This window comes from Oncorhynchus kisutch, linkage group LG3 (assembly GCF_002021735.2).
Source record: "Oncorhynchus kisutch isolate 150728-3 linkage group LG3, Okis_V2, whole genome shotgun sequence".
Lineage (NCBI taxonomy): Eukaryota > Metazoa > Chordata > Actinopteri > Salmoniformes > Salmonidae > Oncorhynchus > Oncorhynchus kisutch.
The window spans coordinates 26,732,936-27,021,293 of record NC_034176.2 but is presented as its reverse complement, the minus strand read 5'-3'; the positions used below and the strand labels follow the sequence as shown (position 1 = coordinate 27,021,293).

Genomic DNA, 288,358 nt, shown 5'->3' with positions numbered 1-288,358 from the left:
CTGGAAGAAGAGAAAAACAAAACAGAGATACACAGTGATTCGAAGTTATAGAATGGAACTAAACAATTGAAGGACTGGGTCTGGAGAGGTGAAAGACATACAGACAGAGCTGCATCATCTGACCTCTGACTTCCCAGTTTCCCCATCACTCCCCTTCCACCATACTGGCCTCCATGGACATACCTACTCCTTTGAGCCCTCAGACTCCCCCAGTCTGTACAAATCTAGTCTGCAAGGCAGACCTATGAATCACTTGAGTCCACAGATAGTGTCCCCTGCTGTGCACCTGTTTGTAGAGCTGGACGTATTCCCGGGGTGGCTGCTTTCGTTTCTCCGCTATCTTCCCCAGCATGTAATGGATGAGCCACTCTTCCTCATCACTATCCCCCTCACACCGAGACGCCCCTTGGAAACACTGGGACGACGTCTCCAGCATTGTATCTCTCCTCTCCTCCATCTGAAAAACACACATTAAATCCAATACTGTCAGCAGTGATTTACCTCCCCTCGACAGATCAATTGACTAAACAATTCATTCAGACACATGATGAACGGAACTGACAGGGTGTGACATCATTTAGTTTAGAGAAGTACAACAGAATACAGTGCCTATGAGTATTCTATACACTGGTCTGTCCACTGCACCTGTTTGACGACCTCAGGGGGCAGCTCGCTCCTCCACTGTTTGACTTGACGCGAGGCGAAGGAGTGCAGGGCATAGGACATGGTGCCGTACTCGATCCACAGAGCCAGGTTGGAGCTGTTGATCTCCAGGGCCCTCTTAAAGCAGTTGAGCACAGCCAGGGAGTGCTTCCAAATGGGGCCATCGCTCTTGAGCTCGTTGGAGTTGAGCTTGTCCTGGATGCGGCTGGCCCTCGCCAGTGCCATGCCAGCCCAGGAGTCAAACCTACAACCATAGAATGAATCATGCCAAGTGAAAATCATCAACATCACACCATTTAGAAATCACCTTGAAGGTAAAAAAAATTAAAATAACATATATTCATGTTGAGTTGCTTAAAATGTTATTACTAAAACAGAACTATAGCAGCGAACAGAACTGACCTGTTTGGACAAACACAGATGTCATGCATATAGAACTTTATGGCCTTGGACTGCTCCTTGTTCTTGAAGTGGTAGTCAGCCAGGAGGTAGAAGATCTCATTGACCACAGGGGGTGCTGGAGCACCCCCCTCAGGAAGGCAAGGTACTGGCTCCTAGGTGGGAAGAACCACTGGATGATCTCCTCATGATCTACTATGCTGATAAGGTCAGGTCTGACATCAGTCTTAGAGATTCAACTAGAATCTTATACATATTAAGTATTCCATTTGTAAACCAGACATATTTGAATGTATAATATGACTTGTACAGTGTCATGACCTATAATGAATGGTCATGATGTGCTTTATAGGCCTAAAGCACTCTCCATGGCAACATGTAAAGCCAGATTGAGGCAATTAGCATTTGTGACTCATAAATGCCCTGTACTGACCTTCCCAGCCGTGCCCTCGATGTAGGCTGACACCTCATCCATGGTGAGGATGGGAGTGTCACTTCGGGGCACAATGCCAGAGATCCTCTTCAGCAGGTTAGCCAGGTCAGCAGACACCGTGCTCGTCTTGTAGCTGTCAAACTCAGGCAGAGTCTTGGGCTTGAAGTACTGGAACATGAAGAGGGCATTGCTCCACAGGAGTTCCACCTGCACGCCAAAGAAAGGCACATTTAGTTTTGATAAGAAAAAATATTGTATTGTACTGTTAAAAAAAAATCTATAATTATTATATTATTTTAACGCATACATACACTATTTTAAAAGGCTAATTGATCATTAGAAACCCCTTTTGCAATTATGTTAGCACAGCTGAAAACTGTTGTTCTGATTAAAGAAACAATAAAACTGGCCTTCTTTAGACTAGTTGAGTGTCTGGAGCTTCAGCATTTGTGGGTTCGATTACAGGCACCATACACATGGTTAGCAGATGTTAATGCGAGTGTAGCGAAAAGCTTGTGCTTCTAGTTCCGACCATGGAGTAATATCTAACAAGTAATCTAACAATGTCACAACAACTACCTTATACACACACACAAGTGTAAAGGAATGAATAAGAATATGTACATATAAATATATGGATGAGCGATGGCCGAACGGCATAGGCAAGATGTGGTAGATGGTATAGAGTACAGTATATACATACGAGATGAGTAATGTAGGATATGTAAACATTATATAAAGTGGCATTGTTTGAAGTGGCTAGTGATATATTTATTACATTCCATTTTTAATTATTAAAGTGGCTAGAGATGAGTCAGTATGTTGGCAGCAGCCACTCAATGTTAGTGATGGCTGTTTAACAGTCTGATGGCCCTGAGATAGAAAAACAGCTTCTAACTGAAACCTTGGTGATTCCCTCTAGCATGAGAAGGGACTAACAGCACTGGCTGGTACATTCTTAATCAGATGCAGCCAGATAAACAATCTCATAAAAATTCCCTGAAAGTACACAAATTGCTTACTCATGTCTTGACCCATTCTAGTAGAGTCCTTGGGTCTTATGGCTCGGATGACCAACCAGTAGTTAATTAGTCGGGGATTGCATTCATGAACTAATTAACCTGGTCTCTTAGGAGCAGTCTATTCATCATGCAATTACTGCATATCAGTTACACTACAAGCCAGTACCAGTGTGTAAACAACCTCATGAAGGATTGACAGCCACCTAATAGCCAGTTGAACATCTTACATGATCTCACATGATTTAACATGATTTCCATTAGCTTCTCCTCTCTCAAAACAATAGGACAAACCCTGACAGAAATGTGAATGGCATTGAAAGGTAAAGGACAGTCAGTAATACGGCATGAAAGGGATACTGTTGGATTCTGGCATTCTGGCTCTGGTTCTACTTACCCAGAGTCAGATGGACTCGTGGACACCATTTTTATGTCCCTGTTTGTAGCGCAACTAAAACAAGGGCTTGAATGCCAGATCTCACAGTATCCCAGGGCTGGGTGTTTGACCTGTTGAGCAGAGTGCTCCTCTAGATAGCGGGCCTTGCTCTTCTTGCTGGGGTAGGCGTACAGGCAGTAGAAGCACTGCTCCAAGGCCATCTCCAACTCCTCTTTGTAGGGATGGGTGGCCTCCGCTTTAGAGGCAGCCAGCTCTTTCTCCAGAACACAAACCTGAACATGAAGACAACACTAGTAACGTTCTATCCTGATTATACTATGAAAAATACTTTGAAAGCAATTAGAAACTAATTAAAGCCATATCATAGGTAAACAAAACAAGAGGGAATTAACTGAGCTGACAGAGGATGTCCACACAATCGCAGCCCTGCTGACCAACTCACATAGAACTTGAGCAGAGCGCCATCTGACTTGCAGCACCAGGAGCGGCGACCCAGATACTCGTGGGCCGTGTTGAGCAGCATCAAGGAGGAGGGCAGCATGGGGGTGTTAGAGTCTTCTGAAGAGGGTCACAGGGAACAAGTCATTTTGGGCATCCAACATGGATTTAAACAGGACATCTTCGCAGTTATGAACATGATGTGGTCCACCACCACATACCTTCATCGTCCCCTACTGATATGTGCTGGCGAAGCAGGCAGTTGAAAGCAGCCTCCTCGTGCTTGATGATGTGGTACAGGAGAATCCAGGGCAGGACCGAGGAGAAATTAGGCTCCTTGGGATCATCTGGGATCACCATGATGCAGTCAATCAGCTGGAGATAAGACACACAACAAATTTGAATATGATTTTCTGTTTCCAAACACACTCTGTGTCTACCAGATACATTAGTGTTTCCCCGGTTTCCCCATCTGACCTGGATGAGGTTGTTGGCCAGCCGGGCCATGCTGGTGTAGCGGTTGACGTTGCTCAGGAGTTGAAGGTCCTCTGTGAAGCAGACCTCGATGCCTCCCAGCAGTGTTGTGATGGTGGAGACCCATTCCTCTTTGGCCGAGTGAGAGCTGGCTGGGACAGCGTGGAGCTGCTGCAGGGCTTCGTTCAGGGCCACCTCGGTGCACTCCAGACACTGACGATAGTCCTTCTGCTTCAACAGGGAGTTCTGGAGTACAGATATGCCGAGAAAAGAGGAAAAATGTCATCCATCTAAAAATGGCTCAATGGCTGTCTATTGTACATGGCATCATGCTCATAGAATGTACTGACGTGATAAGCAATAACACTGCTTGTGCTTTTCTACATCGGTAGCACACTGACAAGTAGTGCCATGCCAAACAGAGAAAGGCTTCTTAAAAAAGGAGACTCAAATAAAAGACACGGAACACAGTACAACTATTGCTGTATGAATCCAGAAGCTAACCTGCAGCAGAAGCAGCTGGGCAGGCCTCTCAGGAACAGAGCTGACAAACTCCAGAGGCTTGACCCGCCCAGAGCCATAGCTGAGGGTGGGCTGCAGCAGCCGCACCACAGACTCATAGTCCCCAGACTCAAACAGACGCTGGATCTCCTCCAAGGACTGACAACGCTCCAGAGACTTCAGCTTCTTATCAATCTGTCAATGACGTTTGGAGAAAGAAACTCTTTCTGATGAACCAGACAACTCAAAGTCACAGGGGACCTACATGCTCTAACGAGATGGTTGGACAAAATAATAGATCACATGTGAGGGCCAAGTGCATGTTATTCAAATAGGGTATTTGTGTGCTAGTTTTACTGGTCACTGACCTCCTCCACTGAGATGGCTGCATCCACACGCAGGTTGGGCAGGTAGATGGTGTACTTGTCCTCCTCTGTGGTCCGTGCGTGACTCTGCAGCATGTCTGTACACACATCATAGCTCTCCAGGGCCTGGTCCATGTCTCCCTGTGAGAAGACAAGCACACAAAACAAGACTTATGTTATGAATCACATCAACAGAAAATGTTGATCAGATTCAATTCAATGACTAAGAAAAATCAATATGTGAGATTTATTGGGAGGGGTCAAGTCGGTATGATGCAAAAAAAATAAAATAATAATATGTAAGCGCTAAGGTAAATATGCAAAAGAAAACATGGGTAAATGAGGTTACAGGATGAATGTTAAGGTTACCTGCAGGGCCAAGAAGCGTGCCTTGAGCCAGTAAACACGTACCACCACGGCCACCCAGTTGTCCTCAAACAAGTACCCCTGTGATGATCCCAAGGCCAGCTGTAACAGGTCTCCTTCAAAGTGCTGCCCTGGGAACTCTGCTTCACACACAACACTGCTCTGGCCCCCACTGCACTTTCTCGGCGACCCTTTACAAAAAGAAAAAGTAAGGAACATACCAGTACAGTTATTCAAAAAGAAGCCAACCAATATGGTTACTTCATAAAGGAATACCAAAGTAAAGCGATCTGTTTGACACATACCATTTTTGCCTTTGCTGTGAGACCATTGCTCCAACTGAAGCTCCATACATGATAGGCTCATCAGAAACATTTCCTGCACATGAAACACCAATTAAAACTAATTTACACAGATTGACAGGTGCAATAGGTGGGATGACAAAACATTGGTACTTCAATTTAAAACACTGTTGATGAAGTAACAAATCAGGAGAGAGTCACAATAGATCCCTGGGCTGTCCCATACCCGTATGTGTTGATTACTGCAGTCGCGGAGCAGAGGGTTGGGCAGGCCGCTACTGTGCTTCCTCCAGCTGTGATACACCTCCAGCACCACTGCAGTCAGCCCCCGAGGCCACTCCTCCATGAACTTCTGACCCACCGCTTTCAGATAGCACATCATCAACTCTAATATCCCACCATTGCTCATATTATTGAGCAGGAAGTTGTGGACATCCTCTTGTTCTGGGGATGAAGAAAGACAATGTCATGTAAATCCTATAAGATGTTTGACATTAATACATTTGAGTCATGTAGAAGATTGTATAAGACATGTACCTGATTCCATGTATTCAATAGAGTCTAAAAGCATGCCGCTGTTGCCATGGAGCAGCTGGGAGTCCTGCTTAACTTCACACTGAGCTTCCAGGTTACTCAGGCTCTCGTCATCATCCTCAAGGTCAAACTTCTTTAGTCTGAGTGGAACAGGAGAGCCTCATCACCATCCCCCAAAAATATATTTGCATTGCGTTGTTATTGTTCCCTTGGTGTTCATGACAATACCTGGATGGTAGGTATTTGAAAAGCAGCTCCTGGAAGTCAATCTTCTCCTCCTTCTTGCACTTGGTGTTTCTGACCCGAGCTGAGCGGCGCTTGGCAGTGTCTCCGCTGTCCTCCATTGTGCGTCTCCTCTTAGGGGCCTTCTTCTCCTTCTCCTTCACAGTGAAGGATGTGTCCATAGCTGTGAAGGCACAAATTGACATTTAAACAATACATTAATTATCAGAGCATACAATAAGCCATTCTGACACAATTTGTTTGGTTGTCTAAATGCTTGCAAATCAATGGAATTGACATGCTAAATTAGATGAAAAGAAACAACTGACCAACAGAGGGGGCTGTAGTTGTAATGACCTCTACTGTCTGGCTCTGTGTGATCTGAACCAGAGGGCTGGGCTGGGACAGTGCTGATGGCTCAGGGACAGGAAGTGGAGGCAGGGAGGAGCTGGGGCTGCTGCTGGGGATGGTCTGAATATCACTGACAGGAGGGCAGGGCTCAGGAGGCAAGGCCTGGAGGCAGTTGGGGTCGCGGTACTGGGACAGGTCAATTCTGCGGCCCAGACTTGGGCGTGGCGGCTCGCAGGTTGTCTGATGTCTGTACATGGCAAGGAGGCTCTCTCCAACATTTTTCCACCTGAGAATCATAACAATGCTAAATGCTTTGTCAATTAAAACAATCCTATCATTAATCAAAGTGAAAAGCAAGGGAGTAAACTGCAAAAAATAAATACATGTTTAAGTATTCATAGCAACTCTATATCCTGTGAAACTAAACGAGGAGAAGGGGAGGTGCATCCACCTGTCAACAGATAAGATTAAGTGTGAAGACTCACGAGAAACAGCGGATGGGTTGGACTAAGACCAGGTCTGGTTTGGGTTCCCGGGCAGAGAGAGCCTGCCTGCGCCGTCGCAGATCCATCGCCTCCTCCACAATGGCCTGGGTCTCCTCCTCATCCACCTCCACATAGTGAATGGACATGTCACTGCATATGGAGCATGAGGACAAGATCATGACCACATGGACTGCTGTATGACAGCACACATTTAGGATAAGTAAACAGGTAGGTAGAAGGGCTGTACCACTTCAAGAACATTTGCATGGAGTCCCTCTTCAGACAAGGCTGTTCTTCAAAGATCTTCTCCTTCAACACCAGCCCTTTGGTGTAACAATGATCCTTTTCCAGGGCTTTGCAGATGAAATACAAACAGCCTAGAAAACAGTATGATAGATAATTATTCCCTTCATAATTTTTGCACACCTGGACCACCCTTAAACATTGTTTTCAAATCAACAGTTCTAAACAGTAAGAAATATGATAAAAACAATACTGATTAGTTAGTCCTTTGCACAGTGACAGAGGACAGACATACAGAGGAATGACTCACAGCTGTAGTCACTGAGTGTGTAAAGAACAGTTATTAGGTTATCCAGACAGGGCCAGTGGTCTGGGTTACATTGCAGACCCTCCTCAAAGGCATGCCTCGCCAAAGGAATGCGCAACAGTCGCACCGCCACCTGACCAATCTTGTACCACATGTTCACATCTGTGGAATCCAGCATCACAGCCTGCGAGAAAACATATACTGTATCTTCAGGTCACATGGACTTGAACAAATGTATTGTGTACACTAAACAACATTTAGTCTCCCGCTAAGATGTTCCTTACCCCTTATTAGTTATATGGTTTACTGATAGATTACATAACTTATGCTCTCTTTGAATGAGTTTACCTCCAAGTAAAATTCCATGGCTGTCTCCAAATCATCCCGCAGCGCAGCCAAACTAGCCAGGTTTTTGAAGGTAGAATATTTCAGCATCAGCCCTGGATGCTTAAGACCCACCTTTTGGTCTTCCGAGGGCATTGCCTGTGAGAGGCATGACAACATGTTAAATCATATAAAGGGTTATTGTGCAGGATCATTTCAATAAGACATGCAGTGAAACACATCGAGTCTCTGAAGGGAATGATACCTCTTTGAGCAATGGGGTTTTGAGGAGTTCATGATAAGCCTTTGCAGACTCCTCAAACTTGTCATGCTTTTGAAGATCTAATGCTTTATGATACAAAGCAAATGCCTCTGCTTCCTGTAGAGGAAAAATAGGGAAATAATTCAGAACAAGCAAATATCTACTTTGAAAGCAAAGTTTAACCAAATGTGGTTGGTGTAATGCGGCTCAGCAAGATTACCACACCTGTGCCTCCTTAGTTCGACTCTTTTTAGTTTTCAGAGGGTCTTCAGACTCATCCGCTGCGGCTGAGGCTGCATTTAGTGCTGCAATCCGGATCTGAAGAAAAGAAAATATTACATTATTGGCCAAAGACATCAATGTGCAATACAAATGTGAGAATTGATGGTCCTGTGAAAAACTGAACATGTCGTACTGGTACAGTATGACTAGCGATTTGACTACCTGTTCAGGAGAATGCATTGGGCAACTACTTTATCGCTACTACTTTGGAAGTTTTGGCTATTTGTATAGGATTGTTAGGATGTAAAATAAAGAAACAAACCATCTTTGAGTCATGCGCTTACAATGGTCATCAATTCCAACTGTCCAGACCTATAGACAAGATTACAAATACAAATGATATTGGATAAACATTGCTGCAGGAGATGTAAGTTAGCTAACTGTATGTACTGTAACGTTACTCTTTAGTTGAAATTGTTTTTCAAAACAACTGCAGCAATGCTAAGCTAAAGATCAATGTTGAAAATAGAAGTTAATAACTGAATGTCAGTGTCAGAAATTATGCTATGTAACGTTAGTTAGCTATCGATCGTCTAGGGCAAAGATAGGAGGCAAGCTGCAAAACACCGATGATAACCCATGTCGAATCATAGCTAGCTAGCTATAACGTTAGTGATACCCTTGTATAAAAAAAATAAAAAAGACTTGACATCACAATCTACCGATAGAAAACTAACCTAGGTGAGGTTTTTGATTTGATTCCAAAAAATATATAGTTAGCTTGCTTGCTATCCTTATTCCATCCTGACCCGAATCATTCTCAGTAGCTAGCTAGCGCGGTACAACTAGCTAGCTAGCTAATAGTCTCGGTGTGCATCACTTGCACATTTTTGTTACTAGCCACTTACCAATCCTTCCCAATCTCATCATTCCCTGCATTGACCAGACTTGTTCGGTACTTTGACAATCGGACATATATTGGGAGTCTGCATCAATATGATACAATATTATAAAGCCAGCTAGCTGTGAGGGTCTTGAAAACTTTGACACTCCTTTGTTTTTGTAAATGCACTAGAGCTCGTTCACTCTGCATGGGGGAATGATCCGATGACTAGTAAAATCGTGGGTTATTGGACAGTTTAATACCGGGTGGGTTCGAAGCGCCAATCATAAGATCTGATATTCAGTTGATTGTCCGCAATTGGTGCATGGCTCTGTTCACTTCATTTCGGGCTTTTAATTCAGAACCCCCGGCAACCCTTCTTTTAAGTATTCTTGATAGACTTTATGTCTATAATTGAATCTCTGAAATGACTAAATTATGAGAAAAGCTTTTCTACAGCCCAATATTATAATATTGTAAATTATTTTCTAAAATAAGTGTCATCGTCACTTCGCGTATGCTTTTATGTTATTTTCAATTATTCATAATTATTCATTATCCATAATGTCTGTCTGTTATATTTGACAACAAAAATAATAATAAAAAATACGATACCGTGCAAAACCAGTTTACCCAAATATAATATATTATATTGACAAAATAGTCGAGTGGCCGCTCTAACAATGCAAATAACAAAAATGGAAACCAGGCGAGAGGAGGCGAGATCAGATGGGACTGTTCTAGCCAATGAGAGGGCAACTACGTGTGTGACCAAAGTTGCCGGAATGCCACGTGCGTCCACTTATATCAGTGCATTCATAACAACCCGAACATTACGAAACTTCTATTCGATCAAATAAGCCTGGTAACAAATGAGCAATTACATTTGTTGTTGACCAAAATCGACACTTTCATTGACCACTTCGTGGTCTTATTTTCGTGGAAAGATTTGGGGCAGAGTAAACCCTCTCGCTTCGCCTCTTCTGGTTTACCCAATGGCAAAGATACATAGGAGTCAGGTTAGGTTGGGGGCAATGGGCATCTTTGTCCATGGTTTACCCATAACATTTATCTCAAACCAGAGTAAAGCATCTTTTGTAGGGTGTGGTGGTCTCTGTAACCAAGGCAAACTGATTTATGCAGCAGTAACCTGTTTTGGGACTATGGGGTTGGGACTACAAGGATGCTTGAAATTATGAATTACAGTAGTGATTTGTATTAGCTGTAAAAATCCTCCATGCTTGATTACCTGTGAACCTGATATGAGAAATGGCATGGTATATCTACAGAATAATATGAGTACATGTTTTTAGAGAATTTAGACGTTTTTACAAAAATATCATTCACAACACTTCATTTTCTTGATAAGGCTTCCTCTTAGTGGAACTTTAAATATACATCAGTTAGATCTGTGAGCACTTGTATGGTATACCTGGTGCCTAATCAGAATTTTCATGAAAATATCATTACATTCACAACTTTTAATTGTCTTCATGAAGCTTTATCAAGACATGAACTTTAAATAGACATGAGTTAGAGGTTTGAGAGCTGGTATGGCATATTTAGAGTCTGAGTAGCTAGATAGAGGGAAACATCTTTAGATGATTCATTGATTTTCACAAAATATAATTACATTCACAATTTTAAATTGTCTTCAAAAGGCTTCCCGAAGCTGTGACCATTGTGTATAGATTGTTTTGGAGTCTGTGCGAGGTTGCATATCTAGACTAGAACCTTGTCTGAATAGCCAGATAAAGGAAAAATGTCGTTGAAAATTCAGGGGATAGCCCAAATGGGTTTCAAACCCAGAAACCTGCAACTGTCAGTCCAGTAGTACTGTCACCATAAAGCCTGAACTAAGGGCTACATAAAAATGGTTTTTAATACTGATACAAATGTGGAGCAAAAGCTAAACATACAAAAATGAGGTTCAAAATGAGTCACTGCAGTGATCTGGACTCACACAGTTGTAGGGTAGTTGCAAAATGGTGCAGTGCTGTGTCATTGTTGGCAAAAGTCTTGCTCCCTCAATTGCCAGCGCTGTAGTTTAAAGCCTCTGCAGTCACCTGATGCACTGCTGAGATTTTGTTTGTTTTTAGGGGCTAATGGTAATATTTGCTATTCATCGTGTTTCAGAGAGATAGACATGCTTCTCAGCTAAATGTATATTTTGTTTTCTCAGACTGTCCTCATTGCCCTCCGTCTCTCCACTGCTCCACAGCCCCTTATCACTGCTTATCCCCGCCCCTTACATCTCTCATTCCCTTCCTTAACAGCTCAGACTTGGCTGGCTGATGCTATCATTGATCCCTGCTGTCAGTGCTCTAAAAAAACGTTGCGTCACAGTCATTACCAGCTCTATAAAAGATACAGTGATGCAGATTCCACTGTGTCGACCCAGCAACTCTACTACAGTTAGAGCTGCCTGTTTCGCAAGTCATGAGTTCCATTGCTTACGACCCTTACTTTCCCTCCTCTTCCCACAAGAGGAGGGTGATGCTGCGCAGTGGAGGGTATGGAGACAGTGCAGGAGGGATGGCATCCAGGTCGGTGTATTCCAGCCACTCTGCCCCCCTCTCATACCATGGGTCATCCCGACTGCGTTACCCAACATACAGCCGTAGCTCCTCCATGCTGCTGTCTACCCCCAGATCTGCTGCCGCTGCTGAACTCGACATCAGCCAGGCGGTGCAGGTGAGCACTGAGTTCAAGGCCGTGCGGACGCAGGAGAAAGCCCAGCTACAGGAGCTGAATGACCGCTTTGCCAGTTTCATTGAGCGTGTCCATGAGCTGGAGCAGCAGAACAAGGTGCTGGATGCTGAACTGCTGATCCTCAGGCAGAGGCATGGCGAGCCCTCCCACCTCAGGTCCCTGTATGAGCACGAGATCCGCCAGCTCCGTGCTGCTGTGGAGGAGGCCCGCGATGAGAAACAGGCTGCCCAGAACCACAGGGACCAGATGGAGGAGGTGCTGCAGAGTCTGCAGGGACGTTATGAAGAGGAGGTAGTGAGCAGGGAAGAGGTGGAGGGGCAACTGATGGATGCCAGGAAAGGGGCGGATGAGGCTGCTTTGGGCCGTGCTGAGCTGGAGAAGAGGACGGAGACGCTGCTGGATGAGCTGGCCTTCCTGAAACGTCTCCATGAGGGGGAGATAGCTGAGCTGCAGGCCCAGGTGCAGTACAATGCCCAGGTGTCCGTGGAAATGGAGGTGGCCAAGCCAGACCTGTCTTCAGCCCTCCGAGACATCCGCGTCCAGTATGAGAAACTGGCACATCGCAACCTCCAGTCAGCCGAGGAATGGTTCCGCAGCAAGGTGAGTGTGATGACAGAAGGCACCGCCCGCAACACAGACAACATTCGCAATGCCAAAGAAGATGCCGGGGAGTACCGCCTCCTGATTCAAACACGGAACCAGGAGATTGAAGCCTGCCGTGATAGGAACCAGTCCCTGGAGAATCAGTTACAGGAGGTAGAGGAGGAACAGAGTGCTGAGATCGCAGCCCTACAGGTCAGTGCCAGAGCAGCATGAATGAAAATCATACAATTTCTCATAAAAAAATGTCACATGTCTGAATATCTGCATTAGACCCTGCTGAGCCTAATCCTTCAGACAAATGTACACAATATTCTACAGAAATGCGGTGTAATGCATCCGTTAAGTTAACAAGGTAAGTTTTGGACTGTAGATTACATGTGCAAATCATTTGATAATAATGTGTATTGAAAATATGTCTACACTAGAAAGTTTGTATAGTATTGTTTTAGAGTGCCTCCCTATTACTTAAAATGTTTTTATTTCATAGTTATTCCACAATAAACACTTTATTAATCATGTTACACTGTTAACATAATAAAGCATCTCTCCAAAAACAGGAATCAATTGGCCAGCTGGAGGACGAGTTGAGGACAACCAAGAATGAAATGGCTCAGTACCTGAAGGATTATCAAGACCTCTTGAATGTTAAGATGGCTCTGGACATCGAGATCGCAGCTTACAGGTCTGTGGCTTATAAAATTAGATCAGCATGTTTTGTGCCATCTCTCGTTATCTACATGTTATCTACATATCTACCCTATGTATCTATTATCTTTCCAGGAAGCTGCTTGAAGGGGAGGAGAATCGCTTCAGTGCAGTAGGACCAGGGGCAATGTCCAGTGTCTATTCCCAAAGCCTGTGTGTGGCCCCATCCCGCAACCGCCCCATGTTTTCCATGCAGTCCAGCCTGACCTCTGGTGCCCCCTACCTACGCATGTACAGCTCATCATTCTCCTCTGCAGATGAGATTATAGCTGCTAGTCAAGCACAGCCTGCTGAGTCAAGTCCTCAGGAGGAAGAGGAGGAGGAAGGAGAGAAGGGAGACGAGGAAGCAAAGGAAGAGGATGTTGAGGAAGAGAAAAAAGCAGAAGGTCAGTATTGTCCAGAGTTTAAATGAATGTGCTTTCAAAAAAAATGAAGGTTTTGAGATGTCAGGTTCCGTATCTGCAGCGGATAGCAACTAATCACACTGTCTCTACCTACAGATGACAATGGAGATATGAAGGAACAGGCAGAAGAGGAGGCTAAAGAAAATGGAGACGATGGAGGAGATGAAAATCAAGAAGGTAGAGATGGAGAGGAGGATGGAGCCAATGAAACAGAAGAAGGGCATGATAAGGGAGAAGAGGATGAAAGCAAAAAGGAAGTAGAAGTGGCAGAGGAAAAAGAGAAGCCAAAGGACAAAAATATTTAAATCAAGATTCTGATGAATGACACATTGATTGTCCCATATTGAGGTGCTCTACAAAAAGATCCATTAGTTCAGTACAATCAATCAGGAAACCATTGTATACAGCAGAGGCCTTTATGTTTGTGTGCAAAGAGGTAGTATGGCTGTACAGTGAAGCAAAACATGACAGTGTATGCATGTGTGTGCCAGCAAGGCCATAAATAATAAAAAGCAAATAGCTGTATATGAAATACATTCAAATAAATGCAATATGAGTGCTCTATGGGTGAGAAAGAATGTGTGGAGTTTTGTGAGCAAATACTGTATTGTATTAGCCTAAGAAATATGTTTGAAAAACCTATGTGCATTTCTGTCACCACAATATGCATATAAGAACACCACTGTGTTCAATATACTTGATTTTCAATGCCTTAGACATATTCTTAGTGGGATCAATGATGTACTGTACTGAACACAAATAAAGACTTAAAACATGTCCATCTGAATACATCCATTTCTGGTATTATTGCACTATTGAATTTACTCATGAAGTTGCTACTCATTTTCCTGACTATCCGGATGAGTCAGCAATAAGAGTTTGGAAATGGGTATGCCTAGTCAGTTGAACAATGAATGCCTTCAACTGAAATGTGTATTCTGCATTTCTCTCTCTGGATCAGAGAGGTGCAGGGGGCTGCCTTAATCGTCTATGCATTTGGCACCCAGGGAATAGTGGGTTAACTGCCTTGCTCAGGGGCAGAACAACAGATTTTTACCTTGTCAGCTCAGTGATTTACAATCCAGCAACCTTTCAGTTAGTGGCCCAACACTAACCACTACGCTACCTGCCAGAGTGTATAGAAAATAGCATTGGTGATTCAGGATGTTCTTTTAGAGTACAAGGAGAGTATTAGAATAACTGTTTCCTTTTTAGGTTGGTTGATAGATTATGTAATTCCTCAATAATATACGTACTACCTGTATGTCTCATGAGAAACACCCTCTTAGGTGGCCCTTTGACAAACACTGAACAAACTTTGGAAATTGTTGATAGTTTCCCCACCTTGGTAGATTTTTAAATGATAAAGAACAGCTGAGAAGCAAACATTTTTTCATTCATTCTTTCAAATCGACCAGAAATCAGTGATTGAGAGAACTTTCACATACATCAACTCACATTTAAGATGTTAGTAATATTATTCCTCTGGGTGTTCTTCTGTTTTTCTAAATACATTGAACCATCTTCAGTAGAGAACAGGAACCCTGTGTGTGTGTGTCTCATAAGTCAGAAGGTCCTTTCTGTCCCATTATCCCCTTTGTGTGATCAGTGAGCTGACATTAGTGTTTTTCGTGCTGGCTCACTCTCCTTCACATCACTGGCCATAAATTAGAACCTTTACGATTCAGTTAGCTTGCTGCTGCACCAAAGGATCTGGCCAAATGTCTACCGATGGAGGATGCCAGCAGAAAGCAATTCCCATTAGAGAAACACATGAGGAAAGTTTCACATTAAACCTGGACAGGGGATGGTCTGTTTTATTCAATACACTCTTTTTGCACCACACTGGTGGCGGAAATGCACAGCCGTTCATACACATGCAGGAACATTGCATACATACTGTGGGCTATGTGTGACTTGTTGCTATTCATATCAATTTGAATTTTGTGGATGTATATCCCCAACAAGGAGAACACTTGTTCTTCCAAGGACATAAGTTTTACTTGACAGGGATGCAGAGAGAATGGCTTAATTACTGCAGTGGCTGAAGTTTCCCATACATGGCATAACTCACACTATATACAGCACATCAATGTAGGGTAACAATTGGACTACAGATGCAGCAGGGCTCTGAAAATATAACTTGGCAGTAGAATTAAGGACAAACACCTTCAACAAAACACTATATTATAGTCATATTTCACCTTATTAGAAAGCCAACGCCCCAAACTCTGCAGCTGCCACCTCCCTCTTTCCCCCCTTCTCTATTTTCCCTGTCCTCAGCTCACCCCATCCTCTGCAGCTCCTCCCTCCATCCCTCCCTTTTTTCCTCCAACAAAAGAGAGGGCGTTGCAACGAGAAAAATGAGAAGACTGGATGTGTATCAAACTGATACCAGCACAGATTCTCTATATAAAAAAGACAACAAAAAGGGAAGTTAAGAAGGTTTGCTCAACTTGTTGTTTTTGAAACTCATTTTAAAGCAACCAGGGTAGCCATGAGGGAATGTACCTCAGCAAACATAAGTCAAAACACCACCTGATTCTCTGTTGGGAAAACAATGTTAATGTCAAGTGTTGTATTGTGTCTATACAGTAAAAAAAAATGTTTAAGGAAACCAAAGCCCATTCTACAGTATGTCATACAAAAAGTGAAATGTATGTTGCTGGGATCTTATGGACATTCATTGTCATTCACAAAATGGGCTTGAGAGGACTGTGCAAGTCCTCGCAACTGATCTGCTACCCACTTGCGGAGCAACAAAGTATTTGGAGGGGGTTGTCCACCCTTGGCCCCCCCCCCCTTGAGGCCTTCCAATAATGAAAAACATGGCATTTTGGGTGTATGAGAAATAGACAGCATTCAAGTTACCTATAAGAAAAACATCTATTTTTTGTACGTATCATTTCATATCACATATTTTGTTGGATTTTGAAGTTTAAGTAAGTAACACCAACCTTGTGGATGATCATTTGGGTCAAAAGCATGGAAAATGCTCTAAACATGTGGGGTACCTCTCCTGTACTTGATGATTGGACACATTGAACCCCCACACCTAGACAATGTAAATACTACAACTTAAAGAATATTCCCCCAAAATACCTAATTCACCTTAGTTGACAAAGCCATTTGCTAACATTAATGTATTTCAATACATGTTGACAAAATTACCGACCTGATGACCTTTAGGAAATGGACCAGTCGATAGTGCTGGTGAAATGTTGCTATGTCCAGGGTTTCTGTGATGCCAGGGAAGCCCTGAGTGATCAGCTGCCCATCAGAGTCCTGCAAATCACTGGAGCAACAGAACTAAATGCCCTTGAGAAATTTCTCCAGCCCTATCCCTCAGCTTTTTACCAAAACGGGTGGGGAGGGCGCTTTGTTATTGTTTCAATTGCTGATTGCCACTTAAAGAAGTAGACCCTGTCATGGTCATGAGGTGGGCATCTACTCCATCCTGAGGAAGCCCCTTCCAACTCTGCTGCACTATTCCTGGGGTTGTCTCAGCGAGGTCTGCCTCTGCGGTTGTCACTGGGCACCCTCCTCACCCAATCAAAGACAGTGTCAAAGGAACCCTCACACTGGCCTGAAAGAAGAGACAAATGGGTGTTACATAGTGTGTTTTGTATTCTCCAGTATACTCCCAGTACACATTACCTATGACCTTGTATGGCCTTTCGGTCCTCCCAACCCATCTCCATAAGGCTGTCATTGGGGTACAGAGAGTGCATCACAGAGTCAGGGGAAGAGAAGTGGGGCAGTCTCAGTACATGTCCTGTCTCATGCAGCAAAACCTGCATTTAAAACAAAAAGCTAAACATTCTGAATTTCACATCACACTGAGAAACAAATGTGTGCCACGTTGAATGTGTAAAGCCTACTGTACCAACAGCCGATTGACCCCATGGTTGGGTGGAAAAACACTGTAGACTTCATCATCATCCAGGTGGATCTGTCCTGGCTGGGCTGTATGTGCAACTTCTCATCCTGTTCCATCGAACAACAAAGGACAGCCTAGGTGATGTCCTGAAGACGGAGGGTCAGAAACATAAAAACACACAGACCAAAGGGAGGCTGGTCTGAGCCATAGAGATAGATAGAAGACTCATGGATATAACGTTTTAACATGGACATTGCGTGCTTCCACCATTTTGAAGTAGTCGATTGGGTGGCGATTCCTATGAGTTAGGTGCAATCAGCCAATGAAGAAGAAACATGGACTACTTTAAACTAGAGAGAGACGCAATGGCGCTGCCCATGTGTCACAGACGCTATAATGGCACAGATACAAAGATGAGTAATCTGTCTATCGCTATGTTCTGAGCACATCTCTCACAGGAAGGAAGAAAATAAAAAAAAGTAGATTCAATATGCAAGCACTATGGAATACAATAAACTTGGGGAACACCAATGGCTATGCATCATACAGGAAAATTCAGAGTGTGTCTGTAAAACCTGTTCCAAAGCCCAGGAGGAAATACATAGAAGTAGGATCCTCCTGAAAAGAGGCTCCCGAGTGGCGCTGCACTCTTTTTTTTTATTTTTTTTATTTTACCTTTATTTAACCAGGTAGGCAAGTTGAGAACAAGTTCTCATTTACAATTGCGACCTGGCCAAGATAAAGCAAAGCAGTTCGACAGATAAAACGACACAGAGTTACACATGGAGTAAAAACAAACATACAGTCAATAATGCAGTATAAACAAGTCTATATACAATGTGAGCAAATGAGGTGAGAAGGGAGGTAAAGGCAAAAAAGGCCATGATGGCAAAGTAAGTACAATATAGCAAGTAAAATACTGGAATGGTAGTTTTGCAATGGAAGAATGTGCAAAGTAGAAATAAAAAATAATGGGGTGCAAAGCAGCAAAATAAATAAATAAATAAAAATTAAATACAGTTGGGAAAGAGGTAGTTGTTTGGGCTAAATTATAGGTGGGCTATGTACAGGTGCAGTAATCTGTGAGCTGCTCTGACAGTTGGTGCTTAAAGCTAGTGAGGGAGATAAGTGTTTCCAGTTTCAGAGATTTTTGTAGTTCGTTCCAGTCATTGGCAGCAGAGAACTGGAAGGAGAGGCGGCCAAAGAAAGAATTGGTTTTGGGGGTGACTAGAGAGATATACCTGCTGGAGCGTGTGCTACAGGTGGGAGATGCTATGGTGACCAGCGAGCTGAGATAAGGGGGGACTTTACCTAGCAGGGTCTTGTAGATGACATGGAGCCAGTGGGTTTGGCGACGAGTATGAAGCGAGGGCCAGCCAACGAGAGCGTACAGGTCGCAATGGTGGGTAGTATATGGGGCTTTGGTGATAAAACGGATTGCACTGTGATAGACTGCATCCAATTTGTTGAGTAGGGTATTGGAGGCTATTTTGTAAATGACATCGCCAAAGTCGAGGATTGGTAGGATGGTCAGTTTTACAAGGGTATGTTTGGCAGCATGAGTGAAGGATGCTTTGTTGCGAAATAGGAAGCCAATTCTAGATTTAACTTTGGATTGGAGATGTTTGATATGGGTCTGGAAGGAGAGTTTACAGTCTAACCAGACACCTAAGTATTTGTAGTTGTCCACGTATTCTAAGTCAGAGCCGTCCAGAGTAGTGATGTTGGACAGGCGGGTAGGTGCAGGTAGCGATCGGTTGAAGAGCATGCATTTAGTTTTACTTGTATTTAAGAGCAATTGGAGGCCACGGAAGGAGAGTTGTATGGCATTGAAACTCTAAGGCACTGCATCTCAGTGCAAGAGGCGTCACTACAGCCTGGTTTGAATCCAGGCTGTATCACATCTGGCTGTGATTGGGAGTCCCATATGGTGGCGCACAATTGACCCAGCATTGTCTGGGTTTGTCTGGGTTTGGCTTTCCTAGTTAAATAAAAAGGAGAGTGGAGCTACCTCAGCCCATCGCTGGAGGGCCAAATCAATCACTTTCCCCTGTTGGGCAGGCAGGTGAAAGCCTCTGATAGCAGGTGATACCTGAGCCTGCGTTTGGCATAGCCCATCCTGGGCATGGGGCCCAGGGATCCACCTGAACCCTGAGTGCACTTCTGTCACTGGGACCTAAAAACATGATATGGGCTTGAACCCACAGCTGGATCCTCACTACTCATATGTATTTTAGCCTCCTTGGTCCACAGGAGTGATGCTGAAACATCCTTGGGAGAAGGGATCATATAAGGGATCACTGGTGAACTCATGGTCTTATCTTGGAACAGATGGTTGGAGGACAAGAGTTGATTATGATCGTCTTCTGATGCAGATGCTGTAGTCCGCTACCTTGTTGACAAGTAAGGAACAGACAGTGTTTATAGCTCAGGCAGCAATATCTTGCGATTAGGCCTGTGATAAGAAAAGAGAAGGGAAAATAGAATTCTTAATATACAATGAGTGTACAAAACATTAAGAACTCCTGCTCTTTCCATGACCAGTTGAATCCAGGTGAAAGCTATGATCCATTATTGATGTCACTTGTTAAATCCACTTCAATTAGTGTAGATGAAAGGGATGAGACAAATTAAAGGATGATTTTTAAACCTTGCGATAATTGAAACATGGATTGTGTATATGTGCCATTCGGATGGTGAATGGGCAAGAGAAAAGATTTAAGAGCCTTTGAACGGGGTGTGGTGGTAGGTCCCAAGCACACCGATATGTGTCAAGAACTGCAATGCTGGTGTGTTTTTCACGCTCAACAGTTTCCCGTGTTCCTAATGTTTGGAACGCTCAGTATATACTGTAGTTACACATTACCAAAATCCACATAAATCCATTTGGTAGACTAAATATGAAAACACCAATAGTTAAGTACTATTTATCTCTATTTGACCCATATGTCAAAATAAACATGTAAAATTCAATAAGTAAAATATGAATGTCAAGTTAGTGTTGGTTTACCACATGTAAGCCAGTCTGAGGCAGAACAGCGAAGACCCCACCAGACGGAAATGAAGAGAGGAATGATAGACTAGCCAGTAGAGATAATCTTCCCAACCCCATCTCTCTGGGCTCCTATAAGGCTGTTTACTCTCTTCCAGCTCTGTCTTTCACTTGAGACCACAAAGCAATGAAAGCGATTGTTCTTTAAGTCCTACAATCCTGGCAGTAACTATACTTGTACACCTGTTTCTGTTAACATTGTACCCCCAAAGCACCATAGATAGGGTACAGTACTCACCGTTCAATCTGTTTACCCCTGTCTCTGATAACCATAAAGGTTGTCTTGTTGTTCGGGATGACAGAAAAAGAGTCTGTTCACAGTCATGCTTTCTCTCAAGGAGTTTTAAATTAAATCAGCCCTGGCGTGTGATGCAATTCAATCTAAACTAGAGCACTGGGTGAGAAGTGGAGGGTACAGGCAGTTTTTCTAATCAGAGCCTGACTTAAGTGAGGAATGGACACACATCCCTGTCTGCTTAACTGATTCATCGACTTACACCTTTGACTCAACCTGAGATGCCAATACATGTCATGCTTACATAATGCATAATTACAATAAGCTTGCCCCCGAGTTGGTAGAATGTTCCGTAAACAATTATACACAATGCCCTATTGAGCCTGAATCTGTCTCTCATAAGCTTATTGTGATTATGAATATGACCTCATAATACCATGACTCAAGCACAATCATAAAATCGGAATAAGAGGTATCCGTTTCATAATAGTTGTAAATCCACTTGCTGTCACATGATGGCAATATTGTCTTCCTTATTCACAGCTTGTGGAATTCCTTTTCATTTGAATGGTCTCTGGTATGTCTGTTACGTACATCTTTAGATGAATGAGACCAAAGGGCAGCGTGGAAAGTGTTCATGATTTCTAATACTGAACTCCGACAAAACAACAAAACCGACCGTGACGTTCTGCAGGGCTAGATAGCAACTATGCAAAAACAAGATCCCACAATCTAAGGTGGGAAAGGGCTGCCTAAGTATGATCCCCAATCAGAGACAACGATAGACAGCTGCCTCTGATTGGGAACCATACCGGGCCAACAAAGAAATAGAAAAACTAGAATGCCCACCCAAATCACACACCGACCTAACCAAATAGAGAAATAAAAAGGCTCTCTAAGGTCAGGGCATGACAATGTCAAAATATCTTTTTTATATAAATAAATGAAAGGATTCCACTTCTGTTTGTGATTATATTTGTAGAAGTTTTTTACATGGCAAAAGTGTACACCTGAATATTACTAAAGATCTGCAGACCTAGCCTAGTTGTTTACACTATGCAAAGTAAGGCCTACTCTGAATTTAGAAATGTGCTTTGATTCATTGCTAGTCCAATACATCTGCCTGAATCCAACATGACCTTCTGCTGGCTCACTGTATTTGTGATGCACATTGGGATGTTCCTGTGCATTTTTAAGAATACACAAATCACTCAACCAAAAATGCTCAGATCCAACAAAACTGTGTCAAATTATTCTAAAGAACTTAAGTACATAAACCGTCAGTGGTCCAGTATTTTAATCGCTTAGATGAGGCAGCTTAGTAAAGCAAAACAGACAATGAACAAGTCAAACAAAGAGAACTATTGGTCACACTTTACAATAAGGGAAGGTGTACAGTGTAATTACACTGTAGGTACGTTAGCTGATTTGTGTAACTGCATGTTGACATTTTTATATGCAATAGATTTGTAACAACAAACTTCTCTTCCCCTCCCTTAGTCCAGTCACTCTGTCCCCAGTGGAGTTGTCTGGCATTGACAGGGGATACAGCACCATGGCTCCCTCACCTCTCTCATCTAGAACCTCTTACATGGGGCTTGTGAGAGAGCTGAACATTTCTGTAGATTTAGATGTATTATTTTAATCCATGCAAGTCTAAAGCACTCTCTCTTTTTTAATTGTATTCAGCCACATAAATCATGCAGCACAACAGTATAATCTGCAAAAAATGTCCATACTCATTTCCCAAGCAAAAAAAATACATTAATTGTAGCTAAACCTCCTCTCGACACCGAATAATTGTTTAAGATTAGTTCTACTCAGTTTTTCTCTATTGTGATTTTAATTGCAAATCCTTTGTATTGTGCATGCCACAAACATGCATAGCAGTTGTAAGTGCTATGTAAATATGTACCAGAAACTGTAGCAATAATTCCAAGGGCTGACTACTCATGCCATCTGCAGTTACCCTGCTATTTCCATGGGAATATGACATTTTGCAGAATCAAATCAAGATATAATCTGTGATGGTTGGCAAAACCCCAATAATGTTTAATGCTTAAAACCTAATAGCAATTGCACAGAATACACAGAGAAATCACAATCCAAATAGTGAGAGCTAAATCAAGCTGTCAAGGGGAACAGCAAAGTAAATGGATGGCTAATGGTTATTGACAGCAACATTTGGTTGTTCCATTAAGTGCTATCAGCAACACATGATGTGAAGACAAATGGCTAAGTAGAATAACAGGCCTGATCCACTAAGCAGCTGCAGATGGCTTCATTGGGTGGAGAGGGGGAGGGTGTGGCATCTCTGCCCAATGTCATAAATAAAATATCATAATGAATGCATGCATTGATGCAAACATACATAATGCATGAATGGTAACCTCACACAGACGCATCCTCTAAAATATAAACAGTGTGAACCTGATGATGATAGAGCAGGCTACTGTTACAAACACACATACCACACCCCCTGTCAGTGTCCACTAAAGACGGTGCAGTATGACAACGAGTGGATTCCTCACATTCCCGACCCTGAGGAATATAAAACAGTTAATGGTTGAATCACGTCAAATCAAAACGTTTTTATACTTCTAGTTGTGGCAATTACATCTTCTGTCATGCGCCCATACAGTTTGCTTTTGCACCATGTACTCATGGTGAAAGGTAGCCCACTGTACACTAGCCTACTAGACAGTGTAGTGTAGGTTACTCTTATCACTTATTTGAAGTATGGTTGTGTTACATTGTTCTTATTGACATTGTTGGCATATTGGCACAATTTGGTAATTGAATGACCGTTTCACGCAAATTACGCATCCCTATACGGCAACGCTCCGCTGCTGGATTCAATTGCATAGCGTCCTAGATTTCGCCCCTCCCCCCTTTTGAAGTCATGATGGCGGAACTGTAGTGTTTAGGACTAGAAAAGTATTATCCGCCCAGCAGTTCACTTATTTATTTATTTATTTATCTATCATTGCCCCACAATGACCCGCTGGATTCCAACAAAAAAAGAGAAATATGGCGTTGGTAAGTTAGACAATTATATCGTCTTATTTACAAAAGGGCTGTTTTCACACAGCAGTTTTATTTATTTAGCTAGTTGGCCAAGCCTATTAAACTTGGAAGTTATGTAGGAAGCTTTAGGAAAGGTCGAAGTTAAGCTACCTGGAATATGTCACACATGTTGGCTGTATAGGGATCACTGAAAGAAAGTGAATGTTGGATAGATATTATTAAGTTTCGTCAGCGTGTGCACCTTATGTCCATATAGTAGCAATCCGTAAATCAAGAGGTTCGACTCTAAAGTGATTTAGAGCCATGCTACACGTTGTGTGTAAACGTTTGTGTGATAACCAGGTGAAACGTTCTTGCGGCCCATATACTGTAGAAATTGTGTAATTAATCTATTACTAGACATTTCAGATATCATGAAAATACCAAGTCACATAGCCTACTACACGAGTCACTTCAGTTTGGGCATGATGTGTGTGTGTGGATACACGCCCTCAAGGTAAAGCAAAGCGAATGGGGAACTGTTTCAGCGAGTATGTTGACGTCAGTACACTGAAATAGAACAGTTTATTGGTACCTGCAAGGTTCTTTGGTTGATGTTGTCACTGTATCAAGCAGTAACGCCTTTCATAGATTCTTATCAAAACATAGTTAAGTGAAAATGTATCAAAAGTTATCACCTGGTTGGTTTTCCTCCATTGTTTACAAAACATTAAGATGTGTAAATATAATAGGCATACAGATATCTGTATTCAGCAGGACAGAAAATAACCATAATCTCGTAGAATGATTTAGAGCTCATCATGTATGTTCATTTTGTTCTGACACTTATTTGGGTTTTAACTTTGTTTGTAGTGGTATAATTCAAAAAATAACAATATTCTAGTAAGGAATGCCCTTTACTCGGCTTGCTAGCACCAAAAGTAAAATACCTCTGTGGAAGTTCCTGTTCGTCTTTTGTTGTTTTGTAAAGACCACAGACAGAGGTGTCATTTTCTCAGGGTTACTGAAGTCATAGTCTTTCTTGTTGTTATATTATATTTTTGTTTCTATCTTCTCAATTTTGAATATGACAGATGACTCCATGTAACTGCTGATTGGTTTATTCTTATTTGGGTAGATACAGTTTGAAACAGACACTACCTTCAGTTATGTTTGTGAAATGCTGATCGAATCAGAACATCCTTGAAGCTTGTTATGTGTCCATTGCTGCTAAGCCCTAGTAAAAAAAAAGAAATAAGTCAAACCACTCACTCATGGACTAATGTCTGTGATAGTGTAGAGGGTGTTATTGCAAAAATAGAAGTACAAAATGGACACTTTATTGATATAAATGCATACATACATTTCATCATCACTCATCAGCGCACACATGTATTTCAATCTTTGACTAGGTCAGAGAGAGCTGGTAGGATTTTGCTGAGTTTTTGTGTTGTTCATCTAATACAGGGGTGGGCAAGTTTGATGGGGGTGGGGGCCACAAAAAAAATTGAACTCATCATAAAGGTCGCAGTTGCTCGTGGGTCTGTGTACTCACATCCATCCCCCAAGCCAGTAATTCAACCATGAAAACAAGTTTAGATAGCTGGCCACTAAACTAAGTTACCGATCTAAAAATATTTAGCTGACATTGGCTAATTGACCAACTATCAGTGACTGACATAACAAGAGAAAAACTGCTGATGCACTACCAAATTTCGAAATTGAACCTTGTGTATTCTACTATTCTAACTCACACCATTAAGTTGAGACCCTGACTGAGTAAAAAATATATATATATATCATAGGGCCATACCTGATCTATAACCTGCCAGCCAGAGATGTCACAGGTTGAAGTGCACAACATTGTGAAGGAGCTGCACTAGTGAACCATACTAAGGCACAGACAGTAGCACTTGAGCAGTGACAGTATTGCTGCATCACAACACGCTTGGTTTGATTATTTTCACTGGCACAGCTCTGCTGTTGTCAGCCTGGCCCTGGACACAGTCAAAACTGTGTCAAGTTGGTGAAACGGGCCATTGTCACTATCTGCGTGACAAGAGGGAGATGTCATTTCTTTGGTTTTTTTTTATATAAAGGCTATTGTTTCTGAGTTGGCAGAGGGAGTTTTAACTAAGAATAAGGAAATGTTTTGATGAGGTTTGATGCCATGATGAATTCTATTATTTGCATCCTCTATAGGACTGAATGGCACCCGGACAATTCCACTGTTACTGTGCGCAGACACTTTAAATGTATACCAAACAAAAAACATTGATTTCAAAGTTTAACAAACCATACAACTCTATGCACAAGGACTATTTTTAACAATTTACACTGACATTGTTACAAAAGCACATTTACTAGAAGAACTGTGCAGATGCAAAGTTTGCTAACATAATCTCAGTAAAATCTCCCTCAGTTTTTTTGTGACCATGTTTTCTGCTCCTATTAAATGGAAACTACACCCCAAAACAACACTTTTGTATTTGTTTCATTAGTCCATTGTTGATATAGTCCCCAAATATTTTGCTTGTCAGCAATCACGTTTTCAAGATACATACTTGATCGCTGACATGCAAAACATTTTGGGACTATATCAACAATGGACTAATGAAACAAATACCAAAAGATAGTTTTGGGGTGTAGTTTTCCTTTAAGATTCAAAGGTGTCTGCAGAAAGAACAGGGTGTCAGCTATGACATGACACCATGAGTTTGAAAAAAAATTATATTTTGGTTTCTGAACTACAGTAAGTGAAGTGGGTTTACATCCGGTAACAGAATTGTGTTAATGGGTTTTCATCATGGGTCCCTGATCTGTACTACACAGAAATGCATAATTATGGATATGAATGTCATTCTCTTCATGGTGATATATCCTAAATAGGTACACAAAGGTGGAAATATGCAATATCCTAATTTGCATATGTGGGTATCATTCTACCTACTGGCTATTTTTCTAATGAGCTCCGCCACCAAACAAGACTTTGGTTGGTCCTGACCAAATCTTAACCAATCATAGACATCGATGTTTCACAAGTTTGGACTTCAAAGAACAGCACAGTAAAGCTCAGTAGAGTACAGTAAAGTATAGTATAGTTAAGTACAGTAGAGTAGAGTACATTATAGTGTACTCAACTTTAGTGTGATCTACTGTCTACAGTACTTAACTTTACTCTACTCTAAATTATAGGACTGTGCTGCACTGTACTGAACTGTACTCTACTTCTCTTTACTGTACTATAATCTACTTCTCTTTACTGTACTGTACTGAACTATACTCTACTTCTCTTTACTGTACTGTACTGAACTATACTCTACTTCTCTTTACTGTACTGTACTGAACTATACTCTACTTCTCTTTACTGTACTGTACTATACTCTACTTCTCTTTACTGTACTGTACTGAACTATACTCTACTTCTCTTTACTGTACTGAACTATACTCTACTTCTCTTTACTGTACTGTACTGAACTATACTCTACTTCTCTTTACTGTACTGAACTATACTCTACTTCTCTTTACTGTACTGTACTTTAATGAACTGTTCTGTAATTAACTATACTCTACTTTTATTTACTGTACTTTACTGTTTTTATTTTTATTTTTATTTCACCTTTATTTAACCAGGTAGGCTAGTTGAGAACAAGTTCTCATTTGCAACTGCGACCTGGCCAAGATAAAGCATAGCAGTGTGAGCATACAACAAAGAGTTACACATGGAGTAAACAATTAACAAGTCAATAACACAGTAGAAAACAAAGGGGGGGTCTATATACAATGTGTGCAAAAGGCATGAGGAGGTAGGCAAATAATTACAATTTTGCAGATTAACACTGGAGTGATAAATGATCAGATGGTCATGTACAGGTAGAGATATAGGTGTGCAGAAGAGCAGAAAGGTAAATAAATAAAAACAGTATGGGGATGAGGTAGGTGAAAAGGGTGGGCTATTTACCAATAGACTATGTACAGCCGCAGCGATCGGTTAGCTGCTCAGATAGCTGATGTTTGAAGTTGGTGAGGGAGATAAAAGTCTCCAACTTCAGCGATTTTTGCAATTCGTTCCAGTCACAGGCAGCAGAGTACTGGAACGAAAGGCGGCCAAATGAGGTGTTGGCTTTAGGGATGATCAGTGAGATACACCTGCTGGAGCGTGTGCTACGGATGGGTGTTGCCATCGTGACCAGTGAGCTGAGATAAGGCGGAGCTTTACCTAGCATAGACTTGTAGATGACCTGGAGCCAGTGGGTCTGGCGACGAATATGTAGCGAGGGCCAGCCGACTAGAGCATACAAGTCGCAGTGGTGGGTGGTATAAGGTGCTTTAGTGACAAAACGGATGGCACTGTGATAGACTGCATCCAGTTTGCTGAGTAGAGTGTTGGAAGCCATTTTGTAGATGACATCGCCGAAGTCGAGGATCGGTAGGATAGTCAGTTTTACTAGGGTAAGCTTGGCGGCGTGAGTGAAGGAGGCTTTGTTGCGGAATAGAAAGCCGACTCTTGATTTGATTTTCGATTGGAGATGTTTGATATGAGTCTGGAAGGAGAGTTTGCAGTCTAGCCAGACACCTAGGTACTTATAGACGTCCACATATTCTAGGTCGGAACCATCCAGGGTGGTGATGCTAGTCGGGCATGCAGGTGCAGGCAGCGACCGGTTGAAAAGCATGCATTTGGTTTTACTAGCGTTTAAGAGCAGTTGGAGGCCACGGAAGGAGTGTTGTATGGCATTGAAGCTTGTTTGGAGGTTAGATAGCACAGTGTCCAAAGACGGGCCGAAAGTATATAGAATGGTGTCGTCTGCGTAGAGGTGGATCAGGGAATCGCCTGCAGCAAGAGCAACATCATTGATATACACAGAGAAAAGAGTCGGCCCGAGAATTGAACCCTGTGGCACCCCCATAGAGACTGCCAGAGGACCGGACAGCATGCCCTCCGATTTGACACACTGAACTCTGTCTGCAAAGTAATTGGTGAACCAGGCAAGGCAGTCATCTGAAAAACCGAGGCTACTGAGTCTGCCGATAAGAATATGGTGATTGACAGAGTCGAAAGCCTTGGCAAGGTCGATGAAGACGGCTGCACAGTACTGTCTTTTATCGATGGCGGTTATGATATCGTTTAGTACCTTGAGTGTGGCTGAGGTGCACCCATGACCGGCTCGGAAACCAGATTGCATAGCGGAGAAGGTACGGTGGGATTCGAGATGGTCAGTGACCTGTTTGTTGACTTGGCTTTCGAAGACCTTAGATAGGCAGGGCAGGATGGATATAGGTCTGTAACAGTTTGGGTCCAGGGTGTCTCCCCCTTTGAAGAGGGGGATGACTGCGGCAGCTTTCCAATCCTTGGGGATCTCAGACGAGATGAAAGAGAGGTTGAACAGGCTGGTAATAGGGGTTGCGACAATGGTGGCAGATAGTTTCAGAAATAGAGGGTCCAGATTGTCAAGCCCAGCTGATTTGTACGGGTCCAGGTTTTGCAGCTCTTTCAGAACATCTGCTATCTGGATTTGGGTAAAGGAGAACCTGGAGAGGCTTGGGCGAGGAGCTGCGGGGGGGGCGGAGCTGTTGGCCGAGGTTGAAGTAGCCAGGCGGAAGGCATGGCCAGCCGTTGAGAAATGCTTATTGAAGTTTTCGATAATCATGGATTTATCAGTGGTGACCGTGTTACCTAGCCTCAGTGCAGTGGGCAGCTGGGAGGAGGTGCTCTTGTTCTCCATGGACTTCACAGTGTCCCAGAACTTTTTGGAGTTGGAGCTACAGGATGCAAACTTCTGCCTGAAGAAGCTGGCCTTAGCTTTCCTGACTGACTGCGTGTATTGGTTCCGGACTTCCCTGAACAGTTGCATATCACGGGGACTATTCGATGCTATTGCAGTCCGCCACAGGATGTTTTTGTGCTGGTCGAGGGCAGTCAGGTCTGGGGTGAACCAAGGGCTGTATCTGTTCTTAGTTCTGCATTTTTTGAACGGAGCATGCTTATCTAAAATGGTGAGGAAGTTACTTTTAAAGAATGACCAGGCATCCTCAACTGACGGGATGAGGTCAATGTCCTTCCAGGATACCCGGGCCAGGTCGATTAGAAAGGCCTGCTCACAGAAGTGTTTTAGGGAGCGTTTGACAGTGATGAGGGGTGGTCGTTTGACTGCGGCTCCGTAGCGGATACAGGCAATGAGGCAGTGATCGCTGAGATCCTGGTTGAAGACAGCGGAGGTGTATTTGGAGGGCCAGTTGGTCAGGATGACGTCTATGAGGGTGCCCTTGTTTACAGAGTTAGGGTTGTACCTGGTGGGTTCCTTGATGATTTGTGTGAGATTGAGGGCATCTAGCTTAGATTGTAGGACTGGCGGGGTGTTAAGCATATCCCAGTTTAGGTCACCTAACAGAACAAACTCTGAAGCTAGATGGGGGGCGATCAATTCACAAATGGTGTCCAGGGCACAGCTGGGAGCTGAGGGGGGTCGGTAGCAGGCGGCAACCGTGAGAGACTTATTTCTGGAGAGAGTAATTTTCAAAATTAGTAGTTCGAACTGTTTGGGTATGGACCTGGAAAGTATGACATTACTTTGCAGGCTATCTCTGCAGTAAACTGCAACTCCTCCCCCTTTGGCAGTTCTATCTTGACGGAAGATGTTATAGTTGTGTATGGAAATCTCTGAATTTTTGGTGGCCTTCCTGAGCCAGGATTCAGACACAGCAAGGACATCAGGGTTAGCAGAGTGTGCTAAAGCAGTGAGTAAGTCAAACTTAGGGAGGAGGCTTCTGATGTTGACATGCATGAAACTAAGGCTTTTTCGATCACAGAAGTCAACAAATGAGGGTGCCTGGGGACATGCAGGGCCTGGGTTTACCTCCACATCACCCGCGGAACAGAGAAGGAGTAGTATGAGGGTGCGGCTAAAGGCTATCAAAACTGGTCGCCTAGAGCGTTGGGGACAGAGAATAAGAGGAGCAGGTTTCTGGGCATGGTAGAATATATTCAGGGCATAATGCGCAGACAGGGGTATGGTGGGGTGCGGGTACAGCGGAGGTAAGCCCAGGCACTGGGTGATGATGAGAGAGGTTGTATCTCTGGACATGCTGGTAGTAATGGGTGAGGTCACCGCATGTGTGGGAGGTGGGACAAAGGAGTTATCAGGGGTATGAAGAGTGGAACTAGGGGCTCCATTGTGAACTAAAACAATGATAACTAACCTGAACAACAGTATACAAGGCATATTGACATTTGAGAGAGACATACAGCGAGGCATACAGTAATCACATGTGTTGAATTGGGAAAGCTAGCTAAAACAGTAGGTGAGACAACAGCTAATCAGCTAGCACAACAACAGCAGGTAAAATGGCGTAGACTAGGCAACGGGGCCAACAGATAAAACAAACAAGCAGAATGGAGTACCGTGATTAATGGACAGTCCAGCGTGCATCAGCTATGTAGCCAAGAGATCAGTGTCCAGGGGGCAGCGGTGGATGGGGCAGGGAAGCTGGACTGGCGAGTGTTATCCAGGATTTAAAAAAACTAACAATGACTAAATAGCTTGTAGCTAGTTAGCTGGTTAGCTTCTGGAGGTTCTTGAGTGTGTTCTAAAAATAAATAAAAAATAATAGCGATTCCGTATCACATTGGGTGAGGCAGGTTTCCGGAAGGTATAAACAAATTAAAAGTCAAAAGAGATAGAAAGTAAATATGGGTCCGGTGGGCGTTTGGGACGCGGCGATTCAGGCGGTTAGCAGGCCTGTGCTAACAAGCTAACAGTTTGTAGGCCCGGGCTAGACAAGGTAGCAGTTAGCGGACCGGAGCTGGACAAGCTAGCAGTTAGCAGGCCGAATTAGCAAGCAAGGAGATAGCGAGGGCTAGAGAGTTAGCCTTTGGGGGACGTCGCGATGGGGTGAGTCTGTTTATTCCTCTTCATGCGGTGACATCGATAGACCGGTCATGGGCCCGGGTATTGTAGCTCAGGAGTATGCTACGGTGGTAGCGCAGGCCGGGCTAGCTTCAAGCTAAGTGGGTGGAAACGCTAGCCAGGGGTAATCATCCGGGGTTGCGGTTTAGCTAGATAGCTAGTTGTGAAGATCCAGCGTATTTGGAAGCTTAGGTTTAGCTAAATGTTTTTAAAGGGATAGCTATGTAAAAAACGAAAAATATGTAAAAAACGAAAAATAAACGAAAAATAAACGAAATATACAGGGACACGACAGGACGACTTACTGCTACGCCATCTTGGATGACAGATTCTGTACTGTACTGTATGCTATGCTGTACAAACTTGTAAACATAGACGTCTATGATTGGTTCAGATTTCGGCCAGACCAAATCTGAACCATTCATGGACATCTATGTTTAGTTCAAATGAAGGCCGGTCCAGATGTCTGTGGATGTTGAAATCAGGGCAAGTCCGGACCAAAAACCGACGTCTGTGGATGTTGAAATCAAGGCCAGGGTGGACTGATCAAATTTGAACTTCAACATCAATGGACGTCCAGTGTCAATCGGTGCTCACTGGGTGAGGATGCTGGTTACAGTAAATGTAAAGAGAGGGGGCTCATGAGTAGGCGTCAGTAAGAGCCGGGAGAAGTGACATTAATTGGAAAAAGAGAGAAAAGAGGGGGAGAGAGAGAGAGCGAAGGGTTGTCCAGACTTTTCATACTAATGCTTTGACCACCAGACACAGAAAGAGAAAGATAACAGTCATCAGCTGAACATAACAGTATGCTAGTGGAAGGGAGGACAGTAGCAGTTGACCCAACTGTTTGTGACTATTATTTGTTCACATTGTAGCCAATTCAATTGCAGAAATTACGTTAACGATTGTTATGAAATTCTGTTACCGATTTGGAAAGACTTTTTAGTTTTAATCACTTCATAATTCATAAACAAAATTGGTATCAGTAAAAACCCTATAACTAATTGATAGGTCTACCTTTACTTGTTACTTCTTTGAACTTCCATTGTCCTCCCTCCTCACGCGGGAGATAAAATAGAAAACAAATATGTGAGTTTTTGGTAACAGTATTCAGTGTTCAGTATTCAGACCCCTTGACTTTTTCCACATTTTGTTATGTTACAGACTTGTTTTACATTTGATTAAATTAAACAATTCCCTCATCAATCTACACACAATACCTCATAATGACAAAATGAAAACAGGTTTTTAGAAATGATCACAAATGTATAAAAAACAGAAATACCTTATTTACATAAGTATTCCGACCCTTTGCTATGAGACTCAAAATTGAGCTCAGGTGCATCCTGTTTCCATTGATCATACTTGAAAAGTTTCTACAACTTGATTGGAGTCCACCTGTGGTAAATTCAATTGATTGGACATGATTACACCATTGGAAAGTCATACACCTGTCTATATAAGGTCCCACAGTTGACAGTGCATGTTAGAGCAAAAACCAAGCCATGATGTCGAAGGAATTATCCGTAGAGCTCCAAGACAGGTTTATATTGAGGCACAGATCTGGGGAAGGGTACCAAAATATTTCTGCAGCTTTGACGGTCCCCAAGAACACAGTGGTCTCCATCATTCTTAAATAAAAGAAGTTTGGAACCACCAGGACTCTTCCTAGAGCTGGCCGCCCAGTCAAATTGAGCAATCGGGGGAGAAGGGCCTTGGTCAAGGAGGTGACCAAGAACCCGATGTTCACTCTGAGAGAGCTCCAGAGTTGCTCTGTGGAGATCATTTTTGCAGCACTACACCAATCAGGCCTTTATGGTGAAGTGGCCAGACAGAAGCCATTCCTCAGTAAAAGGCACATGACAGCCCACTTGGAGTTTGCCAAAAGGCACCTAAAGACTCTCAGACCATGAGTAACAAGATTCTCTGGTCTGATGAAACCAAAATTGAAGTCATTGGCCTGAATGCCAAGCATCACGTCTCGAGGAAAGCTGTCATCATCTCTACGGTGAAGCATGGTGGTGGCAGCATCTTGCTGTGGGGATATTTTTCAGCAGCAGGGACTGGGAGACTTGTCAGGATCGAGGGAAAGATGAACGGAGCAAAGTACAGAGAGATCCTTGATGAAAACCTGCTCCAGTGCACTCAGGACCTCAGACTGGGGCTAAGGTTCACCTTCCAACAGGACAACGACCGTAAGCACACAGACAAGACAATGCAGGAGTGGCTTCGGGACAAGTCTCTGAATGTCCTTTAGTGGCCCAGCCAGAGCCTGGACTTGAAATCGATCAAACATCTCTGGAGAGACCTGAAAATGGCGGCGGAGGAAATGGCAGCCATTTTTTAAAACTGTCTAACCACTAGGCTACCTGCCGCCCCATGGGTGCCTAACCAATTGTGCTATTATGTGTTTTTTGTTGTTTTTTAAAAACTTATTTTGTACATAATGTTTCTGCCACCGAATCTTATGGCAAAAAAGAGCTTCTGGATATCAGGACAGCGATCACTCACCTCGGATTAGACTAAGATTTTTTCTTCAACAAGCAGGACGCACAGGAAGTACGTCAGACACCCAACAAGGCCAAAATCCCCGTCATTGGCAAGAGAAAGGGATGCAGGTATAGAGGACACAGGGCGGGCATGGGACTTTAATGCAGGGAAACTTTAATCAGTTTTACCTAATTTCTATCAGCATCTTAAATGTGCAACCAGAGGGGAAAAATACTTGATCACCTTTACTCAACACACAGAGACGGGTACAATGCTCTCACTCGCCCTCGATTTGGCAAATCTGACAATAATTATATTTTCCTGATTCCTGCTTACAAGCAAAAATGAATGCAGGAGGCACCAGTGACTCGGTCTATAAAAAAGTGGCCAGATAAAGCAGATGCTAAACTACAGGACTGTTTTGCTAGCACAGACTGGAATATGTTCTGGGATTATTCCAATGGCATTGAGGAGTACACCACATCAGTCACTGGCTTTATCAATAAGAGCATCAAGGATGTCGTTCCCACAGTGACTGTACATACATACCCCAATTTATTTAACACTTTTTTTGGTTACTACATGATTCCATATGTGCTATTTCATAGTTTAAACCAATCAATGTTAAACAAATCAAAATATATTTCATATTTGAGATTATTCAAATTATCCACCCTTTGCCTTGACAGCTTTGGACATTCTTGGCATTCTCTCAACCAGCTTCATGAGGTAGTCACCTGGAATGCATTTCAATGAACAGGTATGCCTTTAAGACATGAAGTTCAGTCAATCCGGAAAATTTCAAGAAATTTGAACGTTTCTTGAAGTGCAGTCGCAAAAACAATCAAGCACTATGATGGAACTGGCTTTCATGAGTACCGCCACAGGAAAGGAAGACCCAGAGTTACCTCTGCTGCAGAGGATACGTTCATTAGAGTTTCCAGCCTCAGAAATTGCAGCCCAAATAAATGCTTCACAGAGTTCAAGAAACAGACACATCTCAACATCAACTGTTCAGAGGACACAAATAATAAGAATATACTTGCTTGAACCAAGAAACATGAGCAATGGACATTAGACCGGTGGAAATCTGTCCTTTGGTCTGATGAGTCCAAATTTGAGATTTTTGGTTCCAACCACCGTGTCTTTGTGAGGTGCAGAATAGGATGATCTCCACATGTGTGGTTCCCACCGTGAAGCATTGAGTTGGTGTGATGGTGTTGGGGTGATTTGCTGGTGACACTGTCAGTGATTTATTTAGAATTCAAGGCACACTTAACCAGCATGGCTACAACATCATTCTGCAGCGATACGCCATCCCATCTGGTTTGCGCTTAGTGGGACTATCATTTGTGTTTCAACAGGACAATGACCCCACACACATCCAGGCTGTGTAAGGGCTATTTGACTAAGAAAGAGAGTGATGGAGTGCTGCATCAGATGACCTTGCCTCCACAATCACCCGACCTCAACCCAAATTAGATGGTTTGGTAAGAGTTGGACCGCAGAGTGAAGGAAAAGCCGTAAAAGTAAAGAAAAACCCTTGAATGAGTAGGTGTGTCCAAACTTTTGACTGGTACTGTATATATGCCTTAATTTCTCAAACATATACAGTGGAAGTTGGAAGTTTACATACACTTAGGTTGGAGTCATTAAAACTCATTTTTCAACCACTCCACAAATGTCTTGTTAACAAACTATAGTCGGTTAGAACATCTACTTTGTGCATGACACAAGTCATTTTTCCAAAAATTGTTTACAGACAGATTATTTCACTTATAATTCACTGTATCACAATTCCAGTGGGTCAGAAGTTTACATACACTAAGTTGACTGTGCCTTTAAACAGCTTGGAAAAATCCAGAAAATTATGTCATGGCTTTCAACGTTTCTGTTAAGTTAATTGACATCATTTGAGTCAATTGGAGGTGTACCTGTGGATGTATTTCAAGGCCTACCTTCAAACGCAGTGCCTCTTAGCTTGACATCATTGGAAAATCTGGTTCATCCTTGGGAGCAATTTCAAAAACGCCTGAAGGTACCATGTTCATCTGTACAAACAATGGTACGCAAGTATAAACACCATGGGACCACATAGCCATCATACCGCTCCGGAACGAGACGTATTCTGTCTCCTAGAGATGAGCGTACCTTGGTGCGAAAAGTGAAAATCAATCCCAGAACAACAGCAAAGGACCTTGTGAAGATGCTTGAGGAGACAGGTACTCGATATCTATATCCACAGTAAAAAGAGTCCTATATCGACATAACCTGAATGTCTGCACAGCAAGGAAGAAGCCACTGCTCCAAAACCACCATAAAAAAGCCGGACTACTGTTTGCAACTGCACATGGGGACAAATATCATATTTTTTGGAGAAATGTCCTCTGGTCTGATGAAACAAAAATAGAACTGTTTAGCCATAATGACCATCGTTATGTTTGGAGGAAAAAGGGGGAGGCTTGCAAGCCGAAGAACACCATCGCAACCGTGAAGCAGCATCATGTGGCAGCATCATGTTTTGGGGTGCTTTGCTACCGGAAGGTCTGGTGCACTTCACAAAATCGATGGCTTCATGAGGAAGGGAAAATATGTGGATATATTGAAGCAACATCTCAAGACATCAGTCAGGAAGTTAAAGCTTGGTCGCAAATGGTTCTTCCAAATGGACAATGACACAAAGCATACTTCCAAAGTTGTGGCAAAATGGCTTAAGGACAACAAAATCAAGGTATTGGAGTGGCCATCACAAAGCCATGACCTCAATCCTATAGAGAATTTGTGGGCAGAACTGAAAAAGAGTGTTTGCGAACAAGGAGCCCTAGAAACCTGACTCAGTTACTGTCACGCCCTGGTCTTAGTATTTTGTGTTTTCTTTATTATTTTGGTCAGGCCAGGGTGTGACATGGGTTATTTATGTGGTGTGTTTTGTCTAGTTTTTTTTTAATAGGTTATGGGATTGTGGTTAGTGGGGTTGTCTAGAAAAGTCTATGGTTGCCTGGAGTGGTTCTCAATCAGAGGCAGGTGTTTATCGTTGTCTCTGATTGGGAACCATATTTAGGCAGCCATATTCTTTGAGTGTTTCGTGGGTGATTGTTCCTGTCTCTGTTTGCACCAGAATAGGCCGTTTAGGTTTTCACATGTATTGTTTTGTCTTGTTCAGGTTTATCTTTTATTAAACATGTATCGTAATAACCACGCTGCATTTTGGTCCGCCTCTCCTTCACCGGAAGAAAACCTTAACAGTTACACCAGCTCTGTCAGGAGGAATGGGCCAAAATTCACCTAACTTATTGTGGGAAGCTTGTGGAAGGCTACCCAAAACATTTGACCCATGTTCAACAATTTAAAGGCAATGCTACCAAATACTAATTGAGTATATGTAAACTTCTGACCCACTGGGAATGTGATGAAAGAAATAAAAGCTGAAATAAATCATTCTCTCTAATATTTTTCTGGCATTTTACATTCTTAAAATAAAGTGGTGATCCTAACTGACCTAAGACAGGGAATTTTTACTAGGATTAAATGTCAGAAACTGTGAAAACTGTAGACTCCGCTTTCATTTGACACCCAATTCAACATATGCGTCCTTTAACATGGAAATGACCACCACTCTCTGGAGTCATTTCTGTATTTAATTTTCAATAGATTTGTAAACATTTCTGAAAACATGTTTTCACTTTGTCATTATGGGACTTTGTGTGTTGATGGGTGGGAAAAATCCATTTTGAATTTTGGCTGTAACACTACAAAATGTGGAATAATTCGAGGGGTATGAATACTTTCTGAAGGCACTGTATATACCTTTTCCCCACAGGTCTACATATTAAATTAGTACTATTTGTTCTCACAGAAGAAGTGTTGAACAGTCGCATACTAATTTGCATTTGAGGGGAACTGCATACAATTAAATGGGAAGGATACTTACTGAAATAATATTTATGTTTAGTTTTGAGGTATTCAGAGATGTGATGAGCTTAGCCAGTTGAAGCGTGCAGTGAGACCTAGCCTCTGGCAACAAGGATTATCACTGTGCAAGTCAGGACAGAGCTCCTTGCCTTGTTTCTGTAATAGAGGGTGGATGCTGAGTACTAGGTTATGAAAGCCTATGTGCACTGCAGCTCACTCAAGTCATGACGTGTGTGTGAGAGAGAGAGCATGCTGTGCTCTGTGATCTGTCTCTCACTTGTGTCCTTCAGTGAAAAGGAGGGAGGGTGATGCAGAAAACGCCTCTAGGAAGGAAATTAAGTTAACAAACTGAGGAGCACAGGGTTGCAGCTGAAGAGCAGAGGAGGGCTGAGCACTCTGCTGAACCAGTTGGCTGCCGTATACCCTTTACAATGTGACCTTTAACCAATAGGCTCCATGGCTTGGTGATTCCGGAATAAATGATACATGATGTCAATCCCCTCATCACTCTGCTTTCCTCTGTGTGGATGTTGTAATACACTTGGAAAAACATTTTCCATTTACTCCATCCAACACATAGGCTCAGGGAATGAAAAATAACAGGATAATGTCAGTCATCTCTTTTATTTAAAATGTGAGGTCAGGCTGTCCTAAAATCCTAATCATGGATGCAGGCTATAATTAAGAGTGAAGTGAAAATCCAAGAGATTGAGGGACATTTTCAATTAAAACTGTGTTTCCAGTATGAGGCCAACCCTTGAATTCCACGAGAATGTACCTGTAATTTCATAAAACAATGTTTACTCTTATTCGAGCTCAAACATGCTTTTTCACAGCGCAAGATATACCTGACTACAATATACTGTACCTTTATCAGATATGACCTGGGAAAAAGTCTATAGGATTTGCTGGGCTTTTCTTATCTTTTTTCTGTTTTCACTTTCTGTATGTTGAGCTAGCTGGGGGTTGTTGTTTTGTGTTTGTATGTTGTTTCACATATTAAAACTGCCATAATAAGACTCTATTTTCTCTCCCCCTCCTATCAATTCTCTCTCAGCAATCTATAATTATGACTCCAGAAGAGAGCAGGAGCTGTGTCTCCAGGTGGGAGACACTGTACACATACTTGAGACATTTGAAGGTGAGCATGAACAGCCAACATGCCCTAACATATCACTCTAGCTTCACGTTCTTACGTACAACAAGCTGTCACGCGCTAAGTAACAGTTTCAACACTGAAACTTTGTAAGCTGTTATCAATACCAGACATGGATTGAAAATAATCAGCAATGTTTAATGAAATTCCTTTGAAAGATATAACAGTCAATATCACCATCTGTATCTAGTTTGTCCTCTTCTCATCGGTCTTATCTCTATTATATTTATCCCTATATCTCTGTCATATCTCTATATCAATCTTTAATCTCCCCAGACTGGTATAGAGGGTACACAATACGGAACAAAGCACAGAAGGTATGGCATCAACCGTATATCCATTCATGGTTTTTCCTTAAAATTAGAAAATAATTTGAGGAAGAGGTTTACGTTTCTGTTTCATCTTATAGGGCATTTTCCCAGCCTCGTACATCCATCTAAAGGAGGCTAAAGTTGAAGGGACAGGGTAAGGTGTCACTCACTTGTTATGTCATTAGAAATTGATTGTATTTGATGGGATGTGTGACTTGACCTATTTGCATGATTTGATGCATGTGATACACCTATGGGACCCAATATCTGGTACGTTCCTTCCTTCCACCCATCTTACAGCCAGCAGGAAATAGTTATCCCAGGAGACCTACCACTGGTACTGGAGTTAGGCGCCACTCTGAGGGAATGGGCACAAATATGGCACAAGCTATATGTGGTACGTTGAGAAAACTAGTTTCTTATCCATCACCCTACTTACATAATCTTTACATTAAAGAATTCACTTTACCCTTATGCTGTTATTCAACTCTGACACTTAGTCTGTTTGGAAAAGGGTAATTATGTTAGCCTGGGTGTCTGTGATGACGAATATGACTGTTTGTTTGACAGAACAACAAGACCACTCTGTTCAGGGGCGTACAACAGATGGCCTACAGCCTCATCGAGTATCGATCTCAGATAGTGTCTGGAACATTGCCCAAGGATGACCTTGTGGAGCTCAGGAAGAAAGTCACAGCTAAGATTGATTATGGAAACCGGTATAAATTGCACTCTACTTGAATTGCATTGTGACATAAACATGCTTGTAACGTTTTATGTGACTGAGTCATGGTGCTAAGAATATGCCCTTGTAAATCTGTCCTAAGCTATATTTGATGCTTTCTGTTGTACAGGATTCTAGGGTTGGACCTGGTGGTGCGAGATGACTCAGGGAACACTCTGGACCCGGACTGCACAAGCACAGTCAATCTATTCCGAGCCTTTGAGACTGCATCCCGCAGTATAGATGACAGAATACAAGAGGAGAAGGCATGGACCAGCTGTTGTTTGCGCCTCTCTGATAGATAAAATACTACATGTATATGCTGCAGAGTTAGCCCTGCCAGTGCATCGTGTTTGCTCATACAGTGTCTCTGTGCCCCTCTGTAGACCCGGAAGCAGAATCTGGAGATGCGGCGCCAGTCCCTGTTTAGCACAGTGCACACATACAGTCTCCTCATGAACCTCAAGAACTTTGTTTGTAACATCGGGGAAGATGCAGAGCTGCTTATGTCGCTCTATGACCCTGACCAGTCAGAGTTCATCAGGTCGGGTACCACCTCATTTAAATTTATTGCATTATACTAAACCACCATTACCATTCTGACACTTGACAGAACATTTCGTCCAGTACTCATGTGTTCCACATTGCATATATATTTAATAATGTGACTGTATGTAGGCATTTTGATATATTTGTGTTTTTGTGTTATCTTGTCAAAAACACACAGAGGTTTGTTACAGTGAGGTATGGGAGTTGTGATTCTTGATTGTGAATGCCATGTATGTTTGCAGTGAGAACTTCCTGGTGCGCTGGGACAGCATGGGCATGCCCAAAGAGATTGAGAAACTCAACAATCTGCCTGCCCTCTTCACGGTAACAGAGATGAAACCCTCCCTTCCACTTTCTTATTCCCTGTTGTTGTAAATGTAATAGTCTAGCCATGGGGCCTAATAGATGGACCGGAAGCGGGCAGTGACAGTCCTTGGTTGGGGCATGCTATGCAATGCCATGCCATGCCATTTATATCCTCAGACAGGCTCTTCATCTGAACTGCTCATATTAAAATTCATATAAGCAACATTGCAGAAGATATTGAATATGTTCTGCCTTGCAACTTTTACTTTACTTGCATTATGTCGTCCTTATCTTTGCATTGAAATTATCTTCTCCACTCTGCCCTCTCTGGCCAGGATCTGAGCAGCAGTGACCTGATTAGGCCACGTCTCTTCCTCGTCTGTCAGATTATCAGGGTGGGCAGCATGGAACTCAAGGAGGGCAAGAAACACACAGGAGGGTTAAGGAGACCGTTTGGTGTAGCTGGTGAGATGTCTTTTAATTGAGATGTCTTCCCTATATATGTTTGTGCAAATTTACACATTCTATTCAATCAGAAATCAGAACACTACCCCATTTACTCAGAGTTTGAGTGAATGGGTAATTTGAGGGCCTAAACAAACATTTACAGTAGGATCCCTGTCCTGGATAAAAGCCAGACACACCCTGAGCCCACCTGAACCTGCTTACCCTCCTGACCCATAAACTACCTCTATGTTGTCTGCCTTGCCAAAGGAGTTAGGGGAAAGGATTTAAATATCCCTCTTTTTTTTGAGTGGAGGATTACATTTCTGGGTTGGATGAGAAATTGTCTCCTCTGGTGTCACAGCAAATGGACTGAACCCAGAATCATTGGAAGCAATAAAGAGCTCTTTTTTCTGTCAGCTATTTCCTAAGAAATTACTAATTGAGAGAGAAAGAGGAATGCCTACTGAACCATCATCTATTGCAACACAAAGCTCAAGATCACACAGACAGGCCTGCTGGAATCCTACCTATGCTCCTGTTGTGGATGTATCTTTTTATCATTGTCTCTGGTGCATTGGAACAGGTATCTGAGGGCCCAATAACTTGTTTTTTAAACACAAATTACATTGTCGTTCTGCTCTGTAGTTTATTTAATCAGAGTGAAGACTGCTGTGAAATCTCTCAAGCTGAGAAATCAAATACCAAAGATATTAAAATGATGTCATGCTAGCAGCAGCAGTGGCAATAACAGGATCATTTAATTGAAAGCAGCTTATTAGCTTAGCCTTTGCCACATATCACCACCACATTCACAGTTGCCTCTGTTCACAGTGATGGACATCACAGATATCGCCCATGGGAAAGCAGATGATGAGGAGAAGCAGCATTTCATCCCCTTTCAGCAGTGAGTGTTTTAAAATCTCTCACAGGCTCTGTTCATTTTCACAGTGATAGTAGTCCTCACCCCCCAGTCCATTTTAACTCAACCTTCTCTTACACCATCATAGAGTCAGAAATGACAAATGGCTTGAACTGTTTTAGGATAGAGCACTTAAAGGAATGCATTATGCAACTGCTTCCTCTATTGCTATACAATACTGTAGATCAAGGACAAGTCTAGGTTTGTAGTGCAGCGTAACAAAAATGCAACTGGAGACTGTTCTTATTCTTGCTTGGTCACATGCACTGTTATATTTTGTGGATTTCCTTTTCCAATATCTCAATATGTCTTTCGTAGCTCTATGTTCTGTGATCAATGGTTCCATCCACTTGTCAGTCCCACTTTAAAAATATATTTATCCCCCTCTCTCCATTCTTCTCTCTCCCAGGATAGCTATGGAGACCTACATCCGTCAGAGGCAACTCATCATGTCACCTCTCCTCCCATCCCGGGTCATTGGAGAGAATGAGCCTCTCACCGCCGTCTTCAACAAAGTCATTAACACCCGGGAGGTTAACCACAAGGGCCAGGGTAAAGAGACACACTCACACTCTGTGGCAACAACTCACCAGTTTGCCTAGAATATAGCAGAGTAGAACAGAATATAAAATACAAAGGAATGTAACTCGGAAGTGGCTTTTAAAATGTGGGTCTGGGTTCAAAATAGAAACGTAACAGGTTGTGTGTATCCATTCTGAACATTCTGTTAGTTTCTCTGTCTTGTTAACTATCTCTTCATTGTGTTGTTAACTATCTCTTCATTGATTGGCTCAGGACTATTTGTGACCTTAAAGCTACTTCCTGGTGACCTGTCCCAGGTCAGGAAGGACTACTCCCACTTTGTGGATCGCACCACCGCCATTGTTAGAAAGATGGGCTTCCCTGAGATCATCCTCCCAGGTGCCATACGTTTATATGTTCTTCTTTGTAGCTGAATTGCATCTGAAACAAGGGTTTGCATACTTTGTAGCTGCCTTTACAGCAGTGACAGTTAATAGATTGCTTTTCAATATTAACCAACTAATTCTCCTCCTTTAGGATATGTGAGGAACGATATATATGTGACCTTGCTGCAGGGGGAGTTTGACCGCGGTAAAAAAACGTCACCCAAAAATGTTGAGGTGATGTTGAGTGTACTAGATGACGATGGCAATCTCATGGAGGTAAGGCTGCTGTCTTAACATTATGTGTGCCTCCACATTTCTTTCTTTAACCATTTTACCTCAAGTATTACATGTTGGTCAACTCATGTTTGTTGGTTTACTGTACGAAAACTTAAGTTATTACAAAATGACCCCAATTCATGTTTATACATATACGTGGGGTTTCTTGTCTGCAAAAAAAATATTTTTGACTGAAGCTCATTCCTTCTCCTTGAATAGAAAGCAATATTTCCTGGAGCTGGATATGATGGGATCACAGAGTACAAGTCTGTAATTTACTACCAGGTCAAGCAGCCGAGCTGGAATGAAACAGTCAAGGTACAGCTCACTTACCTGCATCCCAGGTGTTTCTGTCAGGACAAGAGAGCTCTGTACTCTCCCCATGGTGGCTCAAGATCAGCAATTCATTTCCCAAAAAGATTTGGCTCTATACAATTAAATAATAATTTAGAGGAGATATTGGCACTCATACAAAATGCTAGACAGACACTAGACATGACCTTCTCTGTCTCTTGTTATGATACCCTCCTCACTCCTTTCTTCTCCCCTTGCAAGGTGACTATTCCGATTGAAGATGTGGGCCGCTGTCATCTCAGGGTGATGTTTCGACACAGATCATCTCAGGACTGTGAGTGCCTCACGTTTCTAAAACACTCGACACCTGGGCAGCCTGCCCTAACCCTCTGGGATCTGGTCAGAATGAATATGAATGTGTCCTTCAGAGTTGGTTGATTGGGTTCTCACTGACACTGCTGTGTTTCCTTTAGCTAGAGACAAATCAGAAAAGCCATTTGGCATGGCGTTCGTCCGCCTGATGAAAGGAGACGGAACCACACTGAGAGACGGCAGACATGACCTCATTGTCTACAAGGTGGGACCAACACAGCACTATGCTACTGACGCAGACCCTATATGATGCCCACAGCTTGGTGGAACCAGAGGGTTCAGATACATTTGATTCATTTGAAATAATTCTCTCCCCATAGGGATTCTATTTCATTATCTGTTAATAGTGAAGTAGTAATTATTTAGATATTTCATATAAAATAAAAACCTGAAAGTAAGTAGATCATTCATGGCCCCTCCCTGGTCAATGAATAGAAAATGACATACAGATGAATATGTTTTAGTATTTAATTCCTTTTGTTCATTTGGCTAAGGTTGACGTAAAGAAGACTGAGGATGCAAAGACATACCTGACTCTGCCAGGCTCCTGGGCTGAGGTGGAAGAGAAGGAGAGGCAGACAGGGAAAACCTTTCAGCATTCAGGAGTCATCCCAGTCACAAAGGACAGCTTCCAGATTGGCACTCTCACCTGCTCCACTAAACTCACCCAGAATGGTACTGTAGTAGGACATGATTATCTGGGAATCAATGTATTTAGAATCAAACAGACCTTAACAAATTTAATCAAATCAAATCCAACTCTTTCCGCACATCGGCTCATAATACAGAGTAGAATGATGTTGACATAAAAGTAATATTCTCCTGTTCCTCTTCCAGTGGATCTCCTGGGCCTGTTGAACTGGAGGTCCAACCCTGAACAGCTGGACCAGAACCTTCAGCGCCTGATGGAGGTAGAGGGAGGAGAGATTGTCAAAGTGAGTCTGACTGCTCCAGTGTTCTTAACTAGTTTAACATACAAGGACACCCTATACTAATGCATTTGTCTTTTGTGGTCTTAGTTTCTACAGGACACACTTGATGCCCTGTTCAACATCATGATGGAGACTTCAGAGAAGGACACCTATGACAATCTGGTCTTTAATGCTCTGGTGAGTTCTGGAGTGGTGGGTGAATTACCTGCGTTAAGCGATCAGGGTTAATGGCATCTGTCTTTAATATACCAAAAGACAGTTGTATATCAGAAACTATTCATGCAACAACATTTTCCAGCAGGTTTCTATATTACACTGGTTCCTGACAGTGCTTTGCTTTTCTTCTAGGTGTTCATAATCACACTGATTGGAGACATCAAGTTCCAGCACTTTAACCCAGTACTGGAGACATACATCAACAAACACTTCAGTGCCACTTTGGCTTATATGTGAGTATAGCCCTCTCCTTTTTCACATTTCCCTCTCTACTCTAGTTCATTTTTCTTTCCTCCTGTTTTGACACCTTTCCACCAATTCAGAATGCAGTCATTTATATGCAGTTACTGGTATGCCTGAGTGCCCCATTCCATTACTTTTTCAGGAAGCTGACCAAGGTTCTGAATTACTATGTGGGCCATGCAGATAAGCCTGTCCTAACAGAGGGGCTGTACTCAGCCCTCAAAGCCCTCAAGTACCTGTTCAGGTTCATTGTGCAGTCCCGGGTCCTCTACCTCAGGTATCATAGCTGTGGCCTTCCTTCCTCATACATACTCAAACATTTGGTAAACAATATTAGTTTGTTTTGAAATGAGCAATGTCCTTCTTTCTGTTTATTCAGATTCTATGGGACCAGTGAGGATGGGGATGCTTTCTTTAACTCCATCCGGACACTCTTCCTCTCCTTCAACACACTCATGGACAGACCGCTAGACGAGGGAGTGAAGATAAAGGTGAGTTGGTGTAGGGGAGAGACACTGGTATGGACACTTGCATGGCACTTCATCTTCTTTAATGCACTCTCAGTTAACATTGAATATCCTTGTAGGGCAGCACTCACTGTATTATTCTAATGAAATTGTCAGCTTTACAAACTAGCTTACCCTTTCTATGTTAATGGAAACCATAAGGGCCATCCACACCAAGGATGATAACTATAAAGATACATTATACAAAACTATAACCAGCGTTCTGCAGTACACCTGTCAATCAACTTATCAATGCATACTACTGCACGCTGTAGGCCTAACCTCTTACAGCTGAAATCCCGTCAACGGGATCGATTTGACAACAGCCAGTGAAAGTGCAGGGCGTCAAATTCAAACAACGGAAATCTCATAATTAAAATTCCTCAAACATACAAGTATTATACACCATTTTAAAGATAAACTTGTTGTTAATCCCACCACAGTGTCCGATTTCAAAAAGGCTTTACGACAAAAGCATACCATGTGATTATGTTAGGTCAGCACCTAGTCACAAAAAAACACAGCCATTTTCCAGAGAGAGGAGTCACAAAAAGCAGAAATAGAGATAAAATTAATCACTAACCTTTGATGATCTTCATCAGATGGCACTCATAGGAATTCATGTTACACAGTACATGTATGTTTTGTTCGATAAAGTTCATATTTACAGTATATCCAAAAATCTCAGTTTACTTTGCCGCGTTATGTTCAGTAATGTTTTGCCTCCAAAACATCCGGTGATTTTGCAGAGAGCCACGTAAATTTACAGGAATACTCATCATAAATGTTGATGAAAGATACAAGTGTTATGCATAGAATTAAAGATATACTTCTCCTTAATGCAAATGCGGTGTCAGATTTTAAAAAAGCTTTACGGCAAAAGCACACCATGCAATAATCTGAGTACAGAGCTCAGTCACCATACAGACACACGCCATGTTGTGGAGTCAACAAAAGTCAGAAATAGCATTATAAATATTCACTTACCTTTGATGAGCTTCATCGGAATGCACTCCCAGGAATCCCAGTTCCATAATAAATGCTTGTTTTGTTCGATAAAGTCCATAATTTATGTCCAAATATCTCCTTGTTCGCGTGTTTAGTCCAGTACTCCAAATGCACAAGGCACGAGCACTAAGTCCAGATGAAAAGTCAAAAAAGTTATATTATAGTTCGTACTAATAATATGCATATCTTAGCTTCTGGGCCTGAGTAGCAGGCAGTTTACTCAGGGCACGCTTTTCACCCGAAAGTGGAAATAGCACCTCCCAGCCATAACACCACTAGATGAGGGAGTGAAGGTAAAGGTGAGTTGGTGTAGGGGAGAGACACTGGTATGGACACTTGCATGGTACTTCATCTTCTTTAATGCACTCTCACTTAACATTGAATAGCCTGGTAGGGCAACACTCACTGTATTATTCTAATGAAATTGTCAGCTTTACAAACTAGCTTACCCTTTCTATGTTAATGGAAGCCATAAGGGCCATCCACACCAAGGATGATAACTATAAAGATACATTATACAAAACTATAACCAGCATTCTGCAGTACACCTGTCAGTCAACTTATCAATGCATACTGTAGGTCTGTAATAAGGTGGTAACACAGAACATTCAGTGCTTCAGGGTGTGTTCACTGTTATTGTGACAACTGCAAATAATACTTAAATGTACATATAGGAACTCATATTCAAATGTAGTCCTTCAACAACAAATACTGTTTAGGCTGCACATCTTTTATATCATGTCATTGCTTGCATTGTTGCTCAAGTGGTTTGGAAGTGATTTCCATGTTTCTAATGGATGTCAATTTGTCTCTAGATCTTATTTTTTGCTGTGCTCATCTCTGTTTGTCCTGTGCAACCATTTGCAATGCATCAGTGCAACAATGTTATCATCACTGGCCAGTGTTGACACCAACACACTCTATCTCCTTAACTTTTCCACAACAGTTCATTTGGCCTAGGCCTATTTTACATTCAACAATTAGCTAGAGCAATCATGCTTCTCTCTGCGAAAAGGCTATTAGGCATGGTTTTAAAAAAAGGCTAAAAATAAATGGTCTATAGCTTTAGTAGTCTATAGCTTTTCCTGGGATTACAAGTGCAGAGGAATAGCGGAGCGGCTCGCGTAGCCTAATTGAAATGAAATCAAATGTTATATGTCACATACACATGGTTAGCAGATGTTAATGCGAGTGTAGCGAAATGCTTGTGCTTCTAGTTCAGACGGTGCAGTAATATCTAACAATTTCCCAACAACTAGCTAATACACACAAATATAAAGGGGTGAATGAGAATATGTACATATAAATATATGGATGAGCGATGGCCGAGCAGCATAGGAAAGGTGCAATAGATGGTATAAAATACAGTATATACATATGATATGAGTAATGTAAGATATGTAAACATTATTAAAGTGGCATTATTTAATAAAGTGGCATTGTTTAAAGTGACTAGTAATCCATTAATTAAAGTGGCCTATGGCCTACACTACAGTATATTGCACACCGGAACAGATGGAAGAGAGAGGGTAGAGATGTGTAGCCGAAGTAAGAAGCTAGATATATTACGTCCTTCAATAGTTAAATAGTAGTGCTATCAATATATATATTTTTTTACAGATTATTACATGGCAGACCTGTGCGTTCCTCCAGGCTGCGCTGCAGTCTCAGACACGCAAAGCTTCACTATCGATTAGCCTTACATTTTTAGACAAGAAAAGTATTCTACCTAAGCTACAATAATACAGTGCAATGGTGAATGTATTATTGTTATCAAGTGAGTACACAATTATTGTCTTTGGCTGTAAACTGAAGTGATGTGGGCAAATTTGAATAACCGCTTCAATGTCCTGTTTTGAATGCTTCATGCCGAAATAACTGCATACAACCTATGTCCAGAAAGATACATTAGCAGGCTAATCATGTGGTTTATTTTGATCACACCATCGCGCACCCTCTTCTTTCAAACTCCCCTATTTTACATTCAGCAAGTAAGAGCAAATGGCAATATCTCCTAAATAGGCTAGTAGTAGAAAATAAAATGTTCGAATTAGGTGTACAACAAGATATTGGGATTCGAAGGGAAAGGAATAGCTGTAGCTGCGAGGCAGCAGAGGCCAGGTGTGCAATTGTGCAAAAAGAACGGTGAAAACAGAAGACAGAATAGAGATTTGCAGCCTTAGAAGCGTATGCGACCCATTTATTAACTAAATGTTAGACCCTAATACTGCCGTGAATAGCCTATATGCAATGAATTTACACAGTTGAAATATATTGTTTAATCTGATAATAAAATGGCAGGTAGCCTAGGATAGTGTGCGCCCCAGTCTGCGCTCCAGCTCGACATTCTCCCTAATAATTGATTAAGCTTTTGGGGGACAAGAAAAACAATCATACCTAGGCTATAACAACAAAATGCAATAATGCTTTTTGAATGTATTTTTCTAGCGAGTAAATCATTATAGTCTAGGCTGTAAACTGCAGTGGATATGTCATTTCAATAACCGCTAAAAAAATATACGTTTTGAATGCATGTTTCGTTCCGAAATAATAATAATCTAGCCTAGGCCTGATTAGGCAACCATATTGATCAGTAATGGGTATTGTCTTGACAGTTGACAAGGTCCAGAAAGGCACAATGGTAGGCAAGTCATAGTGTGTAATTTGCCAGGATGTATCGTCGTTAACAGATAGGCCTACCATCGAAAATATGGCCTTCTCATGCGCTGTTTGTCGTGGATCATCATTCTCCCAAGTCATCTTATAAGTAACGTGGACACCAATATGCTCACACATGGCCATTTATTCAGGCAAGTTTATCTTGCGCTCTGCGGTCTCTCCTCTCTGAGCAGCCTCGCGCACCTAGAGCCAAGAACGCTTCAATGGAACACGTTTTTGATTGGTTGTCAATGTTTAATCGTTGGAGGGACAGGGGAAAAAGTGATCGCTGGAAGTGATCGCTCTCGTTGTAGTTTTTTTGTAGTTATCGTTGTGAACGTTCCTGTTCACTTGAATTAGAAAGATTTTATTTATTTGTATAGTTTTTATAGTTTTTGTTATAGTTATCGTCCTTGGTCCTATAATTATTGACTTTTATGCTGGCTTCATGAAAGATAGTTCAAGTTTTACTTGATAAACACTTTATAGTTGACTCGCTCTGTAAAGCATTATCCAATGATATTTCCTTCATGTTCTTTTAAAAACACTTTTGAGACCTTGTCTTTTTCAGGGGGCGATACTGAAATACCTCCCCACCATCATTAATGACATAAAAAATGTCTTTGACCCTGTGGAGCTCAGGTAACTCCTTGTAATGACATTTTAACAGTAAAATCTCTGCAGAAATTATACTGTTTCCTGTATAGAAAAGATAGTGACATTGTCACATGTCCTTGCCTTTTTCTGTATGTCTTCCTGTCTCTCCCTCACTAGTGTTCTTCTGACCAAGTTTATCGAGAGCATCCCTGACTCTCAGCTGGTGCGCCAGAAGCTTGGTTGCATGTGTAAGATGGTGGAGAGTGACCTTTTCAAAAAGCCAGGTACTGTGGCGCCTCTCTGGTTAAAACACAACTTTATAATCATCTCTATTTAAAAACAGAACCACATGATGACACATTTGAATGGTCTCTATTTGTCTTTGACCCTACAGAGTGTCGAGATGTCCTCTTGCCACTGTTGACTGACCAGCTGAGTGGGCAGCTGGATGACCACTCCAATAAGCCTGACCACGAGGCCTGTGTTCAGCTGCTCAGCACTGTGCTTGACAACCTGGACCGCAAGGATGTGGTGAGTGGCTAATTGCTACAGCACATCTCTATCTCTGCTGCTGGAAACACTGAAATCAGTCACATTCCTGACTCTAACTGGATGGGTTTTGAAACATATATTATTTATCTGAGCTGCTTGTCTGTGTCCTCAGGGTCCAACCCGGGGTCATGTCCAGCTGATTATGGAGCGGCTGCTTCGCAGGGTCAATCGCACTGTCATCAGCATGAGCAGAACCTCCCCTCTCATTGTAAGACCCTTCTTCTTCATCTAACTCTAAAGTTATTTTAATTTGTTCAGTTGGTAGCCTAATACTTTATTTTAAGTTTCCATGTACAAGGCACAGTGCTGAAAATCTGCTTCTATGCATCCTTTACAGTATATAACTTGGTTAGCAGTTATAAGCATTCAACAATATAAGTAGGTTATAAGCATATAACATGTTATACAGTACCAGTCAAAAGTTTGGACACACCTACTCATTCAAGGGGTTTCTTTATTTTAAATTTTTTTCTACATTGTAGAATAATAGTGAATACATCAAATCTATGAAATAACACACATGGAATCATGTAGTAACCCAAAAATTGTTAAACAAATCTAAATATATTTTATATTTGAGATTCTTCAAAGTAGCCACCCTTTGCCTTGATGACAGCTTTGCACACTTTTGGCATTCTCTCAACCAGCCTCATGAGGAATGCTTTTCCAACTGTCTTGAAGGAGTTCCCACATATTCTGAGCACTTGTTGGATGCTTTTCCTTCACTCTGCGGTCCAACTCATCCCAAACCATCTCAATTGGGTTGAGGTCGGGTAATTGTGGAGGCAAGGTCATCTGATACAGCACTCCATCACTCTCCTTCTTTTTCAAATAGCCCTTACACAGCCTGGATGTGTGTTGGGTCATTGTCCTGTTGAAAAACAAATGATAGTCCCACTAAGCACAAACCAGATGGGATGGCGTATCGCTGCAGAATGATGTTGTAGCCATGCTGGTTAAGTGTGCATTGAATTCTAAATAAATCACTGACAGTGTCACCAGCAAATCACCCCAACACCATCACACCTACTCAATGCTTCATGGTGGGAACCACACATGCAGAGATCATCCGTTCACCTACTCTGCGTCTCACAAAGACACGGCAGTTGGAGGCAAAAATCTCAAATTTGGACTCATCAGACCAAGGGACAGATTTCCACTGGTCTAATGTCCATTGCTCGTGTTTCTTTGCCCAAGCAAGTCTCTTCTTATTATTGGTGTCTTTTAGTAGTGGTTTCTTTGCAGCAATTTGACCATGAATGCCTGATTCACGCAGTCTCTTCTGAACAGTTGATGTTGAGATGTGTCTGTTACTTGAACTCTGTGAAGCATTTATTTGGGCTGCAATTTCTGAGGCTGGTAACTCTAATGAACTTATCCTCTGCAGCAGAGGTAACTCTGGGTCTCACGAGAGCCAGTTTCGTCGGAGCACTTGATGGTTTTTGCGACGCACGTGAAGAACGTGAAGTTCTCAACATTTTCCACATTGACTGACCTTCTTGTCTTAAAGTAATGATGGCTGTCATTTTCTTGTCTTATTTGAGCTGTTCTTGCAATAATATGGATTTGGTCTTTTACCAAATAGGGCTATCTTATGTATACCACCCCTACCTTGTCACAACACAACTCATTGGCTCAAACGCATTAAGAAGGAAATACCTTTTCCAAAAGTGTGCAAAGTTGTCATCAAGGCAAAGGGTGGCTACTTTGAAGAATCTAAAATCTAAAATACACGTTTTTTGTTACTACATGATGTGTTATTTCATAGTTTTGATGTCTTCACTATTATTCCACAATGTAGAAAATACAGAAAAATCCATTGAATGAGTAGGTGTGTCTAAACTTTTGACTGGTACTGTATGTGGGATCCTAAACTAGTTTTTCAGCTAAGGTGACTGATACTCTGTCTTCTCCATACCAGGGTCATTACCTAGCCTGCATGACTGCCATCTTGAAGCAGATGGATGACATGCACTACGCCCACTACATAAGTACTTTCAAGACCAGACAGGACATTATTGTAAGTGGTCCGCTTCTCCTGCCCTGGGCATCGCTCTTCTTCCTGAGTCATCCAGTCGATAGCTGGCATTCAACCACTGGTGCTTGTAACTGCACCTGAAGTGGTTATTGATTATAGACATTTCATGAGGACTGACTTGGAACAATGTGAGGATCTCCCTGTCTTTGCTTCTTTACTGAGGTCTGTGGGTCTAATACGAGGAAATCTTAGGTACCTGCTGTGCATAGTTTAACTTGTTACTAATCAATGGACTTGGTTAGAAACACAATCCCATGTTTGTGCAGACATGAAGATGCACTTTCAGTACAGGTAAGGTAACTGTTCTCCCTGGCCCACTACAGGACTTCCTGATGGAGACATTCATCATGTTTAAGGACCTTATGGGGAATGTTTTCCCCTCTGACTGGATGACCATGAACCTTCTGCAGATTGGGGTGTTTCTGCGGGCCATCAACCAGTACTCTGACGTCCTCAACATGTACTTCCTAGACGAGACCCACTTTGAGCTGCAGGTGGGTCTCAAGTCTCCACCTCTTAATGGGGTGGACAAAAGACATCTGTGTCTCTCTCCTAATGTAATCTTAACTCAATAATTGTCTCAATGTCCATGTCAAAATGTTTATCATATTCTCCTCTCTTCAGCTATGGAACAACTATTTCCATCTGACTGTGGCATTCCTTACCCACAAGTCATTGCAGCTGGAATCCTTCTCTCAAGAGAAACGGAACAAAATACTTAACAAGTATGTCCTTTTCTTCTTTATTTTGTGTATGAGTGCAATATTTAAATTCCCCAAAATAAATAATTAACAAGAAAAATCCAAATTGCACAGTGTATTTTAATTGATGTACAGTATTCACACCCCTTTACCTTTTCCACCCTTTGTTGTGTTACAAAGTAGGATTAAAATGGATTCAATTTTTGAATTGTTCAACGATCTACACAAAATACTCTTATGTCAAAGTGGTTGAAAAATTCCATATTTGTTATAAATTAATACAAATCAATCAGTATGCACCCCCCTGAGTCAATAGATGTTATAAACACCTTTGGCAGTGATTAAAGCTGTGAGTATTTTTTTGTCTAAGTCTCTAGAGCTTTGCACACCTGAATTGTACAATATTTGCCCAATATTCTTTTAAAGAATCAGCGAGCTCTGTCACCATCGGCCTCATGGTGAAATCCTTGAGCAGTTTCCTTCCTCTACGGCAACTGAGTTAGGAAGGACGCCTGTATCTTTGTAGCGACTGGGTGTATTTATACACCATCCAAAGCCTAATTAATAACTTCACCATGCTCAAAGGGATATTCAATGTCTGCTTATTATTATTATTATTTTTTTACACATCTAACAATCAGTGCCCTTTACGAGGCATTGAAAAACTTCCCTGGTCTTTGTGGTTGAATCTGTGCTTGAAATTCACTACTCGATTGAGGGACCTTAACAGATAATTATATGTGTGGGGTACAGAGATGGGGTAGTCATAGAAAAATCATGTTAAACGCTATTATTGAACACAGAATGAGTCCATGCAACTTATTATGGGATTTGTTAAGCACATTTTTCTCCTGAACTTATTTGTGCTTGCCATAACAAAGGGGTTGAATACTTTTGACTGAAGACATTTTCAGCTTTTCATTTTTAATTAATTTGTCAAAAATCACAAAAAACAAAATTATACTTTGACATTATGGGGTATTATGTGTAGATCAGGGTGCAACACAAAACCTTTGGGGAAAAGTAAAGGGGTATGAATACTTTCTGAATACACTATAAATGCTCCTGTTAGTAAATATGTATTCATGCTCTACTGCATGTAGTGTCATTCTATGATGTGGTTACAGGTATGGAGACATGAGGAAGAGCATTGGCTTTAAGATCAGAGACATGTGGTATAATCTTGGTAAGTACCGTCCGGTAGTTGTTATCTCTGTGAGACAGGAACTCCTCAAATAGAGGTGTCTAGAGAATGGCCTGTTCAGTGGAAACATGCTCTGATAGGAGAGAAGCTAGACATTGTTGTTTTATTGCCAGGTTTCATGGTGGCCGCTTTTTGTTTACAGCTTTATGAGTTTACTGTCTTTTTGTTTGCATGAAAAAGGAGTGTGGCTTATTGCCCTTTCAAATGAACCATGTGTAACATTTGCTTCTAACTGCATCCTGTGTGTATCTCTCAGGCCCCCACAAGATGAAATTCATCCCTGCCATGGTGGGGCCCATCCTGGAGGCTACCCTGGTGCCTGAGCCAGAGCTTAGGAAAGCCACCATCCCCATCTTCTTTGACATGATGCAGTGTGAGCACAACTTCACTCCCAGCCGTACCTTTGACATGGTGAGATAGGCAACACTACTGTGGGCAGCTGTCTGGCTTTACAGTATAACTGTACAAATAGAGTTTCCCAGCTTTATTTGGCTGAACTGATCCTTGCATTGGCATGTGTGATGTGTTTTTAATATGTCTGCCTGTAAATGCAGTTTGAGAATGAACTGATCACCAAGTTGGATCAGGAAGTAGAGGGAGGCAGTGGGGATGAACAGTACAAAATCTTGCTGGAGAAAACGTAAGCACCCTGCCAATTAGAGGCTGATGCCTTTTTCTTATTCTTATTACTTCATCGTTTCATATTCAAGACCTAAATAAGGGCTATTTATCTATATTGCATTGTTGGTATTGTGTAGGCTACTGGAGCACTGCCGGAGGCACAGATACCTGTCTCAGTCAGGGGAGGAGCTGGCTCTGCTGCTCAGCAGTCTGCTGGAGAAGCTACTGGCATACCGCACCATCACACATGACGAGAGCCCTGAGCTCCGCATGAGCTGCACCGTCAACGTCCTGGTACGCCCTTACATTACCAACTAAGATGCAGCGGGGAGCTCACCAGGCACTATCTAATCCATTGGACTGGTTTATGTGGAACTCACAATATAGTCTGAACGATTGATCCACATTCACCAACTCAGAGGAGTAGTATATGAAGATGTTATGTTTCTACATTGAACAAATTCATTTTTTACTAAATGTTATCATCAAACATTTGAACCAAACCTGAGTTTTTCCACTGTTTTTATTTTGGTTGTGACAGAATTTCTATAAAGAGAAGAAACGGGAAGACATTTACATACGGTGAGACAGTTGGATAAATGAATAGTCTTCTTTGCATCCCATTTTGTTAGATACAGTGCCTTGCGAAAGTATTCGGCCCCCTTGAACTTTGCGACCTTTTGCCACATTTCAGGCTTCAAACATAAAGATATAAAACTGTATTTTTTTGTGAAGAATCAACAACAAGTGGGACACAATCATGAAGTGGAACGACATTTATTGGATATTTCAAACTTTTTTTTTAAATCAAAAACTGAAAAATTGGGCGTGCACTTTCGCAAGGCACTGTATCACTCTAAAATACTGAATTCGTCCTCAGGTATCTGTACAAGCTGAGGGATTTACACCTTGTCTGTGAGAACTACACAGAGGCAGCCTATACCCTGTTACTTCATGCCGAACTCCTTGAGGTCTCACTCAACATTCAATTCGACTTTCAATAAAAACATCAGTCTTTTGAATATTTCCCTAAAGTTAGTTAACATACTATAACATACATTACTAGAAAACTAAATGCAATTTGTGTATTGTGTCCACTTCAGTGGTCTGACAAGCCCTGTGCACCTCATCTGATCCCCGGTGACGGCCAACATGTCTGGACCCAGCAGGAGCTCAAAGAGAGGCTCTTCCAGGAGATAATCTGTTACCTGGACAAGGGCAAAGTGAGTTCCCACCCTCATCCTCACTACAGTTACCCTATTAGGAACCCTGATCTTCAGATGAAGTTCAATATATTGGCTCCCTTGCACTTTGCAATGGAGCAGAATGTTCTGTTTTCTCTTTTCAAAACTGGTTGAATGGCTATTTTTACCGTGTAGTCACCTACAATTTACCACAAGTTGGATCACTGCTGAGAATCATCAAGGCCATTTTTTCACTTTGAACTGAAAAATCTCATTTTCAGTTTAGATTTATTTTGGTGGTGCGGTTGTAAATCAAACAAATACACGTGTGAACCCCATACATTTTTTCAATTTCAACTTATTTGAGAAGAAATAGTGAATTGTGCAAGAGTGCCAATATATTTGACCGCATCTGTAGGGTTAGAGCTCCTATGCTACTTCCCCTGAACATATACCACAAGAGCTACTGCTCTAGATATTTGTGTCAGTTGAATTTGCAACAAAATAATCTGATGGCCATATTCAATCAAACATGGTTACCAGATTTACAGATTACTACTGTTCACCACAGTACAGGGCCATGCACATACCTTTTGGGGGGCATGTGCTCAAATAATTCCAGCAACCGTGGTCACAAACCCGTTGAGCAGTTATTACAGAAGAGGGGAAAGCAGCACAATCTGCCCACTGGCACAGACATTAATTCAACGTCTATTCCATGTTGGGTCAATGTAATTTCATTGAAATGACATGGAAACAACATTGATTCAAATCAAATCAAATGTATTTATATAGCCCTTCGTACATCAGCTGATATCTCAAAGTGCTGTACAGAAACCCAGCCTAAAACCCCAAACAGCAAGCAATGCAGGTGTAGAAGCACGGTGGCTAGGAAAAACTCCCTAGAAAGGCCAAAACCTAGGAAGAAACCTAGAGAGGAACCAGGCTATGTGAGGTGGCCAGTCCTCTTCTGGCTGTGCCGGGTGGATATTATAACAGAACATGGCCAAGATGTTCAAATGTTCATAAATGACCAGCATGGTCAAATAATAATAATCACAGACAGAACAGTTGAAATTGGAGCAGCAGTACGGCCAGGTGGACTGGGGACAGCAAGGAGTCATCATGTCAGGTAGTCCTGAGGCATGGTCCAAGGGCTCAGGTCCTCCGAGAGAGAGAAAGAAAGAGAGAAAGAGAAAATTAGAGAGAGCATACTTAAAATTCACACAGGACACCGGATAGGACAGGAGAAGTACTCCAGATATAACAAACTGACCCTAGCCCCCCGACACATAAACTACTGCAGCATAAAAACTGGAGGCTGAGACAGGAGGGGTCAGGAGACACTGTGGCCCCATCCGATGACACCCCCGGACAGGGCCAAACAGGAAGGATATAACCCCACCCACTTTGCCAAAGCACAGCCCCCACACCACTAGAGGGATATCCTCAACCACCAACTTACCATCCTGAGACAAGGCCGAGTATAGCCCACAAAGATCTTCGCCACGGCACAACCCAAGGGGGGGGGGCGCCAACCCAGACAGGAAGATCACATCAGTGACTCAACCCACTCAAGTGACGCACCCGCCCTAGGGACGGTATGAAAGAGCCCTAGTAAGCCAGTGACTCAGCCCCTGTAATAGGGTTAGAGGCAGAGAATCCCAATGGAAAGAGGGGAACCGGCCAGGCAGAGACAGCAAGGGCGGTTCGTTGCTCCAGATCCTTTCCATTCACCTTCACACTCCTGGGCCAGACGACACTCAATCATATGACCCACTGAAGAGATGAGACTTCAGTAAAGACTTAAAAGTTGAGACAGAGTTTGCGTCTCTCACATGGGTAGGCAGACCATTCCATAAAAATGGAGCTCTATAGGAGAAAGCCCTGCCTCCAGCTGTTTGCTTAGAAATTCTAGGGACATTTAGGAGGCCTGCGTCTTGTGACCGTAGTTTACGTGTAGGTATGTACGGCAGGACCATATCAGAGAGATAGGTAGGAGCAAGCCCATGTAATGCTTTGTAGGTTAGCAGTAAAACCTTGAAATCAGCCCTTGCCTTGACAGGAAGCCAGTGTAGGGAGGCTAGCACTGGAGTAATATGATCAAATTTTTTGGTTCTAGTCAGGATTCTAGCAGCCGTATTTCGCACTAACGGAAGTTTATTTAGTGCTTTATCCAGGTAGCCGCAAAGTAGAACATTGCAGTAGTCTAACCTAGAAGTGACAAAAGCATGGATAAATTTTTCTGCATCATTTTTGGACAGAAAGTTTCAGATTTTTGCAATGTTACGTAGATGGAAAAAAGCTGTCCTTGAAACAGTCTTGATATGTTCTTCAAAAGAGAGATCAGGGTCCAGAGTAACGCCAAGGTCCTTCACAGTTTTATTTGAGACGACTGTACAACCATTAAGATTAATTGTCAGATTCAACAGAAGATCTCTTTGTTTCTTGGGACCTATAACAAGCATCTCTGTTTTGTCCGAGTTTAAAAGTTTGCAGCCATCCACTTCCTTATGTCTGAAACACATGCTTCTAGCGAGGGCAATTTTGGGGCTTCACCATGTTTCATTGAAATGTACAGCTGTGTGTCATCCGCATAGCAGTGAAAGTTAACATTATGTTTTTGAATGACATCCCCAAGAGGTAAAATACATAGTGAAAACAATAGTGGTTCTAAAACGGAACCTTGAGGAACACCGAAATGTACAGTTGATTTGTCAGAGGACAAACCATTCACAGAGACAAACTGATATATTTCTGACAGATAAGATCTAAACCAGGCCAGAACTTGTCCGTGTAGACCAATTTTTGGTTTCCAATCTCTCCAAAATAATGTGGTGATCGATGGTATCAAAAGCAGCACTAAGGTCTAGGAGCACGAGGACAGATGCAGAGCCTCGGCCATTAAAAGGTAATTTACCACCTTCACAAGTGCAGTCTCAGTGCTATGATGGGGTCTAAAACCAGACTGAAGCATTTCGTATACATTGTTTGTCTTCAGGAAGGCAGTGAGCCTTTTCTAAAATTTTTGAGAGGAATGGAAGATTCGATATAGGCCGATAGTTTTTTATATTTTCTGGGTCAAGGTTTGGCTTTTTCAAGAGAGGCTTTATTACTGCCACTTTTAGTGAGTTTGGTACACATCCGGTGGATAGAGAGCCGTTTATTATGTTCAACATAGGAGGGCCAAGCACAGGAAGCAGCTCTTTCAGTAGTTTAGTTGGAATAGGGTCCAGTATGCAGCTTGAAGGTTTAGAGGCCATGATTATTTTCATCATTGTGTCAAGAGATATAGTACTAAAACACTTGAGTGTCTCTCTTGAAACTAGGTCCTGGCCGAGTTGTGCAGACACAGGACAACTGAGCTTTGAAGGAATACGCAGATTTAAAGAGGAGTCCGTAATTTGCTTTCTGATAATCATGATCTTTTCCTCAAAGAAGTTAATGAATTCATTACTGTTGAAGTGAAAGCCATCCTCTCTTGGGGAATGCTGCTTTTTAGTTAGCTTTGCGACAGTATCAAAAAGGAATTTTGGGTTTGTTCTTATTTTCCTCATTTAAGTTGGAAAAATAGGATGATCGAGCAGCGGTAAGGTCTTTCCAAGCTAGTCGGAAGACTTCAAGTTTGGTGTGGCGCCATTTCCGTTCCAATTTTCTGGAAGCTTGCTTCAGAGCTCGGGTATTTTCTGTATACCAGGGAGCTAGTTTCTTATGAGAAATGTTTTTAGTTTTTAGGGGTGCAACTGAATCTAGGGTATTGCGCAAGGTTAAATTGAGTACCTCAGTTAGGTGGTTAACAGATTTTTGTTCTCTGGCACTGCTCACACATTCAACCACTGTGTAAGCAGTGCAAAACTATTTTGTAACTGGGATAAATGCTGCACTTATTAACAATGAACAACACAAATCCAGTCAAAATAGAAGATTGTAAGAAATACTGTAGCCACCTTCACTATTATGAACAAAAATATGAAGAAAATATGAATGCAACATGTAAAGTGATCCCAGAAATGTTGCATACGCACAAAAAGCTTATTTCTCTCAAATGTTATGCGCAAATTTGTTTACATCCCTGTTAGTGAGCATTTCTCCAATGCCAAGATAATCCATCCACCTGACAGGTGTGGCATATCAAGAAGCTGATTAAACAACATGATCATTATACAGGTGCACCTTGTGCTGGGGACAATACAAGGCCATTCTAAAATGTGCAGTTTTGTCACACAACACAATGCCACAGATGTCTCAAGTTTTGAGGGAGTGGGCAATTGGCATGCTGACTGCAGGAATGTACACTAGAGCAGTTGCCAGATCATTTAATGTTAATTTCTCTACCATAAGCCACCTCCATCATTGTTTTAGAGATTTTGGCAGTATTTCCAACCGGCCTCACAACTGCAGACCATCTGTATGGCGTCGTGTGGGTGAGCGAGATGCTGATGTCGACGTTGTGAACAGAGTGCCCCATGGTGGCATTGGGGTAATGGTTTAGGCAGGCATAAGCTACCGATTAAGCTATCGATGGCATAAGCTATTGATGGCAAATTGAATGCACAAAAATACCTTGATGAAATCCTGAGGCCCATTGTTTGAAGGTATTTAACTAGGGAAGTCTAGGGACTTCCCTTAACTAGGGAAGTCAGTTAAGAACAAATTCTTATTTACAATGACGGCCTACCCTGGCCAATCCCTAACCCGGAAGACGCTGAGCCAATTGTACGCCTCCCTATGGGACTCCCAATCACGGCCGGTTGTGATACAGCCTGGAATCGGGTCTGTAGTGATGCCTCTAGCACTGAGATGCAGTGCCTTAAACCGCTGCGCCACTCGGGAGCCCGGTGACCAACAGATGCATATATGTTTTCCCAGTCATGTAAAATCCATAGATTAGGGCCTAATGAATTTATTTCAATTGACTGATTTCCTCATATGAACTGTAACTCAGTAAAATCGTAGAAATTGTTGCATGTTGGGTTTATATTTTTATTCAGTGCACAGTACCAGTAAAAAGGTTTGGACACACCTACTCATTCAAGGGTTTTTCTTAATTTTTTACAATTTTCTACATTGTAGAATAAAACTATGAAATAACACATGGAATCTTGTAGTCACCAATTATTTTTTAAATAAATCACAATATATTCAGTCTTGAAGGAGTTCCCACATATGCCGAGCACTTGTTGGCTGCTTTTCCTTCACTCTGCGGTCTAACTCATCCCAAACCATCGCAATTGGGTTGAGGTCGGATAATTGTAAAGGCCAGGTCATCTGATGCAGCACTCCATCACTCTCCTTCTTGGTCAAATAGCCCTTACACAGCCTGGAGGTGTGTTTTGGGTCATTTTCCTGTTGAAAAACAAATGTTAGTCCCACTAAGCGCAAACCAGATGGGATGGCGTATTTCTGCAGAATGCTGTGGTAGCCATGCTTGTTAAGTGTTAAGTAACTGACCTTCATGTCTTAAAGTAATGATGGACTGTCATTTCTCTTTGCTTATTTGAGCCGTTCTTGCCATAATATGAACTTGATCTCTTATCTTCTGTATACCACCCCACCATGTCACAACACAACTGATTGGCTCAAACACATTAAGAAGGAAAGACATTACACAAACAAACTTTTGATAGACACAGCTGTTAACTGAAATGCGTTCCAGGTGACTACCTCATGAAGCTGGTTGAGAGAATGCCAAGAGTGTGCAAAGCTCATCAAGGCAAAGGGTGGCTACTTTGAAGAATCTCAAGTATAAGATATATTTTGATTTGTTTAACACTATTTTGGTTACTACATGAATCCATATGTGTTATTTCATAGTTTTGATGTCTTCACTATTATTCTACAATGTAGAAAATAGTAAAAAATAAATTAAACCCTTGAATTGAGTAGGTGTGTCCAAACCTTTGACTGGTACTGTAAATCAACCCAACTCCATTTGTTGCCACTATCATGTATCCCAGTTACCCCCAAAAAGGAGTTGTACAGAACTTGCAACCCCCCGCATACACACATGCATGTGCGCACACGCAAACATGCACACACAATCAATGCGCAAAAATGGCCTGCCATTGCATACATAAACGGTGATGGATAGCCTACAGAAATAACTTCAATTTTTCACCTGCATTTGGAGCTGAAAATCATTCATGTTAGCAGCCAATATCAAGTAGGTATATATCATGTCACTTCTCTGGAGTCCAGAGCAAGCAAAATCATACAGTCTACTTGCAGTGGAGGTTGCAGGATCGGATGGAAAAGCTGTCTGTACCATGCCAACAATTTCCAGGGCAGCCTGCCTGCAGAGTGCGCATTGCCAATAGGTAGGCTGGCTCTTCCTTAAACATATCATTATACTTTGGGCAGAATATGTTACATCTTCAACCCACAATTTTGAAGACAGTGCAATGTTATACCTGCTTATCTTTAGACAGCCAGTATCCACCCAAACTAGACCTATCTGAAATATGAAAATGATTAATCAAAATCACCAGATACCCTATTGGCAGAGATGAGTCAGTAGTAGATTGATAAACTGCATTTTATATAGATGATGAATGTAGGCCTACCTTGTTTTTGCCATGCAAAACTGGAGGAAATTAAACAAGTTCTTTCTGGTCACTAATCTGGATATGCGCACCCGCCTTTGCACGCCAATGCTAATGATTGGTCATTGGTCAGCAATCAAGACACCAACTTTTTGGTTTTGAAGCATAAACGGCACGGCTTGCAAACTATCACGGATTACAAAGGGAAGGACAGCCGCAAACTGTCCAATTACGTGAGCCTACCAGACAAGCTAAATACCTTCTATACTCGCTTCAAGGAAAGAACATTGAACATGCATGAGAGCACCAGCTGTTCCGGATGACTGCATGATCATCCTCTCCGTAGCTAATGTGATTAAGACCTTTAAACAGGTTAACATTGACAAGGCCGCAGGGCCAGTCGGAGTACCAGGACGCATAATCAGAGCATGCGCTGACCAGCTGGCAAGTGTCTTCACTGACGTTTTCAACCTCTCTCTGACCCAGTCTGTAAATACCTACAGGTTTCAAGCAGACCACCATAGTCTATGTGCCCAAGAACAACAAGGTAACCTGTCTAAATGCCTATCATCCCATAGCACTCACATATGTAGCCATGAAATGCTTTCAAAGGCTGGTCATAACTCACATCAACACCTGGATGCTGTTCATTGAGTACAGCTCAGCGTTCAACCGTTGTGCCCTCCAAGATCATCACTAAGCTAAGGACACTGGGATTAAACACCTCCCTGTGCATCTGAATCCTGGACTTCCTGATGGGCCGCCCCCAGGTGATGAGGGTAGGCAACAACACATCTGCCACGGGTGCCCCTCAGGGATGCGTGCTTATTCCCTTCCTGTTCACCCACGATTCCAACACCATCATTAAGTTTGCAGACGACATAACGGTGGTAAGCATGATCACCGATGACGATGAGACAGCCTACAGGGAGGAGTTCAGAGACCTGGCCCTTTAGGAGGCTGAAAATATTTGGCATGGGCCCTCAGATCTCAAAAGGTTATACAGCTGCACCATTGAGAGTATCTTGACTGACTGCATTCCCGCTTGGTGTGACAGCTGCTTAGCTTCCGACTGCAAGGCGTTACAGAAGGTAGTGCGTACGCCCTAGTACGTCACTGGGGCCAAGCTCCCTGCCATCCTGGAACTCTATACCAGGCGGTGTCAGTGGATGGTCCTAAAAATGGTCAAAGACTCCAGCCTCCCAAGTTATAGAATGTTCTCTCTGCTACTGCACTGAAATCAGTACCGGAGCGCCAAGTCTGCGACCAAAGGGCTCCTGAACAGCATTTACCCCCAAGCCATAAGACAGCTGAACAGCTAATCAAATAGCTACAGCTTCATTAAATAGTGCAAATGGCTGGCAGCATCATTAATACCAAAACACCAGAAGGCCAGCATCCCGGAGTCGCCTCTTCACTGTTGATGTTGAGACTGGTGTTTTGCGGGTACTATTTAATGAAGCTGCCAGTTGAGGACTTGTGAGGCGTCTGTTTCTCAAATTAGACACTCTAATGCACTTGTCCTCTTGCGCAGTTGTGCACCGGGGCCTCCCACTCCTCTTTTTATTCTGGTTAGCGCCAGTTTGCGCTGTCCTGTGAAGGGAGTAGTACACAGCATTGTAGAGATCTTCAGTTTCTTAGCAATTTCTCGCATGAAATAGCCTTCATTTCTCAGAACAAGAATAGACTGAAGTTTCAGAAGAAAGTTATTTGTTTCTGGCCATTTTGAGCCTGTAATCAAACCCACAAATGCTGATGATCCAGATACTCAACAAGTCTAAAGAAGGCCAGTTTTCAGCTGTGCTGAAGGGTTTTCTAATGATCGATTAGCCTTCTAAAATTATAAACTTGGATTAGCTAACACAACGTGCCATTGGAACACAGGAGTGATGGTTGCTGAGGAACCTCCTTGCACCAACAGAGATAGCCGCCTCGCTTCGCGTTGCTAGGAAACTATGCAGTATTTTTTTTTTAATGTAATGTGTTATTTCTTGCATTGTTACCCCAGGAAATATGAGGTTTTATTACATACAGTCGGGAGGAACTATTGGATATAAGAGCAACGTCAGCTCACCAACATAACGACCAGGAATACGACTTTCCCGAAGTGGATCCTCTGTTTGGTCCACCACCCATGACAATGGATCGGATCCCAGCCAGCGACCCAAAACAACACGCACCGCTCCCGAGCATACTACTCGCCAATGTCCAGTCTCTTGACAACAAGGTAGACGAAATCCGAGCAAGGGTTGCCTTCCAGAGAGACATCACAAATTGCAACGTTCTTTGTTTCACGGAAACATGGCTCACTCGGGATACGTCATCATGGTGACATGGTGTGATCATAACAACATACAGGAACTCAAGTCCTTTTGCTCACCTGATCTAGAATTCCTTACAACCAAATCCCGACTGCATTATCTAAGAATTCTCTTCGATCATAATCACAGTTGTGTATATCCCGCCCCAATCAGACACATCGACGGCCCTGAAAGAACTTCTTTTGCCTCTATGTAACCTGGAAACCACATATCCTTAGGCTTCATTTATTGTAGCTTGGGATTTTAACAAGGCTAATCTGAAAACAAGGCTCCCTAAATTTGATCAGCATATCGAATGCGCAACCCGGGCTGGCAATACCCTGGATCATTGTTATTCTAACTTCCTCGAAGCATATAAAGCCCTCCCCCGCCCCCCTTTCGGAGAATCTGACCACGACTCCATTTTGTTGCTCCCAGCCTATAGACAGAAACTAAAACAGGAAGCGCCCGTGCTCAGGTCTGTTCAACCAATCGGATTCCACGCTTCAAGATTGCTTCGATCACGTGGACTGGGATATGTTCCGCATAGCGTCGGACAATAACATTGATGAATACGCTGATTCAGTGAGCAAGTTTATTAGCAAGTGCATCGGTGATGTTGTACCCACAGCGTCTATTAAAACATTCCCCAACCAGAAACCGTGGATTGATGGCAGCATTCGCGCAAAACTGAAAGCGCGAACCACTGCTTTTAATCAGGGCAAGGTGACCGGAAACATGACCGAATACAAACAGTGTAGCTATTCCCTCAGTAAGGCAATCAAACAAGCTAAGTGTCAGTATAGAGACAAAGTAGAGTCGCAATTCAACGGCTCAGACACGAGAGGTATGTGGCAGGGTCTACAGTCAATCACGGACTACAAAAGGAAAACCAGCCCGTCACGGACCACGATGTCTTGCTCCCAGATAAACTATTGATTGAATAGAGGTGTTAGTGAGGGACAGATGGTGATGTCTCGACCATGTTCACATCTCATGTTCATATTTAATTCATTTTTTTTACCAACTGCTGCATGTGTCTGTTCAGATGTGGGAGAAAGCCATTGAGATGGGTAAACAGCTGGCAAAGATGCACGAGAACCAGATGTTTGACTTCATGGAGATTAGCCAACTGCTGGTAAGACGATTTATCTTCTGCTATTGTGCTGTAGTCTGAGATTTATTCAAAATATTGTCACTACTGATTATAGATGTTTCTTTAAAAACATGCAAAGTAAAACTAAAAAGTATTATCCTCTTAGTTTCTTCATGGTAAAAAGGCTTCACCAACATCGCAAGAGAGGGATTGTCAATAGCCCACTGCCAATTTAGTGTGAGGCCTTTTCAATAGGACCAGGTCTAATGCTGTACTGGCATGCTTTTCAGTGTTCTCAAAGGCTAGGAGTTAATTACATAAAGTGCCTTCAGAAAGTATTCACACCCCGTGAATATTTCCCAAATGTGTTGTTACAGTCTGAATTTAAAATGGATTCAATTGAAATGTTGTGTCACTGGCCTATACACAATACCCCATAATGTCAAAGTGGAGTTATGTTTTAGATTATTATTTGTATTAATTAAAAATGAAAAGTGGAAATGTCTTTAGTCAATAAGTATTCAACCCCATTGTTATGGCACGCCTAAATACGTTCAGGAGTAAAAATGTGCTTAACAAGTCACATAATACATGTCATGGACTCACTCTGTGCAATAATAGTATTTAACATGATTTTTGAATGATTACCCCCATCCATACAATTATCTGTAAGGTCCCTCAATCGAGTAGTGAATTTCCAGCACAGATTCATCCACAAAGACCAGGGAGGTCTTTGGGTAAAAATTAGTTGAGTAAAACATTTCAAAAGCAGACATTGAATATACCTTTGAGCATGTTGAAGTTTTGAATTACACTTTGGATGATGTATCAATATACCCAGTCACTACAAAGATGCATGCGTCCTTCCTAACTCAGTATCCGGAGAGGCCTAGTTACAGTTTTGACTTAAATCGTCTTCAAAATCAATGAGAAGACTTGAAAATGGCTGTCTAGCAATGATCAACAACCAACTTGACAGAGTTTAAATAATTATTTTAAGAATGTGCAAATATTGTGCAATCCATGTGTGCAAAGCTCTTAGAGACTTACCCAGAAAGACTCACAGTTGTAAACACTGCCAAAGGTTATTCTATTGTATTGACTCATGGTGTGTCAATACTTATATAAATTAGATATTTCTGTACTTAATTTTCAATGAATTTGCAAAAAAATTTATAAACATGTTTTCACTTTGTCATTTTGGGGTATTGTGTGTAGATGTGTGAGAAAATAAATATATTTATTCCATTTTGAATTCAGGCTGTAACACAGCTAAATGTGAAATAAATCAAATGGGTATGAATACTTTCTGAAGGCACTATACAATGTGAATGAATTGTTCAAGATACATTGTCAAAGGCTAGGATAACCATGTCTTGTCTAAGACAGAAGGTCATTTCAGCTAGCCCAATCCAAATAACAGTAATAGTTTAAGAAAAAAACAATTCATTACATCAGAAAACAGAAGTTGAGGAAATGGGGAAGAGATAAGAGTTACTGCCAACAGTCTCACCCATGCACTGCCAGTTGACATACTGGCATCTGCCGTTAGGAAGTGATAGTGAATGAATTATGAAGTGATACTCTATTTTATGTCATGTTTTTGTAAATACTGTGTCATTGTGGTATTCAACCGTTCTTCGCTGCAGTGGAGTGGTACAAAAACTGTGTTCTGTCAGACTGTGCCAGACAATCTATGTTCATTATGGATCCTTACATTTCACACTGAACCATGTTTGTATTTGTTTTTTCTACAGTTGTAATGAGATACTACAGTATGTTGTCTGTGTTCCTGATTGTGGCTTTGTTACTCTCTTTGCTGTCGTCCACAGAAACAGCAAGCCCAGTTCTATGAGAATATAATGCATGCCATGCGGCCTCAGCCAGAATACTTTGCTATGGGATACTATGGCCTTGGATTCCCCACTTTCCTCAGAGTGAGATTATTAACTATTTTCCTAAATTCAGCCTACATAGCATATTTCAAGGTCTGTCTTATTCACCAGAGATTATGTGTTCATGTGCCTTTTATTAATTTTACTTATCAAATTCAATGATAGTGTCATGCCCTGACCTTAGAGAGCCTTTTATTTCTCTGTTTTTGGTTAAGTCAGGGTGTTATTAGGGTGGGCATTCTATGTTTTCTTTGTTGTTTTTGCCATGTGTGGTTCCCAATCAGAGGCAGCTGTCTATCGTTGTTTCTGATTGGGGATCATATATAAGTTGGTATTTCCGTTTGGGTTTTGTGGGGAGTTATTTTCTGTTTAGCTGTTTTGTTGCATGACAGAACTGCACTTTTGTTTTTTTTCAACTTTTTTTTATTTTGTTGCGGTGTTTAGTTTATTAAAAATCATGAACGCCTACCAAGCTGTACCTTGGTCTCCTTCTTCAACCCACGAGATTCGTTACAGATAGTAAATTGTTGAAAAAAATGTTTCACGATGTATAATGCAGGCTATACTAGTTATCAGTTCCAAAAAGCAGTAGGTGATTCTATGGATTGAATACCTTCCATAATCTTGTCAGGTTCTTGTCAGAATGTGTTCTTAACTGACATGCCTAGTTAAATAAGGGTTAAATTAAAAATCAAGGACAGAACTGCTTTGATTTGGCATAACATCAATATTTCTACACTGCAGTGGCAAATTCCTGTATACCACAGTTCATCTTTAATTTAAGATTGGACATCTTCTGTAGCATATAGTTCAATAACAACATCATAATTAATTAAATAAAATAAAATGTTATTGGTCACATACACATGGTTAACAGATGTTAATGCGAGTGTAGCGAAATGATTGTGCCACATTAAATCATATAAATCATATAATTCATACTTGATTGGCTACCATATACACTGCCATCAGAAAGTATTCACACCCTTATACTTTTTCCACATTTTGTTACAGCCTGAATATTTGTGTCACTGATCTCCACACAATAATACCCCATCATGTCAAAGTGCAATTTTGTTTGTAGACATTTTTTTAAATTATAAAAAAATGTAATGCTAAAATGTCTTGAGTCAATAAGTATTCAACCCCTTTGTTATGGCAGGCCAAAATAAGTTCAGGGGTAAAACTGTGCTTAAGAAATCATGGACTCAATAATAGTGGTTAATATTTATTTTTTATGACTCACTGTACCCCACACATACAATTATATATAAGGTCCATCAATCGAATAGTGAATTTCAAGTACAGATTCAAGCACAAAAACCAGGGAGATTTTCAGATGCCTCACAAAGAAGGGCACTGATTGTAGGTGTATTTTTTTTAAAGACGCTGAATATCCCTTTGAGCATAATTAAGTTAATCATTTGGCTTTGGATGGTGCTTCAATACACACAGTAACTACAAAGATACAGTAGTTCTTCCAAACTAAGAGGAATGAAACTGCTCAGGGATTTCACCGTTGAAACAGTTACAGAGTTTAATGGTGGTGATATGAGAAGTGAGGATGGATCGACAACATTGTAGTTTACTCTACAATACTAACTTAAATGACAGAGTGAAAGAAGGAATCCTGTACAGAATACAAATATTCCAAAACAGGCATCCTGTTTTCAATAAGGCACCAAATTAAAACTGCAAAACGTTGGGCAATGAAATTAACTTTATGTCCTGAATACAAAGTGGTATGTTTGGGGCAAATCCACAGCACATCACTGAGTAACACTGTTCATATTGTCAAGCATGGTGGTGGCTGCATCATGTTATGGGGATGCTTGTCATTGGCAAGGACTAGGGAGTTTTTTAAGATAAATGTTAATGGAATAGGGCTAAGCACAGGCAAAATCCTAGAGGGAAATCTGGTTCAGTCTGCTTTCCAACAGACACTGGGAGATGAATTCACATTTCAGCAGGACAATAACCTAAAACACTGGAGTTGCTTACCAAGATTGCATTAAATGTTCCTGAGTGGCCTAGTTACAGTTGTGGATTGAAAATCTATGGCAAGACTTGAAAATGGTTGTCTAGCAATGATCAACAATCAAAGCACTTAGAGACTTACCCAAAAAGACTCACAGCTGTATCCGCCGCCAAAGGTGCTTCTACAAAGTATTGACTCAGGGTTGTGAATACTTATGTCAGTTTGTATTTTCTGTATTACATTTTCAATAAATTGGCAAAAATGTCATAAACATGTTTACACTCTGCCATTATTGTGTGTAAAAATAAATGTAACCCATTTTGAGTTCAGTCTGTAACACAACAAAATGTGGATTAAGTCAAGGGGTAATGAATACTCATCTTTGAATGGATTTGCTCATACAGAACAAAGTGTTCATCTACCGTGGTATGGAGTACGAGTGGCTGGAGGACTTCAGTCTGAAGCTGCTGTCTCAGTTCCCAAACGCCGCCAGGATGACCAGCACAGCACCCCCTGGGGACAACATCTGTAACTCCCAAGGACAGCGTATCCTTTAGCCCTCTTGCAGCATGCCCTCGTTCTCCTAGCTATTTAATGCTATTTAAATGTTAATAGGTGTTAATGCTTCTAATCAGGACATTGTTCATTTTTACACAGTTTTTTTACACAGTTTTGAACCTGTAATCTACTGGGGCCCCAGTCTCTGTTTACCTATAGCACTAGGGATTAGTTTTAGTTTTTGAATAATATACAGTCCTTTCCTTAGCTGCTCTTCACAGACATCCAGTGTTTTACAGTCAAGCCAGTCCTTACTGTGCCCACCCAGTTCAAAGACAAGGGGGTCCCTGAGCAGATTCTAAAGTAAGGACACAACAGTTTGTGGTATGATTAATTTGCATTACATTGTTGGTCCCTCTTCCTCTCCTAGCTACTACAGAACCAATGAAGTGGACCAGTTCCAGTATTCCAGACCCTTCAGGAAAGGTGCAAAGAACCCAGACAATGAATTTGCAGTGAGTACCTTTCACACAGCTCTGACAGACACACCATGCTGCAAAGTCCCAACAAAGCCAGATCCCTCCATTTATACTAACACTCTTGTCTTTGAACATCGCTAAGGAACTCAGGAATTTAGCCCTTTTACTTAGCAGTTTAGCACGAGGTTGTTGCTCAAAATATCTGTGTTAATCATTCCTGCATATTTTCTGCCTCATGTTACAGACCATGTGGATCGAGAGGACAACTTACATCACGTCTTATTACTTCCCAGGGATTCTCAAATGGTTTGAAGTGAAGTCCATCTCTGTTGTAAGTTCTCTCAGTAATGATGATGACAAGCACAGTAAGACAGACTTACTGGTGTTCATGTGCTCTATGTTTAATCTAAACACAGTTGAGTACTCTGCTACCACCCACAGCAAATAGTTCATACTCAATCAATTTGGTCTTCTACACTTCAATGTCTCCTCACCTCTCCTTGCTTTTCTATTGGTCAGGAGGAGATCAGCCCCCTGCAGAATGCTGTGGAAACCATGGAGATGGCCAATGAGAAGCTCAGTAACCTGGTGCAGCAGCAGGCCTGTGACAGCTCCACGTCAGTCCACCCACTCTCCATGATGCTCAATGGCATTGTTGACCCTGCCGTCATGGGTGGCTACACCAACTATGAGAAGGTTTGACTTCCAATATTATTTTGTAAGAGTTTAAATCCTTTCCAATTTTATCTCACATTTAAGTGAAGAGTTGTCACCTGGTTCTTATTTTCAAATCAGATCAAAGTGTTTTAGTCACATGCGCTGAATACAGCAGGTGTGGTCCTTAGAGTGAAATGCTAACTTACGAGCCCCTAACCAACAAAGCATATAAAATTTAAAAAAAAATAATAATAAAAGTAACAAGTAATTAAAGAGCAGCAGTAAAATAACAATAGCAAGAGTATATACAGGGGGGTACCAGTACAGAGTCAATGTGCGGGGACACCGGTTAGTGTAGGTATTTGAGGTAATATGTACATGTAGGTAGAATTCTTACAGTGACTATGCATAGATGATAACCACAGAGAGTAGCAGCAGTGTAAAAGGGGGGGGCTATGCAAATAGTCTGGGTAGCCATTTGATTAGATGTTCAGGAGTCTTATTGCTTGGATGTAGAAACTGTTTAGAAGCCTCTTGAACCTAGACTTGGCGCTCTGGTACCGCTTGCCGTGCGGTAGCAGAGGGAACAGTCTATGACTAGGGTGGCCCATGCGGTACCAGAGAGAACAGTCTTTGACTAGAGTGGCTGGTTTCTTCAACAATTTTTAGGGCCTTCCTCTGACACCACCTGGTATAGAGGTCCTGGTTGGCAGGAAGCTTTGCCCCAGTGATGTACTGGGCCGTACGCACCTTTCAGTCTCCTGAGGAGGAATAGGTTTTGTCATGCCCTCTTCACGTGTGCTTGGAGCATGTTAGTTGGTGATGTGGACACCAAGGAACTTGAAGCTCTCAACCTGCTCCACTACAGCCCCGTCAATGAGAATGGTAGCATGCTCGGTCCTCTTTTTCCTGTAGTCCACAATCATCTCCTTTGTCTTGATCACGTTGAGGGAGAGGTTGTTGTCCTGGCACCACACGGCCTGCTCTCTGACCCCCTGACTATAGGCTGTCTCGTTGTCGGTGATAAGGCCTGTTATGTCATCGGCAAACTTAATGATGGTGTTGGAGTCATGCCTGGCCGTGCAGTCATGAGTGAACAGGGAGTACAGGAGTGGACTGAGCACGCACCCCTGAAGAGCCCCTGTGTTGAGGATCAGTGTGGCGGATGTGTTGTTCCCTACCCTCACCACCTGGGGGTGGCCCAGGGTTAGGAAGTCCAGGATCCAGTTGCAAAGGGAGGTGTTTAGTCCCAGGGTCCTTAGCTTATTGATGAGCTTTGAGAGCACTATGGTGTTGAATGCGGAGCTGTAGTCAATGAATAGCATTCTCACATAGGTGTTCCTTTTGTCCAGGTGGGAAAGGGCAGTGTGGAGTGCAATAGAGATTGCATCATCTGTGGATCTGTTAGTGTGGTACGCAAATTGGAGTGGGTCTACGGTTTCTGGGATAATGGTGTTGATGTGAGCCATGACAAGTCTTTCAAAGCATTTCATGGCTACAGACGTGAGTGCTACGGGTCGGTAGTCATTTAGGCAGGTTACCTTAGTGTTCTTAGGCACAGGGACTATGGTGGGCTGCTTAAAACATGTTGGTATTTCAGACTCGGTCAGTGACAGGTTGAAAATGTCAGTGAAGACACATGCCAGTTGGTCAGCGCGTGCTCGCAGTACACGTCCTGCTAATCCATCTGGCCCTGCGTCCTTGTGAATGTTGACCTGTTTAAAGGTCTTACATCGGCTGCGGAGAGCGTGATCACACAGACCTGCTCGCATGCATGTTTCAGTGTTATTTGCCTCGAAGCGAACATATAAGTAGTTTAGCTAGTCTGGTAGGCTCGTGTCACTGGGCAGCTCTCGACTGAGCTTCCCTTTGTAGTCTGTAATAGTTTTCAAGCCCTGCCACCTCCGACGAGCGTCAGAGCCGGTGTAGTATGATTCGTTCTTAGTCCTGTATTGACGCTTTGCCTGTTTGATGGTTCGTTGGAGGGTATAGCGGGATTTCTTAAAAGCTTCCTTGAAAGCGGCAGCTCTGTTATGTTAGCTACTATTTATTGTGACCATATGTCCCAGTAATAAAAATGTTTATTCCACCTCCTTTCTTTCTCTGAAGGCATTCTTCACTGACACCTACATACATGAACACCCAGAGGACCTTGAGAGCATTGAGGTCCTCAAACATCTTATTGCCCTCCAGGTACAGTATATCCTCATTCTCCCCTTGTTATTGAACCTGACCTTAGACATGCAGTACATGCTGTAAGAACAGAGGCTCCTCCCTCCTCCTCTCCCCTCAGATCCCTCTCCTGGCTGATGGGATCCGGATCCACGGGGAGAAATCCACGGAGCAGCTGAAGCCCTTACACAATCGCCTGCTCACCTGTTTCTCTGACCTGCGGGAGAGAGTGGAGAAGCATTACGGCGTCATAACCCTGGTCTGTTGCCAGCAGAAAACTCAATTTAATGTTAGAGGGTGGCAACTTTAGCTATTGGCTCCTCTGACTGCCTCCCTATTAAACTCCCCTCATTCAAAGCAGAGTGTACATTATATAAATCTTTCTTTAGGCACTCCATTGCTGCTAGTGTTTTGCCTGTCAATCCACGCATCCCCTGCCAAGGTTCCTGATGATGTTTAATCCCATTTGTGTGTCCCAGCCCTGCTCGCTGACTGAGAGGAAGAAGAGTCGCGTGGGCTCAGTAGTGATTCCCTACATCCTGTCCTCCACCCTGCGCCGCATGTCCACCGTCTCCATCATCTCCACCACCTCCTCAGGACTCTCCAGCGGCTCCGCTTCCTCTGATGGACCCTCACGGCGCTCCTCCTCCCAGGAGTCAGTCCTTCACCTCCTCCTCTTTCCTCCTTCCTTCTCCCTCCTCCTCCCAGGAGACAGTCCCCCTCCTCCCTCCCTCCTCCTCCCTTCTCCCTAGCTGTGTTTCTCTCTTTGTGCTGCTCTGGTGGTCAATTTGTGTTGCTATGTTTGTAAGGAGTATTTGTCTGTGCTTTTCCACATCTCACAGTGTGACATTGTCTGATGTCTTGCACATGCCAATGAATCCCTCTAACTGTACACCCCCAACCCCCCATTTCTCTCACTCTCTCTTTCTCTATCTATCCTGATATCCATCATCAGTTCACTGTTGTCCCGTGCCACTGCCAATGATCGCCGGGCCTCGATGTTGTCCCGCTCGGAAGATGACAACCGGATTGGCCGAAAGAACAGAAAAGAATGGAGTATGAGCAAGTCACAGGTTTTGGTGGAGAGACAGCCAGACATAGATGAGGTAACTTAAACGGGTTTGGGCTCATAAACAAAGGCAACAAAGGTGTAATTTGAGAATGTAAGTAATTACCCATGTACTTGATTGATTTCAAGGAGGGCTGTATCTTTGTACTCTATTCCTTAGCAGACCCTTCCAGAGAAGCAGCAGAGACCCAAAAGCCTACAGTTTGGGGACCGTCGCCTGACCCTGTCTCTGTTCCAGGGAGCCTCTTCTCAGCTCAGCCTTGGCAATCCTCTCAGCCCCCTGCCAGCCTCTCCTCATACTCCTCGCAGCTCCAGTACGTAGCTTAACTACGCACGAAGGATACCTTCAAAGCAGCCTATCCCAAACAACCTTTTAGAGATACATACCGGTTCACCCTAAACACAGAAAAAGTCAACTGCACAGGCATAGAGATCAACCCTGTATTGGATCCATGCCTCATCCACACACAGTTTTACCTGTCATGCAGCCTAAAATATGTGTGTTTTGTCACTCTCTCTCTATGCAGGTTATTCATCTCTCCTTGAAGATAATGATGCCATCACTGACACTCCTGGGACACCCCCACCCATGCCACCAAAGAAACATCCCCACGAGATGTTTGACCTCCCCCAAAACTCCTCTGAGGTACCGCGAAACTGAAAACATCTATATTTTTTGTAAAATGCGCGTTGTGAAACAGATTATTTTAAAAGTTTTTTTTTTACCCTGGTCTCTCCATAGTTCCTTCCTCCTCTGCCTCAGAAAATTGAAAGCAAGCCCCCTCCACCTCCTCCTAAGACCAGGAAGTCTATGTTCCCCGGCTCCTACGAGCACAGTCCTCAGTGAGGATCCTCCACCTGCTGCCTGGGATGGCTTGGTTTATTTTGTGGTACTGTAGCACTTTATTGTTACATAACTATTACAGGACCAGTACCTGTTATGTACTTCAGAATTACATGTCAACAATTTATATTGCTGATACTTACGACAAGTAAGAACCAACCAACTGGTTCTTGTGGTGTATGTGCCCTGTGAATATCTAAGAAACAAGCATACAGTTGAAGTCATTAAAACTTGTTTTTCAACCACTCCCCAAATTTCTTGTTAATAAACTATAGTTTTGGCAAGTCGGTTAGGACATCTACTTTGTGCACGACACAAGTCATTTTTCCAAAAATTGTTTACAGACAGATTATTTCACTTATAATTCACTGTATCACAATTCCAGTGGGTCAGAAGATTACATGCACTACGTAGACTGTGCCTTTTAACAGCTTGGAAAATTCTAGAAAATTATGCCATGGCTAATTGGCATCTATTATGATAGGCTAATTGACATCATTTGAATCAATTGGAGGTCTACCTATGAATGTATTTCATGGCCTACCTTCAAACTGTGCCTCTTTGCTTGACATCATGGAAAAATCAAAAGAAATCAGCCAAGACCTCAGAAAAGAATTATAAACCTCCACAAGTCTGGTTCATCCATGGGAACAATTTCCAAACACCTGAAGGCACCACGTTCATCTGTACAAACAATGGTACGCAAGTATAAACACCATGGGACCACGGAGCCGTCATATCGCTCAGGAAGGAGACGTGTTCTGTCTCCTAGAGATGAACGTACTTTGGTGCGAAAAGTGCAAATCAATCCCAGAACAACAGCAAAAAGGACCTTGTGAAGATGCTGGAGGAAACAGGTACAAAAGTATCTATATCCACAGTAAAACGAGTCCTATATCGACATAACCTGAAATGCCGCTCAGCAAGGAAGAAGCCACTGCTCCAAAACCGCCATAAAAAAGCGAGACTACGGTTTGCAACTGCACATGTGGACAAAGATCGTACTTTTTGGAGAAATGTCCTCTGGTCTGATGAAACAAAAATAGAACTGTTTGGCCATAATGACCATCGTTATGTTTGGAGGGAAAAGGGGGAGGCTTGCAAGCCAAAGAACACCATCCCAACTGTGAAGCATGGGGGTGGCAGCATCATGTTGTGGGGGTGCTTTGCTGCAGGAGAGACTGGTACACTTCACAAAATAGACGGCATCATGTGGTAGGAAAATGATGTGGCTATAGTGAAGCAACATCTCAAGACATCTTAAGTCAGGAAGTTAAAGGTTGGTCGCAAATGGGTCTTCCAAATGGACAATGACCCCAAGCATACTTCCGAAGTTGTGGCAAAATAGCTTAAGGACAACAAAGTCAAGGTATTGGAGTGGCCATCACAAAGCCCTGACCTCAACCCCAATAACATTTGTGGGCAGAACTGAAAAAGCAGGTGCGAGCAAGGAGGCCTACAAACCTGACTCAGTTACACCAGCTCTGTCAGGAGAAATGGGCCAAAATTCACCCAACGTATTGTGGGAAGCTTGTGGAAGTCTGCCCGAAACGTTTGACCCATGTTGAACAATTTAAAGAAAATGCTACCAAATACTAATTGAGTATATGTGAACTTCTGACCCACTGGGAATGTGATGAAAGAAATAAAAGCTGAAATAAATCATTCTCTCTCTTATTATTCTGACATTTCACATTCTTATAACAAAGTGGTGATCCTAACTGACCTAAAACAGGGAATTTTTACTTGGATTAATTGTCAGGAATTGTGAAAAACTGAGTTTAAATGTATTTGGCCAAGGTGTATGTAAACTTCTGACTTCAACTGTATTTCTGAAAAAGTAGTAATAACGGTGACCGTAACACATTTCCCAAGGGACTTTGAAATGTTGTTGTATATATTTTATATCACTGCTAGGTAAGGGAATAACCAAAGCTTCAATTTTATCTTTTGTCATTATGTGTTAGAATCACACTGAACTGTTAATCAATTCCGGTGCATTCTTCACAAAAAAGCACAGGCAATGACTGCATTTGAATGTTTTATTATGTGATATAGCTAGGTGAAAACCTTTTAATTAGAATCACTATTACTGATCAAAGGCAGGGAATGTGTGGTATGTGATTCACAACTGGTTTCAGCACGCACAGGCTTGGATTCTGTTGTTGTTGATTATATAGTTTACATCTATGGTTGCATCAGCACTGACCTAAAATGACAGTAAATGCCAACCCTTGACGTTTTGGTTCTCTTTGCCCCGTAGTCCTAGTCCTGCATAGTAGTCCTTTTTGAAGGAACTGAGATTGTAATCAAAATGGCATTTTCCCCAAATCATTGAATCAGTAGTATTTGTCTAAGATAAAGTCAAATTGAATAACCTTGACTGACTCATAATACTGTGTAGCTATGCATTAAATCAAATCAAATGTAATTTGTCACACGCTTTGTAAACAACAGGGAAATGCTTACTTACGGGGCCTTCCCAACAATGCAGAGAGAAAAAAAGAGAAATAATAGAAGAATAATAGCACAAGGAATAAATACACAATGAATAAAGATAATTTGACTATATACACAGGGTACCAGGGTTATGAGGTAGTTGAGGTAGATACAGTATGTAAGCACACTAAGATATGCAAGTACCTCAATGATATCACATTTTTTAGAGACATGCACTGGATTGAATTAATGTAAATTTGATTTTATTGTATATTTTTATTTTTAAGAACAAACTACTTTATATCTTGACCTCTTGCTTTCTATACAAATCAGCTTAATCTATTTCGTTGAAGCAAGTTCTCATTTATGGTAGAGAGAGAATGTTTTTTTGTATCGTTTTTTCAACAGAACATTGTACAAATAGCAGCAACATGCTGAATTGTGAGTACAACTTACATTTGAAAATAATAATTGTCAATACTAACTAAAACACAATAAAAAACAGATGTAGCCAATGAGAAATGTACAAATAATGTTCACCAACAACTGTTAAGCAGGCGAACAATGGCTGGGATGGCACTGCAACGGAAACACTCAGTCCTGCAGTGGAACAGTTAAGTTGTGGAGTGGGTCAGGTGTACACTAACGGATTATCGTTTAGAGCATATGGTGGTAGGGATCGGATTACGAAGGATCTTGAGAGACTCCTTGCGTGTGGAGAGTGGTAGGTCCAGATTGGTGCATGTATCGGAGCAGGAGGTGTAGTCTGCCCATGATGATCTGTACTGCTCTTCTCTGGTCCCTCTCAATGGTGTCCCTTGGTTAGCACCGAATGCCACACTGGAGCAGCATATTCCACCGCTAGTCAGATGTAGGTGGTGAAAACCATTACCAGGTCCAAATATATACATTCTATACTTTTTTTTAATTCAGTCTTATTTTTTTATGCAGTTGATTTATATAGTGCAAGAATGAGTCTTTTATTTTCGAAGGGAACTAACCTTTTTGTATGAGTTTTTCTAACAATGATCAGAACAGATATTTGTAAAGAGATTTATAGCTATGTACTAGCTAGCATGAAGAGATGTAATATACATTTTTGACCAATAAAACTTGTAAAGCCGACCATAACAGAAATAAATAATTTAATAAATGTTATTTGTTTGGTGACTTTTGTTTGTTATAACATGTATGCTGATGAGGTAAAATGTTCAGTTGAAATGAAGTATTGTTACAGAAGGCTAAACTCTCAGCCTCTAACCTGTCAGCAGTGGTTCTTAGAATCATTATCCTTTACTCATCTATTGCCTTTATCATCCCTTATCTCTCTTATCAAGGACATAATAGGCACTGGACGGGACATCATTATAGCTTCTTTGATCAATAATTGTGATAATTGCGATGATAATGGAGGGCCTCAGCATCTGCTGAGATAGTTTTTATTCTGTCACACAAAGCCTAATTTTCTTTCCAGTAAATAGTGAGAGAATTTATGTCTTGTCAATCATTTCATTGTGATACCATCGGTTATGCATGTTATACATATGATTCTGTTTCAGTTATATTCATGCTTTATTTGTATGTTCTATATTGAGAAGAACATGTATTTTTTTACGTAGCATTAGCGTATATGTTGAAGTGGACTTAAGTAAAACACAATAATGTTTCCCATACGTGAAAGCAGGTTGTTTCTGTACAGTAGTGTGGGCTGGGCTGGGGAGAGAGGTTTATTGCGTAGTTTAGTGTTGTTTATTGCAGTAGGGCCTGTGTGATATTTAGCTACTGGTCATGTTAATCTAGTTTGCTAATGGCCTGTTCCTTCCTGTCATACTGGTGGACAGGATATCACTCTCCCTGCAGTCCCTTCGTCACATGGCCTCAGACTACTGTAGGGATGCTTCCAGGCTGCCCTGTGATGTGTGCTCATCCATGGACGAGTTTAGCTGGGCTTGGTTTTTACCGTCAACATTTACCCATATCTTCTTGGACATAAACAACATTCCTGACCACATGCCATTGACAGACATAAGTAGACTTGAGTGCAGCTGTCTGATAATAAATGCCCCTGTGTATCTCCGTATTAGACTTCACTAGATGGTGCTAGAGGGAATGTAGCGGTGGGGTATTTATTGTCAGTGTTGCCGAAATAGGACAGATGGTTTTCACATTTTAAGAGGTGTAAAGTAACTAATTATAACTACTCTTGTTTTCAAAGTACGTAATTTTACTTCTACTTGAGTAAAATTTCATTAAAGTAACAGTACTTCTACTTGAATAGGATATTTCAGTACTCTTCCACCCCTGATGAGTGAGTGAGTGAGTGAGTGAGTGAGGGAAAGAGTGTGTGGGTGAGTCCGTGAATGTCGGCCGGTCCTCTGGACAAGTATCAAGTATCAGAGGGGTGAATGAGGGATTGAATAGGTGAAGGATTAGACATGTTTATTTATGGAGTATATTGAAGTCTGGCAACTTCATTGTTTATGTACTTTATTTTGTATTGGTTTTGTATTTATCAATACATTTTAATTGCTTAGAATGTTTCATTTATTTTCAAATGTTAATAGTATATTATTTTTACAAATCCTTAATTTTTTACCTTGTAGCAACTCATAAATTCCTTCTGTACATTAATTTCCTCTCTTCCTTTTCAATTTAATGCATGGCAAAGATCATGTGTAACAACTTTCAAGTAACTTTAGCGAAGGTAGCTAATTATTAAGGTTTTTATATAAAATAGTAACTCAATTACTTTCACTCTGAGTACTTTTTTGCTACCTTTTTACCTTTACTTGAGTAGTTTTTTTTACACCAGTAATTTTAAATCTTCTTGAGTAAAATGTATTTAAAGTAACAGTACTTCTACTAGAGTAGGATATTACAGTATGCTTTCCACCCCTGCATATTTCCCTTAATATTCTAGATGGTTTGTGAGCAGAGGTTATACAGAATGTGTATGCAACCACTATAAATCACATCGTACAGATTTTCAGCAAATATTAACCACCCTTTCCAAATGCAGTTTGATTGGTAGAGTGTCTTGTTTGGTTGTTATCATCTAGTAATGACCTTGGTATAGATGTCAAAGGAATATACAGAACCATAAGAATCCCATTCACTATGCTCTCAACTGAAAAAGCTGGAAACTGACACTGGATATTAGCTATTGAGATGAGAGAAACAAAGGCGAAATAGAGGCATTTATTGTAGGCTATGGCAAAGCCCTATAATGAGTAGCCATGATATTAATATGGACTGTAAATCTTTAATCAATATCTGTAATGGCAAAAGACATAGGTTATTCATGAATTAATAACTACACCACATTGAAAAATATTCTTAATTATACTGAGAAGAACATTAAACAACAGAGACAGGGCTGTTAGCTAAAATACTATAATATTTATTCACATGTTATTTTATGTATCTAATATAGGTTTATGCATGGAAAAACAAGCCACACATTGAACCTAATGATGAAGTTAAGTGGTCAGACAATAAGATGACTCTAAATCCATACTATCCAAACATATTCATGCAAATAATTAATTGGATTTATATAGTGCTTTTCTTCTAACAGATACTCAAAATGCTTTACATAGCAGAGGGAAACTCACCTCATCACCACCAATGTGGGTCACGCACCTGGGTGATGCACAGTGACCATTTTTGTGCCAGAATGCTCACCGCAACATGTTAAATTAATGTACCCAAGGCCATTGTGGCTACCCTGGTCTGACTCAGTGTTTGACTGTGTGAGCAGAGCTGGGTTTGCATTTGGTCTCTGGCACCTTTAGGCAGGACAGACAGGGAAACTCTTCCAGGCCGACATTGTAAGAGTGGAGGAGAACCTTCCAGAATGTCTTCTTACCGTAGATAAGAACCAAGGCACTGAAAGTGGTATAGATGGAGGTGAAGAGAAAAGAGAGCAGAATAGCATTCTCTTTCTTCACCGTCACCTGATAGTACGCATATAAATCAACCACCATGAAACAGAGGAAAACAACCACCAGGGCGAGGGTCATGCGTATCACCCGCATCTCAGAGCCCAGCTTGGGTGCGTGGGAACCATTGGTACTGGCCTTCATGTGCTGGAGATGGATGCCCAGGTGAACAGAGATGGATATGCAACACTTTACCATCAGAACTCCCGGTAGGATATTAGAGAGGACTAGATAAACAGTGTTATAGATCATGCCAGGGGTGTCATTAGGCATGATGGAACCGCAGTCCTTGTTTTCCGATGTATTGTTCTCAGGGACGAGGACAGTCAGCATAGGCAGACACGTGCTGAGACCACACATAGGGATGACCAGGACCACCGTGGTGACGTGCTTCAGGATGGCCTCCTGGATCTTGGTGTAGCAGTGGATGGGCTCGATCACTAGCTTGGTGCTGTAGTAGAAGGTCAGGAAGGAGGTGGTCCACATGATAGTGAACTTGAGGCTGAACACTGTCAATATCATTAAGGAGTAGAACAGCTCTTCCAGTCGGCAGTCTTTGTCTATTTCGGTCATGGTCATCCAGAGATAGCAGAGCAGCTGGTGAGCTCCATTGGCCAAGGACAGGGCTGTGATGATGGTTTCACAGGGGGTCCAGTGTTTGTTCTGCTTATAGCTCCTCAGGCTCATCAGGAAGATGAACAGGTTGAAGAACATGGTGAGGACGGCCATCAGGCCAGTTATGACCCAGATAGTCACCTTATTAGCTCCTTGCATGGTGCTGTTGGTTCTTTAAAACAATGTCCACCAGCTAATTTGAGGTATTTTAAGGTGTGTTTGAGGTTGAGGGGGAGGTAGTGCCTGAATGTTTCAATACCATATTTTGCAAGCTTTTTTAATATGACATTTACTTTCAAATTCTTCACTTAACACAGACAGTCAAGGGTTTTCTTCATTTGAATCAGACCAACACATAGCCAGGAGGTTTCTGTTCTCTGTAGAAGAAATGTACAAATAGAAAATTCATTGGAAAACATTTTAAAGTCCACAAGGGTAAGGTAAGCAATTATACCATGTTGAGTGTGGCTATTTTGGATGCAGCTTTACCTCAGAAAAAGATCCCTTTGCGTCTGATGGTTTTTCTTGGATATTTTAGTACAACTTGAAATAGGTTGTCTGATTCAAAATCTTGGCATTGAAGATGAAAATATATTTTTGAAAAAAGGTCAAAGAATGGCTTTTAGAAGTTGCCTGAAGATGTTAACTGACAATGGCATCGCAAGTTGAGGCACAGACCCTTTGATTTCAGAGTAGCCTGATTGGAATTTATAGAGAAGCATCAAACTCCATTCACAACAGTATTTGCATGGTGGGGATGGCAAAAGACAGTGGTGGCAGGGTATTTCCATGGGCCTGGGGTGAAGTTGTGTATATCCGGTGGAATTACTGTACGAGAAGTACTGCAGCATGACAGGTTTGCCAAACCACAGATACTGAACAAAACCTCTCAGGCAGGAGGTCCAATGTCCATGCAAATGTACTTCCTGGAGCTATGGCCACAGATTTACACATCGTCCCACAAGGTCAATTTACGTATCATAAAGGGGGCAACCTGCCTTTGGCTCACCTTCAAATTCTGTGTTAATTCATCACTTTATAGCAGGGCTGTTCAATTCTGGTCCTGGAGAGCCGAAATGCTTCAGTACCTGGTAGTTAATTTACAAGTTACACGGGCCCACCCACTGGGGAGCCATGCCCAGCAAATCAGGATTTTTTTTAATTGTCCCCACACTTGTCAGGTGGATGGATTATCTTGGCAAAGAAGAAATGCCCACCAACAGGGATGTCAACAAATGTGTACACAAAATTTGAGAGAAATAAGCTTTTTGTGCGTCTGAATTTGTTTTATTTCAGCTAATGAAACACTGTACATGTTGTGTTTATATTTTTGTTCAGTATAGAAAGAGGAGTCTAGGTTACAGGTGTCAAACTCATTCCACAGTGCCAAATAACTGCGGGTTTTCGCTCTTTCCTTGTCCTTGATTGATGAATTAAGGTCACTAATTAAGGTCACTAATTAAGGTCACTAATTAAGGTCACAATTGGTTGTCTCCGGCGTAATTGAAAGGGAAAAACAAAAACCTGCAGACACTAGACCTTCCACGGAATGAGTTTGACACCCCTGCTATACTAATGCTGTGTTCAAAACTACTGGGAGCTCAGAACTTGGAAATCTTCGACATCCGACTTCAGTGCATTCAAACCAACTTGAGAAAAATCGATTTCAACGGTCAATCCAACTCGGGGCCTCTTTCAAGAGCTCCGATTTTCTGACCTGGAGATCACTGACGTCATGATTTGACCTCACATTTTTCAGAGTTTCCAGTTGTTTTGAACCCGGCAGTAAGTAGATCCAGTATTATGCTCTATGGCAGGGATGTCAAACTCCTTCCATGGTGGGCCTAGTGTCTGCTGGTTTATGGGGTTTCCTGTCAATTAAGACCTAGACAATCAGGTGATTGGAGTTCCTTACTAATTTGTCAACTTAATTAATCAATCAAATACAAGGAAGGAGGGAAAATCCGCAGACATGCGGCCCTCCGTGGAATGAGTTTGACACCCGGTCTATAGTATGATAATGCACAAACCAAAAAGAGAAAGCAAAAACCCAGAGATCCTTGCAGCCAAATCAATCATTGTAGACATTCCACACTACTTCTACATAGATAGAAAAAATTCTTTGATCATAGACTTTCTGCCAGATTTTCTCCCCTGAGCTGTCTACTTCTGAAGCCAGTCTGCTTCATACTCTTGTTTTCTACCAAAATCAATATCATATCACATATCACATATCTGACTGGCACACGATGTTATTCCATCTCATCATAAAAAAAGATTTCCAACGAAAGTCTGTCAATCAAATCTGCAGCATCACTAGTCAAAATGAGTTCCCTCGTGAATTTGGCTTGGCGTGTTGAGGGTGGGGTCATTTGCTTTTTTCAGTTGGTGACACAGATTAATCACATTTGATAAACAAGTTAGTAAAAAAAAGTGCTTTATTGGGAAATTATAGAAAGGATGACAAACATTTTAGTTACTTGTCTCCTGGGCAAATTAAAACATACATAGATTTTTTTTAAATACATCTGACACTCACATACATCTGACACTCACATACATCTGACACTCACTGCATACATACACTTTAAATATAACCTTTTTTTCTCATTTGCAAAATCCTGAATTTATCTACACGTGACTAAAATATTATCCATTGCACTATTGCACCAATAGTCCCCAGGCTAAGCTTCGGGTGGAAGTGGCTGGGAACAGAGTATGTGAGCAGAGCGTTCCCCAATTAGACTGGAGCGTGATTCCCAAAGGCTGGAGCGTAGGGCTTTTCTCAGGCTCCAATTTCGCTCTCACTTCACGAGCTCAGGCCAGTACCACTCACTTCACAAGCTCAGGGCATGCCCGGCCCAGCATGCATTTACAGTCTACTTGTGTGCTGCTAACTATAGCTACTATCATGGAGTTCGCTAAATATTTTCAAAAAGAAACTGATGAAACACACAGGTGCTTAATAAAGGTGATTTACCAAGACGATGACCAAGAGCAAGAGAGGGAGTGCGGTGATATAGTGTACACAACTAAATAATCTTTGTGGAATCTGAAAAGACACGTATTCTGAAAGTATGATCGTGTACTTACTGCATGCACATGCTAAAAGAAAGGTACGAGGTGGGTAGATAACTGTGTCATTGTAGCAAATTATTTCTAAACAAAAAATCTGATCTCTTAAACTTTAAGTGTATTTTTGTTCTATTATCTATACAACAGGCCATAATTGATTTTGGCTCAATAGGCCTGTCATATTCACACATTCAAGCAGCTTTCTGTTTTGATTGAGTTATTTTGCCTAAAAACATTCAGGCCTACCTGTTGCCCAGCAAGAGTGGGCAAAGGGGTGTTTAGCATCCCCTGGGGCTCTGCACGTGTGGGGAGGGTATTCTCTGCTGCTGGCCGTCTCTCCAGGCACCATGCATGAGCCTGAAGCCACAGACTGGCCAAACTTGTATTTTAAAAAATTCAAAGGCACTAATAGGTCATTTTTTGGTGTATTTTGTATTTAATTCTAAGTAAGTCACAGCCTATATACGCAATTAATAAACTACAATGATTTAATACAACAAAAGGTTGCTCTTTATGTCCCTACCAGCCAAATGTGTCGCACTCGCAAATGCTTCACTATGTATTTTTTTGTAGACTATAGCCTTGAAATAATTGAAATGATTTAGCCTAAATAATTCATTTTCGTTCCTTCTTAGGCTCCCTGTCTGGATTTCCAACCGCTCAACTCCCTCACATGCTCTGGCTGGGAATGAGATTATACATAAAACATATCCTTTAATAGAGTACCACAGTATGAATCTCAATACCCATAAAACCTAGCGGTCAAACAGGGAAATGGTTCCAATCGTTTTAGAAACACTTAAAATAAAATAAGAGCTGTGTTTCGTGTAGGCTTACCCTGGTGTGACATTTTGATAACCGTGTAAATATCTCTTGGACAAGGTGACTTTTATCAATATATTTGCCTGTATGTGGCTATCATAAAGAACTACAAATACCATGATGATCTGGACAAAACTGCCGAATCGAGGCAAAGGTAAGAATCTCTCGATTAACTATCTACATGTTAGCTAAATGTAGAATTGAAAAAAATGGCTAAATTCCTTTATACTGACAATTCTGTGAACTGTCTTGTGCAAGTTTTAAAATTGCCACATTACCTGTTAGCAAAGGTGTCAGGAGCTTGCACTGATTTGTAGTCTTGCATGATGTCTACTTTGATGCAAATTAGCATTTTCAAACAGAGAAAATAGAGCCAAATATTTTGATAAAAGTCACCTTGTCCGAGACAAATTTAAATGCTTATCAAAACGTCATGCCAGGGTAAGCCTACACAGACCTTATTTTAAGTGTTTCTAAAATCCCCTATGGGAAAAATGGAGGAAAACAATCAGAACCATTTCTCTGTTTGACTGCTAGGTTTTATGGATATTATGACATCTCAACTGTGGCGGTCTATGCCTGCATGTGATAGCTGTTTATACTGAAGTTTGGTAAAATGTCCTAAACTGACATTTAAAAAATGCGATGAGGTTTCTTATCCCAACCCAAATCATTGTTACACAGGGTAGCCATAACTGCTGTCATATTTCAACAGAGGGGCCTGCTGCCTGCTGGGGGCGGGCGTGCCTTTGCTCCTGTCTGTGTAGATGCTGCTGTGGCCTGATTCTGTCCTCTTGGGCTGGCCCTTTCTTACTGAGCTGTAGACCACCCCTGGGTGGGAGCGGTAGCCTAGGACCGAGCGGAAGCTGGAGTTCCTGCTGGCGGGGCGACTCTCTGGGGCTGGGGCATCCTCCCTGGTGGGCAGGGGTAGTGCCAGGCCACAGAGGAGAAGCACAGAAAGGTAGAAGTTAAATTCATTTTCCAGTTTGTCTGCTGCAGCCTGTAATTCTTGGAATGTCATATTTCATACCTGATTTCATGGGCAACCTCCTTCTCATAGCGACGCTTGTGGCAGCAGCAGACCAGAAGCCAGATGAGAAGCAGGAGGAGGAGCAACAGTAGCAGGCCACCAATCACAGCACCCACTATGGTCCCTGCCTTGTTGGTAGCTAAAAAGGTCCTGATATTCAGACAGGTTCCAAGGAATAGGTCCACACATATGCACCGTTCTCACTTTCTTTCTCCCAATTAACAGGCTTAAAGATATTTGTGGTTTTAAACTTACGGTTGTATGCGTGCAGGGTGCATTTACACTGCACATTGCCAACAGGATTCGACACCACACAAAGATAGTTTCCCATGTAGCTCTCTGAGTGATTTCTTATCATCAGCTCTCCAGTCTGAGAGTCTAAAAAAAACCCACAAAGACAATCACTGCCAGCTACAAGCCACACCTTACCGCAGTATATCAACATGTACAGTATATCTATGGTTATGTGTGCCATGTCTTATCTAGAGGCTTTAGTTCTTGGTTCCTACTTTGTGTTGCTGTGGGCGGGATGGCCCCTCCACTCTCTCTGGTCCAGACATAGTTGATGGGGATGGATCCCACGGAGGACTTGCATCGGAGGGTGACATCGCTCCCCTTCTCCTCGCCACCTTCAACCCAGCACTTAGGCATTGATGGTGGAACTGGTGCAAGAGAATAGAGGTAAAACAGTGTCTTTGGAAAGATTTCCTTTGATGTACCGTACCAGGGGCGCAACTTTCACTGGGGACATTGCATTTTTGCCCCCCCCCCTCAGTTTTATCATTGGAATGTGATACAAAACGAAGCAACGGTGTGCTTTAGGACCATGCGGACACCTCCGAGTGGTCGGGTAGGCTGTTTGGTTTGTTAATAATCTGACTGGACAGAAAAATGTATATAATTATGTTCCCCCCGCTTCTAAACCCAAAGTTGCGCCCCTGTACTGTACATATGTATTTTTGCAACCAAATGCAAAATGGGCCAATGTGTAAACTTGTTGATTTCTTCTAAGTGTATTTCCACCAGAGGAAATTTGGTATATTGATAGGAACAAAGGAAAGAGGTGTGGCTGCTGGATGGAAGTATCGGAGATAACAAGGCGTTAACAGGGTGTTAGTTAACATTCCATCTCGGTGAGAGAGCAAATTTTAAAATGGCACACAGGACAGTGGAATGATGAAACTGGTAAAACAGAAACCAGTCTGGGAGGGGCGGCCTTCCTCACCCATCACTACCAGAGTGACTTTTCGCATGTCGACACCCGGCACTTTCTTGACTTTGCACTGGTAGGTGGCTGTGTCTGAGGCCTTCAGTGCAGAGATGGAGACGGATGCGTCTCCCAGTGGGGGGTCTTTTGTGAAGTCCATCCTGGTAGACAACCTGGGGTCCCCATAATGCACTTTTTTGCCTCCTGAATAAGATAAGATCTAAGAGATAGAGTCAGTTCAATGACAAAAACTACAAAAACACAAGTATTGATAACATATTAATTTGATAATGCATGTTTCAACTCCAAACCCTCCCCATAAGTTATCCATATCAAGGATCCCCTCTGTCCCCTGCTCTGTAGTCTCACCAGCTGGTCTTTCTGGGTCATGTCTGGACGGACGTTCAACCACTCAATGTCCAGTTCTCCTATGTCAGAGGCGTCAGAGGTGAAGGTGCACCCCAGCGTGACTGTCTCCCCCTGGGCTTTCTGAATGGTCTGAGGCCCTGTGGATGTTATCTGAATACCCTCTATGACATCTAAGGGTTCAGAGAAAAACACACATTCAGGATTGACACTTACAAAGAATGTGGAGTCCCTCAGGCAGGGACAGACTAAAATGACAACTTCTAAATGGGGAAAAACTGCATTAGCAGTTCACAGAAGTGTAAATGCATTTCTGATACATTTGATATATCCAACATGTAGGACAGACACTGGCTATTGAATGCAGCAGAAACTGACGTTGTTATGACCTGGGACACTGTCTGGGCTCCACCCCAACTGCTGTTTACATTGAGCAAAATAAACCTGTTGCGTGGGAATGTACAGTCAATGCCTGTCGCACAGGCACATCTTACATCCCCTGACAAAGATAAATGGACAGAAAAAACTTGATATGAATTAAACTAAAATGTGGTCTTGTGCAGTGTGGGCCAGAAGGGCCCAACATAATGGATAGCATGGGGAGACTAGGTTAGGAAACCCTGATTTATTTGACAACTCACCTGTGTTGAGAGAAACTGTTAGCACAAACATCACAGCCAACTGTAGTCTTGAGCATGTAAGGCACTTTCGCATAGTGACCATATTGGTAAACCTGTATGGCACATCAAGAGAAATATGATAATACAATATTAACTGAATTGTTTGAATGTGTACTTCCTCATTGTAATTTTAATCTAGTTTTATGGAGGAAACATTACTCAGCTAACAGATATGTAGTCTTTATCATGTACTGAAACTACAACGATAAAATATGCTCACTCTTTCTGAGGGGCGCTCTTTCTGAGGGGGATAGATAACTCTGGACAGAATGGCATATGGCCATTCTGTCCAAGACTAGGGGAGTAAATACTACAGGAGGACATATACTCTACAATATAACCAACTGTATTTTACGTAAGTGTTAATTATCCCCCTCTCCAACTTAGTGGCTGTTGCCGAGTGAGTGAGGAATTTGAAAATGTAACTCTTGATTATATCAGCTCATATTCATAATATTTTGACAGTATTCAAGAAAACAATCAAAACAATGAATTAATACAAATTACCTTTCTGTTCAGCAATATTCCAAAGGTAAAGTTGTTTCCAAGAGTCCTGACAGACTGAAACAGCACAAAACCTTTGCTTCCCTTCAGTTGCTCTCACCTGAAATTGTAACCTCAGGTCACGCCCTCTCTATTTCCATACAGTCCTTCCTCTGCTTCTTCTTCTACGGTATTATGGCGGTAAGCAAACATTGTTAGAGGTGCATGCCACCACCTATTGTGTGGGCTGTGTATCAGCCTACTGTTTTGGGAGTGTGAATTCATAACATTTTGTGACACAGAAAGGGGAGAGAAAAAAGGATGGGAAAAGTGAATAAGAAATTGCCCTACCAACTAACCCTATACCCATTAAAACCTCACTACTACTTGGCCCTATTTTATACTATACCAGGCTGGCAGCCGGGAAGGACGGGACATTATCGTTCAACACACCTTGTAACTCTTCTGCAATAACATCTTGTACACCCAAGTACTTCTTTGCAGCTGCCACCACAACATTTATTTTCAGTGATTTACATCCTGTGCCTGCTATACAGTTGATAATAACCAAGGTATGAACACTAAGTAACCAACCTTACTGAAGCACATGTTATTCCTATCACTCTCTTTTGGCCTCGGCCTACTCACAGGGAGCCTCTTAGGATTCCTCGCCCTTGACCTATCTTCCTCTACTACTCTCTTCACTGCCTCAGCATACAACACCTTCTGTACTACTCTGATCCTTGGCACCTCAACCTGCCTTTCTCTCACGAACACTTCTGATCTCCAGCACCATGGCTACCCCTACAGTTAACACACACAACGTTTCCACCGATATTACACATTCCTTTCTCTCATGCCCTCCTGCACACTTCTCATATCTAGGAATCTCCCGCCTGCACACTTCTGCAACATGACCATAAGCTTGACACCTAAAACACTGTAATGGGTGTGATGGAAATGTTTATGTTTGTGCTTTTCAAATAACATATTTCTACGTTCTGTTTGTGCTTTTCTATAAACCAATTTCTGTGTTCTTGCATTGACTGATTGAACGAATCCTCATTATCAATATCTACAATTTGGCAGTACGCCCAGAGCCTTGTTTAGAGAAAGGATATCTCAGTTTCAAGGTCTCAGCTTAGAGAGAAGAAGCTTCGTGAGGTATTGGTCTGTTACATGCATAACCCAGTATTGGTCGTCACATGAATGAAGCAAACATGAATTATGAATGATAAATATAAGCTAAATCATGCAAATATAACTTGTTAGTATATAAGGGAACTCATGTGACTACCCCATTAGAGCTCACTTCAGACCGGTACTTTATGCATCTATGTTTGACTGTGACCTCTCCAGCTTCCTGACAATAAAGAGTGATTAATTATAAGATTGACTTCGAGTGTCCCTGTATAAAAATTTCCACAACAATTTGGTGTCACGAACTGGATGATTGATTCTGCCTGTGGAGCTTTCCAGTTGGGGTCTGCGAGGAAAACTGGTGGCGCATTTTATGAAGCGTGAGGGACAATGAGACCCACCCAGACCAGACCCTTACTGTGAGCTGCCCAGGAGAAGACACATCATCCGCAAATAATTGAGGGATCACAACTGATTTCAGTAAGTCAATTTAAATGACTCTGTATAAAAATAAAAATACATATTTTTTAAATCAAGGCGAGTAATGCATAAAAAGGTAGTAGTCTTATTTTATGAGAAGAGGGTACCATGGAAAGCCCCACTGACAGCTGTCTGTAGGCATTTATAAGAAGTGTCCACGTGGTCTGCAACCACTACAAATAACAGAAGGTGTTTTTGAATATATTCAGTTAGGAACAAATTCTTATTTAAATTGACAGCTTAGGAACTGTGGGTTAACTGCTCTCTTCAGGGGCAGAACAACAGATTTTACCTTGTCAGCTCAGGGATTCGATGCAGCAACCTTTCAGTTACTGGCCCAACGCTCTAACCACTAGGCTACCTGCCACCCCAGCAGTATATGTACAGGAGATACATATGGTGCATATCAAGTAACGACGAGATTCTTTGAAGCTGCACATGGGTAATAAGAACGATTACCGAGTGGGTTTGGGATTTGAAATATGGATAATAAATGGATTGAAATTAGTACAGAGTCTGCTGCCTCAGTGTCCTTAGATATTTTTGTCAGATGTTACTATGGAATACTGAAGTATAATTACAAGCATTTCATAAGTGTCAAAGGCTTTTATTGACAATTACATGAAGTTGATGCAAAGAGTCAATATTTGCAGTGTTGACCCTTCTGTTGAAGGAATTTCATTCCTCTGTTTTAATTCCCAATTAAAATTAAACACTCCGTCAATTCATAATAATTTGTAAGACCCTTATCTTATAGGAATGGACAGAGCCCGGTCTTAAAAGTCAAGTAACAGCCTTTATTCAAGAGAGTACTGCCACAATACAGGTTACCACAGGTTATAAACTGAAAATGATGTCATTAGTTCTAACACTACCCCGTGCCATCTCCGTTCCAGTACCAAGGCTGTGTCTCAAGCCTTCCCACATCCGTCTCCCTACCAATTTAATATAATTTACGAGTCAAGGTTTTCTTGTGTAGATAAGCATTCTAGCCAGTCTGATTCATTTGTACCAAGGAACAGACCGTCATTGTTACTAAACTCTTGACCACATTCACACACATTATTTTCAGTACTGGGATCAGATAAGAAAATTCATACATATACAGTAACATTTAGTATTCTGATTAGTACATATACAGTAACATAATAGTATTCTGATTAGTACATTCTGATTGAAATGTATATATAATTAGTCATTATAGATAAAAATTCCCTTAACATATCCACCCTTTGATTAAATATTATACATCCAATTACACATGTAGTTATATTGTAATATTAAAAAGCCTATTTCTATTTTTATTAGAGATATTTCTTGTCATCAAAACATCACCTAAACCTAACCCCATAATTGCTTCGCCATAACTGTTTCTCAGGCCTACATCAGAATCATAACTCTTCTTATCAGGATTTTCGTTACAATCTTCATTAAAAAAAACTGTCTAATATTGAGACGGGATACAACCTAGCCTCCCTAAACATCAAATATGGTCTCATCAAATATAAATTCCCCGCAACTAAAAGATCCATATTCGTCCACCTGTTCTGTAGACATGCATTCAGTACTCCACGGGTCAGAACCTGGAATCGGCCCATACTGCACCATCTGTTGTGTCATCGATTTCTCCAGAGTCCTGGAAATAAGGACTCGCAGACAGGGAATTAGACAACAGCCACATAAAACTAAAACAGTCACACAGGTGAATGTAGCCCATAACACAGTGATCATAACATTTTTCCATTTTCCAAACGTACTATCAAACCAATTAGTCAGAGTATTCACCCCAGAGTTTTCTGCCAACTCGTGAGCCAGGGTGGTCAAACCAGCTGAGGCTTCGGGGCACTGATTAGTCCGGAGCTGTGTTATTTGGGATGTAAGCACAAACATGGTCCCGATAATCACGCATACTTCTCCTTTTTCAGCCAATAACATATCTAATGCAATTATATTCTGCCAAGCCATCAGGCTGGTTGCTTCAGTCTGTTCTGCAAAACCTATAATAGCATCTCTGGTATACTTGTTAAAGCGCTGTTGATTATCATAAATATAATTCATCCAGTCCATGTTCTTATTGAGAGTAGACCACCCGGAAATGCTTAACTCTTATCCTGCTAGGATCTGATTTCTTGCTTTGAACTCATCTGGCACCCCCATGGAACCCCAATGTTATCAATGTATACTTTGTCATCAAGAGACCCGGATGGAGTAGCTCATTTGGCTAAACTTGGTGTCTTGGTGTTGAATGAGTGTGAATGGCATTCCCAAATGTACAAGGGAGCATAATCCTGTCCAATCTGTCGGTAAAACCTCGCCCTGACATCATTTCCCAAGAGTACTGTACCGGGCCAAACGGTAATAATCTCCTCCGGTCACTGTAAAGGGAGGAACCTGTGGATATAAATCGTGCAAGTCAATGTAACTGTCATTATCTGGCATTCCTGCTTTCGTGAACAGCTTTACCATACTGGCCTAAACTCCTCTACCTAGAACCGTACTAGGGTGTCGACCAAGACCTGGTCATATCCATCATTCCACAACCCTAGATCCTCTTTCATTTCTGTTTAAAGGGTTAGGCGTATCTTTATGCAACACATCCCTCTCTCCTGATTACAATCAAAAACTCTCACCTTCACTATACTCTACCTTCTTCCATACTGGGTGAGTGGATTCATATAGCCCTCTCTCTCCAAATGAGCTATGACCTGTGTCCACGATCAATATGGGAACCTGCACCGATATATGCCATAATGGCTCAGAGTCCTAGACTGCCATGTAGTTAGAGACCCCATTTGGTCTACATAAAACTCCATTGAGAGATCCTTCCCAACCTCTACTCTAACTTCCTGTCTACCCAGATCTAGGGATCTCTTATGCTTATTTTGGAACAAAATCCTCATCGTCTAAACCATGGGTCAAATTATCACTCTCCGCATACTCAAGTAGGACATGCTGTATCAGGAATATGGCACCCACGATAAGACAGCTCAGACGAACAGCTTCCATGTGAAGCCCCACCCTCTCCCCGAGAACACATCACTAGCAAGAGCCAGACACACCTTCACTTCTATGAACAAAAACAGGGGTGATAGGACAGGGAGGATTACTTCATTCGAGAGATGGCCCCCGGAATTCTGTTAATTCCAGTTCTCCTCTCGAACACTGTTTATTGTTCGACAGTGTCAGTGTGTCTTACCCTCCCACCGTGCGATATGAATCCGGGTAGCTCTTTCAGCTAGCTGTCACCAGGAGTCCTTGGTATGGTCCCCCCAACAAGCCTCGGGGACTGGATTGAGTGACTTCACCTGTAGTTCACCTGTAATGCATAAAATTCTGGACATACAGGCTTGGTTAACAAACAGTTTCTCATATGTTTTATCTGATTATATCTTTAACTTATATGCCTATTTGTTAGCTAAACATTTTTTATTTTTATTATTAGTTTCTTATCCAATAGGCCACTAACTTACCCACCCCCCTTTTGATACCTGGCTCTGCCCAGGTAACAACCTTATATACCCTAAATAATGACTATACCCTAAATAATGACTGATTTTCTGACATTATCATGTATGTCCAATTCTCCCTTGGGCATCCATTAATCTCAATCCTGTATCAATTCTCTGTCCAGTGTCTTATCTAGTTTAAGAAGTATCTGTGCTATTTATATACGTTTTTAAATATATATATTTACCGATTTAAACAGTAATTCCTTTCTCTCCTATCTCTCAATATGCCACTAAGCGTCTCACTGTTTGACTATCTAAAATCATTGATTTTAGAAAAAACATGTCTATAAGTGGCCATCTCTAAAGTCCTTACATTTCCTTAATCAATCTATCTTAATCCTTACAATAATCCTAAATCACCACAGATGTCCTATATTCCTGTTAAATTTAATAATATTTAAAAAACCTCCTAATGGTTAACCAGAGCCTAAATAAATGCTAACCATATCGAAATCCTTCCTACACTTTACAAGCTCTTTCCTTCAGGGATCCTCAGTATTCTATCTGACAATAACATGAATTTAATATATGTTGCATAGTGTGGAATACCTTATCTACAGTAATTTATCACCCCTATTTATTCTCAATGATAAATATAACTATTTTCAGTTGTAATATCAAATCCATAATAGCCAATTTGAAAACTTCACAGCTAATATTGTAAATGAGCTTCAGTGATTCAAACAATAATTCTAAACCCCAAACTAAAACTCCATTATAACTAATTTACCTTAAAATTAGTAACCCAACTGACCACAATTCATTATACAAATGGCTCTCCCCAAGGCTGATCAGACCCCAAAAGATAGCCATGATAAGGTCAATAGGTCATACCACCCTTTTATAGTCATGTTCCGTACTACATTAGACATATTAAAGAACCCTTTATCCTTAAAATAAAAAAAATCACTTCTGTAACTAAAACTCATAAGGTTCCATATGTGAGCGTGCCTCTTTAAAATACCTTTGCACTAAAACAAATAGTCCTAACAAATGTTTTATGTGTATATATTTGCAAACCTTAATGGATAATCAAGACTTCCAGACCTTTTTCAATTTGGTCGTTTATGGCCGCTATCTCCCCCACTCTCCCCAAGATTATAATCCCAGGAAACTTCTAAAAGTGAGACACAACATGCCTAACTAGCATTCACTATGCTACTTCGATTCAGAAACTCAAAAGTGAACTATAAACTAAACCTAATGATAATTCCCCTTTGATTCAAATCATTAATTATAAGTTTTAAACATCGTCCACGTATATGTTTACTTAAATGAACATGCTACCCTTAGATACAATAATTAACCTGATAACATTATTATCCAATGTATGACTTTTTCCCTCTGCCACAAATGTCGTACATTTCTCAGTGTAAGAAATCCGTAATTTAATCCCAGATATTTAATAAAAATGCAGTCCAATCTCCCATGGCTCCTTTAATTTACTTATTTTAGATAACTTCCATCCGTCCCAGAATAAAGAATCCTACTTAAACACGCCAGAACACAATGTTTAACTAAGTTAAATCAAACCCTAAAATTTACCATGACCAGTAAACAAATAAACAAACCACTTTTATCAGCAAAAAACAAACTATACGAAAACTCACTACTATAATGCTTCAGATGACAAAATTACTCAGACTCATCTTTTTTACATCTTTTAGTTCCTCAAGAAAAAAACAACTTGCCCCTGTTACAGATGTCTACGTATCAGGGGAAAAGCTCAAATAACCAAATTCATCCTAGCTAATTTCCCGAAACATATGCAGTTATGTTTTTCTATAGAGGTTGCTTTTCAACATTAAATACCCTAACATGGTTCCACACAATGGAAACAGTGCTCAAATTAACTGGTGTTACATAAACAATCAAACCTGGAATCGACAACCATCAGAATCCATTATCACGATGTTTTACGATTCAGACATCCAGTCTCCCTTTCTCATAGCCTAATACAATCCAAATAAATGCCACAAATCTTATGATGCCTACCTAGCGTATCAGCTGCTAGTTTTTAGCATCTTTCCTGACTATCCTGGCGACTCTCAAATTACTTTAAAAAATGTATTTTGTAATTTTTATCAACTTCTGAAAAGTGACTCAAAACAATAATGCACACATTTTCCTTCTAAAAGACAAACAATTTTCAACGTTACCCCCAGTCACAACATAATTTCAGTGGCGACCAAAAGTGCTTTGCGAGTGACGTCATCAACAAGCGCTCAACCTCGGCCCAATCCGTAACGACTTTCAATGACTTGTAAATAATTGTTGTTCGATAAACCAAACCTAATTTATCACATCTGTTCAAATCTTGAATTATAATTTACCACCCCAACCAATATCTCTAAATTCGCTAATTTTACAAAAACATTTCGATGGGCATAAATCCTAATTGTGTTGTTATTATTTAGAATTCATTTTGGTCTAAGTAACTGTCTCGTCTTTGACTTAGTATTTTAATTACGACTCTATTCCCAATACGTTTATCATTTGTCTAATTAAAACTCATAATAATCCATATGTGAGTGTACCCCTTTAAAATACCTTGTCTCTGGGAACAGAGAACCCAAACTTTTACTACAACAACGAAACCTAATAATTCTGATAATCCCTTCACATCATTTGTTTTAAATCTCTCGATGTTTCATGTAACTCATTCAGTCTATCTTCAAATTGTCGTCCCAAAATATTTTATACACTGCCATACACTCAAACCACTGTGATAACCGTGCACTGTCCCTTTAAGATAAGACATTTTACTTGTTCCCCGCAATGAAAATGGAAAACAGATAATGTTTCGAATATGTTACTTTTTGTTCGAATTCACTGGCGTTACCTAACCAAAAATCAATACTCGGGAAAACAATCACAACTTTTTACGATTAAACTATTCTTACCTATTTTATAGTCCAAAGCATTGCACTATATAGCCCCATTGAATGCCTAGCAATTCCGTTGCTGGCTGTAGCATCTTTTCAGACTATCTTTACGATATTTCTCCTTTTTTTTAAAAATGTATTTGGAACTTTTAGCCACTTTTGAAAAGTAACTCTAAGCTATAATGCACGCATTTTCCCTCTAAATGCCACAACCCATTTTCTCTGTTTAAATTTGAGGAACGATATTGTTCAACGTAAAACGACGCCACAAATCTGCCTGCCTCTGTAAAATATATATTCCCTATTCAGATTGAGTTCAGTTTTAAATTCTAATCATCAAAGTAAAACCAACCAAACTTCTCAACTTTCTATTCCCTAACATTTAAACATACCATGTTTTGTGCTAAATTTATCGTATGTCAGTCGATTCATAAAGAGCTATAACATCCGGATAGCACGAAATTGTACCGTATCTCTCCGCTATTCCCTACATTTAACTTTAGGTGACTTTCTCTTCTATGATACATTTATTTAAATACGACTCCCATCTCAATACATTATTCCACCAGATCATTTTGGGAAAAATAGCGTATTACATCAAAATTGTCTTGCCATTATTTTTAATGACTTATTTTTTCAATTCGAGTCTAAAACACCTATTAACGTTTTAGTTCATATTTTATACAAACACTGGCGACCGTATTTTTCAGGCAAAACATACAAATCGGTGAATTACAATCTAAAATAAATTTTAGTCTATCGGTTTCAAAGCTGGCCTTGGTGTCCTGCTATTAAAATGATTGTGTTTCCCCGCCAATAATTATATTATTATAATTGTCTGTAGTCGCAAAACTTCGACACTGAGAATTCCCAGAAAATCGTGCTAATTTAAAACCCTTCCTGGCTATATTAGTAATATCAGCTTCCATTCAGGTTCTTTGTCTGAGTCAGATTTTGGACGCCTCTCTTCCATTCTCTTTGTTCTCCTATAACGGTAATCTCCCGCTAGTTTCCGACACTTCCTTTGAGGATTTCTAAACATCCTTACCGTTACTTAGCTATGATATTTAATCACTTATCTATGCCTTTCTATATTTAATTTTACCTTCTAATGTTCGTGTATTTCTATGAATCTGCAATTTACCATTACTAAATCACTTTAGTTCCTTTTCTGTCTGACTATGTGTGTGTCTCTTTTATGGAAATCTTATCAATAGCTTTGACTGTTGAATCAGATATTAGGTCTTACCTTACAACTATAAGCCCAGGGGTTGTAAATCCCTAGTTAATATCTTATTTTCCGTTTGTGTCAGAGGGCTTTTAAAGAACGCTAATAATCGTTATCTCACGCCACTATTTTTCAGGCTTCCCTCGCGCATGGAACCTCCTGTCTATAGATTTGGCTTTTATCCCATTCCTTTAGATTTTGGTTCCCTCTCCTCCTTATTTGGATATTTCAGTAGTATTTGTTGAATCGGAACAATGATCAATACTGCCACAATTCAAATGACCATTCCAGTTATCTTGCGCATTCCCTTCCTGTCCCTCCACGCCCAGTATTTGTACAAGATCACCGTCCTATCCCCCAGCACTTATTTAATATCCCGTCTTAATCTCGGGCGGATGTGCCTCTCATGATTAAGTTTAGTTTATTTACGGTAGTGCACATTACCACAGGTTATTTTCGAACCTGCTCAGTGTATATCGGTTATACAAAACCCAGTGTATGTTGGTCATACAAAACCCTGTGGGAATAGCAAAGCTCCCATTATTGATGAATTCTGAAAATTATTAGAACATCAATCAAAGTACTCAAATCCCCCCAGAATCGAGAATATAGGCTACTGACCTGCTGCCGACTGGGAAAAGCACTGTTCGTTTGGATCTGTCACCTCCCTGTCATCTGGATTGTATACCGTCCTGTTTTTAACCTCAATCCAGAAGCCAGATTTTTAATAACGGGCGTAGGCCCGGTCGTGCACAATTTTTCCGGCGTACGACCTCTAGATGGCAGGGACGGATTTTTAGATCCGGCTCGAAGGACCAATTGTTGAAGGAATTTCATTCCTCTGTTTTAATTCCCAATTAAAATGAAACACTCTGTCAATTCATAATAATTTGTAAGACCCTTATCTTATAGGAATGGACAGAGCCTGGTCTTAAAAGTCAAGTAACAGCCAGTCAAGGTTTTCTTGTGTAGATAAGCATTCTAGTCAGTCTGATTCATTTGTACCAAGGAACAGACCGTCATTGTTACTAAACTCTTGACCACATTCACACACATTATTTTCAGTACTGGGATCAGATAAGAAAATTCATACATATACAGTAACATTTAGTATTCTGATTAGTACATATACAGTAACATAATAGTATTCTGATTAGTACATCCTGATTGAAATGTATACATAATTAGTCATTATAGATAACAATTCCCTTAACACCTTCTTCTTCAAAAAACCTGCAATCTGCCATGGCATGCTGTCAATTAACTTCTGGGACACATCCTGACTGATGGCAGCCCATTCTTGCATAATCCATGCTTGGAGTTTGTCAGAATTTGTGGGTTTTTGTTTGTCTTGAGGATTGACCCAAAGTTCTCAATGGGATTAAGGTGAGTTTCCTGGCCATGGACCCAAAATATCGATATTTTGTCCCCCGAGCCACTTAGTTATCACTTTTGCCTTATGGCAAGGTGCTCCATCATGCTGGAAAAGACATTGTTCGTCACCAAACTGTTCCTTGATGGTTGGGAGAAGTAGCTCTCGGAGGATGTGTTGGTGCCATTCTTTATTCATGGCTGTGTTCTTAGGCAATATTGTGAGTGAGCCCACTCCCTTAGCTGAGAAGCAACCCCACACATGAATGGTCTCAGGATGTTTTATGGTGGCATGACACAGGACTGATGGTAGCGCTCACCTTGTCTTCTCCGGACAAGCTTTTTTGCGGATTCCCCAAACAATCAGAAAGGGGATTCATCAGAGAAAATGACTTTACCCCAGTCCTCAGCAGTCCAATCCTGTACCTTTTGCAGAATATCAGTCTGTCCCTGATGTTTTTCCTGGAGATAAGTAGCTTATCTTTGCTGCCCTTCTTGACACCAGACCATCCTCAAAAAGTCTTTGCCTCACTGTGCGTGCAGATGCACTCACACCTGCCTGCTGCCATTCCTGAGCAAGATCTGTACTGGTGGTGCCCCGATCCCGACGCTGAATGAACTTAAGGAGACGGTCCTGGCGCTTGCTGGACTTTCTTGGGAGCAATATCTTACTGGCAGCAATATCCTTGCCTGTGAAGCCCTTTCTGTGCAATGCAATGATGACGGCACGTGTTTCCTTGCAGGTAACCGTGGCTGACAGAGGAAGAACAATGATTCCATGCACCACCCTCCTTTTGAAGCTTCCAGTCTGTTATTCAAACTCAATCAGCATGATAGAGTGATCTCCAGCCTTGTCCTCGTCAACACTCACACCTGTGTTAACGAGAGAATCACTGACATGATGTCAGCAGGTCCTTTTGTGGCAGGGCTGAAATGCAGTGTTAACGAGAGAATCACTGACATGATGTCAGCTGGTCCTTTTGTGGCAGGGCTGAAATGCAGTGGAAATGTTTTTGGGGGATTCAGTTCATTTGCATGGCAAAGAGGGACTTTGCAATTAATTGCAATTCATCAGATCACTCTTCATAACATTCTGGAGTATATGCAAATTGCCATCATACAAACTGAGGCAGCAGACTTTGTGAAAATTAATATTTGTATCATTCTCAAAACTTTTGGCCACGACTGTACTATTTAGATTTAAATTTGGATAGAAATGTAGATATTAAGCTGATTGAAATTTGGATAACTAGATTGAAATATGGATTTTAAATTGACTTACTTCAACCCATTTGGAGTAACTGTCAACCATTACAAACATATTTTTTTCCTTTTACAGGCAGGCATGTGAAGAAAATCAGTTTGCATATTGTGGCACAGAGCAGGGCAGCCAACAGGGGGAGACTCATCAAGGCCTGGTGACAGATGGAGTCTACATCACGAGGCAATGGCTCCCTCTGCTGGACATGCTAGGTCTCAACAGGCTCTCCTGCCAGGACTAATTCAGTTGTCCAATATATTCAACTGAAATGCGTCTTCTGCATTTAACCCAACCCCTCTGAATCAGAGAGCTGCAGGGGGCTGCCTTAATTGACATCCCCGGTGACCGGGGAGCAATGGTCTAACAGCCTTGCTCAGAACGACAGGTTTTTATCTTGTCAGCTCAGGGATTACGGTTACTGGCCCAACGCTCTAAACACTAGGCTACCTGCCACCCGGGGCTGATTGTGGTTGGTGAATAATCAAAGGGCTGATTGCTCACCAGCTGGATGAGTCCCATAAAGCTACCAAAAGGGGAAGAGGGGATTAGGGAAGGAGAGGTTACTCCCGTATAGTCGTGCTCAGTTCCAGATTTAATGGAGGGAGCTTAGTTTTGTTCCCCCCAGGATACAGCAAGACCCCGGAGCCCAGAAGACGGTATCCCGGGGGAGGTCTCCTGGAGGAGACCTATTATTTTCTTTTCATTTATTATTTAAATAAACACCCTTGAAACCGAGCTAATCCAACTCTGTCCGTGGCTGATCGGTTTAAACATCTTGACCAAACCCCCCTTGTCTGCCGTAAGTGGTGGAAAATGCAGGCATTCTGATAATGTGGTCAGATCAGGGTTGAAGTTTACGTAGCATCAGCATGGAGGAGTTGATAGCTCAGTTAGTCCGGGCCCAACAAGCACAACAGGCGGTTCAGGAACAAATGCTGGAAGACCAACGGCTGTCCGCCTCGTTGAGGAAATCAGGAAGCTACAAGGCTAATGAATCGCATCCAAACCAGTTTTTAAATCAAGCTAATGGAAGACGACGGCATTGAAACATACCTCGGCAGGTTTGAACGGACAGTGCCACAAAAAGGATGGCCAAGGCCAAAGTGGGCAAGTCTGCTGGCCCCGTTCCTCACCTGGAACGCCGAAAAGGTCTATTGGGACCTTAACGACGAAAAGTCAGCTAACTACGACGGTCTCAAATGGGAGATACTCAGCCACTACGTGTACAGCCTGGCCCATTGGGCCATACTGTTCCACGACTGGAGGTTTGTGGCCGACGCCTCCCCACGAGCCCAGATGAGCAACCTACTACACATCACCAGGGAATGGCTCCTAACCGACGTATCCAACCTCTCCATCCTAGACAAAGTGGTCCTGGATCACTTCTTACGGGCGCTACCTCATGACAAGCGAGTCTATGAGCGCCACAGACCTTGGAGGGCCTTCTGGGAGCAGTGAAGACGCATCAGAACACTGAGGCCCTGCTGAGGGGGAGCCAGGCAGAGTTGGGGACTGTCGGAGGGGAAGGACAGCCCCACCGCTGTATACCCTGAACAGACAGTAGGCAGGGCCAAAGGGCTGCAGACTCGTGGAGAGATGAGGGAGTGCCGACCCGCCGCCACCGACCCCAGGTAGATGGAGACCAAAGGAGATGTTTGAGTGTGACGCCCTAGGGCATCTTGCCTGGAATTTCCCAGCTCCAGAGGAGTCGATGCCGTCAGCAAGCCTGGAGGCGAGGTGAGCCACGTAGTGAACTACGTCACCACCTGTTGGGTGCACCATGACCCAACAGCATCCATGGTCCCGGTGAAGGTCGACGGACACAACACGGAAGTTCTATTAGACTCAGGGAGTGTGGTTACGTTTGTAGCCACGAGCCTGCTGGCCCAAGGGACCGAACGTGGTAGGGAGATGTCCGTTTCCTGTGTCCACGGTGACACAAAGCGTTATCCAACCGTACAGGCCAATATCGCAACGCCACAAGGGAGAAGCCAGATTATAGTGGGTGCCGTACCTGAGTTGCCGGTACCCCTCCTCGTGGGACAAGACTGGTTACGACACTGTGGATGCACGAGCTGAGGAAAAAGGTATGAGCCGGCCGAAGATGAGAGTGAGGACGACCCGTCACCTGCGCAAACCCGTATCTATGGGTCCGGAGTCAGAGTCCGGGGGGGGGGGTGCCGGAACCCGACCCCCCCTGGTGAACAACTGGAGGCGGAGCCCATCGTCCCCCTCATCGATTTCGAGGGACCAGCCAAAACACCCTCTGGGGGCCAACTGAGGGGACAATTTGGGACTGCCCAGTGGTAGGATCCGAACTTGAAAGCTGCCGCAGCCCAAGTGATAGCGGTGGATGGACAGCTACTTCTGAGGGTGAGTGACTGGCAATACCCCCATTTCCAAATCAAGAATAACCTTTTGTATCAGGTGTCGCGCCAACAGGGGAAATTTTCGAGAGGTACTGTTGCTGCCACGACGGTACATGGGAACTGTTCTTCAACTGGTCCACACCCACCTGTTGGGGGCGCACCTGGGAATGGAGAAGACCCGGGAATGGATCGCCGCCCGGTTCTACTGGCCTGGGATGAGGAGGGCCGTGGAAGACTATTGTCGCAGCTGCCCGGAGTGTCAAATCACTGCCCTAAGAGCACACTTCTGAAACACGCTGGTCCCCCTACCGATCATCGGGGTGCCCTTTGAATGCACCTTGGACTACGTGGGACCCCTGGTAAAAACAGCACGAGGACACCAGTACATCCTGGTAATAGTAGATTATGCCACCCGGTATCCCGAGGCCATTCCCCTGTGGGCGGAGGTATCCAAGGGAATTGCCTGGGGGCTGTTCCACCTCTTTTGCCGGGTGTGCATCCCGAATGAGATCCTGACAGACCAAGGTACTGAGTTTATGTCCCGCCTAATGAAAGATTTGTGTGCCCTCCTACAGATCAAGCAGATCTGGACCTCCGTCTTTCTCCCGCAGACGGATAGGCTCATCGAGCAGTTCAATTAAACAATTAAACAAATGCTACAGAAGGTCATCAAGCAGGATGTGAAGAACTGGGAGCAGCTACTACCCCACCTAATGTTCTCGGTCCGAGAAGTGCCCCAGTTATCCACCGGGTTTTCCCCTTTCGATCACCTCTACCGGAGGAGAACACACGGCCTACTGGACCTCGCCAAGGAGGTGTGGGAAGCCCAACCGACCCTCCTTATGCAGCGTGGAGAGGGAACATATGGAGATATGGAGAATATATGGAGAAGGCCCAACGCGCCCAAGTCCAGGTCTAGAATCGGGGAACCCAGCCCTGAGAATTCCAGGTGGGAGACAAGGTGTTGGTCTTAATCCCCAAGGCAGAAAGTAAGTTCCTGGCAACATGGCACGGGCCGTACAAGGTGATAGAGAAGCTGGGACTCGTCAATTACCGCATACGGCTGCTGGGAAGACGGAAACCCCAACAGATTTACCATGTGAACCTATTGAAGAAGTGGCATGAGAGGACAGCCTTGGCCGTGTTATGGTTGGGACCCAGGACACCAAAGGTACCAGTGGTGGTCGCAAGCAATGAGGACCTCGACCCGGCCCAGAAGCAATCTCTCCAGGAGCTCATCAATCGGAACACGGCGGTTTTCTCTGAGAAGCCGGGCTGCATGACCCTCATTGAACACCATGTCACACATCCGGACCCAGCCCGGGGAAACGGTACAAAAGAGGCCATATCGGATTCCCGAGGCACGAAGGAAGGCCGTGAAGCAGGAAGTGGAGGCTATGTTGAGGATGGGGGTATTTGAAGAGTCCCACAAAACATGGTGCAGCCCCATCGTGTTGGGTGCCCAAACCAGATGGTAGCCTGCGCTACTGTAATGATTTCCTGGGTGTGAACGATATCAGCGTGTTCGATGCCTACCCCATGCCGAGGGTGGACAAGCTCATCGACTGATTGGTAAAGGCCCGGTACATCAGCACCCTCGATCTTGCCAAAGGATATTGACAGGTACCATTGGCAGCCTGCTCCCGGGAGAAGAGGGCATTGTCGACACCGGACGGATTATATCAGTACCAGGTGCTCTCATACGGTCTCGACGAAGCCCCGCCCATGTTCCAGCGCCTGATGGACAAAGTACTTCGACCCCACCAACAGTACACAGTGGCCTATTTGGATGATATCATCATCCACAGCCAAGGTTGGGAAGACAGTGCTGGACGTGTTCAGACAAGCCGGGTTGACAGCGAACCCCAAGAAATGCAAACTAGTGTTCGAGGAGGTGGAGTACCTGGGGTATTTGATCGGACAGAACGTCAAACCCCAGAAGAGGAAGGTCCACACGGTACGTGACTGGCCCATTCCACGCACCAAAACACACATTAAGTCCTTCCTGGGACTGGCAGGATACTACAGCCGGTTTATCCCCAACTTTGCAGCTATAGCCCCCCCTTACCGATCTAACCAGGGCCCGCCTCCCGAAAACAGTGAAATGGACAGGCGAGACCGAAGCAGTGTTCAGGCGCCTGAAGGAAGCGCTGTGCTCCCATCCGATTCTCGTATCGCCTGATTTCCAGGTGCCATTGTTGGTCCAGACAGACGAATGCGACACGGGACTAGGGGCCATCCCTAGTCCACTTCCCAGGAGCACCCCATTGTGTACATAAGACGATTTGGAGCTGATTGTGGTTGGTGAGTAATCAAGGGGCTGATTGCTCACCAGCTGGACGAGATCCATAAAGCTGCCAGAAGGGCAGGAGGAGTAGGAGACCATTTATTTTTGTTTGTTATTTACTTTAAATAAACACCCTTGATACCCAGCTAATCCAACACTGTTTATGTCTGATATGTGTAAACGTCTTGACCAAACCCCCTGGTCTGCCAAAATATTTACCAAAGGGTCCCAGGGGACTGGCAATTTCCCCTTTGGACACATGACTCACATTGTGATTCAATGCATCCCAATAAAACAACAACGCTGCCTGTTAAATATAAAATAAACAAATTAGAATAACAAATCAAATTAGAATTTCAACTCTTGATAACTCCATAAGGAAATAATTCTATGCCATAAGGTAATGGTAAAATAGACCAGAGACGGCTGTCCCTCATTCAGGGGCAGCGTTCTCTCTCTGTCTTCTTGTGGGACAAAAGTTCTCACGATAAATGACACATCATACAGTCCTATTGGCTTAGGATCATTTTAACGTTGTACTATCTATAGCAAATGTAGGTTATAATAGTCAACAATAACAACAACATATTTATTATAATTTGATGCATTGTGCTGGGAAATTTAGCATACAAATATACACTGAGTGTACAAAACATTAAGATTATCCTTTGGGTGATGGACCATTCCTGATATACACAGGAAACTCTTGAGCGTGAAAAACCCAGGAGCGTTGCAGTTCTTGACACAAACCGGTGCGCCTGGCATTACTACCATACCCCCTTCGAAGGCACTTAAATATTTTGTCTTAAATATTTTGTTTCATGGCTTAAAAATCCTTCTTTAACCAGTCTCCTCCCCTTCATCTACACTGATTGAAGTGGATTTAACAAGTGACATCAGTAAGGGATCATAGCTTTTACCTGGATTCACTTGTTCAGTTTATGTCATGTAAAGAGCAGGTGTCCTTAATGTTTGTACACTCAGTGTATGTTTAGCTTTTTATGAAAACAGCTGTTTGTGGCAAGTGTTATTGATGAGATTAATAATTTCCACGTTGTTACACAATGTTACAAATTGAATTGAGCCTCAAACATACAACATTTCAAATCTACAACAATTACAATTTAGAGTGATAAAAGATTTGTGGAAATATTGATGTACCACATTTCTTCTGTTACTGCTAACAGTACCAAAGTCACAGTCACATGCAGCCTGTTAGCTCCTTATCAGCTGTGTTTGAGCTGGAAGGCTGGTGTGTAAACCCCAGGATGTGATTTTCCACAGGAGGTTGGTGGCACCTTAATTTGAGTAGGACGGGCTCATCGTAATGACTAGAATTGAATGAATGGAATCGTATCGAACTCATCAAACACATAGTTTCCATGTGTTTGATACCCTTCCATTTACTTCATTCCAGACATTATTATGAGCTGTACTCTCCTCAGCAGCCTCCTGTGTATTTTGCATAATGTATAATGTCATGTACACAGTATTGCTATTCTCTGTAGTCTTTGCAGTCAACTCATATTCAAAGTGTCAATTCACCATCACTTGACACATTTGAGTTTGTAAAAATGTATTGTATTATTGTGTCCAATACCATAATGAGAAACTCCTTTGTGTCTTCATTGAGCATTAGAATCAGGGTCATGGAGGCCCATCTGAACTCAACAAACAGGATATGTGACTCAGATGGTGTGTGGATCAACATGACAGTGCGGGGGACTGCAGATAGAGGACATTAGCCATAAAGTATAATAATAGTGACATACAAGTCTATAGAAAGTGTTATTTAATGAATTAATATTGTATATATATACTTATTTTCCAGAATCTGACATTGCTCGTTCAGATTTTTGGGGGATTTGCGAAAGTGGATGCTGAGTTCGAATCAAGCAGCGCGTCGAACAAATTTGGTGAAGATTAATGTTCTGAATGGACAACAGTAGTATCGAAAACGGAAACAAAAAGGAAATTGTTTAAATTGGAGTGGAGGATACATGTGCGAGTGATAATGAATCACTTCTCTTCGTGATGTGTTTGTTGAGTAAGGATGCATATGTGGGAAACCCGTTTGAGGTGTCAAAAATGGTTAAGTATGCGCTTGAAAAAGTGGAGTCTGAGTGACCAGGAGTGGTGTTATTTTGATTCATTGTATTTCTATAGAGCAGAGGAAGATTGCAGTGGGCCTCTAAAGAATTCGGACAACAGAAGTTTTGTGTTTTGAACTTCGGAGTAGAACACCCAGGGGTGATGACAGATGTTCAGGTTGAATACCTGAAGAAAATTACTTGTGTGATTGTTTCCCGACGTCTGACCCCCTGGATGAATGGAGTTAAAGAAGAAAGTCTGTCCTGTTGTTTTTTGATTAAGAGCAAATACCTACGCATGTGAAGCTTGGTTATGTAAGATACAGCGTATGAGTGTTACGATTAGCGAAGGGGGGGAACCCAAGAGTGGACTCAGCAGAGCAAACCGGGATGAATGTACAAAATGTTTATTGAACACAGCCAACGGGGGGTGCAGAACTGGGACAGCTCAGGTGAGTGTCAATAACCAGGAGTGTAGGAGTGAGGTTGGAATTGGCAGCATGGAACAGGGAAACAGGTCCTGAGGGGAGTCCAAGGTGATGGTGGTGAATAATATCCAGAGCAAGGTGGTTGGTGGTGAAATGTAGAACAGGAGACAGGAGCGGGAGACAGAGCAGTACTGCAAGGAGAGGACGAAATAAGGTGAGACAGGGAACAAGAACTGTAGAGCAACCAAGATCTATAGCTAAGCCAAAAGGGTAGAATCCTTACTAACTGATCAGAGATTACAATCGGGCAGCAAGGAGATGGCAGGAATGAGTTTAAGTAGAGGTCTTGATTTGCTCTGACTCCAGAACACCTGTCTCCAACCACACAATCACAAAGAGAGAGAGAGAGAGAGAGGGAGAGAGAGAGAGAGAGAGAGAGACTATACAGGGGGAGAACTGAAGGTTATGACAACACCGGATGGACACCAGAGGGCGTAGTGGGAGCAGATGTGACAATGAGCTTTCATCCCCAAACCACTCCAGTGTAAGAATTGTAAAGGATTTGGCCATGTTTCAAGTGTGTGCAGACAAACAAAGTATACTGAAGAATGGTGTGTAGAAGGACGATGGTGTTGCAATTGTGGTGGGGATCATGATCCTAAGTTCCTGTAAGAGTGAAGGAGATTGAGGTGGCAAAAGTTAGAGCGGTCAATCGAATCTCCTATGCTGAGGCTATTAAAAGACTTGAGAAAACAAGTGATGCCAGTGAAGATATGGTAATGGAAACAACACAGCCTGTAAATGTTTGCTGCCAGACAAAAGATACCATGTGTGTTAAAAAGGGGATCTTTGATGCATTCATTGCCACAATTATGAACTATACAGCACAAGTCTCAAAGAAGTCTAAGAAACTGGATATTATTGTAGCTGCGGCAGAAAAGTTGTTGGGACTTAAGGATTTTACATCTGAAGACTTGCAAGGGGTACTGGCGCCAGAAGACCCACCCTCCCAGGTTCCCCTTGAGCCTGTGTAGGGATCAGATCGTTTTTTTTTATTTTATTTTTTTCAATTTAAAGTTTTATTAAGTTTTCTTGTTTTTCAATCAACCAACAAAACACATTCCACATTCACAGATGTGACAGGCTTTAAAACACATTCCACATTCACAGATGTGACAGGCTTTAAAAACACATTCCACATTCACAGATGTGACAGGCTTAAAAACACATTCCACATTCACAGATGTGACAGGCTTAAAAACACATTCCACATTCACAGATGTGACAGGCTTTAAAAACACATTCCACATTCACAGATGTGACAGGCTTTAAAAACACATTCCACATTCACAGATGTGACAGGCTTTAAAAACACATTCCACATTCACAGATGTGACAGGCTTAAAAACACATTCCACATTCACAGATGTGACAGGCTTAAAAACACATTCCACATTCACAGATGTGACAGGCTTTAAAAACACATTCCACATTCACAGATGTGACAGGCTTTAAAAACACATTCCACATTCACAGATGTGACAGGCTTTAAAAACACATTCCACATTCACAGATGTGACAGGCTTTAAAAACACATTCCACATTCACAGATGTGACAGGCTTAAAAAACACATTCCACATTCACAGATGTGACAGGCTTTAAAAACACATTCCACATTCACAGATGTGACAGGCTTAAAAAACACATTCCACATTCACAGATGTGACAGGCTTAAAAAACACATTCCACATTCACAGATGTGACAGGCTTTAAAAACACATTCCACATTCACAGATGTGACAGGCTTAAAAACACATTCCACATTCACAGATGTGACAGGCTTAAAAACACATTCCACATTCACAGATGTGACAGGCTTAAAAACATTTTAAAAAAATAATAATGATAAATAATAGTTTTATATATCAAATCAAAATCAAATCAAATTTTATTTGTCACATACACATGGTTAGCAGATGTTAATGCGAGTGTAGCGAAATGCTTGTGCTTCTAGTTCCGACAATGCAGTAATAACCAACAAGTAATCTAGCTAACAATTCCAAAACTACTGCCTTATAGACACAAGTTTAAGGGGATAAAGAATATGTACATATATATATATATATGTGTGTGTGTGTATATATGTATATATATATATATATATATATATATATATATATATATATATATATATATACACACACACACATATCCTACATATACATATACATACACATACATACACACAAAGAACAATTAAAAATAAGCAGCACTATCAAGGTTCTTATTAGCTATTTCTAGCCTTAGCTGAGACGACGAGCAAATAATTAGTTTTTAGATTTTACAGCACCTTACACAACATGTATCTGCGCATTTCCCTAATCACCCCATTCACTCTGTCCAATTTGAAATATAGTTGAGTAGTGGAGACCAGTCTATCAAACTTGGGCTGTCTTTTGTGGAGGTCATAAGTGAGCTTTTCAAGAGGGAGAAATTCAACAATCTTGTCAATCCACATTTTAAATATAGGAGAGGTATTAGAGGCCCACAATAGAAGAATACATTTCTTAGCAAAGTATGTAATAGTCATAAGCAAATTTTCTCTGTCAGGATCAAGAACAAAGTCCTGCTGGGCATTAAGAAGATAGATACACGGGGTCATATCAAACTATACATCTAGTATTTTCTGTGCAGCAGTATGTATAGATTGCCAGAATCTGACAATCTCTCTACAGCTCCAAAATACATGCATATAGGTTCCACTTTCAGAGGTACATCCTTTACAGTTAGGAGACATATCTGTTTTCATTCTATGGAGTCTCAAAGGAGTGTAATAAAATTTGTACAAAAATGTGTAATTAGATTCTTTCATTTTTTCATTAGTAGAGGAGCAATATACCCTGTCGCAAACCTCCGCCCATAACTCATCACTGATAGTCAGACGTAGGTCCTTTTCCCAGATTATTTTCAAAGGAGTAAAGGAGGAGCCTCCTTTCTCAGAAAGGAGTCTATAGATATAAGATATTTAGCCTTTAATGGATTGTGCTGTGACAAGAAGGGTTTCAACTTCATTCAACTGAGTTCTAAACCTTCTCTTGGAAGTAAATGAGGAAATGACATGTCTAATTTGAAGATATTTAAAAAAAAAATGGGGATCTTGGCATATTGCATTTCACTGCAGAGCTCTTGAAAGGATTTCAATGTAGTGGTTTTCTGATGAAATAGATCTGAAAAGGTCCTGATTCCTAGAGTATGCCAAAGATTAAAGTTGGCATCCCCTCAGGGCTTTTGGCAAGTCTGGGTTGCCTACTATAGGCGATTGAGAACATATTTGGGAGGAAATGCCCAGGTATTTCTTACAATCCATACACACTAGTAGGGTGCTGTAAATCACAAAGGTTTTGGCTATGCCCACTTCACTAAAGTTATTAATTCATATAATTGAGCTTAGGGGCAATGAACCACAGGATTGGGCTTCTATCTGAATCCAAGTTGACTCGTCTGTTTGTGATCCATGTTAGCATGTTGCGGATTTGGGCAGACCAGAAGTACAATTGAAGGGAGGGAAGGGCAAGACCACCCTTAGATTCAGGTTTCGATAGAGTGGAGAACTTGATCCTAGGTTTTTTATTGCCCCATATAAATTTGGTGATGCTTTGGTTAGTTGTTTTGAAAAGGGAAACTGGGAGATAGCATGGGAGCATCTGAAATAAATAGTTCAGTCTAGGGAGGTTCATACGGATGACATTAATTCTTCCTACGAAGCTAATTGGGAGGGAGATCCAGGTTTGGAGATCGTTCTTGATACGATCCAGGAGTGGAAGATAATTTTCCTTGAAAAGGCTATTCAGATCTGGTGTTATGAAGATCCCAAGGTATTGAAACCCCTGTGTCTTCCATTGGAAAGGACATAGTGTCTTCATAGAGCTGGTGAGTGTAATATAGTGTCTAGTGTCTCCAAGGTGGCATAGCAGTTCAGACGTCTTTTGTCCTCGTCTTGTCGTGTCCTGTATAAATATATATATATATACAACTTTTTCACATACATTTTATTTTTATTTTCCATCAACTCATCTTCAAAACACTCTCCTGCAACCCGCCTCACCAATGTATATTTATAAAAAAGTATTAATTACCTCAGATCTGTAATCCTCCAAGAAGCTAGCCAGAAACTCCAAGAAGCTAGCCTGAAACTAGCCAGAAGCTAATCCAGAAGCTAGTTCAGAAGCTAGTTAGCTCCTTTACTGGCAAATCGTTAATATTCAGCTAACCCCGGTTTGTGGTCATCAGCTATCCTTTAGCTCGAAAATCTATCGCCAGTTCTGTACGGCGCAGCGCAGCTCGGAACGGAACATACCGGACCAATTTTTCTCTCCATGTCCCTGGATTTCGACTGCTCTCTGGACATTCATACCCGGATCTCACAGCTAGCTAGCTGCTATCCGTGTGACTATCGGCCTTCGTCGATTCCGGAGCAAATATCAATTATTCCGGAGCTAGCAAGCTCCGTCAATCACTCCTGAGTTCCATCAATCACACCTGGGCTGCAGTCACCTATCCGGACCCGTTTTACTGCCTTCGCGGAGCCCCACCGGGCCTTCACAACTGGACTGCCGACGTTATCTACCCGAAGGAGTTATTCGGCTGGCTCCTCCGTCGCGACGTTACCTGAACGCCCATCTGCGGCCTGCTAACCGTTAGCTGTCTTACCGGCTGCTATCTGAATAGACAATCGGACAATTTTTTATTATTTTTTTATTATTTTTTTTATTATTATTATTATGTTTTCTTCTTGGGCCTCTATAACTATATCTATTGTTTTTATTTTTGTTGTTGTTGTGTGATTTGGATTAATCCCCTCTACCACACGGAACCCCACTAATCTACTGACGGAACGTAAGGGGTGGCTAACAGACCTCCATCCTATGCTAGCTTGCTACCGATGCCCTGGCTAGCTGTCTAAATCACCAACCAACCTCTCCACTCACCGGACCCTTTTGATCACTCGACTAAGCATGCCTATCCTTAATGTCAATATGTCTTGTCCATTTCTGTTCTGGTTAGTGTTTATTGGCTTATTTCACTGTAGAGCCTCTAGTCCTGCTCACTATACCTTATCCAACCTATTAGTTCCACCACCCACACATGCAATGACATCTCCTGGTTTCAACGATGTTTCTAGAGACAATATCTCTCTCTTTATCACTCAATACCTAGGTTTACCTCCACTGTATTCACATCCTACCATACATTTGTCTGTACATTATACCTTGATGCTATTTTATCGCCCCCAGAAACCTCCTTTTACTCTATGTTCCAGACGTTCTAGACGACCAATTCTCATAGCTTTTAGCCGTACCCTTATTCTACTCCTCCTATGTTCCTCTGGCGATGTAGAGGTGAATCCAGGCCCTGCAGTGCCTAGCTCCACTCCTATTCCCCAGGCGCTCTCTTTTGACGACTTCTGTAACCGTAATAGCCTTGGTTTCATGCATGTTAACATTAGAAGCCTCCTCCCTAAGTTTGTTCTATTCACTGCTTTAGCACACTCTGCCAACCCGGATGTTCTAGCTGTGTCTGAATCCTGGCTTAGGAAGACCACCAAAAACTCAGACATTTTCATTCCAAACTACAACATTTTCAGACAAGATAGAACTGCCAAAGGGGGCGGTGTTGCAATCTACTGCAAAGATAGCCTGCAGAGTTCTGTCCTACTATCCAGGTCTGTACCCAAACAATTTGAACTTCTACTTTTAAAAATCCACCTCTCTAAAAACAAGTCTCTCACCGTTGCCGCCTGCTATAGACCACCCTCTGCCCCCAGCTGTGCTCTGGACACCATATGTGAACTGATTGCCCCCCATCTATTTTCAGAGTTCGTGCTGCTAGGCGACCTAAACTGGAACATGCTTAACACCCCAGCCATCCTACAATCTAAACTTGATGCCCTCAATCTCACACAAATTATCAATGAACCTACCAGGTACCTCCCCAAAACCTTAAACACGGGCACCCTCATAGATATCATCCTAACCAACTTCCCCTCTAAATACACCTCTGCTGTCTTCAACCAAGATCTCAGCGATCACTGCCTCATTGCCTGCATCCGTAATGGGTCAGCGGTCAAACGACCTCCACTCATCACTGTAAAACGCTCCCTGAAACACTTCTGCGAGCAGGCCTTTCTAATCGACCTGGCCGGGGTATCCTGGAAGGATATTGATCTCATCCCGTCAGTAGAGGATGCCTGGATATTTTTTTTAAAATGCCTTCCTAACCATCCTAAATAAACATGCCCCATTCAAGAAATTTAGAACCAGGAACAGATATAGCCCTTGGTTCTCCCCAGACCTGACTGCCCTTAACCAACACAAAAACATCCTATGGCGTTCTGCATTAGCATCGAACAGCCCCCGTGATATGCAGCTGTTCAGGGAAGCTAGAAATCATTATACACAGGCAGTTAGAAAAGCCAAGGCTAGCTTTTTCAAGCAGAAATTTGCTTCCTGCAACACTAACTCAAAAATGTTCTGGAACACTGTAAAGTCCATGGAGAATAAGAACACCTCCTCCCAGCTGCCCACTGCACTGAAGATAGGAAACACTGTCACCACTGATAAATCCACCATAATTGAGAATTTCAATAAGCATTTTTCTACGGCTGGCTATGCTTTCCACCTGGCTACTCCTACCCCGGACAACAGCACTGCACCCCCAACAGCAACTCGCCCAAGCCTTCCCCATTTCTCCTTCTCCCAAATCCATTCAGCTGATGTTCTGAAAGAGCTGCAAAATCTGGACCCCTACAAATCAGCCGGGCTAGACAATCTGGACCCTTTCTTTCTAAAATTATCTGCCGAAATTGTTGCCACCCCTATTACTAGCCTGTTCAACCTCTCTTTCGTGTCGTCTGAGATTCCCAAAGATTGGAAAGCAGCTGCGGTCATCCCCCTCTTCAAAGGGGGGGACACTCTTGACCCAAACTGCTACAGACCTATATCTATCCTACCGTGCCTTTCTAAGGTCTTCGAAAGCCAAGTCAACAAACAGATTACCGACCATTTCGAATCTCACCATACCTTCTCTGCTATGCAATCTGGTTTCAGAGCTGGTCATGGGTGCACCTCAGCCACGCTCAAGGTCCTAAACGATATCTTAACCGCCATCGATAAGAAACATTACTGTGCAGCCGTATTCATTGATCTGGCCAAGGCTTTCGACTCTGTCAATCACCATATCCTCATCGGCAGACTCGACAGCCTTGGTTTCTCAAATGATTGCCTCGCCTGGTTCACCAACTACTTCTCTGATAGAGTTCAGTGTGTCAAATCGGAGGGTCTGCTGTCCGGACCTCTGGCAGTCTCTATGGGGGTGCCACAGGGTTCAATTCTTGGACCGACTCTCTTCTCTGTATACATCAATGAGGTCGCTCTTGCTGCTGGTGAGTCCCTGATCCACCTCTACGCAGACGACACCATTCTGTATACTTCCGGCCCTTCTTTGGACACTGTGTTAACAACCCTCCAGGCAAGCTTCAATGCCATACAACTCTCCTTCCGTGGCCTCCAATTGCTCTTAAATACAAGTAAAACTAAATGCATGCTCTTCAACCGATCGCTACCTGCACCTACCCGCCTGTCCAACATCACTACTCTGGACGGCTCTGACTTAGAATACGTGGACAACTACAAATACTTAGGTGTCTGGTTAGACTGTAAACTCTCCTTCCAGACCCATATCAAACATCTCCAATCCAAAGTTAAATCTAGAATTGGCTTCCTATTTCGCAACAAAGCATCCTTCACTCATGCTGCCAAACATACCCTTGTAAAACTGACCATCCTACCAATCCTCGACTTTGGCGATGTCATATACAAAATAGCCTCCAATACCCTACTCAACAAATTGGATGCAGTCTATCACAGTGCAATCCATTTTATCACCAAAGCCCCATATACTACCCACCATTGCGACCTGTACGCTCTCGTTGGCTGGCCCTCGCTTCATACTCGTCGCCAAACCCACTGGCTCCATGTCATCTACAAGACCCTGCTAGGTAAAGTCCCCCCTTATCTCAGCTCGCTGGTCACCATAGCATCTCCCACCTGTAGCACACGCTCCAGCAGGTATATCTCTCTAGTCACCCCCAAAACCAATTCTTTCTTTGGCCGCCTCTCCTTCCAGTTCTCTGCTGCCAATGACTGGAACGAACTACAAAAATCTCTGAAACTGGAAACACTTATCTCCCTCACTAGCTTTAAGCACCAACTGTCAGAGCAGCTCACAGATTACTGCACCTGTACATAGCCCACCTATAATTTAGCCCAAACAACTACCTCTTTCCCAACTGTATTTAATTTTTATTTATTTATTTATTTTGCTCCTTTGCACCCCATTATTTTTTTATTTCTACTTTGCACATTCTTCCATTGCAAAACTACCATTCCAGTATTTTACTTGCTATATTGTATTTACTTTGCCATCATGGCCTTTTTTGCCTTTACCTCCCTTCTCCCCTCATTTGCTCACATTGTATATAGACTTGTTTATACTGCATTATTGACTGTATGTTTGTTTTTACTCCATGTGTAACTCTGTGTCGTTTTATCTGTCGAACTGCTTTGCTTTATCTTGGCCAGGTCGCAATTGTAAATGAGAACTTGTTCTCAACTTGCCTACCTGGTTAAATAAAGGTAAAATAAAAAAAGAAAAATGAAAATAAAATATTGAGAGGGCAGACGGTGGATTTGTTAAAATTGATCTTACTGAGCAATTGTGTCCAAAATGGGAGGGATTTCTCAGGTTTGGATATGTAGGGCAATACATAATCCGCGTAAAGCGAACTCTTGTGCTGCAGGCCACTTGCAGAAACACCCATAATACTTGGATTGCTCCTTATCAACTCTGCCAGAGGCTCCGCCCCCAACAAGTAGAGCAGGGGGGACAGCGAGCACCTTTGTCTTGTGTCCCGTTCAAGAGGGAATCTGTCAGAGTTCAGTCCATTAGTAGTCACCATGGCATTTGGATGAGAGTACAGTGATTTGATCCATTTAATAAAGTTTGGGCCCATATTGAACTTTTCTAAGACTGAAAACAGAAAACTCCACTCCATCCTGTCAAATGCCTTCTCAGCATCCAGTGAAGCCAGCAGGACAGGGGTCTTCTGTGCGTTTACTTTATCAATAATATAAAAAAGACGGCAAATATTATCAGAAGAGTATCTGTCTCTAATAAATCCAGTTTGGGCCGCTTTTATTATTTTGGGAAGAAGAGTGTTTAGTCTTTTGGCGAGCAATTTGTGTAGCAATCCCGAGTATAGTCCCAATTCAGTTTGGCTTTGGCTGCTTTAAGTTGACTCCAGGAGGTGCTGTCTGGGGATTGTTTATGTACTTTTTCACAGCATTCCAGCTCCCTCTCAAGATCTAGCCTGTGTGCTTCCATTGCTTTTTTCTTAGAGGAAGCATAAGCAATTAGATGACCTATTAGTGTGGCTTTAGCAGCGTCCCACATTATGGCCGGAGAAACAGGAGAATCTTTGTTGTCTTGTGTGTAGTTGTCTATCCATGTAGTTACCAATGTATGGAATGCTTCGTTTGATAACATGGAGGTGTTGAATTTCCAGCTCTTTGACCTCGGGATGTTTTTGCAGAGGTCAAAGCGGGGGTGGACCAAAGGCGTGATCTGAGAGTGCTATGGGTCCGATTGTACACGTGGCTGAATTTATGAAACTCTTTGGGATAAAAATGTAATCTATACGGGAGTAGGTGTTATGGACATTAGAGTAGTATGTATAGTTCATAGATGAGCTATTAGTCTCTCTCCAGATATCTATCAGTCCCATCTCTTTAGTAAGAGAGTTCAACATCTTTGCAGATCTAGGATTTGTGGTGGGGACTTGAGATGATTTGTCTAGGGTTGGGTTAAAATCTCCGGCCACCACGCCAAAGGAAACACTATGCTCATTGAACAGGGTTATCATTTTTCACATGAAAGCAGGAGTATCTGTATTAGGGGCATATATGTTTAAGATAGTAATTGGTTGTCCATACAGTGACCCAGTTATCAAAATAAATCTCCCCTCCGGATCAGATATTTTTTTTTCAATTATGAACGGAACATTCTTATGGATAAGTATGGCTGTGCCTCTACTGTTTGATTTGAAAGATGAGAAATACACCTGTCCCACCCAAGCTCTGCGGAGTTTGGCATATTCGGCATCACAGAGGTGTGTCTCTTGTAATAGCGCGATGTCCGCCTTTTCCTTTTTTAGAGCACATAGTATCTTTTTATAGTTTTATTGCATGACCTAGACCATGGCGGTTCCATGTCAATAGATTTAAGGTACTAGTCATCGTCATCAAACAGTAATCGAACTTTAGTGCAAGTAATCTCTGGGTGAAAGTGGATAATAGTTACAGCTGCGTTCAAATAAAAGGAAAATAAATGGTGTACATAAAATAACAATCTCTGAACAAATGCCTCATCCTCTCCGCCCCGCATTGAGTAAATGACAATGTAGCCCCCGTCCAGACCACATTAAAATAGGGAGAAAATAAAATCAATAGCCCAGCCTACATATACCTCCCCCAAGGGACATAGGGAACCACAAGTAATAATAGCAACAAAAGAAAAGGGAAATATAAGTAGGCTGAAATGTTAGTTTGCCTAGGTTAGGCTATAGAGCCTATCCCTCTCAGCTAAAGGAAAATAAATATAGATTAGATGGCTATAATGACATTTAGCGGGGCGGGTGGCTCTTTGGATATTGGCTATATGTTGTCTTATCTCCTTTAGTAATAGCATTAATTGCATTTAGTCATTGGTCCGTTTCTCATTGACCAGGATTTCAAAAAAAGTTTTGCCTCTTCGGGAGTTTTGAAGTGTCGCAGGGCTCCTTGGTGAACAATCCTCAGCGCGGTGGTTGTCTGGCTGCTGGTGGGGGCCTCAGTGCTCGGTGAGCTCTATGGGCCAGACACTCGGGAAGTGTGTCTTGCAGGTAGTGGATTAGTGGCATGTTTCCCTCTTCTTTTTCATCCAGATTTAATAGAACACAATTATTCCTTCGCCCCCTGTTTTCCAGGTCCTCTGTTTTCTCTTCCAGATGCTCTATTTTCTTTTTAGCATATGCTATTGTTTCCTTGGCATCTGTCAATAAGTTTTCCATGGATAGGATTCACCTCTCTGTCTCGTCCAGGCGCCCCTCGTTATCTTGTTGTTGATGTCAGGCAAAGCGTTTTCCAGGATTGTCACCTTGCCCCCTATCGCACTGAGCTGAGAGTTAATGGCATCTAATTTAATGTTGAGTTTTGTACGTTGGGATCTCAACTCAGAAAGGATGTCTTTGACAGAGTGCGAGGTTGGCATTCGTTGGGCCTCGGGAGGGAACGGGACCTCACAAATCTCACAAATTGCACTTGGCTGTTTCATAAAAATGCACAAATCTGACTTTATGGCTGTCGTCACTGTTTAAAGATGAGTTGATGTGATTTGTGGCTCTGATGATGTTGTGTACAGGGTTGTTTGATTACCATGCTGGCTGATGATGGGTGAATTAGGAGAGAGAGGGGGGATATAAGCCAATGGACTTTATTAGTCAGGGCTGAGGATAACATAAAATTATGCAGCATTGATCGACAGGGAGAGCATTCATTGATCACACTAAGCTTTCAGAACAGGATATTGGCCATTGGAAACTCTCAAAGGGCAATGCCATCATATCAGTGTATATTAATAAGGATTAACAAGAAAATGAATGCATCGAACATTACAAAAATTTTGACGGGATTGTACACATTACCATAGACTTTCTCTCTCTGGTTTTTCTTATCACCATTCTCTCCATAATTATGTCTTTCTCTTTCAAAATGTACCTCTTCTCTTTACCAATGTAGCAAAATTGGGGGGTAGCCCTGACCAGGACTAGAACCTGGGTCCAGCAACTGTCAAGCCAACACCGACAATGTCGCTCAGTGTTGGGTTAAGGTTGCTAGAATAGTAATTAACTCTTTATTTTTATTTTTATGTAAGCCTTTATAAAGACTAAAGAACTGACAGTGGACAAACTTTAATTAACATAACCATAGACAACCAACTGGTATAACACTTCCACTCCCAGTTAGCCTAAATGAACTAACTGAAAGCCAAGCCCTCACTAAGCCACACCTACAATGATTGTACCTTTTATATTCAAAATATTTTGTAAAAAATATAAATAAATCCTAAAAGGTTCAAAACAGTACCATTTGAGTTTGTATGTGTACCTTTGTCTATTTTGATATTTTTGTACCCCTGGAAACAATACTGTACCCTAACTGTATAATTTTGTCTGAGAATATATGCTCTGTTAGTTGTCCTACCAGGCCTAACAGATGAAAAGCAGCCAAAGTGAATCTGTCCACCAGCCACACCTCAGATAACCCTATCTATCTTAGTACATCTGGCAAGGGGGGCACCTAATGACACCACAGGTTAGCAAACAAACCATCTTGACAGATGTCCAAATTACAAGTAAACAACCTAACAGGGAAAGCAAACAAATGACCAAACTGGAGAAGCCAGGGATGCTGCAGAAGCATGCTACTTGCCAACAGCCATACTAAAATAGCATGTGTGAGTTATGGTGTGTCAATGGTGTGTCAATGTCAGAGGCAGTTAAGCACATATATTTGTTTTTTTAAGGTGTGATGTCACTGAGACAAGGGGGGCAGGGGGGCTGCAGTCACTCACTGCCTCAATGACTTACGTGACTGGAATACTTGCTCATATCTGTGTAGTCATCATTCAAAGCATCTCAATGAAATGGCACCGCTGAGAGCGATGATTTAACAAATAAATTATATATTCCTTTTTCCTTTGAATTACACATTTACATTATCAAGAGACCACTTGACTATCATAATTATAAACTAGTCCGGGAGCCTTTTACCTGACATGATGCACAGAAACAACATCTTTGTCTTTGTCAGTTGTCTATCATCATCACTCTCACCTCAACCTTCTCTCTGTGTAGCTAATTCTCTTTTATGATTACAGTTGTCTCCTTTCCAGCTATGGTGACTCATTTTGTGCCCACACACTGTGTGACATCCATGTGACCACATCATAAAACCAATTATCAGCGGCCAAGTAGAGGCTCAGAGTTCCCTTATCTCATAGGCAGAGACCGCAACAAGGGATAATATTACATATTAAACCCAGGACCAGCTTTATACAGAATTGTATGACACACTATAAGAAAAAAAGATTCTGTCTATAACCTAAAAGGGTTCTTTGGCTGTCCCCTTTGAATAACCCTTTTTGGTTCTAGGCAGAATCCTTTTGGTTCTAGGTAGAACTCTTTTGGGTTCCATGTAGATAGCTTTTCCACAGAGAGAACCCAAAACTGTTCCACCTGGAACCAAAAAGCCAAAGAACCCCTTTGGAACCCTTTCTTCTAAGAGCGTAGGGATAGGAATGCTGCATTATACAGCATGAAACAATATGTTTCTAAAGATGGAAGATTACTAGTCCTTATCATGCTAATATCCAGTTGGCTTTCACAATCACAAAGTATCTCAGTCGTCATCTGTGCCTATTCAAGCCTTTTCATTAAGCTCATCTTAGCAGGTTAAGGTCACAGGATCTGATTTGAGGACTGATCATAAGCTTTAGGGTGGCTTCAGAGAGGAAAAGGCGAAGCAAGAAAGCTTACTCTGCCCAAGATCTGTCCATGTTGAGCAGATCATTAATTATTAAGCAAGTGAGGAGTTTTTTTTCAATGGGGGCAATGAGTGTCGAATTTAGTCAAGATAAAAATGAATTGCTATTTGAGACGTGAAGCTCATTTGATCTAATAGAAGTTTCGTAATGCCTAGGTTGTTACGAATGTACTCATATAAGTGTGAAGCACGTGACATCCCAGCCATTAAAACATATATATATATATATATCAGTTGTCCCTGTTTAAATTCGAAACGGACCATGCATATTCATGTGGCTAGCATGGCATCTCACACTTCACTGAATACAGGTGGCTGATATCAAAATATTCAAAAAAGTATTCAAATAACGAGATGTATCCACCAATCCAAAGAGAGCTTGATAGCCCACTGTTCCACTATGTGGACAACAAATACCATTGTCAGGGCAGAGACAAAAACATCTCATCATTATATCCAGTGTCTCAGGTGACATTCCGTGCCACAATGCAGGGACTTGTGGGAAACTAGAAAAGTACATTTCCTCAAGAAAATGTGTGTGCTTTCTACCTTGTCTTGAAGTATTTACGGTTGTGAAAAGGATCTCAACATTTTTTTCAATTTCTGCTTAAAATGACATATCCAAATCTAACTGCCTGTAGCTCAGGACCTGAAGCAAGGATATGAATATTGTTGATACCATTTGAAACACTTTCAAGTTTGTGGAAATGTGAAATGAATGTAGGAGAATATAAAATATTAGATCTGGTAAAAGATAATTCAAACAAAAGAGACAGCAGGGGTTCAAACTGTAGAACCCAGTTCCTACATTTGAATATAAAAATGGATTTGATCAAACAAATCAACGCAAGATTACTTTATGTAACTACATTATTTACCTTCAGAGGTGAATGTATCAAACCAGTTGCTGTGATAAAAGTGTTTTGTTGTTGTGCACTCTCTTCAAACAATAGCATGGTATTTTTTCACTGAAATAGCTACTGTAAATTTGACACTGCAGCTAGATTAATAATAATTTAAGCTTTCTGCCCATATAAGACATGTCAATGTCCCAGAAAGTGGCTGTTGATGACAGCGTCATTCTAGTCACATTAGCAACAACCGTCCTGGTTTAGGGACACCGATCCCATAGAGCAGTGATTCCCAAACTTGTTATAGTCCTATACCCCTTAAAACATTCAACCTCCAGCTGCGTACCCCTCTAGCACCAGGGTCAGCGCACTCTCAAATGGGGCGGCAGCGTAGCCTAGTGGTTAGAGCGTTGGACTAGTAACCGGAAGGTTGCGAGTTAAAACCCCCGAGCTGACAAGGTACAAATCTGTTGTTCTGCCCCTGAACAGGCAGTTAACCCACTGTTCCCAGGCTGTCATTGAAAATAAGAATGTGTTCTTAACTGACTTGCCTGGTTAAATAAAGGTTAAAAAAATAATAATAAAATGTTGTCTTTTGCCATCATTGTAAGCCTGCCACACAGACACACTATACGATACATTTATTAAACATAAGAATGGGTGTTTTTGTCACAACCCAGCTCGTGGGAAGTGACAAAGAGCTCTTATAGGACCAGGGCACAAATAATAATATATTAATAATCAATAATTTTGCCCATCATTTAACCATCTTACATATACAACCTTATTTGTTCATCGAAAATTGTGAATAACTCAGCACAAGTTAATGAGAAGGGTGTGCTTGAAAGGATGCACATAACTCTGCAAAGCCTCTGTTGGGTTGTATTGGAGAGCATCTCAGTCTTAAATAATTTTCCAAACACAGTCTGTGCCTGTATTTAGTGTTCATGCTAGTGAGGGCCGAGAATCCACTCTCACATAGGTATGTGGTTGCAAAGGGCATCAGTGTCTTAACAGCAAGATTTGCCAAGGCAGGATACTCTGAGCGCAGCCCAAACCAGAAGTCTGGCAGTGGCTTCTGATTAAATTCAATTTCGCAGAACCGCTTGTTGCAGTTCTTGGATAACGAATCCTGGATTCTTGGATAACAAATCCAGTTGTTTGCGTCATCCTTTTCGGGAAAGTACCTGCGTAATTGCGCACCCAACTTACTCAGGTGCTTCGATATATCACATTTGACATTGTCCGTAAGCTTGAGTTCATTTGCACACAAAAATATCGTACAATGATGGAAAGATTGTGTGTTGTTCTTGTTAATGCAAACAAAGAAGAGCTCCAAGTTCTTAATCATAGCTTAAATTTTGTCCCGCAAATTGAATATAGTTGGAGAGTCCCTGTATTCTTAGATTCCGATAATTTAGGCGAGAAAAAAATATCACCCAGATAGGCCAGTCGTGTGAGAAACTCATCATCATGCAAGCGGTCAGACAAATGAAATGGTCAGTTAAGAAAACTTTAAGCTTGTCTCTCAATTTAAAAAAAAGTGCCCTTTGATAAACAGCTGTTGTAAAAGCGTTATATGGTCACTACCCATATCATTGCATAGTGCAGAAAATTCACGAGAGTTCAGGGGCCTTGCTTTAACAAAGTTAACCATTTTCACTGTAGTGTCCAAAATGTCTTTCAAGCTGTCAGGCATTCCCTTGGCAGCAAGAGCCATTTGGTGGATGCTGCAGTGTACCCAAGTGGCGTCGGGAGCAACTGCTTGCACGTGCATTACCACTCCACTATGTCTGCCTGTCATGGCTTTTGCGCCATCAATACAGATTCCAACATGAGCAGCAGCTACGTTTGGCTACATTTGGACCGTTAGTGGAATTCCCGCGAGAGAGTAGCTACCTGTATTTGATATTGTTGTTATTTTGCTGAACACTAGATGTTTTAATTGTATTTTTGGCAGTGAAATGAGGCTACTCAGGCGAGGGAAAAAGCCACTGAAATGTATAGCCCTGTTGGAAAATATAAATGGACTGTGAAAAAAAAAAAAGTGTATTTTTTAACATGTGAATCACGTTTTTATTTGGCGTACCCCGACGGCATTGCGTGTACCCCTGGGGGCCATAGAGGATATGGAAGCCAAAAGCGTTCTAACTGGAACCAAAAAGGGTTCTTTCTACCTGGAACCAAAAAGGGTAATCCTATGGGAGACAGCCAAAGGACTCTGCACTAGTAGAAGTGGTGACTGCGGCAGTTGTAGTAGTATTTACAGTATAATTACTGTACAAGGGACATTGGTAGTGACTGTGGTAAATAGTAGCATAGTATCAACATGTACTATTCTAGTCCATGGAGCTTTTATGCAAATGTGAAATGGTTATAGTTGAAAGTATAAATAGTATCAGAAATCTGAAAGCAAGCAATCGAAGTTGAGTCTATCAAGGCACAAGGTGAGACCCAAATGCAGACACAGGAGGCAGATGGTTGGAGTCTTACAATGTTTATTAATCCAAAGGGGTAGGCAAGAGAATGGTCGTGGACAGGCAAAAAGGTCAAAACCAGATCAAAGTCCAGGAGGTACAGAGTGGCAGACAGGCTCATGGTCAAGGCAGGCAGAATGGTCAGGCAGGCAGGTACAAAGTCCAGAAACAGGCAAGGTTCAAAACCTGGAGGACTAGAGCAATTTTTTATTTCACCTTTATTTAACCAGGTAGGCTAGTTGAGAACAAGTTCTCATTTACAACTGCAACCTGGCCAAGATAAAGCAAAGCAGTGTGACACAGACAACAACACAGAGTTACACATGGAGTAAACAATAAACAAGCCAATAACACAATAAACAACTCAATGACACAGTAGAAAAAATATAGTCTATATACATTGTGTGCAAAAAGCATGAGAAGGTAGGCAATAAATAGGCCATAGGAGCGAATGAATACAATTTAGAAGATAACACTGGAGTGATAAATGAGCAGATGATGATGTGCAAGTAAAGATACTGGTGTGCAAAAGAGCAGAAGAGTAAATCAAATAAAAACAGTATGGGGATGAGGTAGGTAGATTGGGTGGGCTATTTACAGATGGACTATGTACAGCTGCAGCGATCGGTTAGCTGCTCAGATAGTTGATGTTTAAAGTTGGTGAGGGAAATAAATGCAAAAAGCAGGAGAACGGGAAAACCGCTGGTTGACTTGGAAACATACAGTACGAACTGGCACGGATAGACAGGAAACACAGAGATAAATACACTGGGGAAATAAGCAACACCTGGAGGGGGTGGAGACAATCACAAGGACAGGTGAAACAGATCAGGGCGTGACAGAGTCCGTCTGCACATTTCAAGGTTGGTTTGGTGTTGATACTGTAGCTTATACGGTTCAAGAGGAGTAGCGTCTAGTATTTGTTTTTGTTTACCATTCACACTAATGAATTCATTCCCCTTCCACAGCCCTTAAAATACCAGACCTGATATTGATATCACAATTGTTCCTTACTCTTCCTCTCCCTCATTCTAAGGTGTTCCCTTTAAATTATAAAGTATATTGTTCCCTCTCCCCCATGCATCTGATTGAGGAAGAGGAGGGGGGCGTGGAGAGAAAAGAGAGGGAAGGGTATGTAGAGGGAGAGGAGAAGGATAAAGAGTTTAGACTTCTTATGAACAGTAAAAAAATATGTATTGCATGAGGGTACCTGGGGAACAAATAAACTCATGTAGTCAGCTACGCTAGGAGAACTAAGAAGGTAGATGGTAAATTGTATAAGGGGTGGATAGAAGGTCAATTGCATAAGGGGTGGACATACTGTACATACAGTGACAAGAAAACGTATGTGAACCCTTTGGAATGACCTGGATTTCTGCATAAATTGGTCCTCAAATTTGATCTGATCTTCATCTAAGTCACAACAATAGACAAACATTGTATGCTTAAAATAATAACACAAATTATTGTATTTTTCTTGTCTATATTGAATATATTATTTAAACATTCACAGTGTAGGTTGGAAAAAAGTATGTGAACCCCTAGTCTAATGACTTCTCCAAAAGCTAATTGGAGTCAGGAGTCAGCTAACCTGGAGTCCAATCAATGAGACAAGATTGGAGATGTTGGTTAGAGCTGCCTTGCCCTATAAAAAACACTCACAAAATTTGAGTTTGCTATTCACAAGAAGCATTGCCTGATGTGAACCATGCCTCAAACAAAAGAGATCTCAGAAGGCCTAAGATTAAGAATTGTTGACTTGCATAAAGCTGGAAAGGGTTACAAAAGTATCTCTAAAAGCCTTGATGTTCATCAGGCCATGGTAAGACAAATTGTCTATAAATGGAGAAAGTTCAGCACTGTTGCTACTCTCCCTAGGAGTGGCCGTCCTGCAAAGATGACTGCAAGAGCACAGCGCAGAATGCTCAATGAGGTTAGGAAGAATCCTAGAGTGTCAGCTAAAGACTTACAGAGATCTCTGGAACATGCAAACATCTCTGTTGACAAGTTTACGATACGTAAAACACTAAACAAGAATGGTGTTCATGGGAGGACATTACGGAGAAGACACTGCTGTCCAAAAAAAACATTGCTGCACATCTGAAGTTTGCAGAAGGGCACCTGGATGTTCCACAACGCTACTGGGAAAATATTCTGTGGACAGATGAAGCTACAGTTGAGTTGTTTGGAAGGAACACACAACACTATGTGTGGAGAAAAAAATGCACAGCACACCAACATCAAAACCTTATGCCAACTGTAAAGTATGGTGGAGGGAGCATCATGGTTTGGGGCTGCTTTGCTGCCTCAGGGCCTGGACAGCTTGCCATCATCGACAGAAAAATGAATTCCCAAGTTTATCAAGACATTTTGCAGGAGAATGTTAGGCTATCTGTTCACCAATTGAAGCTCAACAGAAGTTGGGTGATGCAACAGGACAACGATCCAAAACACAGATGTAAATCAACAACAGAATGGCTTCAACAGAAGAAAATACGCCTTCTGGAGTGGCCCAGTCAGAGTCCTGACCTCAACCCGATTTGAGATGCTGTGGCATGACCTCAAGAGAGCAGTTCATACCAGACATCCCAAGAATATTGCTGAACAGAAACAGTTTTGTAAAGAGGAATGGTCCAAAATTCCTCCTGACCTTTGTGCAGGTCTGATCCACAACTACAGAAAATGTTTGGTTGAGGTTATTGCTGCCAAAAGAGGGTCAACCCGTTATTAAATCCAAGGCTTCACATACATTTTCCACCTTGCACTGTGAATGTTTACACTTGTGTGTTCAAAAAAGACATGAAAACGCATAATTGTTTGTGTTATTAGTTTAAGCAGACTGTGTTTGTCTATTGTTGTGACCTAGATGAAGGTCAGATCCAATTTGATAACCAATTTATGCAGAAATCCAGGCATTTCCAAAGGGTTCACATACTTTTATTGCCACTGTATAGTTATCAATAAATTGCTCCCCTTGTGTTTTAAGGACTGCATGGGCATTGATTGAGTTATTTTATCTAATCAGAGGAAACTACTCTGAGCTTAACCCAAAATGTGTGCCGAGCCACAGACAGGGAAAACATTGTTTATTTAGTCACAAAGGACAGTAATTGGAAAATTGTTGTCACATGTGCTCCCTCTCCGGCCTTATTCATAAAATTATTCACTCCCTGAACTTGCTTCCCGACTCTCAGCGCAGATCGTTACAGAATAATGCCTCACCTATGGGAAGTATCAGGGAGTGTTTCTTTTTGTGTGTCAGGTGGAATGACTTCGGGTCCGGGAGCCGCTACAGGTTTTCATGCCTCAGCCAGATCGCCAGGCTCCCCTGCCTCAGCCGGCTCGTTGGGCTTTCATGCCTTCGTCGGATTGCCAGGCTCCCCTGCGTCCACCACCTCATCAGGCTCTCGTGCCTCAACCTGGATCGCCAGGCTCCTCTGCCTCAGCTGGTCTGTCAGGTTCCCGCGTCCCAGCTGGCAACAGGTTCCCGCACATCAGCAGGGGTGACCAGTCTGCTCCTGATCCCCGGGATCGTCCCTTGGATTGCCGTCCTGCTGCTGGAGCCGAATGCGCTGAGGAGGGCGTACCGGCATGTGTGCTCCCTCTCCGGCCTCTAGGTCACCAGGCTGCTCGTTATGGCGCACACCTGTCACCATCGTTACGCGCACCTGCACATCATCAGACTCACCTGGACTCCATCTCTTCCTTGATTACCTTCTCTATATATGTCACTCCCTTTGGTTCCTTCCCCAGGCGTTATTGTTTCAGTTTCCTGTCTGTGCGTTGTTCGTGTTTCTTTCATTAAATTATTCACTCCCTGAACTTGCTTCCTGACTCACAATTGTGGTAATTTGGAATTAGTAAAGGTCACAAATCTTAAAAAGACAGGACATAGAGTACGTTCGGAATGTATTCAGATCCCTTGACTTTTTCCACATTTTGTTACATTACACCCTTATTTTAAAATGTATTAAATAATTTGTTTCCCTCATCAATCTACACAGTTTCAACTACATCATCCTTGAGATGTTTCTACAACTTGGAGTACACCTGTGATAAATTCAATTGATTGGACATGATTTGGAAAGGCAGAGCAAAAACCAAGCCATGTCCAATCAATTGAATTTATCACAGGTGTACTCCAAGTTGTAGAAACATCTCAAGGATGACCAATGGAAACAGGATGCACCTGAGCTCAATTTTGAGTCTCATAGCAAAGGGTCTACGAAGGAATACGAAGGAATTGTCCGTAGAGCTCCAAGACAAGACTGTGTCGAGGTACAGATCTGGGCAAGAGTACCAAAAAATGTCTGTAGCATTGAAGGTCCCCAAGAACACAGTGGCCTCCATCATTCTTAAATGGAAGAAGTTCGGAACCACCAAGACTCTTCCTAGAGCTGGCCGCCCGGCCAAATTGAGCAATCGGGGGAGAAGAGCCTTGGTCAGAGAGGTGACCAAGAACCCTATGGTCACTCTGAAAGAGCTCCAGAGTTCCCCTGTGAAGATGGGAGAACCTTCCAGAAGGATAACCATCTCTGCAGCATTCCATCAATCGGTAGACTAGCCAAACGAAAGTCACTCCTCAGTAAAAGGAACATGACAGCCCTCTTGGACTTTGTCAAAAGGAACCCAAAGGACCAAGATGGACACTTTGGTCTGAATGCCAAGCATCACATCTGGAGGAAACCTGGCACTATCCTCACGGTGAAGCATGGTGGTGGCAGCAGCATCATGCTGTGGGGATGTTTTTCAGCGGCAGGGACAGGGAGACGAGTCAGGATCGAGGGAAAGATGAACGATGATCCTTGTTGAAACCCTTCCATCAGGACAAGATAGTATTTACTCCACCTGCCTGGTTTAGCATCTGATTGGTATGCTTTCAGAAAGTGGTCACACCCCTTGACTCTTTCCACATCTTGTTGTATTACAGCCTGAATTTAAAATAGATTAAATTGAAATTGTGTGTCACTGGCCTACACCCAATACCCCATAATGTTAAAGTGGAATTATGTTTTTAGACAATTTTACAAATTAATTGAAAGTCACATATGTTGCATGGACTCTGTGTACAATAAGTGTTTAACATGCTTTCTGAATGACTACATCAAACCCCACACATACAATTATCTGTAAGGTCCCTTGGAAAAAACAAAACTTAAATATCACATTTACATAAGTATTCAGACCCTTTACTCAGTACTTTGTTGAAGCACCTTTGGCAGCGATTACTGTCAGGATTTGGCCAGGATTGTTCCGGTTTTTGTTCTCGTTTATTTATTTTGGATTATCTTTTGAGGCTTTTTTTCTGCTGTACCTACCACCTTGCGGATTTACCTTTTGACTTGGATGATTATCTTTTTCTCTTGGAATTACTTTTTGACGTAGTGGATTTATATTTTTGCCTTAAGAACTTTCCTTTTTACTTTATTAAAACACTGTCTCAAGTACTGCTGTGTCGCCTCATCTTCTGGGTTCTGCCGACTATTAGTGGCTCAGTTTGCTAAGTGACTGTTTCTCACACCGGAGACCCGAGTTCGTAACCGGGTCTTGACAGATTACAGCCTCGAGTCTTCTTGGGTATGACGGGTTGAGCAGAGAATTTCAAACACAGATTCAACCATTAAGATCAGGGGTATAAATAAAAAAGCATGCATTGAATATCCCTTTGAGAATGGTGACGTTATTAACTACACTTTGGATGGGGTATCAATACACCCAGTCGCAACAAATATACAGGCGTCCTTCCTAACTCAGTTGACGGAGAGGAAGGAAACTGCTCAGGGATTTCGCCATGAGGCCAATGGTGACTTTAAAACAGTTACAGAGTTTAATGTCTGTGATAGTAGAAAACTGAGGATGGATCAAAAACATAATTGTTATTCCACAATAGTTTTTCCCCCCGGATAAAGATAAATGGAATATAGCTAAGCACAGGCAAAATTCTAGAGGAAGATCTGGTTCAGTCTGCTTTCATACAGACACTCTGAGACAAATTCACCTTTCAACAGGACGATAACCTAAAACACAAGGACAAATATACACTGGAGTTGCTTACCAATATGTCATTGAATGTTCGTTAGCGGCCTAGTTTCAGTTTTGACTTAAATTGGCTTGAAAATCTATGGAAAGACTTGAAAATGTCTGTCTAGCAATGATCAATAACCAACTTGACCTTGCTTGAAGAATGTTTTTGAAGGAGCTCTAATATATTTTTCCAATAAACCAAAAAATCATCAATTTTATGTTTCAAACATTTTTGTGTAAGAACAGTATTTCAACATTGAGCCACATGGTAGTAAAAATCGGCACTTATTTATCATAAACATAAAGTATATAGTATGTTCACAGGACATGATGACCTCTGATAAAGCTCTGCTCTAAAATGAGTTGCCAACATCAATCTCACATTCCTATTCTACACACATAAACATTTACAAAAATACAACACAAACACACATTGCCTCCAGCTACAGTATTAGAGTTGTGATGGTGGACATCAGAATCCAAGAATGTATGTTTAATCTGCCAAAGATAGTGTAGTTTGGCAGAGAGGGAGGATCCATTGAGAGTGTGGTCTCCCAAGCCTTGCCTGGAGGAGAAGTGGAAGGAAGTAGGAACTGCCACTTTCTGATAAACAATTTCGCATGACTTTCTCCATCTGTTTCATGTTCACATTTCTAAGAATCTGCCTGTCACAGATTTGAGGAAGTATATTGAAAAGTGGACGGTTAAATCAATCATGTAAAATGGCTGGCTCAGTAATACAGACATGCTCAAATTTGTTGGTACCCCTCCACAAAATACAAAGAATGCACAATTTTCTCTGAAATAACTTGAAACTGACAAAAGTGATTGGCATCCACTATTGTTTATTCCATATTTCATAGAAATCAGACTTTGCTTTTGATTTTCTTATACAACATAATATTGTAAATAATAAAACACATGAAAGTGGCATGGACAAAAATGATGGGACCCGTAACCTAATGTTTTGTTGCGCAACCTTTAGAGGCAATCACTGCAATCAAATGCTTTCTGTAGCTCTCAATGAGATTTCTGCACCTGTTAACAGTGTAACTGCGTTCTTCGTTTGTAGAAAGAGAGTCGGACCGAAATGCAGCGTGGTGGTTACTCATGTTCTTTAATGAAGAAAAAGTGACGGTACATGAAATAACGATAAATACAAAAATAACAAACGGAACGTGAAACTTATTACAGCCTATCTGGTGAACACTACACAGAGACAGGAACAATCACCCACGAAAGACAAAGCGAAACTCAGGCTACCTAAATACGGTTCCCAATCAGAGGCAACGAGAAGCACCTGACTGCTGATTGAGAACCGCCTCAGGCAGCCAAACCTATACAACACCCCTAATCAGCCGCGATCCCAAATACTACAAACCCCAATACGAAAATACAATAACATAAACCCCTGTCACATCCTGGCCTGACCAAATATATAACGAAAACACAAAATACAATGACCAAGGCGTGACAAACAGGTAGTTTGGCCCACTCTTCCTGAGTAAACTGCTCCAGATGTCTCAGGTTTGATGGGTGCCTTTTCCAGACTGCAAGTTTCAGATCTTTCCATAGACGTTAGATAGGATTCATATCAGGACTCATAGAAGGCCACTTCAGAATAATGTTTTGTTCTTATCCATTATTGGGTGCTTTAGCTGTGTGTTTTGGGTCATTATCATGTTGGAGGACCCATGAACTGCGACTGAGACAGAGCTGGGCAGTACGTTTCACTCCAGAATGCCTTGATAGTCTTGAGATTTCATTATGTCCTGCACATATTAAAGGCACCCTGTGCCAGGCGCAGCAAAGCAGCCTCAAAACGTAACCAAGCCTACTCCATGTTTCACTGTACTGTATGTATGGTGTTCTTTTCTTTGAAACCTTCATTTTTTAGTCGGTGAACATAGAGCTGATGGGACTTGCCAAAAAGCTCCAGTTTTGACTAATCTGTCCAAAGGACATTCTCCCAGAAGGATTGTGGCTTGTCAATATGCATTATAGCAAATTCCAGTCTGGCTTTGTTATGTTTTTCTTTCAAAAGTGGAGTCCTCCTGGGTCTTCTTCCATGGAGCCCACTTTCGCTCAAAAAGCAACGGATGGTGTGATCAGAAACTGACGTACCCTCACCTTGGAGTTCAGCTTTTATCTCTTTTGCAGTTATCCTTGTTTCTTTTTCTACCATTCGCACTCTCCTTCTGTTCAATCTGGGGTTGACTTTCCTCTTGCGGACACGCCCAGGGAGGTTGGCTACAGTTCTATGGACCTTAAACTTCTTAATAATATTTGCAACTGTTGTCACAGGAACATCAAGCTGCTTGGACATGGTCTTGTAGCCTTTACCTTTACCATGCTTGTCTATTATTTCCTTTCTGATCTCCTCCATTGCTTTCTCTGGTCCATGTTCAGTGTGGTGCACACAATGATACCAAACAGCACAGTGACTACTTGTCTCCATTTAAATAGGCGGAATGACTGATTTCAAGATTGGAGACGTGTGATACTAATTAAAGAAACTAATTAGTTTGAAATATCACTATAGTCCAATTATTTATTATATTTTCCAAAGGGTACCAAGAAATGTGTCCAGGCCATTTCAGAATATCTTTATAGAATAAGCAATAATTCATCTCTTTTCACAGCTTCTTCGCTTCATTCTATGCCATACCAAAGGCATGCAAGTATACATGATAAAATAGGTTTTAATTGAATCACTTTTCAGGAGGAATTAAGCATTATTTCAATGAGCTGTAAGGGTACCAACAAATTTGAGCACGTCTGCAAGTAAATTCCTCTTTACTTCCCATTTACAAAAGGCATTTTCTTCGCTATTGCTAGCTAAAATGTTATTGTTGTCATTGACCACTGCCAACTAATGTGGGACATCGGGCAACAACTGAATATGAAAGTAATTCCATGTTATTGAATGCAGCTCATGTTGCATAATCTAGAACTGTTTATGTTCCTACACAAACCAAATGATTAATTATGTAACCATAGTCTTCTTGTTATTTTAATTGAGAATGCAGGAATCGATTAAATTCCAAACTCAATATTGAATAATTTGAACAGTATGAAACTGTCACTTGCTTATCAGAGGTGTCTCTAAAGGATGGAAAAAAGTATTGTTTGAAAAAGCTAGCCTTAGCTTTCCTAACTGTCTGTGTATATTGGTTCCTAACTTCCCTGAAAAGTTGCATATCACAGGGGCTATTCGATGCTAATGCAGAACGCCACAGGATGTTTTTGTGCTGGTCAAGGGCAGGCAGGTCTGGAGTTAGCCAAGGACTATATCTATTCCTGGTTCTACATTTTTTGAATGGAGCATGCTTATTTAAGATGGTGAGGAAGGCACTTTTAAAGAATAACCAGGCATCCTCTACTGACGGGATGAGGTCAATGTCATTCCAGAATACCCCGGCCAGTTCAATTAGAAAGGCCTGTTCGCTGAAGTGTTTTAGGGAGCGTTTGACAGTGATGAGGTGTGGTCGTTTGAATGCAGAACCATTACGGATGCAGGCAATGAGGCAGTGATTGCTGAGATCTTGGTCAAAAACAGCAGAGGTGTATTTGGAGGGCGAGTTAGTTTGGTTGATATCTATGAGGGTGCCTGTGTTTACGGATTTGGGGTTGTACCTGGTATGTTCATTGATAACTTGTGTGAGATTGAGGGCATCAAGCTTAGATTGTAGGATGGCCGGGGTGTTAAGCATGTACCAGTTTAGGTCACCTATCAGCACGAGCTCAGAAGATAGGTGGGGGGAAATCAATTCACATATGGTGTCCAGGGCACAGCTGGGGGGAGAAGGTGGTCTATAGCAAGCGGCAACGGTGAGAGACTTGTTTCTGGAAAGGTGAATATTTAGAAGTAGAAGCTCAAATTGTTTTGGTACAGACCTGGATAGTAAGACAGAACTCTGCAGGCTATCTCTGCAGTAGATTGCAACACCGCCCCCTTTGGCAGTTCTATCTTGGCGGAAAATGTTATAGTTAGGGATGGAAATTTCAGGGTTTTTGGTGGTTTTCCTAAACCAGGATTCAGACACTAAGACATACGGGTTGGCAGAATGTGCTAAAGCAGTGAATAAAGCAAACTTAGGGAGTAGGCTTCTAATGTTAACATACATGAAACCAAGGCTTTTACGGTTACAGAAGTCAACAAATGAGAGCACCTGGGGAGTAGGAGTGGAGCTAGGCACTGCAGGTCCGGGATTAACCTCCACATGACCCGAGGAACAGAGAAGTAGGATTAGGGTACGGGTAAAGGCTATAAGAACTGGCCGTCTAGCACATTCGAACAGAGAGTAAAAGGAGTATAGATGCAAGGCATAATGTACAGACAAGGTATGGTAGGAAGAGAGGAAGAGACTTGATGGAAATTAGCAAATTGTATGATGGTAAAATAAAAATGATTATATACTGGAGGTACAAATACATAAAGTCATAATTTTGTTGCTCTCAGGATATAATGTGATTTTCTCTGTATGTCTGACAACAACTAAGAGAAATACAGACCATGAATTATATTCACTGAATGGTAGGTGTATATTGAATTCATAATGAAATCAAATTGATTAAATTAAACATTGTGCTTTAATAAATAAAAAATATGGGTGGTAATGTTGCAAGAGCAATGGTTCGCTAACACTAATTGTTCAACCCTATCACGTGGTAATTTGCTCAATGCTTGCTGCTCTCATAATGACTGTACTAACACCTGCATCATCCAATGAGGAATTACTTAAATGTTACACTGTCAGACTTGGTGATAGAAACCCTGCCTCCACCCCTTGAACATAAACAAGCCACTACAATAACTAGTTAATTAAGGGAGGGGAGAGGAGGTGAGGCTGTAGGACTGAATCTTGCTGTCTGTCTTCAAATCAAGGAGGCAGTCTCAATGAAATGTGAGTCACTATTTTGACCAGAGGAAACAACTGGGAAAATCCCAGTGGTTCATAAGATAGTGGGGAATCAGTGTGTCCTGTTCACTTGAGATCCCACTAACACGTAAAAAAAAATATTTTTTGGCATGATGCAAAAAAGAAACACATTAGCTGTGCTGGAGATGAAGATTCACTGGACCAGAGCCAGGGCCTCTGTGCTGCAATTACAGAATGTCAGTGGAGAGAGTGTTCTTTTCTAACCACTGGAGTGGTCAATGCCACAGAGGTGACCAGGAGGCATGGTGCTGCTCCATACAGTATGAAACCCCCATTAAACAGAGGTTAATAAATAAATGGAAACAATTCCAAACTCCAGAGATCCCATGGGGATCCAACAAGAGTTGATCATTTGAAACATTGGATACGTTGACTGATTTTGTGCCCTATGATTTTACAAGGACATTTGAATCTACAGTATGTAGTACAGTCTAAAATGAAGGTTACAGTAGGTTTGGTTTGGGCCTGTAATGGTTCCTGGTGGCATTGGAGTCCTCTGGAATGAATATAGTGTTTAGCCACTGAGCGGTTTGTCAGTGAACTCTGGGTAATCTCCAAGCCATGCTCCTGGTAAAGGTCTTGGATTCTTTCTAAGTGAGGCAATGAATAAGAAAACAATTCAATGTTAACATGAGAAATTTCTATAAAAGTTTTGTATAAAGTTTTGTAAGCACCTACAATGCATAAAATATGAGAAATTTTAAATATTACCTTCCTATTTAATTACCATATACATAGTGTTAGAACCATTGGCTTTAATGCAAATACATTGGTTAGCGTCACTTAGGGGGCAGCGGCTAGCCTCGAGGTTAGAGAAGTGGGCCAGTTGCTGGTTCAAATCCCAGTGCTGACGTGGGGGAATATCTGCCGGGGAGTGAGCCGGCAACCGGACGGTTGCTGGCATCAATATCTCAGGTGCCACCTACCACCGGTGTTCCCTTGACCATGGAACTTAACCCCCTAAACTGTTCATTGGGCTACGGATGTCCTCTGCTCCAGCCTCCCCAATTAAATGTGTGTTTGTGGGTATGTGTATATTGGGGGGTTGGATAAAAGCAGAAAACAAGTGTTGATCTCGCGTGGACTAGTGGAGTGTAAAGTATATCTAATATAAATGGCATTGGACCACTTTCCAGGAAAACTATTAATATAGAACAGCAGACTACAGAGAAGCACCCAACACTCATACTGAGCATTGCATTAAAAAGCAAGTTTGTGGCTGTTAGTGATGCACATTCACTAAATTACCATGAATACATTCAATAAATGGATGCAGACTGAGTACTTCACAACATAACATGTTGAGAGGAAGGGAGGATTCAATTAAAATAGTGTTTTATCGCAACATTAAATTAATTACAAAAAGCCTTATGAAATACTAATTATTGTCATCTGCAATAATTAGTACATTACAGTATGAGTTGGTCTGGAAGGAAAGACATCAGACAGAGTATACCACAACATGCAATGGAATGCTCATCTTACTCAATCGTTGTGAAATCAAATAGTTTTCTTGCTCACGGCTAGGGTTAATTGGTCAGAAACTTTCCGGAATTTTGCTTAAATTCATCAGAAAAGTTAGCTTATAACAGTTAACCTTTTTTTGTGGGATACAAATAAGGCAATTATAGGTATTGTGGCATATTTTGGTGGAATTATCCCCAATTCAATGGAATTGCAACCCTTTGCATGCACAGTGCACTCTTCCATCACATGTACAGCGGATTCTCAATATCTTGCACACTAATGAGATGCTAATGAGCCCACACTACTTACTACACTGTCTGAGCCAAGGACTACATGCTTCTGGTAAGTTTTGATTACAACACTGGGTGTGGTGAATATATTTTATATGACATACAAGATTTTTTGTTAACTGGTAAATAGTAGCCTACAGCAAAGTGTGTTTAAATCATTTCTAACAATTTCTGCTAGTTTGTTTTTGCTACCATGTGGGCTTGCTTGAGCATGCTAACTGAGAAGTGTTAATTCACCTGTTTCCATACATTTATCTTACAAAGGAGTTGTTTAATCTGCTTAACTATTTATCTGTACATGGAATTGTATTTGTGTTTTTTTTACTAATTATTTTCAAATCTTTACAGGAAAATTCCACGGGCACTATCTGATGTGTGGAGACATTTCACTGCATCTAATGTAGAAAGAAAAGCTGTGTACATTTGCAAATACTGAGCCAAATCATATGTGAAGAATGCAACAAAGATGCAGAATCATCTAGCCAAGTGCATAAAGTTCCCTCAGAACAAGCAACCTCTGACAAAAGTCAGAATCAGACACCTTATCGATAGAAAAAGCTCATGGTCCTCCTGGAATCAGAAGTGTTTTTGACTCAATGGAGGAATGTAGTCAGAGAAATGCTGATGAATGTTTTGCTCAAGCTGTGTATGCAACTGGCTCACCTCTGATGCTCACAGGCAATATGTATTGGAAGAGATTTCTGAATGTTCTCCACCCAGCATACACCCCTCCAACCAGACATGCTTTATCTACTAATTTGCTGGATGCAGATTTCAAGTGAAGGTCAAGCAAATCATAGAGAAAGCAGACTGTATTGCAATCATCTCTGATGGGTGGTTGAATGTTTGTGGGCAAGGAATAATTAACTACATCATCTCCACCCCTCAACCAGTATTCTACAAGAGCACAGACACAAGGGACAACAGACACACCAGTCTCTACATTGCAGATGAGCTGAAGGCAGTCATCGATGACCTTGGACCACAGAAGGTATTTGCACTGGTGACAGACAATTCTGTGAACATGAAGGCTGCTTGGTCTAAAGTGGAGGAGTCCTACCCTCACATCACACCCATTGGCGGTGCTGCTCATCCATTGAATCTGCTCCTCAATGACATCATGGCACTGAAAACAATGGATACACTCTACAAGAGAGCCAAGGAAATGGTTAGGTATGTGAAGGGTCATCAAGTTTAAAAACATTTTTTTAACTAGGCAAGTCAGTTAAGAACAAATTCTTATTTTCAATGACAGCCTAGGAACAGTGGGTTAACTGCCTTGTTCAGGAGCAGAACGACATATTTTTACCTTGTCAGCTCAGGGATTCGATCTCACAACATTTCGGTTACTAATCTAACGCTCTAACCACTAGGCTACCTGCCACCCCAGTTAGCAGCAATCTACCTCACCAAGCGAAGTGAGAAGAATAAGAGCACCACATTGAAGCTGCCCAGCAACACCCATTGGGGTGTTGTTGTCATCATGTTTGACAGTCTCCTGGAGGGGAAGGAGCCTCTCCACAGTTTGCCGATATGGACAGCCCCATCAAGAGGATCCTCCTGGATGATGTATTTTGGGAGAGAGTGGTAAGTAGCCTGCGACTCCTGAAACCTATAGCAGTAGCCATTGCACGGATTGAGGGAGACAATGCCATCCTGTCTGATGTTCAGACTCTGCTTGCAGATGTAAGAGAAGAAATCCATACTGCCCTGCCCACTTCACTGTTGCTCCAAGCAGAAGAAACTGCAGTTCTGAAATACATCAAAAAGTATGAAGACTTCTGCCTGAAGCCCATACACGCCGCAGCATACACGTTGGACCCCAAGTACCCTGGCAAGAGCATCCTGTCTGGTGAAGAGATCAACAATGGTGTCATCACTACCGTGTCTTGCCACCTTGGCCTGGATGAGGGCAAGGTTATTGGCAGTCGGGTGAAGTACACTTCCAAGCAAGGGCTTTGGGATGGAGATGCAATATGGCAGTCGTGCCAACATACCTCAACAGCAAACTGGTGGAAGGGACTTTGTGGATCTGAGGCTCTTTCCCCTGTTGCCTCCATCATCCTCCAAATCCCACCAACATCAGCCACCTCAGAGCGCAACTGGTCCTTGTTTGGGAACACACACACCAAAGTACGCAACAGGCTGACCAATAAAAGAGTTAAAAATTGGTGGCCTTCCGGGCAAATTTGAGGATTTTTGAGACTGACAATGAGCCATCCTCAACAAGGTTGGAAACGGACAGTGAAGATGAGGCCTCATAGTCTGATGTTCAATAGATGGACATTGAGGAGGTCCAGGAATGTTATTTTACAGATGTATGCTGAAAACATTTCTGGGAGATGCGATGGATCATTGGGGATCATTCAATATTCCCTTTCTTTTGTTGTTCAGTGAAATCATCCCATGTGAAGAGTCAACTCATTTAATTAAATGACTCATTTAATTCAATTCAGAACTAAATAGTTTTTTACATTTCTATTGTAAGGATTTAATCATTTGTAATTATGTCTACTTATGATAAGGTAAAAGGTTTATGTTTCTGTCTCTATATGATATGGTAAATATATCCAATGCAAAAAACATCTACATTTAAATGGTATTAATATTAATTTGCATATATTTCTGTTAATTCCCATATATTCCCACAGAAAGTTTCCACCACTGAATATTCCCCAAAATGTGCAACCCTACTCAGGGCACACAGTGTATTGTCAAATCTGTGAATGTATTGTAATGTTTTTAAAATTGTATAAACTGCCTTAAATTTGCTGGAACCCAGGAAGAGTAGCTTGGCAAATACAAATTTCACCTTTTTAAAAATACAATTATCCATGTTGTATTTAAGCAATAAGGTAGAGGAGGTGTGGCATATGGCCAATATACCACGGCTAAGGGCTGTTCTTCAGCAAACTCCATGCTTCATAGTTGGGATGGTGTTCTTCGGCTCGCAAGCATCCCTCTTTTTCCTCAAAACATAACGATGGTCATTATGGCAAACAGTTATATATATGTTTTTCATCAGACCTGAGAACATTTGTCCAAAAAGTATGTGCAGTTGCAAACCGTAGTCTGGCATTTTATGGCGGTTTTGGAGCAGTGACTTCTTCCTTGCTGAGCGGCCTTTCAGGTTATGTCGATATTGGACTCGTTTTACTGTTGATATAGATACTTTTGTACCTGTTTCCTCCAGCATTGGGATAAAATGCTGGGTTCGTAGTCTGAGTCAGGCACAGGACACAGGTTTGAGAAAACACAAAAGTCTTTACTCAAAATATTCAAAACCGGAATATCTCCAACAAGGAAACATAACGTATAGAGAGAACCCTCCAACACACACGGTAACACAAAACAATCACGGACAAACAGAAAGGGAGACGAGAGGGTAAATAAGGAACATAATAATAAGGGAATAGAAATCAGGTGTGCATAATCAAGACAAAACAAAAGGAAAAAGGGAACATGGATCGATGATGACTAGAAAGCCGGTGACGTCGACCGCCGAACGCCGCCCGAACAAGGAGAGGAACCGACCTCAGCCGAAGCATCTTCACAAGGTCCTTTGCTGTTGTTCTGGGATTGATTTGCACTTTTCGCACCAAAGTACGTTCATCTCTAGGAGACAGAACACGTGGTATGACAGCTGCGTGGTCCCATGGTGTTTATACTTGTGTACTATTGTTTGTACAGACGAACGTGGTACCTTAAGGCTGTTGGAAATTGCTCACAATGATGAACCAGACTTGTGGAGGTCTACAATTTTTTTCAGAGGTTTTGGCTGATTTCTTTTGATTTTCCCATGATGTCAAGCAAGAGGCACTGAGTTTGAAGGTAGGCCTTGAAATACATCCACATGTACATCTCCAATTGACTCTAATGATGTCAATTAGCCTATCAGAAGCTTCTAAAGCCATGACATAATGTTCTGGAATTTTCCAAGCTGTTTAAAGGCACAGTATGTAAACTTCTGACCCACCGGAATTGTGATACAGTGAATTATAAGTGAAATAATCTGTCTGTAAACAATTGTTGGAAAAATTACTTGTGTCATGCACAAAGTAGATGTCCTAAACGACTTGCCAAAACTATAGATTGTTAACAAGAAATTTGTGGAGTGGTTGAAAAACGAGTTTTAATGACTCCGACCTTAAGTGTATGTAAACTTCTGACTTCAACTGTAACTACGATATGGAAGGAATGAGATCAATTTATCACTTTTATAATTTTCATAACAATGCTCTTTTGTTCGCATAGGAAGGCCCCATTTGCATTCCAAACAGGAATGTATCATAACTGCAGCATGTAGCTGAAGGCATAATACATAACATGGGTATATAAATCTTGCTGCCAGCAGTACCTCCTCTACTGGAGACAAATTAAAACGTGCCATACTTAGAAAGTGAAATGAGTGATGGGAAACATAAATCATTTTGCTATCAAATGAACATCAACCATTCTCAATGTTTGTACACACTCTCTTTACGTCACATGATGGCCATGGATACATCATCCTCCTGACATATTTCAATATATGACTTTTCTGTATAGACATGCCGTATGAGTGAGTTGTGGTTAGATCTTTATAACTGTCTCTATTGGCCTCAAGAACAGTGATCATTTTAAAATCTATACACACTATTGGTGGTTAATAACCAGCAAGTTGTCCAGTAGCTGCTAATACCAGCCTATACACAACACACAGGAGGAGAGTCTCCAAGTCTGAGGAATGACATGTTTCTAGTTCAGGACCAGTAGAAGGATATTATTGTCCTCAAATGAAAGACTGCGACTGAATTCCACCCCCTTTTGATTACGTAGGATAGCTCACAGATATAAATCGCTTTTGAATGCTGGCACCAAGTTGCCCTAATCCTGCCTGATTTAACACATTCACACATGCCTCCTTGCCTACATTTATTTTCCTTTCCGTTGCGGGAGCTGACAAAGGGAGGGAGGAGGAGAGGAGAAGAGAAAACAGATGGAGGCGGGTGGCATTTTTCTAATAGGAAAAGTGCCCTGACCCTTACAGTACCTGTTTGCTGAGTGGCTGTCGCCCCTGTTCTTTCCCTTGCCTGTTACACAGCATGAACACACGACCCTCCCACACCAACACAAGCAGACACAGCATGGAGGGAGCTGAATTAGGTGTCTGCCAGTAGGAGAGAAAAGAGGACAATCACAGAATGGTAATGGGGGGAGGGGGCATTTTGGCAAGTTACTCACTCTTACGGCTGCTTTATACAGTGCAGAGGACAGTATCTGCAATATGAATGGTCAGTCATATTAGTGTACTGTCATACAATGCCAAATTCAGTTGACACCCACTATGTCCATTTACGCTTGGTTTTGGATATTGACAGTATCTAATAATGTCAATGTCCCTACTTGTATAGCTATGTAACATACTACTGTAAATATACAAGGGATGATGGATAGTCATGTGAAAATTATAGAACTCCAATCTGTTATTCATATCGAATCTTCACAAAAATCACACCTGCTTTCCTATGAGTTTTTATTCAGCTGATTCAAAAACATGCTATTAATAAACAGCCATTTCCTGTACAACATCAATTGAGTGCATTGGCAAAAATCATAATGAGCCAGTCAATTGATGAAACTACTTCCATAGCTAGCCTTGATTTGGCCTGTACTACTTTGAAAGAGTGCTGTCCCATTTTTAAACAATATCAAGCTGCCTCATGGATTATGAGGATTATTTTAGTCAAACATCACTTCTTTGTATGATATAAGTCATTGTATCTGTTGGGAAAGAAATAATGTTGAGGTACTTAAATATTCCCTTAAACATTAGACCTGTTAAAAGCATATGGTGATCAAGTGAATGCAATTAAGGGATTCTGCATCATGAAGCAAACAAAGGAACCCATACTTTTAAAAACCAGGAAGGAAAGCCTCTTAAAATTAAGCAGATATTTAGACAGAGTAAGATTCAGAGCCATATACAGTAGACTATGCTATAGTGCTCTGGAAACAATAAGCAACTAAAAGGAGGGCAAAAATCTGTCATGTGAAGTGTAAATAAAATCTAAATGGAAATGTACGTTTCCATAGTAGAGCCTAGATAGAAATCTGCCCTGTGAAACCTATATGCTATGTGATCAAAATCACCATGGCTGCATTTTTCATAGCCTTAGTGGGGTGTTATACCCCACACAGCCATGAAACATTTGTCCCAGGTGTTGGATCAGACAGGATAATCATGTAGATTTTTTATTTATTTATTGCAATTTTCATAGAAATGTAATTTTGTCATAAAATGGAAAGCTGTCTTGTTACACGTCATGGTGAAGTGCCCCAAAAGAAAGTCTACTAATGCTGTTGGACTTTTTGCTACATTGGTATAGTATGAAGATCAAAAACAGGAACATAATCTTGCAATTATGTTTCTGACACCCATTATTTAGTAACTACCATTCACAAGTTTAATGACAATTAAATTACACGTTGATCATATAATTTCATAAAATGAACAGAAGCTAAATATAAAAAAAACTACACATAACATGTATCAGTTGCATTTATACAAGTACAATAAGATCTCAATATCATCCAAGGATAACAAAAGTGAAAAGCAGGGTCATTTGTAATCAACAGCAGATAACCGTAACAAATGTGCAGATATAAATTAGGTTTATACTCACAAACAGGATTAATATATTCAATCACTTTGTTCTAATGTGATAACGTTAATTTAAAACAACAGTAAGAACAGAGTCAAATAGAGGATGGATATTTAACTCAGTCTCCATTCGCTCAGAGAGGTTTACAGTGCATCCCTGTGGAAAACATTGACCTCTGACTCCCAAGCAGCTGTACAGTATGTTTTTAGGATTGATAACGTTAATTTAAAACAACAGTAAGAACAGAGTCAAACAGAGGATGGATATTTAACTCAGTCTCCATTCGCTCAGAGAGGTTTACAGTGCATCCCTGTGGAAAACATTTACCTGACTCCCAAGCAGCTGGAGAGTGTGTTTTTAGGATGGAGTTGGCGGATCATACCTCACATTCTCTGGATCCTGAGATTGTGCAGGTGTAGGCCCTTGTCTCATTTACCAATGCATCCATGGTCTGAGAGTTTGTATAAGTCAAATAATACTCTTGTAACTGAGAGTTAAGGTTAAGCTTCTGCTTCCGGGCCTTTTTTCTGTGCTTGCGGTTGACTGAGTGCTGCTGCAGCTGCCTCATGCTATTGGGGTAGCGCTTCCATGAGACATAAATTACCAGCAGGATCAATGACACAGAAAGAAATAGGGCTACACTGCCTGCAATGATTTTATGGAAGGCCATATGCTCAAACTCTAGTTCTGGGAAAAATGATGAGGATTCTGGAGAGATTGAGGTCATGAGTATGGACTCCCTTGTGTATTTTTCTGTCACAATGGGAGAGACAGGTTGTGGAGTGAGTCTTTGTACTGTTGATGCAGATATATCTTGGGTTGTTGTGGTCGTGGAAGGAGGAGGTGTGGTAGGCTTTTTGATGTCCACAACTGAGGCTGTGGTTTGCCTCATGATCATAGCTGTGGTTTGCTCTTCAACTGATATGTTCACACAGATTGTGTAGTTCCTCACTATGTCCATTACTCTGTCTCCCTGAACTGACTTGGGACTGCTGCATATAATTTTGATGTCCTTTGAGCCTCTGAAGTTCTTCAGCCAGGTCACCAGGGGGCAGATGGTAGGGCTGCAGTCCCAGGCATTACCCACCAGGCTGATGGTGGTGAGGGAGACCCAGGCTGAAACCACATCCTGAGACATGTTGCTCAGCTTGTTGGATTCAAGATGGAGTATTTGTAAGTTTGGCATACATTGGAAAACAGCTGGGTCCAGGATCTGGATGTCATTTCCTGAGAGGTCTAATTTCTGCAGTGTATGCCAGATCCATGGCAGGCCCTGATTGACGGCTCGTATCCGGTTCCATTGCAAGTAGAGGACCTGTAGATTACTAAGGCGTGGGAAAAGGAACAAATTAATCCTTGAAAATTGATTATGCTCCAGATGAAGCTCTTTCAACTTGAACAGCCCCAAGAAGGTGGTGCGGAATAGGGTGCGTAGGTGATTGTAACCCAGGTCCAGGAACTCCAGGCTGCGACACTCCAGAAAAGTCCGTACAGGTATACTGCTGAGACCATTGGACCGTAGGTGAAGGTTTTGGAGCTTACGCAGACCATAGAAATGACCTGGCTGCAAAGAGTGTAGCTGGTTGTAGGAAAAATCAAGATTGCGCAGGTTTGGTACAGCATTGAAAGCCTTATTGTGTAAAAGTGTGATCTTGTTGGAGCTAAGAATCAGTTCTTTGAGCCTACGCACGCCCTGAAAGGCTAAGCTATCTATGGCGGTGATGGAATTGTGGTCCAGGTAGAGCCAGATGAGCTGGTTGAGATGAGCGAATTGGTAAGGCAGCAGAGTCGCTAAGCGGTTGAAGCGCAGGGACAGACCCTGGCATCCAGTAGAGATGTTTTCTGGAATGTCTTGAAAAATGCCAGACTCGCAATAAACAATCTTTCCTTCGCAGCGACAACTTGCTGGGCACATTCTCTCCCCCTTGCTGAGCAGCAGAAGAAAAGACGTCAGGAGAAAAAGACATGACAGCCTCCTGTCCCAAACTCGGGAACCTGTAGAAGAGAAGAGATTGAGTGCATGGGGCTATCATAGCACATACACCCCCATTTCAATATGGTGCCATGTCACTGTGCAATGTCCATGACAAAGTGGACTGATTTTCAGACCGATTTTTTTTTTTCAGTGGCAAGTGACAATCCGGTAAAGGAACTTTCACATTTCGCATCGTATAAGCTCCAAATAATTACATTGTTTTCACTTTAAATCTAACACAAATGGAACATGTCTAATTTATATGTAATGTACCAAATATAAAAAAGGAAAGGCATATTTATCAGTGACCAATCTATTTTTATTTTTTTACATCGGGATTAGAAAACCCTATATAATACATTTGCTGGTTGTACATTGACTAGGAAAAGCAAGCATCAACGAATGTCATGTAACAAATCTTCAAGCGCCATCTAACTTTAATGAAATAGATAGATTTGTCATTTCATTTCGTTTCATTGGTGGTCACTTACTCATGGCGTTAGTAAAATAGCGGCAATCCTTTCAGCACCAGGGAACTGTCCAAATAATTCATTTAACTCAGAACTCAGCGCTTCCACTAGAAAACTCAAATTATTGACTGAATTGTCTCACGAGTTTCAAGAGAGATGCTCACAAGTGTATATCACTGATGATAAGTACGGCATATTTTAAATCAGAATAAAAGACAACAAATAGCGTAAGTAATCTTCCCAACAGTTCAATATATCCGCGGAGGATCAATGAGACGAGGCATAATGCACTCCTCCCTAAATAGTCTGTTGGACTGGTATAGTGTCTTCTCCTGGACGCAGAAAAAAAGCGAATTACTGGCTATGCGCAATAAACAATTCCGTTTGAGCGTGTCTGATTGCACAACCAAGTGCAAATGCAACACCTTGCTCTCTCTCTCGCTCTCTACGCACACATGCACGCACATTCGCTAACACACACACAGAGAGACAGAGAGAATTCCGCTGTAAAAGAATCGGTAACATTCCAGTTAATTAAATAAATCCATACTGTGCATTATTTATTGAATGTTGAAATATCAACGAACTTCAACATACTCCGATTATGAAAGATCTATATGTATTTACAAAAGCTACCTTATTAACTAGGAATTCAGGAGAAAGAAATGTAGTCTCCACAATCTGCCAGCTAACATGGGTGAAAAATCGAAAGACTAATATCGCTGTTGTATAGTAGGCCTACTGCCCACAGTATATATAAATAGCATCACAATAAAACACTACACAATATTAATGTTCTAGACATGTTTTATGGGAAGTTGCAAGAACATTCATGTGTCCAGTTCTCTGAGGGTTAGGAGAATATTCCATCAAATTCCCACCAAACATACACAGAACATGGTTGTCATAACATAAGATATTGTTCTATACATGTTTCATGGGAACTTACAAGAACATTTCAGTGTATCAGTTGTTAGGCTGTAGCCTGATAGTCCCAAAGAAGTGTCCCCCTTTTACTGTGCCAATCAAGGCCCTGATTGGTGAATCAAATCAAATCAAATTTATTTATATAGCCCTTCGTACATCAGCTGATATCTCAAAGTGCTGTACAGAAACCCAGCCTAAAACCCCAAACAGCAAGCAATGCAGGTGTAGAAGCACGGTGGCTAGGAAAAACTCCCTAGAAAGGCCAATACCTAGGAAGAAACCTAGAGAGGAACCAGGCTATGTGGGGTGGCCAGTCCTCTTCTGGCTGTGCCGGGTGGAGATTATAACAGAACATGGCCAAGATGTTCAAATGTTCATAAATGACAAGCATGGTCGAATAATAATAAGGCAGAACAGTTGAAACTAGAGCAGCAGCACAGTCAGGTGGAAGTTGAAACTGGAGCAGCAGCATGGCCAGGTGGACTGGGGACAGCAAGGAGTCATCATGTCAGGTAGTCCTGGGGCATGGTCCTAGGGCTCAGGTCCTCCGAGAGAGAGAAAGAAAGAGAGAAGGAGAGAATTAGAGAACGCACACTTAGATTCACACAGGACACCGAATAGGACAGGAGAAGTACTCCAGATATAACAAACTGACCCCAGCCCCCCGACACACAAACTACTGCAGCATAAATACTGGAGGCTGAGACAGGAGGGGTCAGGAGACACTGTGGCCCCATCCGAGGACACCCCCGGACAGGGCCAAACAGGAAGGATATAACCCCACCCACTTTGCCAAAGCACAGCCCCCACACCACTAGAGGGATATCTTCAACCACCAACTTACCATCCTGAGACAAGGCTGAGTATAGCCCACAAAGATCTCCGCCACGGCACAACCCAAGGGGGGGGGGGGCGCCAACCCAGACAGGATGACCACAACAGTGAATCAACCCACTCAGGTGACGCACCCCCTCCAGGGACGGCATGAGAGAGCCCCAGCAAGCCAGTGACTCAGCCCCTGTAATAGGGTTAGAGGCAGAGAATCCCAGTGGAAAGAGGGGAACCGGCCAGGCAGAGACAGCAAGGGCGGTTCGTTGCTCCAGAGCCTTTCCGTTCACCTTCCCACTCCTGGGCCAGACTACACTCAATCATATGACCCACTGAAGAGATGAGTCTTCAGTAAAGACTTAAAGGTTGAGACCGAGTTTGCGTCTCTGACATGGGTAGGCAGACCGTTCCATAAAAATGGAGCTCTATAGGAGAAAGCCCTGCCTCCAGCTGTTTGCTTAGAAATTCTAGGGACAATTAGGAGGCCTGCGTCTTGTGACCGTAGCGTACGTGTAGGTATGTACGGCAGGACCAAATCAGAGAGATAGGTAGGAGCAAGCCCATGTAATGCTTTGTAGGTTAGCAGTAAAACCTTGAAATCAGCCCTTGCTTTGACAGGAAGCCAGTGTAGAGAGGCTAGCACTGGAGTAATATGATCAAATTTTTTGGTTCTAGTCAGGATTCTAGCAGCCGTATTTAGCACTAACTGAAGTTTATTTAGTGCTTTATCCGGGTAGCCGGAAAATAGAGCATTGCAGTAGTCTAACCTAGAAGTGACAAAAGCATGGATTAATTTTTCAGCATCATTTTTGGACAGAAAGTTTCTGATTTTTGCAATGTTACGTAGATGGAAAAAAGCTGTCCTCGAAATGGTCTTGATATGTTCTTCAAAAGAGAGATCAGGGTCCAGAGTAAGGCCGAGGTCCTTCACAGTTTTATTTGAGACGACTGTACAACCATTAAGATTAATTGTCAGATTCAACAGAAGATCTCTTTGTTTCTTGGGACCTAGAACAAGCATCTCTGTTTTGTCCGAGTTTAATAGTAGAAAGTTTGCAGCCATCCACTTCCTTATGTCTGAAACACATGCTTCTAGCGAGGGCAATTTTGGGGCTTCACCATGTTTCATTGAAATGTACAGCTGTGTGTCATCCGCATAGCAGTGAAAGTTTACATTATGTTTTCGAATAACATCCCCAAGAGGTAAAATATATAGTGAAAACAATAGTGGTCCTAAAACGGAACCTTGAGGAACACCGAAATGTACAGTTGATTTGTCAGAGGACAAACCATTCACAGAGACAAACTGATATCTTTCCGACAGATAAGATCTAAACCAGGCCAGAACAAACCACTGACAGCACTTTGTCAGTTGGCAAGGTAAGGGACACTCACACATAGTGCTTTCAATTTATTTGACACACCCGATTACACTGTGCATGTTCATTTATACAGTAATTATTATTCAACAGTCCTCACCTAGGATTTGAACTCACAACCTCTTGGTTCACTGTACACCGATCTGCTATACCACCATGTCCATCTCAGGCATTGGTTAATCTGACTATTCTCATCAACAATTTAAGAGCTTTCTGTATAGTTGTCTAATGTTGGTGGTGCATGTTAACCTGTTTTAATGATACTACAATAACAAACACATTAACCACTGTCCCAATAAGTGATATGTCTAGGACATGCTTATTGGGCCAGTGCAGTTAGGCCCTGTCCAGAAATAACCCTACGCCCATCTCCCTAGGCACTTGTATAGATCTGAAACAACTTGATAGGGGTAGCAATAGGGTAAACACACTTTGAAGTAAATCTCAGCTCTGTTAAAAGTACACTCAAGAAACACTTTTATTGATAATAGTATCATTAAAACAGTTTAACGTTCCCCACCAACATTAGACAACTATACTGAAAGCCCTTAAATGTCTGATTAATCAAATCAATGATGAGAATAGTCAGATTAACCAATACCGGAAATAGACATGGTGGCATAGCGGGAAGAACGAAGTATGTATGTAAGTTGAAAACAATATGTTAAAATCACTGTGTGCATCCCTAACCTTGCCAGCAGACAAAGAGCTGTGACTGGATCAGTGGTTCACCAATTAAGGCCTTGATTGGCTCGGCAACAGTAACAAGGCGTGATGTGTTATGAAACCATTTTTTGGGAGAGTGTTTCTTTGGGACCATCACGCCACATCCTGACAACTGATACACATATGTTCCTGCAACGTTCCCATGAAACATGTCTAGAACAATATCTTACGTTCTGAGAACATGGCAACCATGTTCTGTGTATGTTTAGTGTGAAGTTGGACTATTCTAACACACAGAAAACTGGACACATTAGTTCTTGCAACGTTACCATCTAGAACATTGATATCTTATATTCTGGGAACATGTCAACCATGTTTGGTGGGATGTTGATGGAATTTTCTCCTAACCCTCAGAAAACTGAAAACATGAATGTTCTCACAACGTAACCATGAAGCGTGTCTAGAACATGTGCAGTTCAGGTCAGCAATAACAGAGAGAACAATCTCTCCTAATATCTCAATGCATTTGGGAAATCAGTGCCGTTTATACTGATGACAGGATAAAAGGACATTTTGGCCTTCTGCGATTTCTTATCAGACATAAGATTGGATTTTAGTTTTTAAATCTCTAGCCACCACACGTCAGGACGGACATGATGGCACTATAATTTTGTAATGGGTCGTTGTTCACACAGTGGGTTATGTGAACTCTGCTACCAATGCTCAGCAGTGTTTTTTAATTGTTAATTTCATCATGAACTGTCACCCCCCCCCCCCCCCCCCCCCCCCTCCAGGTGTCGCCCATCTTCCCAATTATCCCCAGTGTATTTACAGTGCCTTGCGAAAGTATTCGGCCCCCTTGAACTTTGCGACCTTTTGCCACATTTCAGGCTTCAAACATAAAGATATAAAACTGTATTTTTTTGATGAAGAATCAACAACAAGTGGGACACAATCATGAAGTGGAACGACATTTATTGGATATTTCAAACTTTTTTAACAAATCAAAAACTGAAAAATTGGGCGTGCAAAATTATTCAGCCCCTTTACTTTCAGTGCAGCAAACTCTCTCCAGAAGTTCAGTGAGGATCTCTGAATGATCCAATGTTGACCCAAAATGACTAATGATGATAAATACAATCCACCTGTGTGTAATCAAGTCTCCGTATAAATGCACCTGCACTGTGATAGTCTCTTTGCTTTATGTTTTGGATCATTCTCTTGTTGGAAGACAAATCTCCGTCCCAGTCTCAGGTCTTTTGCAGACTCCATCAGGTTTTCTTCCAGAATGGTCCTGTATTTGGCTCCATCCATCTTCCCATCAATTTTAACAATCTTCCCTGTCCCTGCTGAAGAAAAGCAGGCCCAAACCATCATGCTGCCACCACCATGTTTGACAGTGGGGATGAGCTTTGTTGCTTTTACGCCAAACATAACGTTTTGCATTGTTGCCAAAAAGTTCAATTTTGGTTTCATCTGACCAGAGCACCTTCTTCCACGTTTGGTGTGTCTCCCAGGTGGCTTGTGGCAAACTTTAAACAACACTTTTTATGGATATCTTTAAGAAATGGCTTTCTTCTTGCCACTCTTCCATAAAGGCCAGATTTGTGCAATATACGACTGATTGTTGTCCTATGGACAGAGTCTCCCACCTCAGCTGTAGATCTCTGCAGTTCATCCAGAGTGATCATGGGCCTCTTGGCTGCATCTCTGATCAGTCTTCTCCTTGTATGAGCTGAAAGTTTAGAGGGACGGCCAGGTCTTGGTAGATTTGCAGTGGTCTGATACTCCTTCCATTTCAATGCTCCTTGGGATGTTTAAAGCTTGGGAAATCTTTTTGTATCCAAATCCGGCTTTAAACTTCTTCACAACAGTATCTCGGACCTGCCTGGTGTGTTCCTTGTTCTTCATGATGCTCTCTGCACTTTTAACGGACCTCTGAGACTATCACAGTGCAGGTGCATTTATACGGAGACTTGATTACACACAGGTGGATTGTATTTATCATCATTAGTCATTTAGGTCAACATTGGATCATTCATAGATCCTCACTGAACTTCTGGAGAGAGTTTGCTGCACTGAAAGTAAAGTGGCTGAATAATTTTGCACGCCCAATTTTTCAGTTTTTGATTTGTTAAAAAAGTTTGAAATATCCAATAAATGTCGTTCCACTTCATGATTGTGTCCAACTTGTTGTTGATTCTTCACAAAAAATACAGTTTTATATCTTTATGTTTGAAGCCTGAAATGTGGCAAAAGGTCGCAAAGTTCAAGGGGGCCGAATACTTTCGCAAGGCACTGTATACCTGTGTTCTGTCTGTTGCCAGTTCGTCAAGCCTACTGTACCAGCGGTTTTCCCCTTGCTCCTGTCTTTATATAGACAGGTTCCTGTTTTGACCATTCTGCTTGCCGTTCTGTACCTTGTCACACCACCATGGATTATTGAACTCTGCCTGCTGTGACCCTGAGACTGCATGCCATTCTGTACCTTATGGACTCTGATCTTTAACTAAAGCATTTACACGGAAGAAAATGATATATAAATGCAACATGCAACATTTTCAAAGATTGAGTTAGTCATAAAAGGAAATCAGTAAATTGAAATACATTCATTAGGCCCTAATCTATGGATTTCACATGACAGGGATGTTAACAAAATTGTGCACAAGATTGTAGAGAATGAAGCTTTTTGTGAGTATGGAACATTTTTGGGATCTTTTATTTCAGCTCATGAAACATTGGACCAACCCTTTACATGTTGCGTTTTTTCAGTGTATTATTTAATCAAATATGTTTTATTGTCACATACACCAGATAGGTGCAGTGAAATGTGTTGTTTTAACACAGGAGCAAAGCTGTTTTTCAGAATATTGCTTTCTGCAGTGATTTCATTTCAGCCTTGGCCACACATCCACATCATCTCCATTGCTCTTTGTGTACTATTTTGTTTTGTAAGAACTTTTCCAGCTCTTGCAGTCTTTCCAACCCTTTTCCAACACAAATACTGTCACAGGAAGGCAGAACATCTAATAACATTCATTGCATATAAAAGCTACAACAACAAATACAATTTAGCCAATGCAGTTACAGGTGTAACGATCAAGCTATGTACATCCTGAAGAACTGTGGTGCTTCGTAGTTCACAACACATTTCACCCCGTTGATGACAATGCCTCTGGCAGCAGCATCAGTGCTGGTCAAACTTGAATGGAACAAATATATATTATTATATATTTGGCAAAGAAAATAGAACGTTAAATTAACCTCAAACAGACACTCATACTCACAGTCTTTCCCTGTTCAAACTCCTTAAGGGTTCTCCTCCTGTCATTGGGAGTCATGAGGAGAACTCAGCTGCCTGCACTCCACTAAAAAGCTGCACTAGCAGACACAGTCTGTTAGAGAGAACAGAGAGCAAATCATATGGCTGTGGACATCATCAAATAATGCATTAAGGAGAAGGCCAGGGAAGATTCACCAACCTGTGAGCGGATTCTCTGGAATTGGTGAAGCACAGAATGGGACTAAACTTCAGGCACAGTATGAAATGGAGGATGAGGAGGGGCCTCTTACTCAGAGTGCAGGGCACATAGTACTCTCCAAAAAAAGAGACCACAGTGACACATTGCTCTGGGATATAGGAGAAATAAAAAATCTATTGCAATCATTTTTTGGTAAAGAACTGTCAGGCCCTGGGGGAAGTTGAACCTCTCTTGAGACTTAGGGTGGGGTCGTTGACTAACTATGGACCGAGCTGAAGAGTCTGGGCTGATGCAGGCCTAGTTGCTGCAACTTCTCTGGATTCTGAGTCAGTGTGGCTGAGAACAGGAGCTTCCGTTAGAGGCATCTGAGGTGGTGACAAGCTGCCACAAATATGTTTAAATCACCGAAATGCATATATCCGAGAATAATGTGTGAAAGCACACAATCCATAGGTGTAGTACAGTTTGTATTCTCTAACAAACAAACCACATAGTTGCCGGTCCTGAATTTCCAGTACTGTCTGAAAGAATCCTGAGAAGTGAGGTCTTACCTCGCTGCAGTGATAAGTGCAGGCTCTGTCCTCTTGAAGATCTAGACTGCTTCAGAACCCCTCTTGGATCTGTAAACTGCCTTGGTCACCTGACTGAGCCAAGACTGGTGCATGCTGTCAATCATCCGGTCTGCCTCATCAATGATCTGAGAGAAGGATTTATAATGAGAACATCATGAATTATGAATACTTTATTTAAATACTGTTAGTCATAACATCTATGCAAATAAAATGGACACTGTACTTGTATTAGTGACCCACAAGGAAGCGGAGGTATTCCAAACTTATTGATGTGATCAACCAGTCTCCCAGGGGTTGCGACAACAATGTCTGCCAAACTGTGGCTTGTTCCACCTCTGTAAAAATAGCAAAAGGTATCTCTTTCAGACTGATTCTCTTTAAAATCATGGTGTTATTTATGCACAAAGGACTATTTTGAGTGAAAGGAAACTCTAAGCTTAAACAAATAGAATAATTTAATATCTACCAAGGAAGAAAGACCTTGATGTGTCTTGACTGGGTTTCAGAGACCGATGCCTGCTCTTTGGCAAAAAACTTTTGACCAGCGATTATAACCACTTTCAAGCTGGTGCCCTCCGCATATCAACTGAATACTTTGCAAACCTGTTTGAGGAAAAACATTCAACGTTTTTCAGTGGATGTGAGCTAACCAAAAACAATCACAAGTTATCTCCATCATGGAGATTGAAGGTTTGACCCTAGTTACCTGCTGTGCAAGCTCTTTGGTGGGCAACACTGTCAAAACCCGGATGTCACATAAACCTCGCTCCATCAGTGCCTAAAACGACATGGGAACATCAAATTGATTACCTTCTATCTAATGAAAGAAAACACACCTTCCATAAAAAAATGTATGGCTGAACAACAGGTATAACGAATGCCAGTCTTGCCACTCCCCGTTGGTGCTGACACACAAATGTTTCTGGGTTTGTAGCCCCTCTTCCAATCAACAGACCATGAGACATTCTCTAAAATGACTGGGATGACCTCTACATGTACTGCACAGTGGACACAATAGAATTTGAGTGGCAAGAATGGTTAAATGGTTGAATGGTTACTTAGAGAAACGTGATACCTTGTATAGTGTTAAATGTTATTTTTGAAGGTTTGTTTCAGTTTGTCTTTGTTAGTGTTTACATACTGGAGAGGGAATGCAAAACAACGACGCTGGACAGAGTGGAATAAGGTGTATCAAAAGGCAATTTATTGAGTCATAGATATTTTGTCCTGCCGTTATCGTGCACGGACCTAAGCAATGCGACTCTGTGAGGAGTCAGAATAATTAGGCTGCCCAGCCAGAGTTTACAGCAGAATGTATACACAGAATAATGTAGGTGGAGTCTCGTCGTGTTGGTCTTCTGACTGGTCCTGAAGAGTTGGAGGAGTTGCTCTAGCCAGAGCAGGAGCCCCATTGGTGCACAGCAAAGTCCTTTGCTCTTGGCACCCGACCAGTAGGGGGGGTAGAGTGTGAGTGTACAGTGCTCATGAAATGTATGTGTGTCAAGGAAGCGTGGATTTTAGGGACTGGTAATGTCTGCTTTAGGCTCAGGTGTTTCCTGTTTATGCAGGAGTGCATGTAGGGTTCAATGTCAGTGAGATAGCTTGGCACTTCTAAGCTCGTTAGTGTTGCAGGCTGCTCTTTGTAGTTTACAGGGGAGTATATTTGCGTGATGGCAGCTGTGTGTCCTTCGGATAATCATGTTATTGCACATAGGCTCTAAACTTGACTGAGGACACTGGGCCCAGAGTTATCTGAGGGCATCCGGTTTAACCAGAGTGTTGGTCTGCTAGTAGTGCTCGATATTAGAATTATTTATATAACATCTTGAAAATAACATCTTGAAATTATTTGTGGCAGTTGCAGTCTCATTTAGGCTGCATTTCTAACGTATTTTTAGCTAAAACTTGATTAATGACGTCGATGTAACATCGGCAACTAGACTAAGAATATATGGGGAAGAACCAAAATAATTTTTGCAGAAACTAACATTCCCTATAGAGGCATAGATTTCAATGTCTTTTCTTTTCTTAGAGTTGAGAAATCTAGCCTTATTAGACACTGAGACAGTCTGTCCTAAATTATCTCAAAGTATTTTCAATTCGACTTGGTAGTAAGTACATTCTAGTTTAGATAACTTTTGTTTGGCTTACTTTGGTCTACATCTTATTGGGCTGACTTTGATAGAAATGCTGATAAATTGCTCACTTTGTTTGAGTGGTCCTACAAGAATTTGGACATGGTCCTCACATGGTCTTCATGTAAGGGAAAACTGCAGCCATCTCAATATTATATGCATACACTTAAGAACGCTTTGTATATTGCTTTCTAAAGTTGTGCCGTCTCAAATGCATAGTGCTACGTACGGGTGTATTCTTGCCTAAATAGGATACTAAATATATCCCAAAAATGTTTTTCTGCAGTGCGTTGTATCAATAAAGCCTAATTTGTTTGTTTTTTATCACAAAAAAAAAGACAGTGCGCTAATTTTCAATCAGCTTTTGAGTCTAGCCAGAAAGCTAACGTTATTCATCAAGTGAAGGGTATCGCTAGCTGACAGGGAAATGGACGACTTTTTCACAATGGCAGAGGAATCTGCTGTCAAAGTCTGTGTACGCATTCGACCTCTCATAGAACGGTGAGGCTGTTTTCTCACCTTAAAATATAGCTAGTTAGTTTACTAACAAGTACCGTTAACAATTTTGATTAAAGTTAGCTAACGTTAGTTCGCGCTGACTTAGTTCTAGTTACAGTAAGTTAGTAGGTAACTGATTAATCTAGCAAGCCAACAGATCTGATTTGTACCAACTAATGATTGTATAATAACTGTAAACTGATCAAGTTGAGACATTGGCTTGCTAACTACCTACAGTAGCTTTATCTGTGGTGGAGCTCTAATGTTGTCGTCGTAGGGAGGAAACTGCTGCAGAAAGCGCCGAGCCGGTCAAGTTGTATTGGAAAGCTGATAAGCAGACAATTCATCAGGTTGACGATGGAAATTTTACCAAGAACTTCAGTTTCGGTGAGGTTATAATGGTAAGAGGTATGTAAGGGATTGTGAACAGTGTTGCCATCTGCTTTTCAGGGTAAGTTGCTAGAGGCAGTGACAACTTCAACAACCGGGGATGAATCAATGAGCATGTAGTGTTAGTGGGTCCAGATCGAAGTGGGGCATTTGGGGTGCAATACGGAGCAGATTTACCAATCTCATTGTGGTTGAGGTCATAGAGGCGCTCGAAGAGGAAGTTCTTCGTTTCAATCTTCTTGATGACTTCCTCTGGGAGCTTCCTGAACTGACACAGAGGAGACATGGACTGCCACCTGTGTAGGAGAGGGAAACATTCAGACAGAGAAGACCAGAGGAACATCACATTTCATTCTAGCTTCATCATGTACACTGAAAAAAATATAAACACAACATGTAAAGTGTTGGTCCCATATTAAAATAAAATATCCCCAAAATTATACATACACACAAAAATGTTATTTCTCTAAAAGTTTGAGCACAAATTTGTTTAAATCCCTGTTAGTGCGCATTTCTCTTTTGCCAAGATAATCAATCCACCTGACTGTTGTGGCATATCAAGAAGCAGATGAACAGTGTAATCATTACACAGATGCACCTTGTGCTGGGGACAGTAAAAGGCCACTCTAAAAAGTGCAGTTTTGTCACACAACACAACGCCACAGATGTCTAAAATTTTGAGGGAGCGTGCAATTGGCATGTTGACTGCAGGAATGTCCACCAGAGCTGTTGACAGATAATTGAATGCTAATTTCTCCACCATATACCGCCTCCGATGTAGTTTTAGAGAATTTGGCAGTATTTCCAACCGGCCTCACAACTGCAGACCACGTGTATGGTGTCGCGTTGGCGAGCGGTTTGCTGACATCAACATTTTGAACAGAGTGCCCCATGGTGGGTGTGGGGTTATGGTATGGGCAGACATAAGCTACGGACAACTAACACAATTACATTTTATCGATGGCAATTTGAATGCACAGAGATACCGTGAAGAGATCCTGAGGTCCATTGTTGTGCCATTCATTCGCCATCATCACCTCAGCATGATAATGCACGGCCCATGTCGCAAGGATCTGTACACAATTCCTAGAAGCTGAAAATGTCCCAGTTCTTCCATGGCCTGCGTACTCACCAGACATATCACCCATTGAGCATGTTTGGGATGCTCTGGATTGACATGTACGACATCGTGTTCCAGTTCGTGCCAATATCCAGAAACTTTACACAGCCATTGAAGAGGAGTGGGACAACATTTCACAATCAACCGCCTGATCAACTCTGAAGTAGCTGTGTCGTGCTGCATAAGGCAAATGGTGGTCACACCAGATACTTTACACCCCTACTTTTTTTGTCCTTTTTTTTAAAAGGTATTTGTGACCAACAGATATATCTGTATTCCCAGTCATGTGAAATCCATAGATTAGTGCCTAATGAATTTATTTCAATTGACTGATTTCCTTATATGAACTGTAATTAAGTAAAATCTTTGAAATTGTTGAGTTTATATTTTTGTTCAGTAGAGATTATAGTATGTTGACCATATAAATATATTTTGAACACTTAGTAACACTATTTAAACAATAATTGTATTTGAAATCTTTATGGCTTTGACTTGTTTATTGACATAGCTATATTAAATGGCAAACATTTTCTCAGGAACAATATTTGCTTATGGACAAACTCTTACTCCAGAGTTCTCTTACTCCAGGAGATATACCCTTTGCCATGGTGGATGTCTTCCAGACTATAAAACACGTGAGTAGTTGTAGATAGAAAATAAACAGTCATATGCATGTGTAAGATGTGTTGTAAATGGTTTGCTTTAAATTTTTTACTTCAGTGTCCAAAAAAGGAGTTCCTTCTGAGGGTGTCATACTTGGAGATCTACAATGAAACGATGACAGATTTGCTCTGTGACAGTTGGTAATGGAAGCCTCTAGAAATGTGAGAGGGGAACAATGTAAGTTTGATGGAAACATTGTAAAACAATAGAACTGTTGAACTACAATAACCAAGATATGACAGGTGTTTTTAAATGGTGAAATGTCTGTCTTGGCAGAAAAATGTCTATGTAGCTGACCTTACTGAGGAACTGGTGACATCTACTGAGCAAGCCCTTGTGTGGGTTAGAAAAGGAGAAAGTAAAATGCTCTTATTACTTATTTAAACCATCATGTTAGATTAAATACAATCCATGTATTGACTTTAACATACTGACACTATTCAATGTTAATTGTACGCCTAGAGAATCGCCATTATGGAAAGTCAAAAATGAGCCAGCGACGCAGTTGTTCACACACAATTTTCCACATGGTAAAACACTTTATTATACATCACAATAGACCATGCATGTCTGGTTATCTGTGTGCTGGAGATAATGCTGGTGTTTTTTCTCAGATCTTGGAGAGTCGTGACGGGGGAGACCCTGCATCTGGTGAAAATTCAGACAGCGCCATTATTGTGTTCCATTTGGTAAGCTGCCACAGGGAAGTGTGTTTGGTGAACTCAGATGTGTCCTCCATTTTGTATTTTCTTACCAGTCTCATTTTCATGTAGAATTTGGTTGACCTGGCTGGGGCTGAGAGAACAAGTCAAACAGGCGCTGAAGGTAAGTGGTTTGATATTTGTGCTAATGTAACAACAGTGTGAAATATCTGAACAACCTTCCTTTGGTGGTTGAGTTCAGTTGCATTTTGGGATTTTTGACATCTTATATTGTAGGTACACGTTTCGAAGGATGTAATATAAATCGCAGCCTGTTCACCCTCGCTCAAGTGACCAAGAAACTGTCTGATGAAACCCAGAAGTAGGTGTTTGGTTACTTACCATTTTCCACAGCAGTTGTGTAACTTATGCAATTTGTTTAATGTTCATTAATGTGATTTTTATCCATACATTCAGGGGTTTTACTAACTACAGGGACAGTAAACTCACCCGTATCCTCCAAAATTCCTTGGGTGGAAAATGTAAAAACTGTCATCTGCACAATCACCGCAGTTACTGTGGAAGAAACGCTTAGCACTCTTCAAGTGGGTGAAATATTTGTCCATCTTAAATCCTTATTTTAAATGATTTATATCAGACAAATGTAACATTTATTTTTAAATCAAGTATCTGCCCAGCTCTACAATGTAGTTTGCTAGTGCAGCAAAGAACATGAAGAATGTCAGAGGTTTCTGATGACGGAGCCCTTCTTAGAAGAAACAGAAATTAAATTGTGGACCTCAAGCACCGACTTCATGAGACAAGTCTAGCTGTACTGGCTATTGGGGTTCTTTAGAAATGTTGCTGGCTTTCCTTTCAAAGAATTTACCCTTTTTACAACTGCAATTTCAACCTTTATTTTTTGTGCACTGTCTTAGGTCTCAGTCACTCAAACAACCGCGACAGAAGGAGACTCTGTCCCAGATTTTGCAAGAGACGGATCAGCTCCAAAGAGAACAAGAAGACAGGATTAAGAATTTTACCAAACTTCTAGTCGCCTCCTCAGACTTTGTTTCCATCAAAAAGGTTAACTTTTAGTGCCTTACAGATATGTATTGGATGCTTAATTTCTTAACAGTTGTACTTTTAGGTTATTTTTTACTTTGTTTTACCATGTCTTTATATTTGTAAAGATGCCAAAATGGAGGGTTACGTGCGGTGGAAAACTGTCATCACCAGCCTTCCACCATGTTGGAGAGTCTGACCTAAGCTTTGCTGAGCCTTTTCTCAAAAAGAGAAATGCTGATATGTCTGTCTTGACAGAGCAGAATGAGGGTAATAACCATAGGAAAAATAAACTAAATATCAATGTCAGTGGTAGCTTTTATTCTGCTATACGGTATGCTATATTTTGCCATACTGGCGCATAAAATCATGTTCAATAGCTTTTTTTCTGTTTGTGTATTCACAGATGGCGATGAGTTAGATTCTTCTACCTTTGACATGGAGATGAACCAGAGCAGTGTGACTGTGCGTAGTTTATCAGAAAGGTGAACATGGACTATTGCCATCTTAACGTGCAATCTGTTTTGTCACCAAAGCCCCATATACTACCCACCATTGCGACCTGTACGCTCTCGTTGGCTGGCCCTCGCATCATGCTCGTCGCCAAACCCACTGGCTCCATGTCATCTACAAGACCCTGCTAGGTAAAGTCCCCCCTTATCACAGCTCGCTGGTCACCATAGCATCTCCCACCTGTAGCACAGCAGGTATATCTCTCTACTCACCCCCAAAACCAATTCTTTCTTTGGCCGCCTCTCCTTCCAGTTCTCTGCTGCCAATGACTGGAACAAACTACAAAGATCTCTGAAACTGGAAACACTTATCTCCCTCACTAGCTTTAAGCACCAACTGTCAGAGCAGCTCACAGATTACTGCACCTGTACATAGCCCACCTATAATTTAGCCCAAACAACTACCTCTTTCCCTACTGTATTTAATTAATTTATTTATTTTGCTCCTTTGCACCCCATTATTTTTATTTCTACTTTGCACATTCTTCCATTGCAAAACTACCATTCCAGTGTTTTACTTGCTATATTGTATTTACTTTGCCACCATGGCCTTTTTTTTGCCTTTAACTCCCTTATCTCACCTCATTTGTTCACATCGTATATAGACTTGTTTATACTGTATTATTGACTGTATGTTTGTTTTACTCCATGTGTAACTCTGTGTCACTGTATGTGTTGAACTGCTTTGCTTTATCTTGGCCAGGTCGCAATTGTAAATGAGAACTTGTTCTCAACTTGCCTACCTGGTTAAATAAAGGTGAAATAAAATAAAATAAATCGTAACGCTGCATTACTTTCTTGTTGTCCTTCATTCTCATGTTCCTGCGTTCTCTTCTGTTCTTCTGAATTTTTATTTATTTAACCAGGAAGGGCTCATTCAGATTTAAAATCCTGGCCAAGATAGGCAGCACCAAGTCATTACAAATATTACAGACAAACAACATGAAAAACTACAAGTAATCAAATATAGAATTCACAAGAGTATAACAAAATCAAAAACAGCTAATTAAAATCATTGACAGGTCAGGGAATCAGTCTCAAGATCATTCATCAGTGATTTAAAAAGACCAATCGGGACAAGTTCTTCCAAGACAATGGCGCAGAGTACATAAAAGCCCTTTTACCAAATTCAGTTCGGACATTTGGAACAGTTAGCAGGATAAAGTCCAGCGAACGAAGAGAGTACCCACCACATTTCTGAACAATAAAAATGAACAAATAACAAGGTAGTAAACCCAAAATGGCTTTGTAAATAAAAGTATATCAGTGACTGAGCCTACGAGTGACTAGAGAAGGCCAGCCAACCCTGGTATACAAAGTGCAGTGGTGCGTAAGGGTTTTGCAGTTTAAAATAAATCTCAAAGTGCCATGGTAAATGGTGTCAATTGATCTCAAACACTGAGCGGAAGTATTCATATATAAAATATCCCCATAGTCTAGTAAATGCATACATGTAGCTGATTACTAGCCTCCTCCTGGCTTCAAAAGAAAAACAGGCCTTATTCCTAAAATAAAATCTCAATTTCAGCTTCCATTTTTTGTAAGTTGCTGAATATGCAATTTAAAAGAGAGGCCGTCATCAATTAAAATTCCAAGATATTTAAGAGGTTACAACCTCAATCTCCTTGCCATTTTATCTCCAAACGAGTTGAACAAATTGTCTGAGAAGGTGTCCCGTCTGGAGATCCAGCTGTAAAATGAGGCTCGGCAGAAGCAGGAGGCCATGGAGAAAGTGGAGACTTTCGAGAGGAGGGTTGCCGAACTGGAGATGGAGTTAGAGAAGTTGCAAATGCCCACTGATGCACAGCTGGAAAACGAAGTTCAGCAGAACCAGGAGGCCATGGAGAAAGGGGTAGTTTTTGAGAGCAGGGTTGCTGAACTGCAGAAGATGCTAGATTTCCACTGACTCACAGGAGCAGGTTGGCTATCACCAATGCCTTCTCACTGGTTTATCATGCAGAATGTCAAAAATCATTTAATCTAAATGCAAAAATGGTCCAACTGTCATTCTTTACAGATGAAAAGGGGATTTGAGGAGACAATTAAACTCTGAGACGTTGGTGTCTGAGACGGTATCTAGCTATAATTTGTTTTTCAGTTATTTTTGTATTGAATTCTCAACTCCCCATGTGGTCTGTCAACAGGAAATGGTTGCTGCTGAGCGTGATTATCTCAAGCAGGAGCTCAATACTCTAATGGGATGGACGAAAAACTTGAAGAAAAGGCTGCACTTCTTCAGGAGATGGAGGAGAAGAAAGAGATGGATGAGTTCAATTTTCTGGAAGAGGAGAGCAAAAGAGAATGAGGTAATACAGACTGCTGCAAAGATTGGTTATATAACTTTTGACAAATCTACGCAATCTATTTCAATGTAGTAGTTAAGCAAATTGGAATGTACTATGTATGGCATAAGACAATTGCAAGTCCATGAATGTCATAGGGACTTACTATAAGTCATTAAGATGGTTTGTACTTGTAACCTTTTGTATAACTACAGAAAGAACTACTGAATGAAATGTCCTTAAAGAAGGCTGTGGAGGCATCTGGATGCAAATCTCAAGAGCTTGAGGTGAGAGTACAAAATGTTTAGGCAGGAGCAAGAAGCGAAGCTAACGAGATGTATTGTATGTCAATGAGTGCTGGGCTGCATGGCTTTTGATTGATTTGCCAATTACGGTCCATCCCTAGGCTAATCTGGTGGCAATGTCAGAGGAGCTGAAAAAGAAAGATGACTGGGCAGAGGAACTACAAAGATCGGTACATTCATTTAAAATCATTTTAGGTCTTTGATTTGTGCCAAACGTGTTCACCACACTGGTGTAACATAGCCATCATACTTTTCTCTTTCAGAGTGACTTTGACTTGGTCCAACAAATGAAGCAGCTGCGACGCACTCTGGACGATGCTGAGGGACTGAGTTGTGACACTAAGAAGGAGTGGGCCCACCTGCGCAGTGAAAATATTTCACTCAAAGAGAGGGATGTGTCTTCAACCTCAGTGTCAGTTTGCAGCCTATATTTAAATGCAAACTGCGCACAATGGATTGACCATTATCGTGTTGCATTAGGTTTAACTCTATGCTTTGGCCTTGCTTTCATGTCACATGGATGGAAGCTGAGGGGAATGGCCTTAGCTATCAGTTGGAGACAGAAAAATCACGCTTCAAAAAGATGCAGGTTGACCTTCAGATGGAGTCACAGGGAGCCTTTGAGGAGAACACCACGCTTACTACTCTCCTGGATGGAAAAGCTCTGAAAAGTATGTAGTTAGTGTTGGTTGTCTTTTGTATAATATTTCCTCTCTTCCCCAACCTCTTGTTTATTTGCTATCATGCGGTCTACCTTCAATTTGTTTTTTGTTGTTGAATTGTCTGTAAGGCTGTCCACCAACAATGTATTTTTGATTTAGCTGAAGGAGAATGAAGAGCGTCGAGCATCAATTGAAAATACACTGCTCAAAAAAATAAAGGGAACACTTAAACAACACAATGTAACTGTCACGCCCTGGTCTTAGTATTTTGTGTTTATATATTTATTTGGTCAGGCCAGGGTGTGACATGGGTTTATTTTGTGTTGTGTTTTTGTATTGGGGTTTTAGTAGGTATTGGGATTGCCTGGTGAATATCGACGCCCCATAGAAGAACTGGAGGTGGGGAAAGCGGAGAGGCGCTGGTATGAGGAGGCAGCACGGCGACGCGGATGGAAGCCCGAGAGTCCGCCCCAAAAATATATTGGGGGGGGGGGCTCAGGGAGAGTGTGGCAGAGTCAGGGTTCAGACCTGAGCCAACTCCCCCTGTTTATCGTGAGGAGCCAAGGAGGAGACCAGAACCAGAGCCGGTGTTGGAGGTGAGTGAAGCAGAGACTGTGAAGGAGTTAATGGGGAAAGTGGAGGAGAGAGTTATGAGGGAGTTGCTAGTTTGGTGCTTTAGGTATGATATTCGTCCGACGGAGCGTGTCGGGGATTTGATGGCACCTGGGTCAGCGCTCCATACTCGTCCTGAGGTGCGTGTTAGTCGGCTGGTGAAGAGTGTGCCAGCCTCACGCACTAGGCCTCCTGTGTACCTACCTAGCCTTGCACGTCCTGTGCCAGTCCTGCTCTCAGGCTCTCCAGTACACCTTCACGGTCCGGTCCATCCAGTGCCACCTCCACACACCAGTCCTCCGGTGGCAGCTCCCCGCACCAGGCTTCCTGTGCATGTCCTCTACCCAGTGCCAGCACCACGCACCAGGCCTTCAGTGCGCCTCGCCTGTTTAGCCCTGCCAGAGCCTTTCTCCTCTCTAGCGCTGCCGGAGCCTCCCGCCTGTTCAGCGCAGCCAGAGCCTTCCTCCTCTACAGCGCTGCCGGAGCCTCCCGCCTGTTCAGCGCAGCCAGAGCCTACCTCCTCTACAGCGCTGCCGGAGCCTCCCACCTGTTCAGCGCAGTCAGAGCCTTCCTCCTCTACAGCGCTGCTGGAGCCTCCCGCCTGTTCAGCGCAGCCAGAGCCTTCCTCCTCTACAGCGCTGCCGGAGCCTCCCGCCTGTTCAGCGCAGCCAGAGCCTTCCTCCTCTACAGCGCTGCCGGAGTCTCCTGCCTGTTCAGCGCAGCCAGAGCTGCCAGCCTGCATGGAGCAGCCTGAGCTGCCAATCTGCATGGAGCTGCCAATCTGCATGGAGCAGCCAGAGCTGCCAGTCTGCATGGAGCAGCCAGAGCTGCCAGTCTGCATGGAGCAGTCAGAGCTGCCAGTCTGCATGGATCAGCCAGAGCTGCCAGTCTGCATGGAGCAGCCAGAGCTGCCAGTCTGCATGGAGCAGCCAGAGCCGCCAGTCTGCATGGAGCAGCCAGAGCCGCCAGTCAGCCAGACTCTTCCAGATCTGCCAGTCAACCAGACTCTTCCAGATCTGCCAGTCAACCAGACTCTTCCAGATCTGCCAGTCAACCAGACTCTTCCAGATCTGCCAGTCAACCAGACTCTTCCAGATCCGCCAGCCAGCCAGGATCTGCCGGAGCAAACTACCTGCCTGACTGTCCCGAGCTTCCCCTCAGTCCCGAGCTTCCCCTCAGTCCCGAGCTGCCCCTCAGTCCAGTGGGGTCCTTGGTGAGGGTTATTAGGCCTAGGTCGGCGGCGAGGGTCGCCAATTAAAGGACGCATTACAGGGGGACTAAGACTTGGTTGGAGTGGGGTCCACGTCCCGAGCCGGAGCCGCCACCGTGGACAGATGCCCACCCGGACCCTCCCCTATGGGTTTTAGTGTGCGGCCGGGAGTCCGCACCTTGGGGGGGGGGGGTTCTGTCACGCCCTGGTCTTAGTATTTTGTGTTTATATATTTATTTGGTCAGGCCAGGGTGTTAAATGGGTTTATTTTGTGTTGTGTTTTTGTATTGGGGTTTTAGTAGGTATTGGGATTGTGGCTGAGTAGGGGTGTCTAGCATAGTCTATGGCTGCCTGAGGTTCTCAATCAGAGTCAGGTGATTCTCGTTGTCTCTGATTGGGAACCATATTTAGGTAGCCTGGGTTTCACTGTGTGTTTGTGGGTGATTGTTCCTGTCTCTGTGTTAGTGTTCACCAGACAGGCTGTATAGGTTTTCACATTTTCCGTTTATTGTTTTTGTATTGTTCGTGTTTTTGTCTTCATTAAAGATGTATCGAACTAACCACGCTGCATTTTGGTCCGACTCTCCTTCGACGGAAGAAAACCGTAACAGTAACTCCAAGTCAATCACACTTCTGTGAAATCAAACTGTCCACTTAGGAAGCAACACTGATTGACAATACATTTCACATGCTGTTGTGCAAATGGAAGAGACAACAGGTGGAAATTATAGGCAATTAGCAAGACACCCCCAATAAAGGAGTGGTTCTGCAGGTGGTGACTACAGACCACTTCTCAGTTCCTATGCTTCCTGGCTGATGTTTTGGTCACTTTTAAATGCTGGCGGTGCTTTCACTCTAGTGGTAGCATGAGACGGAGTCTACAAACCACACAAGTGGCTCAGGTAGTGTGGCAAGAAGTGGCAAGAAGGTTTGCTGTGTCTGTCAGCGTAGTGTCCAGAGCATGGAGGCACTACCAGGAGACAGGCTAGTACATCAGGAGACGTGGAGGAGGCCGTAGGAGGGCAACAACCCAGCAGCAGGACCGCTACTTCCGCCTTTGTGCAAGGAGGAGCACTGCCAGAGCCCTGCAAAATGACCTCCAACAGGCCACAAATGTGCATGTGTCTACTCAAACGGTCAGAAACTCCATGAGGGTGGTATGAGGGCCCGACGTCCACAGGTGGGGGTTGTGCTTACAGCCCAACACCGTGCAGGACGTTTGGCATTTGCCAGAGAACACCAAGATTGGCAAATTCGCCACTGGTGCCCTGTGCTCTTCACAGATGAAAGCAGGTTCACACTGAGCACATGTGACAGAGTCTGGAGACCCTGTGGAGAACGTTCTGCTGCCTGCAACATCCTCCAGCATGACCAGTTTGGCGGTGGGTCAGTCATGGTGTGGGGTGGCATTTCTTTGCAGGGCCGCACAGCCCTCCATGTGCTCGCCAGAGGTAGCCTGACTGCCATTAGGTACCGAGATGAGATCCTCAGACCCCTTGTGAGACCATATGCTGGTGCGGTTGGCCCTTGGTTCCCCGAATGCAAGACAATGCTAGACCTGTAGTGTGGTTTTCCACTTTAATTTTGAGTGTGACTCCAAATCCAGACCTCCATGGGTTGATAAATTTGATTTCCATTGATCATTTTTGTGTGATTTTGTTGTCAGCACATTCAACTATGTAAAGAAAAGTATTTAATAAGAATATTTCATTCATTCAGATCTAGGATGTGTTATTTTAGTGTTCCCTTAATTTTTTTGAGCAGTGTACATTGTGTGGAATGCAAGAAGTCGTGAAAGACTTGATTGAGAAGCTTGCTGACAGTGAATCATTCAAGGACCAAAATGACAATCTATCCCAAGAACACCAAGATCAGGTGCAGTGCCTCTCAAAACAACTAACTTCAGCTGTCTCTCTACAGTAGGCAATTAATTTAGGTAATTTGTCCTTCAGATAAGGCAACTGTGAGGAGCTTGAGTCTGTGCGATCTGAGTGAGATAATCTCCTGTCTGAGAAGACAGACAGTCCTCAGAATCATGCAGAGGAGTTGGTGCTCTCTACTGTGACCTCCCCGACTGAAGAGAGAGACCAGCTCCAGGAGATACTGGGTGGAGTCAGAGAGGAGAGGAACCAGCTGAAGAGAGACCTGGAGGAGAATGTGGAGATGGTGATTAGTAACTGTTGTATCCTTAGGAAGGTCATTTTGTTTGAGAAAAATTGGAGCATCAAGCTGTGAACGGGGATGCAAGAGGAATATGCCATTTTCACATAATACGCGTCCAGGCAGAGTTAAAACGGCAACATCTGATCTCAGAACAGCAGACGTGGCCAACAAGATGATCAACTTCAGCAACAAGTCAGTGCCAGTGTCTTTTATACATAAGTTACTGTCTGGGATCCTTTTTAAATGGAAGATTTCACTTGTGATATTTCCAATTTGTTCAGATACAGGAACTAGATGCTGCATTGGAGACCATGAACGAGGAAAGTAGTCAGTTGAACAGTGACCTACAGCAAAATATGTAGATGGTGAGGACATGTCCAAGTGTTTTTGGTCTTCCAGCAGCTGCACTTTGGTGTAGCTAACTCAACAAAAACATCAGTGTCAGTTTTATTCAGTGCTTGACTTGGTCTGAAATAGGTTCTGGTACTCGTTTTGGGGGCTGGTACTGTTTATATTTAAATCCAAGAGATCCACAATATTTTTGAGCTAATATTCTATTAGAAGAACAAGCGTTCAAATAGTAGAAAATTGGTGGTGCCGGTATTCAGCTCCGGTGAGCTACTGCCCAAGTCAAGCACTGGTTATATTGTGATATTATTCTCCTCTCTAGGCTGCAGACTCGTGGGCGTCTCTGTTCCATCCAAGAAAAGCTCCGACAACAGAGACAACTGAACTCTGACCTCAATGACCAAAGTTTATAGGAGTCTCTCCTAGAATAGCAGGTTCATTTCTTTGACGGTTTGATTTTTCTTCAATTGTTTAGTAATAATACAATTAGATCATAGCTGCTTCTCCTATGAGGAGAAAAAAGATGAGTGAGGAGCTTGAGTCTGTGTGAGCTGAGCGAGAGCGTCTTCTGTCTGAGAATACAGACAGCCCTCAAAATCATGCAGAGGAGTTGGTGCTCTCTACTGTGACCTCACTAACTGGAGAGAGACCAGCTCCAGGAGATACTGGGGGAAGTCAGAGAGGAGAGGAACCAGCTCAAGAGAGACTTGGAGGAGAATGTAGAAATGGTGAGTTGTACCCTTAGGAAGGCCATTTTGTTTAAGAAATAGATTGGAGCATCAAGCTGTAAATGGGGATGTAAAAGGAATATACTTTTCCCCCTCAGATGATACATATCCAGGCAGAACTGAAACAGCAACAACATCTGAACTCAGAACAGCAGACTGAGAGGGAACATCAAGAAGCTCAACTTCAGCAACAAGTTAGTATCTGTCAACCCTTTTACATTCAGGTTACATTAGAACATTGTTTAAATACTGGATAAATTTCTTCTTTTTTGTTTTGTTCAGATACAGCAGCTAGGAGAGGAAAAGGAAACCATGACAGAGGAGAGGTGTCAGTTGAAGGGTGACTTGCAGGAAAATATGGAGATGGTGAGGCTGTGGCCAAATGTTTTCTAGTTCAACAACCCTCAGTGACTTTGAAGTGTTCACTGTGAGCACCATAATGCTTCTACTGCTACAAGTGTAACACATTATTTTTATTCTAGGCTGAAGAAACCCAGGGACTTCCCTTGGATGGAATGGAGGAGCTCTGACAACAGAGCCAACTGAACTCTGACCTTGAGAGCCAAAGTTTACAGAAGGAGTCTATTCTAGAACTGCAGGTTAATAGCCTACTCTTCCTTACTTTTTGACACTGTAGCCTCTTCAGATCACATTTTCACCCGTTTCCCCCCTGATAAAAGCTAAGCAGCTGAGAGAGGAGGTTGAATCATTGCAAGCTGAGAGAGAGCATCTCCTGTCTGACAAGACCAATAGCCCTCAGAATCATACAAATTAGTTGGAGAAGCTGCTCTCCACTGTGACCTCACTGACTGAAGAGAGAGACCAGCTCCAGGAGATGCTGGGGGGAGTCACAGAGGAGAGAAACCAGCTCAAGAGGGGCCTGGTGGAGAATGTGGAGATGGTGAGTGATTTCATCGATTTTAAATACAATATTTAGAAAATGCATGCATTGATAATTGCAATCAAAAGAAGCTTTTTAAAATTCTACTAATGTACCTTTCATCATTTTGCAGATGATTGAAAACCAGGAGGAGCTGAGGGTGGCCTTAAAAAGATTCACCATCAAGAGGAAAATATTAAACATATGGATAGTGCACATCTGTTACATCTAGTTGAACTGCAAAGTCAGGTAAAATGTGCTTTTACTTAACAAATTTAATTGACAACATCAATGGCGCTGGAGAAGAAGGCTGACATTTTGTGTCCCCAACCGATTGTGTTTTTTCATTTATTTGTGTTTAACTTATTTTTTAAACTTATTTTGTACATGATGTTGCCGCTACTGTCTCTTATGACCGAAAATAACTTCTGGACATCAGGACTGCGATTACTCACCATGGACTGGCAGAATCCTTTTTTTCCTTTAACAAGTCTGATGAGCCTGACGCAAATTATATACTGATACACTGCAGTGAGTAAAACAAACTTAGGGAGGAGGCTTCTGATGTTAACATGCATGAAACCAAGGCTTTTATGTTTACAGAAGTCAACAAATGAGAGCGCCTGGGTTAACCTCTACATCACCCAAGGAACAGAGAAGGAGTAGGATGAGGGCGTCCGGCAAAAGGGAAGAACAGCCGAGAGCTGCCAGTGGCACGAGCGTACCAGAAGAGCTAAACTACTTCAATGCTCGCTTCGAGGCAAGTAACACTGAAACATGCATGAGAGCACCAGTTGTTCCGGAAGACTGTGATCACGCTCTCCGCAGACGATGTGAGTAAGACCTTTAAACAAGTCAACATTCACAAGGCCGCGGGGCCAGATGGATTACCAGAACGTGTAGTACAAGCATGCGTTAACCAACTGGCAAGTGTCTTCACTGACATTTTCAACCTGTCACTGACCGAGTCAGTAATACTAACATGTTTTAAGCAGACCACCATAGTGCCTGTGCCCAAGAACAATAAGGTAACCTGACTAAATGACTACCGACCTGTAGCACTCACGTCTGTAGCCATGAAGTGCTATGAAAGGCTGGTCATGGCTCACATCAACACCATTATCCCAGAAACCCTAGACCCACTCCAATTTGCATACCGCCCCAACAGATCCACAGATAATGCAATCTCTATTGCACTCCACACTACCCTTTCCCACCTGGACAAAAGGAACACCTATGTGAGAATGCTATTCATTGACTACACTAGCATTCAACACCATAGTGCCCTCAAAGCTCACCAATAAGCTAAGGACACTGGGACTAGTACCCCCCCTGTATATAATCTCATTATTGTTATTTTACTGCTGCTCTTTAATTACTTGTTACTTTAATTTCTTATTCTAATCTGGGGGGTTTCAACTGCATTGTTGGTTAGGGGCTCGTAAGTAAGAAATGCACTGTAACGTCTACACCTGTTTTCGGCGCATGTGACTAATACAATTTGATTTGTCACATCAATTGAGATATAGATTATAATATAAATGCTAACCGCACTGTTCAGATGAAGCAGCTGAATGAGGAGCTTGAGTCGGTGCGAGCTGAGAGCGAGCGTCTCCTGTCTGAGAAGACAGACAGCCCTCAGAAACATGCAGAGGAGTTGGAGAAGCTGCTCTCCACTGTAACATCACTGACTGAAGAGAGAGACCAGCTCCAGGAGATTCTGTGTGGAGTCAAGAGAGGAGAGGAACCAGCTCAAGCGAGAACTGGAGGAGAATGTTGAGATGGTGAGTTGAAGTTAAACATTCTCTAATCACATTGTTCAGAAACCATTATTATGATTTATTTTGTCCATGAATATAATTTGAAGTCTTTGAACCAGTCCATCAAAGTCCAGGAGGAGCTGAAACAGCAGCAACATCTCAACTCTGAGCAGCAGGCTGAGACAGAACAACAAACAACTCAACTTCAGCAACAAGTCAGTAATAGCTTCAACTCATCCAGGTGATGGTGTCTCCTAGTTTCTTGTTGACAGTTTCGATCATTGTATGTTGTTTCACCTTGTTCAGATACAGTAGCTAGAGGAGGAACACGCACACATGAAAGATGAGAGCCCAGCTTCAGAGAGATCTTCTGAAAAATATGGACATGGTGAAGCCTTTGTTAGTTTTAAAATATGAATTTTTATATATGAATTATTATTTTTATGTGGTCTAAAGTGAAATGTCTCCCCAGCTCATACAGGTCCAGAGGACATTAGAACAGCAGCAACATCTGGACACAGAACAGCAGGCTGAGAGAGAACAACAAGAGGCCCCACTTAAACAACAAGTAAGTTGTAGTTAAACCATATACCAGTACAAAGCTGGTGGTGTTAGGCCATTTGGGGAAATATATTTTAATTCCTTGAATGTTGTTTTGCAGGTCCAGCTTCTTGAAGAGCAGTTGAAGATGGTGAAAGATGATAGGAGCCAGGTGAAGAGCAACCTTCAGGACAGTATGGACATGGTGAGAGTCTGTGACTGTTCTGAACTTAGAGAAGCAGTCATAATGTGAGAGAACCAAGATCAGAATGTTTTGGTACAAGTGGTTTTGGCTAAAATGGCATTAAATGGTTCCTTTGCATTGCCCTCCGATGAAGCAGTTGAAAAAATAATTGCAGGGCTTCAAAGAAGGACAGTCTGTTTCCTTCTGGTGTGTCTGAATTTGCTGTGGCATTTTTCTAATTAACTTTTGCCCCCATTCCTGATGCTCAGTGATGCAAATGCGACCATCTCCATATTGACAGAGCAGTTCAATAACATGGAGTGCAAAGTGTTTTACCACTAGCGAAGCAGAGGGAATTTGATCCAGACTGGAGGCTTCCACTCAGCAGCTCCAGATGGGCTAGCACTGGATTTTCTGTTTCAAAATCTATACAAATGCATAATTCGATGACATCATAATAAAAATAATTGTATCCCTTTGCAGGCGTCCTTCGTGAGGCTCCAGCTTGTTATCAATGGTGCTTCAAAGCCTGGACATGGGCCCCTGGTCGATGTCACACAAATTGACGAAGTCATGATCCTGAAACTGTTGTCCCTTCTTCCGAAGTCCACCAAAAACATCTGTAACAATGTCAATAGAGCCACAGTCCAGATAACTAATGCGGCTTGGGATACAAAGGTACGAATAGTCACACGTTCATAATAATTTCTATTTAATGTTGAACTGCAATAATAAACTCAGTTTGCTAAATTGAGTCAAAACATTTTAGGTGCTGCTGAAGCTGTATGCCAAGGATTACAAAACACACTTTGAAGCCCTGGTCCTGAATTACTTGGCTGTATTTCAGGAGAAGAGACTGCAGCACCTGCTCATCTGTAGAGCCCAGGCACCCAGTCACTCAGTCAAGGTGGCTGAGAACGAATTCCTTGGAGTCTGGGACCAGAGGCTGTCAGAGCTGCTGGACAAGAGTGGCGATTACCTCCAGGTGGGTAGGCCTCACATTACTGCACCGTTTTGTCTTTAAAATGAAATGACAGAAAATGCATTTATACTGTATGTTGGGAAACTAATTGTGTTCATGGGTTATCAGAATAATAATGTTTTGGATAAGCTTAAGGAGTGCCTGTCCACTCACCCAGCAGTGGTGTCAGAGGAGCTGAGGGCGTGAGAGAGGAGCAATGCGGAGGCTGAGTGCTCTATGCATGGTCCACTCACCTGGCTCGTCAGCTGTGGAGAGCTTCCTGGCTCGTCAGCTGTGGAGAGCTTCCCGCGGCAGAGCTGGCCCGGCGCTCTGCCGTGGCACAGGCCAACACATGGGCTCTCCAGGTAGTTAACCCCACCAATCATCTCCAGTCTTAGTTAGCACATACAGAATGTCAATTGCTTCGCAGGGTTCGATCATGATTTGTGTGTCAGTGTTTTCCTCTTGCCTTACAGGGATTGTGAGATGAGCACCGTGGTCTGCTGAAAGAGCTAGGTGTGGTCCGAGCACAGGCTGACAGTCAGCTGAAAGAAGAGCGGAGTAAGACCTTTACTCTACTGCAGATACTGGAGAATGCCCCAGTCAAGACTGAAGCTGACCAGCTGAGGGACAACCAGCATCTTGCCATGCAATGTCAGCAGTTGGAGGGAGAAATCAAGGTACCGTTTTAACCTGTTTTTAATCTCATGGATAACTTCCATTGTTCTTCTATCTGAACCCATGACTAGTTTACAATGTATATTTTGTATTTGCAGAAAATGCAAATGAGAGTTGAGCACCAGATTAAAGCTGCTAATAGGGTCTCAAACCACAAACAAGCCACCCAGCTCCTACGAACTGAGCTTCAGGATGCTTGTGCACAAGTCAAGGATAGGGAGGGCTCTATCCAAATCCTCAAAGAGAGACTGACATAAGTATTGGAACAAGGTGGAATTTCACCCCTAGGCTTTTATGTATTTTGTGTGGGATGTGTTCAATACTGTATAAATTGTACAATACTGTGTTTTTTCTCGTTTGTAGGTTCTGGCCAAGAGAAGAGCATCACCTAGTGCTCTTGAGCTTGAAAAGCTGAATGCTAAAGTTGTGAAGGTGGAGATGACTGTATTGTCCTCTAAACACCAAGAAGAGTAAGGCTTAATTTGTTTTAATCATGAGCTTCAATGTCATTTTAAATATATATTCTTCCTTTGATTCCATCAGGTTTGTACCACTACTGAATTTGAGCAGGGCTTGTTAAAGTATCTCTCCATGAGTCATCATTGGAGAAGAGGCATGTTTATGACATTCTGCATTTGTTTTCCCAAGGTTACTGAGGATGACCACGCTCCGAAACCACAAGGAGGACGCTCTGAGGACGCTGAAGGAGACTCTGAGAAGATCACAGCAGGAGGGAGAACAGTTATTTAAGTCTGCCCCAGACAATATTAAGAATAGAATTTGAAATGACCACAAAACAACAGGTGAATAGTTATGAGCCCTAATTGAGATGTTTGTTATTGCAGTCATGGGGGGAGAGGATCTGCATGCCAGACTGACAACCACCAGAGGACGTACGGTCCAAAGCAACATTCTCCTTGAAAAGAACAAACTTGAGGAAGTGAAACGGCTACAAAAAAATAATTTCTGAATTGGTGAGGTAATGATGACTCTAAGATTACTGTAATGTTTCGAAGTTTCTTGAGATATCGTATCACTGACATTCTGCCATTTCTCTCTGTTTTCACAGCCGTCTTTCCACTCAGCAAGGAGATATTTCCAAGTGGAAGGCTAGAGCAGTTAAGCTGAAGGAGAGGAGGGACGTGGTTGAAACACCTCCATCTGCATGTACTCATACAAAACGACGCCTTCCCATGACTTCTGAGGACCTCAACTCTCCCATGAAGTTCCTTCACTCTCCCAAGAAGTTCCTCGACTCACCCAAGAGAAAGTTCTTTGATGTCCGTCCAGGCTCTGAATGTCGATTAACTGTCCCAATCCGTTTTTTGATAACTCCAACCTTGGAACCGTTCAAGGTAATTACAGTCAAATTTACCTAAGTTTACCTTATATTTAAAGTTTGTATCCGGTCACCAAACAGCAGTTGGCCTTAATGAAATGACATTTTACCAGAAGTGGTGTTTATTCCCATAACATCACATATGGAGGCTGCTGGAAGTGCAGAAGTGGGTAATTGGTGTAATGTTATCCCTGTGTTTGTGATAAAATGGTGTTATTATTAATTGGAGCACAAAAACCTTCTCTTCTGGCAGTTAATGTCTCTCTCTTCACTGCACTGGTCTGGGCTCAAGCCCCCTGGGATATTTGGAACGTCTGAGAAGGTTACTTCTGGTGACTTTAAAGGAAGATAGTTTACTCCAAAATGCATAAAAATTTAATTATGCGTGCCACTGCACTGTAGGGAGATGAGGAGCAATTGTTGGCTATGCGCTCGTGGCTCGCTCTGTGTGCTTCAAATATACAGTACCAGTCAAATGTTTGGACACATACTGATTTAAAGGGTTTTTCTTTATTTGTACTATTTTCTACATTGTAGAATAATAGTGAAGACATCAACTATGAAATAACACATGGAATAATGAAGTAACCCCCTAATTTTTGTTTTACTATATATATATATATATATATATATTTCAGAATCTTCAAAGTAGCCGCCCTGATGACCGCTTTGCACACTCTTGGCATTCTCTCAACCAGCTTCACTTGGAATGCTTTTCCAACTGTCTTGAAGGAGTTCCCACATGTGCTGAGAACTTGTCGGCTGCTTTTCCTTCACTCTGCGATCCAACTCATCCCAAACCATCTCAATTGAGTTCTAGTGATTGTTGAGTCCAGGTCATCTGATGCAGCACTGCATCGCTCTCCTTTTTGGTCAAATAGCCCTTACACAGCATGGAGGTGTGTTGGGTCATTGTCCTGTTGAAAAACAAATGATCCCATTAAGTCCCATTAAGCCCAAACCAGATGGGATGGCGTATCGCTGCAGAGTGCTGTGGTAGCCATCTTGGTTAAGAGTGCTTTCAATTCTAAATAAATCAGACAGTGTCACCAGCAAAGCACACCATACCATTACACCACATGCAGAGTAGAGGTCGACCGATTATGATTTTTCAACGCCGATGCCGATTATTGGAGGACCAAAAAAGCCGATACCGATTTAATCTGCCAATTCTTTATTTTTTTGTTGTAATAATGACAAATACAACAATACTGAATGAACACTTATTTTAACTTAATACATCAATAAAAATCTATTTAGCCTCAAATAAATAATGAAACATGTTCAATTTGGTTTAAATAATGCAGAAGTAAAAGTGCAATATGTGCCATGTAAAAAAGCTAACGTTTGAGTTCCTTGCTCAGAACATGAAAACATATGAAAGTTGGTGGTTCCTTTTAACATGAGACTTCAACATTCCAAGGTAAGAGGTTTTAGGTTGTAGTTAATATAGTATTTATAGGACTATTTCTCTCTATACCATTTGTTTTTCATATACCTTTGACTATTGGTTGTTCTTATAGGCACTATAGTATTGCCAGTGTAACAGTATAGCTTCCGTCCCTCTCCTTGCCCCTACCTGGGCGCGAACCAGAAACACATCGACAACAGCCACACTCGAAAGCAGCGTTACCCATCGCTCCACAAAAGCCACTAGTTTCAGAGCGAGTGACGTTTGAAATGCTATTAGCGCACACCCAGCTAACTAGCTAGCCATTTCACATCGGTTACACCAGCCATTAGGCTGATAGGCTTGAAGTCATAAACAGCGCTGTGCTTGCGAACAGCTGCTGGCAAAACGCACAAAAGTACTGTTTGAATGAATGCTTACGAGCCTGCTGCTGCCTACCATCGCTCAGTCAGACTGCTCTATCAAATCATAGACTTAATTATAACATAATAAAACACAGAAATACGAGTCATTAATATGGTCGAATCCAGAAACTATCATTTCGAAAAGAAAACGTTTATTTCAGTGAAATACGGAATTGTTCGGTATTTTATCTAACGGGTGGCATCTCTAAGTGTAAATATTCTTGTTACATTGCACAACCTTCAATGTTTTGTCATAATTACGTAAAATTCTGGCAAATTAGTTCGCAATGAGCCAGGCTGCCCAAACGGTTGCATATACCCTGACTCTGCGTGCAATGAACGCAAGAGAAATTACACAATTTCACCTGGTTAATATTGCCTGCTAACCTGGATTTCTTTTAGCTAAATATGCAGGTTTAAAAATATATACTTCTGTGTATTGATTTTAAGAAAGGCATTGGTGTTTATGGTTAAGTACAGTCATCCAACAATTGTGCTTTTTTTCCGCAAATGCGCTTTTGTTAAATCATCCCCCAGCGTTGCATCGATTATATGCAACGCAGGACACGCTAGATAAACAAGTAATATCATCAACCATGTGTAGTTACAACTAGTGATTATGATTGATTGTTTTTTTATAAGATAAGTTTAATGCTAGCTAGCAACTTAACTTGGCTTCTACTGCATTCGCGTAACAGACAGGCTCCTCGTGGAGTACAATGAGAGGCAGGTGATTAGAGCATTGTTAACTGTTGCAAGATTATATCCCCCGAGCTCACAAGGTGAAAATCTGTAGTTCTGCCCCTGAACAAGGCAGTTAACCCACCGTTCCTAGGCCATCATTGAAAATAAGAATGTGTTCTGAAATGACTTGCCTAGTTAAATAAAGGTATAAAATAAAGGTATAAAAAAATCTGCGCCCAAAAATACCGATTTCCGATTGTTATGAAAACTTTAAGTCGGCCATTCCGATTAATCGGTCGACCTCTAATGCAGAGATCATCCGTTCACCTACTCTGCGTCTCAAAGACATGGCGGTTGGGGCCAAAAATCTCACATTTGGACTCATCACACCAAAGGACAGATTTCCACCGGTCTAATGTCCATTGTGTTTCTTGGCCCAAGCAAGTCTCTTCTTATTATTGGTGTCCTTTAGTAGTGATTTCTTTGCAACAATTTGACAATGATGGCCTGATTCACACAGTCTCCTGAACAGTTGTTGATGTGTCTGTTACAGGAACTCTGAAGCATGTATTTGGGCTGCTATTTCTGAGTCTAGTAACTCTCTCTAGTGAACTTATTCTCTCTGCAGCAGAGGTAACTCTGGGTCTTCTTTTCCTGTGGTGGTCTTCTTGAGCCAGTTTCATCATAGCGCTTGATGGATTTTGCGACTGCACTTGAAGAGTCTTTCAAAGTTCTTGAAATTTTCCAGATTGACTGACCTTCATGTCTTAAATTAATGATGGACTGTCATTTCTCTTTACTTATTTGAGCTATTCTTGCCATAATATGGACTTTTACCAAATAGGGCTGTCTACTGTATACCACACCCTACCTTGTCACAACACAACTGATTGGCTCAAACGCTTTAATAAGAAGGAAAGAAATTCCACAAATGAACTTTTAACAAGGCACACCTGTTAATTGAAATGCATTCCAGGTGACTACCTCATGAAGTTGGTTGAGGGAATGCCTTGATGACAGCTTTGCACACTCTTGGCAAAGGGTGGCTAATTTGAAGAATATAAAATGTATTTTGATTTAACACTTTTTTTTTTTTTTTTTGGTAACTACATGTTTCCATATGTGTTATTTCATAGTTTTGATGTCTTCACTATTATTCTACAATGTAGAAAATAGTCAATTTAAAGAAAAACCCTTGAATGAGTAGGTGTCAACTTTTGACTGGTACTTGGTTATAACTTGTCACGCTGATCTTAAAGGGACAGTGCGAGATTTTGGCAATTAAGCACTTTTTCTACTTACCCAGTTCATGGAATCTGTAAACTCATGGATACCACTTATGTCTAAGCATGCGGTTTTTGCATATATTACAAACAATATTTGGTGGCGGTGACACAAATGAACAGAGGAAACATTGCCATACAAGGCTTGCTTTGGTTTTGCATGGTGGTTTGTTTGCTTTGGTTTGGTTTTGGCTCATTTGGTCTTCTATTTTTACTCTTTTCAGATGCAACTGTGGATTAAAAAGGAGGAATGGTGGCCTGTCACCAAAGCAAGCTGATCTATGCAAACAGCAGTAAATGATTTACCTAAATTGCACTAATCATTCATTGTTTATCTATTTTTCAATATTCAAAGTGTTTGTTTTCGATAGCCTTATATTTTAAAATAAAGAGCAGTTTATTTTAATAAGACTCATCTTTACCTGCTCTCTATGTAATAGCACTTTCAGATGTTCTGACAGCAGATGGCATGCTTACACCATTTTGTTTGAGAATGTTTTATTTTGACAATGATGGAGGATTTTAAACTTGGTGTCTATGCAAAGTGGTCTTGATGTTCAGTTTCTCCCATTAATAATTTTCAGACTAATGCTTTTACATTTTTAACCGTAGATTGCAGTTTTTGAGGATATTGTACATTCATGGGACTTTCATGACTCCTCATTGGAGTTAAATTAAATTTTTGAAGATGGAACAATTGGGTAATTAAGCTATATGGCAGAATTAAACTCAGAATTATTCTAAATAACTGTATTTGCCTGTATGTTGTGCAGGTAAACAGGAGGCCTGACTCAGTCCACTTAGACTTGGGTCTCAGTAGCTGCCCCACGGCTACATTCTCTTGGTCGCTTCCTCTGCATGGCTTCACATTTCATTTAAGAGGGTGCAGTAACCGCATTCTTCCTGTTCTCTCTGTTGGGATTACTGTAAGAAGGGTACTGTGCCTTCAGAAGGAGAACTGGCACCATGGTAAATAACCTTTAGAGTTCTGTAGCACATCATCAAAGGTAATTTGATCACAGGTTCCCAAATGGAAGGGAATTAAGTGATGTTTTCTGACTGCCTGGCAAAGTAAAGAAGACAGATCTTAAGATACACGGAATGCATTACTTAATTTGTACTCCAAGACATTCCAGTGACTGAGCCCTGCATACTTATCATGCAGTAGTTTTCTGTAACCTAATGACTGCACCAGCTAAAGACACGACCGATTGGGTTTGAAAGTGCCACAAGACTGGTAGACTTCTGAGCTGAAGTCTCTGCATTACCTTTGAGAGTTAACAGGTTCAGGCAAGATTATTCAGTACACATGTGCTCCAAAAGTTATTTTCATTAAACATTGTGATGCCATCGAGGCTGAAATACTTTATTTACCAAAACCTCTAGCCGGAGAGGAGTAGTGGTTTTCATTATTTCACAAATATCAACATACAGTAACTCTCAAATCTGGAAATGGAAGAGCTGAAGTCTGCACTCAGATTATCAACAAAATACACTTTTCCCAAGCTTCTCTTGTACACCTAACTCATTAATAGTATTATCAAGACTTGATATCTTTTGATACATTTGTTCCAAGGATATCACAATATTGATGGTAAATAGGTTTGCCAGTTTTCTACAGGTTTTTTCTTATGTAGGCTATACAAGAAGAAGACGGAACACAATTGTTCAGAAAAAGAACAAAGTCCTTGTGAAGAAGTTCAAGAATAAAGGGAGACCTTCTTAAAAGGGAATTACAGTCTCAATACTGAATCAGACATTCCTCAAGCACAAGTTGTCGGAGTAGCCCTCATTGCAATTAAAGTAAGCAAAAGTGTCAAAGTTTGAACCTCTCCCAGCAGCCCACCTAATTGCTGAGGTGGCTTGTTTCATCTAATAGTATTATTTGTATATTTCCATAATGTGTTACAGTGGGAATCATCCAGGACAGGTCTTTCCCTTGTTCAATTATTCAGGGCTCAGTCACAGACAGTCATTAAAGTTTCATGGGAGGCAATTTGGAGGCAGTGCTGGTTGCTTTAGAAAACAAAAAGCCCTCTCTGCCTTTGGAAGTGCATGTTGTGAACTTGTGATGGGAGGTAAAATGAAATTCATCATTATATTTGTGGACTATTATTGACCCAGAAACTAAAAGGTGGAATTGTATGGTGACCAAATGTATTTGATTAGGTATGTCACTCAAAGTTCTTCTCAAAGATAGCAAGTTTAAGTTATCTATAAGGCTAACTCATTTGCTGTATGAGACTGAGGAACACATCCACAATAGTCAGGAGTTCTCAAGAAAACATTTAATACTGATGCACACAAATGGATGCCCCAAAAAGTTTGTCTCCTTATAATTGTCAGATTTAGAAATGTATTCTTGCCAGTGCTTATAAACTAAGAGGTAACATGCACACTTAGAAATAACACTTGTTTTGGGAAATACTAATATTACAAAAATATTACTTTGATCATTCTGCATGCCTTGAATCCTCTTAACAGCAAAATCACATGCCCACATAAATATCCTTGAGTAGAAAATGGGTCATGTAAGATTTTTTTAGGGAGGTAATTAAAACTTTGAGTGTATGTGGCTTGACATGGGATAATACATACACAACAGCAGCTTACTGTAATACTTTGCTGGTAAAGATTAGGTTGGAAAATATCTGAATCTCCTAAATAAAAATTCCAGGCAATTTGTTTTTTGAGATTACAAATATTTTACAAATAAAGTGCAGTGCTCTAAATTGCTGACAGAAATCTTACCGAGATGGGGAAAGGAAATAAAAATGACATTCTTTCTCAAGGACAGTTAAGTTGTTCAGTTGAATTGCAACAGCAATATTCAAACATGCACAGGCCAGGGACAGTGCATGACAGGCAGTCCTGGGCAGGCCAGGGACAGTGCATGACAGGCAGTCCTGGGCAGGCCAGGGACAGTGCATGACAGGCAGTCCTGGGCAGGCCAGGGACAGTGCATGACAGGCAGTCCTGGGCAGGCCAGGGACAGTGCATGACAGGCAGTCCTGGGCAGGCCAGGGACAGTGCATGACAGGCAGTCCTGGGCAGGCCAGGGACAGTGCATGACAGGCAGTCCTGGGCAGGCCAGGGACAGTGCATGACAGGCAGTCCTGGGCAGGCCAGGGACAGTGCATGACAGGCAGTCCTGGGCAGGCCAGGGACAGTGCATGACAGGCAGTCCTGGGCAGGCCAGGGACAGTGCATGACAGGCAGTCCTGGGCAGGCCAGGGACAGTGCATGACAGGCAGTCCTGGGCAGGCCAGGGACAGTGCATGACAGGCAGTCCTGGGCAGGCCAGGGACAGTGCATGACAGGCAGTCCTGGGCAGGCCAGGGACAGTGCATGACAGGCAGTCCTGGGCAGGCCAGGGACAGTGCATGACAGGCAGTCCTGGGCAGGCCAGGGACAGTGCATGACAGGCAGTCCTGGGCAGGCCAGGGACAGTGCATGACAGGCAGTCCTGGGCAGGCCAGTTTCTCTCATGAATTCACTGTTAAAGATGTTTGAAAATGTTTTGTAGGAGGACCATCATACTACATTTTCTTCTCTATTCTTCTGTTTATTCTGTTGAAGTCTGAATATGTTTATTCACATTTACTCCTACAATAGGTCTTGATATTGTTCCTTCCAGGCATGTTTTCACGTCAGTGGCTATTTGAAGGATTTTATGCTTGCTCTATTCTTAGCGCCAACTCGCACTGGTAGCATGACTACTTGCAGTGTTTTAATTTCCAATTGTCAGGGTATAAATATTCCATTTGCTCTGGGCTCCATTCCCAGAATAAGATGTGAATACATGAGCTGAATTAGACTTTTTAACACCCTGATTACCAAAATCAACTAAGTGAACTAAAATGTGTTGGTTATTTGTCCCTTAAATTTTTATGTGGTTATATGCAGGTGTAAAATGTGGATTTTGGACATTGCATTGTGATGGAACTCCATTCCTGGTTAATCCTCCAATGTAACAACTATCTTTGGTCATTCATAAAACGCATGATGGCATCACAATGTTATCCCTTGGGCTGTGCTGCCTGCCTAATGGCTTGATTGGTGTCACCTGTTTTGTTGTGAGATCACATGCCAACTGCAGTGTATTAGTGATGTGAGCTAAAGTGTCCATTTTTGTAGTTAGTGTGGTCACTAAAAGGCCCACACCAGAAATGACTGTGAGCTTGAGTCAAAGTCCCATTAAGAGGTCATGAGAGGCAGCGTTTGTTTATTCATGACACATTTAAGTGAGTAAGTGCAAAGTGCAACAATGGCTGAGTAGTGGCCAAAAGTATGTGGACCCCCTTCAAATTGGTAGATTTGGCTATTTCAGCCACACTTGCTGACTGACAGGTGTATGAAATCGATCACACAGCCATGCAATCTCAGCTAGAACTGCCCCGGTCAACTGTAAGTGCTGTTATTGTGAAGTGGAAACATCTAGGAGCAACAATGGCTCAGTCACAAAGTGGTAGGCCATACAAGCTCACAGAACAGGACTGCTGAGTACTGAAGCATGTAAAAATCATCTCAGTTGCAACACTCACTACCGTGTTCCAAACTGCCTCTGAAAGCAATGTCAGCACAACAACTGTTCATTGGGAGCTTCATGAAATGAGTTTCCATGGCCGAGCAGCTGCACACAAGCCTAAGATCACCATGCGCAACGACAAGCGTCGGCTGGAGTAGTGTAACGCTCCCTCCGACGTTGGACTCAGAAGCAGTGGAAACGTGGTTTCTGGAGTGATCAATCACGCTTCACCATCTGGCAGTCTGACAGACGAATCTGGGTTTGGTGGCTGCCAGGAGAAAGCTACCTGCCCCAATGCATTGTGCCAACTGTAAACCTTGGTGGAGGAGGAGTAATGGTCTGGAGCTGTTTTTCATGCTTTTAGCCTTGGCTTTAAGTTTAGGCCTGCAACCTTATATGCTTGTTGAAATCAATAAATAATCAGCAACGTTATGTTATTGTGTAGTAGCCTTACAGTTCATTGTTCAGACATAAAAAATGGTCTATTCATTTTGTGTATATTCATCCATCCATTTGATGGCAACTGCTGGCACGCGTTATGGCCAGGAGAGGGCATCCTTAATAGCCTTGTCTGGCGAGGCTGAGCGCACTGGCATTCGACAGAACTGTATAATTGTATGTATTTCTCTCATCAGGACCAGTTGCGACTAGACTATGGAGCGAAAACCTTTGCCAGTGATCTGCTTGGCTAAATCCCACCAACATAGGCTTTAACTGGCGCTTGCTGACTGGATTACACGCTTGCTGCTCGGGAATATCCGCGTATTTTGTTACTTGATAGGCTATTAATTTGGCGTTTCTTGAGTTAACCCACACATAGGCCTAAACTTATTTTCAAAGTGTATTTTTCCATTGGTGGAATGCTGTTTATGGGCTTTTTACATCATCATCTGTTAGAGTACAACGCTTTGCTTTGCTTATGTAATTGGAGTCGTGGTATGCAACTGATATAAGGATCCGAGCGCTAAATAAGGCTACTCCATACTTACAAGACTTTTGATCACAGCGGCAGGTGTGCACAGTGCAGTGACTTTGGCTGTGGAGCAAATTGGCTGCACTGGTTAGTTGAGCGGTGTTGGTTATTTGTCCAACCAAATGAGGACTGCGCGTGACATGCGGGCTTTGGAGTCAAGCATCAGAAGGCTCTAACCTGTGGACAGAAGCCGACAGCACGCAGACATGGGTATGTTGAAGACAATATGAAAGAATGTGTTCCATTTGTCCATATACATTGTGCTCATGTTAGGCAAGACAACAGCTCAGAAACGAAGGAATCACGTCATTGATTACATGATTGTGTCAAAACCCATATGTTATGTATTTCCTATGCTACTGGAATATATTGATAGGCCTATAATTTCTTCACAAAATAGAGAAAATCCCTAGAGGCATAATGCCATGCAGACCCTCACACATTGAACGGAACACCATTATCAATCTGCCGCATGCCAATACGAATGTGCCTCAGGGGTAGGCTAGGGTAGCAGCCTTTATGAAATTAGCCTACCAGGCAGACAGCAGGTTAGAAACGATCTTTTATCTCAAATGTCTTGCTATTAAGTTATAGCTTTGATAACTTTATTCCTTGTCTCGAGATGGTAACCAGAGCGAGGACAGACTATGGTCACTACACATAATACAGCTTTTATATATAATAGCCTAGATAAATCGTTTTCACTTTGATCAACAGGTTTGCTATGTTTTTGGTTTTATCAGTGTCTGCCTTCATTGGATGATGTTTTGATACTGTTCTCCTGAGCATAATGCCCCAGCTAACAAATCTAGGAAGATATATCGTTTTTGTAATGTTACCCATAATGTTCCCCTAATGTATGAGTGTCCAGTTTTCCTGTTAGTTAGGGGAACATTCTATCTATGTTAGCAAAAACCTTCTGAGATTGTTTTTGTTGGTTCCCTTAATGTATGAGTGTCCAGTGTTTCTGTTAGAGGAACATTCTATCTATGTTAGCAAAAACCTGACATTTTTTTGTTGTTGCATGTTTTGCTATTAAATTTAGAACATTTCACCAACCAAACATACACAGAACATGGTTGCCATGTTCCCAGAATATAATATATACATTTTCTAGACACGTTTCTTGGGAAGTTGGAAGAACATTCATGTGTCCAGGTTTCTGAGGGTTGCGAGAATAGTCTATCAATGTCCCACCAAACATGGTTGTCATGTTCTCAGAATGTACAATTTAAATGTTCTCAACACGTTTCATTGGAACTTTGCATCAGTTGATAGGAAGTAGCCTAATGGTCCCAAATAAATGACCTCCCCCCCCATACATATCATGCATTGTTACTGTTGCCAAGGCCATGATTGGTGAATCACTGATCCATTCATAGCTCTTTTTGTCTGTTGGCAAGGTTAGGGATACTCACACACAGTGCTTTTAACATAGTGTTTTCAACTTAGATATTTGACACACAATTACATTGTGCATTATCATTTATAGAGCAAATATTATTCTACAACCTGGGATTTGAACTCACAATTTCTTGGTTTACAGCATTTAGATCTTCCTGCTATGCTACTATGTCTATGTCATTTATCAGTTAATTTGACTATATTCTCTCATCATTGATTTGATTGACTTATTTCAACAATTTCTGTATTGTTATCTATTGTTGGTGGGGAATATTAAGCTGTTTTAATGACACTCCTCAATCACTATGATCAATACAAGTATTCTTGAGTGTACTTTTAACAGAGCTGAGATTTACTTTTAACAGAGCTGAGATTTTCTTAATTCTATTATTTACACATATCAAGTTGTTTCACATCTACACTGCTTAGGGAGTAGGGGTTAGGGTTTATTCTGGTTAGGGTCTAACTATACTGGTCCAATAAGCACATACCCTAGAGATATCCCTTATTGAGACAGTTGTTAGGGTGTTTGTCATTGGTGCTGGTGGCCTGGGTTCAAGACCTGCTAGGGGAGTCACCCTACACTCAGATTCTTAGTAATATATGTTAATAATGTCATTATTTGGCAACAATTACAACACACTTACAGTGCCTTGCGAAAGTATTCGGCCCCCTTGAACTTTGCGACCTTTTGCCACATTTCAGGCTTCAAACATAAAGATATAAAACTGTATTTTTTTGTGAAGAATCAACAAGAAGTGGGACACAATCATGAAGTGGATCGACTTTTATTGGATATTTCAAACTTTTTTAACAAATCAAAAACTGAAAAATTGAGCGTGCAAAATTATTCAGCCCCTTTACTTTCAGTGCAGCAAACTCTCTCCAGAAGTTCAGTGAGGATCTCTGAATGATCCAATGTTGACCTAAATGACTAATGATGATAAATACAATCCACCTGTGTGTAATCAAGTCTCCGTATAAATGCACCTGCACTGTGATAGTCTCAGAGGTCTGTTAAAAGCGCAGAGAGCATCATGAAGAACAAGGAACACACCAGGCAGGTCCGAGATACTGTTGTGAAGAAGTTTAAAGCCGGATTTGGATACAAAAAGATTTCCCAAGCTTTAAACATCCCAAGGAGCACTGTGCAAGCGATAATATTGAAATGGAAGGAGTATCAGACCACTGCAAATCTACCAAGACCTGGCCGTCCCTCTAAACTTTCAGCTCATACAAGGAGAAGACAGATCAGAGATGCAGCCAAGAGGCCCATGATCACTCTGGATGAACTGCAGAGATCTACAGCTGAGGTGGGAGACTCTGTCCATAGGACAACAATCAGTTGTATATTGCACAAATCTGGCCTTTATGGAAGAGTGGCAAGAAGAAAGCCATTTCTTAAAGATATCCATAAAAAGTGTTGTTTAAAGTTTGCCACAAGCCACCTGGGAGACACACCAAACATGTGGAAGAAGGTGCTCTGGTCAGATGAAACCAAAATTGAACTTTTTGGCAACAATGCAAAACGTTATGTTTGGCGTAAAAGCAACACAGCTCATCACCCTGAACACACTATCCCCACTGTCAAACATGGTGGTGGCAGCATCATGGTTTGGGCCTGCTTTTCTTCAGCAGGGACAGGGAAGATGGTTAAAATTGATGGGAAGATGGATGGAGCCAAATACAGGACCATTCTGGAAGAAAACCTGATGGAGTCTGCAAAAGACCTGAGACTGGTACGGAGATTTGTCTTCCAACAAGACAATGATCCAAAACATAAAGCAAAATCTACAATGGAATGGTTCAAAAATAAACATATCCAGGTGTTAGAATGGCCAAGTCAAAGTCCAGACCTGAATCCAATCGAGAATCTGTGGAAAGAACTGAAAACTGCTGTTCACAAATGCTCTCCATCCAACCTCACTGAGCTCGAGCTGTTTTGCAAGGAGGAATGGGAAAAAATGTCAGTCTCTCGATGTGCAAAACTGATAGAGACATACCCCAAGCGACTTACAGCTGTAATCGCAGCAAAAGGTGGCGCTACAAAGTATTAACTTAAATTAAACAGCCCCCCTCTGTCTCAGTATGTGTAGCGTATCTATCTGATGCTGTCTGGTCAAAAAGAGAATGCCATTATTGCCACGAGTAGCATTGACTGCAAGGGAAGCCAGCGACCATTTGGCCTCTCTTGATAAAAAATTAAAATAATAATAGCCAATCAGTGTTGAGATAAACTGGGTGAGCTCAGCTGTGAATGGTACTGGTGCACCAAAACAAATGTCGAGGAAAGACAGTTTGTATTTGGCTTCAGACCAATCACATCAAAAGCCAAACGTCATTGACAGAACAAAAATTTGAATTGTTGCATCTCGTGGCGTTGTTGTCCTCCAGTGGCTAGCTAGCTAGCTAAAATTGTCCCTTTCCTAAGTCAGCCATGGATGGAGATAGGGATTTAGTCTGAGCAATTATTATAACGACGATTCTGATCCAACTATAAATTCGACATGTAGCTAGATGTAGTATGTTAATGTTAATTAGATGGCCTGGGGTATCATTGCCCATGAAAGGAAGTTAGGCTAGCAAGCAAGCATTTTAGCCAGGTAGCCTAGGACAACAAAAAACTAAAATCATGTACTATAGCTTGTTTCCGGTCACAGGTTCAGGAATGGCTGAAAAAAATCACCAAATGTATCTACAATGAACCCTACAAATAGCACTGTTGTGAGCCATAGTCAATCAATCAACAAAAAAACTGTACTTTTAGTCAAAAGATATCTTTAACCTAGAATTTGTTGATACTATGCAACTAGACCAGTTCAGAATTTATGTGAAACATCACAGAACATATGGCACATGGAAATCATAAACAGGTGGTTTATGGAGATATGTGGGATGGACTGAGAGTAGGTGAGGGGTGGGTTTAAAAGTTCATGTTGTATAATAGTTATGGCTGAAAACATGATGTATATTGTATAAGTACTATCTATCCAGATGTAATGTATATAAAAAAAATCGAATTACTTTATTCTTGCTATGTAACTACTGTAAAAAAAAAATAAAAAAAATATGTACAGTATGTAAATGTGTGTAGAATGTTCAAACAAGGTACTTTTTTTTTACTTCGAAAGGCCCGAAAAATAATAATAATAATAATACAAAATATAAAACCATTTAGACAAAATGAAAGAAGAGGATGGCATCGGCGTTTCTCTACAAGTAGGGTGAGTCAACATGTTTTTTCTACACACACGCGCATGCAGGCACACACACACAGAAATCAGTCCCATGGACAGCCAACATCATACACTGCTCAAAAAAATAAAGGGAACACTAAAATAACACATCCTAGATCTGAATGAATGAAATATTCTTATTAAATACTTTTTTCTTTACATAGTTGAATGTGCTGACAACAAAATCACACAAAAATTATCAATGGAAATCAAATTGATCAACCCATGGAGGTCTGGATGTGGAGTCACACTCAAAATTAAAGTGGAAAACCACACTACAGGCTGATCCAACTTTGATGTAATGTCCTTAAAATAAGTCAAAATGAGGCTCAGTAGTGTGTGTGGCCTCCACGTGCCTGTATGACCTCCCTACAACGCCTGGGCATGCTCCTGATGAGGTGGCGGATGGTCTCCTGAGGGATCTACTCCCAGACCTGGACTAAAGCATCCGCCAACTCCTGGACAGTCTGTTGGTGGATGGAGCGAGACATGATGTCCCAGATATGCTCAATTGGATTCAGGTCTGGGGAACGGGTGGGCCAGTCCATAGCATCAATGCCTTCCTCTTGCAGGAACTGCAGGAACTGCTGACAGACTCCAGCCACCAGTCTAGCATTGTCTTGCATTAGGAGGAACCCAGGGCCAACCGCACCAGCATATGATCTCACAAGGGGTCTGAGGATCTCATCTCGGTACCTAATGGCAGTCAGGCTACCTCTGGCGAGCACATGGAGGGCTGTGCGGCCCCCCAAAGAAATGCCACCCCACACCATGACTGACCCACCGCCAAACCGTTCATACTGGAGGATGTTGCAGGCAGCAGAATGTTCTCCACAGCATCTCCAGACTCTGTCACGTCTGTCACATGTGCGCAGTGTGAACCTGCTTTCATCTGTGAAGAGCACAGGGCGCCAGTGGCGAATTTGCCAATCTTGGTGTTCTCTGGCAAATGCCAAACGTTCTGCACGGTGTTGGGCTGTAAGCACAACCCCCACCTGTGGACGTCGGGCCCTCATACCACCCTCATGTAGTCTGTTTCTGACCGTTTGAGCAGACACATGCACATTTGTGGCCTGCTGGAGGTCATTTTGCAGGGCTCTGGCAGTGCTCCTCCTGCTCCTCCTTGCACAAAGGCGGAGGTAGCGGTCCTGCTGCTGGGTTGTTGCCCTCCTACGGCCTCCTCCATGTCTCCTGATGTACTGGCCTGTCTCCTGGTAGCGCCTCCATGCTCTGGACACTACGCTGACAGACACAGCAAACCTTCTTGCCACAGCTCGCATTGATGGGCCATCCTGGATGAGCTGCACTACCTGGCCACTTGTGTGGGTTGTAGACTCCGTCTCAAGCTACCACTAGAGTGAAAGCACCGCCAGCATTCAAAAGTGACCATAACATCAGCCAGGAAGCATAGGAACTGAGAAGTGGTCTGTAGTCACCACCTGCAGAACCACTCCTTTATTGGGGGTGTCTTGCTAATTGCCTATGGCTAATTGCCTTGCTAATTGCCACCTGTTGTCTATTCCATTTGCACAACAACATGTGACATTTATTGTCAATCAGTGTTGCTTCCTAAGTGGACAGTTTGATTTCACAGAAGTGTGATTGACTTGGAGTTACATTGTGTTGTTTAAGTGTTCCCTTTAGTTGTCGCTGTTTTAGACTAAGCATAGGTGATTAGATGATGTTGAAATGGTGCTGAAATAGTGGAGGCAGCTCCTGTTTTCTTTGCAACTTGCGGTAACTCTCCGTGGTTCTAAATAAATAGTTGTTTAGTTGTCTGAAAATGTTGGAAACATTACCTTGCTTGACCTGTAACTGTTTGTTCAATGCAATATGTTTTATGCACTTCACCGGACAGCCTCTGTGTCTTCTTATTGTCTTGGCCTTAGGCCTATACAGTATACCACAGTGTCAAGGCATATGAACTAACAGGTTATAGAGCAAACAGTGCAATTATCGCAACACAAAGGTTGTAATATGCCTTTTTTTCTGGCTTCCCTGGTGAGTTTACTCACGTACCGCTACTGTGCATTTCTATCTGTAACATTCCTAATTTGTTGCCAAAACATGGCCCAAGTGGTAGTGTTGCTTCTGATAGAAACATGCCCAGAACATGGTTGCCATATTCTCAGAATATCAGAAATGTGTATATTTACAGAAGTCTGTACTTTCTCACATTTGCCATTTAAGCAATGATGATGCCAGTTATACCAAAACAATATACAACACAGAATTGCAGCTCCAAGTTTTAATGTGTAAAAACAGACATTACGACAGAATCACTTGGGATGAACATCCATTCTTGAACTTGTAAATGCATGATATAGATGGTATGTGGTGTGGATGTCAAGAAGACAATGGAGAGATGCTCAGCTATATAGAATTAATAAATATTGATAATTCATGAAAGGTAGTGGAAATGTGGTCATAATTCGTGCTCAAGGGGTAATCCTACATATTCCAATCTTTCAACGAGACACTCATTTGAAATAGATCAGATGAGTGTGTTGTAACTGTTGCCAAATAATGACATTAATATACATTGCTAAGAATGTGACATTAAGAGGATTCCCCTACCGGATCTCAAACCCAGGCTATCAGCACCAATGACGAGCTCCCTAACCACTCTCCCAATAAGGGATATCTCTAGTGCATGTGCTTATTGGGCTAGTATAGTTAGGCCCTGTCCAGAGGAAACCCTAACGCAGGTGTTCGCAAACGATATTTTGATATCTGAAAATTCTTGCGACCCCAACCATGTTATTAACAGACAATGTTTACTTTTTTAATTGGGGCTATCGCAGTCAATTGCAAAACAGTATTTCTGATTGTATTCTGAACTCACCATCATATACATTTAATGTGGGGCTATGACAATCAATTGCAAATTAGTCTGACATATTTATCTTATCTTACCACCACTAATGAGATGGGTGTGCTTGATGCATGTTGCGTCGGAGCTTCTCAAAGTCAGGAGGCGTGGTCGACATTCAACCTGGATCTATATATTTTTTTTATGCAGACGAGAGCACTGAATGAGCATTCCATAAGTTTTAATGCTTGGAGGGAAACGGCACAGTATTCTCTTTGAGTCAGGAACCAAAGCCGTGAATGCGTTGTCTGCAGCATTCAGTCACATGACAGCTCGATCAGCTGTTCCATTTCACTTACCAGCATGTCAACTGAGCCAGGATTCCAGTCAGGTGGATTTAGCTGATTCGGTCACTCATCTGTAGAATTTGTTGGTATTTCCCCTGCATGCTTGGGTTCAGTTTGTTGAGTTTCCCAAATATGTCTGTTACCTAGGCAAGGAGACACATTTATTTTCATTACACAGAAAGTCTACAAAGACTGTTTTTTTTTAACATCCATTGCGGATGACATCAGCTCCTCTCTCAATTCGAAAAATATTTCCAACACTCCCCCTCTCTGTGTGAAAATAGAACATCTGATCCCATATCTCCACATAGTTTTGAGAACAGGCGTGTGCAATGTAGTTTACAATCAGTTACGTTCTGAATATCTCAGAGTTTTGCACTCAGCTCTTTTTCCACCCGTTTCTCTCGGTGTATCCATTATAGATAAGTGGGTGTAACATACAATGTGTCCATATGGCAGAGGGAGACACATTCATAACTAGAGTGCAGAGGACTGCCAGCAGTCTCGTGATAGATTGAGTTTTTGAGTCGTTCAGTCAGTTGCCTTTTGATTACTAGCTATAGCATCAATTCTTAGTTTCACAGGGTTATCTGACAAAGGTTTTGATGTGAGTTCCTGTGCCTCTACCTCCCCATACATTGTTTTCATCATATCAATTGCAGCTGATAATATCAAAGTCTCTGTAATAGTGTAGGGTTTCATAGCTTAGTCATTCACCAAATGATTGAAGTGCAGCCTTTTCCCACAATCTAAGGGCATTCTCTGGTTGAATTCTAACTTACTAGGGTTGTCAGTTAAGAACAAATTGGTATTTACAATGACAGCCTATGAACAGTGGGTTAACTGCCTTGTTCAGGGGCAGAACAACAGATTTTTACCTTGTCAGCTCAGAGATTCGATCAAGAAACCTTTCGGTTACTGGCACAACGCTCTAAACACTAGGCTACCTGCCACCCTGGCCGCCACAATCACCTGACCTCAACCTAATTGAGATGGTTTGAGATGAGTTGGACCGCAGAGTGAAGGAACAGCAGCCAGATTTAAATCATTTTAATTTAGATTTTTAAGGTTAACCACATTACAATGATTTCGAGAGACAAAGACCATATTATTTTTTTTAAGTAAAGATTTTTAACCAGGATTTTGGAAATGCTCCCGCAATCCCATTTTAATATCAGGTGACCCCACATGGGATCATGACTCCTAGTTTGGGAACCGCTGCCCTAACCCCTCCTCCCATAGGCACTTGTGTATATCTGAAACAACTTGATAGGTGTAAGCAATAGGGTGAATGTGCTGAGTAAATCTCAGCTCTGTTAAAAGTACACTCAAGAAAATATTTTATCGATCATAGTGATTCATGAGTGTCATTAAAACAGGTTAACATGCCCCACCGACATCAGACAACAATATTGAAAGCTCTTAAATAGCTGAAATAAGTTAATAAAATCATTGAAGTGAGAATAATCAGAGTAATTTATACAGTACCTTACACAGACATGGTGGTATAGCAGGATTCAGGAAGATCGAAGTAATGTGAACTGAGAGGTTGTGAGTTCAAATTCCAGGTGAGGACATGTTGAATAATAATTTGGGATGAATTGAACACGCACAATGTTATCATGTGTGTCAAATATGTCAATTGAAAACACTGTATGTTAAAAGCATTGTGTGTGAGTATCCCTAACATTGCCAAGATACAAAGAACTATGAGTGGTTCACCAATCAGGGCCTTGATGGGCTTGGTAACATGACATGATGTATAATGATCTTTTTTTGACACATTTTTGCAACGTTCCCATGAAACTTGTCTAGAACATGAATATCTTATGTTCTGAGAACATGGTAACCACGTTCTGGGTAAGTTATATTTGACATTAAGGGAATGGTCTCTTGGAAACATCACAGGAACATTTCTATGAAAACGTTAGTTCATGACCAAATTAGACTCTAAAGGGAACGTTGTGTATTAAAATAAAAATCCAGGGCAATGTGTTACATAGAGACAGAGAAATGAACAGGGCAAGAGAATCATGGGCTGATTCTTATGGCTTTTTCTGTAGAATTGCCAACCAGAAACATAGCCTAGCCTACCACTGACTCTTTAGTCTTTTTCTGTCTCAGTTTTTATTTGCATTTATGCATACATTGTTCACAGTCCCACAACTGGGCTGGCAGATTTATCAGATACCTCTCTTGCACCATGATATAGTACTCCACTAAATGTCCAATTACTGCAATGAAAGTATTATGATATGTGAGACGGAAGTTCACCACTTTTATAACAGCTTTTATGCCACATAGACTTCTTGTGGCTTGAGCTCACATGCATGGGTCACTAATAGATTTTCCCAAATTACAAATCCCCATCAATTCTCTTTTAATTTACAAATATTACTGCTTGGCCATTTTAATAGTAAAACAAATCAAGAGCATGATTCCTTTATAGCTGCTATACCTCTTGAACTACTAACCTTCAATATTACCTCACATTACTCTCAATATCACCCACAGGAATACAACATTGATGGATGTGATTGCTAATTAATCTATAAAAGCACACCAGCAGCTGAACTATTGCAGCATGCAGCTTTTGTATTTATACTGAACAAAAATATGAACTCAACATGCAGCAATTTCAAAGATTTTGCTGAGTTACAGTTCATATAAGGAAATAGGTCAATTTAAATAAATTCATTAGGCCCTAATCTATGAATTTCACATGACTGGAAATACAGATATGCATCTGTTGGTCACAGATACCTTATTAAATAGGTAGGGGTGTGGATCAGAAAACCAGTCAGTATCTGTCGTGACCACCATTTGCCTCATGAAGCGCGACACATCCTTCACATCCTCGCGTAGAGTTGATCAGGCTGTTGATTGTGGCATGTGGAATGTTGTCTCACTCCTATTGAATGGCTGTGTGAAGTTGTCGGATATTGGCGGGAACTGGAGCATGCTGTTGTACCTGTCTATCCAGATCATCCTAAACTTGCTCAATGGGTGACATGGCTGTAAAGTATGCAGGCCATGGAAGAATTGAGACATTTTCAGCTTCCAGGAATTGTGTACAGATCCTTACGACATGGGCCGAAACATGTGGTAATGTGGCGGATGAATGGCACGACAATGGGCCTCAGGATCTTGTCACGGTATCTCTGTGCATTCATATTGCCATCGATAAATGCAATTGTGTTCTCTGTCCCTAGTTTATGCCTGCCCATACCATAACCCCACCGTCACCATGGGGCACTCTGTTCACAACGTTGACATCAGCAAACCGCTCACCCACTTGACACCATACACGTTGTGAGGCCGGTTGAACGTACTACAAAATTCTCTGAAGCAGGTTGGAAGCAGCTTATGGTAGAGAAGTTAACATTATATTCTCTGACAACAGCTCTGGTGGACATTCCTGCAGTCAGCATGCCAATTGAACACTCCCTCAAAACTTGAGAGATCTGTGGCATTGTGTTGTGTTACAAAAATGCACATTTTAGAGTGGACTTTAATTGCCCCCAGCGCAAGGTGCACACCTAATGATCATGCTGTTTCATCAGCTTCTTGATATGCCACACCTGTCAGATGGATGGATTATCTTGCCAAAGGAGAAATGCTCACTGACAGGGATTTTAACAAATTTGTTCAGAAGATTTGAGAGAAATAAGCTTTTTGTGAGTATGGAATATTTCTGGGATCTTTTTATTTCAGCTCATGAAACATGGACCAACACTGTACATGTTGCGTTTATATTTTAGTTCAGTGTAAGTTAGATGTTTTACCACACAGTACCACTCTCCACTATTCCCCTAAACAACCCCTAGGTACGGGGCTTTCATTCAGAACAGTGTTTCTCAACCTCTGACCGTGGATAGGCACTAGTCCCTAGGATGAAAGCGATTTATTCTCATCTCAAGTGCTAGTTTGAATGTAAGCGGTTCTAGAAGCGGGAAGGACTATAGCCTGCTGGTCCTCTAAAACAAGTTGATAAAGCTTGTTTAAGAAAATAGTGCGGAAAATTAGATCACATTTTCCCTCCCACTTCATTCATAGTGTCAACATGTTTATTCTCAGCATGATCATTTTAACAGATACTGACATAAACATATATACTTTTTGAGTGTCCTTATCTTTTTTCCCCATGTCTGCAGGATCCCTGATGCGACGTAGATGGTTCATGATCCCATTGTTGGTGCAGGCCTGGCTGCTAGCGTCTCCAATCAGTGAGCGAGCCTGTCCTCAAAGCTGTAGATGTGATGGGAAAATAGTATACTGTGAGTCCAATGCCTTCCGGGATGTGCCAAACAATGTGTCTGTGGGATGCCAGGGCCTCTCTCTGCGCTACAACAGTTTAGTGAATCTCAGAGCTAGTCAGTTCTCAGGCCTCAGTCAGCTTGTTTGGCTTTATCTTGACCACAACTACATTAACACAGTGGACAGCCAAGCCTTCCATGGGGTACGGAGGCTCAAGGAGTTGATTCTCAGCTCTAACAAGATCACAGAGCTACAAAACAACACTTTCCATACTGTCCCTAACTTACGCAATCTTGACCTTTCTTACAACAAGCTGCAGGCCCTCCAGCCCAGTCAATTTCAGGGCATGCGGAAGTTGCTTAGTCTCCACTTGCGGTCTAACTCCCTGAAAACTGTCCCAATGCGTGTTTTTCAGGATTTGCGCAATTTGGAGTTCCTCGATCTAGGCTACAATCGATTGCGAAGCCTGACTCGAAATGCTTTTGCTGGGCTGCTCAAGTTGATCGAGCTTCATTTGGAACACAATCAATTCTCAAAGATCAACTTCTCTCACTTTCCCCGCCTCACCAACCTGCGGGCACTCTATTTGCAATGGAACCGAATTAAGTCAATAAACCAGGGTCTAACCTGGACGTGGACGTCCTTGCAAAAACTGGACCTTTCTGGAAATGAACTGCAAGTTGTGGATGCCAGTACGTACCAATGTCTCCCCAACCTACAGACCCTGAACTTGGACTCCAATAAGCTTCGCAACATGTCCCAGGAGACAGTGGATGCCTGGATCTCCCTCACCACCATCAGCCTAGCTGGTAATGTGTGGTACTGTAGCCCTACCATCTGCCCCTTAGTGGCCTGGCTGAGGAACTTCAAGGGGAACAAGGAGACCACTATGATTTGTGCTGGGCCTAAGGAGGCCCAAGGAGAGAAAGTGATCGATGCAGTAGAGACATTTAGTATCTGTAAGGTCACTCCCACCACCCCTTTTGTCTTAACCACAGCCTCCCTCAACATCCCATCTCAGCCTGAGCTCCTGCCCCTTCCCACGTTGTCTCGGGTTGAAGAGGAGTTGACTCGCAGTGCTACGACCATTCCGTCTCCTTCAGGGGTCTCCCCTACCACCCCAGAGCAAGACTTTGAGTATGTGTCTCTCCATAAGATTATTGCTGGCTGTGTGGCACTTTTCCTGTCGGTGGCTATAATTCTCCTGGTTATTTATGTGTCCTGGAAGCGCTACCCCAACAGCATTAAGCAGCTCCAGCAGCGCTCCATGGTCAAAAAGCAGCGAAAGAATGTGCGGGAAACAGAAAGCACTCTCAGCTCACCTCTGCAAGAGTATTATGTGGACTACAAACCTGCAAACTCTGCAACTATGGATGTGCTGGTTAATGGGACTGGACCCTACACATACACAATCTCAGGCTCCAGAGAATGTGAGGTATGATCCATTTCCACTGCGGGGCACCAGAGGTAAATTTCTCAGTGATTTTGGGGATAAAAATATATTTTACATTATCCTCTTGCTCTGTTTGTTTGTTGGATAGGAAATATGAGTCAATGCATTGTGACTTGAGTCATAACATGCCAGGCTAGTTCAGATCCATTTATAAACCCAGATCATGTTGTAAAGTACAGTATGCCTCTTTCAGTCAAAAAATAAGCATCATGAATTGATTAAGAGAGAGTGAAGCTTGAGCTTTCCTGCACTCCTGTTTGAATATATATCTTACTGTAGGCAAAATAGAATGATTACATTTTTTTTTTACATACCATATCAAGTCACTGTGCAGTGAGTCTTTGCCTATCGTGTATATTTGCTACAACAGCAAACCTTGCCGATGGCTTTTTTATGTGGTAAAATGTCACTATTGTCTTATTTGAACTCTCACTCTCTTACTTACTATCTTGATTGTGATAAATTGACAGAGGCTATACCTTTATCACCTCTCGGGGTAATGGCTGGTATATTACATGACATTAAAGCTCAGTAAAGGTATTGAATTATCAAGTACAGCAGATCCTCAGTAGAGGATAAATTCAATCTAAAGTATTATCTCAAACCTGGCCTCTCTCTCTCAATGCCTCTTTCATTAGATGTTTCTGGTTCTAGCCAAAGAGGTGCAAAACCAGGCAGGTTTTTGTTGACAATGTAGTACCACAGTAAGCAGATGCCCTTGATGTTGTAAGACTGCAATCAGGCTGTTTTCTTACAGTTTATAAACAGGACATTGGAAGTCTGCATTGGAGATCTGAGACTGAGTGAGAGGCTGTGTAGCGAGCTACACTGAGTGGTTTAGAACTGAGTAACAGAGGAATGTATACTGTAAAGCAGTGTTTCCCAACCACTGGTAAGATGCACATGAGGGGTACTTCAGGGGTACTCCGGGCAGAGCAATATTCAGTTGGTGGTACTATAACCAAAAAAGGTTGGAAACCACTGAGGTAGAAGGGAAAGGCAGAGAAGGAAAGTGGAAACAAGGTTCATGGACTAGAAAGGTTTTCCCTTTACTACTTTTACCCTTTAACATATCACCACTATTTTATCCAACCACCTGTGTTTCCTCTGATGTCTCTCAAAGCCTCATTTGATAAAGATTAAGCGGATTTATGGTCATCAGTTCATTGATTTGTTTCCCAGCCAAAATAATTATTGGAAAGAGAGGGGACATTGCGTAATTGCACCACCAGATGAATAAAAATCTGACACAGGGAGCCCCAGCAGATCTCATACTGTTAAGCTTTACAAATTGAGCATAACAATAATGTGAACTGATATTATGGCCCTCTGGCCCCCTTAATTACAAGCCATCTAATCAGATTAAGCCAGTCTATTTCGCACATTTTACCTTACAGCTGCAGTATTACAGTGTAGCATACATTGAAATAATACTTATCAAAAGTAAAGCAATGGCATTCATATTTTGACTACTGAAGATGGAAATTCATGCTGCATAGCTTCTTTTTCCATGACCATTTCTCAGGACCACAGACAGATGCTAAGGGGTTGAGGGAGGAAGTCGCACAGAAATACTTATTGATTTGCCCATGCTTAATTAGGCACTTTTGCGTGTGCCCTCTTTCCCTGATGCCATGTATCTGCCTTCCCCTGTATTGCTGCTGGTTGGCCTTTGGCAGAATAGTAGATAATGATTAACAGGGCATGCTTTGCTTAGGGAGATATAGCAGGGCCACTTAAGTCTGCACCTTTCTCTCTGACTCAGTGTTCCCTTTGGTAGCCAAAAGGCCCATACACATTGGAGTGGAGAAAAGTTGCTCATGAATTGCACCAATATTATAGAAGGTAGTTTCTATTTCCTATAATATATTAGCACCACTTACCAGTGCTTTGCCTCGTTATAGTATGTTTTTCTTCATTTCCTCCTCAAGTATCTCAAATCCCACATAACACACCGAAGGCGAAAGCAAAAATGTATTTTAGATGCATGTTCTCAGTAATGTCATCCATTATTAAGTGCACAGGTGCAGAACAGTTTCTAGTCAAACCAGACTCAATGTGCAGGAGAAAGCTGAGGTGAGAAGAACTGAGGCAGTCTGTCTAACTTGCTCTTATATGAGAATGAGGCGATTCCAAACCAGGACAGCCCAAAAATATTTTGGTTATTTGAAATTGTCATGGCAATTCTCACATAGAAACTTAATAGGGAGGGAGGATGTTTGACATGCTTTTTACATTTGTGTCACAATTTGTTTTTAGAAAATAATGATGAACGTTAAGAATCTGTTCTTAACTGGCTAGCCTAGTTAAATTATGGTTAAATAAAAATAATAATAATAATAAGTTAGCCTGACGACTCACATTAAAATCCTTCTGCTGCTCTATCGTTCGCTGCATACATTAGTCTGAGACTGCCATCATTGAAGTCATTTGTGGTGATGATGGGCACAAGGGGTGTTATTTGGGTAGCCAAGCAAGATGAAAGTTGCCATTTTAGGCCCTTTTTAGACCTATACATACTTCCTGTAAGACCCTATTGTCCGTGAACCGTACCTGATACAAACAACATCTTGGTATATTTATGCTCACAAAATGTTACATTAATTTATCCAACATCAAACATATTTATATTAATATTTCAAAAGTACCCTTGCATCCTGTAAAATCCTATGATCCGTGAACCCGCACATGATACAGACAAATCTTGGTGTCATTATAGTCCTTACAGTGTGCTTTAAGGTATTATATTATCTCAATGTACTCCTTTTGATTTTGTTCATTTCTAGACATGTTTTTAGGAAAAAATATTTTCAAACCGGTGTGCCTGGCACCTTCTACCATACCCCGTTCAAAGGCACTTCCATTTTTTGTCTTTCCCATTCACACTCTGAATGGCACACATACACAATCCATGTCTCAATTGTCTCAAGGCTTAAAAATCCTTCTTTAACCTGTCTCCTCCCCTTCATTTACACCGATTTGAAGTGGATTTAACAGGTGACACCAATAAGGGATCATAGCTTTTACCTGGTCAGTCCTCCCAATGAAGTATCTATGTGACAATTTCCAGAACGATCTGAGATCCCAAAAATATTTTCGGTCTGTCCTGGCTTGGATTTGTCCAATGTAGTATATGAGAGCACTAAATGGAATACTTAATCTGTTTTCTGTTGGCAGAATAACTAATAGCCTTGCAGATGAAAAGAGCAGAGGTTTTCCTCATCTCTATTATCCCTTGTCCTCTCTTCCTCAATGGGCAGTCAGAGCAGTTGGAAATGTAATAGGATTTCTGTAGTTCTCTCTTATGCCAAACATCAAAATGCAGAGCAAGCTTAAACATGTCCTCTGAATATAAGACAATTAACATTTGAATTACATTTTTGGTCACATTTCATTTTCAGGTGGAAACATTTCAAGCCCCAATAGCCCTACTTTCTTGTCTCTACAATCTCATTTTGCCCTCCCTCTTGCTTTGTAATGTAAAAGCTGTTAGTTTGTGGTTTAAAGCTGTGATCTCATGTTACAACCTGGTCTCAGAGAATATAATTTTGTATGATTCTGTATGTACAGTACCAGCCTAAAGTTTAGCCACACCTACTCATTCAAGGGTTTTTCTTCATTTTTTAACTATTTTCTACATTGTGTAGACATCAAAAATAGGAAGTAACACATATGGAATCATGTAGTAACCTAAAAAGTGTTAAACAAATCAAAATATAGATGCCAAGAGTGTGCAAAGTTGTCATCAAGGCAAAGGGTGGCTACATTGAAGAATCTCAAATATAAAATATATCGACTTTTTTAGTTACTACATGATTCCATGTGTTGTTTCATTGTGTTGATGTCTTAACTATTATTATAATACAATGTAGACAATAGTCAAAATAAATAAAAACCCTTGAATGAGTAGGTGTGTCCAAACTTTTGACTGGTACAGTAAATCCGAGACACACCATTTAGTATGATATGTATGGTATGTATTCATTTGTGGATGTCCATCATCCATTTCGTATGATATGTTACGAATTTGAAAAACGTACACAATGTTACAAATTTGCAAAATGTACAATATGTCACAAATTTGAATAGCTGGCTAACATTAGCTAGGCTAGGGTTTATGGATAAGGTTAGGGTTAAGGCTAAGAGTTAGGTTAAAGGGTTAAGGTTAGAGGAAGGGTTAGCTAAAAGAGTTAAGGTTGGGTTGAGGGGAAGGGTTAGCTAACATGCTAATTAAAGTAGCTAAAAAGCAGTAAGTAGTTGAAAAGTTGCTAATTAGCTAAAATGCTAAAGTTGTCCGTGATGAGGTTCAAACACACAACCTTTGGGTTGCTAGTCGTTTGTGTTATACGGCTACTTATCCACCCCAACCAACCAACCACCCTACTTTGTCACGCCTTGGTCATTGTATTTTGTGTTTTCGTTATATATTTGGTCAGGCCAGGGTGTGACAGGGGTTTATGTTATTATATTTCGTATTGGGTTGTAGTATTTGGGATCGCGGCTGATTAGGGGTGTTGTATAGGCTTGGCTGCCTGAGGCGGTTCTCAATCAGCAGTCAGGTGATTCTCGTTGCCTCTGATTGGGAACCGTATTTAGGTAGCCTGAGATTCGCTTTGTCATTCGTGGGTGATTGTTCCTGTCTCTGTGTAGTTTCACCAGATAGGCTGTAATTAGGTTTCACGTTCCGTTTGTTGTTTTGTATTTATTATAGTTATTTCATGTATCGTCACTTTTCTTCATTAAAGACATGAGTAACCACCACGCTGCATTTCGGTCCGACTCTCTTTCTACAAACGAAGAACGCCGTTACATACTTTCCTTTTTGCCTTAAGTAACCTTCTGTGTATGTAACCATATCAAACATAACATATCATACTAATTTGAGTGTTGAGTGTGACATATATTCTATGAGACCAGGCTGCATGTCTGTGAGTCATTCAGTACAGAGGGAGATGTAATGATATAGTAAAGCCCAGAATCTCTCCTTCCTCTATGGCTTCCCTGGTCTGTTTATGTTTCAAGTATCACTCATTTTCTTTTGAAATCAAGGAAAGAGTTTCTGTATAGGTTGATTTGATTTATAGAAATTAGATATGAGTATGGCTGAATCAGACATAGAGTAATGTCCTTGGTTAAACAGGTGGACAGCATCCCCCCAATATTCCTCAACAGTACTCAATGGCTAGTTCATGAAACCATTATTCAGATTAATCTTTTAATTGGAATGGAGATGCCATGAACCAGTCCTTTATACTAATCAATTTTCCCTCCATTTTCTGAATGGAAATATATTTGACTGATAATTGTTTACAGGTTCCTATGGTTTTATACCATTCTTACCTCATTTATCATCTCTGCTACAGCTTCTTGTAGCCTATAGTATATCAATAGATGGAACGTTTGTCAATGGAAAACATGATATTTCCAACTCTTTTTCTATGGAAAAATCGTAATCAGATCCATTTAGTTTGATAAGGTTTTGTCCATATCAGTGGTGCTGACATCTTCAGCTTAAAAAAAAAGCTCAAGTACTTCATGTGAGGTTATTGCTGTTCTGTTCTGTGCTGCATCCATGTAGTTGTCATGTGCTCCATTTTGTTTTGTTGTTACATTACATTTTGTGTGACAGAGAGAGTGAGTGGATGGAAGTGGATTGGGAGGAAAGGGAGAGAGATCAATGTTCTGTAAAACATTCTCATCACAGATAAATCAGTGGGTGAGATTATCCTTTGACCGGAGAACAGAAGCATTTCATCAATTGGAGATCAGGAATGTGTATCAATCTCCCTCCCCATGCATGTTTGACATTATTGAATCCTCCCGTTTATGGCAATTCTTCTCGATCTCAGTCAATCTCTTTCTGTAGTGATTGAAGCCCAACGTCCAGAGAGTATGCTGGAGGGCATGCTTAGCAAGAGAATGGTACTATCCAGTGTTTACATGAGTGACAGAAGTTAAGTTGTTTAAATAAATGCATTTGTACCCAAATAAACAGGCGTTTATAAAATACAATGTGACCATCTGTGTACTAACGACCAAGAATATGATGAGCAAGACACAAACTGGTGTGTGTGTGCATGCTTAGAGAATTAACTGAATTTGACACATATTTATGGTTGTGTATTGAATCAAGGCTCTGCATATGGAAAAGTCTTTATTGTGTCATCTTAACATTGAGTCTGGTTTCATTCACAATTGAAGGCCAATCCTTGAATATAAGTTGAGTGGGCATTGTTTTGATATTCTTAGAAACTATTTGAATGAAATGTATTGTAACAAATTGGCAGAGCTGCCAACCCAGATATGTAATGGAGCCCAGGCTAAAAGGTTAATTGGTTGTTATCCAGTGATTGATGTCAAGGTTGTCTAGACATGCCAAATTAGCTGTGTCTGAGGTGAGATGAAGATGGGTAATGGCTCATGAGACAGGGGGTAGCCTGGAAGTTTATACAGAATTGCTTTGGGAGAAGTTAGATACAATATGCTGCTCAAAAAGCTGTCAGATACCATGAGACTGATTGACTTTTGACTTTTTGGGTATACCGCCCTCGTAGGTTCAATTGATTTCATCACACTCACACTGCTCATGGCAACCTTGTTCTCAACTCTTTTGATCAAAACAAACTGTAGTTGGAGACATCAGGTTGACTATAGCTGAATTAAAGCACCTCAAACATATGTTGATAAAACCCCATTTCTCACAGACTAATTGTAGGCCTGTTGTTGTATTACAGAATTATGTGTATGCATTACTGAATACTCATCAGCTAGCACCCATTATACAGCCATTACAGAAATCTGAGGGTCTAAATCTGAAGCCTGCAGTACATATTATGGTGGGAAGATGGGGAGGTAAATATTGGTAAGGTAGTGTCAAGATTTAAGGGCACTGACAACCTGCCTGGTTTTAGACCAACTGAGTTATAGCTCTCTCTCTATCACCTTCCCCCTCTCTCTCTCCTATCCCTCTCTCACCTTCCTCTCTCTCGCTCTCTCCCTCTCACCTTCCTATCTCTGCCTCTCATTAATCATTTGCTGGTGACACAGACATTGCGCTGTGGCCCAGTCCCTCTGAAGGTCATGCCTTGTGAATCAGCAGACAGCACCCAGAGAGCAGCTCTACAAACAGGGGCCTGTAGCTGGCTCTGGAGAGATGCTGAGTTCATGTCTTACACTGGGGCGCACAAATATTATGTGTCAGACAAGCAGAGGGAGTTCAAACAGGCTGAAATCTGAGAAAACACTGTGCTTTTTGACATTGGATTGTGTTTGTGTGAGCCTGACTTAGAAGGCTACATTTTTTTTTTCTTCACACACTTCAAAAGCACTTGCACTGATATTTGATGTTTGGACCCCCATGTCACTGTTGCCTCTCAAACAAGACTGCAATGAATCAGCATCTGAATACAAACCTACAATGTGTTTTTTAGGACTCTTTTAGTTGTTTTGGCCAATTTCATTCGCTTGAATTTACTTTGTATTGCATTGGCTTGGTTATTTTGACAACATGAATGCTCGTATAGCAGTTGTACATCTGTCCTCAATGGGGGTCTGATGTAGTTTTTAGTGAGGAAAAACCACCCTCTCTTCTTCCCTCTGCTTTCTTCTCTTCTTTCCTCTCCCCTCGTTCCTCCCCCTTCTCCTATCTCCCCCTAAGCTCAGCCAGCCTTCATGGGAGTGCATACAATAAACAGCTCAGAAGGATTAGTGGCCAGGGTTCCTACTAACCAACTCATTGCCCCACAAAATTGTATTTGTGCCCTTATTTCCACCAAGGTCCTCTCAACACTGCCTCGGCCACAATGAGGAAAAAGGCCACCAGGCTGGCAGAGATGTTCCATTGGGTAGTGGTTCAGTTACTTCAGTTGTCATGGAGCAATAAATGACAAATGAAGTGGCTGGCACCAGCTACTGCTAGGGGGAGGCCGCTTCAGAATACTAATGTCATTTCTGTCTGAATCTGGACGACGAGGAGGGGGAAGTCTCAGGTTTGGCATTAACTGGAAGGATTTTTCACTTGATATGTTGAAATGAATTCATTGGTAGCGATCTCTTCAATAGAGCCATTTCTACAGCATGGACACAACAGTAACAACCAATAAGGATGTCATGGAGAGGCATTCCTAACCTTTTTGAAATGACAGTATAATGGGGGGATATTTATTTGTCTATATAGGCTAGGATAATGACATTAAAACCACACATGTCGTTTGTGACGGGGACTTCAGTGTGTGTGGGAGTGATAGAGGAGTGGTCCATCTGAGGAGATTAATGGTTAAACCCTAATCTGCTTGTGTTATTTATTTCTGAAGAGAGCCCTGTTGGATAATCAAACTGTGGCAAAATGGATCCATTAAACCTTGTAATCAATTACATTTAGTGCCCTCAATCCTGCATGGCTGAAAGAACAGATGTAGGCTAGTATTTCACCACCAAACTCCTGTCAGCATCCTGAGCCTCACCAGTACTGCCACATCAGAATACACAGCTCCCGAATCAGCACTTTCAAAGGGAGCTTTATGAAGATGATTACCAGATGCTCCTCTTCTCTGTAACTCTCCTTGCCATAAAGCCCCCCCTTTGTCATCTGATTTGTTGATGGCTGTGACGTCCTCCCCATCCCTTCTTTTTTTTGTGTGACCAACTTTTATTTATTTAGTATTTTTTTGTGAGGGGTTCAGATCCCAGACAGGCAATACTATTCAAATTGTACATATATAAATCAACAAAAAACAGTAGATTAAAAAAAACAAACATTATTTGTCCCGTCTGTCCCATCTCCTCCCCCCATTCTCAGTAGGTGTGACCCATTCCTATTCCCACCTCCCTCTCTCCCCCCACTGGCTCATGTTGTGGACATATCTATGCATGAAACAAAATGTCATGGGCAACTCATCTTATGTTTGTATAATTATTTGTGGGACCAAGGCACACATGAATAGAATCAGCCTGCATACATCGATATTCGATACAGATATTAAAAATACAATTGATACGTTCAAACATGATTACATTACATGAACTCATAATAAGCTTTTCACCTTTTCGATTCCTCTACTGAATGTATCTAATATTGTTTCCTTGGCGCTGTTCAAAAGAGCTATGGAGTGCTCTAGTGAAAGAATGTCAAGGAAGTTGTGTACCCCTCGAGTTATGCTGAGTTTATGTGGAGGCTTCCATCTGGTCACTAACATTATTTTTGCCGCAGTCAGTCCAGACAACCATACTCGTTTCTGTGGTACTATGAGAGTCAGTGAAGAGTCATACTTCAACAATAATATATTGGTTGAGATAGGGAATGGCAGCACCAACTATACTTGACACAGACCTGGCTACTTGTGGCCAAAAGGTCTTCACACTGGGGCAGTCCCACATCATGTGCATGTAGGCTCCAATATTTTTAGAGAACACAACAGACAATTTGGAATAGAAGCAAGTTTAAATTGGCAGTGTTTCCGGAGTCAAATAACATCTGTGAATGAATTTGTAGTGTATTAGTTGATGATTCAAATTACGGGAGGACATTGAGATATTGTTTTAGACTCTTTTCCAATCTGTTTTTTGTTTGTAGTCTTTAATATCTCCATTCCATACCATAACTATTCATATTGGTTTACAGAGGGCTTCTAGTAGTTTTTTTATATAGATTGGATACAAAACCTCCACTTCTGTTTTGACTGGCTAAAATCTCAGTGAGTGGATGGAATGGGAGTGGTTGACTCTATAAGTGTGCATAGCGGCCCTTAACTGCAAAAAAAAAAAATCTAAATGATGAACGAGATAAATTATACATCTTTTTTAGGCCATGAAAGGTTAATAAACCTTCATCATTCATTATGTCCAAAAGTTTAATTTCTTGTTCAGACCATTGTTTAAAAAAAGTAGGTTTCCCTCCCAAAGGTAGGGAGTTATTCCTAAATATTGTTGTTTGGGTATGCCATTGCACTTCCCAATTACCCAGTTTCTCAATTTGTTGCCAGGTCTGTATTGAGTGGGCGATGATTGGTCCAAACTGAGTACGGCAAAATATAGGAGTTAAGGCAGAGAATAGTACATCTTTCGATGTAAATGGTGACACTATATTTTCCTCTGTTTCCAACCAAGGATTTTTTTTTATCTTGATCAAGTTGGGTAAACCTAGACCCCCAAAACCTTTGGGTTGCTGGAGTGTACTCATTTTAATTCTGTGACGTTTCCCTTTCCATATAAAATTCAACACTAAACTTTGGATCTTTTCCCAGTATCCTAATGGCGAGGACAAAGGAAGCATGCTAACAAAGAAATTGGCAAGACAAGGCAAGACATTCATTTTGACTATTGAAATTCGACCTGATGAAGTTAATGTTCGTTTAAACCATCTGGCGAGATTTGCTATAATTGCAGTTGTGACATTTTGTAGTTTTCTAAAACAATTTTATTTAGAGAGGGAAAACTGTCAATGCCCAGATATTTAAAATGGATCACAATTGGCGTCTTCAATTCTATATTGAGATTTAACATTGCTTTGCTAAGTGGGAGCAGACATGATTTAGTGAAGTTGATCTTAACACTTGATATACTGCTGAATTGTCTGAATATACTTAATACATTAGGGAATTAGGGAGGGATTGTGGTACATTGTCAAGGTACAATAATATGCCATCTGCATATAATGCGATTTGGTGGCATGTGCCCTTAACTGATATTTGCCCTATACCTCGGGATTGACATATTTGTTTTTAGCTAAAGTCTCCAGTGATAGGGCAAATAGGAGGCTGGATGCTGGACAGCCTTGGCAAGTTCCCCATTTGATGGCGAACTGTGAGGAGCATTGGTGACCCATCAAGACCATTGTAGAGGGGTTACTAGACAGTGTTTTTAACATAGTTATAAACATTTTGCCAAATCCCATACATTCCATATTAGCTGTGGGGAAGTAGTCACAGCACCCCCAAACTACATCTCGTGGCTATGCCTCCTGTAGTATACCAGAGGTAGGACCATTCAAGACGGTCAAAGCCCTTCTATGCATCAATTGAAAGGACTGCACAGGGGGTGGTATATTAGGTGTAATATGTATTATATGTACTGTAGGAGATGTCTCAGATTGTCTGACATCAGTGGTCATGGAGCAATAAATACAAAATGAAGTGGCTGACTACTGCTTGGGGGAGGCTACTGTGGAAGGATTTTTTGCTTAGGTATGATATGTTGAAATGGAGTCATTGGTAGCAATCTCTTCAATAGAGCCATTTCTACAGCATGGACACAACAGTAACAACCAATAAGGATGTCATGGAGAGGCATTCCTAACCTTTTTGAAATGACAGTATAATGAGGGATATTTATTTGTCTATATAGGCTAGGATAATGACATTAAAACCACACATGCCGTTTGTGACGGGGACTTCAGTGTGTGTGGGAGTGATAGAGGAGTGGTCCATCTGAGGAGATTAATGGTTAAACCCTAATCTGCTTGTGTTATTTATTTCTGAAGAGAGCCCTGTTGGATAATCAAACTGTGGCAAAATGGATCCATTAAACCTTATAATCAATTACATGTAGTGCCCTCAATCCTGCATGGCTGAAAGAACAGATGTAGGCTAGTATTTCACCCAAACTCCTATCAGGATCCTGAGCCTCACCAGTACTGCCACATCAGAATACACAGCTCCTGAATCAGCATTTTCAAAGGGATCTTTATGAAGATGATTACCAGGTGCTCCTCTTCTCTATATCTCTCCTCGCCATAAAGCCATAAAGCCCCCCCTTTGTCATCTGATTTATTGGTGGCTGTGAATTCCTCTCCATCCCTTCCTATTTCACAGCTAAATTATACATGCAATAGGAAATTACTTGTTCACAAGATAGCTATTCTCATCCTTCCCTTATAACTCCTATAGATTATTGATAACCAGACCAGGTCTGGTCAGGAGTAGAGATGGGCACTATTTCTGTTACATGTATTTGAAATATGTATTTAAATTACTCCTGAGTATTTAGCATTTTTTTTATTACAAGTGACTGAACTACACTCCAATGTATTTTGTAACATGATATCTTCGAGAGCTATAATTTGTATTTTCAAAATACTAAATACTTTTCTATAAAGAAATGACATCTGTCCACAATTTCACCCTGTATTGCTATCAGAAGAAGCACTATGGTGTGATAAGAGCGTCTGCTAAATTAACTAAATATAAATGTATTTGTAAATATTAACAATTGCAAAGCATGCTGAGGATTTTTCAAATGATAAAAAAGGCCAATAGTAATACCCAATGTTAGGTGGTGGACCGTATGAAGCTATCTTAAAAACAAAACAAATCCAAGATGGCGTAGCAGTGGGAGGTCTGTTTTGACTGTCTTGTCCCGTCCCGTCCCTTGTATATATCGTTTTTCTTCATATATATTTTTATTATTTTAAATCTCATTTTCCATCTATGGACTGAAAATACTCTCTTGCAACATGCCTCACCCAATGTGTTATGGATCTGCTATTTTTACACTTTTGAACCGGAACCCCCTTCAGAGGCTAGCCAGCTAACTAGCTACGAGCTAGTCTTCAGTTAGCCACTGCTAGCGGTCATCACCATTAACTCGGTCTGCCAGCCTCAGCCCGGGCAACTCCTGCCAGCCTGCACAGTGTGATATCTACCCAGAGCATATTGGACTGCTTTTCTCTACCACATCTCCGGATTCCTACCGCAAGCTCTGAACCTTTACTCGGATCATCGCAGCTAGCTAGCTGCTACCCGAGTGGCTACTCCTGTCTAACGTCTCTGTCCCGAAGCAAGCACCAGTTAGCCTGGAACTAGCCTCAAACTAGGCTCCTGGCTATCCGAAGAGATCCATCAAGCAATCCCTGGGCTTCAATTTCCTCTTTTGCCAATTGGCCTGGACCCTTTGCTGCCGACACGGAGCCCCGCGATCCATCACGACTGGTCTACCGACGTAACCGTCCGAGGGGGTTTCAACAAGCTCTTCCATTGCGACGTCCCCCTGAGGCCCATCTGCTAGCCTGCTGCTAGCCCCGGCCTGCTAGCTGTCTGAATCGCCGTGCCTCCACCTCACCTATCTATTCACTGGACCCTATGATCACTTGGCTACACATGCCTCTCCCTAATGTCAATTACCTTGTCTATTGCTGTTTTGGTTAGTAATTTTTGTCTTATTTCACTGTAGATCCTCCAGCCCTGCTCAATATGCCTTAGCTAGCTCTTATGTTCCACCCCCCACACATGGCTTAAATGGTGCCTCTAGAGACAAAACCTCTCTCATCATCACTCAATGCCTAGGCTTAACTCCACTGTACTCACATCCTACCATAACCTTGTCTGTACATTATGCCTTGAATCTATTTTTCCGCGCCCAGAAACCTGCTCCTTTAACTCTCTGTTCTGAACGCACTAGACGACCAGTTCTTTTAGCCTTTAGCCGCACTCTTATCCTACTCCTCCTTTGTTCCTCTGGTGATGTAGAGGTTAACCCAGGCCCTGCAGCCCACAGCATCACTCCCATTCCCCAGGCGCTCTCATTTGTTGACTTCTGTAACCGTAAAAGCATTGGTTTCATGCATGTTAACATTAGAAGCCTCCTCCCTAAGTTTGTTTTATTCAGTGCTTTAGCACACTCCGCCAACCCGGAGGTCCTAGCCATGTCTGAATCCTGGCTTAGGAAGGCCACCAGAAATCCTGAAATTTCCATCCCTAACTATAACATTTTCCGACAAGATAGAACTGCCAAAGGGGGTGGAGTTGCAATCTACTGCAGAGTTCTGTTTTACTATCCTGGTCCGTACCCAAACAATTCGAGCTTCTACTTTTAAAAATCCACCTTTCCAGAAACAAGTCTCTCACCGTTGCCGCTTGCTATAGACCCCCCTCGGCCCCCAATTGTCCCCTGGACACCATATATGAATTGATCGCCCCCATCTATCTTCAGAGTTAGTACTGTTAGGTGACCTAAACTGGGACATGCTTAACAGCCCGGCCATCCTACAATCTAAGCTAGATGCCCTCAATCTCACACAAATCATCAAGGAACCTACCAGGTAAACCCTAAATCTGTAACCATGGGCACCCTCTTAGATATCATCCTGACCAACCTACCCTCTAAATACACCTCTGCTGTCTTCAACTTCAAACAGCCACCCCTCATCACTGTCAAACGCTCCCTAGAACACTTCAGCAAGCAGGCCTTGCTAATCGACCTGGCCCGGGTATCTTGGAAGGATATTGACCTCATCCCGTCAGTAGAGGATGCCTGATTCCTCTTCAAAAGTGCTTTCCTCGCCATCTTAAATATGCATGCCCCATTAAAAAAATGTAGAACTAGGAACAGATATAGCTCTTGGTTCACCCCGGACTTGACTGCCCTTGACCAGCACAAAAACATCCTGTGGCGTTCTGCATTAGCATCAAATAGGCCCCGCGATATGCAACTTTTCAGGGAAGTCAGGAACCAATATACTCAGTCAGCTAGGAAAGCTAAGGCTAGCTTTTTCAAACATAAATTTGCTTCCTGTAGCACTAATTCCAAAAAGCTTTGGGACACTGTAAAGTCCATGGAGAATAAGAGCACCTCCTCCCGGCTGCCCACTGCACTGAGGATAGGAAACACTGCCACCATCGATAAATCTACGATAATCGATCATTTCAATAAGCATTTTTCCACGGCTGGCCATACTTTCCACTTGGTTACCCCTACCCCGGCCAACATCTCAGCACCACCTGCAGCAACTTGCCCAACCCTCCCGCTTCTCCTTCACCCAAAACCAGACAGCTGATGCTCTGAAAGAACTGCCAAATCTGGATCCCTACAAATCAACTGGGCTAGACAATCTGGACCCTCTCTTTCTAAAATTATCCGCCGAAATTGTCGCAACCCCTATTACTAGCCTATTCAGCATCTCTTTCGTATCGTCTGAGATCCCCAAAGATTGGAAAACTGCCGCAGTCATCCCCCTCTTCAAAGGGGGAGACACTAGACCCAAACTGTTATAGACCTATATCCATCCTGCCCTGCCTTTCTAAAATCTTCGAAAGTACATTTAATAAACAGATCACCGACCATTTCGAATTCCACCGTACCTTCTCCACTTTGCAATCTGGTTTCCGAGCTGGTCATGGGTGCACCTCAGCCACGCTCAAGGTAATAAACGATATAAAAATAACCACCATCGATAAAATACAGTACTGTGCAGCCATCTTCATTGACCTAGCCAAGGCTTTCTACTTTGTCAATCACCACAATCTTTTCGGCAGACTTCATAGCCTTGGCATCTCAAATGACTGCCTCGCCTGGTTCATCAACTACTTCTCAGATAGAGTTCAGTGTGTCAAATCGGGGGGCCTGTTGTCTGGACCTCTGGCAGTCTCTATGGGGGTGCCACCGGGTTCAATTCTCAGGTTGACCCTTTTCTCTGTATACATCAATGATGTCGCTCTTACTGCTGGTGATTCTCTGATCCACCTCTACGCAGATGACACCATTCTGTATAAGTCTGGCCTTTCTTTGGACACTGTGCTAACAAACCTCCAAACGAGCTTCAACACCATACAACACGCCTTCCGATTGCTGCCCGCACCCTCCCATCTGACTAGCATCACTACTCTGGAATGTTGTGACCTAGAATATGTGGACAACTACAAATACCTAGGTGTCTGGTTAGACTGTAAACTCTCCTTCCAGACTCACATTAAGCATCGCACATCCAAAATTAAATCTAGAATCTGCCTATTTCGCAACAAAGCCTCCTTCACTCATGCCGCCAAATATACCCTCGTAAAACTGACTATCCTACTACTGATCCTTGACTTCGGCGATGTCATTTACAAAATAGCCCCCAACACTCTTCTCAGCAAACTGGATGTAGTCTATCACAGTGCCATCCGTTTTATCACCAAAGCCCCATATACTACCCACCACTGCGACCTGTATGCTCTCGTTGGCTGGCCCTCACTACGTATCCATCGCCAAACCCACTGGCTCCATGTCATCTATAAGTCTTTGCTAGGTAAAGCCCCTTATCTCAGCTCACTGGTCACCATAGCAACACCCACCCGTAGCACGCACTCCAGCAGGCATATTGCACTGGCCATCACCAAAGCTTCCTTTGGCCCCCTTTCCTTCCAGTTCTCTGCTGCCAATGACTGGAACGAATTGCAAAAATCACTGAAGCTGGAGTCTTATATCTCCCTCTTTAACTTTAAGTATCAGCTGTTAGAGCAGCTTACAAATCACTGTACACAGCCAATCTGTAAATAGCACACCCGACTACCTCATCCCCATACTGTTATTTATTTTGCCCCTTTGCACCCCAGTATCTCTACTTGCACATTGATCTATTACTCCAGTGTTTAATTGCTATATTGTAATTATTTTGCCACTATGGCCTATTTATTGACTTACATCCCTTATCCTACCTCATTTGCACACATTGTATATACACTTTTTATTTTGTATTATTGACTGTGTTTGTTTATTCCATGTGTAACTCTGTGTTATTGTTTGTGTCGCACTGCTTTGCTTTATCTTGGCCAGGTCGCAGTTGTAAATGACAACTTGTTCTCAACTAGCCTACCTGGTTAAATAAAGGTGAAATAAATAAAAATGTCCCAACACCACCACAAAGTTGGATTTTTATGGTGAACAATATCTTTTAGGCACAGTGCAATTACCACATTCGGACACTTTAGAGAGGTTGAAAGAACACTTGAATGTACAAGTGATAAAACGGATAACACTACCACAATGTTTGAGTGAGGTTGACATGGTTGAAATTGTGTTTTTATACTGAACAAATAGCATTTAGGGATTGCAAATATGTAATAGCACTGGCATGATCTAACTTGCAGACATATGCCACTTTGGAGAGGTTTAGGGACACTTGGAAACGTCCCATGACCACACCTGACACAACTTACTAAAACATATTCCCATTTCTAGTTGTCAGGTCTATCAATCCCATTTTTTTCTGATATTGTTCACATGTTGTGGAAGCCATCTGATATGTTTCCAGCTCTAGTCATCAATAATTCACTTATAGCTTGTCAATGAAAGATGACTTTCAAATGAAAACACAAAACAACGGTTATTTTCTGTGTGCTTGATCTTGTGTATTCTGAACTATGTAACTCCTATCTTTTTTCTGATAATTTCCTCATCTTCCAGGTGTATTCTTTTCAAATATACACATGTTTTGCATGTCAGAATCATGTAATTACACATGAATAGCAGTTACTTTTGCGTATGTCTATTTTGACGGAAAACTACATCTTGCCATGAACATTTCTGTTATCTTGTTACTGAGGTTGTTGCTGTTCGGGCTGGCTAGTTGCAAATGTATTTCTGTATTTTAAAATACAAAAGACCTGTATTTTAATTTAATACATTTCGAAATACAAGTATGTTGTAGTTTATTTTGATATATAGATTTTTATGGTATTTTGACATTGTATTTTGTAATAGTATTTAGTCATTTCTGCCTATCCCTGTTCAAGAGGAAATATTTCCCTCAACCATCATGCAGGGCACTTAAGACCAATATTCTGTGACTCCTACCTACATTCTTGTCAGGTCAGCATCTCGTTCTCTTGCTTTTCACCCAGTCCTGTGTGCTAGTCAGAGAACCCCGTAAGTTATCTTCTGTCTCTGTCAGTGGCAGTCAGAGTATGTGAGTGGAGTAGAGCTAGACCGGAGCGTGCCCAATTTGACTGGAGTGAGATTCCCAAAGGCTGGAGTGTCGGCCTTCTCGTCTGCTCCAATTTCGCTTAAGTAGCACTTACTTCACGAGCTCTGGCCATGCCAGCCCCAGCATGTCCAGTTGAAGTCGGAAGTTTACATACACATTAGCCAAATAGATTTGAACCCAGTTTTACACAATTCCTGACATTTAATTTGAGTAAAAATTCCCTGTCTTCGGACAGTTAGGATCACCACTTTATTTTAAGAATGTGAAATGTCAGAATAATAGTAGAGAGAATGATTTATTTCAGCTTTTATTTCATTCATCATATTCCCAGGGGTAAGAAGTTAACATACACTCAATTAGTATTTGGTAGCATTGCCTTTAAATTGTTTCACTTGGGTCAAACGTTTTGGGTAACCTTCCACAAGCTTCCCACAATATGTTGGTTGAATTTTGGCCCGTTCCTGCTGACCGAGCTGGTGTAACTGAGTCAGGTTTATAGGCCTCCTTTCTCGCACACGCTTTTTCAGTTCTGCCCACACATTTTCTATAGGATTGAGGTCAGGTCTTTGTGATGGCCACTCCAATACTTTGACTTTGTTGTCCTTAAGCCATTTTGTGTTCAACTTTGGAAGTATGCTTGGGGTCATTGTCCATTTGGAAGACCCATTTGCGACCAAGCTTTAACTTCCTGACTGATGTCTTGAGATGTTGCTTCAATATATCCACAATTTCCCCTCCTCATGATGCCATCTATTTTGTGAAGTGCACCTGCCCTCCTGCAGCAAAGCACCCCCACAACATGATGCTGCCACCCCCTGCTTCACGGTTGGGGTGGTGTTCTTCGGCTTGCAAGCCTCCCACTTTTTCCTCCAAAGATAACGATGGTGATTATGGCCGAACAGTTCTACTTTTGTTTCATCAGATCAGAGGACATTTCTCCAAAAAGTATGATCTTTGTCCCCATGTGCAATTGCAAACCGTAGTCTGGGTTTTTTATGGCAGTTTTGGAGCAGTGGCCTCTTCCTTGCTGGGCTGCCTTTCAGGTTATGTCGATATAGGACTATTTTTACTGTGGATATAGATACTTTTGTACCTGTTTCCTCCAGCATCTTCACAAGGTCCTTTGCTGTTGTTCTGGGATTGATTTGCACTTTTTCGCACCAAAGTACGTTAATCTCTAGGAGACAGACCGCGCCTCCTTCCTGAGAGGTATGACAGCTGCGTGGTCCCATGGTGTTTATACTTGCGTACTATTGTCTCTACAGATGAACGTGGTACCTTCAAGTGTTTGGGAATGGCTCCCAAGGATGAACCAGACTTGTGGATGTCTACAATATTTTTTTCTTTCTTTTGATTTTCCCATGATGTCAAGCAAAGAGGCACTGCGTTTGAAGGTAGGCCTTGAAATAGATCCACAGGTACACCTCCAATTGACTCAAATGATGTCAATCAGAAGCTTCTAAAACCATTACATCATTTTCTGGAATTTTACAAGCTCTTCAAAGGCACAGTCAACATAGGGTATGTAAACTTCTGACCCACTGGAATTGTGATACAGTGAATTATAGGTGAAATAATCTATCTTTAAACAATTGTTGGAAAATGTACTTGTCATGCGCAAAGTAGATGTCCTAACCGACTTGCCAAAACTATAGTTTGATAACAAGAAATTTATGGAGTGGTTGAAAACGAGTTTTAATGACTCCAACCTAAGTGTATGTAAACTTCCGACTTCAACTGTATTTGTAGTGTACTTGTGTGCTGCTATAGCCCCTTGCTTTACTGTCACTATCATGCAGTTCTCTAAATGTTTTCATAAAGAAACTGATGAAACACACAGGTGCTAAATAAAGGTCACTTACAAAGATGGGGACCAAGAGCAAGAGAGGGAGTGTGGTGATGTTGTGTTCACAACTAAAGAATTATTGTGTAAGCTGAAAAGACACATATCCCAAAAGCATGACGGTGTACTTACTACAGATGCAGATGCTAAAAGAAAGGAATGAGGTGGGTGAATAACGAAGCATGTCATTGTAGCAAAGTATTTATAAACAAAAAATCTGATCTCTTAAACGTTTCATTCATTTTCATTCGAATATCTATACAATAGGCCATAATTGATTTTGGCCCAATAGACCTGGCATATTTCCTTTGTTCAATGAGCTTTCAATTTTGATTGGGTTATTTTACCTAAAAATATTTAGGCCTACCTACAGAAAAAAAACCTGGCAAGAGTGGCCAAAAGGGTGTTGTGCATCCCCTGGGGCTCTGCAAGTGTGGAGTGGATATTCTCCGCTGCTGGCCAGCTATCCAGGCACCATCGCATGTGCCTGAAGCCACAGACTGTCCCAACTCATTTTTCTAAAAATGTAATCTAAATTCAAAGGCACTAATGAGTCATTGTTTCATTTAATTTGTATTTATTTCTAAGTGAGTCAAAGCATGTATGCGCAATTAATAGACTACAATGATCTAATACAACAAAAGGTTGTTTAAATGCTTGTCAGAGCCGTGTGTATAGGTGGCAGGAAAGTCAGGCGCAGGAGAGTCAAACGGAGTGTAAATGGAGTCTTTTAATATAAGTCCACTTAACATGCTCCAAACACTAAATGAATGAATGGGATTGACAGGTAATGAATGGGATTGAAAACAGGTGTGTGGGAAGACAAGACAAAACCAATGGAAAATTAAAAATGGATCAATGATGGCTAGAAGGCCGGTGACGTCGACCGCAGAGCACCGCCCGAACAAGGAGAGGCAATGACTTCGAGAGAAGTCGTGACAATGCTGAGCGCATTAAGTTCCTTTAAAAAAATGTAACAGCAACACAGAGTTACACATGGAATAAACAAACATACAGTCAATAACACTATAGAAAAAGTCTATATACAGTGTGTGCAAATGAGGTAAGGCAATAAATATGCCATAGTGGCGAAATAATTTCAATTTAGCAATTAAACACTGGAGTGATAGATGTGCAGAAGATGAATGTACAAGTAGAGAGACTGGCGTGCAAAGGAGCAAAAAATAAAAATAAATAACAGTATGGGGATGAGGTAGTTGGATGGGCAATTTATAGATGGGCTAGGTGCAGTGATCTGTGAGCTGCTCTGATAGCTGGTGCTTAAAGCTAGTGAGGGAGAAATGAGTCTCCAGCTTCAGTGATTTTTGCAGTTCGTTCCAGTCATTGTCAGCAGAGAACTGGAAGGAAAGGCGGCCAAAGAGGAATTGGCTTTGGAGGTGACCAGTGAAATATACATGCTGGAGCGTATGCTGCTGGTGGGTGCTGCTATGGTGACCAGTGAGCTGTGATAAGGTGGGGCTTTACCTAGCAAAGACTTATAGATGACCTGGAGCCAGGTTTGGCTCCAGGTCGCAGTGGTGGGTAGTATGTGGGGCTTTGGTGACAAAACGGATGGCACTATGATAGACTACATCCAATTTGCTGAGTAGAATGTTGGAGGCTATTTTGTAAATGACATCGCCGAAGTCAAGGATCGGCAGGATAGTCAGTTTTGAGGGTACGTTTGGCAGCATGAGTGAAGGATGCTTTGTTGTGAAATAGGAAGCCAAATCTAGATTTAATTTTGGATTGGAGATGCTTAATGTGAGTCTGGAAGGAGAGTTTACAGTCTAACCAGACACCTAGGTATTTGTAGTTGTCCACATATTCTATGTCAGAACCGTCCAGAGTAGTGATGCTGGATGGGCGGGCAGATGCGGGCAACAATTGGTTGAAGAGCATGCATTTAGTTTTACTTGCATTTAAGAGCAGTTGGAGGCCACGGAAGGAGAGTTGTATGGCATCCCTACCAGGCTATTGTGTCGCACTCGCAAATACTTCACAATGTATTTATTTGTAGGCTATAGCCTTGAAATAATTGAAATAATATTGCCTAAATAATTAATTTTTGTTCCTTCTTAGGCTCCCTGTCTGGCTCCTGACCTATTTAGAGTGTTTATATGATTTTTAATATGACATGTAGCCTATTTGAAATCATGTTCGCTTCTTACATTCACCTTTTCATGTTTACTCAAATAGTTTTCATTCAAATCTATATGTTTTGGTTTCAATACTTAAAAACCAATTGGTAGGTCCTGGTAGTCACAAAAATAGATGGATGTTGGTTAAATTGTGATTTTAATGAATGGAGCAAATTTGGAGTGGTAGTTTTTTCCTGTAAGTGCAGAGCAGTTTTTAGTGGAGTGGTTGGAAAGAACATGGAGCAGTGCACACAGGTTGAGAGATAATTTTGAGGTGACAGACAGACAGTGACCCATTCAATACCGCCTTGCACACTCTTGCCTGCATCTAGCTGATCTAGGGTTAATCTTTAGTCCGACAGTTGCAAACGAGAGTTTCTATTGGACAAATTCAGGTATGTTTATCCCTGTTTCGTTCCTTTTGCTTCCGTCTTAGAAACGTTTTTCAACAGAATCGGTGGAATGAATACACCCCTGATCACGCATAAACACAGTTCACTTTCATAGCAGCCACATTGTATTCCTTCTTGCATCTATATGCTGTCCTCGTCTTAAATTCACAACACATTAGCTGTATGTGACCAGGCAAAAAAACCTTTCCAAGTCAAACCATATCATAACTGCTACACACAGCCTATATTGTTGTCACCATATTAGCTAAAGTAATGTCATAGTTAACATAGCTAATATAACTAACACATGTGTAAACATGCTACAATCATGCAGTAATGTTAGTGTATAGTCAGTAAGCAGTTTAGCAGTTACAGTAAATTAGTAAAACCAAGAGCTTACCTTGACTTGGAAGAGTTCCAGTGTTGTGTTGGATAGTCATAGCCAGCTAGCTAACATAGCATCCTTCTGTTTGAGCAGGGTGTTTGAATAGGCTAAACTAGCTAGCTGCATTTGTTAGCTACAGTAATTAAGTGAAACTGAAAGGTTAAAAAAATATATGAAATCTCTCTTGCTTCTCCATTTAAAAATGATTTGTTCAAAACTGTTGTCTTTCTCTCTTTGAGTCAACTACTCACCACATGTACTGCAGTGCTAGCTAGCTGTAGCTTATGCTTTCAGTACTAGATTCATTCTCTGATCCTTTTGTATTGAAGTCAATGTACCCAGAGGAGGACGTAAGCTAGCAGAGACGTGAATATATTTAAGATAAAACTATCTAAAAAGGATAACTTTTTAAATGTTTTAAACATTTTATTTTTATGAAATTGACTGAGGAGGATGATCCTCCCCTTCTTCCTCGTCAGTGGTTACAACAGTCAACGCTCTAGGATCGGTCTTTGTTGAGCTGTCTATTGGGCTGTAGTCCGCTGGCAGGTATACTGTTGTTTCCCCTGTTGATATGTGTTTTCTGATTCTATTGCTTCTTCCTCCTCCACTGCTCTGTCAATAGACTGTTCCTCGGGCATTATACTCCAGGGTAGTGGGTTCAATTCTCCTGGCCACCCATATGTAAAATGTATGCATGCATGACTGTAAATCGCTTTGGATGAATGCATCTACTAAATGGCATATATTATTAACAATTAATAACAAAATGGTATTAGCCATCATGTTTCACAAATATTCTTCCTGGAAGGAAGCTGCACACATAAACAATATACAGTCATAATGAAATGCATCAAATGATTGTTTTCTCATTATTCTGCACCTTCCTAAAGTACATTGTTTGTCTTAGTCTGTCAGTGTTATCACAGTGACACACTGTAAAAAATGATTTATTGTATCAACTTATTATTTCCAGTCATCTAGTTGCGTGGCCTTTTTCAAGCTCAGAGTACTTCACATTTAACGTTATCCTAGCTTTTATTACATTTATTTCGACTAACAATAGACACTTAATTTGATGCATTATTCCATAAAATCATTTGGAAAGTTTAGTTATTTTAAATGAAGCAACATTTAGGTACAAAAATAAAATAAGTTAAGTCAACTTTAACGTTTGTCATTGTAACTACTATTTTGAGTTTAATCCATTTCCAGTTTTGTAATGTCAAATGTTAACTAATCTTAACTAATCAAATAAACCTAAGTCAACCTAACAAGAAATGTGGAGTTCTAATAACTAAAGCTATATTATTGTTGACAAATAAAATAAAGTCCACTGATTAATTTTTCAGTATAACTTACTATTCTCATTTGAATCAACTTAAACATTTATTACATCAACAATAAATGTTGAGTTATCATAGCTAAAGAAACATTTATGTTGACAAATAAAAAAAATTATGTCACTATAACCGACCAATTATAGGTGAATTAATTTCACATTTTGTTAAGTCAACTTTCAATTTAGTTATTGTAACCATGTAATAATAAACATGTCCTAAATGCTCATTACGTCAGTGCAGAGCAAGCCGTTTGGTGTGTTCTTGACCTCATGTATGATCACATGCTTTATCACAAGAGACATGTTTACAATTCCAGCTGGCAATGGGTTGTCTGCTCGACTGCCCTCCACTACAACTAGAATACCAATTTTCACTGGAGGTTGACTTCCTCCATTTAAATCAGTTGCCTCATTTTATCGGCGATTCTATAGGCAATTCTAAATTAGGTGATATAGGCGATTCTCCAGCCTTTAGAAAGGTTTCTAAGACAAGTTGGTGTTGAGTGTGAAATGTTTTTCTAACATGCTGGAAAATTTTTCAGAATGCACTGTAGTTAATGGGAAGAGATGATAGCAAATCAATGATCTCTAACAAAAGACAGTTGTAGTTTGTAGACCGAAGGTCACACGTCAAAAAAAGGGTAACTTAAGTCTTTCCAAAACTGAGATTTGTAAGATTTAGGCAAATAACATCGTTCTCTGAGGAATTAACTCAACTACTGTGAGTAAAACAAAAACACACCAATTAGTTGTCTTAACGAAGAAGACGGTTCTTCAGCCCATACACAGTTTTCTGCACCAATCTTCAAGAATATTTTCTGAACTACACTACACTACCGTTCAAAAGTTTGGGACACACTAATGTACTTGTCCTCTTGCTCAGTTGTGTACCGGAGCCTCCCACTCCTCTTTCTATTCTGGTTAGGGCCTGTTTGCGCTGTTCTGTGAGGGGAGTAGTAATCACACCCACAAATGCTGATGCTCCAGATACTAAACTAGTCTAAAGAAGGCCAGTTTTATTGCTTCTTTAATCAGGACAACAGTTTTCAGCTGTGCTAACATAATTGCAAAAGGGTTTTCTAATGATCAATTAGCCTTTTAAAATGATTAACTTGGATTAGCTAACACAACGTGCCATTGGAACACAGGTGTGATGGTTGCTGATAATGGGCCTCTGTACGCCTATGTAGATATTTCACAAAAAATCAGTCGTTTCCAGCTACTATAGTCATTTACAACATTAACAATGTCTACACTGTATTTCTGATCAATTTTATGTTATTTTAATGGATTTAAAAAATGTGCTTTTCTTTCAAAAACAAGGACATTTCTAAGAGACCCCAAACTTTTGAACGGTAGTGTACCTAAAAAGTATACCTCAAACATTTTGGGTAATCCATGTTCAGACAATAAAGAAGTCCAATCAAAGTGGCAAAGGCATTTGGGACATTGTGAAGCTCATGTATGATCACCTGCTCTTCTATCACAAGGCCAACGTCCACATTGTCAGCTGGAATTGGGTCATCTGCTGCAGCTCCATCCACAACGACAAGGATACCGATTTTCACATGTCACTTCCTCAGAATCAGTTGTCTTCTGAAAAACAGAACAAAAATAGGCAAAGATTTGCCCTACAAAACATCCTCCAATACAATTTTTCTGTGAAGCTGTCTGCAAATGTACTGTTGCATATTGGTGCAGGCAAGTGGGGTGGCAGGTAGCCTAGTGGTCAAGAGGGTTGCGCCAGTAAACAAGCATGGTCCTTAAGAACATCAGTCAACCATGTTTGCTCCCAGGTCTAGATAGAATGCGTTCTTAGTTGAGGTAAAACATGTCTGTTCTTTTCCTATTTGCAAAAAAACGATTGATTTTCCGCTATAGCGCCACAAAGGCCCATGGTCATCAAATAACCATTTTAACATGGAGTGTGTGCGGTGCTAACCAGTTAGCTAGCATGTAACATAGTGGCAAATGTCCTTGTTATTCTTGTGCTGAAAAGTTATAATTATTTTTATAAAGGGCACTTGTTAACTTACCCAATAAATATTTATACTGTGTAGGTTACCATGTAGGTAAATAACATGCTAGTGGTTGTATTGTTTTAAAGGAGATAACGTTACTCACCTTTTGCCAAGCTTCTCACTCCTGCTTGGAAAGCTGTTGAATGCAGTAGAGGGGTTGCTGAAGCATGGTCTTGATCAAGCCACTTCCTGAAATGCGCCACCGCCTATAAATTACCACTGAGTTCTAAAATAAATTGTGCTAGTACAACAAGGCTAAAGTGAATTTTAAAAATGTGTTCGATTCTAAACATTAAACACTTTGTTTAAGAATTAATTGATTACTAGAATTACAAGGAGCAAGTGCTAAACCAAATTAAGTTTGATCTATATCCCCTATCGATTCGCAAACAAGGAGCAAACTCTACACAAACATCACACAATGGGATAGGTGATCTCATATATTCCGAGTGTTTTTTTGTAGTTAATCTGTTTTATAATCAATTGTAACATTACACATATTAATTTCACTACATTGGCCTCACCAAACACAAATTGTTAGATGGCTAGCTTCGGCCCAATATTAGGATCACTAATACATGTGCATGCATAGAGAAAAAGTATTTGTAAATCATTCTCTTACAGTTTACTCAGTTAGCAGACACTCTTATCCAGAGCGACTTACAGTTAGTCTTACAGGAATAAGCAATAGGCCTACTTGCTAAGCAAGCAGCTTGGCCTTAGTTACACATGTGTAGACTTTCATGCCGTAAAAACCTGTAACCCTCAGCTAACACAATATGAACCCATAGCCCATAAAATTGACACAGTTCATGCTATGTGGCTCCATATTCTTTAACATGTGCTGCATTGGTGTCACAAATGAGAAAAAATAGATATTGCATGTGACCTTTGCCCTCACAGACAAAAAATGTGTTTTTTTAGCTGCAAGGAATATGGGGGAAGTCACTCCAGCAAAGTAGCATCAATCAAATTCCATTTAAAACAAACCGATCAACAAAATGACAATTGTGACAATTGTTGGCACCCCATAGGGATTCTTACTTATGAAAAAAGGAACTGTATTGTGGCCTTCCATTGCTCCCTTTAACTGGGGTATAAAGATAAGGTTAACACACACGAAATATGCATTTTTCATCAATCACAATGTGGAAAGGCAAAAACACTCAAAAATGTAAAAAGAAAAATGGTTTCCACTATTAATTAAACAATGATAGGTACACTATTAGGGCAATAATTAAAACGTTCAAACCCAGACTCAAACCCACACAACAGTACATGTGCACCGGAGGCAGTTGCACAGACCACTGATTTGACTTCTTGGTTCTGACTTGAATGTTAAATTAACACATAGGTCTTAGCCAATTTAACTTGTAAGTTAAGTTAATGTACAGATTTATAGTTATCCTGACTTGACATTTAAAGTAAAGACAACTGTTGACTTCGTTTAGTTCATTTGACTTATTGGATCTAATTTGAAAGTTGAGGAAACACAGTTCATAGCTGATTCAATGTAAGACAATGTAATGACTTGTCGTTATTATAACTTGCCGTCTTTCGTCAACACAACTAGGATCTTGTTTTAGTTTAGTTAACTTATTAGTTCTGATTTGAAAGTTGACTGAGCAAATTGTTCTTTGCTAACTGAACTTTTAAGTTCACAGCTTTTGTTGAGTTGAACTTAACGTGATTTGTCAAATCAACACATTCTGCATATTCTGTTGACTTAATAGCAAAACTTTTTTTTACAGTGCAGGGACTGTGACAAGCACTCTGGAGTGGTTGGCTTTGTCAACTCAGTGCCTGTAGAACCTCTGGGGAGATCCTATCAACTCTACCCTAGCTAGGTGACAGTTGGCTTCCTGCTCATGCCTGAAGAACAAGGGATAATTCTCCACAGAAATGACATGTCGATCACTGACATACAGCGTTACTCGGGGGCTAGTCACACGGGCAAGGTTCATTCATTTTAATAATCTGCTTCCATGTAAAACTGGAGTGGTGGTTCAGAGTTGTTAGTGGAGTAGAAAAATGCAAAGAGATGAAGGTGAAAGGCCACACCTTCACAGGAGGTTTGTATAATGGCAGGCCCATGGGGATTTATTCAATGATATGAGATCTCTGTTCTCAGCAGTACTCCAACACTGAACCGTGTGATGATCTACCTGTTGACAAATTGGCTGTGTTTTCATCTAGCGTAGCTTATTCTACACTCTAAAAATAAAATGTTTTGAACCCCCACACTGTGTGCCAGAATACTGATTTGTCAGGTGTTTGAAGTTACACTGAAACCACAGTTCAAGCAGATGCAAACTTCAAAACCTTATTGCGGGTTTGTAGCCAATTATTTAGGTGTTGTCCTTATACTGTTTCAATTGTGTTTCCACAGTAGGATGGCTGGTAACTAATTTTAAAGTGTCAGACCATTCTTCTCAGTATTCTGTGGTAAGTTCATATAAGGCCAACATCTGGCTGCCTCATCTCCTTGTCGGCTCACATTTCCAACCACATCAATATTGAGAGAGTGCGCTCAAGTTCAGGGCCCATCTTATATCACTTACACAGCTGGTAAGCCTCCTGCTCCTTCTATAAGACACTTACTTGCACAAAAAAGTCGCCTCAGGATCATCTAAATCTGATCTTACTGAGTGATTCATTTTTACGTTGTCTGCTGCAAATGTTATTATGTATGAGATAACAGAAAATATCCTACAATGTGAACCAGCAGCATGTTTTACACAGCAAATTATGGCAATTTCCCAAAGAACCATAATAATTTCTGAATCTTTTAGGTGAAGGTCAGTTCATCTGAGTTTAAAAGCTGAGAATCTACGAATATGTTTTACCCTCATCCCCTGTCACACAACAATATAATTGTCTATAGCCTCAGAGTAAGACTAGTCCTGTATTGTTATCACCATGGAAACTGAAGCATAGTGAAAGGCCTGCTGGTGTGGGGGAGCTGACAATGGCATCACAACATGCTGGGGCTTAGACCAAAGACACATGTAGATGAAAGAGGGATTTCTTGAACACAAACTTTTCTCCCAACTCTCCCCAAATATTGTATTATTTGTTCTCTACAGTTGTGTTGCTCACTCTACGAGAACTCTAGTCCTTCAACATAGTGACACGCAGGTTAGAGAATGTACTCTACTAGACTCTAGTCGACTAGAGCAGGGTTTCTTAAAATTGGTCCTGGGGACCTCCCTGGGTGCACATTTTGATTTTTGCCCTAGCACTACACAGCTGGCTCAAAAAATTAAAGCTTGATTAAGAGTTGGTTTTTGAATCAGCTGTGTAGTTCTAGGGCAGGAAACAAAATATGCACCCAGGGTGGGCCCCAGGACCCAGAAACACTGTACACCTGGCAACAGTGCATTGCACCCAGCCCGCCACAGGAGTCACTAGAGTGTAATGGGACAAGAACATCTCTGCCGGCCAAACCCTCCCCCAACCCAGACGACGCTGGGCCAATTGTGCGCCGCTCCATGGGTCTCCCGATTGCGGCCGGCTGCTACAGAGCCTGGACTCTCTAGTGGCACAGCTGGCACTGCGATGCAGTGCCTTAGACCACTGCGCCACTCAGGAGGCCCCTGAAATAGTTCGTTTTATTTAATCTGTTAAACAAGTTTGCAATGATTAAATAATGTAGATATCACTTTGCAAGAAAATGGAAACAAGATCGGTTCCACGCAGTATCTACAATATGATAATTAGTTGGTAGTAGATATTTTGGGGGGGAGTGCATGCCTTATCCTATATAAATCAGAGCGTAAAAGTGTAGTTTGCATACAGTACCCCTATGCTCTGTAAATAATATCTGTTACTAGGCTGAGGAATTGTCTGAGTGTGTCACACTGTGAGAGTACTGGTTGTGTAGCGATATGTTAAGAGCTGGTGACTCTGTTTAAGGAATTATTTCAAAGGAGGCATGTGTGGGCACCACTGTTTTTGAATACATTTTGATTAGACGTGATAACTGCGGCCAGCCGTGTATTCCAATTAAATGAAAGTGATGATTGAGACAAAATAGAACATCTCCAGTACCACCATTCAATTACACAGCGATCCACAGATATTGTGCTCTTAATGCTGCTAACATTCAGCTTGTCTGGCCTGCAGGGAAGAACTGTTATATTTGTAGTCAATCTTATCTGTTCACCTTTCTCTATTTTCAATCAGCAGCCTTTCCTTTGTTTCGGAACACATTGATGTTCATGGATTTTCCCAAGATAATCTGACCCATGTGTTTATACAAGTTCATAAACCTTGCCTGCTGACCAACATTGAGCCTTTAAGGTTTATCCAGAGGGTGCTTGACTGTGCTGTTTAAACAGCACGTCTTTTATCAGTGAGGAACTGGAGGTCTGTATACTGTGTTGGAGAAGGTTTTATCATATGAGATATATTGCCTTATTTCTGTGAACAAGTACTGTACAGATACTAGTCAACCACAACCAGTGCCCTTTCAGTCAGATCTGGGGTGATTGCATTATTATTTTCCTTAGAAGTTAATGTTTCTACTGGTTATTTTCTTACCATTTTGCACTTACTAAAGTATCTCTGTTTTGCAACATTAGCTTGATATCCCATCCAGAGACAGCCAGCCTGATAAACCAAATAAATACATTAGGGAATTAAATGGTCTGTCCCTTGCACAGTGGGTCTCTATCCGTATGTACACAGGTATTGAAACTGGCTCTATTTCTTAGTGAGAGAGGGAGGAGTACAATTTCTAGAGAATGAAAAACAAAGGTGTTCTCTAACCATTTACTGTAATATTACTGTCTCTTTGAACTTATTTCAAATATTTTGTATCATGTCATTGTGTTTCTGTTTGGTATAATGTACTAAAATATCACTGTCTATTCAGCATATGAATACAATTATTAACATGAATAATAATGTCAAAGGATTTTGCTTATGTCTTTCAACATTGTGTAATATGAAAACAAACACTTAACTAAAGACAGATTGGCTCATGCTGTTACAGCAATAAGCCAAGAAGAAATTAACAACATGTCCTTGCGTAATTTTTTTTATGGCACACTGTGATTTCTCTTGTACTCTGTTAGTTATCAATTTCAGACAGTGAGAGGGTAGGGGCAGGAATAGCATGTAGGGTGCTGTACAAGGTCTCTGTTCTATGTTTGGACATTAAACATTCTTTGAGTGGAAATTTAATTCATTTTGTCAACGCTTGTTGGAATTGCAACAAGGCTTGTAAATTTGTAAGAACGCTTCTATGGGCATTCACTTCACAGTACTACTGAGTATATATTCTGTTATCATCACTGTCCACACCTTAATCCTACAACACATGGTGCATCATGTTTGAATAATGGAAAATAGCTTTATACAGGCTATACTGTATTGGCTAAATAGTACTGAAATTGTTGTCCACAGGGATCTACCAGCTTTCTTAATTGAATATTTGTTGTAAGTTTTAATAATGCATACATATGTAGAATTAACTTAATTTGATCACCCTGTTGCAGGAGACATTAAACATTTGTTGTGTATTTGAAGATAAAAATAGTTTTTAATTTTCACTCTGAAATTAATTTCCACTCTGAATTTCAAGCTTGATTTCCCTACAAAAATGTCCCTTAATTATAATCCACATAATAATTCACATTTTCCTGCTATAACAAACTGTCTCAAATGTAGATTCTACTTCTGAAAGGTGATTAGGAAGGTGTGAAATGCACCTGTTGAAAGCTTAGTCTACTTGATATATTGCCCTAGTTTGTATTGGTTTTTAGTTCCCATTCTCCACTATATTAATCAGTGGCAATCTTCCTTCCAGTTGCAATCCTCATTGACACCCTTCTGAATTATTGTTGCACCATAACAATTGCCAACACAACCTGCTTAATAACATATTTATCAGGGTTTTGAGGAAGAGAGAGGCAGGCATAGAGAGAGAGAGACAGGCATAGAGAGAGAGAGAGAGAAAACACGCCATATATATTTGGATTAATTCAATACACTTAGCCTATAGCATCTGTCTTTAAATCTTCGAGGGGCTGAACTCACCGATTCTGCATGTGTATTTCTGTTGTTCATTAAAAAAACGAGAATTGCGTCTTGGGGGTGTGGTTCAATGTGGGCATATTATAATCGCTATCTCGTACCTTGGCAGTTATTGTTGCTTTTCCCTCTTGAGACACGGTAGCAACATTTCGCCCTCAAAATAGTGTGAATTAATCTAAGATAAAACAAGATATGTGTCATTCATTTTGCAGATTTTAAAGAAATGTGTAATTCATTTTGCCGATTTTGCCGAGGAAGTCTTAGTCATGAAAACTAGTAGTGCACTGCAGACAGTTTCGAGTCAGCTCCTGCCTGCACTCGGGACTGATTTCTGAGAACATGTCTACGACTTCATCAGCTAGCTGTCAAACTATTGTAAATAAAGCACAAGCAACACGCTGTTTATCACTGCTCAAAATCACTATCTAGTTCCATCTCTGTGTTTGTCAGTTAAGCTAGCTAGAAGCTAGCAGGCACATTGAGCAGGCAGGCCACGTTAGCTAAATCAGCTTATCAAGTCACTGGCGAGTGGCAAAGTGCTTCGGTGCCGTTTTGTTTTTACACCATCTATTGACTATCTATTATCGAAGTGTGTATCTATCTTGTAGTGTTTCATAGCGAATCTGTCACAACTTCCACCGAAGTCGGTCCCTCTCCTTGTTCGGGCGGCATTCAGCGGTCGACGTCACCGGCCTTCTAGCCATCGCCGATCCACTTTTCATTTTCCATTTGTTTTGTCTTTGTTTTACACACCTGGTTTCAATTCCCCAATTACATGTTCATTATTTAACCCTCTGTTTTCCCCATGGTTTGTGTGCGTGTTTGTTTGTTATATTTACGGTCCGTATTGTGGGCTCCGTATTATCTCACTTGTATTTGAAAGTCTTGAGCAAATGTACGTGTATCACTCATCTCTGTTGTCCTGCCCCTGACTCCTCGGCAACAGCTACACCCAGACCTATTACAGAAACACGCACCACGACGAATGGGACGAATGGAGTCAGCAGGAGCAGATGGCCCCCCTTTGGCGGTCGAGGAGCGTGTCCAGCAGCATATGACCATGTTGCAACATTTCGGCACTGCCATGGATCGCGCGCTGCAAACGATGGACCGATGGGAGAGCGGAGGAGTTCTGCCAGTGCCTCCACCGGCACCACTACAACAGGCACCACAGTTCACCCCTCCTTCACCCGGTCCCAGTGGAATTCGGCTCACGCTCCCGACGGAATATGATGGGACGGCTGCGGGATGCCAGGGGTTCCTACTCCAGCTGGAACTCTACCTGGCGGGCGCTCACCCGGCTCCTTTGGGACATGAGAGCGTTTCCACCCTCGTCTCCAGGGAAAGACCTGGAGTGGGCCAACGCCATATGGGAAAGGAAGGAGAAGCGGTGTTGGACCATTACGCGGAACGTCTGTTCCACTTGAGGCAGGGGACGAGGAACGCACAGGAGTTCGCTTTGGACTTCCAAACCCTGGCCGAGCAGCGCGGGATGGAACGACAGGGCCCTGATCGATCACTACTGGTGCAGTCTGCGCGAGGACGTCCTTTGGGAGTTGGCCTGCAGGGACACCACTCTCACGTTGGACAGGCTGGTGGACCTGTCCATCCGGCTGGACAACCTGCTGGTTACCCGTGGACGTCTGGATTAGGGCCTGTCAGTTCCACCCCCAGCACCACCGCTCCGACACCCATGGAGCTGGGAGGTGCTGCGCTTAGGGCGACCGGAGGATTGGCCGTTCCCTGTACCATCTGTGTCCGCAGAGGGCACACTGCTGGTCGGTGCTGGGGAGGTTCCTCTGGGAGTCGAGGCAGCAGGCAGGGCATTCTCGTGTCACCCCAGGTGAGTCGGCACACTGTTGAGCACATGTTTTTGATTATACATTTTCCTGAGTTTTCCCCGCATTCCCAGCATAAGGTGCTCGTATATTCAGGCGCAGCTGGGAATTTTATTGACAGAGCATTTGCCCATAGTTTAGGGATCCCCATTGTTCCTGTGGATATGCCCTTCACTGTGCACTCCCTAGATAGTCAACCATTAGGGTCAGGACTAATTAGGGAGGCCACCGCTCCACCTGGCATGGTTACGCAGGAGCGTCACAAGGACATAATTAGTCTTTTCCTCATTGATTCTCCTGCGTTTCCCGTGGTGCTGGGCCTACCCTGGTTGGCCTGTCATGACCCCACTATTTTGTGGCAACAGAGGGCTCTCAAGGAGTGGTCACGAAAGTGCTCGGGGAGTTGCTTAGGGGTTCCCGTCGGTGCTACTACAGTGGAAAGTCCAGACCAGGTCTCCACCGTGCGCATCCCCTCTGAATATGCTGATTTGGCTCAATTGTGACTCAATTACCACCCCATCGATGGGGGGATTGTGCGATAAATCTCCTGGTAGACGCAGCACTTCCCAGGAGTCACGTGTATCCCCTGCCTCCTTGAGTTTATTTTTTGTGAAGAAGAAGGATGGAGGTCTGCCCCCGTGCATTGACTATCGAGGTATGAATCAAATCATAGCCAGTGCAATAGAGTCAATGCACGGGGCGCGCTTCTTCACAAAACTGGATCTCTCAGGAGGGCTTACAACCTGGTGCGTATCCGGGAGGGGGATGAATGGAAGACGGCATTTAGTACCCCCTCAGGGCACTATGAGTACCCCGTCATGCCGTACAGGTTGATGAATGCTCCATCAGTCTTCCAGGCCTTTGTAGATGAGATTTTCCGGGACCTGCACGGGCAGGGTGTGGTGGTGTATATTGACGACATTCTGATATACTCCGCTACACGTGCCGAGCATGTGTCCCTGGTGCACAGGGTGCTTGGTCGACTGTTGGAGTATGACCTGTACGTCAAGGCTGAGAAATGTTTGTTCTTCCAACAGTCCGTCTCCTTCCTATGGTACCGCATTTCCACTTCAGGGGTGGAGATGGAGAGTTACCGCATTTCAGCCGTGCGTAATTGGCCGACTCTCACCACGGTAAAGGAAGTGCAGCGGTTTCTTGGGTTTGCCAACTACTACCGGAGGTTTATCCGGGGTTTTGGTCAGGTAGCAGCTCCCATTACCTCACTGCTGAAAGGAGGACCGGTGCGACTGCAGTGGTCGGCTGAGGCGGACAGGGCTTTTGGTCACCTGAAGGCTCTGTCTACCTCGGCTCCCGTGCTGGCTCATCCGGATCCCTCTCTGGCGTTCATAGTGGAGGTGGACGCGTCCGAGGCTGGGATAGGAGCCGTGCTCTCTCAGTGCTCGGGTACGCCACCAAAGCTCCATGTGCTTTCTTTTCGAAGAAGCTCAGCCCGGCGGAGCGAAATTATGATGTGGGGGACCAGGAGCTGTTGGCTGTGGTCAAGGCTCTGAAGGCGTGGAGACATTGGCTTGAGGGGGTTAAACACCCTTTTCTCATCTGGACTGACCACCGCAATCTGGAGTACATCCGGGCGGTGAGGAGACTGAACCCTCGCCAGGCAAGGTGGGCCATGTTCTTTACCCGTTTTTGTTTTCACCCTGTCCTACAGACCAGGTTCCCAGAACGCTAAGGCAGATGCACTGTCCCGGATGTATGACACAGAGGAGCGGTCCATGGATCACACTCCCATACTCTCTTGCCTGTTGACACCGGTGGTGTGGGATCTGGATGCGGACATCGAGCGGGCGTTACTTACAGAGCTCGCTTCGCCACTCCTCCACTAACCTCTCTCCCTTTCAGTGTGTACTAGGGTATCAGCCGGTTCTGGCACCTTGGCATCAGAGCCAGATCGAGGCTCCTGCGGTGGATGAATGGTTTAAGCGCTCGGAGGAGACCTGGGACGCCGCTCATGTGCATCTGCAACGGGCCGTGAGGCTTCAGAAGGCGAGCGCCGATCGCCACCGCAGAGAGGCCCTGGTGTTCGCACAGGGGGACCGGGTCTGGCTCTCGACCCAAAACCTGCCCCTCCGCCTGCCCTGCCGGAAGCTGGGTCTGCGGTTTGTGGGGCCAGTCAAAGTCCTGAGGATCCTGTTGTATTTACAGTCCGTAATGTGGGCTCGGTATTATCGACTTGTATTTGAAAGTTTTGAGTAAATGTACGTGTATTACTCATCTCTGTTGTCCTGCGCCTGACTCCTCCGCACCAGCTACACCCAGACCAATTACAGAATCATATTACAAAACAGGTCGCTCGGTGCTTGCGAATGGGTTTTGAAAATGTTATATTGACAAGTGTCAGTTGGGATGCAATTGTGCATCGTCTCAATTCCCATTTTGCCCAAAACAGTGGCAGACTCGAGTGATCACTATGAAACACATCAGCAAGAGTCCACTCGATAAAGGGCTTAGGAGCCAAGTGTTCTTTCAACATAACATTGGCGAAGTGTTGTCTTATGTAAACAAGTCTGAGGCGCAGTGGTCTGTCTCACTATCTGTAGGTTCTGCCGTAAGATTGGATAGAGCGCAATCAGCGCCGCTGTTTCTCTATGCATAACAATTCTCCCTAGGTGTTACCATCCTGTGTTAGTGGGCAAGTGGGTATGATCGGAATCAAAACCCAACCCTTAAATATCCAATGGATCTAGAAACGTAACAGCTTCCACAAATCTCACCAATCTCTCTTTTGGAAGATACTGACTTTATTATTTGATATCTGTTTTGCCGACTGGCCTGGACCCCCACCGACCCATCACGACTGGACTACCGACGTGATTCGCCCTAGGGGGTCTCAACTGGCTCCTCCGACGCGACGTCACCTGAATGCCCATCCGCTAGCCTGCTTGCCGCGGCCCACTAGCTGTCTAGAGCACATCGGACTGTTAGCTTAAGAGGCCCATCGGACAAATTTTTTGGCCACTATACCTATTTTGCCAACTGGCTTGGTTTACCACACAGAGCCCTGCTGATCTGTCTGCCGACGTAACTGCACAAGGGGACCACAACAGACTTTCTTCTGTCGCGACGTCCCTCAAAGGCCATTCTGCTAGATTGCTAGCCCCGGCCCGCTAGCTACCTGAAGCCACTTGCTGGACTCCTATGATCACTCGGCTACGCATGCCTCTCCCTGACGTTAATATGCCTTGTCCATTGCTGTTTTGGTTAGTAATTATTGCCTTATTTCACTGTAGAGCCTCTAGCGCTGCTCAATACCCCTTAGTACTTTAGTTCCACCTCCCATACATGCGGTGACATCACCTAGTTTAAATGATATTTCTAGAGACAATATCTCTTTCATCGTCACTCTATGCACAGGTTCAACCCCACTGTATTCACATCCTACCATACTCTTGTCTGTATATTATGCCTTGCCCAGAAACCGTGCCCAGAAATCTGCTCCTTTTACTCTCTGTTCTGAACGTACTAGACGTCCAGTTCTTTTAGCCTTTAGTCGTACCCTTATCCTACCCCTCCTCTGTTCCTCTGGAGATGTGGAGGTTAATTCAGGCCCTGCAGTGCCTAGCTCCCATTCCCCAGGAGCTCTCATTTGTTGACTTCTGTAACCATAAAAGCCTTGGTTTCATGCATGTTAACATTAGCCTCCTCCCTAAGTTTGTTTTATTCACTGCCCTAGCACACTCTGCCAACCCGGATGTCCTAGAATCCTGGCTTATACCACCAAAAACCCTGACATTTCCATCCCTAACTACAAGATTTCCCGACAAGATAGAACTGCCAAAGTGGGCAGAGTTACAATCTACTGCAGGGATAGCCTGCAGAGTTCTGTCTTACTATCCAGGGCTGTGCCCAAACAATTTGAGCTTTTACTTTTAAAAATCCACCTCTCCAGAAAAAAGTCTCTTACCATTGCCGCTTGCTATAGACCACGTTCTGCCCCCAGCTGTGCCCTGGACACCATTGGCGAATTGATTTCCCCCCATTTATTTTCAGAGCTTGTGCTTCTAGGTGACCTAAACTGGGACATGCTTAACACCCCGGCCATCCTACAATCTAAGCTTGATGCTCTCAATCTCACACAAATTATCAATAAACCCACCAGGTACAACCCCAAATCCATAAAAATGGGCACCCTCATAGATATCATCCTAACCAACCTGCCCTCCAAATACAACTCAACTATGCTGTCTTCAACCAAGAACCTCTCCTTCGTATCGTCTGAGATCCCCAAAGATTGGAAAGCTGCCACGGTCATCCCCCTCTTGGAAGGAGGAGACACTCTAGAACCAAACTGCTACAGACATATATCTATCCTATTCCGCTTTTCAAAGGTCTTTGAAAGCCAAGTTAACAAACAGATCACTGACCATTTTGAATCCCACCGTACCTTCTCCGCTATAAAATCTGGTTTCCGAGCTGGTCACGGGTACACCTCAGCCATGCTCAAGGTCCTAAACGATATCATAACCACCATCAATAAGATACAATACTGTGCAGCTCTATTCATCGACCTGGCCAATCACCACATTCTTATCGGGAGACTCAACAGCCTTGGTTTCTCAAATGACTGCCTCACCTGGTTCACCAACTACTTCTCTGACAGAGTTCAGTGTGTCAAATCGGAGGGCCTGTTTTCCGGACCTCTGGCAGTCTCTATGGGGGTGCCAGGGGGTACAATTCTCAGGCCAACTCTTTTTTCTGTACACATCAATGATGTCGCTCTTGCTGTTGGTGATTCTCTGATCCACCTCTGCGCAGATGACACCATTCTGTATACTTCTGGCCCTTCTTTGGACACTGTGTTAACAAACCTCCAAACGAGCTTCAATGCCATACAACTCTCCTTCCGTGACCTCCAACTGCTCTTAAAACTAAATTAATGCTCTTCAACCGATCGCTGCCCACACCTACCCAAACGTCCAGCATCACTACTCTGGATGGTTCTGACTTGGAATATGTGGACAACTACAAATACCTAGGTGTCTGGTTAGACTGTAAACTCTCCTTCCAGACTCACATTAAGCATCTCCAATCCAAATCTAGAATTGGCTTCCTATTTCGCAACAAAGACTCCTCCACTCATGCTGCCAAACATACCCTAGTAAAACTGACTATCCTACTGATCCTTGACTTCGGCGATGTCATTTACACATTAGCCCCCAACACTCTACTCAGCAAATTGGATGCAGTCTATCACAGTGCCATCCATTTTGTCACCAAAGCCCCATATACTACCCACCACTGCGACCTGTATGCTCTCCTTGGCAGGCCCTTACTTCATATCCGTCGCCAAACACTCTGGCTCCAGGTCATCTACAAGTCGTTGCTAGGTAAAGCCCCGCCTTAGCACAGCTCACTGGTCACCATAGCAGCACCCACCCGCAGCACGGCTCCAGCAGGTATATTTCACTGGTCACCCCAAAGCCAATTCCTCCTTCGGCCACCTTTCCTTCCAGTTCTCTGCTGCCAATGACTGGAACAAACTGCAAAAATCACGGAAGCTGGAGACTCATATCTCCCTCACTAGCTTTAAGCACCAGCTGTCAGAGCAGCTCACAGATCACTGCACCTGTTCATAGCCAATCTGTAAATAGCCCATCCAACTACCTCATCACCATATTGTCATTTATTTGATTTATTTTGCTCCTTTGCACCCCAGTACCGCTACTTGCACACTCATCTTCTGCACATCTATCACCCCAGTGTTTCATTTTCCTTACTGTAATATTTTTGCCACTATGGCCTATTTTTTGCCTCACCCCCCTTATCCTACCTCCTTTTCACACACTGTATATAGACTTTCTCTATTGTATTATTACTATGTTTGTTTATTCCATGTGTAACTCTGTGTTTGTAACGGCTGTTTGAAGAAGAGGACCAAGGTGCAGTGTGGTACATGTTCATACTTTTATTTGAACTGAACACTGAAATAACAACAATAACAAAGAGAACGAACGAAACCGAAACAGTTCTGTCTGGTGCAGACACAAAAACAGAAAACAACTACCCACAAAACACAGGTGGGAAAAGGCCACCTAAGTATGGTTGTCAATCAGAGACAACGATAGACTCTGATTGAGAACCACATCCGGCCAAACACACAGAAATAGAAAACATAGAACACACAACATAGAATGCCCACCCCAACTCACGCCCTGACCAAATCAAAATAGAGACATAAAAGGATCTGAGGTGTTTCTTATTTTTCCCCTTCAAAAGTAAAAAAAATGGCACTTTATATTTTATGTAATAAAACTTTGTTAGGTAAGAATGTTCAAAATTATAATTTTTGCATTGAGTAATGGAGACAATAACGTGTCTTTTGATACTTTAGCTGCAGTCCTATGTTGAGTTAATTTTGAGATTTAGCCAATATTAGCACACATGTCAGTCTGGGGTAAGTTGTCTCAATGACTTTGGGGCAAGTCTTCACATGTGACAACTTGCCCCAGTATACATAGACACATAGAACATGCTCAAATAACATTGTGATATTGTGTAATCAGCTCTGATAATAGTATTAAATGTTGCTGTAAATGTATTATTATATATATACATGTAGTTTACAGGTGTAGACATATCCCTGGACTACACAAGACAGGCTCTGGTGTGTGTGTGTGTGTGTGTGTGTGTGTGTGTGTGTGTGTGTGTGTGTGTGTGTGTGTGTGTGTGTGTGTGTGTGTGTGTGTGTGTGTGTGTGTGTGTGTGTGTCTACTAACACACTACATGCCTACTGTATGAGACAGTATATACACACACTACTTCATACAGTGGCAACAAGGATAGTAGACAGGGAGGTGGGTGTAATAAGCCTGTAATGAATATGCGATTGCAATGAGGAAATGTGTTTTTGAAGGAAAGAAGAAAGGAAGGAAAGATGGTTAGAAATGCTAATAGAAAGACAGAGAATGGCAGCACACAATGTTAAAGGCAGTGAGGCAGGTGAAGTTGCAGAACAAATCAATCAGGAGTACAGCAAAGGATTTTGACATAAATTACCGTACTCTGACCCAGTATTGTCAAAAGATTACCAGAGAAGAAGTTGAAAGTCAGACAGCCATGCCAACAACAGCTATACAAAGCTACGGCCGTTTTTTTCACCTGATTTGGAGATGCAGCTTGTTCAGTATATTACTAGGTCGGCTGACGTTTATTTTGGTCTGTCAACCAAGTGAGGTCAGAAGACTTGCCTACCAGTTTGCTGTGGCACACCAGCTGAAGTTCGCACCAATGTGGGCAGAAAAAGAAACGGCCAGCTCGGAGTGGTTTATAGGCTTCTTAAAGCAGCACCCAATGCTGTCGCTGAGAATGCTGTCTACGGGCTGCTAAAGAGGCACATCAACACCGCATGTGATGCCTGGATGAGGAATAATCCTGGGAAGACAATGTCAATTTATGACATTCCTGGGATTGTGGCAATCACCTATCCTTTGGCTGCAACCCTCTTGCACATTCAGGCTGGATTTAGGGTGGCTGGGGTACAACCTTACAACATGGATGTATTTCTGGAAACCGAGTTTGTGCCATCCTACGTTACAGATCGCCCCATTCAGAACCAAAACCTACCAGGCCCCAGCAACATTCCAGCCCAGCCAGGTCCCAGCACCAACCTACCAGGCCCCAGCACTATTCCAGCCCTGCCAGGCCCCAGCACCAACCTGCTTGGCCCCAGCACCATTCCAGCCTTGCCTAGCATGAGCTCAGACACTGCCCAGTTCTTATGCTTGCACCAGCTCACCCTTGCACAGCAATGCCATTGCTGACAGTGGACTACCAACTCCAGACGGCCATGTCCAAAAGCTGGCCCCCAAAAACCAGCTTGCAAAGGAGAAATGGTGCAAAACAGCAATTCTAACTGACACACCAGTGAAGCAGGCACTAGAAATGGAAACTAATAAGGCACAATCTAGCAAAAGGCTGTTTCCGAAGAAAGGGAAGCAAGGAGGGGGGAGGAGTCAAAATCTGGATCTGCAAAGAACAAGAAGGCAGCTAAAAAAAGAAAAATCATATAAGAGTATTCATCAGATGAAGAGGAATGCTTCTTCCTCGTCTGTGTGGAGCCATTTTCAAACAGCCTTCCAAAGGAGACTTGGGTGAAGTGTGTGAGATGCAACAAATGGGCCCATGATGCTTGCACCTCAGACCAGGCAATTTATGTGTGCCAGACCTGTGACTCTGAAGATGAGTCTGATTAGTCCAGATATGGATGTACGTCGTATAGGCTGTTACAAAACATTAGTGCGTTAGTGTGTTTAAACACCATGTCTGTTTTGTTAAGACTTTAAACATTTAAGCAAGTTATCTGCAGCATTACATTCCATTCCGATTCCAACAATTACCGTGGATCTATGTACACGCCAGAGAACGTTCGATTTCAAAGTTCAAAGTAAAGTGGTTGTGCCACTTAATTCATGTGTGCTCTGCCATCATTATTGTTTTGATTGAAAGGCATGATTTGCCAGAGTCTCTAGTGTTGTGTCTTTACTATCATTAAATTGAAGACTTATAGTTTTTATCAAAGATTCTCTGTAATTAGTATTACGCGATCAACTGATTAATCATGTAACTGTAATTAACTAGGAAGTCGGGGCACCAAGGAAAAATATTCAGATTACAAGGTTATAATTTCCCCATATAACCTTTCAGATATTTTCATATCTGATCAATAGTCTTCTGATTAAGGAATTATTTACATTACCTCACGTTAGTCTCATTCCAAACGTCGTAAATTGTTGGTTATCGGCACGAACCCAGTCTTCACTATGAGTCATCCATACATCAATTGTCTTAAATCATTTATTTATTACTAACTAAGTAATTCACAGAAATGCATAAGCAAACAGTAAATATGGTTACAAGAAATGATAGGAGAATGTGCCCTAGTGGGCTAAACCGACATTGCGGCTTGTTAGACAAAAGGGGAAGTGGGGGTCAACTGAGATGAGACACTACAAAGTTGATAATTATAACAATTGAAATGCTAATCCTTTGCACATGAATGCTCACTCATTTGGGAACAATTGCAATCAATATATATATTTACGCTCAGTGTGTCGTCGGGATCTTTGTTGAAAAGTTTGTTTCTGTTGGAGAGTTTCGTCCTCTCTCTCTCTCTCTCTCTCTCTCTCTCTCTCTCTCTCTCTCTCTCTCTCTCTCTCTCTCTCTCTCTCTCTCTGTCTCTCTCTCTGTCTTGGTTAGAGGGGATAGTTCAGAGTGACATTCATTCATTTGTTATAGAATGGATGTTTCGGCGGTTGTCGTTCTTCGCGTTCAATGATACCGAATTCCTAGCTGCAGACTAGTAATTAATATCACAGACTTGTTCTTATTCTGTCGGTATCGATAGTCTAAGAGTTTAACCACGTGGTATGGTTAAAAGATTCAGCAATGGTCTTCAACCTTTGTACTCCAGTGAATGAGAGAAGCATGGTCTGGTGATAATTTCTCAAAGTTGGGTTTGACAGTCCAAAATCATATTACACAATTTTACAAACAGTATCATACTCACTCGTTCATCCTTATACAACAATTAGATGTAAACCTCATATCTGAGGCTATTACATAAACAGCGTTATGGTAATGTGGCCACACCGTTTCCCATGAGCTTCCCCAAGTTGTAACAAACGGACCAGTTCGTAGCTGGATTCTTCACCGATCTTTTATACTTTCTCCGGAACATGAACTTTGTTCGTACTTCAAGTTCTGTGAGGTGGAAGAAATTCCTTTGTTCTCTATGAAAATTGTCACAAGTGCACACTCTCTATTTAACGGTGTACAACTCCGTACTGAAATAAGATATGACGATGTAATGAATGCAAAATATGTGCCCAAGACTTCCTTCTTTCATTTGGTATGACATTTATACCATTGTGATGTATTGCGCGCAGTAAATGTTAGACAGCGTGAAAAGTGTGACAACATACCTCGCTCTCCCCTACTATACAGTATATTGATGACAGACATCAGAAAAGTATACATAATGTAGCAAAGACATCCATCCAGCCATCGTCAGCTTCAACATTGATGAGCTGGAAATGGGATGAGCAGCGTTAGGGAGCGTTTATTCCCACAGAACCCCATTTGGAATGATTTCACTGGGACCCTTTTACACTATCAATGATAGCTGCCATGACTTGCTTAATAAATTATTTATCAGGGTTTTGAGGATTAAGGCTATTTTAATTACCAATTGATAAAACGACAGTATATGTATTGAGAGTGTGTGTGTATTTGTGAGTGCATGCGTGCCTGCATATGTTCAGGGGGTCGGTCGGTGGTCGGTGTGTGCATAATTTGTATGTACCTATGCAAGAAGCATGCAACATACATGGATTAAATCAGCATGTTTATCTCTCTTGGCATGTCTGGCTTCAGACATCAGAAAAATTCCCATAATGAACCAGTAAATAGCATCGATGGTCAGCTCCAGATCATCTGAGCATGCATTGCCAACATTGATGAGCTGAAAATGGGATGAGCAGCATTAGGGGAAGATAAATCCCTACATCTGAAGGATTATGGCTTTTTTGACAACCGTAAAACGCTTAAAAAAAATGTAATTACATGGTGAATTTCAAGTCCAAAAATTGCAATGTAAAAGTTGCTGTGCTGATTTGTCTCTGCTTCTATTTTTCCTTATTGCAAAGCAGTTTAACTACTGGATAGATGGCAGACAAAAGCAATTATAGTATTTAGTTATGGATATTTATGTATAATAGAATGTTTATTAATAATTTTGAAGTAGTGAATTGATAATCCTTACTAGAGATGGGTTGTGTGTATCTTAGACTTGAATATAAACCATGCATTGTTGTCAATGCATGTATTAGTGCAGATCATTTGAGTTCGATTCATAGGATGCAGCCCTACTGATTATCATCTTATCAACTATAATCTGAATTGTTAGCAGACCCATGATATTCTGGGATAATTAGTGAAGTTCCAACCTCTGTGGTCATTCTTGTCCTACGCTGAGTCAAGCTTTATCATCTTTCTAATTAGACCACCTTAATTTCATTATACTCTCTATCTATGGAAAGCAAGCAGTGAAGAAAAGGCCCTTGGGTCATTAGTATGCCATTAAGTGCCCATGTAATGGCCAGAGATGATAATAGCAGCCTGGCCATGCTCTCTGCAGTGTTCAGGCCACATACACCACTGAGTGAATTATCCAGCTGATAGGGAGAAGCCCAGCCTGAGGATGTTGTTAATATGCCAATGTGGGCTCATGCTACCCATGGCTGGCTGAGATTGAGGCTGTGCCACGCTGGCACGCTGCAGCTGTCTGTCTCCTAATGGGAAATCATTATTTTGCAGCCTGACCCCAATTCAGAGCAGCGCAAAGACGGAATGACTTGAGTGAATGCTTTGATAAGCATTCCAAACCTAATAGCTTGGAAAATGGAATTAATTACGGTGCGCAGGGACATAAGTGTTTATAGCCTGTTCTCTTTGGTATCCTCAGCACTTGTCTTCTAACATCTGTCATTTCAACTAGGGAAAGGGGGAATGAGTGACAGGTTTTTGTATAAGTCCATATAAGATGGAGCTACAGAAATATGATTTCCTTCTTATATAATGATCAACTGTTATTACTTTGAATTGTGAAGAAATCCCAGGTCCGAATCCTCAAAGGATCCCCGTAGGAGTGCTGATCTAGGATCCATTGAGGATAATGGATAAGATTATATGGACAGGTGGGGACCAGATCCTAGATCAGTACTCCTACTCCAATATACTTTGTGGCTATGGGCCATGAACTAATAAGTCTTCAAACTTTTCTTCTTCCAGATTATTTGCAAAATGTTTGAGTTTCAGTGAACAAATCTTGTTATAGTCTACCTACAATATGCAACTTGAAGTTTTTATTTTTTTAACTAGGCAAGTCAGTTAAGAACAAATTCTTACTTACAATGACAGCCTACCAGGGAACAGTGGTTTAACTGCCCCGTTCAGGGGGAGAACGACATATTTTTTTCCCTTGTCAGCTCAGGGATTTGATCCAGCAACCTTTCGGTTACTGGCCCAACACTCTAACCTCTAGGCTACATGCCGCCCCAGTGCTTGGATTTAGATATTTGATATTGTTTGTAATGATAACATAGGACAGATCTTGATAAGCCCAGTGAAAATAGTATTCGGTGTACTAGGGGACTAGAGTAGCCCATTGGCCAATGTAAGGAGACAAATGTGCGGTACCCCGCTCAAATAACTTTGAAATTAAATGTCTTAAATTGATATATAAAAAGGAGAAGCAGGCTGTGATATTCAAAGCTATTAATAGAGATAGAGAGAATTTTCGAGGGTATTCTATTTAGAGTTTTCCAGAGTGAGTAGGCCTATTTATGTTTTTGCAGTGTTCAAATGTGAATAGGAGAAGACCACGTTCTGTTGAGGGAAGATGTCAAGGAGGCCTGAAGCAAACTCCTCTGCCTGCAACATTCAGCCTTTAATGTACGGTGTTGGCTATTGCCCAGGCTACGCTAGCCCTATGAGTCATGCCTTTAAAAGCCCCCACCATAATAGCCAGCTATTCACAATATTCCCGATTAAACCTGGATGGACAATCAAACCAGGAAGCCAAAAAGCCTTTTATTTGTTAAATATTCGTCACTCAGACCTGGATTTAATGCTATTTCAGAAAGGGGTGCAGGGAAGGGGATATTCAAACTGAGTACACTGGATGATGTTTTCAAAAGACAACATCAAATCACTCACTCTATTACAAGGTAAAATTAAAAAAGACTGTCTGGTCAGTGTTGTCTTGGTTATTGCTCGAATAGATCCTAGAGCAGAGGTCCCAATGTTGTTGTGTTTGAGGACAGGAGTCATGTGGTTTAACTTATATCCAATTTAGCTAAATGCTGTTTCAAAATGTTCTTTACCATTACTGCATAGAGATTAGAGTGCAGATTATGGTTGTAAACTGAGTTTGACACAAAACACATGTAGGACTTCTGATCAGTTAGGTCAATCGCAACAAGTTTAAGCCCTTGTCGCCAAACTGATAGCAAAGTATGTTCACTAGCCCTCCCTGGTAGTTGCGTCCAAACTGTTACAGTATGAAGTAATGTATCTATTCTCACAAAGGAGCACAAACATTGGTCAGATGCAGGTCTTTCAACACTCTTAAAAAGTGCACAGTCCTGTTGGGAAATCCCAGGTGCTGACTTGCTAGAATACAATCGTATTAGAAACTAGAAAATAACAGGAGACCATCAAAGAGCTGTTCTAAGCTATGGCCCCCACCTTGTTTAGTGCTGTTGCTAACAGAGAGAAGGGGCAATTTGCTCAATACAATAGGGCCATAAGCTAATTTAAAGGTTTCCACATAGACATTTGCCTCCTCCAATTTCACTAATTAGGAAACCTTGTCCTAAAACGAGTCATTCTGCTGACAATTTGTGTGAAGTCATAGATACAGACCCCCTACTGAACACATTATCATTCTGGGTATTCTGAATATTATGTTCCCCAAAGATCAAGCTAGGTTCAGGAACTTGAAGACTGGAAACAAAGTAAACACATGATTTAGGAGGCTATGAAATTATAAATAAATGTCCTGACACCCACAGCAACATTGTAAAGTATACAGTTGAAGTTGAAAGTTTACATACACCTTAGCCAAATAGATTTGAACTCAGTTTTTCACAATTCCTGACATTTAATCCTAGTAAAATTCCCTGTCTTAGGTCAGTTAGGATCACCACTTTATTTTAAGAATGTGAAATGTCAGAATAATAGTAGGTCAGAAGTTTACACTCAGTTAGTATTTGGTGGCATTTCCTTTAAATTGTTTCACTTGGGTCAAACGTTTCGGGTACCGTTCCACAAGCTTCCCACAATAAGTTGGGTGAATTTTGTCCCATTCCTCCTGACAGAGCTGGTGTAACTGAGTCAGGTTTGTGGGCCTCCTTGTTCACACACACTTTATCAGTTCTGCCCAGAAATGTTCGATAGGCTTGAGGTCAGGGCTTTGTGATGGTCACTCCAATACCTTAACTTTGTTGTCCTTAAGCCATTTTGCCACAACTTTGGAAGTATGCATGGGGTCATTGTCCATTTGGAAGACCCATTTGCGACCAAGCTTTAACTTCCTGACTGATGTCTTGAGATGTTGCTTCAAAATATCCACATCATTTTTCTTCCACATGATGCCATCTATTTTGTGAAGTGCACCCGCCCTCCTGCAGCATCGCACCCCCACAACATGATGTTGCCACCTGCGTGCTTCACGGTTGGGATGATGATCGTCGGCTTGCAAGCCTCCCCCTTTTTCCTCCAAACATAACGATGGTCATTATGGCCAAACAGTTCTATTTTTGTTTCATCAGATCAGAGGACATTTCTCCAAAAAGTACAATCTTTGTCCCAATGTGCAGTTGCAAACCGTAGTCTGGCTTTTTTATGGCAATTTTGGAGCAATTTTGGAGCTTCTTCCTTGTTGAGCGTCCTTTCAGGTTATGTCGATATAGGACTCATTTTTACTGTGGATATCAATACTTTTGTACCCATTTCCTCCAGCATCTTCACAAGGTCCTTTGCTGTTGTTCTGGCATTGATTTGCACTTTTCACACCAAAGTATGTGTATCTCTAGGAGACAGAATGTATCTCCTTCCTGAGCGGTATGACGGCTGCATGGTCCCATGGTGTTTATACTTGCGTACTATTGTTTGTTCAGATGAACGTGGTACCTTCAGGCGGTCGGAAATTGCTCCCAAGGATCAACCAGACTTGTGGAGGTCTACAATTTTTTTCCTGAGGTCTTGGCTGATTTCTTTTGATTTTCCCATGATGTCAAGCAAAGAGGCACTGAGTTTGAAGGTAGGCCTTGAAATACATCCACAGGTACACCTCCAATTGACTCAAATTATGTCAATTAGCCTATCAGAAGCTTCTATCCTTTTCTGGAATTTTCCAAGCTCTTCAAAGGCACAGTCAACATAGGGTATGTAAACCTCTGACCCACTGGAATTGTGATACAGTGAATTATAAGTGAAATAATCTGTCTGTAAACAATTGTTGGAAAAATGACTTGTGTCATGCACAAAGTAGATGTTCTAACCGACTTTCCACAACTGTAGTTTGTTAACAAGCAATTTGTGGAGTGGTTGAAAAACGAGTTTTAATGACTCCAACCTAAGTGTATGTAAACTTCCGACCTCAACTGTTTATCTGTATATCTTAGGCCTTTTATTTCTAGTTTAAGAAGGTGCGGCTTAATCAACATAACCTAATTCTGAGTACAGATATCTCAAGCCTTCACCATCAGTTCATAGAAAAAATCCCATTGTAATCCAATGAAATATTCAAAATCAAGACGATATTGTATATATATTCAGTACCCAGACATCCAGATTTACAATTGTGTATGATTTTTAAAGAAATGGTTTTGAGAGCTTAGCTGTAGAAGAGATAATCAATGCTATAATAATTAATTAATTCAGTTGTGGGGCCCTTGTGAGACTGCTCAGTTCTACTGGATTGCGTCTTCAAAAAGGAAGGCTGACCACCTCCGAAGTAAAAATAAGAAAAAAAAGCAGTGTACAATAGTTGCTTCGAATGATTAACATATTTTGTTAAGTTCCTGTTAGTGCTTCCAGTGTGAATTCAAATGGCCACCGGACTATTACATTGACCCCCCTCCCCCCTTCATTTTTTTGTCCACTGCAGCTATTTGCTGTTTATTATCTGTGAATAGTCACTTCACCCCTACCTACATGTACAAATGACCTCTAAACTATACCCCCGCAGACTCGGTAACGGTACCCCCTGTATATATCCTCATTATTGTTTAGTTTATTTGGTAAATATTTTCTTAACTCTTCTTGAACTGCACTGTTGGTTAAGGGCTTGTAAGTAAGCATTTCACGGTAAAGTCTACACTTGTATTCGGCGCATGTGACAACTAAAGTTTGATTTGAGTGTGTGTGTCTATTTGTGTGTGCATACATGCGTGTGCATGTGTGTATGTACTACTAACAGAATCAGTTAAATATTGTGATATTAGTTTCATTATTTAATGGCACATTAATATCATTTGATCTGTTTTAATGAAGTGATAATGCCCGAGAAGCTAGTGTTTGGAGAATATATTGGCACAGGTGTTGTTAGGCATGAGACAAAGTCGAGGCTCAGCAAACCGTGCCAATATGTCCTCCATACACTGGCTTCGAGGGCATTATTACTTTTATACAAAGGGGTAGCAACATATTCCAATAATGATTGACATATTTTCATGACATTTGTTTTTTAATTAATTAATTAATTCATACTATTTCATCCTTCGACAAGATATAGTCCGGACACAAATATAGGGTTGCTACCCAAGCTGGCTGCTCGTTCGTTCTATCGGTTTGGTTGCCAGAGACGCGACCCAGTTGTTCAGTCTTTTTGTTCTGTATCTATGGACGTGAGCGCCCCATTCGTTTGTTCTAAATGTTCTATTGCCATACTGGCTGGTAACGTTATTATCCCTTGCTTGCTAGCTAGCCAACTACGGCTAACTGACAGTCACGTAAAACAGTGCAGCCAAAATAACAACAGTAGCTGCATTTTGTTTGTTTAAGCTTTTTTCTATTGACATTTATTTGGATACATCCATAACAATGAGCTAATAATGCGCGATTTCACCTGGCAGAGAAAATGTACTCTTTCTGACACTGTTGTTCAGAGGAGCTAGCCAACAACACAGCTAACACAATCGCTTCAAATTGAAGCTGGAAAGACTGCAAACTAGCTGCACTTCATTTCATTTGACCTTTTTTTCAATTGACATTTCTTTGTATATATTTGTAAAAATGATACCACCTGATTCATGATTTCGACTGACTGAGAAACACTGCCTGCCTGTCTGTCTGTCCAGACTAAATGTTAGTGTAAAAGATATGTGAGATAATGTCTAGATGTGTTTTATAGTGGATCAAGTTTATAAATTGCCTGTCTGGGCAGATGAGACAGTGGATTGCGCAATTAGATGGAACAGAGTAAATAGGCATTTTAACGTTATAGATTTAGCCGGTGGTAGTTAGTGGAATAGACACCGGCTGGTGTGCGGTTTTAACCAATCAGCATTCAGGATTAGACCCACCCGTTGTGTAATTGTACATAGTTCAAAGCACTGTAGACCATAGAGAGAGGCCTTTGAATCAGCAAGCGCTTGTAATGTAACAAGAGCCCTCTGCTTAATGGAGTCAAGATTCCATTTAAAAGAGTAAAAGCAAGTATGTATGCACTCTTGCTTAAGGCTTTAATCTTGCATATAATTGAGTTAAGCTGAGTGGGTACTCTCTTACTATTGATGGAAGTTTTTGGTCCTGCATGCAATGTGGCACATACATATGTCATTTTGGTGTTTAGATTGAGGTAATTCAGTTATTACCTTTCACAAATGAGCTCAGTGATCTAAATGTATTTCATGCATTATACCACAACTATTGCATGCAATGATCAGATTTATAAAGCCAGATGTTCATTTCAACATCCCTAATTCAATCACTAGAAGATACAACTGACACACATACTGTTCCTCTCACACATGTTGGCGCAAAACCATTCCTGTCCCTCAAATACAGACTAACATCCCTCAAAAATCTAGACTAACATTTCAACAAACTATCTACTAACCCTAACCTTAACCCTTATCCTTGCTACAGATGGACTATCCAAATAAATTGAGACCAGATTTTTGCATGCAATTTATCTGTAAATCTTCAGCCTATTTCACTTTGCACCCTAACGTAAAAAGAAATCCTCTAGTTGAGAGGGAAAATGTTTAAACCGCTCTTTTTTTTTATCTTACTCTCTCTCCGTCCCCCTCTACATTTCCTTTGTTTTCTCAGGTACCACAGCAGTTGAGTGCCCTGACGTTGAACAGGTATGAGCAGCCCGTAGTGGATTACTGCCAGGCCCAAGGGGCGCTGCACCTCAACATGGGCTTTGAGCCCCCCTCCCAGGCACAGGGCTGTCTGAGGCCACCGGGCTGCAGTACAGGTCATACAGCTGGTCTCCCCTCTGCACCCACCACCTTGCTCATACGCACGGACCCCCATTCCCTCCAACAGTGACTTGTGACCTGTGCAGATGGGGAGACCAGACCAGTGCTCCCCTCTCCATCTAGGCTACTGAGCATGGTGTTGTTACAGTACTGTATACCGCAGCAGATAATGAGTGAAACAGATACAAATCTGCACTGAGGAAAAACATTCTGACTGGAGAATCTGTTATTAATGGAGAGAATACATTTATCTAACACTGAATATACCTTGACTAATGAAAATATTCATTAATGGAAATTGCAGTGTACTGTTACAGTATATTACATGATAGCTGCCCCTTTGATGTCCATTATAATTGAATATAGTCCAGTTACAGTATCACATTCCTTCTGCTTCTAAAATGGTCTCCAGCATCATGGGGAGAAATATAAAAAATGACATGATTCATTACTCTTATTGAACTTATTGACTCTGCTGCTCACAGTTTCGGCACCTTCACTGTTTTAGGTAAGTCATTATCTACCAAATGCAATAATAGATCTGGGGAAACAGTAGGGTGAGCAATGGAATAGCAGAACAAATTAAAGACTAACAGAGCTGAAAGGTTTTATGCTGCTTTTTCTAATAATGCTGCCAGTCAGAGGCCTTACAGATTTTCCAGTCCCCGTAGCTATTTCATTTCAAGAAGTGAGCCACTCAAATGAAATGACCCACAACGACAAGGGCAAACTTGGTAAGTGATGGGCACACCGTTTTCATGTCAAGTGTACAGATTACATTTATTTTCCAGAAGTACATTAATGAATATTTTTATTATTTTTGTGATTTTTATGTTAATTCTACTATAATGCAATTATTATTATTTATTTTTTTGTTTCCAAGATGAAAAGTAAAATGTTGATGCGTAATAGACTAATTGTTTTCATGTCAAGTGTAGCCTACAGCTGACATATCTTGTCAGAAATACATATTTGTTATTGTGTTGATATGGATTTGTTCATCATGATCATCATTGCATTTTTATGATTAATGTAATGACAATTTATTTTATATTAATGTCACGTCAAACGTCAATCTAATTGTAGGATTGTCTCTCACATACCATGTGTAGTTACTTAAAGGGAAGCATTTTAGTGTGACCATTAATTGACTTTGTGACCTCAGATAATGACATTCACCTAGAGATCAGCAGTGAATTCACTCATAGTGGAGATAGCTGTTGTAACAGCTTAACCCAGACTGTCTAATATTGATGCCTGTCTGCTCTCCCCAGCTGTAACGCATTAGATCTTTGTATCCCTTTTCCCCAATGTCTACTGTGACTGTTACAGTTTTCATCAAGGAGCCTCATTTGGATGTGGTTCATACTCATACTCCACTTCAAGGACACATGTAATAACAAAAACCCAATGAACTTGTTCAATACTATGAATAGGTATCAAATAAAGTGTCTCGGCTGATTCATGAACACTGCCATTTGCCCATGAAGAGGAGGAGCCTTGTCTGAAGTTCAGATGAACTTGAACATGCCCTGATTTGGGTTTGCAGGCTGGGTATGAGAGTGTGACTGACATTTTGTGAAGTCGAGGACTTGCAATATTGGCTTGCTGTTTGAAGAAGATGTTATCCTGATTTCTGTTAATTAAACCATATAAAATATCAGCTTGAACTGTCGTCACACGATAAAATTATATTTCAATAGATTGTCTGACCAAATGTTTTTTTATGCTCATTGAAGAAAAAATTCCTGTGAACATTAAAATTACTTTTAACATTTATTTACTGAGATTTAATTTTTACCATGAAATTACACTGCTTATCATGTCTGAGAGTGTGGTGTTTTGGGATAATCTTGACCACAAGTAATACAGTGCTGAATGATAACTTTTTTTAAATGTTATGTTCTGCATCAAAGCATCACTGATCTGAAAAATGTATGAATAATTTAAACAAAGTAAAGTCATTATTAACTGATGCAACACCATTTACCTAATTGTCATATCTTTAAACAGTATCGTTTGCTTTTGTAAATTGTGAGATTTTCGTGTGCATGGTGAGGAAGGAGACTACTTTCCACATCATACTCAAACTCAGATAATGAAAAGCAAAGTGTATTGAAGAGGATTTATTGACTTTATAAAGCAATCAAATACACTGATTGAGCTCAATCCGGTGGCATGCTCAGGATAGCATACATAGAACATTTATTTCCCAATTATTCTTCACCCTCTGAGTAATTCCCATCCCAGGGAAATATTCATTGACAGTGCATAACTGCTATCATCAAGAGAGAAGAATGAGATTCTCTCAGTCTTAAATTCGTCTGAAATACTTTCTTCAAGGCTGCCACATCCTGGTTTGTCTTTGTTCTCGACTATGCAAGAATAACAGTCTTTGTCTTCTTTCTGAGACTTAATCATCTTCAATTTGCTCCATTTTCTGACTGTGGACCTAATTTTTAGAAGTGCAAAGTTTGCTGCAATAGCAAGAAAAGTTGGTTATTTTTCCTACCTGGACTCAAGGGTAGATCTGGATTTTTTTTCTCATTTTGTCTGTCATAGTTGAAGTGTACCTATGATGAAAATTACAGGCCTCTTTCATATTTTTAAGTGAGAGAACTTGCACAATTGGTGGCTGACTAAATACTTTTTTTGCCCCACTGTATGTTACAAATTACAATTCGTATGATATGCAATTCATACAATATGTTACAAATTTGCTAAATGTATGAAATCCTAATGTTAGCTAGGTGGCTAGACTACGGGTTAGGGTTAAGGATAGGGTTAAGTTTAGGAGCTAGGTTAAAGAGCTTGGGGAAGGGTTAGCTGAAATGCTAAGTAGTTGCTAATTAGGTACATTTCTAAAGTTGTCGATGATGAGATTGGAAGTCGCAATCTTTGGGTTGCTAGACGTTCGCGTTATACTTCTGACCATCCACCCCGACCAACCACTCTATTTTCTTTCTTGCCTTAAGTAACCTTCTGTATTATGTAACCATACCAAATGTAACATATCGTACTAATTTGAGTGTCCTGGATTTATATTTAGTCTATGAGACCAGGCAGATTCTTCACCCTGCTTTTTTATCATCTTGGAAGGATAGAGTTTTTTTTTTACTTCCTCCTAAGAGCTATTAAAAGTAAGCCACACAGCGCTTTTTATCATTTGGACTTACGTCCTTTTCTTCTGTTTCTGCTTCGGGAAAATTGTCCAGTGGTGTGAGAGGCATCTCTGAGAAGCCTGTCTTCACTCCTGATGGTGAAGAATAGGCCTTGAACCTTTTGAAAAAGGGACAAAAAGGTTTTACATTTAAATGGTGCACTAACCAAGAGTGACCTCCAATACAGGTGATTCAAAGCATAATATTAAGGATGCATTCATAGACACATTTTGTGCAGGCTTGCACGGATGATCAGATTTGTACAAGGCCTGTGGAAGTGTTTAACATTTTAGAAACATGTCAGCATGAATTTACATAGAATCTGAAAGCTAGGCCAACACTCTGTTTCCTGTTAAGCAACTTAAAATCCTACACAATTTTTGAATAAATGTTTTTTTCTCAGAACAGAAGGTACATTTAGTTGCATGGCCTACATTATAAGACACACATTCCCATCCAGTATATCTCTGCAGTAGCCTACTTATCTTGTGCTTCTTAGAATTACAGTTGTGGCATTTGTGATTTTTAATCCCCTTTATTTTGTTTGTCCTTTGTATCATTCAAATGACATAACTAACATCTTATAAATAAAGAGATTAGATGACGTAGCAGTAACAGATGAAGTAGTGCTTCAGTACAGTGGTCTTCAGTTTTTCTTTGCCCCTTTCTTTGTTCCTGTGTACTGGGTATTGTCAACTTGGAGTTGTGTTAAGACTTCAAGCAGGCTGGCAGGGCAGCTGTGAAAGCTCCTGATTTCCCTTGGGATGTTTTGGGACTGCTATGCCAACACTTTCAGATTACCTTTGCCATTCCAGACAGAACAAACCCAGTATGGCGTCTGTCCTGCACCCAGTTTATTTTTAAACTCCTCTATCCTCTCAGCAGGTGGTGTTTTTTTCTCTAAAGCAGTCCTCTGCCTTGGCCTTGGTTTGCAGGGTCAAGGGTAAGCTACATCATCCCATGGTTTTATATATTCAGTCTTATTCTCTACAAAGGCTAAGAATGAGGCGATTCCTCATATCATACACCGAATCAGTGTTCAATGAAGAACTGTAAATGTTGGAATCTCAAAGCAAAACAGCAGTATGAGAAGATGTGTAACACAATGAAAGAGCAGATAAGATCATTGATTCTATTTTTTACTGCCTGTCCCTTGTTTCCCCCCATATTGTTCCATTTTCACACAGTGGAAATACCATGTGTACCGTGGCACTGACTCATTTCTAATGATGGAGCATGTCTATTTGTTGACTGTTTGGGTGATGTCTTTGTTGTCTTCGGCCTCTCTTTATATGTAGTGTTGTGGTGTCTCTCTTGTCATGATGTGCGTTTTGTCCTATATTTGATTAATTTAAAAAAATCCCAGCCGACATCCCCGCAGGTCTTTTGCCTGTTGGTAGGCCGTCATTGTACATAAGAATTTGTTCTTAGCTGACCTGCCTAGTGTTAGAGCGTGGACACTATATACATAATTACATTGAATATGTATTGTACTTACCTGAAGTATGGTATGATTGCTATTCATGTGTGCATGGTAATTATTGGCATTGACCGTGACCTTCCCCTTTGATGAGGTCATCATCCAGAGTTGGATCTGTACAAGGCGACTCTATATCATATGTTGAGTGGGCTGTATCGTTTTGCTGTATTGGTACCGTTTGTACATGGTTGTACACCTTTTATTTTTTAGGTTGAAAATAAAGGAAAGTAATATAAAAATGCTTGTGGGCATTCCTTGTCAAGTTACTACATCTTTTTGGCAATGAGGATAAAACGTATAAATCTACATGGCGATGCACTAGCTAGCTAAGAAACAGTGGAGGCAGTCAGCTAGCTAGCTTAATGAGCGACTGAGAGCAGCCACCGCTGGAGGGAAACGCTAACAGTGACAATCAGCAGCAAGTGAAAATCATTAACGAGGACCAAGAACAAGTTGACGTTATAATGGCAATGTTTGGGACTATCACTGAGTTTGTGGAAGAGAACGAGGACTGGACAGAATATGTGGAAAGGTTGGGACACTTTTCTTTGGCAAATGGAATTACAGATGAGGCTAAGCAGGGCTCTATTCTTTTGAGTGTGTGTGGGGCTAAAACCTCAAATCTAATGAGGAATTTGGCTACACCACGGAGACGGAGAGAAATTCCTGTTGTGGCTCTAGTTGCTCTCGTTCAGACTCGCCACAATCCAAAGCCTTCAGTGATTGTCCAGAGGTTCAAGTTTAACTGCCATTTTTGGAAAACAGGTCAGTCTGTTGCTAACGTTGTTGCTGAATTACGTGAACTCTCGAAACATTGTGAGTTTGGGGCTATGTTAGAGGACATAGCCCCAACAGTGGAAGTGGTACAGTGCATCAGGTGACAAAAGAGGCGGCAGTGGAAAAGCAGTGGAATGCAAGTACCCGGATACGGTCTGTCACAATTGCAAGAAAAAGGGACACAGCTAAAAAAAATGCAGGGGTCCTGGGAGCAAGCCAGAGGGTGGGTAGACTGGACAGGGAAAGTTCACAGCAAAGAAGTCACTGTCAGCAGCACATTACCTAGAGAGCACAGAAGAGGAGGAAGAGCATTGTTCCTACAACATGTTTAATGTGAGTGAGCCCCACGCAGAGCCTATCTATGCTACAGTGGAGGTAGATGGAAAACAGTTGAGGATGGAGATGGACACGGGGCTTCTGACTCTGTTATCAGTGAGGAGACCTACAAACAAATGTGAGGCTCAAAACAGGCTTCCGCCTTCACACCGGCAGGGATCAGACTGGGTACGTACAGCAGGGAGAGCATACCATTGCTGGGTGCTCTAGAGGTGGACATTGCATACAACATGGCTCCTGGTGGTGAAAAGGAATGGGTCTAGTTTACTAGGGCATGATTGGCTCACCAAAATACAACTGAACTGGGGTGAGATAAATCACACACACTGAGTGACTGAGGATGCCATTCAAAAGTACCCTGAGATTTTCAAAGATAAACTGGGAACACTGCAGGGCACTGCAGTTAAGCTGTTTGTGGATCCTCAGGCCGAGCCTTGCTTTTTCAAGCCCAGGACAGTGCCTTACGGCATGAAAAAAGAAAGTGGAGGATGAGTTGGAGCGGCTGCAAGTAACAAACATCATTACTCCCATTCAGATCTCCCGCTGGACAGCTCAAATCATTCTCGTTATGAAAAGTGACAGAACTGTGCGTACACGCGGGGACTACAAACTCACCATCAACAGAGCCTCTAAGCTGGACGCGCAGGACCTGTTTGTGATGCTTGCAGGGGGCAAGATGTTCTCAAAGCTTGACTTGAGTCACGTCTAGCAATAGCTCCTCCTGGACAAAGACTCAAAAGAGTATGTCCCAGTCAACAAAGTCTTGTTCAGGTACAACCGCTTGGTTTTCGGAGTGGCATCCAGTCCAGCCTCATGTAGCAGTGTACTTGGACGACAGCCTGGTTACAGGGGAGACGGAGGAGGAGCACCTCCACCATTTGTACCAGATGTAAAAGAGATTCTCTGAGGCAGGGCTGCGCCTGAAGCGTAGCAAGTGCACATTCCAAGCACAGAGTGTGACATACCTACGTCACAAGATCACAGTGCAGGGTCTGTGTCCTGTGGAGTTCAAAGTCAGGGCAATCAAGGATGCTCCAAACCCCAAGAACATGTCCGAGCTCAGGTCGTTCCTGGGCATGGTGAAATACTATGGTAAGACCCTCACTGAGCTGTCAACAGGGATGGCTCCACTTTATCAGCTGCTCCACAAAGACTGTAAATGGAAGTGGGGGCCAGCACAAAACAAAGCTTTCAAGGAAGTGAAAGCACCACTACAATCAGCACAACTGCTGGTTCATTTTGACCAATATAAAGAGATCATTCTGTCATGTGACGCCTTGCCCTATTGCGTTGGGGTAGTACTCTCTCATCAGATGGAGGACGGTCAGAGAAACCCATTGGATTCGCATCACGCATGCTGACGAGTGCTGAGAGTGCTTATTCACAGTTAGACAAGGAAGATCTGGCCATAGTCTTTGCTGTGAAATGCTTTCATCAGTACCTCTACGGTCGTCATTATGCACATATGCACTGACCACAAACCACTGATGAGCCTTTTCAGTGAATGAAGATGCATTCCTCCCATGGCTTAAGCAAGGATACAGTGTTGGTCCCTCACACTGTCAGCTTACCAGTAAACTATTGTGTACAGAGAGGGGAAGGACAATGCAAATTCAGACGCACTCAGCCGTCTCCCGCTACCAGAGATCCCCGCCACAACTGAGGTGCCTCCCAAGACAATTTTCCTAATGGAGAGATTGTTAAACTCACCTGTGAATGCCAAACAGATCAAACAGTGGACAGACCGGGATCCTATCCTGACCCAAGTGAAAAGATTCCTCATGCAGGTTTGGACTCCTGTCATAGAGGATGATGGACTGAGACCTTATGCAAAGTGCAAATCTGAGCTGAGTGTGCAGGATGGCTGCATACTCTAGGGGTCCAGAGTGGTTGTTCTGTCCCCTGGCCGTTCACAGGTCATGGATGAGGACCATGAGGCTCACCCGGGTGCCTCCCAGATGAAGAGTTTAGCCAGATCTTACATATGTTGGGTTAACATGGATCTGGATGAAGAAAACAAAGTGAAATCATGTTCTGAGTGCCAGATCAACCAGAAGATGGCGCCACCCACACCACTACATCTGTGGGAGTGGCCTGACCACCCATGGGCCAGGCTGCACATAGACTTTGCTGGCCCTTTCGTGGGCCACATGTTCCTTGTCATGGTGGACGCGCACATGGTGGAGGCTCACATCATGAGCAACATCACAGCGACCACAACCATCAAAAAGCTTTGGCAGGTGTTTGCAACCCATGGTCTGCCTGACTATGTTGTGTCTGACACTGCAACAACCTTTACATGTGACTTGTTCCAATAATTAATGCGGAGAAACGTGATTCGCTATGTCCGCAGTGCGCCGTTTAACCCGGCCTCGAACGATTTAGCGTAGCAGGCTGTGCAGACAATGAATGAGGAGCTCAAAAGGATGACTGGGGAACCATCACAAATAAGCTCTCTCTGTTCTTTTTCCAGTATCGCAACACGCCACAAACAACAACAGGACAGGCTCCAGCTGAGATGTTGATGGGCAGAAAGCCTAAAGCTCACATGGATCTACTGCGTCCGGACATCAAAGCACTAGTGGAACGGAAGCAGGAGAAACCATAAGAGAGACATGACCACCACGTGAGGGAGAGTCAGTTAAAGTCAGCTGCGTGTCAGCTGCGTGTGGTTAGTATACAAGTTGAAACCCCACAGGAAACAGTATCTGAGGAACAGGGGCATTCAGTGGTTCCTGCAAAGGGTTATGGAATTTCTCGCTCCTATGCCCTCAGACGCAGCTCCACTGGGACACGCCTTACCTGTGTCTTGTGGCACATGAGGAGTACTGTGCAGATTAGTCTAGTCACAAGCCTCCTGAAAGACTAGCTCTGTAGTTGAGACTGAGAGTCTTGTGGTGTTAGTGTTTGTTTGGAGCAGCAGACCTAGTTGAATAGAAATAAGGATTGTCAGATTTGTTGTTTTTGTTTACATTTACAGTAACAATAGCAGAAGTTATCAAGTGTTGTGAAGAACAAAAACAAAAAATTAGCTACCTGGTTAACCGTGTGTTCTTTCCTTACATGGGGGATTGAAATGAAGGGGGAGAAGTGTCATAGTGTGGACACTATTTAAATAATTACATTTGTTGGAATGTGCTAAACTTTGAACATTGAGATATTAAATGAATGATAGGAAATGAAAGAGACTGGGTTATGTTCGAAGTTAATGGTTCTCAGACGAAAGAAGAAGGCTTTGGAATGTGTTTGATGGAGGAGAGGAGAGCGATGTGTTGATACAGGGGAGACAGATGGACATCTGTGTATTAGATGAAAGAGGGGTTGAGGTCTTGAGGTGAGGACAGATTCTTTTAAGAGAGTAATAAATGTTTGGAACTCTCTTTATTAGCTTCCTGTAGAGCCATAAAATGTAAGGATTGGAGAGAAAGGGGAGTGTCTTAAGTAGGATGCATATAAACTGTGAAGTCTGAAATCTTTAGCTGTCTGTTTTCAGCTGTACAGAACCTTTGGGAAGAATAAACTTGGTTAAAGTTCTCTAGTGTCGGTGGGTTATTTACTCAGAAAAATAAGAACCTAACACATTGAATATGTATTGTACTTACCTGTAGTATAGTATTATTGCTATTCATGTGTGCACTGGGACCTTTTCCCTTTGATGAGGTCATCATCCAGAGTCGGATCTGTACAAGGCAACTCTATCACATGTTGAGTGGACTGTATCGTTTTTCTGTATTGGTACTGTTTGTACATGGCTGTACACCTTTTATTTCTTAGGTTTAACTAAAAAGGAAGGAAAGTAATATATAAATATGTGTGGGCATTCCTTGTCAAGTTACTACACCTAGTTAAATGAAGGTAAAAAAAAAGCCAAATAAATTGAAGGATTCAAACTTAGGGGGGGGAAGAGATTGTTTAATCAAACGCTTTTTTAGCAGGTATTGGATATTGTTCCTCTGTTGATGACAAGCATCTTGAATCCAAGATGGCGTAGCAGTAAGTCGTCCTGTCGTGTCGTGTCCCTGTATATTTTGTTTATATTTTGTTTATTTTTCGTTTTTTACATATTTTTCGTTTTTTACATAGCTATCCCTTTAAAAACATTTTGCTAAACCTAAGCTTCCAAATACGCTGGATCTTCACAACCGCAACCGCAACCCTGGATGATTACCCCTGGCTAGCGTTTCCACCCACTTAGCTTGAAGCTAGCCCGGCCTGCGCTACCACCGTAGCATACTCCTGAGCTACAATACCCGGGCCCACGACCGGTCTATCGATGTCACCGCATGAAGAGGAATAAACAGACTCACCCCATCGCGACGTCCCCCAAAGGCTAACTCTCTAGCCCTCGCTATCTCCCTGCTTGCTAATTCGGCCTGCTAACTGCTAGCTTGTCCAGCTCCGGTCCGCTAACTGCTACCTTGTCTAGCCCGGGCCTACAAACTGTTAGCTTGTTAGCACAGGCCTGCTAACCGCCTGAATCGCCGCGTCCCAAACGCCCACCGGACCCATATTTACTTTCTATCTCTTTTGACTTTTAATTTGTTTATACCTTCCGGAAACCTGCCTCACCCAATGTGATACGGAATCGCTATTATTTTTTATTTATTTTCAGAACACACTCAAGAACCTCCAGAAGCTAACCAGCTAACTAGCTACAAGCTATTTAGTCATTGTTCGTTTTTTTAACCTGGATAACACTCGCCAGTCCAGCTTCCCTTCCCCATCCACCACTGCCCCCTGGACACTGATCTCTTGGCTACATAGCTGATGCACGCTGGACTGTCCATAAATCACGGTACTCCATTCTGCTTGTTTGTTTTATCTGTTGGCCCCGTTGCCTAGTCTACGCCATTTTACCTGCTGTTGTTGTGCTAGCTGATTAGCTGTTGTCTCACCTACTGTTTTAGCTAGCTTTCCCAATTCAACACCTGTGATTACTGTATGCCTCGCTGTATGTCTCTCTCAAATGTCAATATGCCTTGTATACTGTTGTTCAGGTTAGTTATCATTGTTTTAGTTCACAATGGAGCCCCTAGTTCCACTCTTCATACCCCTGATAACTCCTTTGTCCCACCTCCCACACATGCGGTGACCTCACCCATTACTACCAGCATGTCCAGAGATACAACCTCTCTCATCATCACCCAGTGCCTGGGCTTACCTCCGCTGTACCCGCACCCCACCATACCCCTGTCTGCGCATTATGCCCTGAATATATTCTACCATGCCCAGAAACCTGCTCCTCTTATTCTCTGTCCCCAACGCTCTAGACGACCAGTTTTGATAGCCTTTAGCCGCACCCTCATACTACTCCTTCTCTGTTCCGCGGGTGATGTGGAGGTAAACCCAGGCCCTGCATGTCCCCAGGCACCCTCATTTGTTGACTTCTGTGTTCGAAAAAGCCTTGGTTTCATGCATGTCAACATCAGAAGCCTCCTCCCTAAGTTTGTCTTACTCACTGCTTTAGCACACTCTGCTAACCCTGATGTCCTTGCTGTGTCTGAATCCTGGCTCAGGAAGGCCACCAAAAATTCAGAGATTTCCATACCCAACTATAACATCTTCCGTCAAGATAGAACTGCCAAAGGGGGAGGAGTTGCAGTTTACTGCAGAGATGGCCTGCAAAGTAATGTCATACTTTCCAGGTCCATACCCAAACAGTTCGAACTACTAATTTTGAAAATTACTCTCTCCAGAAATAAGTCTCTCACGGTTGCCGCCTGCTACCGACCCCCCTCAGCTCCCAGCTGTGCCCTGGACACCATTTGTGAATTGATCGCCCCCCATCTAGCTTCAGAGTTTGTTCTGTTAGGTGACCTAAACTGGGATATGCTTAACACCCCGCCAGTCCTACAATCTAAGCTAGATGCCCTCAATCTCACACAAATCATCAAGGAACCCACCAGGTACAACCCCAACTCTGTAAACAAGGGCACCCTCATAGACGTCATCCTGACCAACTGGCCCTCCAAATACACCTCCGCTGTCTTCAACCAGGATCTCAGCGATCACTGCCTCATTGCCTGTATCCGCTACGGAGCCGCAGTCAAACGACCACCCCTCATCACTGTCAAACGCTCCCTAAAACACTTCTGTGAGCAGGCCTTTCTAATCGACCTGGCCCGGGTATCCTGGAAGGACATTGACCTCATCCCGTCAGTTGAGGATGCCTGGTCATTCTTTAAAAGTAACTTCCTCACCATTTTAGATAAGCATGCTCCGTTCAAAAAATGCAGAACTAAGAACAGATACAGCCCTTGGTTCACCCCAGACCTGACTGCCCTCGACCAGCACAAAAACATCCTGTGGCGGACTGCAATAGCATCGAATAGTCCCCGTGATATGCAACTGTTCAGGGAAGTCCGGAACCAATACACGCAGTCAGTCAGGAAAGCTAAGGCCAGCTTCTTCAGGCAGAAGTTTGCATCCTGTAGCTCCAACTCCAAAAAGTTCTGGGACACTGTGAAGTCCATGGAGAACAAGAGCACCTCCTCCCAGCTGCCCACTGCACTGAGGCTAGGTAACACGGTCACCACTGATAAATCCATGATTATCGAAAACTTCAATAAGCATTTCTCAACGGCTGGCCATGCCTTCCGCCTGGCTACTTCAACCTCGGCCAACAGCTCCGCCCCCCCCGCAGCTCCTCGCCCAAGCCTCTCCAGGTTCTCCTTTACCCAAATCCAGATAGCAGATGTTCTGAAAGAGCTGCAAAACCTGGACCCGTACAAATCAGCTGGGCTTGACAATCTGGACCCTCTATTTCTGAAACTATCTGCCACCATTGTCGCAACCCCTATTACCAGCCTGTTCAACCTCTCTTTCATCTCGTCTGAGATCCCCAAGGATTGGAAAGCTGCCGCAGTCATCCCCCTCTTCAAAGGGGGAGACACCCTGGACCCAAACTGTTACAGACCTATATCCATCCTGCCCTGCCTATCTAAGGTCTTCGAAAGCCAAGTCAACAAACAGGTCACTGACCATCTCGAATCCCACCGTACCTTCTCCGCTGTGCAATCTGGTTTCCGAGCCGGTCATGGGTGCACCTCAGCCACACTCAAGGTACTAAACGACATCATAACCGCCATCGATAAAAGACAGTACTGTGCAGCCGTCTTCATCGACCTTGCCAAGGCTTTCGACTCTGTCAATCACCATATTCTTATCGGCAGACTCAGTAGCCTCGGTTTTTCGGATGACTGCCTTGCCTGGTTCACCAATTACCTTGCAGACAGAGTTCAGTGTGTCAAATCGGAGGGCATGCTGTCCGGTCCTCTGGCAGTCTCTATGGGGGTGCCACAGGGTTCAATTCTCGGGCCGACTCTTTTCTCTGTGTATATCAATGATGTTGCTCTTGCTGCGGGCGATTCCCTGATCCACCTCTACGCAGACGACACCATTCTATATACTTTCGGCCCGTCCTTGGACACTGTGCTATCTAACCTCCAAACAAGCTTTAATGCCATACAACACTCCTTCCGTGGCCTCCAACTGCTCTTAAACGCTAGTAAAACCAAATGCATGCTTTTCAACCGGTCGCTGCCTGCACCTGCATGCCCGACTAGCATCACCACCCTGGATGGTTCCGACCTAGAATATGTGGACGTCTATAAGTACCTAGGTGTCTGGCTAGACTGCAAACTCTCCTTCCAGACTCATATCAAACATCTCCAATCGAAAATCAAATCAAGAGTCGGCTTTCTATTCCGCAACAAAGCCTCCTTCACTCAAGCCGCCAAGCTTACCCTAGTAAAACTGACTATCCTACCGATCCTCGACTTCGGCGATGTCATCTACAAAATGGCTTCCAACACTCTACTCAGCAAACTGGATGCAGTCTATCACAGTGCCATCCGTTTTGTCACTAAAGCACCTTATACTACCCACCACTGCGACTTGTATGCTCTAGTCGGCTGGCCCTCGCTACATATTCGTCGCCAGACCCACTGGCTCCAGGTCATCTACAAGTCTATGCTAGGTAAAGCTCCGCCTTATCTCAGCTCACTGGTCACGATGGCAACACCCATCCGTAGCACGCGCTCCAGCAGGTGTATCTCACTGATCATCCCTAAAGCCAACACCTCATTTGGCCGCCTTTCGTTCCAGTACTCTGCTGCCTGTGACTGGAACGAATTGCAAAAATCGCTGAAGTTGGAGACTTTTATCTCCCTCACCAACTTCAAACATCAGCTATCTGAGCAGCTAACCGATCGCTGCAGCTGTACATAGTCTATTGGTAAATAGCCCACCCTTTTCACCTACCTCATCCCCTTACTGTTTTTATTTATTTACTTTTCTGCTCTTCTGCACACCAATATCTCTACCTGTACATGACCATCTGATCATTTATCACTCCAGTGTTAATCTGCAAAATTGTAATTATTTGCCTACCTCCTCATGCCTTTTGCACACATTGTATATAGACCCCCCCTTCGTTTTCTACTGTGTTATTGACTTGTTAATTGTTTACTCCATGTGTAACTCTTTGTTGTATGCTCACACTGCTATGCTTTATCTTGGCCAGGTCGCAGTTGCAAATGAGAACTTGTTCTCAACTAGCCTACCTGGTTAAATAAAGGTGAAATGAAAAAAAAAAAATGAAAAAAAGGCAACTCTAAGTTAGATTGTGTGCTCAGCAAGACTGGAGGTTCTAAATGAGTTTTTTTTCTGCACCATTAAAAGAGTAGCAGCTCAAGGCAAGCCCACGACAGAGTTCTTATTCTGAATTACAGCCTCACGTCCTCAGAGTTGCCTCACCACACACTCATGGGCAGTTTGGACGATAAAATAAGAGAATATAAACAGGACATGTTGTCAGGTCATAGAACTGCCCCCAAAAAGCCACACTATTTCATAATTTGAGATTTGAGATATAAATGAACTGTAGCATGATCTATGTGAAATTAGCAAAGCTGACTGATGAAATGCATTTGTCAGGAGTGGCGTATAATGCCTATGTAAAGTATGGCGCAGATCCCGCCTCATTGCCCTTGCTGAAGGCTGAGGAAACATAGAGCTGCAGTCTTTCTCAAAAGAGAACACATCCTTTTTCCAGATTGTGTTACACTACAGCCTTATAAAATGGATTAAAACAAAACAAAAATAATACCTCATAATGACAAAGCAAAAACAGGTTTTTAGAAATTTATTAAAATGATAAAACAGAAACACCTTATTTATATAACTTATCAGACCCTTTGCTATGAGATCTGAAATTGAGCTCAGGGTCATCCTGGTTCCATTGATCATCATTAAGATGTTTCCACAACAACTTGATTGGAGTCCACCTGTGATAAATTCAATTGATTGGACATGATTTGGAAAGATACACACCTGTCCATATAAGGTCCAACAGTTGAAAGTACTGTACATGTCAGAGCAATAATCAAGCCATGAGGTGGAAGGAATTGTCCGTAGAGCTCCGAGGCAGGATTGTGTTGAGGCACAGATCTGGGGAAGGGTACCAAAACATTTCTGCAGCATTGATGGTCCCCAAGAACACAGTGGCCTCCATCATTCTTAAATGGAAGAAGTTTGGAACCACCAAGACTCTTCCTAGACTCGGCTGTCTGGCCAAACTGGGCAATCAGGGGAGATTGGCCTTGGTCAGGGAGATGACCAAGAACCTGATGGTCACCCTGACAGAGCTCCAGAGTTCCTCTGTGGAGATGGGAGGAACTTCCAGAAGGACAACCATCTCTGCAGCACTCCACCAATTAGGCCTTAATGGTAGATTCGCCAGACGGAAGTCACTCCTCAGTAAAATGCACATGACAGCCCGCTTGGAGTTTGCCAAAAGGCACCTAAAGGACTCTCAGACCATGAGAAACAAGATTCTCTGGTCTGATGAATGCCAAGCGTCACATCTGGAGGAAACCTGGCACCATCCCTATGGTGAAACATGGTAGTGGCAACATCATGCTGTGGGGATGTTTTTCAGCGGCAGGGACTGGGAAACTAGTCAGGATCGAGGGAAAGATGAACGGAGCAAAGTACAAATCAAATCGTATTGGTCACATACACATATTTAGCAGATGTTATTGTGGGTGTAGTGAAATCCTTGTGTTCCTAGCTCCAGCAGTGCAGTAGTATCTAACAATTCACAACAATACACACAAATCTAAAAGTAAAAGAACGGAATTAAGGAATATATAAATATTAGATAAAAAATGTTGTGGCATTGACAAAAATACAGTTGAATAGAATACAGTATATACTTTTGGGCTCCCGAGTGGCGCAGCGGTCTAAGGCACTGCATCTCAGTGCTAGAGGCATCACCATAGACTCGATCCCGGGCTGTATCACAACCGGTGGTGATCAGGGGGGGGGTTTGTATCATTTGATTTACACAACATGCCTACCACGTTGAAGATACAGTATATTTTTTATTGTGAAACAAACAAGAAATAAGACAAAAAAACTGAACTTGAGCATGCATAACTATTCACCCTCCCAAAGTCAATACTTTGTAGAGACACCTTTTGCAGCAATTACAGCTGCAAGTCTCTTGGGATATGTCTCTATAAGTTTGGCACATCCTAGCCACTGGGATTTCTGCCCATTCTTCAAGGCACAACTGCTCCTGCTCCTTCAAGTTGGGTGGGTTCCGCTGGTGTACAGCAATCTTTAAGTCATACCACAGATTCTCAATTGGATTGAGGTCTGGGCTTTAACTAGGCCATTCCAAGACATTTAAATGTTTCCCCTTAAACCACTCAAATGTTGCTTTAGCAGTATGCTGGAAGGTGAACCTCCATCCCAGTCTCAAATTTCTGGAAGACTGAAACAGGTTTCCCTCAAGAATTTCCCTGTATTTAGTGCCATCCATCATTCCTTCAATTCTGACCAGTTTCCCAGTCCCTGCCAATGGAAAAATATCCTCACAGCATGATGCTGCCACCACCATGCTTCACTGTGGGGATGGTGTTCTCGGGGTGATGGGAGGTGTAGAGTCTGTGCAAGACATATTGTTTTCCTTGATGGCCAACCATTTTTAGTCTCATCTGATTATAGTACCTTCTTCTATATGTTTGGGGAGTCTCCCACATGCCTTTGAGTGAACACCAAACATGTTTGCTTATTTTTTTTCTGGACACTCTTCCGTAAAGCCCAGCTCTGTGGAGTGTACGGCTTAAGGTGGTCCTATGGACAGATACTCCATTCTCCGCTGTGGAGCTTTGCAGGTCCTTCACGGTTATCTTTGGTCTCTTTGTTGCCTCTCTGATTAATACCCTCCTTGCCTGGTCTGTGAGTTTTGATGGGTGGCCCTCTCTTGGCAGGTTTGTTGTGTTGCCATATTCTTTCCATTTTTTAATAATGGATTTAATGGTGCTCCGTGGGATGTTCAAAGTTTCTGATATTTTTTTATAACCCAACCCTGATCTGTACTTCTCCACAACTTTGTCCCTGACCTATTTGGAGAACTCCTTGGTCTTAATAGTGCTACTTGCTTGGTGGTGCCCCTTGCTTAGTGGTGTTGCAGACCTTGGGGCTTTTCAGAACTGAGATCATGTGACAGATCATGTGACACTTAGATTGCACACAGATGGACTTTATTAAACTAATTATGTGACTTCTGAAGGTAATTGGTTGCACCAGATTTTATTTAGGAGCTTCATTTAGATATTTATTTTCATTTCACTTCACCAATTTGGACTATTTTGTGTAAGTCCATTACATGATATACAAACAAAAATCAGTTTAAATTCCAGGTTGTATTGCAACAAAATAGGAAAAATGCAAATGGGGTGAATACTTTTGCAAGGCACTGTATGCAACAAAATAGGAAAAACGCTATATATATATATATAACCCTGAGTAAAGCAGTATGTTAATAATGTTAAGCATTATTAAGGTGACTAGTGTTCCATTATTAAATTGGCCAGTGATTCCAAGTCTATGTATAAAGGGCAGCAGCCTCTAAAGTGCAGGGTGGAAGCCGGCAAGTGATGGCTATTTAACAGTCTGATGGCCTTGAGATAGAAGCTGTCTCTCGGTCCCATCTTTGATGCACCTGTACTGGCCTCGCCTTCTGGATGTTAGCGGGGTGAACAGGCAGTTGCTCAGGTGGTTGTTGTCCTTGATGATCTGTTTGGCCTTCCTGTGACATTGGGTACAGTAGGTGTCTTGGAGGGCAGGTAGTTTGCCCCCGGTGATGCGTTGGGCAAACCGCACCACCATCTGGAGAGCCCTGCAGATGTGGGTGGTGCAGTTGCCATACCAGGTGGTGATTCAGCTCGACAGGATGCTCTCAATTGTGCATCTGTAAAGGTTTGTGAGGGTTTTAGGTGCCAAGCAAATTTCTTCAGCCTCCGGAGTTTGAAGAGGTGCTGTCTTCACCACCATCAGTGATGTGTACGCCGAGGAACTCAAAGCTTTCAAACTTCTCCACTCCAGTCCCGTCAATTTTGGATAGGGGGTGCTCCCTCTGCTGTTTCCGATCAGTTCCTTTGTTTTGTTGATGTTGGTTGAGAGTTATTTTTCCTGGAACCACACTCCCAGGGCCTTCACCTCCTCCCTGTAGACTGTCTCGCCATTGTTGGTAATCAGGCCTACAACTGTTGTGTCATCTGCAAATTTGATGATTGAGTTGGAGGTGTGCCTGGAAACACATTCATGGGTGAACAGGGAGTACAGGGGGGGGGCTGAACACGCATCCTTGTAGGGCCCCAGTGTTGAGGATCAGCGAAGTGGAGGTGTTGTTTCCTACCTTCACCACCTGTGGGTGGCACGTCAGGAAGTCCAGGACCCTGTTGCACAGGGCGGGGTTCAGACCAAAGGCCTCAAGCTTAATGATGAGCTTGGAGGGTACTATGGTGTTGAATGCTGAGCTATAGTCAATAAACAGCATTCTTACATAGGTATTCCTCTTGTCCAGATGGGATAGGGCAGTGTGCGGAGTGATGGCAATTGCATCGTCTGTGGATCTATTGGGGCGGTAAGGAAATTGGAGTGGGTCTAGGGTGGCAGGTAAGGTAGAGGTGATATGATCCTTGACTACTGTAGTCTCAAAGCACTTCATGATGACAGAGGTCAGTCAATGCGGAACATTTCAAGAACTTTGAAAGTTTCTTCAAGTACAGTCTCAAAAACCATCAAGCTCTACGAAGAAACTGGCTCTCATGAGAACCGCCACAGGAAAGGAAGACCCAGAGATACATCTGATGCAGAGGAGGAGTTTATTAGAGTTACCAGCCTCAGAAATTGCAGCCCAAATAAATGCTTCACAGAGCTCACGTAACAGACGCATCTCAACATCAACTGTTCGGTGGAGATTGCGTGAATCAGGCCTTCATGGTCTAATTGTTGCAAAGAAACCACTACTAAAGGACACCAATAATAAGAAGAGACTTGCTTAGGCCAATAAACATGAGCAATGGACATTAGACCTGTGGAAATATGCCCTTTGATGAGTCCATATTTTCGATTTTTGGTTTCAACCGCTGTGTCTCTGTGAGACGCAGAGTAGGTGAACGGATGATCTCTGCATTTGTGTGCTTCCCACTGTAAAGCATGGAGGAGGAGGTGTGATGGTGTGTGGGTGCATTGGTGGTGACAATGTCTGTGATTTATTTAGAATTCAAGGCACATTTAACCAGCATGGCTACCACAGCATTCTGCAGTGATAGGCCATCCTATCTTGGTTGCTCTTATTGGGACAATAATTTGTTTTTCAACAGGAAAATGACCCAAAACACAGCAACCCAAATTAGATGGTTTTGGGATGAGTTGGACCGCAGAGTGATGGAAAAGCAGCCAACAAGTGCTCAGCATATGTGGGAACTCCTTTAAGACTGTTGGAAAAGCATTCCTCATGAAGCTGGTTGAGAGAATGCAAAGAGTGTGCAATGCTGTCATTAAGGCAAATTTTTCTAACACTTTTTTGGTTACTCCATATGTGTTATTTAATAGTTTTGAAGTCTTCACTATTATTCTACAATGTAGAAAATAGTCAAAATAAAGAAAAACCCTTGAATGAGTAGGTGTGTCCAAACTTTTGACTGGTACTGTATATAAACATCTTCAAAACATACCCATCTTGAGTCAGCACCCCTTATGAGTTCTCATGAAAAGGGATTTGGCTGCAAGTAGAGCAGATGCACAACTACCAGCATTATATACAAAAATATACTTAATATTATTATAATCACTGTCTGTGCTCAATGTGGATTTAGGCATGGACATATCCCCACAGTAAGCACTCTAAAGACTTGAAGCAAAAAAATGCATCTAATTGAAAATACTTTCTTTAAAAAAAATATCAAATAATTATAAACAATTGCCCTGTGGACGTCTGAATTTATGAGATTAAATGTTCATCTCTAAATCCAATAAGAACTTTAGATTTGCCTTGAATCTGCAAATTTTATGGGCTGAGTAAGGACAGTTCCATAAGAAGTGAATCATTGGAAAAGTAGGCACATATTCTCTGTGATCGATACTAGGCTCTTGAAAGAAAATTAAAGTCAATACTCATGATGCTTCAATGAAAGATATCAGTGATTGTGGGAAGAGAGCAATCATTTTCAAAATACATGGCTCTCAATGTAACATCCCCTGGTAAACAATCAGCTGTAAAATTACAGGCTGTGGACAGAGTCGTTTTTGCTGCTATTTTTACTCAAAAAGCTGACACATGAAGTGGCAGCTTAATGCAAACTTAATGCTGCTATTTAAATGCTTTCTGAATCCATTTTCATTAATGCCAGGTTTAGTGTTGAAAATACAAATAAATTATGTTAAACAGCTCTTTTGCTAAGCATGTATTGTGTTGTTGCTTAGCCCTGCATGTGGTTTGCTTGGCACTCATGTGAACAGAGGCACGTCCTTGTCATGATGATAAATAGACTCAGTATGTGTTTAACAATGTTAAAAATATTCCTTCCATTTGTTTTCACAAGCCAATTCACCAGAATTGAACTTGATCCAATTTGGCATTGAACTGAACCTGGGAAATGAAACTCTAAATAATGCCGGATCACTTGTTGGACAGATTATTTTCTACTTTTTCCCTGCTAGGTAGCAGATTTCCCAGTGCAACTTGTCTAGCTACTAGTTAGAGGCAGGTGGTGATTGGTTTTATTAAACAGGGAGTTGGAGGAGTAGCTCCTATCCACCTGTCATTAATAGTTTATATTATTTCATGCTGCATTCACCTTCTTCTCAGACCTCACAGCACTGTCGTCCACAAGTAGGTCTATTGTTTTAGTGAGTCAGGTCTGTGAGCCTGGATACTACTATCAACATTTTACATTTTATAATGGTGGTGTATGCATGCATTTAAGAGAGGATTAGTATTTTAAAAACAAGATACATTTGGGTTGTGCTATAGAGAGATATGACATCTGTAGTGCAAAAGAGGTTGCTAGGCAATAACACACTCATTGCCAAGAAAAAGATTAAAACAGTGAATTATTGTATAAGATGTAAAGAGAAAAGCCTGAGAGAGAGAGAGAAATGGAGAGAGAGAGAAATGGAGAGAGAGAGAGAGAGAAATGGAGCAAGAGAGAGAGGGAGAGAGACAGAGGACGGCGATGCCAGAGTGAACTGGAAAACAGAAGCAATGGGTGAAACAAATGAGCTGTTTCATATACCCACATTAACCTCTTCCCTTTACACCCAATACACAATAGTTTACAGAAGGAAAAGACCAGCCCACCAACACCTGGTCATTACTAATGCTTCATTTGAGCCGGATCCTGCCAGAACAAGATCTGGCACCTCTCCATTTTGGACTGTTTCTCCAGAACCTATTTGGCCAGATCTGATACTTCTCGTGGCATGAAAAATGATTGTCACTTTTTGCAATGTAAAAATTATATAAGCGGTCAAAGTTCATTAGAGTTGCCTCTTCGTTAATTGTCGTGGCCGTGTGAGAAGCACGCCTGTATCTCTTACAGAAACAGAATGAGATGAACTTTCTATTTTTTATTTATTTATTTTACCTTTATTTTACCAGGTAGGCAAGTTGAGAACAAGTTCTCATTTACAATTGCGACCTGGCCAAGATAAAGCAAAGCAGTTCGACAGATAAAACGACACAGAGTTACACATGGAGTAAAAACAAACATACAGTCAATAATGCAGTATAAACAAGTCTATATACAATGTGAGCAAATGAGGTGAGAAGGGAGGTAAAGGCAAAAAAGGCCATGATGGCAAAGTAAATACAATATAGCAAGTAAAATACTGGAATGGTAGTTTTGCAATGGAAGAATGTGCAAAGTAGAAATAAAAAATAATGGGGTGCAAAGGAGCAAAATAAATAAATAAATTAAAATTAAATACAGTTGGGAAAGAGGTAGTTGTTTGGGCTAAATTATAGGTGGGCTATGTACAGGTGCAGTAATCTGTGAGCTGCTCTGACAGTTGGTGCTTAAAGCTAGTGAGGGAGATAAGTGTTTCCAGTTTCAGAGATTTTTGTAGTTCGTTCCAGTCATTGGCAGCAGAGAACTGGAAGGAGAGGCGGCCAAAGAAAGAATTGGTTTTGGGGGTGACTAGAGAGATATACCTGCTGGAGCGTGTGCTACAGGTGGGAGATGCTATGGTGACCAGCGGGCTGAGATAAGGGGGGACTTTACCTAGCAGGGTCTTGTAGATGACATGGAGCCAGTGGGTTTGGCGACGAGTATGAAGCGAGGGCCAGCCAACGAGAGCGTACAGGTCGCAATGGTGGGTAGTATATGGGGCTTTGGTGATAAAACGGATTGCACTGTGATAGACTGCATCCAATTTGTTGAGTAGGGTATTGGAGGCTATTTTGTAAATGACATCGCCAAAGTCGAGGATTGGTAGGATGGTCAGTTTTACAAGGGTATGTTTGGCAGCATGAGTGAAGGATGCTTTGTTGCGAAATAGGAAGCCAATTCTAGATTTAACTTTGGATTGGAGATGTTTGATATGGGTCTGGAAGGAGAGTTTACAATCTAACCAGACACCTAAGTATTTGTAGTTGTCCACGTATTCTAAGTCAGAGCCGTCCAGAGTAGTGATGTTGGACAGGCGGGTAGGTGCAGGCAGCGATCGGTTGAAGAGCATGCATTTAGTTTTACTTGCATTCAAGAGCAATTGGAGGCCACGGAAGGAGAGTTGTATGGCATTGAAGCTTGCCTGGAGGGTTGTTAACACAGTGTCCAGAGAAGGGCCGGAAGTATACAGAATGGTGTCGTCTGCGTAGAGGTGGATCAGGGACTCACCAGCAGCAAGAGCGACCTCATTGATGTATACAGAGAAGAGAGTCGGTCCAAGAATTGAACCCCGTGGCACCCCCATAGAGACTGCCAGAGGTCCGGACAGCAGACCCTCCGATTTGACACACTGAACTCTATCAGAGAAGTAGTTGGTGAACCAGGCGAGGCAATCATTTGAGAAACCAAGGCTGTCGAGTCTGCCGATGAGGATATGGTGATTGACAGAGTCGAAAGCCTTGGCCAGATCAATGAATACGGCTGCACAGTAATGTTTCTTATCGATGGCGGTTAAGATATCGTTTAGGACCTTGAGCGTGGCTGAGGTGCACCCATGACCAGCTCTGAAACCAGATTGCATAGCAGAGAAGGTATGGTGAGATTCGAAATGGTCGGTAATCTGTTTGTTGACTTGGCTTTCGAAGACCTTAGAAAGGCACGGTAGGATAGATATAGGTCTGTAGCAGTTTGGGTCAAGAGTGTCCCCCCCTTTGAAGAGGGGGATGACCGCAGCTGCTTTCCAATCTTTGGGAATCTCAGACGACACGAAAGAGAGGTTGAACAGGCTAGTAATAGGGGTGGCAACAATTTCGGCAGATAATTTTAGAAAGAAAGGGTCCAGATTGTCTAGCCCGGCTGATTTGTAGGGGTCCAGATTTCGCAGCTCTTTCAGAACATCAGCTGAATGGATTTGGGAGAAGGAGAAATGGGGAAGGCTTGGGCGAGTTGCTGTTGGGGGTGCAGTGCTGTTGTCCGGGGTAGGAGTAGCCAGGTGGAAAGCATGGCCAGCCGTAGAAAAATGCTTATTGAAATTCTCAATTATGGTGGATTTATCAGTGGTGACAGTGTTTCCTATCTTCAATGCAGTGGGCAGCTGGGAGGAGGTGTTCTTATTCTCCATGGACTTTACAGTGTCCCAGAACTTTTTTGAGTTAGTGTTGCAGGAAGCAAATTTCTGCTTGAAAAAGCTAGCCTTGGCTTTTCTAACTGCCTGTGTATAATGATTTCTAGCTTCCCTGAACAGCTGCATATCACGGGGGCTGTTCGATGCTAATGCAGAACGCCATAGGATGTTTTTGTGTTGGTTAAGGGCAGTCAGGTCTGGGGAGAACCAAGGGCTATATCTGTTCCTGGTTCTAAATTTCTTGAATGGGGCATGTTTATTTAGGATGGTTAGGAAGGCATTTTAAAAAAATATCCAGGCATCCTCTACTGACGGGATGAGATCAATATCCTTCCAGGATACCCCGGCCAGGTCGATTAGAAAGGCCTGCTCGCAGAAGTGTTTCAGGGAGCGTTTTACAGTGATGAGTGGCGGTCGTTTGACCGCTGACCCATTACGGATGCAGGCAATGAGGCAGTGATCACTGAGATCTTGGTTGAAGACAGCAGAGGTGTATTTAGAGGGGAAGTTGGTTAGGATGATATCTATGAGGGTGCCCGTGTTTAAGGTTTTGGGGAGGTACCTGGTAGGTTCATTGATAATTTGTGTGAGATTGAGGGCATCAAGTTTAGATTGTAGGATGGCTGGGGTGTTAAGCATGTTCCAGTTTAGGTCGCCTAGCAGCACGAACTCTGAAGATAGATGGGGGGCAATCAGTTCACATATGGTGTCCAGAGCACAGCTGGGGGCAGAGGGTGGTCTATAGCAGGCGGCAACGGTGAGAGACTTGTTTTTAGAGAGGTGGATTTTTAAAAGTAGAAGTTCAAATTGTTTGGGTACAGACCTGGATAGTAGGACAGAACTCTGCAGGCTATCTTTGCAGTAGATTGCAACACCGCCCCCTTTGGCAGTTCTATCTTGTCTGAAAATGTTGTAGTTTGGAATTAAAATGTCTGAGTTTTTGGTGGTCTTCCTAAGCCAGGATTCAGACACAGCTAGAACATCCGGGTTGGCAGAGTGTGCTAAAGCAGTGAATAGAACAAACTTAGGGAGGAGGCTTCTAATGTTAGCATGCATGAAACCAAGGCTATTACGGTTACAGAAGTCGTCAAAAGAGAGCGCCTGGGGAATAGGAGTGGAGCTAGGCACTGCAGGGCCTGGATTCACCTCTACATCGCCAGAGGAACATAGGAGGAGTAGAATAAGGGTACGGCTAAAAGCTATGAGAATTGGTCGTCTAGAACGTCTGGAACATAGAGTAAAAGGAGGTTTCTGGGGGCGATAAAATAGCATCAAGGTATAATGTACAGACAAATGTATGGTAGGATGTGAATACAGTGGAGGTAAACCTAGGTATTGAGTGATGAAGAGAGAGATATTGTCTCTAGAAACATCGTTGAAACCAGGAGATGTCATTGCATGTGTGGGTGGTGGAACTAATAGGTTGGATAAGGTATAGTGAGCAGGACTAGAGGCTCTACAGTGAAATAAGCCAATAAACACTAACCAGAACAGAAATGGACAAGACATATTGACATTAAGGAGAGGCATGCTTAGTCGAGTGATCAAAAGGGTCCGGTGAGTGGAGAGGTTGGTTGGTGATTTAGACAGCTAGCCAGGGCATCGGTAGCAAGCTAGCATAGGATGGAGGTCTGTTGTTAGCTACCTCTTGCGTTCCGTCAGTAGATTAGTGGGGTTCCGTGTGGTAGAGGGGATTAATCCAAATCACACAACAACAAAAATAAAAACAATAGATATAGTTATAGAGGCCCAAGAAGAAAACATAATAATAATAATAAAAAATATATATATATATTAAAAAATATATATAAAAAAAAAATGAGACTATGAGCCTGCAACTCTCGTCTCTCCAGCATTGCACTTCATATTTTTTTCCCTTACAGAATCATCATAGCCGCGCAAAGGTTTCTGGAGGAGCTGCAACACCCCTGATGAATTTGAATTAATTTGCCAAAGTCATAGAATTAGTGCTGTCTGTTCAGAAAGAAATGAAATAATTCAGAATAGCCGACAACACCATGACAAGGCCTAAAATGTAGCCACATAGGATCAATAGCTTCTTTTAAAATATAACTGTGGATTGTGTGTAGCCTAATAACAAGGTATAGCCTACAGTCGGGAACACGAGGAAAATTTGTCAGTGAACAGCATGCATACAAAACAGGCCTTAACCAATATTTCAAATACAAACGCAAGAAAACACAGGTTGGAAAGCAAATGCCTCTTGCTAAAAGGGAGGACCCTAATCTGTCTGCTGTCGGCTACCAAAATATTTGATCAACTTCCAAATATTGTTTTACTAAGTAAACAAGAGATAAATATAGGCTTTTGGCAAGAACAACACATCAGCCATCACCAGCATGTCACGACTTCCGCCAAAGTTGGTCCCTCTCCTTGTTCGGGTGGCGTTCGGTGGTCGACATCACCGGTTTTCTAGCCACCACCGATCCACTTTTCATTTTCCATTTGTTTTGTCTTCATTGTACACACCTAGTTTCTATTCCCATAATTATGTTCCTTATTTTACCCTCTGGTTCCTCCCATGGTTTTGTGCGTGTTTGTTCTGTGTTAAGCGGTCGCTTATATTTGTGAGCTGGTATATTTTCCCTGCGTGGAATATTTTGTTGTTTTGTTGAGTGAAGTCCGTTATTACACATGTCTTGCGCCTGACTCCATCCCACCTGCTGCACATGGACTCTTAACAGAAACAAACACCCAAATGATGGAGTCAGCAGGTGCACCCAGACCTCCGTTACCTGTGGAGGAGCGCTTCCAGTAGCACGTGACAATGCTACAAAATCTTGGCACATCCATGGATCGCATGCTGCACACCATGGAGAGATGGGAGAGAGGGGGTTTTCCTACACCCCCATCAACGTCACCCCAACCCACACCGCTGTCCACCCCTCCGTCACCTGGACCCAGTGAGATTCGGCTCTCACTCCGGAGGGCATATGATGGGACAGCTGCCGGGTGCCAGGGGTTCCTACTCCAGTTCCTACTCTACCTGCCGACCGTCCACCCGGCTCCCTCGGGACACGAGAGCATGTCCGTCCTCATCTCCTGTCTGTCGGGGAAAGCACTTGAGTGGGCCAACGCCATATGGGGAAGAGAAGGCGCAGGGTTGGTCCACTATGAGGAGTTCACATGCCGCTTTCGGGCGGTCTTCGATCATCCACCTGAGGGGTGAGCGGCGGGGGAACGCTTGTTCCACCTTAGACAGGGGATGAGGAGAGCACAAGACTTTGCACTGGACTTCAGGACCCTGGCCGCCAGCGCGGGATGGAATGAAAGGGCCCTGATCGACCATTACCGGTGTAGTCTACGGGAGGACGTTCGTCGGGAGCTGGCATGCAGGGACACCACCCTTACCCTCGACCAGCTGGTGGACTATACATCCGGCTGGATAACCTGTTGGCCACCCGCGGATGTCCGGATCGGGCCCGTCCATTCCATCCCCCAGCAGATCCTACACCTATGGAGCTCGGAGGTGCTGGTCTGACGGTGACCGGAGGGGGGGCCATCTCCTGCACCACATGTGGCCGCAGAGGGCACACTGCTGGTCGGTGCTGGGGAGGTTCCCCAAGAAGTCGAGGCAGCAGGCAGGCCACTGGTAGATCATCCCAGGTGAGTAGGCACCCGACTCACCCAGAGCTCCCTGTTGTGCACATGTGTGTGTGTATAGAATTTCCTGAGTTTTCTCCGCAGTCCCAGCATAAGGTGCTAGTAGATTCAGGCGCAGCTGGGAACTTTATTGACCGTTCATTTCCACTTACATTAGGGATCCCTATTGTTCCTGTTGATGTGCCCTTCCCTGTACATGCCTTAGATAGTCGTCCTTTCGGGTCGGGGCTGATTAGGGAGGCCACTGCTCCACTATGTATGATAACGCAGGAGGGTCATGAGGAGAGAATTAGTCTCTTCCTGATTGATTCTCCTGCATTTCCTGTGGTGTTGGGCCTTCCCTGGTTGGCCTATCATGACCCCACTATTTCGTTGCAACAGAGGGCTCTCAAGGCATGGTCACGTAAGTGCTTAGGGAGGTGCGTAGGTGTTTCCATCGGTGCTACTACAGTGGAGAGTCCAGACCAGGTCCTTCTGTAAGAAGAAGGCGACTCAACTACTCCCCCATTGACGGGGGGATTGTGCGATAAATCTCCTGGTAGATGCAGCACTTCCCAGGAAGTGTATCCTCTGTCACAGGAGGAGACAGCGGCTATGGAAACATATGTATCCGAATCTCTGGGGCAGGGATACAGTCGGCCTTCCACGCCACCTGCCTCCTCGAGTTTATTTTAGTGATGAAAAAGAAGGATGGTGGTTTACGCCCGTGTATTGACTATGGAGGTATCAATCAGATCACTGTGCGGTACAGTTACCCGCTGCCTCTCATAGCCAGTGCGATGGAGTCAATGCACGATGGAGTCAATGCACGGGGTGTGCTTCTTCACAAAATTGGATCTCAGGAGCGCTTACAATCTAGTGCATATCCAGGAGGGGGGTGAGTGGAAGACGACATTTAGTACCACATCTGGGCACTATGAGTACCTCGTCATGCCGTACGGGTTGATGAATGCTCCATCAGTCTTCCAATCCTTTGTAGACAATATTTTCCGGGACCTGCATGGGCAGGGTTTGGTGGTGTATATCAACGACATTCTGATATACTCCGCTACACGCTCCAAGCATGTGTCCCTGGTGCGCAAGGTGCTTGGTCGACTGTTGGAGCACGACCTGTACGTCAAGGCTGAGAAATCAATTGTACGGTGTTAAAAGAATTCTGCCAAAGTCTTCAGTCATGTAAAATGATGCAGAATTGCATGAAATGTGTTTTTAAAAGGCCACATTTTTCCCTCACCCTAAGCTACTACAAATGTTCCACATGTATGTCACTTCGCAAATGCGATGATATGCATGTAATGCTTTATTATTACGTTTTTCTTATCTGCTGCGTTCCGGTACCTCGAGGCTCCCTACAGTAGGTCACCCCCCTCTCCAGCTCACTTTTTATTCCGGCAAAATAAACATGTCTGCAATGATATCTCATTATCCCAATAACAGACATAGGATTTGTTCCCCCTGTTGCAGGAGAACTTTCTTACAATGTAGGACATGTAAATATTGAAGTGTATTTAAGTTTAAGTTTGTAATTTCCACTTTGAAATTTCAGACTTGATTTTCCCTTGCGTAAAATGTATCGCCCCCTACATGTCCATTAATTATAAAACACATAATAATTTCAGGCCAGAGTGCCTAGTGTAGTACCAGTCCTCTTACACAAATACTCAGCCATGAAATGCTCTGAAAGGCTGGTCATGGCTCACATCAACATCATCATCCCAGACACACTGGACCCACTCCAATTTGGATACCGCACCAACAGATGATGCAATCTCTATTGCACTCCACACTGCCCTCACCCCCCTGGACAAAATTAATACCTATGTAAGAATGCTGTTCAATGACTACAGCTCAGCATTCAACACCATAGTCCCATCCAAGTTCATCACCAAGCTCAGGACTCTGGGACTGAACAACTGGATCCTGGACTTCCTGACGGGCTGCCCGCTAGGGGTGAAAGTAGGCAACAACACATCCGCCAACAACACATCCGCCACATCTGCCATCAACATGGGTGGCCCTCGGGGGTGTGTGCTTAGTCAAAATCAAAATCAAATCAAATTTATTTATATAGCCCTTCGTACATCAGCTGATATCTCAAAGTGCTGTAGAGAAACCCAGCCTAAAACCCCAAACAGCAAGCAATGCAGGTGTAGAAGCACGGTGGCTAGGAAAAACTCCCTAGAAAGGCCAATACCTAGGAAGAAACCTAGAGAGGAACCAGGCTATGTGGGGTGGCCAGTCCTCTTCTGGCTGTGCCGGGTGGAGATTATAACAGAACATGGCCAAGATGTTCAAATGTTCATAAATGACCAGCATGGTCGAATAATAATAAGGCAGAACAGTTGAAACTAGAGCAGCAGCACAGTCAGGTGGAAGTTGAAACTGGAGCAGCAGCATGGCCAGGTGGACTGGGGACAGCAAGGAGTCATCATGTCAGGTAGTCCTGGGGCATGGTCCTAGGGCTCAGGTCCTCCGAGAGAGAGAAAGAAAGAGAGAAGGAGAGAATTAGAGAACGCACACTTAGATTCACACAGGACACCGAATAGGACAGGAGAAGTACTCCAGATATAACAAACTGACCCCAGCCCCCCGACACATAAACTACTGCAGCATAAATACTGGAGGCTGAGACAGGAGGGGTCAGGAGACACTGTGGCCCCATCCGAGGACACCCCCGGACAGGGCCAAACAGGAAGGATATAACCCCACCCACTTTGCCAAAGCACAGCCCCCACACCACTAGAGGGATATCTTCAACCACCAACTTACCATCCTGAGACAAGGCTGAGTATAGCCCACAAAGATCTCCGCCACGGCACAACCCAAGGGGGGGGGGGCCAACCCAGACAGGATGACCACAACAGTGAATCAACCCACTCAGGTGACGCACCCCCTCCAGGGACGGCATGAGAGAGCCCCAGCAAGCCAGTGACTCAGCCCCTGTAATAGGGTTAGAGGCAGAGAATCCCAGTGGAAAGAGGGGAACCGGCCAGGCAGAGACAGCAAGGGCGGTTCGTTGCTCCAGAGCCTTTCCGCAGTCACCTGCTGTACTCCTTGTCACCTACGACTGTGTGGCTGCGCACAACTCCAACACCATCATCAAGTTTGCTGACGACACGACAGTGGTAGGATTGATCACTGTGACGATGAGTCAGCCTATTGGGAGGAGGTCAGAGACCTGGCAGTGTGTTGCCAGGACACCAACCTCTACCTCAATGTCAGCAAGACAAAGGAGCTGATCGTGGACTACAGGAAACTACCGGGGTGAGCACAACCCCATCCATATCAATGGGGCTGTAGCGGAGCGGCTTGAGAGCTTCAAGTTTCTCTGTGTCTTCATCACTATAGAATGAACATGGTCCACACACACCTACACAGTTGTGAATAGGTTATGACAGCGCCTTTTTCCCCTCAGGAGGTTTGGCGTGGGTCCTCAGTTACTCAAAAAGTTATACAGCTGCACCATTGAGAGCATCTTGATTGGCTACATTACCGCTTGGTATGGCAACTGCAAGGCACCCGACCGCAAGGCTCTCCCGAGGGTGGTGAGTACGGCCCTGAACATAACTGAGTCCGAGCTTCCTGACATCCAGGACCTACAGTTCATCTGAGGTGAGGTGGATTTAACAAGTGACATCAATAAGGGATCATAGCTTTCACCTGGATTCACCTGGTCAGTCTGTCATGGAAAGTGTTCCTAATGTTTTGTACACTCAGTGTATATCCTGTTGTCTAGTCACTTTTCCCCTACCTATGTGTATATAACTACTTCAATTACATCTTACCCTTGGTACTCCCTGTATATAGTCATGTTATTTTTTACTCATTATTGTTATTCGTTATTCACTGTCTATTTATTCCTCGTGTCACTATTTTATTTTAATATTTGATCTTTAACTCTGCATTGTTGGAAAATGATTTCACTGCTAGTCTACACCTGTTGTTTACAAAGAATGTGGCAAATAAAAATTTATTTTAAAAACCATTATAAACTGTTAAAAAATTATAGTTTTACTAATAACAAAAGGTATGTGTTTTTTTACTCTATATCCCCCCCAAAAAATGTTGGAAGCTAAAGTGCTTCTAATGGTAAAATGTAGTACAGTAACTTCATTGTTTTCTCTTAAATATCTCAGATGATACTAATAGTTGCAGTATGTTTAAACCATGGTTCTAGTCACTAGTGGCAGATAGAAGGGCTCCATGTACAATAGCACATATTATATAAGCCCACCATCCGCAGCACCCCTCACACTCATAAAGACAGGAAACATAACAAACAGGCTGTTGATGATAAAGGTCTACAATGCTTCACCCTGTCCCAGTTCACCCACTGTCTTTTCAAGATGGCACAGATTTCATTCAGCTGTCTCTCTTTCAGGCTAATACACAGGTGTGACTGTGCCCTGTGGAGTCAAGGGGATTTATGGATGGAGAGACTGTAGCTGTCATGTCCCTGCAGCAGGCACATCACTGTTCTGCCTTTCTACCAAGGCGCAGTTTGTTATCCAAGGGCTGCTCTTGCATCACAATGAACTTCATGCAGGAAATGGATAATGTTACAATCTCACCCCCAGGTAGTTTGGGACATAGGCTCCATCAACAGAACATAATCACTGTGGATGTGGATTCTTGAAACCCATGAATTTGCACACTGCACTGTAAATCAAGAATCACAAAGAAAGCCATTAAGATAATATCTATATGGTTGTATCTTTAACATATATTTAACACATGCATTTTTTTATGCTGTACTTCTGGGTCTCTTGCTTCTTTAACTGTGGCATTGGATGTGATTTCCAGAGCCTGAAATAAAAGTGTGCTCAGCCAGAAAATGCCCCATCAATCTGAGCTCGCTACATTGATTTACATTTCCCTGACAGAGGGCAATTTATGACTTGCGGAAATCCAGGATTTTTTCCCTTCCTTTTTTTGTGGCTCAGAATCTATCATGGGTCACCTAATCAGAGTCACAATAGAGGGAAACCACTAGAAGGATCTCCATCGATCATATTTTGCCAGCTCGCAGACATACTGTTAATCTTAATTATAGAATGGAATAGATTGCAAATGTTGGTCACAGATTATAGGCTACAACCCCTCTTCTCCTCTCTGCTAAGAGCATTGTGCAAATAATGATATGATTAATGCCCCACTGCATGCCCACCAGGACATCTACAGCACCCGGTGTCACAGGAAGGCCAAGCAGATCATCAAGGACCTCAGCCACCCGAGCCACAGACTGTTTACCCTTTTAGAAGGCGGAGACAGTAGTACACGTGCATCAAAGCTGGGACCGAGAGACTGAAAAACAGCGATCTCCAGGCCATCAGACTGTTAAATAGTCACCACCAGCTGGCCTCCGCCCAGTACCCTTTTCTGAACTTAGTCACTGCTACTAGCCAGCTGTAATGAGGTCTGTGTGTAGCTTGTGTAGAGGAGTCAGGCGCAGGACAGCAGATATGAGTAAATAAACGTAATTTACTCAAAATAGACAAATACAATACAATAAAGCGAGCCCACATAACGGACCGTATTACATACAAACAATTATTCACAAACAAACATGGGGGAACAGAGGGTTAAATAATGAACAAGTAATTGGGGAATTGAAGCAAAACAAATGGAAAATGAAAAGTGGATCGGCGATGGCTAGAAGGCCGGTGACGTTGACCGCTGAACGCCCGAACAAGGAGAGGGACCGACTTCGGCGGAAGCCATGACACCGACTTCGGTGGAAGTCGTGACACCAGCTAACAGCTGGTACTCTATCCTGCACCTTAGAGACTGCTACCCTGTGTGCATAGTCATCAAACACTGGTCACTTTAATCATCTTTACATACTGTTTTACCCACTTTATACTGTATGTATATGCTGTGTTCTAGTCAAAGATGATCCTATATATATCGACTGCTGTCAATCAATCAAATGTATTTATAAAGCCCTTTTTACATCAGCAGATGTCACAAAGCGCTATACAGAAACCCAGCTTAAAACCCCAAACAGATAAGAGATTATAAGAGTACATGGCCATTAAGGCCAGATTGTTCTTCAAGATGTTCAAACATTCATAGATGACCAGCAAGGTCAAATAATAATCACAGTGGTTGTTCAGGGTGCAGCTGGTCAGCACCTCAGGAGTAAATGTCAGTTTTTATAGTTGAGCATTCAGAGGTCTAGACAGCAGGTGCGGTAAAGAGAGAGAGTCAAAATCCGTAGGTCCAGGACAATGTGGTACGTCCGGTGAACAGGTCTGAGTTCCGTATTCGTAGGCAGAACAGTTGAAACTGGAGCAGCAGCACAACCAGGTGGACTGGAGACAGCCAGGAGTCAACAGGCCAAATAGTCCTGAGGCAAGGTCTTAGGGCTCCGGTCCTCCGGGAGGGAGAGAGAGAATTAGGGGGAGCATACTTAATTCACACAGGACACCAGATAAGACAGGAGAATTACACCAGATATAACACACTGACCCTATTCCAGATACTGGAGGATTAGACGTGGGGGGGGGGGGGGACTATGGCCCCCGTCCGACGATACCCCTGGCCTAGGGCCAACCAGGCAGGATATAACCCCACCCACTTCGCCAAAGCACAGCCTCCACACCACTAGAGGGATATCAACAAACCACCAACTTACTATCCTGAGACAAGGCTGATGTCGTGTCTTTGCTATGCCGGATTAAGTGATATGACATGCTATTCTATAAAATTATTTCTCTGTAATTAATATTACCTGATTGAACTAATCATGTACATGTAATTAAGTAGAAAGTCGGGGCACCACAAAATAATGTTTATAGAGCTGTTATCTTCCGAATAAACTCTTAAAGACCTGGTAATCTTTTACATCAATAGCGGTTAATTCTTAATCGTCACCTTATTCAGTCTCATCTGAAGTCGTAGAATTCTTGGTTATCTTCACAAACCCTGGCTAACAAGTTGAATCAGCAATACAACATTTGGTTTAATTATTTATTTACTAAATACCTAAACAATCACACAGAATTACACATACAAAGGATGGATCATACATTGATTACTAACTTTGTCATAAAAGAAAACGTCCCTAATGGACGGAACAGATATGACGGCTGGTTACACAAATAAAGGGGGCTGTGTTGTGAATGAAAGCATGGGAAGACTGAGGAACAAAGGAATTTGGTCTCTGATCAGACCTTGTAAAGCTATGCTATCGTAAATACAGAATCTTATGCATTCTAAATAACCGCCCATTTGGAAAACGAAAATGCAATAAATATTTACTCTGAGCAGTGCTTCAATAGGTTGGTCGTAGATGGAAGGCCGTTTTGCCCAACAGAGATCTTCCTGTCCTCTGCAGAATGTCTGGTAGAACGAATGTGTTGTAGTAGCGTTGTGTGTTTGGTAGAAGAGATACTTTGTCCGTCCTTTCCTAGCCCACGTTTACAGCTGCTGCTCACTCAACGGCTAGGAGGTATCCCTTATTTAGTGAATAAGAGTTCAAAGTTCATACCAAGTTGCCATACTTTAAGCTCACACTGAAGTTGGCTTAGTGCTGTAGTTTGATATAAGCCCTTTTAACATATGGACCGTCGTCCTCATGTCCTCGGGAACACCAATGTTCATTTCGTTATATGTATATGTAGTGGGGAGAGAAGGGCGTGTTTCATAGTTTACAACCAATGTCTGTTCACTTGGGCGGGGACACGGAGTGACCAGAATTTAACTTATGGAAACAATTCTGTCATTTCGAAGCTAAAACTACATTTCATCTTCTCACAAATAGTTTAATATTTAAACATTTAAATTGCACAACAATTCCATGTGAATATGATAACTAGAATGTGTAGAATTTCCAAGATACAGTTTATGTCATCCTATCATCAGTAATAATGTCTCAGATGCAACTGATCTGACATCATATTCTTTAAGTACCGACGCATATTTTCAACTGGTTGGATTACCGAAATATGGTTCTGTTCACCACCCTTTTGATGTTAACAGACTCTC

The 288,358-nt window shown here is 42.1% G+C and overlaps 6 protein-coding genes, 3 long non-coding RNA genes, 1 other non-coding gene and 2 pseudogenes across 17 annotated transcripts in view; 7 read left to right on the top strand and 5 right to left on the bottom strand.

Annotated features, from left to right (window-relative positions):
- The window catches only part of LOC109879197 (calcineurin-binding protein cabin-1), a 59,147-nt gene extending 49,516 nt beyond the window's left edge, over positions 1-9,631 (bottom strand). For 3 of the 4 annotated variants that reach the window (XM_020471394.2, XM_031819783.1, XM_020471400.2), the window contains exons 1-24: positions 9,216-9,631; positions 8,630-8,679; positions 8,311-8,403; positions 8,089-8,202; positions 7,848-7,982; positions 7,503-7,683; positions 7,197-7,326; positions 6,950-7,099; positions 6,443-6,750; positions 6,120-6,297; positions 5,895-6,031; positions 5,584-5,801; positions 5,361-5,433; positions 5,059-5,246; positions 4,693-4,830; positions 4,328-4,519; positions 3,827-4,069; positions 3,571-3,724; positions 3,354-3,469; positions 3,022-3,183; positions 1,496-1,702; positions 1,066-1,217; positions 646-907; positions 287-457 (exon numbers count right to left, since the gene is read on the bottom strand). In XM_020471394.2, coding sequence (XP_020326983.1) covers positions 287-457; positions 646-907; positions 1,066-1,217; positions 1,496-1,702; positions 3,022-3,183; positions 3,354-3,469; positions 3,571-3,724; positions 3,827-4,069; positions 4,328-4,519; positions 4,693-4,830; positions 5,059-5,246; positions 5,361-5,433; positions 5,584-5,801; positions 5,895-6,031; positions 6,120-6,297; positions 6,443-6,750; positions 6,950-7,099; positions 7,197-7,326; positions 7,503-7,683; positions 7,848-7,982; positions 8,089-8,202; positions 8,311-8,403; positions 8,630-8,632 — 3,705 coding nt within the window. In that variant the 5' untranslated portion in view covers positions 8,633-8,679; positions 9,216-9,631. The remainder of the gene's footprint in view (positions 1-286; positions 458-645; positions 908-1,065; positions 1,218-1,495; positions 1,703-3,021; positions 3,184-3,353; positions 3,470-3,570; positions 3,725-3,826; positions 4,070-4,327; positions 4,520-4,692; positions 4,831-5,058; positions 5,247-5,360; positions 5,434-5,583; positions 5,802-5,894; positions 6,032-6,119; positions 6,298-6,442; positions 6,751-6,949; positions 7,100-7,196; positions 7,327-7,502; positions 7,684-7,847; positions 7,983-8,088; positions 8,203-8,310; positions 8,404-8,629; positions 8,680-9,215) is intronic. The other variant, XM_020471412.2, reaches the window with a different exon arrangement.
- A 386-nt stretch (positions 9,632-10,017) lies between these two features.
- LOC109879182 (neurofilament light polypeptide) lies at positions 10,018-14,401 on the top strand. The gene is made up of 4 exons (XM_020471371.2): positions 10,018-12,697; positions 13,063-13,187; positions 13,286-13,596; positions 13,711-14,401. Exons 1-4 carry the CDS (start codon positions 11,630-11,632, stop codon positions 13,917-13,919), a joined length of 1,713 nt encoding a protein of 570 aa, XP_020326960.1. The 5' UTR covers positions 10,018-11,629; the 3' UTR covers positions 13,920-14,401.
- A 7,865-nt stretch (positions 14,402-22,266) lies between these two features.
- On the top strand, positions 22,267-22,399 carry LOC116372024 (small nucleolar RNA SNORA49). The gene has a single exon (XR_004209091.1). It is a non-coding gene; the product is annotated as a small nucleolar RNA SNORA49 (small nucleolar RNA).
- Positions 22,400-23,683: 1,284 nt separating this feature from the next.
- Positions 23,684-76,655, top strand: LOC109879159 (dedicator of cytokinesis protein 5). Of its 3 annotated transcripts, none has more exons than XM_020471356.2 (51): positions 23,684-23,820; positions 39,154-39,237; positions 39,529-39,569; positions 39,662-39,717; positions 39,864-39,960; positions 40,134-40,282; positions 40,418-40,553; positions 40,674-40,831; positions 41,079-41,160; positions 41,478-41,607; positions 42,421-42,493; positions 42,918-43,060; positions 43,304-43,429; positions 43,568-43,692; positions 43,912-44,010; positions 44,248-44,320; positions 44,460-44,563; positions 44,853-45,033; positions 45,196-45,293; positions 45,378-45,467; positions 45,639-45,739; positions 45,892-46,026; positions 46,129-46,240; positions 50,493-50,563; positions 50,696-50,802; positions 50,913-51,049; positions 51,183-51,278; positions 52,992-53,090; positions 53,432-53,602; positions 53,733-53,833; positions 54,937-54,995; positions 55,270-55,424; positions 55,568-55,653; positions 55,772-55,928; positions 56,176-56,216; positions 56,515-56,605; positions 56,738-56,857; positions 66,709-66,798; positions 68,589-68,693; positions 71,034-71,175; positions 71,409-71,490; positions 71,558-71,642; positions 71,851-71,937; positions 72,126-72,302; positions 74,373-74,456; positions 74,557-74,694; positions 74,915-75,090; positions 75,391-75,541; positions 75,668-75,818; positions 76,032-76,150; positions 76,247-76,655. In XM_020471356.2, exons 1-51 carry the CDS (start codon positions 23,778-23,780, stop codon positions 76,349-76,351), a joined length of 5,619 nt encoding a protein of 1,872 aa, XP_020326945.1. In that variant the 5' UTR covers positions 23,684-23,777; the 3' UTR covers positions 76,352-76,655. The 3 variants fall into 3 exon arrangements, with proteins under 3 accessions (XP_020326945.1, XP_020326938.1, XP_031675637.1); XM_020471349.2 differs by having other exon boundaries at positions 75,665-75,818; XM_031819777.1 differs by lacking the exon at positions 68,589-68,693 and having other exon boundaries at positions 75,665-75,818.
- A 5,869-nt stretch (positions 76,656-82,524) lies between these two features.
- Positions 82,525-83,703, bottom strand: tas2r202 (taste receptor, type 2, member 202). Its single transcript, XM_020465263.2, has one exon. The coding sequence runs from the start codon at positions 83,500-83,502 to the stop codon at positions 82,525-82,527; it is 978 nt and encodes a 325-aa protein (XP_020320852.1). The 5' UTR covers positions 83,503-83,703.
- A 2,060-nt stretch (positions 83,704-85,763) lies between these two features.
- vsig8b (V-set and immunoglobulin domain containing 8b) lies at positions 85,764-91,152 on the bottom strand. Its single transcript, XM_020462965.2, has 8 exons — positions 91,031-91,152; positions 90,485-90,576; positions 89,847-90,016; positions 89,496-89,697; positions 88,780-88,932; positions 88,526-88,648; positions 88,271-88,409; positions 85,764-88,154 (listed from the first exon to the last, which is right to left on the bottom strand). Exons 2-8 carry the CDS (start codon positions 90,564-90,566, stop codon positions 87,917-87,919), a joined length of 1,107 nt encoding a protein of 368 aa, XP_020318554.1. The 5' UTR covers positions 90,567-90,576; positions 91,031-91,152; the 3' UTR covers positions 85,764-87,916.
- A 54,992-nt stretch (positions 91,153-146,144) lies between these two features.
- On the bottom strand, positions 146,145-148,918 carry LOC109873615 (leucine-rich repeat transmembrane neuronal protein 4 pseudogene; annotated as a pseudogene).
- A 6,874-nt stretch (positions 148,919-155,792) lies between these two features.
- On the bottom strand, positions 155,793-160,958 carry LOC109873604 (ATP-dependent RNA helicase DDX51-like; annotated as a pseudogene).
- Positions 160,959-170,562: 9,604 nt separating this feature from the next.
- LOC116361452 (uncharacterized) lies at positions 170,563-173,276 on the top strand. Its single transcript, XR_004207597.1, has 8 exons — positions 170,563-171,197; positions 171,287-171,370; positions 171,676-172,081; positions 172,180-172,275; positions 172,364-172,447; positions 172,564-172,680; positions 172,762-172,982; positions 173,095-173,276. It is a non-coding gene; the product is annotated as an uncharacterized LOC116361452 (long non-coding RNA).
- A 1,178-nt stretch (positions 173,277-174,454) lies between these two features.
- Positions 174,455-175,055, top strand: LOC116370469 (uncharacterized). Its single transcript, XR_004208741.1, has 3 exons — positions 174,455-174,745; positions 174,841-174,936; positions 175,028-175,055. It is a non-coding gene; the product is annotated as an uncharacterized LOC116370469 (long non-coding RNA).
- A 1,039-nt stretch (positions 175,056-176,094) lies between these two features.
- On the top strand, positions 176,095-184,246 carry LOC109871915 (uncharacterized). 3 transcript variants are annotated; one of them, XR_004208740.1, is made up of 7 exons: positions 176,095-176,123; positions 176,293-176,771; positions 176,883-177,086; positions 177,448-177,554; positions 177,733-178,063; positions 178,154-178,439; positions 182,430-184,246. It is a non-coding gene; the product is annotated as an uncharacterized LOC109871915 (long non-coding RNA). The 3 variants fall into 3 exon arrangements; XR_002252375.2 differs by lacking the exon at positions 176,095-176,123 and having other exon boundaries at positions 176,126-176,430; positions 176,557-176,771; positions 182,430-184,240; XR_004208739.1 differs by lacking the exon at positions 176,095-176,123 and having other exon boundaries at positions 176,137-176,430; positions 176,557-176,771; positions 177,733-178,058; positions 182,430-184,241.
- A 3,126-nt stretch (positions 184,247-187,372) lies between these two features.
- Positions 187,373-254,680, top strand: LOC109873593 (leucine-rich repeat transmembrane neuronal protein 4). The gene is made up of 3 exons (XM_020465239.2): positions 187,373-187,916; positions 199,660-201,229; positions 252,747-254,680. Exons 1-2 carry the CDS (start codon positions 187,913-187,915, stop codon positions 201,201-201,203), a joined length of 1,548 nt encoding a protein of 515 aa, XP_020320828.2. The 5' UTR covers positions 187,373-187,912; the 3' UTR covers positions 201,204-201,229; positions 252,747-254,680.
- The last annotated feature ends 33,678 nt before the right edge of the window (positions 254,681-288,358 follow it).

What these genes read in the sequence shown, in the direction of transcription:
- LOC109879159 (XM_020471349.2), top strand. Translation starts at nt 23,778, where the DNA reads ATGACCCGCTGGATTCCAACAAAAAAAGAGAAATATGGCGTTG. An exon ending in GCTGGAATGAAACAGTCAAG is followed by an intron (nt 44,011 to 44,247) that starts GTACAGCTCACT and finishes TCCCCTTGCAAG; the next exon opens with GTGACTATTCCGATTGAAGA. An exon ending in CCAGCCGTACCTTTGACATG is followed by an intron (nt 55,425 to 55,567) that starts GTGAGATAGGCA and finishes CTGTAAATGCAG; the next exon opens with TTTGAGAATGAACTGATCAC.
- LOC109879182 (XM_020471371.2), top strand. Translation starts at nt 11,630, where the DNA reads ATGAGTTCCATTGCTTACGACCCTTACTTTCCCTCCTCTTCCCACAAG. An exon ending in CTGAGATCGCAGCCCTACAG is followed by an intron (nt 12,698 to 13,062) that starts GTCAGTGCCAGA and finishes CTCCAAAAACAG; the next exon opens with GAATCAATTGGCCAGCTGGA. An exon ending in ATCGAGATCGCAGCTTACAG is followed by an intron (nt 13,188 to 13,285) that starts GTCTGTGGCTTA and finishes TTATCTTTCCAG; the next exon opens with GAAGCTGCTTGAAGGGGAGG.
- tas2r202 (XM_020465263.2), bottom strand. Translation starts at nt 83,502, where the DNA reads ATGCAAGGAGCTAATAAGGTGACTATCTGGGTCATAACTGGCCTGATG.
- vsig8b (XM_020462965.2), bottom strand. Translation starts at nt 90,566, where the DNA reads ATGGTCACTATGCGAAAGTGCCTTACATGCTCAAGACTACAGTTGGCT. An exon ending in AACAGTTTCTCTCAACACAG is followed by an intron (nt 90,017 to 90,484) that starts GTGAGTTGTCAA and finishes CTGAACCCTTAG; the next exon opens with ATGTCATAGAGGGTATTCAG. An exon ending in GAGGTTGCCCATGAAATCAG is followed by an intron (nt 88,155 to 88,270) that starts GTATGAAATATG and finishes CCTGCCCACCAG; the next exon opens with GGAGGATGCCCCAGCCCCAG.